The 288358-nt window shown below is 46.5% G+C and overlaps 3 protein-coding genes across 4 annotated transcripts; 1 reads left to right on the top strand and 2 right to left on the bottom strand.

The window, feature by feature from the left end:
* The first annotated feature begins 133257 nt into the window (after positions 1-133257).
* Positions 133258-139631, top strand: Igfbp3 (insulin like growth factor binding protein 3). 2 transcript variants are annotated; one of them, XM_051164926.1, is made up of 5 exons: positions 133262-133811; positions 136816-137042; positions 137477-137596; positions 138533-138673; positions 139510-139631. In XM_051164926.1, the coding sequence occupies exons 1-4, from the start codon at positions 133265-133267 to the stop codon at positions 138656-138658; spliced, it is 1020 nt and encodes a 339-aa protein (XP_051020883.1). In that variant the 5' UTR covers positions 133262-133264; the 3' UTR covers positions 138659-138673; positions 139510-139631. The 2 variants fall into 2 exon arrangements, with proteins under 2 accessions (XP_051020884.1, XP_051020883.1); XM_051164927.1 differs by lacking the exons at positions 137477-137596; positions 138533-138673; positions 139510-139631 and adding an exon at positions 137242-137411 and having other exon boundaries at positions 133258-133811.
* Positions 139632-144640: 5009 nt separating this feature from the next.
* On the bottom strand, positions 144641-149211 carry Igfbp1 (insulin like growth factor binding protein 1). Its single transcript, XM_051164929.1, has 4 exons — positions 148778-149211; positions 147178-147362; positions 146129-146257; positions 144641-145198 (listed from the first exon to the last, which is right to left on the bottom strand). The coding sequence occupies exons 1-4, from the start codon at positions 149148-149150 to the stop codon at positions 145067-145069; spliced, it is 819 nt and encodes a 272-aa protein (XP_051020886.1). The 5' UTR covers positions 149151-149211; the 3' UTR covers positions 144641-145066.
* Positions 149212-176074: 26863 nt separating this feature from the next.
* On the bottom strand, positions 176075-286236 carry Adcy1 (adenylate cyclase 1). Its single transcript, XM_051164937.1, has 20 exons — positions 285601-286236; positions 270588-270737; positions 250455-250573; positions 244285-244396; positions 222863-222990; positions 215068-215226; positions 214040-214181; positions 211223-211378; positions 204813-205007; positions 204529-204626; positions 202968-203052; positions 196571-196660; positions 195938-196191; positions 195317-195443; positions 187385-187501; positions 186266-186412; positions 185744-185842; positions 181870-181984; positions 178975-179099; positions 176075-176715 (listed from the first exon to the last, which is right to left on the bottom strand). The coding sequence occupies exons 1-20, from the start codon at positions 286234-286236 to the stop codon at positions 176413-176415; spliced, it is 3357 nt and encodes a 1118-aa protein (XP_051020894.1). The 3' UTR covers positions 176075-176412.
* Positions 286237-288358: the final 2122 nt, after the last annotated feature.

Here is a 288358-nt window from a genome sequence, read left to right as displayed (position 1 = left end):
ACCTGGGCCTAAGGAGGGATATGGAGACTGATGCACCAAACAAGGACCATGCATGGACTGGCCCTGGGCCCCCTACACAGATGTAGCAGATGAGCAGCTCAGTCTTCATGTGGGTCCCCTAATAAGGGGAACAGAGACTGTCTCTGACATAGACTCCATTGCGCGCTCTCTCTCTCTCTCTCTCTCTCCTCTCCTCTCCTCTCCCCTCTCTCTCTCTCTCTCCTCTCTCTCTCTCTCTCTCTCCTCTCCTCTCTCCTCGCTCTCCTCTCTCTCTCTCTCTCTCTCTCTCTCTCTCTCTCTCTGTGTGTGTGTGTGTGTGTGTGTGTGATGTGTTCTAAGAACTGAACGCATATAAGCAATTAATTGCTATACTCCAAATTCTTAATCTTTACGTCTTTGTCTATTTATGAATTGCCATCATCTGTATTTGATCTGATTCTACTGACTATTGATTTTCTCAATATTTTTCCTAATCGCCCATGGTTAGACACTGTCTATTGGCTCCCAGACATGTGAAATCGCGTTTTGGGGGATGATAGACATATATCTTAGAATTATGATAAATGTCTTGAGACCAAGGGTATAGCCCAATGCACAAGTTATTTAGAACACAGGTTTTAATTTCTGAGCTTTGCTTTTAAATTTAGATTTATTTTTTGAGTTACAGGTTTCTATGTATAGCTTCGGTTGTCCTAGACCAGGCTGGCCTCGAATTCACAGATATCCACCTGCCTCTGTCTCCCCGAATGATGGGATTGCAGGTGTGTGCCACTGCACCCCAGCTTTAAACTTGGATCATTAAAGGATCGTTAAAGACCCTTTAATTGGCCAGATATGGTGGTGCATGCCTTTAATCCCAGCACTCTGGAGGCAGAGGCAGGTGTGTCGCTGTGAGTTCTAGGCCAGCCTGGTCTACAAAGCGAGTCTAGGACAACCAAGGATACACAGAGAAACCCTGCCTCGAAAAACCAAAAAGAAAAAAAGACCCTTTAATTGGGGCCTAATTTGAATCCACTGTTCAGGAGGTTTTCTTCTGAAGACCCTCCTGGCAGAAAACATACTTGGAACTCCTCTTTGTTGTCAGTAGGACCATAAACTCATCCACCACTGTGATTTTGAGATTTGCTTGATCCTTCTCCTCTCCTTAGGAATGCTCTCAATGTGCTCAGCCAGGCAAGCCACTGGTGATCTTGGGTCTCTCCTCTTCCCTCCCCTCCCTTTTCCCTTTGCCTCTTAGATCACACAATTACTCTACAAACTCTAGCACCAATTTAACTTCCGATCAGTCTCCTGACTCACTGTGAGTAAGCTGTATTTGCAAAACCCATCATGTGTATTGTCTGCGCATCAAGTCTCTATTAATTTTTTGCAAATTCATGTTGTTTTGTGCCACATTGCAGAAAGTGTTAGTCATTTCTAGCAGTTTTCTGGCAGGATTGCTGGGATCTCTTACATATAATGTCATGCTATGGGTAAATAGGGACAGTTTGACTTTTTCCCCTATTTGTACCCCTTGAATCTCCTTCCCTCGCCTTACTGCTCCAGCTAGCACTTCAAGCATGACATCGAGAAAGAGTGAGGTTAGTGAACAGCCCTGTCTCGTTCCTTATCTGTGGTACTGCTTTGGGTTTTTCTTCGTTTAGGATGATGTTGGCTATGGGTTTCTCACATATAGCTTTTGTTGTGTCAAGATATGTTCCTTCTACTTCCACAATTCTCCAAGATTTTTTATCATAGTTGGATTTTGCCATGAATTTTTCTGATTCTATTGATGTGACCGTGCATATTTTTTTTCTTTAACCCCATTAGTGTGATTTTTACATTTACTCACTTGGGTATGTTGAATCATCACTGCATTTTTAGGATGAAGCCAACTTGGTCATTGATGCATGTCTGAATTTGGTCTGCAGGTATTTTATTGAGGAGTTTTTTTCTGTGTTCACCAGTGATATTAGCTCATAGTTTTTATCCTTATTGTGTCTTTATATGTTTTGGTTTTAGAGTGATTCTGGCTTCATAGAAGGAGTTTGGGGGGTGCCCCTTCTGTTACTATGTTTTTTAATTCAGGATCACCTGTAGATCTTCTTTTAATGTCTGGCAGAATTCTGCTGAGAATCCATCTGGTCCTGGACATTTTTATTAGTTGGAAGGAATTTTATTACTGTTCCAATCTCTGCATTGGGTTATCTCTCTGTTTAGGTTGCTTATCTCTTCTTGCTTTAGTTTTGGTGGTTCAGTGGAATCTAGAAAGCCATCTGTTTCTTTTATGTTTTCCAGGTTAACAGAGTACTGCCATGTCCTTCATGGCTCCAGTGATGGACTTGACTGGGGTGGCAAGAGAAAAAAGAAAAGACAGTCCATGGACACAGAGGAAAAAAGCTGGGGGGTTCTGCCAGAGAAGCCTTGGCACTCCAGAATTTCACAGAGTTTATTACACAGAGTCGACCAGAGAAGCGGGGTTCTTATATTCAGCTAAACAAAGAAATGGGGTTAACATATTGCAATGAGCAAGGAGACAAAGTCCATGGTGTAAAACTGGGTTAGCCAATTTCAGGCTCTTGGAGGAGAAAGCTATGGTGGGTACTTTCAGCCTACACTATCAACATCTCCACACACGAACCTGAGGAAGATTTTGATGGTTCTCTATGAGCCTCATCCTGAGGAATTTTGTCATTTCCCCATGGGTCTGGGGCTCTGGGGTCCTTGATGTAACTATCAACAGTACACGGTACTCACATGGCTCACCCTAAGTCGTCTGCTTCCTACAAAGAACAGGTTTTTAAAGTGTTCTCTTATACTGTTCTGAATCTCTTTGGTGTCTGTTTTAATATTTCCCTGCTCATTTCTGTTAATCTGGGTCCTTTTTTTTTTTTCTTTAACTTAGTGGGGCCAGGGTCTGTGGATCTTACCTTCTCAAGGAACTAGATCATGGAGTCATTGGCCCTTTGTGTTATTTTCTTCATTTCATTTCACTAATTTGGCTCTGATTTTTATTATTTCTTGCCACACAGTGGGTTTAGGTTTGGTTTGTTTCTGCTCTTCTAAATTTCTAAGTTTTGTTATTAAGTCATTTCTTTGTGCCCTGACTCTTTAATTTAGACACTTGGAGCCGTAAATTGTCCTCATAGGACTGCTTTCAACGTGTCCCAGAGGTTTTGTTGTGTTTTCATTTTCATTTACTTCCAGAAAATTTTTTCTTTTTTCTTGATTTTTTTTTCTTTGACACACTCATCATTCAGTAATTAGTTGTTTAATCTCCATGAGTTTCTACACTTACTAGAGATGTGTTTGCTCTCAATTTTAAGTTTTATTGCATTATGGACAAATAGAACACACGGAGAAATTTCAATCTTTCTGAGTTTCTTAAAATGTATTTTGGATCCCAGTACTTGCTTTCTTATAGAGAAACCTCCATGGACTTCTGAATAGAATGTATACCCTTTAGTGTTTGGGAAGAAGATCTAATAGAGATCCATTAAGTCCATTTGAGATATGATCTCAGTTAATTCTGAATTTCTGACTTGATCTTTTGTCATATGACCTGTCTACTGGTGAAAATAGGGGGTACTGGAATCACTTAATATGAGGTTGATATTAATCTGTCTTTAATTTCAATAGTATATATATATTTTTATGAACTAGAGTGCACCAAATTGTGCACTATCCCATACCTAGGATAGTGATTTTCTTCTAAGTTAATTAATTGTTCCCTTGGTTAAAATAAATAGCTTTTGTTATCTCTTCTGGCTAGTTTTAGTTTGAAGTCTATTTTGTCAGATGGCAGGATGGCAGGGCCTGCTTGCTTCCTAGTCCCATTTAGATGGGTACTATCTCCTAGCCTTTCCCTCTAAAGCCATACAAGGCTTCTTGTAGACAACTGAGGGACAGGTGAATTTTGTTTCTTGATCCATGCATCCAGTCCATGTGTTTTGATTGGAGAATTGAATATTTAAGTCTTTGTTGAAAAGTCTGTGTTAGCTTTAGTCCCTAAGTTGTTGAATCGGGGTGTTGTGTTCTCAGTGGTACTTTGTATGTGGCTCTCCTCTTCCCTTGGGGGCTGTTGGCCACCAGCCTACTAAGGCAGGAGGAGCAGAAAGCGAGGCCCAGAGCTCTAAAGGCTGAAAGCATGACAGAGATCAAACACTCCAGGATCCACTTCAAGGAGCTAGTTCAACTTTACTTAGGGAGCACAAAGGCTATCTAGTTCTTGGGGAGTGGGTGGAGAGCTTCCAGGATAGGTGTACATAATTGTTTGAACCAGACACTTAAAGGACATTTGTTTTGCGTTTGGCAGCACGATTCTATCATATGGACAGGAACACGGCACCTAATTATCCTATAGGGGCAGGGAAGGGAAATCTAACAGGGAGCTATGTCAAAGGCCATATATCAAATGTGCCTAGGGGCATCTATACCTAAAGACACCATTCAGATGAAGTAAGGCAGAGAGCAGGAGGCCCTGCTGGGGAGAAGGAGTCCAGCACCTAACACCAAGCTCAGAATGGCTATCCAAACTGGGAGGACTGCAACCTCAAACAGCAGGGTCCTTCCAACATTGCATTTCAGTAATTATAGCTTCTCCCTTTTTTCAGTTTTGACATGGTGCAAAGACACAGGCTATTTTGTGTATGTTTCTGCAAGGTGCCTTCATGACAGTTGGCATGGTTAGAAAGATGTCATTCGTTATCAAAGCAACCCAGGCTATTTGCAAAATAATTGGCAATATTAAAAAACACACAAAAACTGATGATATTTATAAAACTTCACATCCTACCAAAAATCAATGGACAAAGACTAAGCCTACACAGTGTGCACCCAAAGCCTGCTTCATCCACAGTGCAACCTTACACGGTTCTGGGTAGTAATTAACATGCGTGTCTCCACTCTGTACTTACCAAAGGCCAAAGGTTAGAGAACTGGGAAGGAATGGTTATCCAAGGTGAACAATGGCTTTTTGTAAGAGGAAGAAAGAAAAAGACTCAGGTAACAGTATTTAGGTTATTCCTGTATTAGAATATTGAGCTGAACTATATTGAGCTGTTCTTTTGTTTTGTTTGTTTGCTTGCTTGCTTGTTTTAATCGACCTAGGAAAGTTGTCTGGGAAAGAGTCTTGGCTAAATACTAGGGTCTGACTAAGAAAAAAAAGATAACATCATGAGACAGCACTAGCTTCCTGGGGCCTACAGTACCCCCACAGAGCAAGACTTTAGGAAAAAAATAACAATAAAAGGCCGTGGGAAGATATAATTAGGGATAAAGGATTTTAATAATGTAAGGTCAATAAGAACATGAAAGGAAGAAGTGCCTGACATATTGTTTAAAAGACTGTCACAACGTGATGAGAACAGAAAAACAGGGTAAACAGCTGGGACCTAAAGTACATAACAAATAGAAATATGAAGTCATGACTGATGGGGTAAGCAATATAATGAACCTGGAACCACAGGACCCCATCCCAAGGACCCAGAAAATTTTAATGATCCTTGGAGGAGTAACTGTTAGCAAGACCAATTATAACTAGAAATTTGTTGGGCGGTTTCCACCATATTCAAGAAAGAAATCACATAGAAGATGGTAGGTAATTCCCCTAGGCATAATTGCAGGAACTTAGAACATACTTAAAGCATATGCCCTCTCCCACAGATGCTGATTGGCTTGTGCATCTGAGAGGTGGAGGCACACACTGCAGCCTTGAATGGCTCTGAGATAAAGCAAAGCTCCTTCTTAGAAGGAAAAGCAGAATTTAAGCCATAGGCAATTAAGTCTCATCACTACTCCAAAAGGGTCCTATTACTAAGAGTATGGCCAACAGTAAGATGAAGAGTAACCAGCCCTTACCAAGACGCCACATAATCTGGAGATAGTTTAAAGTGGACAAACTAACCAGGCAATTAAGGTCACTAGAAAGTTAGAAAATTAGCCATTTTATGTAATATGTAGTAGATCTGGAACCAATTGGGTCGTCCACAAAAACTGTGTATAAGCAAGATGAACTAAAACAAACCAAAAAGTGAACAGTTGGAAAACTTGATCATGTAATCTGTGGCTGTTGAACATCTTCAAACAAACAAACTTCAGAAAACAGCCAAGCAAACATTTCACAACATATACCTTCCAATTTTCTTTTTTCATTCTTTTTTCTTTTCTTTTCTTTTCTTTCTTTCTTCTTTCCGTTGTTGTTGTTGTTGTTATACTGTATTATAATTAGGCCTTCTAAAACGTTGGCCACGACAGGTGGAAGTGATGTCCACAGTACATCATCCTGAGAATTGATATAACCAAGATCTGTTGTTTACGCTTCTTACTGAGCAAAGATGCCCGGTCTTATTTTCTCAGTCAACTTTTGAGCCCCAATAAGTTAAAGCTTTCCTTTGGCGCCCATATATCAGTTCATATAAACTATGTGCTGTCAGCCCACTTATGTTTCGTACTGATTAAAAGTTCAACACTCAAAATTTGAAACAGCTGACATGAAGCTCAGCTGGGTTTTACAACTATAGCAACATAAAATTAGAGGGTGCTGAATATACAAGATGAACACATTGGCATACCTCAGGGCAAGCCACAAATTGGTGGTGGCGCGGTGGGGGAGTCACCTGAGCAAGCCACCAGCTGTCACAGTTCAAAAATGTCAGTGTTAAATATTTAGCGAATTTGCCAGCCTGTTGTTAAAACTCTTTGGTGCTTTCAAATCTTGAAGTGAGTCACAATGAAGAATTTATACCATGGAAATAGGGAGGAGGAGGAGGGGGAGGAGGAGGAGGAGGATGAAGAGGAGGAGGAAGAAGAGGAGGAAGAGGAAGAGGAGGAGGAGGAAGAGGAGGGGGAGGAGGAGGAAGGGGAGGAGGAAGAGGAGGAGAAAGAGGAGGAAGAAGAGGGGGAGGAGGAAGAGAAAGAGAAGAGAAAGAAAAAGTAAAAATACAGACAAGGACTTGAGCCAAATGTCTCCTTGTTTGTATAATTACTTTCTAGAGAATGGCTTTACCCTCAAACTACTTGGTCTTCTGTGCTAAATGAATAATCTCACAGCTATTTTTTTTTTAAGGATGTGGCCAAAAAAGAGAAAAGAAAAGAAAAACCAGTGAAAATATAACACATATTTGGCATCACATATTTTTTCTATAATTCTTTGATGGTCCTAGTAAATAGCAGCTCCATCTAAAATGTCTGCACAACTGAACATTAGAAAAGGAAGAAACACACAATAATTAGAGTGTTTATGTTCTATATTCCATAGCTGTCTTTTCCAACTTTAGAACTTGATGATAAGACACTATTGATGACCAAGTTTACAGAAACAAGAAAAAGTTCCCTCCTTGGAAGAAGGACTCAAATCCAAATGGAAAAAAAAATTGATTACCTACCCCCTTAACATTCATGCCACTATAGCACCAGTGGAAATCAACATTTCATAATGGAAGAGGGACATGCATAGTACAAGGGGACCTGCCCCTCCCATAGTGATTATTGGAAATTATCACTTGTTCGTAGATGGTTGTCACTTTCTTCAGTGGTGTAGAAACACACACACACACACACACACACACACACACGCCCACACAAATGCCTTTACTTCACTGACTATCTTTCCACACACACACAAGCAAGACTTGAAAGTAAATGAAACTCTTTGAAAAGAAAAGTGCCAGTAGGATAGGGAAGGGGATGAAGAAAGGAAATGAAGGGTTAAAAATTAGTAAAATTAACTATATAAATACATAAAACTGTGAAACAATTAAAAGATACAAAGAAAATAAAGACTCCATTTTGCCCGCCCTCTGATAATATCTAAAAAGCTCCTGTAGAAGAGACTAGTTCTAGGTATGAGGTCGGGATATGAAATCATTTTATCGTACAGCAAAGCAACGCATCTGCTGGAAGAGGAAGGCGAATCCAAGAGCTCCCAAAAGAAGCCTCTGCTGACAAAGTTGTGTTCATTCATACACCTATAAGGACAAAAGTGAAAGCTGGAGTGAAATTATTTATATATATATATATATATATATATATATATATATATATATATATACACACACACACACACACACACACACACACACACACATTGTATGTGTGAATCCATACAACCTTTTTAAAAAAGGCAAATCTTTCACTGGTCACTTTTAGATGAGGTTCAGTAACCAAAGCATTTTTTGAAAAATAGAATATATGTTCAATAAACTTTATATCCATGTATCAAATTGTTATCATGGAACCTATCATTTTGTACAATTAATGTACACTAAAGAGAAAGAAAAACTAGAATATAAATGGGAAAATCCATTCTTTATCTTGCTTTACTTAAAGGAATAGAACCAAATGCAAATAAATTTATGAACAACAGATCATTTTAACATATTCAACTATTGAGTTGCAGGCCAGCCTGGTCTACATAGCAAATTTCAAATCAGCTCGGACTATATAGGGAGACCTTGTCTCCAAATAATAACTAGAAAGTGAACACTTACGGAAACAAAGTATCAGCCAGCCACACCAGGAGCAAAGGCCTGTCTTTCTCAGATAAATTTGCATATCAGAGACCCTGACATGGCTGAAATCACATTAGAATGACCCAAGGATGGAGAAATGGTACCATGACTGCCCATATGAATGCTACTGGATCAAAAGTGAAGACTGACTGAGAATATTTGCTCAGCTCTTCTTCCGTGGATGCACGGATATGTTGTAGGAGATGTTAGACAGATGATGCATACATACATACATACATACATACATACATGCATGCATGCATACATACATACATACATGCATGCATACATACATACATGCATACATACATGCATGCATACATACATACATACATACATGCATACATACATACATACATATGGATATTTGGATATATATTTAATATTCTCCGTTAAAGGGAATGAGTATACATTGTAGGTAGCCCATTTTTGTTTATCCTGTTCCATAGGATTCTTTCATGGATGGTGCTTGGCTGTTATTCACTTCCTTACACAGAGTCATCAGGGAAAATAAAACATGCAAGCATCTGTGGTTGCAGCTTTATGCTCACTTACAGTAAAACATATAACCAAAAGTGCAATAGTTTTCTAAGCCTAATGAGTCTCTTGTGCCATGAGTAGTTACAGTAATTGCGGAAGTGAACTGAAAGGTCATCCTCTTGAAGCATGGCCATTTGGCTGCACCCAGAAACCACAGGAAGAGCCAACTTGTAAAGCATCACTGAGGCTCTGCCGAGCCTATCTCTCCAGATCTCACGGTGCATTTCCCTTTTTGTCAAAATCTCATATTTTGTTTTCTTTTGTTCTCACTTTATGTTTTTCGGTTTTATTTTCTTCAAGAAAATTTAGTCCACATTGTTCCTCTTGTTTTGTTTTCCCTTTTTTTGGGGGGGGGCACACTATATATACTTCTACCTAAATATTTCTGCATTAATAACAATAAAATAACACTAACTAGAGATTTGTACATGTCAGCAAATAGAAATATATGTATTATTATGGATGTAAATAAAATACTAGGTATTTAAGGATGCTGTCTTAGGTGACATTTAAGGATGAGCTGAGTGTGATGGCTCATACCTTTAACCCCAGCACTTAGGAGTTAGAGACAGGTGGATCTCTGTGAGTTTCAGGACAGCCTGGGTCTACATAGAGAGTGACCGGCCAGCTAGAGCTACATAGTAAGACTGTATCTTAAAAAGAAAATAGATGTTGCCTGTTAGCCATCAGTGATAAGCTGAGAAATCACACAGATAGCCCAAGATAGAGACTACCCAGTAAGAAATGTTAATGCATTTTGGCTACAAGATGTAAACCTCAAGAAAGCAGGCAAAGTTCCTACATTGTATGAACATAAATTGATGAAGACGGGAGCCAGGTTTATTTATTCATAGAGTCCATGGTTTCACATGTTTACAAAGTCCAAGCCTTTTAAAAAGTATGCACTGGTGTGTGTGTGTGTGTGTGTGTGTGTGTGTGTGTGTGTGTGTGTGTCTGTGTGTCTGCACTCACATGCATGTGTCTGTGTGTGTGTGTGTCTGTGTGTGTGTCTGTGTGTCTGCGCTCACACGCATGTGTCTGTGTGTGTGTCTGTGTGTGTGTGTGTGTGTGTGTGTAAGAGAGCAAGAAAGAGAGGAAGAGATGATAACACAGAGAGGGGGCTAAGGGGGGATGTTACTGGATGCACTGAAATACTAAGGACGTCTAGATAAGAACTAGGAAAGTGAGGCTTCGAAAAGGTAAGCAGAATTGTATTCCCCTATGCAAATTCCTCCCTGATATTTCTTGGGAAATTGTGTTGTTCAAAATCCTGAGCATTAAAAAAAAAAAAAAAAAAAAAAACCACTAGCTGGGCAGTTAGACAAACTGGGGCAAGTGTGGACAACTTGAGCAAATTACAGCACAGTTATCAATAGAGAGGTTTTCAGTGAGCCAAAGAGCTTGCCCAGCCCTGATTCAAAAGTAGGGGTGGGAAGTGTGGACAGGGAGAGTTACCTCTTGAGAAACACAGAGAGCAGCCCCGGGGTCTGAATAGCCTGTTGTGCAGCAGCCACTGCCATGCCAACAGCACACCCAAGGCCCTGTCTACAAACAGCAGCAGGCCATCCCTACAGCTGAACTATACACTGGTAAGTTTAAGGCATAGTCTCCCATGTTCAAAATCTGTAAGTGATAATCCAAGAAGTACAAAGTTAAAAAAAAAAAAAAACAACAACAAAATGATTCTTAGTTTGGCACTTTACCAGCTTTATGTATGTATCTGACATAATTAGTGGCATTAACATTTTTAGTAGATACAACTGTAAAATACCCAATAATGTTTGTTGATGTCAGCCCGTGCTTAACTAGTCAGGACTGGATGGATTCTATGAAGTGATGTGAGATGCTCCGTACTGCTTATTAAGTAATTTTGAGTATTATGAATGTTTGAAATATAAGATAAAACAATGGTTCACCTCATCATTAGAGGCTTCATACCTCAGCAAAACCAAGTATTCATGCGCAACGGTCCCTTCTGCCAGAGCCTTGGCTGTTACAGTGTTCTTTACTTGTTCCATGGACAGTGGCACAGGAGGTATGGCATAAACACGGCAAAATGAATCATGGGCACCACTGAGATAACTCGGTGGTGAAGAGTGCTCACTGCTCTTGTAAAATACACTGAATCCAGTTGCCCATACCCACTACCACGCAATTGACAACCATCTCCAACCCCCATAGGATAACACCTTCTCCCTCTCTCTTCTGGTCTTTCATAAGTACACACACACACACACACACACACACACACACACACACACACACACACACTACATCTTTTTTAAAAAGAAACAATACAGATATAGTAAGTCAATATTTAACAACCAACGAGCTCTCCATGAAAACAGGGGTCTTGACATGCAGCATCTGCCAGACTCCATGATGTAAACCTCACTGATGTGGCCAATTTTCAATGACAAACATGATGTCATCTGCTGCAGTGCAAAAGAGATGAGAGATGAGAGGCACCTGCTCTCAGAAGTCATGGTAAGGCCGTCCAAGCTGATTCCAACAAGTCACTGGGAATAAAACACTTCAAAAACTGAGTGAGTTTATCACAGCAAGATTACAAAGCAAAGGGCTGTAGTGATCAAAATGCCTATCATAGATTATATCATTAACATGCAATTGCTATAGGAAACAGTAACACCTGTACATCCGTTGAGAGCTATTTTATATATATATATATATATATATATATATATATATATATTATATATATATATAGATAATTAAGCCTTCTGGAAGACGAGTGGACCAATTGTCAGAATCAAGAACATGCACAAGTTGATTTTTGCTACACCGAGATGTTCTTGATCTTGGCTTAGTAAGAATGCCCGGAGAGGAGATAAGGCTGTGTGCGAGCCAAACGCTGACATAGCCCCAATGGGCTGCTCTTTTGAGTAGGGGAAGCAGGCTATGAACCAGTGTCAAACAAGATGGGTGCTCGCTGCTACCAGGAAGAAACCACAAAGGGGGCTGAGGTTCCTGATTGGGTGGTCTCTCTTGCTGTTTCTGAGCCTCTGGCTGGGAGGGGATGCCAGTCATGCCTTGAGAGGAACCGTATGAAGAGAAGGTGACTTATAAGTGGAGTTAGAAACACATTTTTGAGGCTGCCCGGGGCACAGAAGGAACTAAAGAAATGCCCCCTCTCCCAGTCTCACCTTCACATCACTTTGCCTTTCTCAGCCTCTTTTATTAATGTCTTTAAAATGTTTTATTTAATATCCATACGTAGAGCGTGTTTTGATCAAACTCACCCCCCAGTCCCACCCCTACAATTCTCTAACCCTGCCACATTTTCCTCCAAACATCACAATCTCTATCTCTCTCTCTCTCTCTCTCTCTCTCTCTCTCTCTCTCTCTCGCCCTCTCCTCTCCCTCTCTCTCCCCCTCTCCTCTCTCTCTCTCTCCTCTCCTCTCCTCTCCTCTCTCTCTCTCTCTCTCTCTCTCTCTCTGTCCCTCCCTCCCTCTCCTTCTCTCAAATGAGTAAATTTAGCACCGCCTATTATGTGCTTGTGTATGGGACTGCCTCATGAAGCAGGATAACCTTTTGGACAGACATGAGGCAGAGCCACTCACAGTCATCCAGATGCCTACAGCCAAATGATGTAAGAAAGCAAATACCTTTTCCTCGGAAATGCCCGCTTTGGGCTCATTTGGAACACAACCATAGATTTTGAACACTGGTCACTGCAAATGTTGGGGTGACCTGTATAGATAAATGCAACTCAGCTGCCATTCTACCAGCAGGCATCGGGGGCATGTGACAGAAGTGCTTTGCAGCAGTTTGTTGATGGACAAACTGTAGAAACCAGCTAGCAACATGGAACCAGGATGAAAGCAATATGAAGCCAAGTGTAACTAGTCTCATCAGAAAACGTGACCTCTCCTCTTCCAGAACTTTAGAAAACGGCTCCGATCTCCAGCATGATCTTGTCTTCGCATGAGAAAATATTTGAGAAGAAAAAACAATTCTCTAAGGCATTTTGGACAATGAAACACACTAAAGTGTATTAAAAAGAACAGTCAATGAAGTTGCAAATGTTTTCCTTAAGAAGAAAATTGTTTCAAGTGAGAGAATGCCTGTTTACATACAATGGAGCGTGGGCGCCCAAGTGATTGATTTTGCTACCTTATATAAAGTAGCAAAGGACAGTTCTGTTGACGTCAAAAAAATAAATCTCTATTTCAGCAAAATCATTAACAAATGCAGTTTTAAAAGCAAATGCATTTCAGCAGAAGAAATATGTGGCAAAATGGATGCAGTGCTGATGTCAGAGGCAAAAGCACAGCCAAGTCAGAGAAAATGGGCAAAGGAAAGGATGAGAAGTGCAGGCCACCTCCTGCATCACACCACCTGTGCCCCTGCACAGCGCTGGCGACCCCCTGCATCACACCACCTGTGCCCCTGCACAGCACTGGCGACCCCCTGCATCACACCGCCTGTGCCCCTGCACAGCACTGGCGACCCCCTGCATCACACCACCTGTGCCCCTGCACAGCGCTGGCGACCCCCTGCATCAAACCACCTGTGCCCCGGCACAACGCTGTGGCACTGTGTCTTCTAAATATGTGCAACATGGTACCAATGGAAATAATGCAAAATAAGCATCACAGAGCAAAGGCTGGGCTTAAAAGCCTTCAATCAAAGTAATCCCAGCACTCGGGAGGCAGAGACAGGCGGATCACTGTGAGTTCAAGGCCAGCCTGGTCTACAAAGTAAGTCTAGGACAGCCAAGGCTACACAGAGAGAGACCCTGTCTCGAAAAAGAAAACAAAACTCACCAACCAAACAAAAAACCCTCAACATAAAACTGGATACACTAAACCTAATAGAAAAAAGTAGGGAATAGCCTTGAACTTATTGGCACAAGAGATAATTTCCTGAAGAGAACACCAACACCTTAGGCCCTAAGATCAACAATTAATAAATGGTACCTCATGAAACTGAAAAGCTTCTATAAGGCAAAGGACACTGTCATAGAACAAAAGGGCAGCCTACAGATTGGGAAAAGGTCTTCATTAATCCTATATCTAATAGAGAGCTAATATCCAAAATATATAAAGAACTCAAGAAATTAAACACCAACAAACCAAATAATTCAATTTAGAAGTGAGGTAGAGAGATAAACAGAGAATTCCCAACAGACGAATCTCTAGTGGATAAGAAGCACTTGAAAAAAGTTTCAGTGTCTTACTCATGAGGGAAATATAAATCCAAATGACTCTGAGATTCTATCTTACACCTGTCAGAATGGATAAGATAAAAAAAAAAAAAACAAAACAAAAAAAAAACTCAAGTGGCATCACATGCTGGTGAGGAAGTGGAGAAAGGGAACACTCCTCCATTGCTGGTGGGAATGCAAACTTGTACAGCTGCTTTGAAAATCAATCCAGTGGTATCTCAGAAAATTGGGAATAGCTCTTATATCAAGACCCAGCTTTACCCCTCCTGGGCATATATCCAGAAGATGCTCCACCATACAACACAGCTCAACTATGTTCGTAGCAGCTTTATTCGTAACTGGAAACAAATGTCCCTCAACCAAAGAATGGATAAAGAAACTGTGATACATTTACACAATGGAATACTACTCAGCTATTAAAATCAAGAAATCATGCAATTTGCAGGTAAATGGATGGAACTAGAAAAGATCATCCCAAGTGAGGTAACCCAGACCCAGAAAGACACACATGGTATGTACTTACTTGTAAGTGGATATTAGCCATATAATACAGGATAACCGTACTACAACCTGCAGACCCAAAGATGCTAAGTAACGAAGAGGGCCCAAGGGAGGATGCTTGACTCTCACTCAAAAGGGGAAATAAAATAGACATCAGAAGTGGATGAAGAGAGAGAACCGGGTGGGAGAATCAATGGGAAAGGGAACGAGGGTGGGGATCAGGTGTGAATAGAGCAGGGTTGGGAGATGAGAGGGATGGGAGAGAGAAGGGAAAACAATGGTGGAAAGCATCTCTGGGACAAGCTGGAGACCCGCAGTGGGGTAGGCTCCTGGGAGGATACGGAGGTGACTCTAGCTGAGACTCCTAGCAGTGGCAGTATGGAGAATGAAGGGGCCACCTCCTATACCCAGGCAGGATTTCCTAGGGAGGGAATGGGACACCATCCCACTCACAAAACCTTTGACCCCACATTTACCCTGCCAACAAGGTGTGCAGGGGTAAAGATACAACAGAGATTGAGGGAAGGACCAAACAATGACTGGCCCAACTTGAGACCCACCCCATGGGAGAGGCCAACCCCTGACACTAACTATTAATGATACTCTGCTGTGCTTGCAGACAAGAGAATAGCATCACTATCCTCTGAGAGGCTCTATGCAGTAGAGGATCAAAACAGATGCAGAGACCCACAACCAAACATTAGGCGGAACTAGGGAAGTCTTGCAGAAGAGTTGGGGGAAGGATATAGGGACCCAGAGAGGACAAGAATGCCACAAGAAGACCAAGAGAGTCAACTAACTGAGGGTTGTGTGGGTTCACAGAGATTGAACCACCAAGCAAGAGCAAGAGGAGAACCAAGGTCTCCTACACATATGTAGCACTCGGGCAGCTTGGGCTTCATGAGGGTCCCCTAGCAATTAGAAAGGGGGGCTGTCTCTGACATGGACTCTGTTGCATGGGTTTGGATCACTTTCCCTTAGTGGGACTGCCTTATTGGGCCTCAGAGGAAGGGGATGCACTTTGTCCTGATGCGACTTGATGTGCTGGAGTGGTTGTAGGGGGCTTGCATTTTCTGAGGAGAAGGGGAAAAGAGAAAAGAGAAAGAGGGTGGGAGGGTGGGGGTCAGGAGGAGAGGAGGGATAGGGCTACAATAGGGATGGAAAGGGAATTGTTTTAATTGAAAAAAAAAAGGACTAAAATATCCTTTGTGGACAATTCGCAAGGGTCATTGAAAACTGAAAGCATTTTCATTCCTGAAAGATTTGTAAAAATGCATCTTTCCTTGCTTGCAAATTGTCAGCAAACTGTCAGGAGGCTGGTGAGTTAGTTACCTTGGTTACCACTGCCACAGCATACCTGACAGAAGCATCTGGAGGAAGAGTGGGGTTATTTTGGATCACAACTGCGATGGGAAAGGCATAAATAACAACAGGGGCTTGTGACCACCGGTCACGTTACATCTGGAGTCAGGGGCCAGAGAACAGTGAACACTAGTGCTCGGTTCCCTCGCTCCTTTCCAGGCAGTCTGGGACCACACTCACTGCTCACCGAATGATGCCGCCCACCTTGTGATGCCCTCCCAGCTTGGCTAACCTCACCCAGAAATTCTCTCAAAGACAGTCTCACAGATTTGTTCAAAAGTGAGCCTAGATCCTACGGAGTGGACAGCTCATACTAACCGTCACAGACAGGAAATGATATCTTTATTTTTTATGGTATGAGCATTCAAACTTGGAACGCTTTGGCTTATGTATTTTCTTTTATCAAATGGCTATAATCTTGTGGGGATCATGTTCCTATGCCATGAAATGCATCTGCATATCGTGTTATGTTGTAATATGAATAAACCATGCATAGCAACTTCTACTGAGGTTTTATTTTCCAGACAAGCTCTGAAACTCTCAATACAAGTTTACCACAAAAATCGTTGTTATTATTTAGTCATTTAATACATAAAAGCATGTAGAAAAAAGTGCCACAAAAAAAGACAGAGCTGGGTTTAATATTTGTGTGCTATTATCCGTGGCTACTAGGCATGTCTACAGCAGTGTGTGCCTGTATGTAATACAGAAAAACTTTTACTATATTGTCTATATCCTTATTTAAAAACTTGATGGCCTCTAGGAAGAAATAACCTATATAACACATAGCTGCTGTAATGAGGCACTATGGAAAGAAATTGTGTAAATAACATTCATGTCTGGCAAGCTCTAAGTGCTAATTATTAGCATAGCTACTTTGTTAAAATAATAATATTAAATTAATTGCATAGAATTTTGCATCGTCCCAGTTTGCTTTTTTTTTTTTGAACAAAGGAAAAAAAAAAACAGCATGTTTCAACATAAAGGAATATATTCTCCTCAGTTGCCCTTTCTAGTTCTTGTTAAGAACTAAAAGAGACATGCCTAACTCCAGGGGACCAACGGCTGAGTCACTCAGCAAAGAGAACAAGCCCCAACTTCTCTGGCTCCTAGTCTCTCTGAGGAGACAAACACCTGAGGAGTTTTGATGGATTTTCTCCAACCTCCACCTCTATCTCCTGACCCAGGAAGCCAGAACATTCTTCACCAAAGCTATAGAATTATAAAAATGCCTGCTCATTAGTCCTCATCGTGTCCCCAGCGTGTCCGAAGAAAACAGAGAGTTCTCACGCAGCACATGGGACCTTGAGCATGTGGCACCTGTTTGCTTCCCCACACTGCCCACCCTCTAACTTTCCTCTGTGGCCAGATGCACTTCAAAGTCAGAGGCACCTAATATGCATAGTCCAGCTTCCCGGGGGGTGTACATCTCATCCTTGCGGAGAGCTTCTTGTCCTGACTCCCACCAGGTCCTTCCAACCCATGACTGTACATGAGTGTTGCATTAAAATAAGTCTTTATCACTTCAGGGGCTGGTGAAGCCAGATCTGCAGGAGTTGGGCTACGGGGAAGAAAGAGTCACTAACTGTTGTCCTCAGAAAATGTTCCAGCCATAGGATTAACCTGGGCTTTTATGTCATTGACAATGTTGACATAGCTTTATAAGTGTCCCCCAAAGCCTGCATGTTAAATGCTTGGTCTTTGGGGTATGACTCCTAGGAGAATCCTAGTAGACAGTTTTCTGGTTTACTGGAGGAAATGATGCTAGGACCAGGGACCCAAGCACACCCTCTTTGCTCCATCATTGGTTTTGGTCCATCATTTGGTTCAGTCACGATATGCCCCAATCCAATATGAATTTTCATGACAAAAGACAGACTTCAGAAACAGAGACAAAAAAACAAACAAACAAAAAAACACCTTTCTGTAAGCCAAAGAGTGAGGTCTGTAAAAATATGAAAAACTTACACATGCCAACAATCTTTAGAGACTATATTCCTATAGATAACATATATGTGTATAATAGAAAAATAAGCTGTTTCCATTGACATGACTTGGCATGTGGTCATGAAATTTTAAAAAGCATGGCATTTTTTCCCATACCAAACAACTCTATAGCATTGACTTTTATAATTTAATTCATTTCTGTCATGCAGGCCGACCAGCTAGAACCTGAATCTCTATTATTTCAAGCTCAGTTTTGATTTCCATGATGGGAAATATCAACACATAATATGCAGAAACAAAATTCCTTGAGGTCCTCAGTAAGGCTCAAGAGCACAACGCAAATTCGAAGTCAGTGCTAAGACCTGCTCAAGAGCAGGTGGCCCTGTCCAGTGGGAGGGGAGAACTCCCCAGCACCTGAGGCCCCACTGTTGATCTGAAGCTGCTGAAACTTTGTGGTGCCCCAAGTTAGACATGTCCTGTCACTGAGCGTGCAGCCAGGGCAATGTTTAATACTGACCTTTCCATTGAGTAATAACATTCCAATTGGAATATTCTGCTTCTTTATGACCAGATACATTTGGCTGAGCCAGAGGTATTTGAGTCCTTCTTTGTGAATTTAATTCAACATATAGGAAGGATCCTACATATAATATCGAGATAAAGATTGATGGATACATTTAGAGAAATCTACAAGATTCCATAAAGGGTTTCTACTGCTATGTGCTTTAGTAGGGAGAAGACTGGTCTGCAAACAACTTTAAAACTTCTGTAACTTCACTTTCTAACACATGCTTGCCAGGTCTTGATTACTTACCTGGCAGCTGAAATCCAGGGTGGTTTTTGTTTGTAATTTTTAAATGGAGATACTTTTAACTTGGTATGGTGTCACATGCCTTTAATCCCAGCAATTGGGGAGACAAACTAGAAGGGTCTCTGTGAGTCCCATAAAAGTTTGCTCAGCCCTGAAAACGTGCATATAGCTAGCTTTGTACAGACTGTTACAATTGTCCAGGATTTTTTAAAGCAAGACCTTTGTTCTTAAAAGACAAGGTCTGGATTCCTTTTATTGCCTGTGCAGGCTCCACATTGCTTAACAATAGTTGGTGTACTTGAACAATTTCAACATAAAAGTTTTAAGGAGGAAATAAGCCAGAAAGAGTGGTACATGTCCTCCTGTCCTGCTGATGTCACCATCCCAATGGTTTGGTGACAAGAATGAAAGCAAACTCTAAAGTAAACAGGACAAACTCACTGTGCTGTTTAATGGCTTCTATTAAGTCACCACCTTTTTGATCACAAGGATTGCACCTAAGTGACGACACCAATGAACTGCTTCTTATAAAACAGCCAATATATAAATATGAGTTTCACAATGATTAAAATTAAACAAGTTTCAAATCCAATGAAATCATACAGTCAAGAATGACTTCATAGACAGTGGGTTCTGTAACATTTTTCCCTTGGGATGGTGCCCATTCCTTCCTGCTCCTGCAGTAGCTCAGCAGACAGAGGCTACATTGAACCCTTTGAAGCTCCATCAAAACTAGCTCCCTGATAACTGCATTTGGTTTGAACTTACATGTCCCTAGAAAGTCTATGTGCTTAGGTACAATGGCTGCCTGACTTGACCTGGATCTCAACTTCTGGCACACCAGGCAGTAAAAGTTAATGTTGTTTTATTAAGTACCTGGGCTCTGCAGAGGTGCACCCAGGGCCCCTCAGCAAAGGGTGGAAGATATATAGAAAAGCGTCAAGGAAATCCACCAAGTTCTTGGCTGACTAAGCTACACTGACTCTACTGTGGTCCCTCAGACACTAGTGTTGAGTGCTTAAAAGGAGATTTTTTAAAAATACAATTAAGAACTCAGTAGGCTCACTCTACAAAAAATACAGGGAGGAATCTAGAAAGTCAATAAGCAATAACCATAGGACAAAGAGAAACGCCCTGACCCATCAGTTGTCAGGCTCCTTTATTAACTACAATGTGCAATCTTACAAGAAAAATGTGTAAAATGAAACAAAAGAAAATGAACAGAAAGTATTTTGCATATATTATAAAGCAGCATATACATATACACATATCCATATATCCATCTATATTCTGTATATATTGTAAATACCTGTGAGGGTGTAACATTCCAGGCTTGTTGGGGTAGATCTGGAGATACTATGTTCAAATGTCAATTGCTTCCCTAAAGGCTTTAAATAAGCTTTTTAAATGCAAAGATTAAAAAGAAATCCTACTTCAATAATTAAAGACAGCCAGACATGTAAGTCCAACAACTTAGAAGACTAAAGCTAGAGGGAAATGAATTGGACAGTTGACTAGGCAACGTAGCAGGAGTCTGTCCAAATAAATTAATAACAGATAGATGATAGATAGATAGATAGATAGATAGATAGATAGATAGACAGACAGATAGATGATACTTTTTGGCAACAATGCCTTACAAGATGGAGAATATAACTAAGAAGGCAGAAATTATAAAATGGCAGTAAAGAACCCAGTGACCAAAAATCAAGAAGGGTTCAACAGAGAAATGAGTAGGCAGAAACAACAATTGGAACATTTGAAGGTATTTCAAATGAGACTAGGGAACAGAATTTTAAATGGATGAAAAAAAAACACCCCTATCCTGAGAAGACTGCAGAGTCTATTTGGTGTAACAATACAGGAAAAATAGAAGTTCCCACAGAAAAGATAAACATTTGAAAATCATGAAATAAACTTTCCAGACATCTCAAAAAGCAAGTAGAACAACATGAAATAAATCCACACTTATCATAACATAGCAATATAGAGAAAAGTAATGAAAGTCAAAGTAAGCAAGATAAGAATAGGCATGCATGGAGCTCGGCAACAGGACTGACAGCTTATTTCTCAACAAAAATTATGGAGACCAGAGACAAGAGGATAAACTTCAGAGGATTGTGATTAAAAATAAATAAATAGCTGTGGACCAAGAATTCTGTATTCTGATAAACTGCCTTTAGAAACTGATATATTTTGTCCCTGGCAACCCATAGGCCATACTGGCCAGGGAAAAGGGTAGACTGACTGCAGATCTTCAACTATCATAGCCGTCTTCTCCTCCAAACCCAATTCATTCTCGAGTTGCATTCCTAGCTCTGAGCTCTGCATCAAACCCTCCTGCTGGGGCCTTCCCTTCCACTCTATGCCCTTGTCCGGTGGATCACACAGATCTATGCCTCCAAAGTCCATTACTCCCACACATTTCTTTATCTCATGCCTCAATTGCAACAGGCATTCCCTGGGAACCTACAGGCCACTCCAGACATCAAAGCAAGTAGGCTAGCTGTGAATCATCACCTTCCCCTCAGTTCTTCCAAGTTCAGCCTTATCCCCAGCACTATAGCAAACCACCTTCTGTGGCCTCTCTGCCCCCTTCCCCAGGGGACCAAGCGCATCCTGGTGGAACATCCTGCCTTCCCTCTTTCCCATGGACCCTCTCAACCCCCACCAACTAGACCATGCCCATTCAGCTTCCAAAACCTAGAAACACGTTTTACCTGAACTCCCCTGTAGCCACACCTATCAGAATAACAAAAGATGTTCCTACCAGGAAACACACAGTCCCCAAACTTTCCTAAGAACCAAAGAGGAAATAGAAACCAGGGAACAAATGGCCCACCCAACAAAGACAAGACCAGAGATCTGCACCTAGAGTTACAATTTTCCCAAACTCAGATGCCTAGATGCTAGCATAGAAACATAATCAATAATTGACAGTAGTTCTCAACTAGATCCCAGCAACCCTACCACAGCAGGCCCTGTGTACTGCAACATAACTGAAACACAAGAAAAAGACCTTAAAATACCTTCATGAATATAAAAGAGGTCCATAAAGAAGAAATTGATAAATTTCTTAAAGAAATAAAAACACAAACATTGGAAAGAAATTAATAAAACCATTAAAGACCTAAAAAATGGAAGCACAATCAATAAAGAACACCCAAACTGAGGGAAATCTAGGATAGAAAAAAAATTAGGAGCTGCAGTGGAATCCAGAGGCAAGCATCACCAACAGAACATAAGAGAAAGAAGAGGTCAGGAACTGAAGACACAGTAGAAGAAATGGATGCCTTGGTCAAAGAAAATATTAAATCTAAAAACACTCTTGGCACAAAATATCCAAGAAACCTAGAATACTATTTAAAGACCGAATCTAAGAATAACAGAAATAGATGAAGAAGAAGAAGAAGAAGAAGAAGAAGAAGAAGAAGAAGAAGAAGAAGAAGAAGAGACTCAGATCAAAGTCCCAGAAAAATATTTTAATAAAACCATAAAAAAATTTCCTCGCCTAAAGAAGGAGATGCCTTTCAAGGTACAAGAAGTATACAAAACACCAAATAGGCTGGATGAGAAGAAAAGGTCCCCTCAGCACATAGTAATCAAAGCAATATATGTCTAAAACATAGAAAGAATATTAAAAGCTGCAAGGGAAAAAAGAATAAGTAACATATGTTTGAATTACCTCTGATTTCTTAGTGGAGAATATAAAATCTAGAAAGGCCTAGACAGATGTTCTACAGACTCTAAGGGACCACAGATGCCAGCCCAGAATACTGTACCCAACAAAATTTTCAATCACAATAGATGAAGAAAATAAGACATTCCATGATTTAATTAAAGTTCAGCAATATTTACCAAGAGAAAGCTTACAAATTGATGAAAAGGGAACAGCTCACTACTGAATGGAAAAAATGGATCAAGAAAGAAATGAAAGACTTTCTAGAATTGAATGAAAATGGATACACAACATACTCAAATTTATGGGACACAATAAAGGCAGCTCTAAGTGGCAAGTGGCCTACATAGAATAATAAATTAGAGAGATCTCACACTAGTTACTTAGCTGGACACCTAAAAGCTCTAAGGAAAAAGAAGAAGAAATAACACCCAAAAGGAGTAGATGGTAAGAAATATTCAAACTCAAGTTTGAACTCAATAAAATAGAAACGGACAGACAGAGAAACAGACAGACACACACACACACACACACATACACACATACACACACTACAAAAAAATCAAGAGTTGAAACAAGAGTTGATTCTTTGAGAAAAACAGTAAGATTGACAAACCCTTATTCAAACTACCTAAAGGGCTGAGAGACAATAACAAAATGAGAAATGAAAAGGGAGACATAACAACAGATACAGAAAAAATCCAGACAATTATACAATTATAAGGACATACTTTAAAAGACTGCACTCCACCAAATTGGATATATATACCACCTATCAAAGTTAAATCAAGAACATATACACGATTTAAACAGACCTGTAACCCATAGTAAATAAAAGTCTCCCAACAAATAAAAACACAGAGCCAAATGGCTTTAGGACAGAATTCTACCAGACTTTCAAAGAGTTAATGACAATAACTCCTCAAATGACTCCACAAAGTAGAAACAGAATGAACATTGCCTGTCACAACACAGCCCAAGAATGAAGGCATGGAAAGTGAGTTCTGAGTACTTGAGAGAAAACTCCTAAAAACAAGACAAGAGTCTTGTGACTCCAAGTTTCTTCAACAGCACAGAATTGTTCCTGGGATATGCACTCTTGCCCCCTCAGGTGTAGAAGGCAGGAAAAAGCTCACTTTGGATCACTACAACTGGCTATTGCTATTTGTTTATATGCCTCTATGGAAAAATGTGCCTTTGCCCTGTACCATGTGTCCTTGTGATGGCTCATAGACCCATGTGATTCTTCTTAACCCTCTGAGTATACATTGTCTGAGGATCAGAATAAAGTTGCCCACTGCATGAGACTTTAGTGTGCCTTTTTTTATGGGCTCCACTCTCCTAGGTCCCACCACCATTCTAGAGTGGTAAACCACTGCCCAGTTCATTTTACAAGGTCACAGTTACCCTGGTACCTAACCCTCATCAAGACTCAACAAAGAAAAAGATTTAGAGACCAATTTACCTTGTGAATATGAATGCAAACATCCACAATAAAATACTTACAAACCAAATTCCAGAATACATCAGAAAGATCATCCACCATGATTAAGTGGGCTTTATCTCAGAGATGCAGGGATGGTTCAACATGCACAACTCAACAAATGTAATCCAACAAATAAATAGACTGAAAGACAAAAACTAATGACCATCTCAGTAGATCCACAAAATGAGCTACATACTTAAACACAATTCTCAAAAAGGGAAATTCAAATGGCTAAGAAACCCTTGAAGACATGTTCATCATCCTTAGTCATCAGGGAAATGTAAATCAAAACATTTTTGAAATTTCATCCTCCATCAGTCAGAATGGCTAAGAACAATATAAGAAATGACAGCTCATGCTGGCCAGGATGTGAATTAATGGAACACCCACCCATTGATGGTGTAAATGCACACTTGTACAAGCACTGTGGAAATCAGTGGGGCGGCTCCTCGGGAAGATAGGAATCTACTTCAATATCCATCTATACCACGCATGGACATATACCCAAAGGACACTTCATCCTACTACAGAGAAACTTGCTCAACTATATTCATTGCTGCTCTATATATAACTGGTAGAAACTGGAAACAACTTAGATATCCCTCATTAGAAGAATGGATAGAGAAAATGTGGTACATTTATACACAGCTGTTTACTTTTAAATTTTTTTAAATCCTTAGGTAAATGGATGGAACTAGAAAGAAAAATCTTCCTGAGTAAAGTATCCCAAACCCAGAAAGGCAAATATAGTATGTATTCAACGTATACGTGGACATTAGCTGTTAAGTCGGTGATAACTGAGCAATAACCTATAGAACCACAGAGAATCATAGAGTAAGGGACTACAGGGCGGGGAGCTAGATCTCATTAGGGAAAAAATAGTTAAGGACAATGTGAGGAGCTGAAACAGGAGGATCAAGCAAAGAGGGGGAAGGGAGAGGGGGGACAAAGGAGGGACTACAGGGAAAGGCGTTAAAGTAAAGGCCATTGAGGGATAGTATAAAAAATTAATACAGTAGAGGCTTCCTAAAATATATACATATATGAAGGCTATCTAAATGAAATCACCCCAGCTGGCCATCTCTCATGAGCAAATGCAGTTTTCAGCCCCAGGACTGGGTTACACCTACCTGAGCTGTGGCCAAAGGGCCCCCCCTAGGAATCCCCAAAGAATCCAGACTGTTGCAGACACTATAGATTGTTCTCCACAAACTGACGTCAAGGCTCCATTCCTGAAGACAACAACTACACAGCTCACTAAACACTGAGAGGTTGAGCTGGCCCCTGCACAGAGCCTTCAGCCCTAAGTTCTAGTGTCTGTGACTCAGGAAGGTACTCTGAAGTGCTACTAAAAAAAAAAAAAAACATGAACACCAACACTAGCACAACCCCGGTGATCTACAATGGTATCCTGCCTACAAAATACGCTAGTGCAATGGCGGCACAAAGCTTGTGGGAGTAACCAACCAACATCTCATGAGGTAGAAACCATACCTGACACTAATTGAGTGACCAAGAACCTAAGACTTGATAGCCCAGGGGCCTAGGGGAAAGCCAAATACTACTGTTCTTTTTTATTTTTTTTTTAAAGGGAGGAGGAGTGTAACAATAAAAAGACTCCTAATGGCATTCTGTTATTCTCATAGATCAATGCCTTGCTCAACTATTATCAAAGAAGCTTTCTCCTGCAGCAGATAGGAACAAAATTAGAGACACACAGCAGACAATATGCAGACAGTAAGAGACCTTGGAATGCTCAGTCTTAAATGGGATTTCTTCATCAAAACCCTCTGTTTGGGACTCAGGGAACCCTGTGAAAGAGGAGGCAGGAAGAATATAAGAGCTAGAGATGGAAGACACAGAGAAAACAAGGCCCTCTAAATCAACATGATCAAAGCACTTACAAACTCGTGGAAACTGAGGCAGCATGTACAGGGCCTGCACAAGTCTACACCTGGTCCACTGTACCCGTGTGTGTGTGTGTGTGTGTGTGTGTGTGTGTGTGTGTGTGTGTGTGTGTATGGCTTAGTGTTTTTGTGGGAGTGTACAAACAGGTAGGCCTCTGATTTCGTGCCTTCTCTTGGGTCTTTTACTTCTATTCATTTGTTTTGCTCAATTCTGATGTGATAGCTTTTATTTTGTTTGGTTTTGTTTTATATGATTTTATTATAGTCCTGTAGAAGCCTATTTGTTTTCTAATGAGAGGCAGAAAGTGAGAGAATTCAGATGGGAGAAGAAGTGTGTGGAAAGAGGGGTAAACTGCAGTCCAGGTATATTATGTGAGGAAAAACTATTTTCAATAAAAGAAAAAAATTGATGCATTTATTAGGTTAAAAAAAAGTGGAGCTATATGTTAATACAGTGCACTAAAGGGCATCGCTTGGGCTGACAAGAACACTTTAGATGGTGGCTCTTACACGAGAACAATGAGTGGGGACAGACACAAGTACATAAGTGTGACAAGTGATACAATTAACATTTTCCTCTACAAATCTTTGCTTCTATTTTAAATAGACATCTGCATATGTCAATATTATTAAACTGTGTTGACTTCACATAACAGTATCTTTTACATGTGAATAAACAGTCAAAGCACAGGAGAAGAAACATATATTGTTGCTAAGTCTTCGTTATGGCATTGAAATTAAGTTACCATGAAGCTAAACTATTAACCAATTAGATTGCTTTGAGGCTCTAATTGCTACCTAAAGAACAAGCACCCAGAAAAGAAGTGAAAGAAATAATGGAGACATTAAGTTACACAATAGAAAATGTTTTAATACAAAAGAAGGCAGTAATCAAAGAATAAAGAAATATGACATATCTAAAGTAACAGCTAATAAAATTAAATTCTAACTCCAGCAATAATGTCATCCAGTCTTAATAAGTTACCATCTAAATAAAAGCAGATATAGATTTTAGTGGTCTGACTGCATACTATTTTTTTTAATGTACTTTAGGTGAAGACACAACTGTTTTAAAATTAACAACTAGAAAGAGATGTGCCGTGCAACCAATAATCAAAAGAAAGGTCCATTGTTATAATACTAAGCAGGCGTTGAGACTAAAACACTAGAAGTAATGAAGGGCATTTCTAGGAATGCAAATGTTAACCACTAAACGTGCGCATCTCAAAACAAGAAAGGCAAGGGAAAAAGAAATTGCTCAACGGTAGCAGTTGGGACTTCAGCATACTCGAATCGCACTAATGTGAGAACAGGAAAGCAGAGGACATAACCAATGCCATCGACCTACAGGGCATCTAGAACACGGCAGATCACAACAGGACACAGTCTTCTCAGGAACCGTAGGGTGTGCTCCAGAGTGGGTTGTGTGTGGGACCGTGAAATGCGCCTCAGTACATCTAAAAGGATTTAAATCACCCAAGTACCGTATGTTCTCTAGCCACATGGAATTAAATTACAAATCAATAACAGAAGGAAATTGGGGGATTCACAAATGTGTGGAAGTGAAATATCACTGCCAAGTAGCCAAGGAGTCAAAAAGAAATCACATCACAAGGGAAATCAACAAGTAGTTTTGATTTTTAAATTATATACAAATATATATCTAGTTACAGTGTTATTTTCCCTGATTTTAATTGTTTTATTATATCTCTATCTTATTGTTAGTTGTTCAGTTTCCATGATGTTAAGCAATTAAATAATCTCACAGTTTCTGCTAATAAATGGCTCTAATATTTATACATATTGAAACTACATTCCTCTGAATTGTTTTTTTCTTATTCAGTATAAAAGGCAAGAGAAGTATCTGCCCTTTCATTGTAAAAATTAAACCTTAAGGGATATATGTATATCCATGAATATATATTATATATTTATATAGCAGTGGTGAGAGGACAGGACACAGCTCCATATTACCTCCCCTGGCAGCCTGAGGACCTGCCCTAAGCATGTCCTGTCCCTTTGGCTCCATCACTGAAAAGAAGCCCAGGACAAGCAGGTACAGTAAAGCAAAGATGGAGATTTTATTAAAGGTAATTTAGGCCTGGCAATATGGCTCAGTGAATAAAAGTGCTTGCTAACTAGCCTGGCCTCCTGAGTTCAATCTTTAGTACCCACAGGAGAACTGACTCCCACAAGCTGTTCTCTGACTTCCACATGTGCACCGTGGTAGTCACACCAACATACACGGGCATCTGCATGTATGTACAAGTACACACACACACATACATACACACATACACACACACACACACACACACACACAGAGTAAATAAATATAATAAATTATTTTAATGTAGACTTAAGCCAGAAGGTTAAGAGAAAGAGAGGCACTCAGAAGAAAGATACACTCAGAAATACGTGCTTCCCACGGGTGAGGCACTCCCCTAATGTGAGTATAAGAAAGTAAGGCTCATGCCTCAAGGATGAGCAACAGCTGTGTCAGCATTAGCCACATCCACCATTTTGGTGGCTCTCAGGTTACACCTAAAACGTTGCTGAGAAACTTTATTTTTTCCTTATTTCTTTTTTTAGTAAGAGACATATCTAAGATACCAACACAGATGCCCTGGACTAAGTGACAATCGAATAAGATCAAGCCAGAAGCCACCAGGGTCACACAAGGCCAGGCCAGGACTGGCCCCATGCTGCTAACTGTGCTGGGATCCTTGCTCTACCAGCTGGCAGGAGGCTTCTACCAGATGCCTGGTGAGGGGCTCCTTTTCCTTCTTGTCCCTCCCCCAATTCCTCCCTGCTTTTGTACACTGCCTCACTTTCGGAAAACATTAGAAGTTGAGAATTTTCTCCTCTTCTTGAATTTCAAATGTCGTTGTTGCTCACGGAAGAGACAGAGATTTCCTCTCAAAGGCAACAAGAGATTGCTCAGGGGCCAAATATGAGTGACGATTCTTAGGTCGCCTCCAATTCTGTGTTCCAATGTGGCAGAGCTTTCATGACATTTTTATAGTGGCAGAACAAAGAAAGTCAAAAATGGAAGCACTCTTCAAATATCTCGATGGACCAGCAAGCAGGTAGCTGCAAGCAGGCAGGGAGAATTCTGCCAGCTGGGCTGAGGTTTGCTGACACTCTTAGCTCTGGGGTTGGTGGAAGCCAGTGGCTTGGTAAGTTATATTCCAACAGTGTCACTTCAGCGTCACAAAGATACTAGGTGGGACACAGAGATTGTAGGGAGTGGCTATTAAGTGGGATAACGAAACGTAACACAAGACACATTGGGGCAGGCTCTGGGCCTGCACTTCAGGCTCTCCACTAATCGCTGTATGTCTAGTCAGCAGTAAATCTGCCTTGTGAAAAGTTCAAGGCCAGGTGCGCCTGGCTTCTTTCCTGGACTCACATTGCTATGATCTAGAATTTTGCACTGTAGTTGGTATTTTTATATTATATCCATATATTTTGATAGATACATTAAAAAGCTTGTTTCAACTCCTAATGGTTACTATACTTAACGTCAGTTACTATCTCTTCTGCAACTTCAGATTTACGGTGTGCTACCATGCATGTTGTTTAAGCCTTCAGTCCAGCTTTCTTTATCTTTCCATTATTACCTAGTCTTTTTTTTTTTTTTTAACTTTTACTGGTATGGAAAATGTCAATTAAATGGACTGTCTTTTCTATCAAAGAGTTAAAGGAGAAAAAGAAGAATTCCTGTAAAGAACTTTGTATTAAGATGCCATCTTTGAAAAAAAAAAAAATCCCTCCCCCAGTCAGTATTTTGTTTTGTATTGTTGTTTTTGAAACAGGGTTTCTCTGTGTAACAACTCTGGCTGTCCTGGAACTCACTCTGTACACCAGGCTGGCCTCAAACTCACAGTGATCCACCTGCCTCTGCCTCCCAAGTGCTGGGATTAAAGGTTCAGCCTATTCTAATATCAATCCATGAGCTCAAGGTGGTATCCTGCTCTCAAAGGCTGCTCTTTGCCTCTCTACCACCAACCTTTAAGTTATCCAACCACGATGGAACCCGAGACTGAGCTCTGACCACTCAGAAAGAGAGGGGGGGGGGGCATGGGATCCTTCAGGACTAAAACCCAGCGGGGCCCTGTGGGCATGTTTGCCTGCCTGACCTGACACAGTGACCACGTTCTGCTCTGCTGAAAGAAAACCATTCACCTCTCCTAAATGCTTTGGACTGTGTGGGCATATTCTTGAAGGCTCAGACCCATTCTAACACTGCAGCTTTAAATTTAAAATATTTTTTTAAATTTCATGAAGTTTTCTCTAAACATATTCTGTCCTGTCAAATTGAAATTTTATTTATTCAGAGACTTTTCTTTGTTGGTTGGCTCCATGATTTTGGGGTTCCTTGTATAATAGTTAAAGATAGAGAAAGGGCATACTGCTGCTTCGTTTCCCTTGTAGCTGCATAGAGGCCCAGGTGCCTGATGGGAAGTGGTGTCTGTCTGGTCTCACTCGTGCTTGGGAATCTATCCTGGTAAAATTGATGGTTCCCAGCTGTGGGCATCACCTTTAGCTTGTGAGCGCTCTGCCATGTCTAACAGCACGTGAGGCCTACACACTTATTTGAGTCATTTTCCCCATCCCAGAAAACTATAGCAGCAGGCCAATACTCTGGAGGTAGAGGCAATCGTGAATTTAGGGAGCCCTCCTGCCTGAGAGGCATAGCCAGATTCTGTCTCAAAAACCCCCAGGGCTGGAGTGTGCATTAGCCTTGCATTAGAAAGCACCTGTAGTCTATGCCCTGCAATGCAAGAAGGCAGGAACAAGGGAGGGAAAGAAGAAAGGAGAAAGGAAGAGAGAAAAGGAGGGGGGAAATCAGGAGAAAATCCAACAACCAACACTAACCTGGGGCCTGCACAGCCTGGCGGACATCTTTGTTCCTCCGTCTTTCTTTAGAAAATGGTACATGACACCGGGTGTGGTGGTGCACCTAGCACTTAGGAGGGAGAAGCAGGTGGCTCAGTGTGAGTTCGAGGCCAGCCTGGTCCTACAGAAGATGTAAGGGAGGCCAAGTTCTATGCTCCGTATGTGGGCTCAAATTAAAGAGCACATCCTATTTCCAAATCAATGCAAACCATATTCTGATTTTAAAAGTACTGAAATCAGTGTATCACACGCAGGCTCGGTTGGATCACGTCAGACAGTTGTGAGAACAGAAAGGCATCTGAAATAGAAACTCAAGTTACAGCTACAGATGATGACTGCCTTAGGGTTGCCATTGCTGTGATGAAACACCATGACCAAAAGAAAATTGGGAAAGGAAAGGATTTCTCTGGCTTACCCTTCCACGTCGCTGTTCATCATTGAAGGAAGTCAGGGCAGGAACCTAGAGGCAAGAGCTGATGCAGAGGCCATGGAATGTTCTGCTTACAGGTTTGCACTTCCTGGCTTGCTCAGCCTCCTTTATTATAGACCCCAGGACCACCAGCCCAGAAGTGACCCCACCCACAATGGGCTGGACTTTGCCCTTCAATCACTGATTAAGAAAATGCCTTACAGACAGATCTTATGGAGGCATTTTCTGAATTGAGACTCCCTCCTTTCAGATGACTCTAGCCTGTCTCAAGTTGACAAAAAAAAAAAAGAAAGAAAGAAAGAAAAAGAAAAGAAAAAAGCCAACACAATGACATTACATTGGCATAGGCTAGAAAGATGGAGAGACTATGGAAGATAGGAAACAGATCAGAACCTCCATCTTCCCAAAGTCTGATTAAAGCCTCTCACCAACTGAGGAGCCAGAATTACAGTCTTAAAGTTGCAGACATAGAGTTAATATTAATTTTGGGTTGATTAGTTTTTGTGCACTTCCCAAGAACTAAAATCACCTGGGAAGCAGGAATCCGCCTCTATCAGATTGGCCGTGGCTGCGTTTTCTACATTAAAATGATTGATGCGGGAGGGCCCAGGCCCCTGCAGGTGGTGCCACTCTCAGGCAGCTGGGCCTAGACTGCATAAGAAAGGTTGCTTAGCCATCCAGAGGAAGCGAGCCATAGCAGCGCTCCACCACGGTCTCTGTTTCACTTCCTGCTTCCAGGTTCTTGCCTTGAGTTCCTGCTTCAACATCCTTTGATGGTGGTGTAGCCTGTAGACCAAGTAAATGCTTTCCCTTCTTAAAGTAGTTTTTGGTTGGTGTTTTATCATAGCAGCAATAAACCATACTAGGATATGGTAGTCAAGCGAGGACCTACGCCTGAGAACTGAATATAAGTGACTTTGGGTGGGGCCTCATTCCTTGCCCTGGAATTACCTGAGAATCTCGAGCAACACTGGGGTAAAGAGATCGCATCCCCTCTTTCCCCAAGAGCTAGGCTGTCCCCTTAGCAACTGTAATCCTGTCAGGTGCTGATAAGAACAGGGGTACACAGTAGGTAGGCAGTTTAAAGTAAAACGACCTCTCCCACCCCACACACCTAAATAAAGGGGATGTCTTTCTTCACCTAAAGCGATATCCCTTTCTGGGAGAACCGTACTGAGGATGAGGCTGGAACCCGGAGGTACCTTATCACCTGGGATGGAAAAATGGACCGGCGTGCTCATCCCTGCTCACTTCCTCCATCCAGTGCAGCTTATGAACCCCTAGGCTTTGAGGCTCAGTGGTACCCCACTCCTGGGGTTCACCTGCTACACTGGAGCTCAGCCCTTTCTCACTTAAGTTCCATAAAATAATTTTTTTTTTTTTCATTTTCTGAGACAGGGTTTCTCTTGGCTGTCCTGGACTCACTTTGTAGACCAGGCTGGCCTCGAACTCACAGAGATCTGCCTGCCTTTGCTCCCCAAGCGCTGGGATTAAAGGTGTGCACCACCATGCTCGGCTTAAAATACTTCTTTTTACGACCCACCCTCTGTGGTCCATGAATTTTACTCTTGGAATTTGCAAGAAAAGGAAACCCAAAAGCCACGGGGCTCTGGCAGCTTTGGTGAACGTGGAGCTAGTTTTCTGAGGCAAACTTAAAAGAGCCAGGAAATTTTCCGTGGACTTCAAGGACACCCAGATAGTCCCAAACTGGCAACCCCAAGAATCACCCAGTGATGAAACAACAACTTCAGACCCCACCAAAATCCAAATACACAGGACTTTGTAAAAATCAATGATCGTGAGCCTGTCCCTACAAGAGTCCATGCCCTCACCGAGCTGTGCCTTCCATCCCCTAGTCCTCCTGCTTAAAATATCCTCAATAAAATCCCCAACTCTGCCGCATAAACTGGCTGGTCCTGAAATTCTTTTCAGTATCAAAGCCACAATTCTTGGTTTGCCCTGAGTTGAGGTCCTCAAAACGCTTGGGGACCTCCTCAGGCTGTTGAGGATGACTATGGGAAACTGGTCCTCTTTTATTTGTACCCCAGAATATAGCAGAAGCAAATATATCTCAAAACCAACATCTTAAGGAAACACGTAGTTTAAATGCTGATGTAATGGGTAAGGGTGCAGACTGTTACCTAAGGAGATCTGGGTCTCCTGATAAGCTTGCAAGTGAGGTCATGAGCATGTTTCTATGAACAAAATGATGTTTTCAGTAATATACTGTCTTCTATATCTTCTAATGACAATATAGATTAATTTAAACTCCTTGTGTTCTTACTTTATAAATGAATTTAAGAACATCAGCTTCTTGTGAATCCATGTCTTTCAACTTTATACTGGACAGACTCGTTTCTGATCCACTCATCTATGGAGCTCGTCATCTGGGGGTGACTAGAGCAAAAAGTGGTCACTAGAAACAAAAGCTTCTCTAAGTGTCACATAAAGAAACATACAAAGTGGAAGTAGCTAGGCAAAGCAATTCTTTTTTTTTGCAAAAATGGTGCACCAGAACCCAAAACAGGCTATGAGGCACACTAGACACAAGATGGATTCTATTTTTCATTTCTGATATAGGTGGTGACTGAATCTCCCGTTAGTGGGAGTTTGGTGTCATAATCTGACATGATTAACTAATTGATATGAATGGAAGGTTCAGGAAATATGAATCCTTAGCAGGATAAATTTCTTTGATTTAAACAACAACAAATTCTAACATAGCCACACAAAGCATTGGTGATGAGTAAAATTGTGTAATTTAAGACAAGAGACAAACTGGCATTACCAGATCTAGGTAGGAAACCATAACCATGACTGACGCTAAACCAGTAGAAGATGCCCAAGCCAAAAAGCTCTACTTCTTTCATTTCTTTCCTTTCCTTTTTCTTTTTAAGTACAAGGATAGAAAATGTAAGTTAAGAGTAAGAATCTCTGACCTACAGTAACATGAAGAAAGACATTTTCATTCGTAAAGGCAACCCCTTTGCCACTCCACTGCTAGTTAGCTTCTTAAGAGAGGGAAAGACACTTCTTTAAGTCTACATGACAAAAAATCACCTTTTGACCTTTTGTGTTGCTAAGAGGCGCAGTTCCAGAGTTTCTACCTTTTTGACTCATTACACTTAGGTTTTATGTATTTGGATCACGGGTTTCTATAATAAGGGCTTGCTTGTTTCTTCATGGCCTCCTAAGAACCACGCAACAAAATTGTGGCCATGCCCAGTTAAAAGGCACATATGCATATTTATAAATGTGAATGTTTTTATGATGTATCAAAAGGTCTGATAAGCATAAATACTTTAAACCTCTTAAAACCTTCTAATTGTATCATTTAGTGGGTCTATTAAGTATTTAATAAGACCTTAAAATGCTATTTATTTTAAAAAACAGCATTGATTGTAGTCAAAAGATATAGGTTTCATAAAAACCATTAAATGTTACATGCACACACGTATATATTTTAATTTTATTACAAGACAGCTTCTAAATTTGAAAAATTATACATATTAATTAAAATTTTATTCCATTTGTGTAAATCATGGATAACATAACCACATGATTTTTTCCAGAAAAAAAATCCTAATACAAAACTGTTAAATGTAAAGTTTTATATGCTTGTTGAAGATCGATGTGTTGTTTCCTTTCCATGGTGAGGCTCATGAGAGATTAAATTCCTATTTATTTACAATCTAAGTTTCCAACGTGCTTACACCGTCTAATTTAAACTTCAGTTTTCAAGACATTTTTAAACCAAACTGTTGGGCCTACTCAACTTCCTTAAAGTCTTGTCCACAATCAGTTTGACTCTGTGTCTAAGACTTTGTATGTATGAAAATTCATGTCTTTAAAATAAATGGTAACAAACGCTGGTACAGATTTGTGGGAAGGCAACACTCATTGCTGGTCAGAGCAGAAATGGATGCGGTCACCTGGAAAACCAGTGTGGTGGCTCCTTGAGAGTTAGACATAGATCTATCCCGTGATCCAACTACACAGCCCTTGGGCAAATGTGGTGCTTTTACATAATAGAGTTCATTTAGCCAGAAACCATCATTCTGAAAGAGAAACCCAGACTCAGAAAGATAAACATCGCATGTCTTCTTCTTCATGGATGTTAGCTTTGAATCTTCAGATATGCGTGTTTCATTAAAAAAAAAAAAAATACTCATAAGAGTTTGGAAAGCAGTAAGGGGCCAGAGAGGGTCTTTCAATGGAGGAGAGGAAAAAATTGTGATATATCAGGGTAAAAGGGGATAATATAACAGGAAGGGTTAAATACAGTGGAGTTATAGGAGGGCAGAATGGAAGACGGGAGGGAAAACAAACACTAATGTCCCTTTAAAGTCAAATGGAGACCACCTACTGTAGAAGCTTCTTAAAGCTTAAAATATGATATATATTCTATAGATTAAATAAAAGAACCAGTGCAAGAAATGGGTTCCTCTTTTGGAACTGTTGGCCTGTGAGGTCCCACTGCCATTACTCTTGGTAACCCTCCAGAACTGACTATTTGCTTAGGGACACCACATACTGAGTCAAAGAACATGGAGAAATCAGGCTGCAGCTATATTGGAAGCATCATTCCTAGATTCCACAGCGTTTGACTGTGCTGTGCCTGTTCGGGGCGGGAGGGGGCGCAAGGGGGAGGGGGAGGGAGACATCAGTCTTACCCAGCTGTGAACACTGTGAGCTACAATGGCTCGGTGACACTGCTTCAACAATGTCAGGGAACTAACCAAACACCTTTTCTGATTGTACTTCAGGCCTGCTCTACAAGAAGGAACCCATATCTGACACTATGATCAAGGCCAAGAATCTGTGGCTAGAAAAGTCATAAACCCTACGGGGACACCTATTGCTATTATTTTCCTAAGTGGACATAGTATGACATTAGAAGCAACTCCTAATGACTTCGCGTTATACCTATAGATTAGCCAGTCTCTCAACCCTCAGCAGAGGCGTTTCTTTCTCCAGTAGATGGTAATTGACAGAAACAACTGGTTAGGGTCCATAAAATAAGACACCGTGGAATACTCAGCCTTAAATGGGACATCTGTATCACACCAGTTTCTTCCTGTGCTCGGGAATCGTTGCAGAGGGGAGGGACAAAAGATTGTAAGAGCCAGAGGCAGTGGGTGGCTACAAGGGAACGATTCTTTCTGGAAACAACGGGGCAGTTGCACACGTGGACTCAGGAGCTGTGCCAGCGTGCACAAGGCCTGGATGAGCTTAAGCCACCCAAAACCCCCAGCACGGAGAGAGAAGGCAGACACAAAGCCCCACCTCCAGCTACTGGAAAAAGCAAAGTGAATTCTCTTTAAAAGGTCGAACCCTTGTAGGTCCAACATCCTCTGGAGACGGCCTCATACTCAAGAGTATATGGGCATGACAAATTAGACTTGGTTATTTTCGTTTTGTCTTGTTTAGATTGTTTTTAAGAAGACACATACTTGGATGGATATGGATTAAGGGTGGACCTGGGAATGGGTTTTGGACGTGGGTAAATATAATTAAAATGCATTGTATAAATTCTCACTCAAAGAACTAATAAAAAATTAAGTACGTGTTTGGGTTTAACAATTTCTCAGTTCCATGGCAGAAACAATCAGATCATTACCCTAACTTACAACTGACAAATAATGAGCATAAATGAGAGCTATAAAATATTGGTTTCTGAAAATCTCTTATTTATGATTACGTGTGGCTGTACTGTCTACATGATTTTTATATCATCATTGACTCGGTACTAAGTTGCCTTGGAAGTAAGTATTCATGTAAATCCATTTAATTCCTTCAGCTTCCTGTTGCTTCATAATAACAATGGAGTTATAATGGGAAAAGTTCCAACTCAAATGGCACCAACAACTAAGTAAGCTTGGTCACGCATCCAGTATGACAATAAAAGGGACAGAATAATTGTGAAGGACAAAGAGATGCTTTAGCAATATGATCATTTGGGGAAAATAAATAAATGTGGCTAATGGTCCTCGACCTTTTCTTGAAAATGTTAACATGAGCTTTTATATTTCAAATTTAGAAATCATTTTCGATGCTGAGATACGCATGATCATGTGGTTCTGGTCAAGATGTTATCACATTGATCTATGTCTCAACCCTGGTTGTACAAGTAGGGCCCTGTTGCTTGGGGAGCTCTTCCTTCTCTCTCTTAAGTTGTCATCTGTGAATCTAAATTGCACTTTTCTCCAAAACTCATCTTCTGTGGTCTATGACTTTCACTCTTCACATGTGTGAAACAAGAACCTGAAAGCCACTGGCTCTGTATGGCTTTGGTGACTGTAGTGTTTTCTCGGACCCTATCCCCTTCACCTCACCCGCCAAGGTAAGTTCACCAAGAACTAAGAAAGTTTCCATCACTCAGAAAGAAATCTCACACTGTCTTTCATAGCCTGGTTGACCAGGACAAATGTGAGAGGCTCTGGGAAAGGCCTGGATAGGAGGCGCTATGAAGCTCAGACTGCACACTGGGGCAGCTAATGACGATGACAATGCTCAAGGGATGAAGAAAGAATCTACAAGCTCATCTCAGACTTCCTTATCAACACTCCCTTTCTGTCTTATGCCACTGTGCATAACAGGCACTTTCTTCAAGGACTCTTGAGTGAGAGACTTTCTTCTTGTGTATGAGAAGCACACATTTCCTATGAACGCATTCTTTCAGTGCTGCTCAGGGGCTTCAGCGCCTCCATCCGTGTCCAGTCATGCTAATAACAAGGGAAACACCAAGTAGGTCACTGTGTCCTCTCTTGCTATCATAATAAAGGAGAAAAATACCTGCTGGGCGGAAACAGAGACCTGAGTCACCGTATTACACCTGAAACTGTTGCCTTACACACCCTCTTGAGCACAGTTCCTAATTTTCTGCAAACGGATATTTTACTCATCACCATTTTTTATGGTTATATTTTAAAGTCCACTTTGACTTTTTATATTGTGTGGGGGTGGGCAGAAGGAGAGAGGGAGGGAGGCAGGGAGGGAGGCAGGGAAGGAGAGAGACAGAGAGAGAGAGAGAGAGAGAGAGAGAGAGAGAGAGAGAGAGACTTGGGAGACTTGGTAGCTTCTATTCTTTCTTTTCACCTTTACACGGTTTTGCAGGATTGAATTCAAGTCATCAGATAAGCAATTTTACCTACTACATCATCTTACTGGCCCTCCACTATTGATTTTTATGTCTCCAGGAACTTATACAGTAGTAATTAAAATGAGTTTACTATCACAAGGAGTAAAGGACAGTGAGAATAACACAAAATGAAAGTTTCTTATCACTTATTATCAAAAGGCACAGTTAAAAGAGATAGAACATAAAACATGGCAGTAATTCTGATTTTTGAAAATGCAGCCCAATCAACTCTAGGTTGCCAGGAGAAAGATAGGATTGTTTTCCATTGATAAGAATTCAAAAAGGAAACATAAATAAAGAAAATATAAAGCATATTCACCCTCATTTCAACTCCATCATAGTTTGGGGGAGTTTTTAGTTTGGTTAGTTTTTTCTTTCTTTCTTTCTTTTCATTTTTCATGGTGGATATATGAATTTGATTTTCTGGGTATTAGAGTAGCAAGAGCCATTTGTGTGTTGTAAAAGAATCCAGCGTCTGTTATTTCTTTGAGGCAGTGAGTGTGAAAGTCAGATATGTTTTTTCGTTCCATTAACCATTCGTACAATAGTATTTCAATATGACTGGTGTTATGTGACATACTTCCTAGGGAGATGTGAACAGATATCTCTATATATACCCTAGTTGAGAACTTATGACAAATCAAGTAAAGATATCTTTACCATCAAAGCCCAACTTGGTGAGCTAATAAACTTATTGGGGTTACTTACAGGAGTATGTGAAGGGGTTACTTATGGGGATTGCTTACAGAACTTACTTAGATTGCAGAAGAAAGGATGCAAAGACAGACACATCACCAAAAGCCCACCCCAGCACGAGTAATGACTAACAAATACTGGGTTACCTGAAGCTCAATACACAGTTTGCAGGCAGTTGACAGGTTGGAGATTGTGTGAGTATATTCTAGACAGCTTGACTGATCTCTCTCTATTCTGGCGGCTCAGATTGTGTGAGAGTATCTCTCAGCAGCCCCCAATGCTTACATATGCTCAGATAAAAAGGTGCTTAGTGAATCTGCTCAGCCTCAGGGACTTCTTGAAGCCTTTGAGTTGTGTACTTTCTGAGTTTTAAAGAACTTCCCTACAAGATGGAAAGTCTCACCTCCCTTTTGAAATGGGTTTTATTAAAAAAAAAAAAAGTTTCCCTTCAAAATGGAACATTTGTATCTCAGAGGAAATTGCTACTCAACTGGCCACCAAATATATTTGTCACAATGACCCACTTAGAAAACAGGGGTGGGTATTTTGTTTTGTGGGGGGGGGTTAACCTGGAATTTCCCCCTTTTTTCTTCTGTTTAAACCTATGTCAAATCCACTAGCCCAAAGAGCATGTCCCGTGAAAGTCTTCACTTACCAGGAAAGTGGGACAGAGAGGAGGACATCCTACTGGGACTCTAGGTGAGAGAAGCATGGGAGAATGGGGAAATAGAAGGATCCAGAGGGTCCTAGAAACCTACAAGAAGAACATTATGAAGGGTGGATCTGGGCCCAGGGGTCCTGCTCAAACTATGGCACTAGCCAAGGACAATATCTGCAGTAAACTTCGAACCCCTACTCAAATCTAGCCAATGGACAGGACATTCTCCACAGTTGAGTGGAGAGTGGGGACTGACTTTCACGCAAACTCTGGTGCCCCATATTTGACCACGTCACCTGGGTGGGGAGGCCTGGTGGCACTCAGAGGAAGGATAGCAGGCTACCAAGATGAGACTTGATACCCTATGAGCATATACAGGGGAAGGAGGTCCCCTTCAGTCACAGTCACAGGAGAGGGGAGTAAGGGGAAAGTGTCAAATCACTCTACTATAGTGTTAGTTAATATGTAAACCTCATTGCTGTTCATAAAACAAAGTGTGCTTTTTACTTAAACACAGAATCTATACATGACCTGAGTGTAGTTGTTTGTTTGGCCCATGACTAACATGCACAATGCACGAGTAGATGTGTAGACAAATGGCATCCTAGTTCCCCCAGGAAGGACAGGAATGAGAAGATTAAAAGATGAGAGTCTATTAAGCTACCTATGAAAATATGAGGAGCAAATGGTCCTAGAGCTTTTTCTTTCTTTTCTTTTTTAAAAATGAAAACTACGGTTGATCTTACAATGGTAATGAGACTTAGTGTCAATGACAGTAGCACAGGTAGATGTCAGGAGATGGACTAGCAAGCGGCAGAGTCTGAGGGGCCAAATGCAAAGTCTAAGTCTACTTGTGGGGTCTTCATCTCTTCTTCTGTCTCAATCACCAATGCCCTTTTAACTCTAATGTGGGGATTTCCCACTCACTGGGCACTCTACACACAAGTAATAGCATAAACTCTTTCCCTGAACTTCAACCTACAATAAGCAACCTCTCCAAACACTCACTGGGATGCTTCCAGTGTATCTAGTACCCCTTACCATCGCATTGTTCTCCTTCCCTGTTTCCAAGCTCCAAATGTCCTCTTCTCTGTACACTAGTAAACACTCTCACACTTTACCAGCTCCTCATCCTTACTCTCCCCTTCCTAGCCATCATCCAGCATGGGCTTCACTTGGCCAGTTAGTCCATGGCATCTGCAACGCCCCATCCCCTACCTTAGTTGGAAGTAAGATAAAGTTGTAGCTACTTTGTGGTTCTAAATGACAGAATGTAATTTTTTCACACATATATGGGCATGTGTGTGTGTGCATGTGTGTGTGCGTGTGTGTGTGTGTGTGTGCGCGCGCGCGTGCACGTGCGCATGTACATAGTCTCTGTGGAGAACTTCAGAGCTCCCTGGGGCTACACAAACTCACAGGTGCTCAAGTTTCTAATATAAATATAAAAATGGCACAGTATTCGTTCATCCTCCTGTGTGCTTTAAATGACCTCTAGATGGCTTATAAATACCTAATACAATATGAAGGCCATGGAAAGAGTTGTTATGCTGCATTGGTTAGGACACAGTGACAAGAAAGTCTGTGTACACAGGACAGTACAGACAGAACTTGTATATTTACCACTTAAATGTTTCCAACCTGCAGATTGTTGAGTTTGCAAATGTGGAACTCAAATGCATTGGTGCAGAAGCCACATTGCACTGATAACCCTCTAACAAATAGTAATCATATAGGTGCCATTAATTGAGCAATAACTATATTCTATTCTAATTATCACATGTGACCTTCTAGGACCCAAGGGGAACACACTTATATGAGACCACATACCATAATATTCCTTTTTGCTGTCAGAATCCCTGCTCTGCTTCCGTCTGTGGCTCGGCTGTTCCTCTGGGTAACCTGGCCTTTGTATATTTGACACTGCTCCTGACAAGCCCCTGACCTTGAGGGGAAAGAACACCTAAGAGAAGGCGCCAATATCTGCCTGGTGCTGCCTGGGTAAGACAGAGAAAGGAGTCAGCGGAGAAGGGGTCTGCAGATCGCACAGTCAGAAAGTGTAAGCAGGCTGCTGCAGGCTGAGACCTGGCGGAGAGCGCCCTCCCCTTTACAAAGATGACCGCTGCGTGTTCAGCATGACTGAATATACTTCCTCACAAGAGCCATGCCACTAGCTCATCCAAGATGGTTTCTGGTACTTGCTCCACAGGCAACGCCACAGGATGATTTAGGAGAAGGAAAACTGGGGAAGTTGCTTCAGAGGACTTTCCAGTGTGGCCCCGAGAGGCCAGGTCATTCCCAGTTAAGTGGCTTGAGACATTCACCACTCAGACCTGAGGTCCTCTTTACTACTACGAAGAGATGATGGCTCTAAGCCCCTGTGTCGTCTCAGAGCCACTGTTATTTAAAGTCAGTTCAAGTTCATGAGCATTCTTCCAAATCTATTTCGGTTACCTTGGAGATTTCCTGCGGTGTGCTGTACGTTAGAATATGGAAATGTCATTGCTAATGAAGCTGGAAACAGAAACAGTGAAGATGTGCCAAGCTCATATTGAAGATCCTGCCCAGGCGTTTGTAGAAACAGATGGAACACACTCAGAAAGAGGAGCCACGATGGTAACTTGCATTGCTTCCTGAGAGGACACAGCCTTGGTCCCTGCTTGAGTAGCTCTAGGGAGGAGTCTGGGTGCCGTGGACATGAGGTGTAGAACAAAGTGATCCTGACTCCTAGGGAAGGTGGGTGCAGCAATGAGAGCTGCAGACTCAGAACAATAAACTTTTTCTTGGCATGTGCTTCTGGCAGCTTGAAACCAACTTCACTACAGAAGAGAAAAAAAAATTTTAATTTGTAACCCAAGCAGGTGGTTTGAAGTCTTTCCAATGGGAACTGGTGAGATGTTGCTATTCTTCATGACAGTAAGACTCTTCCAAAGCAGAAGCAAGGCTTTTAAATTTTTATTTATTTATTTATTTATTTGTGTGTCTGTATGTGTGGGAGTGTGGGCATGTGCACACGCATGTACATGCACAAGTGTATGTGTGTGCTGTTACATTGCTCCTATGTGAGCACAGAGTCCAGATAGCATCAGGGGATTTCCTCATCACTCTCCAGCTCTTCCCTTGAGGCAGCATGTCTCCTTGGGCCTGGGCCTTATATTTTCTCATCTAGGTTAGAAGCTAGCAAGCCCTCAATTGATCTCCTGTCTTCACCTCCTTCAGAGTTGGGGTTGCAGGCAAGTGTGAAACACCCCACTTTTAGCATGGTGTTTGGATCAAAACTCCTGTCCGTGACTGTACAGCAGGTGCTCTTAATCACTGAGGCATCTCTCCAGCTCCTCAGAATTGTCATTTCTTTAATGCCTTTGGTTTATTAGAGAAAACAAGGAAATACTCATTTTGTTAATGAGAAGTCACTTTGGTGCTGCACTTTAGTCTGTTAAATATGTTAGACCAAAAGGAACAATCCATGGCAATCTCAGACCTTGCATGTGAGTACACATACAACATACAAACACACAGATGTTGGTGTGTGAGTGTATATGACTAATCAGCCAAACCCATCCAGAGAGACAGAGAGACAGAGAGACAGAGCGAGACCACTATCTGCCAAGATAATAGAGGGGCAGATCTTTCCAACATGTGGCAGCACACACAGGTGGTGACATGTGTGGACGTCTTCAGTCTTTAAGCTGATTGGTAGCTAATGGGAGAATTAACTCGATGGAAGAGCATCACCCTGCGATCTGGAGCACCATTGCCAGGTCTTCCTCAACCTCCCCTTTGCCCTCAGAAGAGCCTCCTCCAGCTGTATCCACAGACTCTATAAACTCTAAAGACTTGACATCCACTTTGTGACCGGGTGAAATCGTCCTTGCACCGGTTTTATGCATTCGTTCTACCATCCTTTGTGGAAACTTCTGCAGGAGCCAAAAGTTCAACTAGACATTGAAAGAAGTCTAAAAACCATTAGTCCTCGATGTTTTGGTGTATTTTTAAAATTAAAGCCATAATACTGTATCTCTACTTATGATTGAAGATGTGTAACAGGTCTATATGTAACAAAACTTTACAGATACATATGTACACACACACACACACACACACACACACACACACACACACACACACAATCCTATACATCTCAAACCTCAGAACACAAATTCCACTTCTACTTCACTCCTGTGAGCCATCTCCAGCACTGCCCAAAATCCCCACAGGATGCTTTTGATTGGATCCTAGGTTGAGAGTCGGCCTGCACAAGTTGTTCAGTGAGGTAACTATTCTGTCTCTCAAAGCACATTTTGCAAGACCCCTGGTTGACTGTTTGCACAGGCACAGTCTTTCCAATCACCACCACAGGCTGGATGTTCCCCTAGGAGGTGTATTGCTTCCGCAACACCTTGTCTGACTAGTGGGCCTGAGGCCTTCCGATTAATGGGTGTTATCATGTGGCCCATTCTTGGTGTAAAGGCTCCATTCAGCAACGTTACATTGGCTCAAAGAGACTATGGTGCAAAGGTAACTAATAAAAATCTGTTAGGACATTTCTTACACATTACTGTTTAACATAATCACAAGAGGAAAAATAATGGTCTTAACAAATAACAGAACCCCCAGATTTTGAGTTATCTACACTATGAATGTTGTAAAATGGACCATATATCACTAAAGTAGTATTTCGTATTTTTAAATATGAAGCAAAACCAAAACTCTGTGTCAGGGGTTCTCACCCTGTGGATTGTGACCCCTTTAGGTGCTGGCTAAGACCGCTGGAAACACAGATATTTAAAGTATGATTCAGATCAGTAGCAAAATTATAATTACAAAGTAGCAATGAAAATAACTTTATGGTTAAAGGTCACCACAACAGGAAGAACCAACTATATTGAAGGTTCGCAAAACTAGGAAGGTGAGAACTGCTGCTCTGTGTGATACACAGCTGAAATGCAGATTTTAACTTCAGGTATACAATGTAATATTTTAACTCATATACATAGATTAAATTATATCAGTATACAAAAAAAAAACGGCAGCTGTTCCCACAAAACCTGAAGACACTATCTATAAGAGCCAGATGTGAAACAGGTATAAATGTTCAATAGAGGACATTTAGATAAGGAAAGGATGGCATTTATTCACACTGAAATACTTTTTAGCCATAAAAACACATATGTCTTGTTATTGCGACAGCTGTCGTGGATGACCCTTGGGGTATGATATTAAGTGAAATGAGTGAGGCACGGAATGATAAACATTTATGATTGCACTTATGAGTGGGATCTTAAATTTTTTTTTTCAGCTCACAGAAATTTAAAGCAAACCGATTGTGTGTGTGTGTGTGTGTGTGTGTGTGTGTGTGTGTGTGTATAAACAAGTGAAACAGTCGCTCACACATAAAGAAAAGGAAGACAAATATCCCAGAAGAGTCCTAGTCCGAGTGAGAAGCAACACACCTGCGGCCAGCAGAGATCATGTTCACCTGTGGTCAAGAAGCGCACAATGGGATCCCTTCATTAGCTGAGCCAAAGGGCACAGACTGAAGAAGAATAAAGACCCACGTTATGCAAGCCAAGGGCATTGTATGTAGCAATTTCAAGGAACCCAGAGCTTCTGCGTTGAGATCTGCTGATGCTGTATCCACATCTTCCGTTCAGGCCAACGCCCAGCCTTTGCATAGAGTAATTACATCTTTAGAATTATTTCCAAATGGCATAACCAGAGATGTTCACAAAATGTGTTATTTTGTGTACTTCTGGTAAAAAATATGTTGTTTATACTTTCTATCGAAAATAACAATTTATTCTTAAATTAATTTTTACAGGTGACATATCTTATGGTGTCATAGGGAAAATCCTTCAGAAATTCTGGTATAATTAAATTTTGGTATAAAAGGAACAAATACACACACACACATGTTGGACAAATAAGTAGGAGACCTAGATATATGTAACTAGATTGTGTGTATATATGTAGGGATATGCACATGTATGTATATACACACACACACACATTTACATATACACATGTGAGTTTAATTAGGCATACAAATTCAAGGAATACTTGCCCCTGCCCTGACTCCTCTATTCAGACTCTTTTTTTTTTTTAATTTTTTTAAATTTTATTTCATGTGCATTGGTGTGAGGGTATCAGAATCCCTGGAACAGGAATTACAGACAGTTGTGAGCTGCCATGTGGGTGCTGGGAATTGAACCCGGGTCCTTTGGAAGAGCAGACAGTGCTCTTAACCACTGAGCCATTTCTCCAGCCCCTCTATTCAGACCCTTAATCACATAAATATTTATCCAGTTAGAAAGATGCATACAATGTATTTCCAAAAAAAAATAGGAATCTAGGCCATGAAGAATACAAATTGGTAGCCCAAGTTCACAAAATACATGTGTCAGCCCAACACTGCCGAGCGTGGGTAATTTCAGCAGACTGCCTAAATCCAGCGTCAGCAATTGCGCAGACCAAGGACCTTGTTGGCAATACTCAACAAGCCCAGAGCACCCTAGCAAGTGTTGACGCAGGAACTTGTAAGCCCCACAACAGATCTCCGCATCACCTGCTCTGATCCTCTGCCTTGGACACATGGACAGATGCATCAGGCTGTGGAAACACCAAGCTAATGTCACCTCCCTGTCTTCTAAGTTCCTTAGCCAGCCACCAACCACAGACTCTGGGATAACCACACTGGGCTAAGCATCCTTCCAGTTCCTGAAGCTTTCTCTCACTGATACAGGATGGCACTATGGGCTAATTTGTGTCCCCTCAAATTTATTATACTGAAACCTTAATGTCTCGGTACCTTAGGGTGGGACTTTATTCAGAGTGGTTGGAGAGGTCATTAGTTAATATAAAACTGTCAGGATTGTGTTCTCCTAAACAGGGGGACATGGACCCAGTCGCACCTGGAGGAAGAGCATCTGGAGAACTGGACAAGAGTAAATCACTGAAAAGAAAGGCTTGGAACAAAACCATCCCTCATCCTCATTTGCTATCTTTACATTGGGTATCTAACTGCCCCACTGAGAGATAATGTTAGCTGTGGCTGAGGCTACTCTGAACAGAAGGAGCTACTAAGACAATTATGACACAAATATATACAGAATTGTCACACTTGCCTTCTAAGGGTCAGATATATGTGCTGAAGGAGTCTGCCAATCTACAGATATGTGCTCAGCCTGGAATCTCTAAAGGAACAGAACCAGTAGAATGTGATAGAGAGACAGAAGCAGACAGAGGTAGGAGTAGTTTACAAGCCCAGGCAATCCAACAATGGCCATCTTATAACAAAAACACCAAGAATCCAGTAGATGCTCGGGCCACAAAGACTGGTGTCTCAGCACTCCCAATCTGGGGCTACAGTCTTAGGAGATTCCTAGAGAGCTGTTGGTCAGGTCACCAGTCTATGTTGGAATCCTGAAGATGTAGGTTCTAACACCAGCAAAGGAATGCCTTAGCAACAGGGTGAATGAATTTTCCTGATGCAAAGGGCAAGCAGGCAAAAAACAGAAGCTTCCTTCTTCCGTGTCCTTTTCATCAGGATGCCACCAGAAACTGTGGCCCAGATTAGGGTCGGCTGATCTGTTCTGGAAAATCCCTCACAGGTGGGCCCAGCTGCTTGGATTTTAGCTTACTCTAGATGTAGTCAAGTTGACAACCAAGATTAGCAGCACGTCTATGTCGTGTGAGTTTCAAGGAATGGGCAGCAAGTTTAGAAAAGTCTTGTCTTGATGCCATTCAGCAAAGAGGAGAGAGTGATTGACTTCCATATTTTGTGCATATAATAATATATAATATACAATGTTTAACTTAAATGTTAAATAAGGAATGCCTATTTTAAAACAAGTAAGTTAATCTGCCTAAATCAGTAAGAAAACTGAGACTTAATGATAATGTCACCTTATTCTCTAATCTCTCCCACTTGGCGGAGAACTCAGCAGTGGGGAAGGTACCTCCGAGTTCAGGGCTGGACCTCCCTGCCTGAGGCCCAGAGGTGTCACCCTACTCAAACTTACTTCAACAGCTCATTAGCTGACCTCTGGACACTACTGGATGGGCCTCTTCCAAGCTGTCAAGCCAAAACCCCTTCTTGTCAAACAGTCCCTCCTGAGCCAGTCCAACATGACAAGCGGAACGTCACCACCGTGAAACTTGCTCAATGCTTGCTACCAGTTTCTGTACACACTAAAAACCAATTGCTTGTGGCTGGGACCAGGCCCAGCGCCACATCTGAGGAACATGGTGGCAGAAGCTGAAGGGGATGCCTGCTTCTCCTTGCTGAGGAGCGGCCTCGGGGCTCACCTTCATGATCAAAGGGGAGTGACAAGAAGATGGAACAATGCATGTTATTTTGTTATTTTAGCTGATACACACACACACACACACACACACACACACACACATATATGATGAAAATAGTCACAAATGCTTTGAACTTAACCTCTCAGAAAAGCTACACATGGCTACACATGGACCAAAGCCCTAAACTTTGAGGCCTGAGAGAACAAGGCAAGGCATGTCAGCTGTCAAGTGAGAAGAAAACAATTTCTTCCCCATTTCTCTCTCTCTCTCTCTCTCTCTCTCTCTCTCTCTCTCTCTCGCATTAGTCTGTGTCCATGGATGCACATGGATCTGTAATTTTATTTTTAAACCATTCAAATCCTATTTTACTGGAGGAGGTCAAGAAGAGAGACTACAGCTTCCAGGATTTGAGTAGTAAAGAAAATTCTGTTTCATAACTGCACAAAACACTGTCATTGTTATTAAAAGGTGGATTGACATTTCACTGAACCTGATAGAATCAATAACAGTGACCTCTCATGGTCACATGTTCCCAAATACTGTAAGCCTCCAGAGAGGTTTCCAGGAATGCATGGTTTTGGGTCAGTTCCTCTAGTGGAACAAAACAGAGAGGATGGGGGAGAGATACTTTCTTTTTTCTTTTTATCCCTTGGAAGGGATCTGAAAATCAGAAGCAAAGCCTGGCCTTCATCTTGCTGGCCATGGCCCCTGAGCCGGGGTTTCAACTTCTTTGTGCTGTTTGCTCAGTTATAATGAAGATTCAGCTCCTGATGCCCAGGCCTGAGGATACAATGACCAATGGCGTGGAAGGAGCTGACCACAGCTGGGAACACGGGATAAGTCATAGGGGCAGTTTATCATAAGGGCGCAGCACAGGCATCCACAGTGCTCTACAGTGAGTTAGCCAGAGGAGATGAACATCACAAGAAGACACTTTAGCACAGGCTGACATCTCTGGGTGTCCCGGGAGCTGTGGACTTTCATGGGAGTTCTCCTGTATTTACCACCCAGGCATGGGGCCCTCTGTAACACACAGAGAACACATAGCTTCTGTGATCTCTTCATTTCTCAAATCCAAATGAAGCTTCCTATGCTACTATTTTCCTTATAAATCAAGTCCTATAATTATTTGCAGGTTTGAATAAATCACAGCCATGATTTTTTGCAGCTGAACCAGAAGCACCACTCGTACCCTCCACCACAGCTCTTGTGTTAATTTAGTGGGCTTCTTGCTGGAATGCCACAACCATGTGAATACCAGACTTCTTTGCGTTTAGAATCACCTCCTTCCACAGCCCTCAGGAAACATCCTGGCTGAAGCAAAGGGATGGGAAACCCAAGACAGCCTCATCCCACCCTCCAAAAAAAAAAAAAAAAAAGGATCCATTACCTGTGGCAGAAATACAAGTTGACCAGACAATTTGTCTGACAAGCTGTGAGACATAAAAAAAAAAAGTCAAAGTCAGGAATCCCCACACACTGTGCTGAGAATTGTATGAGCTCCTAGGCACATCTTCCAGTTACAGAGTAATTTGCAATTCACGAAGCACATTTACAACATCTGAATGAAATCATTGATAAAAATGAAAGGACACCTTCCACTTGGGCTTTTAAAAGAGCACAGCCTCCTGATACTTTGACTCATTTCATCTTTCAAAGGCTGTACGTTGGTGCTAACTCCATCTTCAAATGAAAAAACAAACAAAGAAATCTACCAAACAAACAAAAAACACAAAAATACAGCAGAGCTAAGTAATATACCTCAAAAGAGGAAACAAAGTTATAATCCTGGGTTTGTCAGATCTGTGCTCTTTTTTTTGTCACACCGCCCTGTTTAAACTTGACTCCAATAACCACAAGGGTGACTAGAAGAGGCTCCACCAACGGTGACTTTTACAGGCCATGCATATAACTTTAGTACACAGGAGACTGGGACAAGAGGGTTATAAGTTCAGTGTCAGCCTGGACTCTACAGTAAATTCAAGGTTAGCCTGGATTAAGAAATGAGACTGTCTCAAAAAAACAAAAATAAGCAAACTAGTAGTGATTTCTAGATAGTGTGTGCTGCTCTGTGGAAGGGATGTCTCAACAAAAAGCTCTGAGTGTTTCAAGCAATGTCCCTGTCCTTGAATTACTTGGGGAAGACTGGCGTGTAAGCCAGAGCTGCCCAGAAGGTCTTATATCTGCAGGCAAGGGTGTCAGAGAGGGCCTAGGCCTGCTGTGCTGCATTAGCAAATGTCAGCTGGCTTGCTATCACTCCATTCCAAAGAGCGGAGAACAAGAAAAAGTATTCCCTTTAACCCCTACCACACAGCTCCTCATGTTATCTGTTGTTCATAAGTACCGCATAGTCCTTGGCCACACAATCAACCTCAGGCTGCTGAGACCCCATAGAGCAATGGTTCCTCAACCTTCCTAATGTCACAGTCCATGGTGTTGTGCTGACCCCCAACCACAAAATTAGTGAGTTGCTACTCCATAACTGTAACTTTGCTACTGTTATTAACCACAATGTAAATGTCTGATATACAGGATATTTGGTATGGGATACCCCCAAGGGGTCGTGACCCACAGATTGAGAACCACTGCCATAGAGGGTGTGCATCCACAACTCTACTCTCCTGCACATGCTGGATCCAACACACAGGCGAGCCCTGATACTCCCATCTCCGAAAGGTAGCACCAGTCCCCCGTCTCTGCTGTTGCTGCTGAGCCTACCCTAGCCATGGGTCACTGACCCATTGCAACAGCCTCCTAGCTAGCCGCTGTTTCTGTGCTGGGGACGATTCACCCCCAAAGCACCAGGGCAGTCTTATTGCTTTGCACTTCATTCAGTGAACTCTAAACCCTGAATGCACAGCACACACTCTCTTGTCTCTCTGTTCGCTTTTCTGACTCCACCCACTTGGACTTGGTCCCCCTCTACCGCCTGCCCCTCCCCCCCTGCCAATTCCCAACCTAGGGTTTTTCAAAATGTGGAGCCTGGCACAGAAACATCGCCAACACCAGTGCATCCATGACAAACACACTCTTTGGTCACATCTCTGGAATCAGATCTTCCATGGTCAGGGCCCTAAGGGATGCAGGATGAGCTGATTTGTGTGACCACACTTATTCTAAGCGTAGCCCTTACTCGGGCCCTTTGGCATTATGGTTGCTTATATTTGCAATGATCGCTCAACTCTCCTGAGTCACCTCTGGTGTGGGAAGCATCTGCTTGCGTTCTGTTTATCTCCTGCCCTTTCTCACTCAGTGAATTTGCAAACTAGGCAGAAATACGGCATCAGTTTTCAAAACAGGTCCTTTCCACACACCATTGAGTACACGCATGGGTAGAGGATGCATCTGCTTCTACCAGCCACGCATGGGAAGTTTATTCTACACCACAGATAAGGAACATGATGGGCTAAGTTTGGTTGCTGAAGTCAAGGCATTAGGATCTCTAAGACCTGCTGCCTTAGTTAAGGCTTCTCTATTGCTGGGGAAAGACACCTTATAATTTTGACTGGCTTTCACTGTCGAGGCACGGTGGGAGGTGGGAGGCATGGTAGCAGGCAGGCAGATGTGGAGCTGGAGATGTGGCTGAGTGCTTTTCATCTGGATGGGCAGACACCAAGGAGAGAGAACGACATTGGGCCTGGCTTGAGCATCTGAAACCTTAAAACCTTCCACCAGTGACATACTTCCTCCAACAAGGCTACCCCTACCTCCAACAAGGCCACGCCTCCTAACAGTGCCATTCCCTATGAGCCTGTGGGGGTCATTTTCACTCAAACCACCACAGTTGTCGTGGGTTGCCTGTCACACCTCCTAGAAAAGCTGCTTTGAACAGCATGACACTGTCTATCCAGACCCAAGGTGGTATCATAAAATGAGACTTATAAAGACACTTCGTCATCACTGGCTGGGCCCCAGACCTGGAATGTGCATGTGACAGACATCTGCAGGTGACAGGCTACCTGTGCCCATCTATTAGTGCATCCGATTTGAGTGGCTGGCCGTGGCATCCTTATTTGGTAGGAACCACAGTTTGTGTTTAAGCATTTTCAAATACAGAAGGAAACGGGAAAAGTGTGAAATGATACCGAACAGCTGCCTGGCCTTGGCATTGGCATTCAGATGACCTAGGAGTGCAGCATAAAAAGTTTTGAACACTTTTTTGCTTTGATCACACTGTGATGTGTAACTTTGGCTGATTTTTTCCATTTCTAACATTCCTCCTCATCCTGCACTTTTTCAACTACAATTTTTTTCTTTCTTAACTTTAAAAGCATCGACACTTTTCAGAAAGGAAAAAAAAAATGCCTAAACTGAAGTCTTTCTGAGAAAGAATTACTTAAGAAGCAAGAATTATTCTCTGGGAAGTTGCCATATCCAGCGTCGTCGCAGACTGTGGGGCGGGCATAATCTTAATTCCCGGTATAGACTTTGCTTTGGTTGTTTGAAGTCCACACTTGCATTCTGTGCTAATGGCTTGAAACCGGAGCCGCCAGTGACTGCTGAGCTTTTGTTCCCACACTCAAGGGTTTCAAATTCAGAACAGCTGGACCCAAATTGCCTCTGCATATTCTTTCCTCTGCATTATCTTCATTTCTCTCTGGAACCAACTGACTTTTCTTTTTCTACAATTGAATATAAGTCAACAAAACCTAATAATAATTAGTGGTGCCAATGGGGACTAAAATTTAACAGGACGCTTTTGTCTGACAGTGACTCAGTGCATCTCACAAAAGGGAAGCCAGGCACTGAAAGCTGTGATTGCACGGGTTTTATGGCCCACTTTTCCTGAGTTATTTCAGAGGCACTGAAACATCTTACGAAGCATATGTAGAAAAAACAAAAATCACATACACAATCGGCTAGTAAAAATTAACTTTTCAAGATGCTATTCGACTTGACCAAGAAAAGAAGACACAAACTGTCCACCTTGGGGCTTCACATAGACCACTGATGTGCCGTGTTGAGTGGCTCAGTGAACACAGGGACCACTTCGACCTACAGTTCCCTTATGTCACATTCCGTTTGTACGCTCAGGAGCGTTATCTCCTTCTGGTCATCGTACCTCAGGCTCCCGCAGTGAGTGTAGTCCTCAGCCAGTGAGTTAACCTGAAATGAACTCGGGCATCTTGAAATGTGGCTCTAGTATCTGTAAGGATCCTGGTGTTCTCTGGCTGTCCCTGCCAGTTGGCTAAAGTCTTCGAGAATTCAAGTTGCAACATGTAAAATTGCAGCATGTACAGTTCTGTTCAGGATGCCTCTAACTGTGACTGTTGACAGTGTCTACAGAAACTACATCCCTGGGTTCCTTCATTTGTGCTGAGCCTTCGGTCCTCCTCGCTTACACGAGACAGGTGTGACTCCTTCTGGTCTCAGCCCCAAACTTCCTTCAGCTGTATTTAGGGCTAACCTAGTCTCCTTGGCAACCCCTAGATCAACTTATGTCACTCCACATCTGGGGACATTTCCACCTCCAATGATAGCTGTACCAGGTATCCTGGCTCTTCTCGTCCCCTTTGAATAGCAGCCTGCCTCAGTCTCCCCAACCTGTAAAGCTCATGTTTTCTTTTCATATTAAGCCCAGTCCATCTGATTCCCCCTGGAGAATCTGCCTCATATCTGGGCTTAGTTGACTGGTTTTCTCTTCTTTTGATGCCTTTGCAATGACATATATCACCCAGAGAACTTGGTCCAGTGAAAACAACCCAGCAAAGAACCTTTTGGTGTTTTGTTTTGTTTTTCCTTGGCTTTTAGATACAAGATTTGTCTGTGTAGCCTTGGCTGTCCTGAACTTGTTCTGTAGACCAGGCTGGCCTCAAATTCACAGAGATCCACCTGCCTCTGCTTCCTCGAGTGCTGGGATTATAGGTGTGCACCATAGTGTCCCACTACAAAGGACTTTTTAAACAGTAGTCTCTGTCGTGCGGCAGTGAGATGATGTCTCCCTTGTCTCCCTGGGTCTCACTGGAACTAGGTAATCACCTCCTCAACAGAAAAGGGCAGAACATAGGATGCTGTGCATGGGAGGGGAGAAATGTAATGCAGCTCACTTCTGTATATGAAGTTAGGCTGCAATTCCAACAAAAGTGTCCGAACATGAGTCTGAAGTCCCTGGCTCGTAATAGAAAAAAAAAAAAAAAGAAAGTTCTGAATATGCTCTGGACAAAGCATATTCCAAGACAGATGTGGTTTTCCAGGATCAGAAGTGATGAAGAAAGGAGGTCAAAGGCCCTGCATCAGCCTGACAGAAATCTTTGATGGGTTGACTGTCAACAGCCATTCAACAGGAACAAAGGAAAGAACTTCCTATGTCACCAAAGAGTAGTGAAGTAGTGAAAACATTTGGCCTTGAGAAGTCACCAACTACTATTGGAAAGTGCATTCTTTTGGCTTACAAATTCTTCCAATATCACCTGAGTTAAGAGAACACAATGTGAGAAAGAGTGCCCCCTAGAGGTCAGACAGACGGACTTCACACTTCGGAAATCAGATCATGATATCTAGTTAGATAAATATCTTTCAAACAAATACGGACCTACTTTTGTTTTTGTAAAAGTCATGGAGGACGAAGCCAAAGCAATTCTTTGAGGAAAACGGGTAGCATCCAAAATATATATTTTAAGAAACTGAACAACTCAGGTCCACTTCACAAAAGCAGCAACATGAGCCCAAGGCCAGAAGCAGAAAGAACATGAAGACTAGACCAGAAGTCAGTGAAGTTCACCCCCGCCCCAAAGTATTTAATTAAACCAAACATTGATTGTCAAGCCAGGCATGGTTGCACATGCCTTTAATCCCAGCAAAGGTAGGTCAATCTCTATGAATTCAAAGCTAGCCTGTTCTACACAGTGAGTTCCAGGATAGCCAGGGCTATGTGGAGAGTGTCTCAAGCACTCCACCACTACCAAAAGAAACATTGATTATTAAAGGAAATATGTCTACCTTACCTGAGATCTCACACTGACCTTGAAACTGGGAAGGACCTTGCCTTTCTCTCCAGTAGGCTACCTAAAAGCCTCTCTCATGACACCACACTGACCAGGCTGCTAGCCAGGGCTCTATCTTTCACTCACTCTAGGCTGCTCAAGATCCTGACCACATGCTTCAGGGCCCTATACTGCGAGTGCCCCGGACTCTTCCAACCATGCCCAGCTCATGTAGCCAGTCGCTGGTAGGAACTTGGTCAAACTAAATCCTCCTCTCTCTACCCTCTGAGCTAGGACCTTCTCTAGGCTGTGCCTGGCCTCTAAGAACCAACACCTGACTCCCTTTGGCTTGGCCCCCTTACCCCCCCCCCCATCTGCCCATGCCATCCAACTTGCTGTGCACTTTGGAAAGTCTCTCTAGCTGTCACACCATAAACCAGGTAAAAGACCTACTGTCCTTTGTTCCACAATCCCAGAACTCCCTTAAGCTCTCCTACCCACTCCCCTGCCTTGAGACTCAGGTCTTGCTTATACCAAAAGATACACCAAAAATCTGACTCCAGATGCCAAGACCCCATAACAAAGACACAAGCAATATGAAAAAAAAAAAAAAAGACAATGTGCCCTCCGCAGTGATCACCAATCTCTTGTAATTGCCCCAGGGTTAGGCTGCCTCCTTATGAGTTGTCACTCAGAGACACCCCACACCAAACAAAAATATTCCTGCCATTGGTTGCTCACTAGAACCAGGTGAGAAGACCCCATTTCTGAAGATAGTATAAATTGGTTGCATAATAGAGAGAAATCAAATTGAACTGAAACTAAAAGTGTCTTCCCCACTGGCTAGCTGACATCATTTCAAAACGTGGCACATGGGGCTGCTGGGTAAGAAAATGCAGTAATACTATTATCCGGCTGTAAATTTTATGTACTAGTAGACCAGCCTGACAGAGAAGCTGTGTTCCCTTGGGCACTAATGATATTACTGTTCTTAGGGTAGCCAACCACTCTCTGACTGGATTTGAGGTCTGCCACAGAAGGGAATACATTCCTGATACCATAAAAATCCATGACAGGGAAGGCCATGGGCCTTGGGAGAACTGAATACTAGTTTTCAGCTCAATTGACATAGTATCAAACTGCCTTCTAAATACTTATGTTTGTGCCTAAAGGCAAAAGTTACTCTTTGCGTTAATCAAAGAATCCTCTTTTTCTAACGAAAAGTGGTCAGTGCAGAGACTCTCCGCTACACAAGAGGCTAGGTGTTAGAAGTGCTGAGTGTTTAGCACTCCATAAGATGTTACACCAGGTAACATCAAGGAATAGAGAAAGGATGTAAGAGGAGGGATGCAAAATGGCATCTTCTGGGCAAGACACAGCCACAACCATCACACACTCACAGCAGTTCTGGATGGATGCTCCTACCCTGTTTGCATTAGAATAGTCCTGTAAACAGTCAGGCTTGGGAGGGGTTTAAAGTTTACCGCCTGTATTGTCCTTGGCTGGTGCCTTAGTTTCAGCGGGACCCCTGGGCCCAAATCTGCCTATCATAATGTTCTTCTTGTAGGTTTCTAGGACCCTCTGGATCCTTCTACTTTGCCATTCTCCCATGCTTCTCTCAGTCTCCACACTTGAGTGGAGAGTGGGATATGACTTTCACATGTACTCTGGTGCCTCACATTTGACCATGTCCCCTGGAGGGGGAGACCTGGTGGCACTCAGAAGAAGGACAGCAGGTTACCAAGAAGAGACTTGATACCCTATGAGCATATACAGGGGGAGGTAATCCCCCTCAGGAACAGTCATAGGGGAGGGGAATAAAGGGAAAGGGGGAGGGAGGGAAGAATGGGAGGACACAAGGGATGAGATAACCATTGAGATGTAACAAGAATAAATTAATAATAAAAAATGAAAAACAAAACAAAACAAAAAAACAAACAAGAAAAAAAAAAAACAGTCAGGCTTGATCGGAGGCCTCCTCTATCTACTGAGATGTTTGCTACTGAGTGATTCAGGCAGGTAGGAAGGACCACTGTCCTTGCTTGTATCCTCGGCGGGGATGCCGCCACAATCCAATGGACAATTCTGATTCAAGGCTCACACAGCTGGCCCTTGTTAAATTAAATGGGTCCAAAAAAGGTTATAAATTTAGAATGGGACTAAATTGTGAAGAAGATGAGTGGTTGTCCAGACCAACATATAAGTTTTCTCAAGGGGTCATTTCCCAACCCTTTCGGGGAGACAAAACACATTCCAAGAGAACTGCAGAGAAATAGGAATGCCAGAACCTTCATTAGACACATAGATGCAGCATTATATAGAAAGACCCTTACTAGGACGGAACTAATCACTAAATAAAACAAGTAGAGAGTTTCTCATTGTCAGAGAAAGGAGAAGGCTAGACAAAATACTGTGGTTTGCATCAGAGCAAGAGAACTTGGTATGGACTCCTGCTTGTTTTAATATAAAGCAGACAAACTCCAAAGTGAATATAGCTCTGTGGGGGCGGGGTTAGTAGGTGTGCAGATATTTTCTAGTCCTGTGCACTGAGAACGCTGACTATTAGAAAAGCTGTGTGGCAATTAAGATCCAGACTCCCGTTTTAAAGCTGTTCTCCAGCCAGAGGAAGCAAAGCCCCTCATGCTAGATGGGAAAAGGGTGTTCTCTAGGATGAAGGATTTAAAAAAAAAATAGGAAAGGAATGTGGACAGTTTTCCTGTGACTGAGATGAAATAAACTCAAAGGGGACAGGAGTATTTGGGGCGGAGGAGGGGGGGAAAGGATAAGTCAAAAGCATATGTAGGAGGCAACATGAAAGTCCTCCCAGTATTTAGCACTTAAACAATTTGAGCAACAAATTAAATACAATTGCATTGCATTAGACCCCTACATCAAGTCTCCCTAAATCTTTCCTGACTTAAAGGAACAGCCATGAAGGGAAACATCGTCTAAGCAGAGGGCCTATGATCAAGAAATGCAGAAGGGTTGAGGACAAGCATGGCCGTCCTTAGAACCTTGCGTAATGACCCTTCCAGCACGGGCCAACTGACACTGGTCATGGCCAGTAAGAGATTGAAACAAAAGCAGGCTACTTTCTTCACTTTGAGTTCCTGCTCTCAAAGACTTATCAGTCGTGGAATAGTTTTAATTATGCCCACAACCTCTTTGAAGTTCCTTACCCCGTAAGCAAGTAAGACTGATTCCCTATCTCTGGCGCACTGGCATGGAGGAGAGATCCAGTGGCTCCAGTGAACAGAGACCAGGAGGAAAAAGAAGTCATGAAATAGCACAGAAGTCAGCCATGTCATCTAGGTGGACCAGCCTTGAAAGCAGCGACAATGCTGCTCTGGGGTGATGAAGAAGGTGGGTGCCCTCTGGGGAGGTCCAGCATCCACAGCCATTGTCTGTTCATGAACAAGCTCCAGACAAAACCATCATTGGAATATTCTGACATCTTCAACATTGCCAAGGCCATGAAAGAGGAAGACAGGCTGGAAGCTCACAGGCAGAAGATTAGGAGGACCAGATTCCCCCAGTTTTCTCAGCATCACCAGGGTTCCTGGGACATGGATATACGGGTGTTTTGTCTGTATGTCTGGGCACCAGGTGCATGCCTGGAGGTTTTGGAGGCCGGAAGAGGTTGCTGATCCCTGGAACCGGAATTAGAGATGGTTATGAGTCACCGTGTGGGCGTTGGGAACCAAACCCACTTTGCCAAAGAGGCTTGGTAGCAAAGTGCAGGGTGAAATCCTGGGTGGGATTCAGTGGAGAAGCAGGTTATATGAATAAAGCCTGTGGTGTCTCTAATACTGTTGAATCAATATTAACATGTCTTTCTCCCTTAAATAAGGAAGCAAGTAAGACAGGGTCCTGCTTTGTGGTCCAGGCTGGCCTTGAACTTAAGACCTTTTGGCCTCAGTCCTTCAAGGGCTGAGATATGAGGGGGTGTGTCACCAACCTGGCTTGGTACCAACGTCTGTCTTAATTTACAATGTCTGGGAGGCAGCTGACGGTACACATGAGGAGTGATATGATGACGTGACCGCTGTCTACAGTTACCTCTCTGTGTCTGTCTGTGGGTCTGCCTGGCTGCCTGTCCCCAGTCTGTCCGAATGTACGTAATAAAGTCTGGTAAACTGCAAGCTCTTGTATCAGTGAGTATTAGATGGGTGGCAGGTAGATGGGTGGCAGGACTGTAAATTAAGTCTTTTTTTCTTTCTTTGTGCCTTATTTAAATGTCTCAAGATACATTAATGTTAATGAACAAAACACATGCATTTATTTTATTCAGCCTTGATGTTAAAAATGATGCATAGCAATAAAACATAAATATATGGCTTGGTAAATAATTATAAACAAATGACTGAGAAACTGCCAAGTAGTTAAAATAATAAGAAGGATTTCCAGGACCAAGAAATGCCCCCATGGACTCTCTTATTTTTTAAGAGAAACAAAGACTGAACGTAATGAAGCGCTGCCGAGCACTCACCGGATCTATGATTTCATTCGCATTGTCAATAAACAGCACTCAACCAGAGTTTTTGGTTTTTGTTTTTTTTAAAGAAAGCCTGCCCCTACCAACCTTCATTAGGATGAAAAGGTGCTCAAGCTATCTGAGAAAGAAGACAGAACATGAGACTTGGGAACTTGTAGCAATCTTCCAATGCAGACCCAGCTTGCTCCTTCTACAAGCTGCACTTTATCTGCATGCCTGACACAGAGCATCTCCATACCCACGATGCTCTGCACCTCAGCTTCACCACTGGACATGTCAAGCCATTGACCTCTGCCCTTCCCTTGGGTTGACACGGAACTGATATGCTTTGCAGCTGACTCAATCAGTGGTGATAAGATGTAGGGAGGAAACGGATTGCTGTTCAAAAATAGTAACCCTACCACAGGAGCTGGAGAGATGGCTCAGGTGCGAAGAGCACTGGCTGCTCTTCCAAAAGACCTAGGTTTGATTTCCAGAGCAGCCACAGTGGCTCACAACCATCTGTAACTCCAGTGCCAGGTGACCCAACATTCTCCTGTGGCTTTTGTGGGCACTTCACACATGTGATGCCTAGGCATACTTGCATATACACATTTAAAAAAATTAATAATACAAAGTGCCAGGTTCTGGTGGCTTGTTCCTGGAAACCTGGGATGAAGAGAAAATGAAGAAATGACGGACACCCAAGAATCCACAGGCAGGCGCACACACACACACACAGAAAAGTGCATCGAGCAAGTTGTGCTCGCTCGGGCAGAGGATATCTACCAGAGAAACGTGTTAACCACATACAGCACAAGCTAGTCTCAGGCCGGGGGCTCTGCAGGGAAGCATCTCAGGCTGCAGTCATCAAGGAGAGGAAAGCTGTGGTTCAAAGTTCTTGCACACACTGCTCTGTCATTCACAAACACTAGGACTTGGACCGGAAGGGGGCTTTGCCAATTCTGACACTCACCCAGGAAAGACCTCACCATTGCCGCGGGTCTGAGGCATTGGGCTCCTTGGCATTGCTGTGCTCATGTCAATGGCACATACCCACTCAGGACTTCATCCACTCCCCACAAGAGAGGAAACTCCAAACTATGAAAACAAAATTTTAGACAGCAGATCTGCAGACTGCACAAAGGAGAAGCTTGCTGCTGAAGTCCCGCCCTCTACCAATTAGACAGGTACAAGGTAGGGTGCTGATCTTGAGAAAAACCCTGCTAGATACGTCTCTACTTTCTAGTGGGTGTAGAGAAATTACATCTTCAAGCCCCAAAGTCCTCCCCTTCCACCAACTAAGCAAGGGATGATTCGACGAACCGTGAGAAGACCCATGAGAGCTGACTGGAAATAAACTGACTGCACACAAAGGCAAATAAACTGAGACAAAGACTGCAGGGCACAGGCAGGAAAGCTGCGTGAGTCCTGCAGAAAAACACTGAGCTGTCAAGCTAAATACTGGCCTAAGTCGTGTGACGACCAGAGAGGCTCTTCATAGGGCCCATTCTGGTCTAAGAAGTTTGAACACCAGCAGCTGCCCTCCAAACAGCAGAAATAGCTCCAAAGAACAATTTAGGTAGTGACAGGACACAGTAAGGAAGACTACAAACTGCTCTTAAGGTTTTTCATTTTGATTGTGCCCTGTAATTTTTATATTTTTAACCTTCACTTTTGTATTTTCTTTCCTTTTTTTTTTTTTTTTTTTTTTTTGTTTTCTCTTTCTTGATTACATTTTATGATTGTTCTATCTTTTTCTACAGCCATTGCATTCAATTATTTACTTCTCTCAATTGATAAACTTTCCCAATGATTACAACTTTATGTCCTATCTCCATTCCATCTTGCCATGCAGGCATGCATCACCTGCAGAGGTCAGAAGAGGGTATCAGACCACCTGGAACTGGAGTGACAGACAGTTGTAAGCCTCCTCGTGGGTGGTGAGAATTAAACCAGGTCCTCAAGAAGAGCAGCCAGTGCTCTTAACTGCTGAGCCATCTCTCCAGCCCTCCTGCCATCTTTTTTACTTCTCAATTACAATTTACTTCTGCTTTAATAAGACTTCCTAAACTCCATTTATTCTGATAGTATCCTATCTCTCTTTTTTTTTTCTTAACTTATTAAGGCTACAGTGGACCTCATGTATATTAGTACTGAGTCATTCTTGTTACTGCTGGTCCTTTCTCTCCTCTAGACACTATATTCACTATGGGAATGAATTCCTTAGGCCACGCTGCTTTGTGAGCGCCACTAAACTTAATGTGCGTTATGCTTTTGATGCTAATTTTAGCTATCCAACTGGTAGAAAGTAAAGATTGTAAGATATATATTTAAAATAACAATAATTTTAAAATATCTGATAATTCCTGGGAATGTTTTTCGAAATTAAAAAAATAAAAGAACCAGTAAATATTGTTCAATAATAACTCTACATTTTAATGATCTCAAATCTGCAATGAGAAGATCCAGTCATCTGTTGTTGCAAAGGCCATACCTTACTACCTTACTAGCAAATGTTCTCTCAGATGGAGAGGCAAGGGAGGGAGCGCACTACACCAAGCAAGTGGAAGCTGGAGACACACAGGATCAGCCATCCTTACTTTCAACAAAGCAAACTTCAAGCCACGAGTGTCAAAAGAGTCCAAAGAAGTCACTATAGTCACTACATATTAATAAGAAGGACACTCTACCAAGATACAAAATATAAATTAGTGTATGACCAAATTTCATGAAACAGATACTACTGAATATAAAGGTCCAAATACAGTATTTGTGGGAGATTTTAATACCCTACTCTTATCAGTAGATTGTTCTGGACTTCCAAAAGAAGAGATCAAAAAGAAACTCATATTTAAGCTAAATCGTAGGTCAAGTTGACTTGACAGATGTCTACAGAATCTTCTACCCAACCTCTCCAGGACACACACTTTCTTCAGCAACCCATAGAACTGTCTCTAATGTAGGCTACATTCTGGACCACAAGTCAATTCTTAACAGAATGAAAGAACTGAAATAATCCTTTGTCCTTGATCTGATCATAGTGGAATAGAAACAGATGCTATGAACAAGGGCTTGTTAGAAATATGCGAGTGAATGTAACTTGAACAAAACTCTTGAAAGATGAGACACCAGAAAATAAACATAAAAACTCTTAGAATCATATGGAGATGAAAATATAACTTACTGAAGCCTTTGAGAGACTAAAAAGACAGCTCTAAAACAAAGCTTCATAGCTAGAGTGCCCACACCAAAAAATAAAGATCGGAGAAGCCTCAAACAAGCAGCTCAAGAAAAAGGAAAGCCAAAAATAACAATGAAAATAAATTAATTTTTTAAAAAAATCAATGAAGAAATTAATTCTAAAGATAGACTAAAGAAATAAAACAATGAACTAATGAGACACAAAGTTGGTTCCTTGAAAAGGTACCCCTTAGTCAAGCCAGCTAAAAGGACAGAGAAACTCAAATTAGTTAAGAAAATTAGATGTGAAAAGACAAAGATTACAACAGACATGAATGATAGCCGGGGTACCCTTATGGAAAACTTAACCTATATTTTCACATAGGTGAAAATTTCAGACTAAATGGGTAAATTTCTAGCCACATATGACCTAATAAAATTAAACCAAGAAGATATAGACATATAAGCAATGAGATTGAAGAAGCAATAAAGAGTCTCCCCAGTTAGGAAATGGCTATGGACCAGAAGGACTTACTGTTGAATTGAATTCTCAATAAAATACTTGTACAAAGAATTCAATGACATATTCAAGAAGTAAAACAATACAGCCAAAGTGGCTTCGGCTCAAGGACCGCTCAACAAATTCTAATCAATAAATGCAATGCAGTACATGAATAAACCCAAGGACATAAACATAATTGTCAGTAGACACAAATAAGCTCTTTGACAACATTCAATATCCCTTATTGATGGAAGAAACCAGGAATATAGAAAAATACCTCAGCAAAATAAAGCTTCTACTTGGCAAACCTATAACCAGTATTACAGTAGAGAGAGGGAATGAAAATATTTCCTCTGAAATTATGAATAAAGTGCTCTCTCCATTCCTATCCAATATGGTTCTTGATATCTTAATAAGAGAAATAAGACAAGGGAGAGGAGACAGGAGGGGGAGACAAGAGTTGAAGAAATCCAATTTCCTTTCATGTATATGATAGTATCCTATACTTTTAAAAACCCTGAAGTGTCTATCAGAAATTCATAGATCTGACGCCATTGACAAAGGAGTAAGGTACAAAATCTACACTGAAAAACCAATGGCTTTTCTATATACTAACAACAAGCATGCCGGGAAAGACGTCAGGAAAACACTCCCTTTCAGAGGAGCCTCAAAAGTGACATGGGCATAAACCCAACAAAGATGTTAAAGACATTTATGACTAAAACTTTGAAAAAAGAACTAGAACATGGAGGCACACAGACCCGCCCTGAAAGGATTGCATTAGCACTGCAGAAATGCTGTGCTACCAAAAGCAAGCTGTGCATTCATGGCAGTGCTGTCTCCATCAAAAAACTCTAATGACATTCGCCACCAAAACGGGGGGGGGGGCGGGCAGGGGAGGCTATGCATATCTTTGTTAAGCACAAAGTCTCCAATAACCAAAGCAATCCTGAACAAAGAAGACCACTATTGCTGGCATCACAACCCCCAGTTCTATTCTGGAGCTCTCTGATTGGATTGCAGGCCTGCTCTCAGGAAGGAAACCATGTCTGATCAAAAGATCAGAGGACTATGGAGATTTAAGCTGCACAAAGTGCTTGGAATCAGTGACAGTGAGATGCTCATCCCTCAAGAGGTCATGTATATCCCCATCTCCTTCTCAGAAGAGAGAAATGCAATGGATGTAAAGGTCAGAAGATAAAGAGAAAGGCTGGAATTCTATCCTCAGGGCAGGACATGGCTACTGTAAAACATCATCTCAAAGCAGCTGAGATCGCCTGCACTACATCTGAACTAGACTGGGCCTGTTGATAGCCAGGCAGGCGTAAGTAAGGACAGGGTGAGGCAAAAACCAAAGGTTAAGTCAGTCTGAAGAAGCTAGGAGAAGGTGGCTGCCATACAAAGCGCATGGCACTAGAAAGTGTTCACGACTAAGAATGCTTTGTGGGCAGACCCTCAGTCACCACTGCCACCACAGATGGATGGGAGGTGACCGGCATTCATCTCTCCAGCATGACATGTGTGAATAGAAACATGGATCCTCTTCCAAAGACATAAGTGACTAGGACGAGCGCCATTTCTCTGAGTTGGTATTATCAGAGGAAAATCTGCACAGGTTGCTTTTGAGCATCCAGGCTGACCCCTCCTTCTGAAACAAGAAGCAGAGACAGAGGACGAACACAAGGCTGAGCCATAGGGCTACCAGCCCACCTGCATCCTTCCCTGTGTTTGTAAGGGTTGATGGGTGTGTAGCTGCACGCTGGCTTACAGCTGCCTTCTTGCTAATGTGAGACAAGAGATCTAACAGAACTGAGACAAGAGGGCCCATCTGGTCCTTGTCAGAAGCACGCTGACTCTTAGCCTACGACGTTTTTCCACTGCTCACAGTTTTAAAGCCCACAAACAAAAATTCCACTTGCTTTTATGCTTATTGGTATTATATACCAGAACTGTCGATGGTAAGTTTCCTACCTTATAAAATGACAGTAGAATAATAAAGGGGTGAAAAATAAAATTTGTCCATTCAACTTGTGAACTAATTTCCAGGGGAAAAAAACTTCCAGAAAAACTGATGCAGAGTGTCCACAAACAGTGGGCATATGGTGACTCTAAAAAATAAATGAAAGAAAGAAAGAAAGAAAGAAAGAAAGAAAGAAAGATAGAAAGAAAGAAAGAATAAAAGTGAGGATGCTTTGCAAAAGCCTTGTTTTCAAAGTCTATTTAGGAAATATTTTATCTTTTGACTTATATTTATATACCATATAAAATGACGGTTGTCATAGACTGAGTGCACATGATGAGCACTCGTATTGATGTGGCACACATTGTTAGGAGCAGCAGTTTTCCTCGCACTTTGTCCATTTCACAGAGAAAGAAGCTGAGGCTGCTGAAGGCAGGTAATCCTGTGGCTCTGTACCTTCAACTGGAGCTCAGTCCCTATTGTGAAGTATTAAAGGGTCTGATTTGGTGGGACTTTGGTGAATTGATTAAGATTTAAAATGGTTAAACCCTGGTGGCTTTATGAAAACTAGGAGAGAGGGGAGGGGGCCAGTGGCAAATGCCCCGCCATAGGCTCATATATTTGAATATGGGGACTCCAGTTCATGGAACTGTTTGGGGAGAGCTAGGAGATATGGACCTGTTGGAGGAAGTGTGCCCCTGGGAAAAGACTTTGAGGTTTCCAAAGCCCCAGTCTCTCCAACCCCCTCCCCCCAGCCCCTGCCCTGCTTTGTACTTGAGGATCAAATATAAGCGCTCAGCCACAGCTCCAGTGTGATGCCTGCCTCCCGCCAATGCTCCTCACCATGATGGTCATGGACGTCAACCCTCCAGGACTATAAGCCCCTAATAAACTCTTTCTTCTATCGCAGCAATAGAAAAGTAACAGACCAGAATAATATCCACACATGCACGCGCACACCCCATGCCTCTGGCTCCATCAGCAAGATGGGAGTCTATCATCAGGAAAGTCCCTTACCTGAGACCTGTTTGTTCTTCTTTACGTTGGGTCCAGTCTGGAGAGCTATGTGATGAGCAAAAAGAATGCAGGCTAACGCACACACTTACCCCACAGAGGGTTAGGACGAGGAAGACCCTCCCTCTTCAGCTTTAGGGCTGCGTGCTTCACAGTGAGTACCCCTCACTCACCAACGTGTGACATGAGGACTCGAGGCTGGAAAATGGAGAAACATGAAGGGTGAAGGAGGCTGATCCTTGACTGGGCATCAATCCTTGGCAGGTCCCAGAGCTAAAGTCTCACACAAACCACCCCAGCACACACAAACACTTCTCTCCAAGACTCCTCTCATCCATGGAAGATTTCTCCCTGCCCCAGTGTTTTTAATCCAGACAAACCCTCTTAATATCACATACAATTGTTGACTCATAAGGGTCCTGCATAATTAGATGCAGTGTCAGATTGGAAACCTGCTCTTGCATCCTCTACAATAACACTGGTAATTCTTCAGTTGCTTTGTTTTCAACATGTTTAACGATCTCATCAATATCAGAGACGACCCATGGTCCACTCGGATGAGGACAGGATTAAAATTGATCTACAAGGAGAGGGTGGTATGCCACGAGGTCATCTGATCATGCAGCCAAGATGCTGAACATGACCCTTTGACCTCTATTCTCATGCTTTGACCTTGAAATGCCATGGCCAAATATATTGGAAGCAGACACCGTGTACAGAGCATGTCAAGGGCCTTTTCACCCCATTTACTTGTCAGTATCCTGGGAAACAGAGCGTAAACATGAAGTCAACAGGACAAGAAAATAAACCCTAAGCAATTAATTATTCTAAGAAGTTCTGGGTAGGTCCAAAGAATGAGGAATAACAAGGGCAGGGCAGGGTGGATAAACATGGCTTTCTGTGGGTTTTATTCTTCCAGATTTCTTCTCCAAGCAAAGTCCAAGTGCAACCTAATATTTAAAGTGCAGAGTTGCTTCACAAAGCCATAATATTGGAGGTATGTCACCAGGTTGCCAGGGGAATCTGCTGGCCAAACTGGTACCTGAAAAAATTTTCCTCCTTGACCCAGAGTGGATGTGGGTCACCAACGTGTGATGCATGTTGGTAGGAAGGCTGCACCCATGAAACATGGGGTTGGCATTAAAAACGCCACTTCATACCCTTCCTTTGGCATTGCAGTGCCTCACAGTTCCAAGGTTTGGGATCCCGCTTTGCCTTTTTCCTTTACAGTGGCATGTAAACAAGGGAATTTTTTTCTCCCCCAAATTTATAGTCTGATGAGAAATATGTGTTTCTAGTAGGAAAAATTATCTCAAAAGACATTGGGAATTGTAAATAAGTTCTAAGAGACAGTAGTGTTATCCTAACTTTCTGAAAAGGAAAAGTCACAATGATATTTTGATGGGCATCAGAATCATGGGCACGCGTGTCTCCTTGCCTCAGTTCACAGAAGGCTTCCTTAGTGGATCTGTTTATATTTGAGTGACACTGTAGTCATCTCAAGCATTTGAAGTGAAGTAGACCATCAAAGGGTTTATAAGTTGATTCAGACCAAAAGGCCAGAGTACCACAGTCCCGTGCCTGCATTTGGCAAAAAAAAAAAAAAAATAGAGCAGTACACTTTGGCATTAACTTACCATTAGATTCTCTCCTTGGTTTGCCACTTAAATTCATTGGGTTTTTTTTTCTCTTGAACATGTTTATTGAGCATATCCCTGGTTCCTGAATATTGCTCTGGATGCTGAGAGCACAAGGCTGGAAGATGAGAACCAGGTCTGCAGGAATCTTTGGGTCAAGGACATCCTGGGATAGGCCCTGCATGTGCAGTCCACCCCATAGCTTGATAAACCCTAATGGGAGAGCCCATCTTGGGCACCAAGAGGACCTCCCAGAACCTGTCACAATTTCAAAATGAAATTCTGAATAGGACTGGGGGACCCCATGGGACACCAAGAGAAATGCAGGTGAAGGCTCACACATAGGACAGCCTGTGTCAACCAGCCTGGCCAGGATCCTATGCTCAGCACACCCAGAGGCTCAACAGAACCTGTGCATTGTTCACAACTGTGGAAATCCAAGACCAAGGTGTCAGTTGACTGAGTCACTGGTGATGGCTTCCACGGGATCTCCTCTCTGTCTTCTTACACAGGAGACAGCAATCTCTGGTACCAACTTCTCTTACAAAGGCTCTGATTCCCATCCTGGGACTTGTTACCCTCATGACCTCTCATAACCCACCACAGTGAGAGTTAGGGCTTAAACATGAGGCCTTCAGGAGAGGGACACAGTACAGTGGACAACAGCCTCAATATTCAGGTGGCTAAAACTCCTACCTCTGGGTGATGGAGGGAGCAGATCCTGATCCTGACGATAAAACCACACCCCTTCCAACACCACCAGCCAACTGAATTCCTATCTTCTTCCCCAGTGCACCCTGGGACCAAGCAAGACATTTCCTGCATACTGCAAAATGTTAAGTTCTGACTCTCCCAGGTTTCAGTGCTTCAGGCTGTGATGTGCCCAGTACGGATGTACACCTGGATCCAACACTTGCCTTCAAATAAAGCCTTGTTCTAGGCATGTTAAATCCCATGCTGTGGAGGGAGCATGGGAAAGGAGCAGGGAAGACAAAGGGTGGCTCTCAGAAACAGTTGGCTCTTCTCATGTCTCTCCCGCCTCTCTTGAACATGACAACAGCTGGACACATTTGCTCATGCAACTCCTGAGAAAGTGCTTTGAAATTTGGCATGTCGTGGTGGTGGAGGGGAGGGAGGTATCTGAAATGGAAGGACTTGAAGTTTCAGACTAAGTGAATAAATAGCCTCATTTTGTAAAATCAGACGCAACTGGTCTCAGGCCCAACTTTACAGGACGCTGCTCAAACAGTTTCTAGACACAGAGTCCTGGACTTATCTTTCGGCCTTCAATAATGCAACTGACCAAATCCCAGCAGAAACAGGGAGTCTTAGCCTGCATCTCCCCGGCAGCAAGAGGAAACAGTTTGAAGGTAGTGCTGAAAGATCATGTGTGAGTATGTGCAACTGGCTTCCCTTTGTCAGACACAGAAAACGCAGGAGACATTTGTGCATATACCTTGTGTGATGCCACAGCTGTCCCGAAAAGAGCCTGAACATAGGCTTGGGGGCACCACACAATGCTGAGGGCACACCAGTTCCAGTTCCAGACAAGCAGCTGCATTCAATGTTCCACTTATTTTCTGAATGGGAGGTCATCATTCAAGACATCACCCATCTGCCAGGATCCTCACCTCACTGAAAGGAAGCCATAGACAGAAAGAGAAACACAAGAACATTGTTTTACTTGTTGGTTGGTTGGTTGGTTCGTTGGTTCGTTGGTTTTTGATTTTGCAGTTATTCAGAGAAAACAGGTCAACTCCAATTCTAGCAAGTCCAATGGAAGCACTCAAGCCACTGTTATGATCCATTCACTACGCTGTGTGTGTCCCATTCACTTACACAGAGTGCTTTAGTCAGATGCGAACTTCTCTGCGTGACCACCAGACATTCCAGAACTGATGCTTGCCCATTCAGCCTTCTCTGGCCCAGCTTTTATTTGCTCCAACTATCACACCCTTCACAGTTTCTCATCAGAAAATACAGAGCCTCTTCTTCAGCCTCCAGTTCATCTGGGGCCCCAGACAGAGAACACATTTCCTGTCACCTTCTCAGGCATCTGCTCCCATCCCCACCCTGGATCCCCACTGCTCTCAATCCACAGATACTGCAAGAGTCTCATTACTGACATTTCTAGATCATTCTCTACCTTGACACCTTCTGCCAGAAGGTGTCTGGCACCAAGGTGACATTCAGTAGTATTGGAAGTTGTTTCCATGAAACCGTGTTTGCTTCTCTTAACCCGGCTATCACACACATAATCGAGACTCTTATATTTGTTTATAAGGCATTACAATACAATCTTGATCAGTTTAAATCTGTTCTTAACCCGCTATGTCATTCTGACTCCAGATTTGCCAAAATCCCCCATTACTTGCTTTTTAGTTCTTTCTTTGCTCCAGCTGAATCCTTACCTCTCCTGTCCCTCTGCCTGTGGCTGAATCCCCCTACTTCCTCTTCTAACTCTTCCTCTCCTACTCGGCAGGAAGTCCAGCCCTATTCTGTGCCCTACTCAGTGATTGGCTGTAAGCTGCTTTATTGGCATACCGGGGACAGTAGGGAAGCAGTGTTTATATAACATTGAGACAAGCGCTTCTCAGAACAAGGCTTGCAACCAGATATGGGGGGGTACAAACATCAGCCTTTGAATTACACAATAACCTTATGCCCACACACTCATCTTCATTTGCATCAGTTGAGATGACCATGGTTCTTGCTACCTACATTTGTTAGCATGATGCCTTACATTGATTTTGGCCACCCTGGCATTCCTTGGGTAGGTTCCACTTGGTTGTGATGTGTTATCCTTTTAATAGCCAGTTCCCCTCAGTCTGCTAATATTCTGTGGAGGCGTACTCAGAGGGATATACTTGTAGTGCATTTGGATCTTGGATATCTGTATAATGCTGGCCTCATAAAATGGGCTGTGAAATGTTCGGTCCTCTTCAACTTTTGAAAACCTTGAGAGTGATGAGTGTTGGTTTTTAATAACTCACAGACAGTCATCAGATGAGCTATATGTTTTAGACCTGTCTTCACTGAATGATTTCAACATCTTTGCACACTGATCGAACAGTCAGTTGTCTGTATCTTGGAGTTTTCTATTTCTTCTTGGCTATCTGATTTGTTGGCATATAATGCATTGCAATCTGTTTTGATTTTATTTCTATGGTCCTGGTTAAGGTATTTCTATATTTATAATTTTACTTGATTTTTATATTTTTATTAATTAGTATATTAAAAACTTATCAACTTTATCAATAATTTCATATATTCTATTCTATTTAGCTCTGTTATTGTCCCACCTTGTTGCTTTAGCCTTAGATTGCTATTTATGTTTAGTTACCTAGGATATAGAGTTAGATTGTTGGTTTGATGTCTGTCTGCTATATTACTCTAAATATATTAGTTATTAATTTCCCTGTGACCACTGTCTTTTCTGAATTCATGATTCTTGTGTGCTGTGGTTTATTTTCACTCATTTATAGCATTACTTAATTTCTCCTTTGATTTATGACTTACTTTAAAGTATTATGCTTAATTTCTACATATGTATGAATTTCTCAGTTATCCTTCTGTCATTGGCTTCTAATGCCATTCCTTCATAGACAAGTGATATTTTGTATAATTTCAACACCATGGTTTATTGAGACTTATTCTGTGGTCTAACATAGACAAGGTTCATCCTACAGGATCTGCTATGTGCTTACCAGGAGAATATGCACTCTGTTCTCAAACTGACTAGAGTGCTGTCCATGGCTTCTGCTCCCATGCTGACACTGGGCCTATCTGCTCATGCATGGATGAAAGTGGAATGCTAAAGCCTCCTACTGTTAGAGAGCTTTGTTTCTCTGTTCAGTTATGTCACTTCTGTTCCTTATATTTTATGGTTCTGTTCTAGGCTCATATGTATTTATTATTATCATGCCTTCTTGATGAATTTATTCCTTTTATAACTATATTGTTCTCATGTCTTATGGCCAATTCTGATTTATAGTCTACTGTCTGTCTGATACTTGTTGAATTAATATGTGCTTTATACTTCAACATCTTTTATATTTAAAATGGATCTTTTGTGGACAGCATATAGTTACATCAGTTTTAATACATTCTATGAATTTCTGCTTGTTAAATGAACAACTTAGTTCATCTAAATTGAAAGTACTTAGGGCCAGAAAGTATACTTATTTCTTTTGGTTGCTGTGATAAACACCACGACCAAAAGCAACTTGGAGAGAAAGGGTTTATGTCATTTTACAGCTTACAGTCTGCCATGGAGGGGAGCTCACAGCAGAAACATGGAGGCAGGAACTGAAACCAGGACCACAGGGGAACACTGCTGACTGGCTTTCTCCTCCTGCTCATACTCAGCCAGAATTCTACACAGCCCAAGACCACCTGCCCAGAGGTGGTAGCACATACATATCAATGTTGGGGGTTGGTTTGATGTATTTTGATGTTAATTACTGTCTGTTGTCTAACCCAACTTTTGTTTAATAAAAAGCCATCCCACCTGGGCAGGGCAGGAGATAGGTGGGGCTAGGAGAGAGAGGAATTCTGGGAAGAAGAAAGACTGCCATGAGGAGAAAGGAGAGAGACCTAAGGAGAGCTGGAGGAGAGGCACATGGCCAGTGGCATGGATGGAGAATCCAGCCTAGATGAAGAACATTAGCAAGTATTTGGAATTATGGATGGGAGGTATCTTGATAGAAGTTACTGGAAGCAGATGGCATGGGATTGAGGCAGGGATCCCATGCCTGCCACAGAATGGGCAGTAGTTTAGAGGACTGATATCTACCCTGACCCAGGTTAACCAAGGCTATTTTAAAATACAACAAGTGTCTGTGTCTTGGTTGATTGCTATCCGGGCCTACAGGTAATACAGATAATTTTTAAAACAATATATCAATATATGTAGCTGGGCCCTTTCAAATCAATCATCAACCAAGACAGTGGCCCTGCCCACAAATATGCCTTCGGGACAATCTAACAGAGGCAGTTCCTCAACTTTTTCCAAGAACTCTCCTGTCTGCATCAAACTGATAAAAAAAAGAACTGGCAAGCCATATCTTTACACACTAATTTTTGTTTATATTGGCCTCAACATATTGTAGAAGGCATAGAAAAAGGAAAACTAGGAGTAAGAAATCTAGAAAATAATATTAGCTTTTGTAATCACATTGTTAGTTACCTTGAGTGATTTGTTGTTTGTTTGTTTCAAATGCCTTTTTATTTCAACCAGAAAGAATCCCTCTGGAGTCCCAATCGGAAGTCCCAATATCTATCCCAATCTCCTGCTAAGTGAAGACTTTCAGGGGACATCCATGTTGGGATAGTGTCCAATTATAAGTGAGTATATATCATGTGTATCTTTCTGGGTCTGGGTTAACTCACTCAGAGTGATCATTTCTAGTTCCATTCATTTGCCTACAAATTTCAAGATTTACTTGTCTTAAATAGCTGAGTAGTATTCCATAGTGTAAATGTACCACAGTTTCTTTATCCATTCTTCAACTGAAGGACATCTAGGTTGTTTCCAGATTCTGGCTATTACGAATAAGACTGGGTTAGCAGCTTCTTTTTCTATCAGCAATTTAAGTATTTCTCTTTACTTGCTGATGAGAGCTCAGCTGTCCCTGTGACAGAGGCTATGACAGATGGTTTCTCAACTTCTGTGTTTGGAAGATACTTTCTTTAGTTTTGTATGTTTTTCCCCTTTTGGTGATAATAGATTCTTTTCTTGTATCCTGACTAGAGTTTCCTCTCCTTCTACTCCTCCAAGCTCCTCCCACTTCCCTTTCCATCCAATCCACTCCCTTTCTGTCTCTCAGTAGAAAAGAATGAGCTCCTAAGAAATATCAAACAACCAAACATGGCAAAATAAAATATAATAAAGTAAAACAAAAACCATCACATTGAAGTTGGACAAGGCACGCCAACAGAAGGGAAAGAGCCCAGGCGAAGGCACTAGAATCAGAGCCACATAAAAGGATACTGGAAACTGTGATGTGCCCTGTGCTTGTTGCTTCAGTCTTGGCCATATACCCAAAGGATGCTTCATCCTACTACAGAGACACTTGCTCAGTCATTTCATTGCTTCTCTATCCATAATAGCCAGAAATTGGAAACAGTTTTGATGCCCCTCAACCAAAGAATGAAGAAAATGTGCTACATTTACACAATGGAGTATTACTCAGTTGTTTTTTAAAATGACATCATGAAATTTGCAGGCAAATAGATGGAGCTAGGGAAAAAGAATCATCCTGAGTGAGAACCCAGAAAGAAAAGTATGGTATATGCAACACTTATATGTGAATACTAGCCATTCAGTAAATGATAACCAAGCTATAAACCATAGACCCAGAGAGGTTAGGTATATAGGAAAGGAGTTGAGGGACACATGGATCTCCCTGGGACAAGGAAAGAAAATATATTTAATGGATGGACTAGGTACAGAGGGAAATGGAACAGGGGAGTCACTTAGGGAGGGGAGGGAAGATGGAGTTGAAGGAAGGACTGCAGAGAGACAGCTAAAACTGAGGGGCATTTGAGGAATGCTGTGGAAACCTAATGCAATGACATTTCCTAAAATATATGAAGGCAATCCTAATGAAGTCTCCAAATGGTAGTTTTGCATCTTCAAAGTCTGATTGTAACATCATGGATGAGTTTCTTTTATTTGTTGGTTTGTGGTAATTGTGCACAGTGACGGTAAAGACATTCTCATGCAAGCATATCTGTACTGGACCATGGTGACCCCTGAATATCCTTTCCCTCCCCACCCCTGTTACTCTCCCACTCTACCCAAATAGAACTATTTTTATTGGCATGTCATAAAATAAAGTGTGTGTGTGTGTGTGTGTGTGTGTGTGTGTGTGTGTGTGTGTGTGTAATGGAATCTGGAAACTTGAGATCTACATATAAGAGAAAACATGTAATATTTGTCTGAGTCTGGCTTCTTTTGTTTAAATTGATGATTTCAAGCTCTATCCATTTACCTAAAAGCAACAAAACTTTTTTCTTCTTTTTTGTCTGAATAAAACTTGTTGCCCTGCATTCTTTATGCTTATGCTTCTAGCATTTACCAGCACACTCAAGTATGGTGACTTAGGCTATGCACTCTTTAGAAAGTTTGGGGCGCCATTCTCTAAGGTTTTATCCTGCGGAGGTTTCTATTGTTCTTTCTCTGCCTCTTCCTTCTTGCTTCACAGACTGGATTATGCAAACTGAGCCACTCCTCAGGATCCTGTCTTCCTCCAGCTCAGGTCTGCTGTGGAGCCTTTGCTGAATTTTCCCTCATTCTTCCACTCCCTGCATTTTCACTAACACTCTAGATAGCCATTGTTTCCCTGGCTTCCTCTGCTCTCTGCCAATGGTCTTCAGCTAGCTCCTGGAGTATATCTATAAGAGTTAGTTTCTTGGCTTTAATTGTCAAACCAGTGCCTGTGCCTTCTTAGCTGAAAAGCAAGAGTTCCATGTTCAGAAAGAGACCTTACTTCAAAGCAGTAAGGGGAAAATGACAGAGGAGGATAACCAGTGCCCTTCTCTGGCCTCCATAGGTATACCTACATTGGCTCATGCACTAACATACATGTGAGTACATGTCACATGAGTAACAACATATTATCCTCTCTCTGTCTTTCTGTCTACACACACACACACACACACACACACACACACACACACACACACGGATTGGGATGATGTGACCCCACTGCACCAAGGTTCTCATTCCAAATCCTCCCAGTGACCCACAGGCTCTAAATGATAAGCAAACCGGCAACCTTTCTGCCTACATGCCCTAACTCACATTTCAGTGACTTGCTCATTATAAGACTCCTGTCTTGGGGCTTCTGTACTTGTATGCCACAGTGTGAACAGGTCCTCCTTGGCCTCCCTGTTCATATCCGCTGGCCTCACCATCACAAATCCCTTGTCTTGACCATCCTGTGTCAATTTACCTATTCCAGCTGCTCCGGCTCCACACTATGTGTCTACTGTTTTCTTTATTGTGCTTTTGTTCACCCCTAATCCATAGAATGTCAGTTCTATAGTCATGAAACAACTGCTCTGCTCACATCTGCACTTCCAGCACCTTAAACAAGACCTGGCAGGTCAGAAAGCCAGCTAGTGTTTCCTGAGTTCACACACTGAGTTGTGCAGTCTTGCACAAGACAAGATGGGACCTCCAAGACACAGTCAAAAAAGGGGTAGACACAGGCAAGCCAGTGTTATATTCTGAGGCTGAGTGCTCAATGTTCCATGAAATCAGAGCCAAGAGATGTGGCCAGCACAGTCTTAGGAATCACCAAACTCAGCCTCAGGGAAGCAGACAGGTCCACCGCTTGTCAGCATCATTACTGTTCATATAAGGCACCAGTAAACCAAAAGATTCTAAGACTCCAAATAACACTGGGAGAGCCCTACTCAGCCCCTGTAAGCCCAATCAGTATTCCCTCCTTGTTGGAGTTAACACAGCATGCAGTAGGCCTTCGGCTGTCTCCGCTACTGCCCACTGGAAGATCCCGAGGTTGACTCTATCTCCTGGACTCTGAAACAAAGGGGTTGAAGGTCTACTCTGTGATGGCTGCTGATCTCCAGCAGTGTGAAATGTAAACCCAGAAAGGAAATAATGGGCATACTGCAAAGGTGTAAAAATTAAACCAAGAATGTATCAACAATCCTGTTTCCCCAGGAGAAATGCAGACGTCTCTGTGCTCTGATCCTTGTTTTTTAGAATTGAGTTTAATGAGCAGATGTGATTGGTATTGTATGTTTATTATAGTCTGGCCTTTAATGCTACATTTTTCATCATTGGCTTCCTTGCATTTGAGATAATCCACACGGGACTGGAAAGGCGCTTTTCTGTTTTGTTTACAACAGATGCTAAAGAAACGTGGCCAAGTAACAAAAAGTAATGATCATCTATCTCCATAGACTCTTGTTGGTTATTCAAGTAGGTCTGAAAAATAACTAAAGACAGCCACACAGAGGAATGCAAAGAGGTCAATTCTGCCTTAAAGATACACAATCCTGTGTTCACATTTGTAAGCACTTGAATTTCTAACTATTGCTTATTCTCTTAAGAGCTATTTTTGATAATTATTATAAGCTAGTAATATAAAAACAAATAGCATGGGGCCTCTATATTTAAGTGTCTTGCACACAGGCTTAACATAGAAGTAACTGATTTTTTAAATAACCATTAGAGCAAATGCAGGGTTTTTTCTAATAAGTACGGAGTGTTGTTTAGTGGGTGACAAAGGTGTCCAAAACAGAGGAAAGGAATGGCTGTACAACTCTGAGGACACATGAAAGCACATATAACCATCCATCTCCCTGGAGTAAACTCTGTGGTAGGTGACTTATACCTCTAGAAACTATTGAAAGTGACTGTAGCATGCCAGGGCACAGACTATGCTTGGGACACTGAAGATGCGACAGAAAATACCTGACAGGGTTAGGGGAGACATGCAGGATGAAAAAGACCCTGCACAGAGGTCAGATACAAGCATTAAACAACAGTTCTCCTGTGTGTGTGTGTGTGTGTGTGTGTCTAATGACATCTCAGACTCAATGTGCCCAGGCCCAACCCAAGCACAAGCCTCCCCCTAACACAGGCTCCCCATCTCAGCTAAGAGTAATTCCCCCACTTCAGATGCTCAGTGATATTAGTACCATCCTTGAATTTGACCTTCCTCTCATGGCCCTCATCTAACCTGCTGTCATAGCCTTTTGCCTTTCTAGCATCTGCCGCTGAGTTCACCCTCAGGTCACACTTGCATATCTGACACACTTTTCATAGGCCTCACAACAACCAAAGTTTGTTCGCAACTCAGAAGCCCCAATAATAACTTCCAAACTGACAGTCACATGGTGGCACTCCTCAGAATACTTGGGCTCTTCCTCCTGTCCATCTCTGATAATGTCCACTGTGGGCTGGTGTCATGAGCATCCACTCACAGCTGGCCATATGTGGTGTGCCTGTGTTTCCTTCCTTCCTTCCTTCCCCAATTTCCAGCTGGCCAATGTCTCTGCCCTTTGCAGTCATTTTAATGACTTGAGCTCTGGGCAGAGTTTAAGATGACTTGAAGTGAACTATGTCTACAGTGAACTTCCTCAGATAGTCTTGAGAGCTAGAAATGACAAAACATCAGCCAAAGCTCAGAACCAGGAAGTTCAGAGAGAGATAAACTTCTCTTTGGGCCAAACGTTGTCCACGAGCAAGAAGTAACTCATGAAGCCTGTTTGGTCCCCGGCATCAAAATCCACATTGTGCTCTCATACTGGCCTAGGAGGCTCCAAGTTTTATGGCTCAGAATCTTCTAGATAGAGTACAATGTATAGCCTATAAGCACCCCTGAGCTGTATGTGGCTTTGTCTTGAGCCTGACCCATCCCAAGACTTTCTAGCTATGGCACTAGAAATCACACCAGCAGGACTCAACAAGGCCACTCTCCATTGGTTGAGGAGCCAAGTGACACAGAGAGAAAGCAAAGAGCCCAAGGACATCAGGAGGCAGCTCAATTTGGGGAGCCCAGAATATAACTTCGTCTGCTCAGGATCCTTATTGCTACCCTCGGGGATCTAAAGTATAAACATTGCATGGGTGAGTGCTCAGGCCGGTCCCAGCTCTAAGCTCTGTCCCTGGTCTTCCCACCCTACCCTCTACAGTAGGCAGAAATAGAAAAAGACACAGACATTCACTGTCCCTAAGAAATTTCCCCGATACTAGCGAATTCTGGGGCCTCCCTGCACTTCAGGGTCCCCCAAGACTGAAGTAAACACTGTTGTGGGTGTGTGAGTTAGAATTTCTATTGCTGTGACAAAACACCATGATCAAAAGCAACATGGGGTGGAAAGGATTTATCTCATCTTACAATTTGTAGTCCATCATCCAGGGATGTCAGGGAGGGGACCTGGAAGCAGAAGCTGATGCAGCAATCATGGAGGAGTGTTGCTTGCTGGCTTGGTCCCCATGGCTTGCTGAGAGAGCCTTTTTATAGCACCCAGCACCACCTGCCTAAGGATGTAACCACCCACAGTGAGCTGAGCCACTCTACATCTCAAGCTTAGACTGAGCTCCCTGCATGGCCCATCCCACTGCCAGCAGCTGTGGTCCATTCTAACAACATTCGTGGTCCCTTTTAGTTCTTAACCCTTTTATCAAGGCTAACCATCCTGATAGTCTCATCTTCCAACCTCACCTGGATGAGTATTTGCAACCCAGGGCTCCTATGACTGTAGTGCTGCTTGTCTGTCAGAATGTGTTTGAGGCCAGCAAACAGGACCATTAACAAGCATCTCTGGGATACAAGGCTAATGAGCAAAGCAGGGACACTATATAAAGGCGAGACTGCATGATTACTCATTGTAATGGTACTGATGCCCTGCAACAAGCCAAGACTTGAATCTTGGGGTGGGAGCCAGGGTGTTGTGACATACAACAAGGCAAAGCATGATGGGATGGATTCAGCAGCTACAGAACCGTCCTTCTTGGGATGAGGTGGTTCACAGGTACACAGCAGAGCCAAGAAAGTACTTGAAGGGGCCAATCCCCAGGTCCTTGAGCAGTGGTATGAGAACACAGAGGCAGAAGGAGAAGGGTATCTTCCACACAGCATCCCCAGATTTGCCCAAACAAAGAAGGTGGAAAGTCACGCCTCATCAGAAATCAGGACAGAACTCAACATCATCATACCAGGAAGACAACTAAGAAACTGCACCTGCCCAGAAGTAGCCATGACAAAGACCATGATCTGGGAAGACCACCAGACATTCTGCAAGCATTTCAATCGGGTCCTCACCACACAGCCTATGCAGAGTTGCACAAGGTTGCCAACATCCCATGAAGGACCCAGGCTCTTTCCTACCTCGTGGATGGAAACACAATGGGTGGCGGTGAGCAAGTGGCAATACATACCAAGATTAAAGGAAATTTGCATATGGAAGCACATAAAGTATCTTCAATGAATTTTATTTTTTATGTGTATGAGGACTTAACCTGCATGTATGTCTAACATAGATGGTGCCCATAGAGGCCAGAAAAGGGCATCAGCTGTCGTGGAACTGGAGTTACAGATGGTTCTGAGGCACCATGTGGGTGCTGGGAACTGAACCCAGGTCCCCTGCCTCTGCAAGAACATGAAGTGCTCTTAACCTCTAAGCCATCTCTCCAATCCCACTCCCTAATGGATATTAAGAAAAATATTCACCTAGTCAAGTTCATACGGGCTAGATTTGGCTTATTTTTTCTGAAAAGCAGAAATATCTCTAAGGAAAATGAATATTTGAGTCACCTCTTAAGATGGAGAGCTTATTTTATTTTATTTTTTATTTTTTCAGTTGTAGCTAAGTAGGACTAAACAAGAACAGATTTCACATTTGGCTCTGCCTAACATCCTGAATAAATGCCATTATTCAAGAAGCTAATAAAAACATTTTTTGAAGAGTTTTCTTACTGAGTTATGATTTTTCTCAGACACCATTGGACTTCCTGGTTTCTGGGAGTTTAATGTATTTCTTTTATGGCATATGAGTTTTCAACAAGTGTTCTGAAAAGAGAGAGCACTTTTTGCAGAAGAAAATATTGGGAAGCTATTAAACATTAATTTTAGAAAGAGAAGCCACACTATTTGGCAAGAGAGAGGCAGTCAACGTCATTTAGTATTTGTTTGCTATTGCAAAGTTGGTTCAGATGCTGGTGTGAGTCTCAGAAAGAACTCTATTCTTAGAGGCTCCTATGAGATCTCTGCTTCTTGGCCAAGAGCACGAGCCATGATGCAGCAGTCTTGTTGGGGAATGTGGCCACAGTGTGCTCAGCCCATCAAAGGTCCAGAAGGACAGCTGCCTGGCTAGCTGGGTCCACAAGAGAACTTGCCTAGCACCAACTGTGAGGATCCCTGGAGGTGGGAGTGACCAAGGACGTTTCTAAGTGAGATCCACAGAGAACTTGGACAGACCATCAGACAAGTACAGCTGAAATCCCATTAGACAACAGGCCCTATCATTGGTCCCCTTTCCAGAGAAGGAAACTGAGTCTCAAAAGCAGCAGATGACCTGCCTAAGGTCCTCAAAACTAGGGGTAACCTGAGTCTCTTCTGAGTATGTCGAATTTATGACATGGCTACTCTGAGTTGGCACCCTGTCTGGTACTGGTCCTATGTGTCACTTGCCCTGGGCTTCCGGTGCTCAGAGGTATACAAGAAAGCCACAGCCTTGTAAAAGTTCCATGACAATATATATGTATATTTGTATGTATATATGTGTGTGTATGTATATATATATATGTATAAACATATATATATACATGAAATCACATTGGGCAGGTGGTATCTAGACTACTTGAGTCTTACTTTGGGTTCATTTTCAGATATGTCCTGATCTGCTGGGGGACAAAATCCAATTTGTATCAAAGGCATGTGTACACCCTAAGCATTAGTACCTGGGTTTACACACTTACATAAGCTCCCATTTTTGAGGAGTTTATGCATACCCTAGGCATCTTGTACCTGGGTTTTCACACTTACATAAGCTCCCATTTTTGAGGAGTACTTGTTATATTAAAAATGTATTGGTTTTTGCCTAAAATTGCTAAATAAAGACACAGAGTCCAAAGCGTACTTTTAGGCTGCTAGCACAACGCTGAGCAGAATCTTGCACAATGCTGGGCAGAATCTAAACTAATACAAATCTTCTCCTAATCTATGGTAAACAAACTATTCTAAACTGATATATAATACATATACCCCAAGCATTTGTCACTATGATGCTCTTCTGGCCATTCGCCCCATTCAACAGGCTAACCTCCTCCACTGCCAAACTTGCTCTGCCTCCCCCAGCAAGCCCCGCCTTCCACCTCCTGTCCTCCTGCCCAGCTGACTGGCTAAACAGCGCTTTACTGATGGTTGATACATCCACTCAGCATTCCTCCACAGGCATGAGGCGTACAGGAGTCAACTAGTACTGTATGCCCTCCCCCCCCCCCCAGACTTCTTAACTAGTCAAGAAGTACCTATGCTGGCCACACAAGCATCTTGGAAAACAGACACTGACTGGACACCAGGAGAGGCTGCATCCAGGAGGCTTGGGACCAGTAGCATCCTCATCATCTGCCTGCCATGATGAGTTCTATATGTGATTTTCAATAAAATACATTTCACAAAACTATGTAATTGATACAGTGGTTAGCAGGGAGATACTAATTTTTTTTTTAAATTAATGACTCACCATGACAACATTTCAACAAATTTAACTTTATTTCCCACAAGATTCTGCTTGATTATCCAAAATCATTGGGTCATGGATCATAGTCAGAAAGATACATTTTTAAGTAATTGAATCCTTTCATTTAAAAAAAAAAAAATGAACCTCTGAGGTTTGCAGTGGGTTCCCTCGCCATCCTTTTCCACGAATCCACTACAATAACTCACCCTTAAGTACAGTTTGAGGTTGTTGGGTTTTTGTTTGGTTGGTTGGTTTTCGTTTTTTGGTTTTTGGTTTTGGTTTGCTTTGCTTTGCTTTTGGGTTTTGTTTTTGTTTTCGTTTCATTTTTTAGAGTCAATCATGCTGCCAGAACATGATACAGGACAGTCTGGAAATAATCTGTTTGTAACTTTGATCTATGTGGTACTCTGAGTAGAAGGACATAGTAATCTCAGGCCTTCCCACTTCTACTCACCCAGGGTGGTAACCATCCCATTGGTCAACATATCCGTGCAGTATATACTACTTGCCTGTTAGATGTTTAGTGGCATCGTTAGTTATCAGACTAATGGTTGAGGTATCACAGTACTTTGTTCAAATGACCTTTATTTCATTAAAAAATGACCCAGAGTAGGAGAGTGCTGACATGTACTCTGGAGTGGCCATCCAGACATGACAGAGAAGTTGAAGGATGGAAACATTCGTCAGGGTTCTCTAGAGGAACAGAAACTTACAGAATGTGTGTGTGTGTGTGTGTGTGTGTGTGTGTGTGTGTGTGTGTGTGTGTGTGTGTTTGTCTGTCTGTCTGTCTGTGTCTGTGCATATGTGTGTATCTGTCTGTCTATCTGTGTCTGTGTGTGTGTGTCTGTCTGTCTCTCTGTGTCTGTGTGTGTGTGTCTGTCTGTGCATGTGTGTGTCTGTCTGTCTTTCTGCCTGTCTGTCTGTGTCTATGCATGTCTGTCTGTCTGTCTGTCTCTCTGTGTCTGTGTGTCTGTCTCTCTGTCTGTGTGTGTGTCTCTCTGTCTATGTCTGTGTGTGTGTCTGTGTGTGTGTGTCTATCTGTGTGTGTGTCTGTGTGTGTGTGTCTATCTGGCTGTGTGTGTGTAAAAGTGATTTACTAGAATGGCTTGCAGGCTATGGTCCAGCTAATCCAACAATGGCTGTCTATCAAGGAAGGTTCAAGGATCCACTACTTGTTCAGTTCATGAGGGCTGCATGTCTTAGCTGGTCTTCAGTATTCACTAGAATCCCAAAGAGGTGGGTAATAATAACAGTGAAGGAATGGACTTACTATCAGGACATGGACACGAACAAGCAGGCAAAGAGCAAGATTCCTTCTCCCACATCCTTTATATAGGCAGCCTATATATAGGCCAAGGCATGGCCCATATTAAACTCAAGAGATATGGATTAAAAGTGGTTTTCCCACTTCAAATGATTTAATTAAGAGAAAAAAAAATCCTTCACAGGTGTACCCAGCCACTTGGGTTTTAGTTAGTTCCAAATGTAGTCAAGTTGACAACAAACCAAACTTTAATGTAGGTTTTGGTGCCATCCTGATTCTTAATCATCCACTGAGACTCTGAAACACTCCTCCAAATTCCCTCCTGTGCACCAGGCAGGAGAAGGACACAACTGCACACAAATCGTTCCCATGATGTCGTGTGCTCCATCCGTCTTCTATGGACGTGTGCCCTTGCATCCTGGAGGATTATCTCTAGAGTATAACCGTGACCTTGAGTGAAACTGAGTCTAGAGAGGCTAAGCATCTGGTTCCAGCAGCTGGCCCAGCCTTGCCCTCTCCCCAGATAATCCTCTCTTACGCACCTGAGTCTAGTTTTGGTAGAACCAGCTAAGTCGGCTGCCTGCCTCAGAGCCTTCACATCTCCCCACTTTTCTACCATTGTCTTCCCGCTTTGCCTTTCCTGTAGCCAATGCCTCATTATTTAAGCCTCAAGTCTCCCTGCTTCCCTGTCATTCCCTACATGTGCCCCGACAGCAGAGGCCACAAGCCCAGCATCTTCTCTACGAGCCCCGTTTGCTTCTGTTTCACTCCGATGCCTGTTTAACTACATCAAGATTTTTGAGAGGCTGTGCATACTTAGAAGGGTTCTCTAAGTTATGAAATGCTCCACAATTAACCACTGATAATGGTTTCACGGCACTGGGAATGGCCTAACATCCACCCAATTATATTTTCTACAGTGGCCCAAATGGTTACTTTGTGGCTGTGTGAATTTTAACTCAATTACAAAATACTTCTTCCATCCCTCCTACACAAGTATATTTCAACTTCTTTTGGTTAAACCTTTTAGAGGTTTTTTTTTTTTTTTTTTTTTTTTTTTTTTTGCTGTTGTTGCTTTGCTTTTTCTTTTCTTTTCTTTTTTTTTTTCCTTGCCTTCCTTAAATCCAATACTGAATTTATGTCTCAAGAAAAATTCTTAATGTTAGTGTATTGCTACCTTATGAGTTAAGTTGAGAGATTCCCTAAGAAGAAAATAGAGATTTGAAATCTTTTATCCGGCTTATCCTAAATGCTTCCTGGTTTTGGTTTTCTTTCCTTTTCTTCCTTCCTTCCTTTCTTTTCTTTTTTTCCTCCCTTTTTACATACTGCTTCCCCTCCCTCCTCTCATCCCAGTCCCTCCTACTCAACCCCGCCTCCACCCCTTATTCTTCATCCACTCCTCCTCCTCCATTCTCTTCAAAAAAAGGCCAGTCCTCCCATGGGTATCAACCAGCCATGGTATATCAAGTTGCAATATGACTTGGCGCCTTCTCTCCTATTAAGGATAGATGAGACAACTCAGTAGGAGAAAGGGTAGGTAACAGAGTCTGAGACAGACCCTGTTCCCAGTTAGGAGACCCACAAGAAGACCAAGCTACACAACTGGAACATATGTGCACAGGTCCACCCCATTCATGCTCTCTGGTTGGCAGTTCAGTCTCCATGAGCCCCTATTGGTCAGGTTTGTTGGTTCTCTGGGTTTTCTTGTAGTATCCTTGACTCCTCTGGCTCTTACAATCCTTTCTCCCTGTTTACGCAGGATTCCCCGAGCTCCACCTAATGTCTGGCTGTGGGTCTCTGCATCTGTTTCTGTTAGTTGCTGAGTGAAGCCTCTCTGATGACAGTTGGCCTAGGCGCCAACCTATGTGTATAGAAGAGTATCATCAGGAATCATCTCTCTGACTTTTTGCCGTTCGTGTTTGGTTCTAGCCTACATCTCTGGGCAGACAGCCTCTGGGTCCTGGCCCTCTCGGCAGGGTCAGGGATGGGCGTCTTCTCATGACATGGTTCTCAAGATGGAACAGTCGTTGGTTGGCCACCCCCAGGGTTTCTGTGCCACCTCTATCCTAGCTCATTTTGTAGACAGAACAAATTGTAGATGGAGGGTTCTGTGGCTGAGTTGGTACTCCCATCCCTCCACTGGAAGCCTTACCTGGCTACAGGAGATGGCCAGTTCAGACTCCATATTCCCCATTTCTAGGAGTCTTAGCTAGGGCCATTCTCCTAGATTGGTGGGAGTTTCCATTGCACTAGATTTCTAGCTCATCCCAGATATGCCCCATGATTCTAGTTGTTCCCAATTCTCTCTCTCTCTGTCTCTCTCTCTGTCTCTCTCTCTCTCCCTCTCTGTCTCTCTCTCTCTGTCTCTCTCTCTGTCTCTCTCTCTCTCTGTCTCTCTCTCTCTCTCTCTGTCTCTCTGTCTCTCTCTGTCTCTCTCTGTCTCTCTCTCTCTCTCTCTCTCTCTCTCTCTCTCTCTCTCTGTCTCTCTCTCTCTCCTCCCCATACCTGATCCCTCCTGTTCCCATCCCTACCCTAACCCATTTGGCCCCTCCCCCTTCCACTAGTGATGTTTATTCTATTTCCCCTTCACTGTGAGATCCATGTGTCCCCGCCCCTTTAGTCCTCCTTAATACTTAGATTCTCTGGGTCTGTGGATTGTAACACGGTTATCCTTTACTTTAGACCTAATATCCACTTACAAGTGAGTGCATACGACCTTTGCCTTTCTGGGACTGAGTTACCTCACTTAAGATGATTTTTTTCTAGTTCATTCATTTGCCTGCAAGTTTCCTGATGTCATTTTTTTTTAACAGCTTAGTAACACTCCATTCTGTAAATGTACCACTTTATTTGTCATTTTTTGGTTGAGGGACATCTAGGTTGTTTCCAGTTTCTGGCTATTATGAATAAAGCTTAGTTGAGCAAGTGTCCGTTGGGGTATGGTGGAGCATCTTTTGGGTCTATTCCCAGGAGTGGTATAGCTGTGTCTTAAGGTAAATCAATTTTAAATTTTCTGAGAGATCACCATATTTATTTCCAAAGTGGTTGTACAAATTTGCACCCCCACCAGCAGTGGAGGAATGTTCCCTCTTTCTCCACATCCTCACCAGCATGTGCTGTCATTTGTGGTCTTGATCTTAGCCACTCTGACAGGTGTAGGATGAAATCTCAGAGGTTGAACATTTCTTCAAGTGCTTCCTGGCCATTTGAGTTTCCTCTGTTGAGAATTCTCTGTTTAGATCTGTATTCCAATTTTAATTGGATTATCTGGATTTTTAGAGTCTAATTTCTTGAGTTCTTTATAATCACAAACAAAAAAAAAAAAACATTGATCAGTTTAACATTAAGACGAAAATTTTGTTCACACAAAATTTTATACACTGGATTGCCAGATAAAGCTTTGTTTGAAAAGGAATATTTCTCTGCTGAGGACACTTAAAAGTTTTCAGAGAGAGTACCTTTGAAGTTGACCTCTGCAAGCCTGACACATACCTGCTCAGTCTCTGCTCCTCCCACATGACAGCCCCGTGGACTCCCATGGGTGGGAAGCACAGAGTTGACTGGCATGGCATGAGATGCAAGCCACTTCCGTTTTCTCCACACCTGCACAGTGACTTGCCTTGATTCAGCCACTGAATCAGAGTTCACAAACTTTCCCTGGAAGAGATAGCATGGGCAGAATCCCTTTGTTTACAATACAGCTATAGCAGATGCAATAGGCACACTAGGACACAGCCAGGCTGGCCGAGGGACGTGCTGGAGACCACGTATGTTTACCAGAAGTGGGTGTGATTAAGAGTAGGCGTGTCTCTATGTTCCTGTGGACAGGAGGGGAGGCCCATCAGTGAGCAGACACAGGCACCCGAGCCCAGGGAAAGGCCCAAGAAGTCCATGATGGAGGCAAAAGGCAGCCACTAAGATTACCTGCAGACTTCCTCAGCGTTGGGCCAGGAAGGGACTTCAGAGGCCATGTCACCATGTCCTGTCTTACAAGTGGAGAGAACAGACTCAGGAAAGGGAAGTGTTCGTTCTGAGTCTCACAGTCCCTTCGGTGCAGGGCTGTGTGTGAAAATGCAGAGTCTGCCTCAGCTACCAGGATGTGAGGAACAGAAGGATGTCACCGTGGTCAGGCACACTGGCCTGTGCAGCCTCTTCCCAATCCACACGGAAGGCCACAGAGGAGCAGGGCACAGTGTTGAAGCAGACACAGAATGTCTGCCCAGTCAGCTGAGGCAGATCTAAAAGCTCCCAAGCCAAGGTCCCTTTCATCAGGAGTCCTGGCAAGTCACTAGTCTACTTCAGGGGCCCTCCAGCGATGCCTTCATCTATGTTACCTCCTAATTCCCTGCCCCTCGCCCCCTGGACTTCCTGTGTGACATATACCTAGTGTCCCCAGGCAACTGGTCACCTACATTATATCATCGCTATGTGTAGTTGCATTTGTTTTATTCCCTAGGTTGTCCCACTGCCTCTCAAAGCCTTTGTAGTGAAGAGACTTCCATGCATGCTTTATTTTCCAATTTATTGGGAACTGGGTTTTTTTGTAATATAAAATAATCTATTTTTAGAAAAAAAAATAAAGCAGCCTATAAAATACAAAGTCCAGCTTTTGATAGATTCAATATTGATTGAATTGCTGCAAGAATTTAATGGACTTAGCCCAAGGTCTTGATTCTTCCCTATTACAAGCCAGTGACACCCATCACCAGTCAGGTGACCCTTCAGGATCATGGACCAGCCCACAGCCTCTCTCACCACATACCTGGAAGCCTGACCCTGCCCTATCCACAGATGGGAAAACTCAAGACTGAGGCTGTGAACCCTCATCCCACCTGCGCAGCTGTTCCAACATCCCCTCAATTTTAGCTTCTTCCTGGTCACCAGCCCAGAGAAACACAGCAGCTACAAAAGGGAGAGAGCCACAGCAGCCAGAGGCAGCAAGGAGAGTACGGACCACTCCATCACTGTGCAGCGGGAGAGGAGCTGCCAGGCAGGCTATGAGTATATACCAAGCCGCAGGAGCATGGCGTCCTTTAATCCACCATGGAGCCTGGTTTCATAGCTGTCAGCCTAGGGCTGGGTCCTGGACAGTCCAGAACAGCCCCTTAACCCTTGAGCCCCACCAGACCTGGACTCGAGGATACCTGCCCAAGCCTGCCAGCAGTAGGCACAGAGCTCCACACAGCGATGGCGTTTCACCCATTTTCACATCCACCCATCAAGGTGCACGCTCCTAGCGAACTTCCGAAAGTATAGACAAGTAAGAAAGCCAAGCACAGATGGTAAGAGTTGGAGTGAGGGGGCCAGATCCAGATCCCTGCACACCAATGACCACTGCAGTTTGACCAGAGCCTTGGGGCCATCCAGGGTACGTAAAGCCTTCTAAAACAATGATGGCTTCCACAGAGGCAGGGTTCTGCTCCTCTCTCTCTCTCTCTCTCTCTCTCTCTCTCTCTCTCTCTCTCTCTCTCTCTCTCTCTCTCTCTCTCTCTCTCTCAACACCAGACAAGCACCTCCAAAATAGCCAAGCCACAGAAACTTGTACTAAAATACAGTTGCCCCCAAAGTACTGACCCTTTCTGGGACCTCATTCCTGTAGGAAGACTAAAATCACAAAAGTCCTATGTCTCCTGAACTTAGGGCAAATCAGGGACACTACTTTCAACCTTGTAGACTGCTCTAGAAAAGGGGGTTGAATGTTTGGTGTCTTAAAGAACTTTAAAATCATGTTGGGGATGGGCTAGGCCACTGTGTCTGGGTCCACTGAGCCTGGGATCACTCTGAACTTCCCCACAATCAGGTCGCTCCGTGAGGCTGCCCACGTATTCATGCCTACGTGCGCTCCCTCGTGTTGACCTGCTCGACATCCCAGTCAAAACTTCTACATTAGAGTGGATATGTCTCACTTTGCCCTCAAGATGTTTATGTGGGTGGCCTCTGCTGTTGCCAAGACAACCGCACCGTCACGGGCCATTCAGACATTGACACGCCAGACGTGTTCTGCTGCATGGTGAATCAACACTCTCTAATTCTGAAACAAAGTGAGGAAACCAAATATCAGAAATGGCTAAAGTGCAGGAGGTTACTGAGGAGAAATGCCTGGGAGGTGACTCATGTTGCCTTCATTCACTGCGGCACAGACCTACATTAACCCTTTGAGGCCAACCAGGAACTAGGCGCTTCAGCTGCAGGCAGAGGGTCCTGATGGGGATTTGGGAGACAGGACGAAGCATCACAAAGAAGGGAGACTGGCAAACCAACAACCAGTCTCAAGGTGTTCCAGTTCTCATCCACAGTGATCCTGATAGGCCCGATTATGATGAGCCCCTATAACGTCTGTAGAAATCATCCTTGTAGACAAATCCTCCATCACCACTGTGACAACCTCTGCAGATCTTGAAGGTTTCTTTCCAATTGCTGTTTAAAAGGGGGATTCCCCCCACACACACACACACAGAATACATTTAATGGAGAAGAGAAGCCCCCTTTCCTGAGATCAGTGGCAGACCGACAAATCCTGAACGTTAGTTCACATTTGATTAAAACTCAGGACTCTTTACCCAATAAAAGGTGCCTCTCCAAAGGGGCAAGTGCATCCGTGCGCATTTGTGCTCAACTGTCTCAGAAATAACTGTTCCATGGCCTCTCTCACCACCACCATGTAGTCTTGCAAATTCTTTACCTGCAATGCTCACTTTGGCCTTCAGCCGGTCAGACATAAGTACTGTCTGCACTTACTACATAACGAAAACCAAGAATTCCAACCTTCCATGTCAACCCATGAAGACAGTAAAGGCAAGAGGGATGGAGGCTACTCTTCACTGCGAAGCAATATTCAGACACGGAGGCCAGGACTCTACCGCACAGCTACATGCGCCTCATCTGCCACCGCTCTGAGGCGCCACCATGGCTGGAGGTGGCAGTGAAGTGGCCTGTGGAACTGGAGAGATGGAAGGGACTGTTCTGGAAACAGGGAAGGGCACAAGGGATTTCATTCTGGGCTAGTTGTCCCTTCACACACTATTCCAAGGGGCCACAAAGCTAAGTTTCACAAGACCTAGTAAACGCTCTGGTCCACACTAGCAGCCTCTAGCCACATGGACTAATCTCACTTCCCGCTTCCTATAAACCTACAAACCCCAGAGGGCCCCACTTCTGTGGTTCTTGTAGCCACCAAGAGCCCTTCCCCCTGTTCCTTATCCAAACCTCAGCGCTGAGAGAATATGGGCGACAGCTGTGGTGACAATGAGAAAGGAAGATGCAGAGCCTGGGAGGGCTGCAGGCCACAGGCTCCCCCAACGGCACACATGACCTCAGTGAACTCTGCCTTGAATTGCCCTCAGTGTCTCAGGGCCCCTACGGGTGGCAAAAATGTCAATGACAGCCATCAGCCTCACTTCAGGCCAGAGAGTGAGGCTTGTGCATCCGATTAGTCCTAGAAAGCCAACTACGGAAACAAGGTACATCTCTACACTTTTCCTCACAGCACCATCTTATTGGACCTGGCTCCTCCCCTCCTCCCAGGAGATGCAGAGCCACTGAGAATGAGGACCAACCCCGGCAAGCACAGGTGAACTGGGCCTAGGACTCCCCAGCAGCTCTGGAGACTGACGAATCAACAGCAGCGCATGACATGATGGTGCCTGGCCAGGTGAGGGGTCAGCAAACAGCACCACTGCCCTTCCTCAAGGAGTCACTACGGCCTTACCCTCAGCACTAAAGGCTTCTGTGCACTCACAGCTCATGGGCTGGATGTCACTCACTCGGCTCAGGTTTTGTGCTCTTTCGCCTACCCTCCCCCACTCCAGTTGTTTCCAAGACCAGACCTTGACGGGTTCAGTGATGGTGAACACTGGTGGAAATCCACTCATCTTTTTAGGTGGCAGGATGGACTCGGGGGTTCTGGGGTCTGTATATCAGCTCCCTGCCTCCCTGCTCTTTGTTTGGGAAGCTTTGCAGATACTTCCCCAGGGGCCAGAAGGGATGCTGGTGAGCATGCTCAGGCTCAGGGGGCCTGGAAGGCAGAGAGAGCAGAGACCGCCATTGCTACAATATTATCTGTGATAGAAATCAGGGCAGCTGGTGAGTTTGGGGCAACTGAAGGTGCTGTTGATACATTTATCTCAAGAGGCATGGCTGCCTTCCAGTGGTCATCTCTGAGTCTTACCCAACAGGATGACTGTGCGTACATTTCCATTTCCTGTTGGGGCAAGAGGCTGGGGAACAGGAAAGGACCATGTCAGGTCTGCTCTGTTGATGCTGCAAGTCGAGGCCTGTATCTAAACAAATAAGCAGTTCTTCAGAATGAATGGGGACGGATACACTGTTCCTTGACTTTGGGAAATGCAAGTATAATTAGCAAATGACGAGAAAGGGGACATAAGAGACAAGGGGGCCAAGACAGTCCCCTAAGTCTCAGCCTACCGCCAGGGAATAGCGGCCAACATTGGAAGCCCAGCTGGGAGAAGCGTGTCTGTCTCCAAGGCAATTTCTAGAAGGATCCCTGCCCGCATCTGCTCTCTCCAGTTGTCGTGGTCCCTGCTGGACATCATTATAAAAGAGAGCTTATGACCAAATCTGTGCACAGCTTCTAGAAGGATTCAGCTCTCATTACTATGGCTCCGTGTTACTCTCACCTGCGATTGCCTTTGAGAACAGAAGGCCTGAGCCTCATTGTCTCCGAGACTCTCCTTCCATTTTAACACCAGACATAGATCTCATGGGAGGACTAATGGCAGATGCTAGTGTAAGGTGCTGTGACGTGCCTCAAATAACATTATAGAGCATTAAATTTGATTAGCAGAATGCAATCAAAGACTTGCATGCATGTTATATGAAGGCAGCTGATCAGATGTAAACCAGGGTATGCATTCATTTTTAATAGGAATCCTGAAAATCCTGGCTATGTCTACCCCCCAATTCCCAGAGGGTAGGGGCTTTCCAGAAGACTCTGTCCACAGCTCAGGATTTTGCATGGCTGGGGAGCTGCTGAGTGAGAAAGTGCCAGGAGTCACGGTGTATGTTTCTCAAAGACCCTGGGGACTTTCTGCTCAAGTCTTTCCTAGCTGGGGAGAGGGGCCAGTGGCATGAAGGAACAAGAAATCGGACAGCCATGTTAGAGCATGAACCACCCGTGTTCAGTCTTCTCTCTTTTACATCTGTTCTTCAGTTCTCACATGAGAGGTGGCTTGCTGTCACCCCAGGCTTATGTGGACTGTGGGTCCTACTGGTGGGTAGCCCTGCCTGGCCTCCCTCGGGAACCCCAGTTTTATGTGATGGCTTCAACTACAGTCAGATTATCCCTTGTCTGTCCCTGTGTTCCTCTGACACACAAACCAGCTCAGTAGTCGGCATTGTGACACCACCATACCCAGCCACATAGTCCATCCAGGGGACCTCCTCAATAGGCAGGTCACTCAATTTCATCCCATCTCTGAGCTGTTACTATCATCCCTGGCAGCCCTCATGCATCCCTGATTTGCCAAAAGAGACAAGCCCGTACCCAGTCTCATAGAGTCCAGCCACACAGGAGAGGCAGACAAGAATTGCAAAAGTCATAAACAGGCCAAAGCTCATAATTTGAAGGAGCATCAGGGATAACATGAATAGGGTGTCCAGAAAGGCCTTTTCTGAGACTTGTACCTGGCCTGCAGTGGGACAAAAGATAGCTATTAGGTTACCGGCCCCACACAACTCTGATCATTACATGCAGGTACCATATGTCCTTCAGAATCTACCCTAAGATGTCCTTGGTATCACTGTGCTCACCCGTAGCAGCAGTGAAATTGATGGGAGGGGAGCAACAAAAAAAAATGGCCAGATGCCATTGGAATATTCAAAAGCATTGGAGGAGGAAATAACTAATGAGTTGGTGAAAGCCAGAAGCCGATGTCCCCCCAGAAGTATCGCTCACCCTGCTCTCAACTAGAAGCTTCTAGAGTTCCATGTCCTCCAAGCTTGGGATTGTGATTGGGTAGCAAGTATTCCAACTTGACAGCTCCCTTCCTGATATGAGCAGATATCCGATTTATGAGGCTCAGGAAAGTCAGAAGGTTAAATAGTCCTAAGCATTAAGAATCTGCCAAGCAAGCCAGGTGCAGTGGTGCACGCCTTTAATCCCAGCACTCGGGAGGCAAAGGCAGGTGGATCTCTGAGTTCAAGGCCAACCTGGTCTACAAAGTGAGTCCAGGACAGCCAGGGCTGTTCCACAGAGAAACCTTGTCTTGAAAAAAGAAAGAAAGAAAGAAAGAAAGAAAGAAAGAAAGAAAGAAAGAAAGAAAGGAAGAAAGAAAGAAGAAGAGAAGAAAGAAAGAATCTGCCAAGCTGCTTGTAGAGAGTGCTAGAGACACCACTAAGTATCGCTCATGCTAGAGTGGGCTTCATGGTGATGCCGCCACTGCCCTTGAGTCACCTCTGCTCCTGGAAGTAACCCTCTACCATGCTGTCACAAATAATTCACTGGTTCACTGGATAAACACCATGACCAAAAGCAACTCAGAGAAGAAAAGGTTTAATTCTTCTCACAGGGTATGGTCATCAGAGGAAGTAAAGACAGGAACTCAGGCCACGAAGCTTACAGCAGAAACCAAAGCCAAGATGATGGAGGAGTACTGCTTGCTGGCTTGCTCAGACGCCTGCATTATAGAGCCCAAGCCAAGCCCTAGAAACGGCACTGCCTATCGTGGGCTGGGCTCTCCTATGTGAGTTAGCCAACTAAGAAGATGCTACAAGCATGGCCACAAGCCAATCTGATCTGGGCAATTCTTTAGTTGATGCTCCCTCTTCCCTGGTGACTCTAGGACTGTGTCAAGTTGTCGTCTGAAGATAACTGTGACAGCAACTAAAGAGAACGTTGCAGGAGACTAACACTTTAGAAAGAGTGCTAATGGGAGCTACAGAGTGGGTCATAGTAGGATAATAAAGGCATGGGCCTGAACTATACAAGAATGAGCCTCTGTTTCTTGTGTTGGCTTGGTTTCATTGGGGTTAAAGATCATCTCAAACAGACAGTTCGGCATGCCCATACTAGAAGCTTCAAATTTATAACCATGGGTCCTTGCGGTCCTGCAAATTCCTGGTCCAAGGCTTTCCTTGAAGCCTGTTGACCCAGGACCAGGACTGTTCACCCTCCAGAATGTGCTTCTGGCAAGGAGGCAAGCAGTGACTCAAGAAAGCCATCTTCCCATATGGGTTGCAGCATGAACTCTCCCCACATGCTGTGGAAACTGAGCCCTAGGGAGAAGGAAGAAGGTGATTGCCAAGGAGCAGAGGTTCCACTGAAGCAGAGAGGCTATGGGTCAACAGCCTCAGCAGGGTTCACATGAGGTAGAGATAGAATGGATCCTTCCAGCAATAGAGATGCTGACAGGATGAAATAGTGAGGCAAAAAGCAGACAGGACTGGAGGAAGAAGGGGAAGCCAGGTGGAGATGAACAGAGAAACAAGACATAAGATCTACTCACTGTCTCTAGTTGTCTGGAGTCCCCAATAGAGTCAGCACCATAATCTCAAAGTCTCTGTCACAGAGCTGAGACCATCAGATCTGAGCAGGATGGGAAAGCCTCACTTCCACCTGAATCCCAACTGAAATTGCATAGTTGTAGGTATCAAGCTGGGATGTGGAGCAGAAGATGTTGTGCCAGAAGATAAACAGAGGAGTATCAGCTGGACCAGTGATGGATACCTCTCTATGAGTTGTTGGTCAGAGAGGATCCTCAAGCCCCCAAACAATACAGGATATTGCCACCACCAAACAGAGAATAAGGTTTTATTGCTGAGGAGGTACTTTGGCTTCAGAACACAACGAAATCAAGCTGTCACTGATCTGGAAGCTTCCTCTCAACTTAGCAAGTATCCACGGTGCTAGGAAGTGCTATTCAAGCTGCTGGGAGAAAAACTAACAGTCTCAACCAGCTATGGATACTGTATGCTATACTACTAATCTGTCAAGCAAGAGATGGTCACTGGCGCAATAGCGGCATAACTGTTAAAAGGGAAACCACTTTCTGATTGGATTTGAAGCCCATTCGATAAAAGAGAAATCTGTTACTATAAATATGTTTAGAAGCCCGTGGCCTAATGGAAAAACTATAACTATTGGTTTATGTAAGTAAAGTAAGCTAAGTAGTCATGCTGTGCCTATCAAACTGCCCAAATATTTGTATGTACCAAAAGATTAGTGTTGTTCTCTGCTTTGGTTAGACAAGATTCTTTTTTTTTTCCAGCAAGCAATGGTTACTACAGAGACTCATAATTGGTCAAAATGTTGAAAATAAGTGACTATTGAGTGCTCAGCCTTGAGGGCAACATCTGTATCATTTCTTCCAAGTCTCAGAGGACATGGCAGAAGAGAAGGGAGAAGGAATGTAAGAGCTGGAGGAATGGGAGGGATGTTGCAGAATGTTGTCTTATGGGAATCAGATGGTCAGAATCTCACAAACTCACACGTGATTGGGCACATTGGCATTGCCGTGGGTAGAGGAGGAACTTCCAAGCTTCCATTCCTCCTTGGGAAGTTGTTGGCATTTAGTGGTTTCTAGGGAAAGACGATACGTCTTCTTCAGTGACATGGCCACTGGTGACTTTCCAATGCTCCTGTACATAGCCCACACCACTCCTCATGTAAGGGACCTCAATTGAAGTCATTGGTAAGACCTTCCTCAGAAGCATGACCAAAACGTAATGAAACCAGGCATGATATTAGAGGGGGGTTGGTTGGAAAGAAAGCAAAGACAATCAGGAATGTGAGCACCTAAGAGAGGGTGGGGTGAGTATTATCGAAGTCTTATATGCATATATGAAGTCCGTAATTACATATAACTAATATTCAGCTAATATGCGTTTTTAGAAAGCAAAAGCAGGAGCCTGGCTAAGATGGAAACAGACACAATGCATTTCACAAAGCCACATTTTATTACAAAGCCCTCCAGAACAAGAGTCCTGTCTGGATTTAGAAACCCATCAAAATGTCCTGTCAGCTGACTTTCACATGAAATCTGGTGTCTCATATTTGACCATGTTCCCTTGATGGGGAGGCCTGGAGGCACTCAGAGAAAGGATAGCAGACTACCAAGAAGAGACTTGATACCCTATGAGCATATACAGGGAGAGGAGGTTCCCCTCAGTCATAATCATAGGGGAGGGAAGTAAGGGGAAAGAGGGAGGGGGGAGGAATGGGAAGATACAAGGGATGGGATAATAATTTAGATGTAATATGAATAAATTAATTAAAAAATTTTAAATGTCCTATCAGCAGGACCCTGAGCTTTCTGTCCAAGCTGACTAGCCAGTAATTGAGGTCCAGATTCAGTGGAAGACTTTGTCTTTTAAAAATGGAGAAAACAGTAAAAGAAGACACTTGACAGCAATCTCTGGCTTCTATTCACGTGTATGTGCATGTGTGCATGTGTACAGGTGTGCATGTGCAAACATGTGTGCACACACACACACACACACACACACACACACACACACACACAATTCCTAGCAGTAGGACAGAAGATAGGGGGTCAAGGTCAGTCTGAAGGTCAGTCTGCCATGGTTGCTGAGTTTCCATTCAAAACATGCTACTAAGGAAGGCATTATCTTAGCAAGGTTCCTGCCCAGTTCTAAACTCCTGACCCCACTACACAGTCTACTGTCTGCTCTGAGCCCCTTCAGTTTGCAAACTATGACTTATATTAAAGGCCAGTGCAGAATGCTGCCCGTTCTGTGCAGGTTCCCACACCTGCCAGGCACACAGCCACACCGTGTGGCCTAACCTGCTCTCCTCCAGGTATTGGACTCTGCTGGACCCTTCTCACCAGCCCTGAGTCCCTGCTCTGGCCTATACTCCATACAGTCCCAGCTGAGCTCAGTGTTCACTGATGTATTCAAAGCTCTGACACAAAGAGAAGCGTTCAGAGATCCTTTTCTTTCCAAGCAGTTCCCAAAGGCCAATGGCTCCAAACTGTGTCTTTGATTGATAATGACCTTTGATTGATAATAACAGGGCCCTGACACTTCTTGAGGGGCTGGCTGCTTCCGGTGCAGCTGCGACAAAGGGGCAATTAGTCTAGAATGGTGGAGGTGTGTCCCATATGCTGCTGTGGTACGGAAAAGCAGGGCTGACAGGCTTCCATAGCACCCTTGTTTTCTAAGAAAGCATCTCCTCCTCCCTTGGGAGAGGTTGACCTCTCTCCTTGAGTGAGGCTAAGATATGTTAAGGACCTTCTAGATCTTGTCACTTCCATGCAGTGACACCATGGCTAGAGGACACAACTAAACAGCCAAGATCAAAGGTCCCTGCCACCCCTGCAGTGACTTATTTTCTGTTATGCTTAGGGTGCAAGCAATATTAGAATAGGGATAATGACACTTCTATGACATTTACAGTCTTATCAGGGCACACACACATTTACCACAAATATGTCATGTGTGTATACCATACATACCCATACAATACTTAAGGTCAGTTCTATCCTTCCATCATAGTTCCGTTAGCTGGGCAAAGTCCCAGTGGGTGACAAAGCCATAGCCCCCAGGGAAGAATCTAATGCTATTTAGCCTGCTAAATGGGAATGCTACTAAAGTGCCCACTAAACTCTTGTTTTTTGTCTTTGATAAATGCATATGTGTATACAATAAAATATAATTATAGCCACTCCCACCTTCCCCTTCCAATTCTGTCCAGATATCTTCTGGCATGCCCAACTCCTAAATTCTCTCTCTCTCTCTCTCTCTCTCTCTCTCTCTCTCTCTCTCTCTCTCTCTCTCTCTCTCTCTCTCTCTAAGGCTGCCCATAACTGCATGAATGTGGGTGGGGCTCTCCACCAGAGCATGAGCAACCTATGAGAGGCAACATCACAGACGACGACTCCCCCTCCCCTGGTAGCTGTCAGCTCCTAATAGCTCCTTACTTAGAACTAGGATCTCTAATTCAACCCCAGTCTGTGCTGTACTTTTGGCTAGCTTATCTGTGGAGGTCTTGTGCAGGCATTCATAGCTGTTGAGATTTACGAGTGTAAGTCCCACAACATGTTCAGAAGACAGTGTTTCCCAGCAGTCCCCTGTATCCTCTTGCACTTCCGTTCTTGCAGCCTCCTCTTTCACAGTGTTCTCTGAGCCTTGGTTAATAAAGATGTCTCAAACTATGGCACCAGCCAAGGACAATATAGGCAGTAAACTTCAAACCACAACCCAGACCTAGCCAATGGATAGGACATTCTCCACCGTTGAGTAGAGAGTGGGGTCTGACTTTCATACAAACTCTGGTGCCCCATATTTGACCACGCCCCCTGGATGGGGAGGCCTGGTGGCACTCAGAGGAAGGATAGCAGGTTACCAAGAAGAGACTTGATACCCTATGAGCATATACAGTGGGAGGAGGTCTCCCTCAGTCACAGTCATAGGGGAGGGGAGTAGGGGGGAAGCGGGAGGGAGGGAGGAATGGGAAGATACAAGGGATGGGCTAACATTTAGATGTAATATGAATAAATTAATAAAATATTAAATAAATAAATAATAAATAAGATGTCCCATTTAGACTTGAACACTCAGCTATTCTCGGCACTTGGACCAGTTCTGAGTCTTTATGATTATAATTGCTGCCCACTGCAAAAAGAAGTGTCTGGCCAAGGTTGAGAGCAGCCCAGGTCTGCCAGTATGAACATAAATGCTTAGAAGGTAGCTTTACAACATGACTACTTGTTAAAGTCACAGCAGTAGGTTTTGCCTCAGGGTCTATGACTTCCCAAGCTACCGACTTTCAACCAGGTTTACAGTGAATTCACTCTTTATGGAGCAGACCTCAAGTCCACTCAGATAGTGGCTGGTTGGGCCGTAACACCCATGCCACTATTGCACCAGCGAGCACATGTGGCCTAACAAGTCAGATGTAGCATGCAGGGTCCACAGCTGCGCAAGACCACTGATGCCTTTTCTCTCCCAGCAGCCTCCACCATACTCTCCAGCATATCAGAGGTAGCCCCTCCCTGGCTAACCTATCCAACACCTAGTGTTATGCTTCTTCACTTTTAATTGTTTTTTAATTTATTAGATGCTTTATTATAAATAACTTGCAAATAAAAAAAACACCATAGAGCAATATTAACCAGACCCAAAGTCGATGCATCTCAATGAACTTCTACACAGTTAGAATGCCCATATGAAAGCTGTGGGGCTTCACATTGGATTTCACACTTTCACTATCAAATGCATTTTTATGCACTTATCCACCACTAAAATATGAAAGCTCCATGACAGAGTTAAGACTAGAAAAACAAGTAGCCTTATATCCTTTTTGTGGACACGCAGGTCTATTACCTGAAGTCAGTCCTTCCTCATTCCCTAATATTTACCCCCTTCCTGTTCTCCTTCCCACATGTTATCCTGTGTCCACATGCACATTTAGCTACATACACTGTACATTATAGACTAGGATCTGCGTACAAGGTAGAGCATGGTTTTTTTTTTTTCTGAAGCTATGTGATCTCACTTACAGATATACATACTAAGTCCATCCATTTCTCCTGCAAATTTTGTGATTTCATTATTAGAGCTGAATAGTATTCATATATATGAAGATTTTCGTTATCCAGAACCACGGATTGGTTCTGTTTCCTTGAGATAGTGACTAAATCAGAGATAAACATGGGAGTGCAAATGTCTCTGTGGTGGGGAATGGAGTTCTTCAGGTATGGTCCTTAGAATGAAATATCTGGGTGATAGGTAGCTCCATTTTTAATTTTCAAGGAATCTCCAAAATTATGTCCATAACGACCAGGCTAATATAAACCCCTGCCAATAGTAAGTAAAGGTTCCTCTCTCTCCACATCCTCTGCAACGTTCACTGTCAGATTTCCATGACAGCCACTCTGGTTGAGGTGAGGCAACATCTCAAAGCAGTTTCAATTTCATTTCCCTGATGGGGAAATGTACAGTCACCCACCCACAAGAAGAAGCCTTGTCCCTTGGGGAAGGTGGTCACTGGAAGGCTGCTTTAGAGAAAGGTGTGATTTGGGGAGAAAGGGGAGTTGGCACCAGTTAGAAAATAGCCCAAGGAGTGTGTGGACAAAAAGTGTCTCCTGTCCACTGCATGACTGGCCACACTGAACCTTGAAGGGAGACACCAGCCTTAACTGGGTGTCCTGGGGCTTGCCCAGGAGTTTCTCCTCTCCCAAGGCCCCAATTTTGAGGGTCCACCCCACTGCCCTGAGTCAGCCCAGCCCATTTCAGGCTGGGCAATCAACTTTGCCTAGACACACACCACAGCCTCCATCTCTAGATATTTTCCTATCTGCCCATCAAGTGAAGACTTTTACCACGATGTAAGCTTGGTAAGTGTGACTGAACAACTGACGTGTTTAAAGGGTTTCAGATAAAGTAATGACACTCGGGGACAGCACAGGCATGGAATGGAGGAGAGGCCGCTTTCCCAAAAGCATTTCCAGGCTGAGCTCTGTTGAGGGTGGCAAGTATACTCTGGCTCTTTCTTCTTTTTAAATTTTATTAATTTATTCCAATTATAACTCAATTGTTATCCCATCACTTGTATCCTCCTGTTCCTCCCTCCCTCCCTCTTTCCCCCTATTCCCCTCCCCTAGGTCTATGACCGAAGGGGATCTCCTCCCCCTCTATATGGTCTTAGGCTATCAGGTCTCATCTTGGTGGCCTGCTTATTCTGTCTTTGAGTGCCACCAGGCCTCCTCACACAGAGGAGGTGGTCAAATATGGGGCACTAGAGTTCATGTCAGAGTCAGTCCCCGCTCTCCACATAACTGTGAAGAATGTCCTGACCATTGGCTAGATCAGAGTATGGGTTCAACATTTATTACATGTATTGTCCTTGGTTAGTGCAATAGTTTGAGCAGAGCCCCCCTGGGCCCTGAGCTACCTGTCATGATGTTCTTCTTGTAGGTTTCTAGGACCCTCTGGGTCCTTATATTCTCCCATCTCCTATATTTGTCTTACCTAGAGTCCCAGTGGGATGTCCTCACATCTATCCCAATCTCCTGGTAAGTGAAGACTTTCATGGACCACTCCTTGGAATACACCCAAAAAATGTTCCACCACACAACAAGGACATATGCTCAACCATGTTCACAGTGACCTTATTCATAATAGCCAGAAGCTGGAAACAGCCTAAATGTCCCTCAGTAGAAGAATGGATAAAGAAACTGTGGTACATTTACACTATGGAATACTACCCAGCTATTAACAACAAGGAATTCCCCAAATTTGTGGACAAATGGATAGAACTAGAAATGATCATGCTGAGTGAGTTAACCCAGAAGCAGAAAGACTCACATGGTATATACTCTGGCTCTTTCTTGTTCGGCCCTTGTAGTAGCAGGGATCAAGCCAAGGGCCTCACCCACACTAGACAAGCACTCTGCCCCCAACTCGCCCTCAGCCCTCACCTTACTGCTGCTTCTTCTGTGACATGTGGCCTTGCTAAATTCCTTCAGCTCCCCTGAGACTTTCAGTCCTTGGGGTCTGCAGTACCTGGGATCAGAGGCCTGCATCACTGGGTATGGTTGCATGTTTTCTCATGTCCTACAATTTATGCTTTGGAGTCTGAGCTCAGCAAGCCTGCAGCACGGCACTCTTTGGGCAGGAGAGTTGCACATACTCCTGGTAGCAAGGGGATCTTAACATGCTTCCACCAACGGCCACAAAACAAAAGCCACAGCACTAGCCTTGTGCTCAGACAGGAGGTCTGTCACCATGCACTGGCCACACAGTCTGAAGCATCTGCTCTTGTGACTAACCCTCACAGGTCATGAAGAGAGGCCTTATCGCACGCTATACACTTGGAAACTGGGAGTGAGCAGACCCCCAATGCTGCTGCAATATAGGCCTAGATGGCGCTTCAGAAATTCGGAGCAAGGGGTGCAAACACTTCCGCAAGAAAGGGCTGAGTCACTGGGCAAACCCCTTCACTGGGCAAACCCCTTCTCTCAACGTGAGTTTAATGGGTTCTCATACAGTGAAGAGCCCTGTGCCAGCTAGTTTGCGGTCTGGGTTTTTGTTTTCACAAGATAACCAGCAGAAAGCGAAGAGGAGGCCCACAGCTGTGGCTGCTTTACAGACACTGCATCCCTGGTAGGCTGAGAGCTATCAGCTGCTAGAGACCTCCCAGCTTTAGCCAGACATCAGCCGGGGTAGTCACCTAGTGAAGGGCTCCTTACTAGGCTCTGCTGTAACAGAGACCCACCAACAGCACCCCAGTCCTCCCGCTCAGGTCTCTTGGCAAGGGACTGGGCCTTTGTGAAGGCAAATCACCTCCGCCTTAATTCTCTTTGTCTCCGGATTAGTTCCATGGCAAGTCTCCACTGGAAGGAGGTGTGCACATTTTGCTCCTTAGCTCCCCAAACTGTACACTGTTAACTCATTCTGGGCTGGATAACAGCAGCCTTGGCAGTGGGGCGGAGCCAGGAACTGAGCGAGAACAGGTGGGGCCCACACTGCTTTCCCCCTACTCCTGCCAAACAAAGGCCAGTGGGAGGGAGGTTTTGAGATCGACCTAATATCTTTTCCTCCCTCCTCAAACTAACTAGACTCTGAAAAATATCGCCAAATTGCGCAAGATTGGAAGGGTTTCCAAGCCGGTGACTTCCTTCTGGTAGATCAACATATTATACAACTGAAGCGGAGGCTGCAGGCTGCTTGGGGCTCCCTGCATCTGGCCTTTGCCAGTGGGACCGCGGATCTAGCTGCTGTGCGCGGCTTGTTAGAGAAGTTGCTTGTTCTTATTCTCGAATCTTCTTACCCATGATCCTGCACTTCTTTGCCTACTCAGAAGTATTACGGTGAGCAATGACCACATCATAAGCGGCTTCTGTGTGACCTAGTGCCTTTCAGAGAGCAGAAATAATCAAAAGTCTTCACTAAAGTGTTTTCCCCTGAGTTTCAACAAAATACCATCTATCTTTGGCCACTGAAATTGTTTTCACATTGAGCTGACACATCTATGCCAGTCTTGACAATTATTCCTTCCTTCCCTGTTGGCAATTATTCCTTCAGCTAACAGTGTGCTCAAATTTAAGAGAGATAGGCGGGGGTGGGGTGGGGGGGTGGTATGTACTCCATCTCCTTCAAACCCATTCACACAAACTCACACTGCAGTGGCAGACAAACTCATACTCCTCCTGCTTGCTTTTTTTAAAATCATGCAGGAATGGAGTTTTAACCGACAATAAAATTCCACCCAACTTGACCAGGCACAGTGGCGCACGCCTATACTCCTAGCACTTAGGGAGGCAGAGGCAGGCAGATCTCTGTGAGTTCGAGGCCAGCCTGGTCTGCAAAGTGAGTCCAGGACAGCCAGAGCTACACAGAGAAACCCTGTCTTGGGGGAAAAAAATCCATTCAAGTCTTCAATTCTTAAAAAGAAAAAAAAAAAAGCTGGTATGCCTACACAGTACCAGAAGGTTCTTCTCTTGTAAGCTTCTGGCTTAATATGCTTGCCTGGGCCACCCTCTTTCCTTCCCTCATCATCCTAGGTTTTCTGTCAAGCCCTGACTTTGAATACACAAATTCAGAAAGCAAGGGCACAAGTTATACATCTACTTAGTTAAAAACAATTCTTTCTGAGCTTTAAAAAAAAAAAAAGAAGAAGTATTTGAATAGTACCCAACAAAGGCATGGTCATGTGATAAAAGAAGGGCCTAGTCGTTAAGAGCTGGGCATCATAGGCTCCCTGGGGCTGCTGTTGTCCGTTTTTTGTCAACTTGACCCAAGCTGGTGGTATCTGAGAAGAGACAGCCTTATCTGAAGAACTGTCTCTGTCCGATTGGCCTGTAGGCAAGTCTGTGGTGCATTTTCTGGATTAATGAGTGCTGTGAAGCGGTCCAGCCAACTGGGATGCGAAACCCTAGGCAGGTGGTCCTGGGTGTATAAGAAAGCAGACTGAGCAAGTGATGGGAAGCAAGGTAACAAACTAAACAGTGCTTCTCCCTGGTCTCGGCCTAAATTCCTGCCTCTAGGTTCCTGCCTTGATTTCCTGCCCTGGCTTCCCCCTGATTGGTGCACTTTAAACTTTAAGACGAAAGAAACCATTTCCTCCTGAAATTGTCTTTGGCCCTGGTGTTATTCACAGCAATAGGAAGCAAACTAGGATAGAAATCAGTGTGAGGAATTAGGAATTAGGGTGTTAGTGACATAGGCCTGACCATGCTGGTGTTTTGGAGAGGAGGGGGATTATGGCAGCATTTGAAACTTTGGGCTGGAAAAGCCAGAGTGTTTACAGATCAGTAGGCTGTTTTGTGGGGTCTTGGGCTATAAGCATGCTGCGAAAAAACTTAGATGACAAAGGCCTGGCATGTGAAACTTCAGAGTGAAATCCGAGAGTGTCTCAAAGACAGTATTGGGTCACCTCGTAGGATTTATTTGAATTCAGACTCTGTGGTCCTGGTCCAGCTGGGGCTGAAGAATCAGTACCACTGAAGTGAAACCGTGGCTTCCTGGGAAGATGAATGCTGCCTGGCTGGGGCTCAAAGATAAGCTGTGAGTCAAAAGAGACCAGCATCCCTGGTATGAAATCTTATAAGAAGCACTTCCTCAAGGCTGCTATCCACAGTGGGTCAAGGCTACAGCACATGCTGTCGGGTGGACATGTTTCTCACATGGTGCTGGTTCTGAAAGCAGGGAAGGTTGCGTGGAAAAGCTAAAGCCTACACCCTCAGAGGCCAGGAGAGGCCACTGGTTAAGGGCCAGCTTCAGTTGTAGTGAAGGCCCCAGGATCTGAAGGGTGCCATGGAGGGAAACTGAGGCTTGGCAACGTGAGTCAGGATGAGAGTCTCTGCAGCAAGCCTAGGAGAAGCTACTGGTGAAGACACCTCCTGACTTGCCATACAAGCCCCAGCATATTGGAGATGTCAAGGCCATGGGACAGACACAAAGGACAGTGGCAGATGTGGAGTAAAAGCCCACCTGAACAGACCAGACAAACTGTGTGTTTGCAGGTGGCCAAGCCCAGAGAAGTGCAACTATCCAAGCTCTTTGGATCCCAGAAGCTAATGAGTGAGTCTGAGATGTCAGACACTGGGATCTTTACACTGTTGGATTTGGGGTTGGGTTTGATTTGGTTGTAGCTATGCCTTTGTTTTTCCTTCCTGGAGTAAGAAGTATGTGGCTTATTTTTCATTTTATAGTAGCCCATAGCTAAGAGACATTTGGTTTTTTAAGAGACTTTGAACTTTTAAACTGTTGGACGTGTGTGTGTGTGTGTGTGTGTGTGTGTGTGTGTGTGTGTGTGTATGTGTGTGTGTGTGTTTGTGTGTATACCTCCAAGTGTTGAAATTTTTAAAGATTGTGGAACTTTTAAAATTATACAATGTTTTATGTTGTGATAATAATATGAGATCTTAAGAATAAACAATAAAGAAAAAATTGTGGTGTGTTTGTGTGTCAAGGTGACAAGGTGTCCATTGCACTAGATTTTGTTTCTTTGGTTGGTTGATTGGTTGGTTGGTTGGTTGGTTGGTTGGTTGGTTTGGTTTGGTCATAAATTGGAAAGAGGGAGATTCAGTTGATAAATTGCCTCTTGTAGATTGGCCTGTGGTCAAGCCCTTGGAACATTTTCTTAATTGATGATTGATGTGTGAGGGCCCCGCCTACCATGGGCAATGCCATCCCTAGGCAGGTGATCCTGCCGTACATAGAAAGCAGGTTAAACATCCTGAGGAGCAAGCCAATAAGCAGCATTCTTCCATGGTCTTGGCTTCAATTCCTGCCTCTGAGTCCACACCTTGAGTTCCTGTCCTGAACTCCCCTAGGTGATGGGCTGTAAGCTGTAAAATGAAATAACTCCTTTCCTTGCCAAGTTGCTTTTGGTCTTGATATTTATGACCACAACAGAAAGCAAACTAGGACACTATCTGAACAACGCCTCCATAGTTCTCATCTGTAGAACTCTATAATGTTCTTTCAGTAGAAATTAAATATTATACAGCACAGGCATACTTTGGAGATATTGCAGACCCAGCTCCAATCCACTGCAATAAAGTATCACAATAAAGAGAGCCGCATGAGTCTTTGGTTTCCCAAAGCATATGAAAGTTATATAGAACTTATAGTACAATCTATTATAAAGTTGCATTGTCTAAAAACAATGTACATAGCTTAATTTAAAATACTTTAATGTCTAAAAACAATGAAGACAGTCATCTTTGCCTTCTGTGAATCATAAACTCTCTATAGAGTGCCTCTCCTCAGTTTTGAGGTCACTGACTAGCCAAGTTGTGGTTGCTAAAGATTGGGAAAGATTGGAAATTTCTTAGACTAAGACAACATATTATTGGGGAAGGCTGGGAGTTGGAGAGTTATTCTTTCCCGGAGAAAAGCACACCAATTGGTTGTTCGGTGCTAAGCAGTCAGCCTAACAGGTTGTGTGTGTGTGTGTGTGTGTGTGTGTGTGTGTGTGTGTGTGCGCGCGCGCGCAGCAATTAGTGGAACAAGAGACTATGAATTAGAAGGAGAGTGAGAAGGGGTATATCAGAGGGTTGGGAGAAAGAAAAAGGGAGAAATGTTGTAACAATATATTCTCCATTTAAAATAACTAAGACAGCAGGTGGATTTTGCCATCTGAGAGTGCCTTACATGGTGGAACGGCCTTGAAGGTGAGGTCCATCCTCTCTAGTCTTCTTGTCACATTGTCAACTAAGCTGATGTGACATTCTGAACCTCTGGTATTATCTCAACAGTATTCACAGCATCTCCACCAGGAACCATTTCCATCACAAGAGACGTTTTTTTCTAATTCTCTTGCTAAATCCACCATGGCTGCAGCCACTTCCTTCCACTGACGCTTAAATCCCTCATTCATCCACATGGGTTGGAATCACCTCCTAAATCCCCGCACATGTTGAAACTTTGACCTCTTCAGAGGAACCCCAAGTTGTCTTAAAGGCATCTCGAATGATGAATCCTTCCCAGAGATTCTCACCAATTGTCCCCAGAGCCATCAGAAAAATCTCCGTGGTGCTTTTCCATAGTGAGACCTACAACCTGGGATCACTCTTTGATCCACGGGCTGCAGAGTGGGTATGCCAACAGCCACGGGCCCATTGCTCTCACTGCGCATCTCCCACAGAGCCTTGGGTGGCAGGTGCATGATTGAGAAGTAATGTTTGAAAGGATTCTTTTCCTTCTGAGCTTTGGGTCTCAACAGTAAGATTACCACGTTCGGCAGAATGCATCCTAAACACGTGCTCCCGTCCAGGCTTTGCTGCAGCATCTTCTCAGCACGGGCTGCGTAGGTTTAGTATTATCCTTGAGGGCTCCTGGAGTTCTGAGTGGCAACTGAGCTTTGGCTTCTCCTAAGCTACCAGCTGTGCGCTAACCCCTGAGACAGCCGGAGCCTTAAAACACTGAATCCTAGCACTGGCTCCTCCTCTGTAGCTCTGAAAGCCCTAGGTGGTGTTTGCTAATAGAGACCTTTTTGAAGAGCCTTTTGAAGATTTCTTCAGTGTTTCGCGCTTCACTTAGCTCCCCTGGAGACCTTACTACAGCTTCTACGTCAGCTCTGGCTGCTTCACTTTGCCCTCGGATACTATAGAAATGGTGTTTTCTTTGATCCTCCCAGACCAGCCTCTGCTTTCTGCAAGCCTTCCTTCTGCAGTCTTTGCCTCTCTCTCCACCTTCATTAAGTAAAGAGAGTTGGGGCCTGCTTTGGGTAAACTTTGCCTAAGGAAATGTGGCTGGTTTGACCTTCTGTCCACACCACTGAAACTCTCCAACGAGATCCCCTCTTGTCATCTCATTTACACAATCGTAGGAGTTCTCGGACTTTCAGCTTCCTATAAAAAACTTTTTCCTTTGCTTTCGTAATACAGCTGTTTAACATAGGACCAGACTGTCTTCCTCACTAAGCACAGTCATTTCTAGTGTTTAAAGCAAGAGACTCTTCTTTAAGTTGAAAGTTTAGAGAGCCCTAGAAGGTTCTCAGCAGGCCTAGTTTCTGCATTTCTATACATTAGGGAAGAGGGAGAACGGAGAAGAGAAACATCTGGCGCAGTGAGAACACACACAGTGCTGGTCCAGTTTGTCATATTAACTGCTACAGTCCTGAACTATGGGGCAATTACAGCAGCCACATCAAAGACCATTATAACAAATATAAGAAGAAGAAGAAGTGCAAATATTGTGAAAAATCACCAAAATAGAACGGGTAGGACGTGAGCACATAGAGTTGGAAATGGTGATGGATTCACTCCAAGCATGGCTTCCTAGACCACCACTGTACAGAAATTGCACATTAAAATGAAATACAATATGTTTTCACTTATATTGCATGGGAAGTTTCAAGTGACCAAAAAAAACCAATGGCAACAAAATCGTATGGGTGATACAATCTCACCTATGAAGAAGAAATATCCACTAAGACTAGAAAAGAAATTCTCAAAAAAGGCAAGGCATCTGTGGGGTGAGAATCAACAATGCAATTTCAGGCACTGTGCTACTGGAGTTAAGTCAGCCTTCATAAGACTGCTCTCGATTCAGATGCCAGCCATAAGCTCAGACTCCCCCAAAGTCTTCACTTCTGACTGACTAAAATTTCAGAATTCTCATAGCCCTCTGATGTTTCAATTTTATTACAATAACTCATAACTAAAAGTGTACTTCTTATAACTATAGATTTGTTACACACAAAAACACACAAGTATGTGGGTCACATCAAAAGAAGGGATGTGGGAGGGTCCCAAAAACGAAGCTTCCGTATGCCCGGGACACGTCATACACAAGGCATGATACCTTAGCATGTATTCCCCACTAGGGAGATCACGTGGGCTGTGGTGTAGATGTTTAATTCAAATGTCACTTCCCAGTCATGACGAATGCGCCAGTGGGTGTAAAACTGAACTCAATTTCCACTCTCCTTACCTCCCTTAAATGTTGGACTGATGTCACACAGCCCAAAACCCTAACTCCTCCTTCACTTTATTAGACTTTCTGACATGACCAAGTTTCTATCCTGAAGCATATGTGGGTGCTGACCATGAACTGACTGATTAATACAAACTCTGATAATTCCCCCAGAATAGTAGAGACACTTAACACTTGGAAGAAAGAGTCCAAGGCTGCATCTCATAAACCAAGACCATAAATGAGACAGAACCTCTATTACATAACAGATTCTAAAACACTGTTTCCAATTTATCCTTTCTCTAACTTTCTTTGGTGTTTCACATAAGCATGAATTATCTGTAATAAGAAGAAACTAAATGAAGTTTTAAAAACTACATCCACAAGCATCAGACAGAACACAGTTATAAATCACAAGTAATTTTAAAAAGCCATCTCCAAAAAGTGTATGGAAAAAATACTATAGTAAAAGAGGAGCTGGAGAAATCGCTAGGTAAATGACGCGCCTCCTGCGCATGCATGAGAATCCAGGTTCAGTCCCTAGCACCCCGCAAACAAAGATAAAAAGAAGCTGGGCTCAGCAATGCACATCTCTAATCCCAGCAGCACTAGGAAGGCAGGAACAAGAGAGTACTGGATCTGCTGGTGAGACGGTCCACACAAACTGGTGAGTGTCATCTCAAGCAAAAGACACTGCTTCAAAAAATAAAGTGAGGAAGCCACCTGATGTCAACCTCAAGGCTGCCAAAGATGCTAAGAGTTGAGTGCTCAGCCCTAAAGAAGACGTTTACATGGCCCCTAAGACCCAAGGAACACAACAGAAGAAGGGATGGAAGAAGCCTGCTTAATTACTGACTAGAGGTGGATTCTTGAGAGGGATAGACACTGTCTCCCATCATATATCCACTGGCGAGCCTGCCAGGCTTCAGTGGATACGTCCAAGCCTGTGGTCACAAAAAGGGCCCTGCTTAAACCCAGTGGGTCACAAAACAAAAAGTCACAAATGTGGGAACGAGACTCATAGGGAGGAGGAGAATGGGGGGGGGGGTGGAGGGATAAAGGAGGTGTGGGTGACAGTGAACAGCACGCGTTATATACATATATGTCAAAGAATGGATTCAATCAACAAGAAAGAAGCAGGCAAACATTAAGGGGGATTAAATAGGATAAACCCATACAAAACCCAAACATTCTTAATAGAGTTGTAGAAAACAAAAGATGGGGGGAAAAGCCTAAAGAGCTGGGAGGGTGGGAATAAAGCATCACCTAAAATGGAACACAGCTGTGAATGGCTGAGAACTTCGGGAGACAGAGGGAAGCAGAGGCAGGTTAGAAAGACAACCACCAAATAGAAATGTTACCAAGTGGGTCAAAGAGCCATCCCAATGTCTGCGTGCATCCTGTGGGACCTTCCGACCCATGGCCCGTCGCTAATGGGAAAAGCAGAACTGCAAGACTATTCTGCCGACTCTAGGCATCTGAATGTTCTCCAAGAACTCGGGAGCACAGGGCTCCAGATACACAGACTGTGACTATCTCAGTCTGATGAAGTCAGGAGGTGGAGAGTTGTGTCATGAACACTTCCAGGCTGAAGGCAAGTGCAGCTCAGCAGTCTCTGGTCCCAGAGGAGGTGTTCACACAATTACATCTCACAACACTGTCAATCTGAGATATTAGAAGCACCAGCAGCCTTTCTACTGGACATCAGGAAAATCACTGGGAGCTGTATAGAGTCCCAGTGGAGACCCAGTGGCCTTCTCTACAGTACAAATGTATCCCAAGACTCTCATACAGTCAGAAAGCCAGGTAGGCTGTCCACAAACCTTCTCCAACCTCTGTGTGTGTGTGTGCGTATGTGTGTGTGTGTGTGTGTGTGTGTGTGTGTGTCCCTCCAGACACAATCCCCCAGTCACGTTGCTGTCACTACAGCAGATCACCAGCTGCAGCCTCCCTTCCCCTGCTTATATCTCTATTTACATCTCTATGGACCCCATAGACCGTGTCCTTCTAACCTCCCTCCCTTGACTCAGCACTGTCTCCCAGCCTCCAACACCAGCAGGCGCCCCTCCCCCCCCCAGCCCCATGAGCACAGCAGATGAACAGGCCAGTAAAACAGGCAACACACAGCTACCACACTCTCCAGAAACGCAGAGAGGAAACAGAAGCCCAAGGAGCAAAGCACCCACACAACATAGACAGACCACAACTCAGCACCTCGGCCTATATTCACCCCAAAGCTGGATGCCTGGAAACCAGCAGAAGACACATCAATAGCATCCAGGTCAAGGTGTCTTCAGTAGAGCCCAGATGTCCTACCACAGCAGGCCCTGATACTCCAACAGAGCTGAAGCACAAGAAAAAGACCTCAGAACCAACTCCATGAAGATAATAGAGGTTCTTAAAGAGGAAATGAATAAATCTCTTAAAGAAATTCAGGAAAACACTAACAAGCAATAGAAGGAAATGAATATATCCCTTTTTTAAACTCCAGGGGGGAAAAAACCAAACAAACAAATTAGAGGAAATGAATAAATCCCTCAAAGAAAGCAAAGAAAATACAAACAGTTGAAGGAAATGAATAAAACTGTTCAAGACGTGAAAATGGAAATAGAAGCAATAAAAGAAAACAAAAACTGAGGGAATTCTGGAAATTGAAAATTTAGGAATATGAACAGGAACTACAGAGGCAAGCTTCACCAATGAAATACAGAGATGGAAGAAAGAATCTCAAGCATTGAAGATATGACAGAAGAAGTGGATACATTGGTCAAAGAAAATGTGAAATCTAAAAAATTCCTGGCACAAAATATCCAGGAAATCTGAGACACCATGAAAAGACCAAGCCTGAGAATAACAGGGATAGAAGAAGGAAAAGAATCCTGGCTCAAGGCATAGAAAATATTTTTATCAAAATCATAGAAAAAATTTCCTAACCCAAAGAAGGAAATGCCTATCAAGGTACAAGAAACATACAGAATATCAAATAGATTGGACCAGAAAACAAAGTCCACCTGTCACTTAATAATCAAAATACTAAACATACAGGACAAAAAAAGAATATTAAAAGCTTCATAGGAAAAAGGCAAGTAACACACGAGGGCAGACCTATTAGAATAACATCTGACTTCTCAATAGAGGTGGTCCTGAACAGGCTCTACGTTGCTGCAGGCTCTAAGAGACCACAACTGACAGCCCAGAATACTAGACCCAGAAAAACTTTTAATCACCATAGATGGATAAAATAAGATATTCCATGATAAAGTTAAACAATATCTACAAATCCAGCTCTACAGAAAAGTGCTAGAAGGAAAACACCAACCTAAAGAGGTTAAACACACCCAAGAAAACACAGGGATAAATAATCCCAGACCAGCAAATCAAACAAGGGGAAGCACAGACACACACGCTCGCGCGCACACACACACACACACACACACAGGCATGCACACACATGTACCCACACATACACATGCACACACACACACACATACACACGCACACACACACGTACACACACGCACATACACACCAGCACAAGAATAGTAGAACTCAACAAGCACTGCTCATTGGTATCTCTCAATTTCCCAATTAAAAAAGACTCAGATTAACAGAATTGATGTGTGCCGGCCCGTGGGACAAATCACATCACAGTTCACCTGAAAGAGGGAGTGGGAATTGAAAGTAGGGTACAGAGACACGAGAAATAACGAGTCAAGTCTAGGAATTTCTGATCAAGACTCACTTTAATGCCGACTAGTAAGAATATATAGAGAGCAAGGTCAATAGGATCTATTCTAATTCCACTCACCCTGGCCCCCAGGCAAGAATACAATAGCCTGAATCGCTCCCTGTAGAACTTCCTAGTTCTCTGGGTAACTCCCTGTAAGAATTTCCTACTTCCTTGATCCTCTGGGTGGTTCAAAGTTGGGACTTCCCTACTTCTTTCAAAGGTAAATAGTTCAAGGATAGCCTAGACTAGAACACAAGACCTCGTGAGGCAAAGGTCAGCAACTTGAGGTCACAGCAAGCAGCCTAAGCATGGGATTTCAGACATGGCAGAATTTAGCAAGGCTCCCCACACAGAATGAATGTCAAAACAGATCTACTTTTCTGCTGCATCCAAGAAACACACCTTAACATCAATGATAGACATCACCTCAGGGTAAAAGGATAGAAAATAATATTCCAAATAAATGAACCTAAGAGGCAAAGTGGTGCAGCCATTTTAACATTTGACAAAATAGACTTCAAACCAGAACTAGTCTGAGGAGATAGGGAAGTGCACCACATATTCATCCAAGGAAAACAGGAAGAAGACGTTCCAGTTCTTAACATCCATGTACCAAAGAGAAGGGCACCCAGGTTTGTACAGGAAACACTACTACAGCTTAAATCAAATACTGACCCCCACACACTGATAATGGTAGACTTCAAAAGCTCATTCTCACCAACAGACAGGTCATCCAGACACAAACTAAACAGAGAAATTCTGGAGCTAATGGACATCATGAACCAAATCTACCTATCAGATATTTACAGAGCATTCATACAAACACAAATGAAAACACCTCTTCCAGCCGGGCGTGGTGGCACACACCTTTAATTCCAGCGCTCGGGAGGCAGAGGCACGCGGATCGCTGTGAGTTCGAGGCCAGCCTGGTCTACAAAGTGAGTCCAGGACAGCCAAGGCTACACAGAGAAACCCTGTCTCGAAAAAAAAAAAAAAAAGAAAAAGAAAAAGAAAAAAGAAAAAAAGAAAACACCTCTTCCCAGTACTTTATGGAAATTCTTCAAAACTGATCATATAATCAGACCCAAAGAAAGTCTCAACAGATACAAGAAAATTGAAATAACACTCTGCCTCCTATTTGACCACCACAGATTAAAGCTGGATATCAAGACAAAAGACATAAAAACAAAGACAAAAGCATAAACCAGAAACAACAGAAAGATTACAAACTCATGGAAAGTGAACAACTCATGACCGAATAAAAAATGGGTCAAGAAAGAAATGAAAGATTTTCTAGAACTGAATGAGAATGGATACAGAAAACTATGGGAATCTATCTACCTCAAAACTCAGCTATATCACTCTTGAGCATATACCCAAAAGATGCTCCATCATGCCTCATGGACATTTTGTTCAACCATGTTCATTATGGCTTTATTTATAATAGCCAGAAACTGGAAACAATCTAGATGCCCCTCAACAGAAGCATGGATAAAGAAAATGTGGTACATTTAAACATTGTAGTATTACTAAGCTGTTTTTTAAAAAAAAAAAAAAATGACATCATGATATTTTAGGGCAAATGAATGGAACTAGAAAAAAAGTCACCTTCATTGAGGTAACCCAGACTCAGAAAGGAAAACATGGTATATATTCACTTATATGTGAACACTAGCCATTAATTAAATGATTACCAAGCTACAAACCATAGACCCAGAGGGGTTCGATGAAGAGAAGGGGTCTAGGTGAAGATTCATGGATTCATGGACTTCCCTGGGAAAAGGAAACAGACTAGATTTTAGAGGTGGGTGGGACCGAGGATCAGAGGGGATGAGATTGGAGAGATAGGTTGGACGTAAGGCCCACTCCACAGGAAGGAACTCATACCCAACACTTCTTGGGGAATCACAATCCAGAGAACCAAATACGGCTCATATGAAAAAAAAAAATTAAAAATTTAACTAATTTCTCACGCTATTCTGCTATACTCACAGATCAGTGTCTTATCCGTTCATTATCAGAGAGGCTTCTCCCGGCAGCCCACAGCAAGACACTATGAAGAGAGTCTAAACTGGAGGTCTCCATCAAGTCCTTCAGAGCTCAGGGAATCCTCTGGAAGAAGACGAAAGACTGTAGGAGTCTGAGAGGATGAAGGACACCAGGAGAACCCAGCCCACCGAATCAACTAAGCAAGGCACATATGAGTGCAGACAGACTAAAGCAACAAGCACAGAGCCTACATATATCTATACATATGTGTACGTGTGTGTATATATATCCCAGATCCTCTGCATACATATATATTATTAGCTTAGTGTATTTATGGGACCCCTGGCTATGAGAACAAGTGACTCTTTTGCCTGTGCTTGGGATTCTTTTTTCTCCTCTTGGGTCCCTGTGCCCAACTTTGATATGAAAGGTTTTGTCTCCTCTTACTATATTTTATTTCGTCAAGTTTGTTATATCTTAGAAATCCGTCCTTTTCTAAGGAGAGACAGAAAGAGAGTAGATCTGGATGAGAGGGTAGGTAGCAAGGAATTAAGAGGAATAGAGGGAGGGAGAAATTATAATTAGACTATATTGTATGAGAAAAATGTATTGTTAGTTAAAAAAAAAGAAAAAGAAAAAACCTCACAGAGACACACCATCTACAAGTTATTGTTGTTGTTTTGATTTTGATAAAGGCTGTCACTAACTTGTTTAGGTATGCCTCGAGCTGTCAATGTAGCCCAGGCTGGCCTCAAATGCATGGCCTTCCTGCATCAGTGCTATGGTTACAGGAGTACCCTACCACATCTGGTTGGTTATCTTTAAAGTGTTTCCTAATGTTGAGAATGTTTCTAAGCTGTGAGGGTGGTACACACCATTTATTCCGGGACACAGATCTCTGTTGAGCTGAAGGCTGGATGCCAGGCTAGTCTACCTAGTCTGTTGCAGGCCAGCCATACTACCCTGTCTCAAAAAAATAAAAATAAAAATAAAAACAACAACAAGATTTTACATTTTTAAAAATAACTTTATTATATTATACAATGAAGACAAATCTCTAAAGCATTTCCTCTAGTACTGAAAATCACTCAGCCTGACAGTGCAATTTTTAAAGATCTCATCATCAATAGCAGAAAATTGTATGAGGCAAATATCCAGGATTGTTCTTTGAAAAATAAATCCCAATATATTCCCATAAAATTAAGACCAACTGATGACAAGAACATCAAAAAAGAGAGGAAGAAATTAACAACCTTGTTTGCAGGCAATTTAATGTTTTATATAGAAAAATCTAATGACTTCATCAAAAGTTGGAGGAATTGATAAGCAAATTCAGTAAAATTGTAAGATACAAATCAACAGACAAAAAACTAGTAGGAAAAATAGTAGGGTTTTTTGTTCGTTTTTTAAAGAGCCCAGTAGTAAAATTCTAAAGGAAGAAATTGTGGGAATGGGGCTAGGAAGATAGTTTAATATATAAAGTAACATGCTGACCAGATCTTTGGGCCCCAGAACCTACATTTTAAAAATTTGCCCAAGGGCGGGAGAGATGGCTCAGAGGTTAAGAGCACCGCCTGCTCTTCCAAAGATCCTGAGTTCAATTCCCAACAACCACATGGTGGCTCACAACCATCTATAATATAATCTGATGCCCTCTTCTGGCCTGCAGGTGTACATGCAGACAGAACACTGTATATATAATAATAAATAAATAAATCTTTTTTAAAAAAATAAAATAAAAATTTGCCCAAGCATTTCATCTCAATGCTAGGGAAACAGAGAAAGGCAAACCCTCAGGCTACTTGGCAAGCAAGAGACCAGTAAGAGACCCTGTCTCAAAATACTTGTGTTGAGCAGCTCTTGAAGAATGACATCTAAGGCTCTCCACTGACCTCCACACACAAAAACACACATGTGCAACCCCAGGTACATAATCATGAAAACAAACTGTTCACAACGACTACAGAGAGAGAGAGAGAGAGAGAGAGAGAGAGAGAGAGAGAGAGAGAGAGAGAGAGAGAGAGAGAGAGAGATCCTGAAAGTAAATTTAGCCAACGAGGTGACTGATCTCTGCAGTGAAAACTTGTAAGTCGCTGGTGAGAGGAATGCAAAATGATGTCTAGAAGGCAAGACACGCCATGCTCATGAATAGCAAAACTGGTACACTGCAACATCCAGGCTACCACAAGATCCAAGGGAGTCTACAGGTGCAACGTAATCTCTATCAACAAACCAATGATATGCTTCACCAAAATAGAAAAGGCAGTCCTCAAATTTGTATGAAACCAAAAGGTACTCCGAACAGCTAAAGCACGTACTGAGCAAAAGGAACAAGCCAGGAAGCATTGTAATATTTGACTTTGAGCATACTACAAAGATATAGTAAACTGGTACTGGTCCAAAGAAGACAGACAAATAGAACAGAATAGTGACGTCAGAGATCAATCCATATATTGACAGACAACTGATTTCTTTATTATTTTTTTAATTTACCCAATTTATGTCTTGATCATAACCCCTTTCCACATCTCCTCCTGGTCCCACCCTCCCTCTCTCTTCTCCCACCCCCCATTTCCCCTCCCCTAGTACTCAGAAAAAGAGAGCCCTGCTCCCCTTCTAACTCACCCCAGTCTATCAAGGCCCATCAAGACTGCCTACATCCTCTTCCTCTGTGGCCTGGCAAGGCTGCCACACCAGGGGAAAGTGATAGAAGAGCAAGCAACAGAATCCATGACCAAGACAGCCCTACTCCCCTTACTAGGGGACCCACACGGAAACTTAGCAGCCTATCAGCTACATCTGAGCTGGGGGCCTAGGTCCCCTCCACGTCCTTGGTTGGCGCATCAGTTTCTGCAGGCCCCTCCAGGCCCAGATTTGTTGGCTGTGTTGGTTCTCTTGTGGAGCGGCTGTCCTCTCCAGGTCTTTCCATCCCCCCACTCTTCCATAAGACTCCCTGCGCTCTGCCCAAAGTTTGGCTGTGAGTTTGAGCATCTGCTTCATTGATGGGTGTAATCTTTCAGAGGACATCTATGGTAGTCTCCCACCCTGTTGCCTCTCTTCAGCTGCTTCCTGTGTCTGTTCTATTTGCCCTTCTGAATGAGAATTAAGCATCTTCCCTAGGGGCCTCCTTGTTATTTAGCTTTTTTAGGTCTGTGGATTGTAGTATCGTTACCCTGTATTTTGTGGCTAATAACTGCTTATACATGAGTATATACCATGCATGTCTTTCTGGGTCTAGGTTATGTTACTCAGGATGATCTTTCTCAGATCCATCCATTTGCCTGCAAATTTTATGCTGTCCTTGTTTTTAATAGCTGAACAGTAAGTATTCCATTGTGTTGATGTACCATAGTTTCTTTATCCATTCTTCAGTTGAGGGACATGTAGGTTGTTCCCAGTTTCTGGCTATTTCAAATAATGCCACTATGCATAGCTGAGCAAAAAAGTTTTTGGTATCGTGGAGCATCTTTTGGATATATGCCCAAGAGTGGTATAGCTGGGTCTTGCTGTTCCCAATTTTCTGAGAAAGAGCCAGATTGATGTTAAAAGTGGTTGTGAAAGTTTGCATTTCCACAAGTAATGGAGGAGTGGTCCCCTCTCTCCACATCCTCACCAGCATGTGCAGTCATTGAGTTTTTTTTTTATCTTACCCATTCTCATGGATGATAAGATGGAATCTCAGAGTCAACAGATGATTCTTTTACCAAGTCAGCCGGAACATACACTGGGGAAAATACACATTCTTGAAACTGCTGGTTGTCTGTGCAAGAAAAATCGTGGCTTTTTCTCTCATTGTATAATAAATATTCTCAAAATCGATGAATTACTTAAAAATACAATCCAACTATTAAAAGAAAATTTAGAAAAACTGATTCAAGTATTGATATGAACAAAGTCACTTTCTCCTTTGGGATATGAACTCAAAAGTCCTGCCAACAAAACCGAGCATTGATAAACGGTGCTGCGTCAGTTAAAAATCTTCAGCAGACATCCAAAATTATTAGCAAGTGAACAGGCAACCTATGCATCCATTGAAGAATTCATTTCTATATTATACAAAGGACACAACTCAAAAGCAAAAAGAAAACAATCCCATTTAAATAGAGGCAAAAGACCTGCATAGACATTTCTCAAAAGGTATATACAAATAGTCAAGAAATTTTGAAAATATTTATTCATATGTGGTGTAAATAGAAACCACAAGATATCATCCCACAGAGTTAGAATGACTAGTATAAAAAATACAGCATGTGCATTATACATAAATTATTATGTGTGCATATATATTATAAATATATAATGCTAATAAAGATGCAAAGAGGAAGACTGCCCTTATGGATGTAAATTAGTACAGCCATATGGAAGCTAGCAGAAGTTCCTTCAATAAGTAGAAGTAGCCTTACCATTTGGTGCAGCCATCCTGATAATGGGCATAGGCCCAAAGGTACGAAAATTAAGGCAAACAAAGCTTTGCAGTTGTCTGTGTGTTGAATCAAAGTCACAGGAATAAGATACAGATTCACCCTGGGAACCTATCAATGGGATGGACAAAGAAGTTGCGGTATGTGTACGGAGCGAAATTATTCAGCAATAAAGAAGATTAGTATGAGTGTGTCCTTCCCAGCCACATGGAACTGAAGATAATTGGATTTTGTGGAATATATTGGACTGTGTGCTGAGAAAGACAAGTGCTGTGCTATCTCAATTGTACCTGGGAGCTAAAACACTGATCTCAAAGATAGAGACTGAGGACTGAACCACGGTTATCAGACTCTAGAGAGGTGAAGTGGAAGAGGTGGGCATGGAAAGAATATGGCCAACAATAACAGATAGGCTTGAATTTGAGGAAAAGCGTCTAAGAGTCTATAGACCATGGGAATAAGTAATTGAATAATTCTAAATAGATTGAAGAGAGTATACTGAATGGCCACAACACAAAATGCTAACTATCTAGGAGTGTGTAAGCCAGCCATCATGGTCTGATCATTACTCATTAGGTACATCTACATAATAAAAAGCCTCACAGTAGCCCATAAGTGTCTGTGAGCACTGTGCGTGTCAACTAGAATTAAAGACATAGTTTTTAATGTTTCGTTCATTTTTTGATAATTTCATAATAACGTGTTTTTATCATATTCATTCCCCCTCCCTCAATCCTTCCTTCAAGGTCCCTCCCCCTATCTCTTTACCCACCTAACTTCAGGTCCTCTCCCTCTTCCCTCCCTTCCCCCTCCACCTTGCCCTCCCCCCCCCCCATCCCCCCTCTGTCTTCATCAGATCCATTTTGTGTGGTGGCCTACTACTCCTGAATGTGGTGCCAATATTCCTGGAAAGACACATTTTTTAAAATATTACTTTTTAAATTTTTCTTAAGGTCACCAATTTAAAAAACAAAAAAGTTGGGAAAAGAAGCAGATACCCTGTGCATCTCCCTGTGCGTCACTCTCTGTGGTTCTCACAGCTTAACAAGTGTTGAATGTTGCTTATTTGTGAGTGGCTACAGCAGGCCATTAAACAGAGAAAGTTCAGCCTGGCAGTGGTGGCATACGTCCTTAATCTCAGGAATCAGAGGTAGGTGGATCTTTGTGAGTTCAAGGCCAGTCTGGTCTACAGAGCTAGTTCCAGAACAGCCAAGGTTACTCAAAGAAACCGTGTATAAAACACACACACACACACACCAAACAAACAAACAAACAAACAAAAATAAGAAGAGATAAAGTTCAGGGCTTCAGTTGGACCCATTCCCCAGTCATCCATGTGAGAGCCAAGCCCCGAACAGTGTCCACAGATCATTCAGGCTCTCCGGATCCTCGGAGTTTTAGATGCCAGCTTTGCCTCTTCTTCCACACATAGAGATGAGAGAGACAGGAAATAAAGGAACAGCCTACACCTGTCTCTGTCCTCAGGAGGCTATTGTAGATCTTTCAACCAAGAAGGCAGAGCTTCGCTCAGGGCTGTCCATACGCATGGCTGATGGAAATTCTCGGGCATCCCTGACACTGAGTTCAGACCAGACAATACCCAAAGGAAAAACAGTGGTCAGTTATTTCAGCCTCCCTCCCCAACTTCCCTGCTAGTATCGGATCTCCGCTCCAAACGTCTTCCTGGGACTTATTACTCTACTAATCGCCTTTCAAAAGCCTGTCATCCAGAATATATAAGGAACACTCAACATACAATGATATGTACACTATGAGAAGAAAAAAGTAATCATTAATCTCACCCATCAGTGAACCATGCAAATTACAGTGACTCTTCTGACAATATTTGCCCACTGGTAAAACAGTGGCATGAATGTTAAAGAAGCAACCAATCACTCTCTGTTTAGATATAAGGCCCACTCACTTCATGAGATGAAGCACATGCCAGCCACTGTTAAAGCAGCTAAGAACATATGAACGTATCGGTCATAGGCCATAGAGGAGGCTGACACTACTACCATGCTACATGGGAAATAGTATTAAATAGTACTAAAATGACTCCTGATGACTCACAGTCACACCCATCCCAGAAAATCTCAGAGATCTTCACAGAGGAGAGGAGAGGAAAAGTGCAGGAGGCAGGGGTGATGGCTCACATCAAGGAAACCATTTGCAGAACACAACAGGGCAGTCGCACATGTGATAACGTTCACAAGACCTACACAAGCTCATGCCAGACTAACTCCCAACATAGAGTGTGGAAGATGGGCAAGAAATCTCACTAGATAGGAGCTATTGACAGTTGATGGCTGTGAGGAAAGAGAGTCTGTTTTCTTTAATGATATGACCCCTGGTAGGTCAAGCTGCTCCCAAGACTAGTTGGGCAACACAAACTAGACTCACTGTGGGGAGGAAGAAGGTGGGTGGGGAGGGAGAGGAGGGTAGAAAGGATGGTTATGAGAGGAGTTGGAGGTTGAATACATTCTATGAAATACTTGAAGAATTAACAAAAATATTGTTGTGGTGATTTGAATAAGAATGCCTCCTCATGGAAAAGAAGGAATGAAGGATCCAGAGAGGTCAAGGACACTATACAAAACCTACAAAGCCAACTAACCTGGGCCCATGGGGGCCTACAGAGAGTGAACTGCCAGAGAGCATGCGTGGGACGGAACTAGGCCTTCTGCACAAATGCAACAGTTGAGTAGCTTGGTCTTCAGCTCCTCCTAACAGCAGGAATGGCAGCTCTCTCTGATTCTGCTGCCCACCTTTGGATCCCTTCCCCTTATCTGGACGGCCTTGTCAAGATATGAAAGGAAAAGCTGCACTTAGTCTTACTGCAACTTAATGAGCTGAGGTGAATTCATATCCATGGAGGCTTCCCCTTTTCTGAGAAAGGGACGGCCAAAGAGTGGAGATAGGGGAGGTGAGAGGGAGGGACTGGTAGGAGAGGAGTGAGGGGAAGCTACATTTGGGATGTAAGATAGATAGATAGATAGATAGATAGATAGATAGATAGATAGATAGATAAATTTATTTTTAAAAAGAATGTCCCCAATAGGCTCACCAAAGAATGCTTAGTCATCAGAGAGTGGCACTATTTGAAAGGATTATGAAGTATGACCTTGTTAGAGGAAGTATGTCATTGGCGGTGGGCTTGCGCTCTCATGTGCTCTCTTCTTCTTCTTCTTCTTCTTCTTCTTCTTCTTCTTCTTCTTCTTCTTCTTCTTTTCTCTCTCTCTCTCTCTCTCTCTCTCTCTCTCTCTCTCTCTCTCTCTCTCTCTCTCTCTCTCTCTCTCTCTCTCTCTCTTTCTTCTCTCTCTCCCTCTCTCTGCAAATCAGGATGTGGCTTTCAATTTCTTCCCCAGTGCCATGCCTACCATGCCTGCTGGTCATGTTCCCTGCCACGAGGGCAATAGACTACACCTCTAAAACTGTATACAAGCCCCAAATTAAATGCTTTCTTTTATAAGCATTTTCTTGGTAGTGGTGTCTCTTCACAGCAATAGAACAGTAACTAAGACAATTGTTTAAAAGAATCTCACAATGTTCTATGCAAAGAAAGGCTCATTAAGGTGTAAGTATATGCTGAAATAAGTAGCTATGCATATATAGCATACAACTAACCAAAAGAACTCAATGCAGTTTTATTTACTATTATAGAGAATAGGTATTAAGGACAAAGAAGAAGTAAAGATAAATGTTGCTGCTTTAGAAAGACCAACAATTTGATGAGCCAGGAAGACACAAAATTTGTATGTGTTTAATCACAGGACCTAAATATAGCAAAACAAAAACCCATCAAAAGCATGAGAAGAAATCTGACAACTCCAAAATAAAAATAGCCTTCTTTTTGTTGTTTTCATAGTGCTGGGAATTGAACCCAGTGCCAGATGTAAGCTAGGTGAATGTTCTCCCACTGAGCTGCAGCCCCAAATCAAGCACTTTTAATACTTAGATACAAAAAAAATATAGACATCTCATTGTGTGTTGTAATTTTAAAATAAAATAAAACATACTCTACACATCTGAAAATATAAGCCCTAACTGATATCTAGTCAGTGGTCTACTCAGCTCAACCAAGGTGCAGTGGAACCATCAGAGCATCCTCTATCCACAGTATATGATGATAGAAACAAATAGCAAAGTGACATTTAGCCATGCTTTACAGTCATAAAAATCTTAAATATGCATCTAAATATATATCATATGGGTCAAAGAAGAAAAGATAAGGGAAAATATTGAAGGTATAGTACATCAAAACTTGACTCTAATTTAAGACAACTCATAGAAGGAAATGAATCTCCTTTCAAATGTGCATGTCAGAAAGAACAATCAAAAATTAACGCTTCATTTCCTCTTATTCTTCTGATTAAGACTACAACTAATTAGTCTATGTTAGTATTATTTAATACATAAACTATACTGCTATACATAAAAATAAAATTTTTTAAATGAAAAGTAACATTTCAGTCATCTGTCTACAAAGATTTTTTTACAGTGCAATGAAATAAGTTTCTGCAAAAGGAAATAATAAAAATGAGAACAGAGACTAATGAAATAGCAAACAAGCAACAGAACAATTGCCTGCTCCATCCGCAAAGGAAAACAGTTGGTCTTGGAAAAACTGACAACAGAGCTCAGAAACCCCAAACAAAATTGCTCAGCAGACAAGGGGAGAAACAAAATGAGTGTCCCAAAAGGAAATGTCCCAAAAGGAAATGTGGCCGCAGTTACAGATCCTGACCAGGGAAGACGGTAAGTAATTATCATCCACACGTTGTGACACTGGGCCACTGGACTTTCAAAAAGTCAGTTAGTAAATTAAACTATTCTAACAAAGAAAATTTAGAATCTGAAGTCCCTCAGTGATTTCAGAAACTCTCAAAGACTCTAGCCTTACACTAACTCTTGCAGAGTAAATAAAAAAAATAATAAAAAGATGATGATACCTTCACTGATATGTTTGATGGAGCTAAAACAACTTTAATAAAACCTAACCAGTGAACCGCCCTATCTGACACCATGGTAACAAGCTATGTTGACGCCATGATGTGATTCGCAATGAGATACTGATGCTCAAATAAGACGCAACGAGAAGTACCTCTTACGTCACTCTAACCCTAGAAACATTGCTCCAAACTGAGCAAGGCTCTTCAAACACTTGACCATGAAGCAAACAAGCCAGGCTTGGTGGCGCACACCTTTAGTCGCAGCACTTGGGAGGCAAAAGCACGAAGATCTCCGTGAGTTCAAGACCAAGGCCACCCTGGTCTACCTTAGTGAGTTCCAGGACAGCCAGAGCTATATAGAAAAACCCGGTCTCAAAAAGACAAAATATAAAAAAAAAATAAAAAAATAAAAGTAAAGTCCTAAGCAAAGAAAACCATCACACACTGGGAAACAGGAGACACAAGAACTAAACACGGCATGGAAGCTGTGGCACAATAGGATCTTGGTGCTCCAAAATATCTGGTCAAATATGAATAAAGTCATTTCAACATTGAAATGTTTTATTTGAAACCTGAGGATCTAGGTGTAATGGCATATGCTTGTAATTCTAGCACTTGTAAGGCAGTGGTGGGGAGATCTCCATGAATTCAAAGCCAGGTTGTCTACATAGTTAATTGTAGGTCCAGCTGGGGACACAGTGAAACCTTGTCTTAAAGTGAAAAGGTCAACCAAAGGACAAGTCCATGAGTATGAAATCTTAAGTGCTAGCAAACTTAACCCAGCAACACTCAAAGATGGAGAAGAAGAAAGAAGGAAAATAGGCAGAAAGGTCAGGTGGAAGAATGAGAAAGGAGAGCGTGGGAGCTAGAGAGATGGCTCAACAGTTAAGAGCACTGGCTACTCTTTCAGAGGACATGGTTCAATTCCCAGCACCACAGCCGTGGCTCATAACCATCTGTAACTCTAGTTATAGGGGATCAGACACACTCTTCTGGCCTCTGTTGCCACCAGAGTGCCATATATGGCATACGGTGCACATACATACATGCAGGCAAAACACTCTACACATAAAATTTTCAAATAATTCTTTAAGGGAGAACGTCTGAGGCCTGAGTTGGATTACTAGCTGGGCCATGGTACTAATTAACCTGTAGGACAGAACACTGACAAACTAAAGTGGATCTCAGTGACCATATTAGGAATTCAGAAAAAAAAGATAGGATGGATGTTAGTGTTCATAAATCAGTAATCTGTGGGAATTTCCTTTATCTGGTGAAAAGTACATACATCCATACACACACCAAAACTCTTGGGAATAAGTATGACAAAAGACAGATAAAGCCTACACAAAATACATTTCTCTAATTTTACTAAGACTATGAAAGGCCTACCTACATAGGCAAATATTCCACAGTCATGGTTTCAAGTGCTTGACTGTGTAAAGACTCCCATTCAAATTGAATTAATTTATTGCTGAAGTCAACATAATTTGCATCAAGTAAACTGACTCTAAGGTTAGGTACACAAGCAAACAATATGTGTGAAGGGGAACCATTTGCTCTTTGAGTCCTTTTTAGAGATGCATGGAGTAGGGCAGCAACGAGGAGCCTGAACCAATCAAATAGAGTAGAAGCCCAGCCCGGAAGACCACTCACACAGGGATGCTGCCTTTGTATTTTCCTTCCTTCCTTCCTTCCTTCCTTCCTTCCTTCCTTCCTTCCTTTCTGCCTCCCTTCTTCCCTCTCTTCCTTCCTTTCTTTCTTTCTTTTACACAAAGATGGTGCAAACACTCAAGTTTTCCACTTTGACTCTCTTAGCCTGACACAATGCTCATCCTTTCAGCATTGTGCCTTGCTCGTTCTACGTAAAGTTTCTCAGCTCTGTCCACTGTCGTACCAAGATTCCTCTTCATTCCAGCACACACCCTGACAAGGGTAAAGAGAGCCGTCTATTCGCGGAGGCGTATGTCCTCCTGCATGCCATGCTATGCCACACACTCACACGTGTGTCTCCACACAACACACCGGAGCTTCTCCTGGAGCGTGTAATGCACAGTCTGCTGGGTGAGTGAGCTTGGGCATCTGAAAGTCACTTGCCTTGTGGGGTGCTCAAGCCAATCCGCATTGTCAAATAAGAGCATGAGTCGGCCATCACTCTTATGTATCTTCATACGCATCCTGGAACCACTCGTGATGGTAAGTAGCAGAAAAGGAATTAGCCAGGAGGCAGGAAATGTAGCCCTGTGGTTGTACTGAGACACAATGCAGCCGATCTGCAAGGCATGGTTGTGATGTCAACCTGACACAAGCTAGAGTCATCTGAGAGGAGGGAAACTCACCTGAGAAAATGTCTCCAAATAATCAGACTGTAGACAAGCCTGTAGAGCATTTTCTTAATTAGTCATTCATGTGGGAGAGCCTAGCCCATTGTGGTTGGTGCCATCCCTGACCTCGTGGGTCCTGGGTCCTATAATGAAGAAGTCTAAGCAAGCCATGAGGATCCGGGCCAGTAAGCAGCACTTGGCCTCTATGTCAGCTCCTGCCTCCAGGTTCCTGGCCTGCTTGAGTTCCTGCCCTGACTTTCCTCATAGATGGACTATTACCTGAAAATATATGAATAAACCCTTTCCCCTGCAAGTCACTTTTGTTCTAGTATTTCATCAATGAAGCCCTCATTAGGACAACCACGGAGATTTAGAATTGTATACCCTGCGTCTTTTGCACTCCCAACCATGTACAAGAGACACTGATGCCTGTGAAGATGCAAGGATATACTGACATGGATTTTTAGAGCCATAAGCAACTGGCCTCAGAGGTCTGTCTCTGATACACCTAGAGAAAATAAATTCAAACCCTCCTGAATGATTCACTAGGAAAGGGTGGATTTTGTAGTATGGGAGTGTCTCAGTTACCTTCTCATTGCTGTGATATATGGCCCACATAGGGCCATGTGTTTTAATACTTGGTCTCTAGTTGGTGGAACCTGCTTGGGAAGGATTAAGAGGTGCAATCACCTTGACGGAGGAGGTGTGTCACCGGGACAGAGTCTGAGGTTTCAAAAGCCCTCGCCACTGCCAGTTAGCTCTCTCTGCCTTCTGCTTGCAGGTAAAGATGTAAGTTTCCAGCTACTTTTCCAGCACCAGGTCTGGATAGATAGATAGATAGATAGATAGATAGATAGATAGATAGATAGATAGATATAATAGATTTAAGGGGGGAAAAAAGGAATCAACTCCCTGTTGTCTCCAAGAAACACACTTAGCTAGCAAAGATGTCCAAACACAGAATGTCTAAAAAATGGGAAAAAATCAAACTGGCAAGCAAATGGAAGTTCTAAACAGGCACAGCTCTCCTGGTAGCTAATGAAATAGACACTAAACTAAAGCTAATCAGAAGAGATAAAGAAGCCCACTCCTAGTAATAAATACAGCAATGTGGTTAAAAAATTATAAATATTTATGCAGCGTATCAGAGCTCCCAAATTTCACAAAATAAGCACAAGAGGATATAAAAGATCACATAGTGCCTGACACAATAAAAGTGGAAATTGTCAATGTCCTCTTCATATTTAGATGCTTCTTCCAAATCTAAAATCAGCAAAGAAACTTCAGAGCTAATTTACATCAAAGGTCAACAGGATTTAACATCTACAGGATATTTCATTTTAAAAATAGGGAACACACATTTATCTCAGGAGTACATGGAACTGTCTCCAAAACTGATCCCATTGCAGGCAAATAAATAAATAAATACCTTAACAAGAGAGAGGGAGAGGTGCAGGGTATTTGATCCCACTGTAAACCCCAAGACTGTGAACTATAAAAACCTGTTTCTAATTGTGGTGTGGCTCAGTCATTGATCCTAGATTTCTGTTCACTTGTAAACAAGTGCTTGTGATGTGGCCCAGCCCTTTCCACACCTTTAATCCAAGAGCTTTCTGAAAACAGGAGTAAATAAAGTTAACCCTAGGTCAAGAGGCGGAGCAAGCAACCAGATTGACAGGAAGCGAACATGGGGAAAAAATCATAGAGAGTAAGAGGAAGACCAGAGGATGGATAGAGAGACAAGCAGGAAATAGAAAGGAAGGACATTGAGTTGAAGGTATTTAAGGCATCATGGAGAAGGAAGGAGGACTTTTTCCTTCTGGGATGTCCATGGAGTGGGAAGGTCAGGTGGGGGCTTTCTTTGCCTTGAGCCAGCAAGTAGTTTTCACCCCAGCATCTGGCTCCTGAGTCTTCATTGGTAAAAGTAAACTTTAGAATTTTGTTTATAAAAGAAGAGAGGAGAGAGAGAGAGAGAGAGAGAGAGAGAGAGAGAGAGAGAGAGAATATAGAATATACCCTAATAGGTAGGCCACAATGGAATAAAGGTAGAAATGAACTAGAGGAACTTCAGAAATGCCATGTGAGTGTCACAGAAGTCAAGGTATGTCAGACAATACTTGACTTTGTCATTTATGTGAGTTATATTTTAACAGGAAAGCTATCTTTTTACCTACAAACCAATGGGATGGATGGTACAGAGTGAAATCTGAGACACGTTCTTAGGGAGCCAGGCAAAAGGCAAGGAAGAGGTGGGGAAGGAATGACAGAGAGACAGACAGACAGAAACACAGACACAGACACAAGGAGGGAGAGACAGAGAGAGAGAGCACAGGGCCCCTAAGCTCTCAGAAGGAATTAGTTCTAGGGGCAAACCAGCTGGGTGAAAAATGATCTCAAATTGCCAGATCTCTGTGAGATCAAGGCTAGCCAAGATTGTTACACAGATAAGGCTGTTACACAGATAACGCTGTCTCAAAAAAAAAAAAAAAAAAAAAAAGTCTTTGTTTCCAGATTCATAGGTCAAGGAAAAACCTGTTCCATTCATGATGTCAGAAACAAAGAGACAAAGGCATCTGTGCTGTGAGCTGACATCCACTTGAGAACAAAACTTTACATTTAAGGTCTGTTCAGGTGACTAGAGCACACACGTGAACTCTGACTTCCCTCTCACCAGGCAACACGTATCTTAAGCGTCCGTCCTTCTAGCCATGCGATGAATCTACTGCGTCCTATTTGGAACGTGCTCCATGCAGATGACCAGTAAGGGGGAGGACTGAGCCAGAACTCCCCTCGTGGTGTGTTCTGAGCCATTTCCCAGCCTCTCGTACTATTATTGACATTGTGGTCTTGCTTAACGGTGACGGGTGGAAGCAGACAGGAGTTGCCTTTCCCTACGTAGAGGGAGACGAACAGCTCTCCCTAGTTGGTTACATGGATGCTGTTGTGGTTGTCTGAGTAGAAAGCTGCACCGCTCAGGAGAAAACGTCACGGCAGGGGGGACTACACTGTGAAGAAGCACCCTTCCAGGGAGAGTCCCCCAAACGGACTGTCGTTTCTACAGAACATGTTTTCTCTCTTTCTCCAGAAGCCTGACATCTCCCTCTGTCTTAAGTCAGTGTTCCGTTGCTGTGAAGGGACACCATGCCCACAGCAATTCTTATAAAGGAAAACATTTAATTGGGCCTGCCTTACAGTTTAGAGGGTTAGTCTATTATCGTCACAGCAGGAAGTGTATGGCGGCACACGGGCAGACATGGTGTGGGAGAAGGAGCTGAGAGTTCTACATCTGAACCAACAGGCAGCAGAAAGAGAGAGTGAGACCCTGGGCCTGGCTTGAGATACTGGGACTTCAAAGCCCACCCCTCCCCAATGACACATTTCCTCCAAAAACACCACAACCTCCAAATTGTCAGACCAGACAGCACTGCCTCTGAGGCTCCCCTGACCTCTTTCCAATGCCATCTTCTCCATTCCACTTTGCCCAGCCACTTTCTCTTCCATACTTCAGAACTCCGCTACTCCACAGTACACTTGCCAAGGCCAACGCTGTCTCTTCTGAGCCCACCCCACCTTTCCCACACAACGCAACTCTCTCGGGAAACGCATGCATACACTGTGTCTATGCCCCCTCGGCTGGTTTCTGATCTGTGGGGCTCAAATACCACCACCCCTCTGAAGCTTGTCCTGACCCCCTGAACAGGGTTGTCCATCCATGTTGGGATAACAGCACACTTGTAAGGCCCCTCTGCTCACTCTCTGGCCACACAACCCATGATCCTTTGCTCTCTGATGGTTTCCTGTGAATACCTGTGGCTGGTCTATGGTTTAGTGGTATTCTTTGGCTAAGTCACCTGCAAGGCTATTTATTAACGGTGATAACTTTTGGCGGTTAATGGTCCCTAAAAAAAAGTCTGGAATGTGTGACTTTGGGAAGCTCACCCAGCAGATGATCTGAGGGAGAGAAAATTAGGCTCCTTGTCTAGACCTCCTTACTCTGAAGAGATTTCTCAAGCTTTAGGCTGAGTGACACTGGGTCCTGGAAACTAGGTCTTCTAGGAGTCTGGACCTTCTAGCCAGAGACTAATAGTGATCAGGAAGGATGACAATCACAATTCTAGGGACATCTGGAAGCCACAGCCTGAAGGACTTGAATCTCTCTGCTTGCTTGGCCAGACCTGACCAGAAGGAAGAAGAGCAACATGTTGCTCAAAGGTGTCCAACTAAAGACAGTGGGCTCCAGGCAGGGAGGAGTTAGCTGTCAACTGGGTAAGATAAGCATCTGGCAGCTGGAATCACTAATTATAACCAGGTCAGTGGGCGGGACTCTGTTCAGAGACCGGAGGACTCCTGCCCATTGTCACTACTCACAATTGAATGCCAAGCACCCTCACAGAGGAGGGGCCACATCTTCCCCACTGCACGGCTTCACATTCACAGCCACAGATACCAGTTGTAAAGTTTGACATAAGTAACAGCATATCATAAAATTATACCCCCCCCCATCCAAATCCTTCCTGCAATAATTATTGGGGAGGGGAGGGGTGCCCTGAAGTTTTGTCAAAAAGAAAACAGCTAACCATTAAAGCAAAATCCTCCTCATGTCAGTGCCACGGATGTACTCGGCTAGTGCAAGATGTCATGACAAAGGTGATGACAGCCGGCATAAAACACTAAGAGGAACCCATCCTATGAAAACGCTGGCATGCCTGGAAACTCAGATGGAGGCCTGATGCTTTGGCGCCCCCTAGGAGTCCCACTTGGAACAAGCGCCTGTTTCTCAAACTGCAAGGGAAGAACAGTAGGGCTCTCAGTTTATGATGAAGAGAACCAAGTTTTTCCAAGAAGCCATTCCTTCTCGGCATCCCCTGTCTCCCAGCCTGATGATAAAGCTGGGTAAAACTGTTCAGCTGGTTCTGTGTGTAACAGTGCACTGAAGAGAGTGGAGGCCTGCTACGTCTAGAATCACTTTGGATACTGAACCTTGTTCTAATTTTGGAGTCAAGGTCTCTGTAGTTATTTAAAGAACAAGAGTAACCCTGAGGGGTTTTTTTTTCTTTCAGTTTTCCAAAGAAATCAGTGGCCCTGTTCTTGGGTGTTAGTCCATGGGAGAAAAGAAGGGATAATCAGGACAGTTTCCGGTAGATTATGTTAAATCGAGCCACAACCTGTGCTCTATGAGGAAGAAATAGACAGAAATTGGGGGTACTGTACCTTGGTTGGCTACCATTAAGGCCAGGCCTTATGTGTTTCATCTTTGATCTTTTTTTTTTTTTTTTTTTTTTTTTTTTTTGTAAATACCCAAATATTATCATTCTTATTTATAGTGCCAAGTTAAGGACGACTAAATGGAACTAAAAGTAAGACATATTTTTAAAGGGATATAAATATATGGAAAGAGAGCCACAGATACACGGAGACGTGACGACTCATGTGGGTAGATGAATGTTAATTTCACCAGAAGCTGCATGCCGGTCATATGGGGAGGCCATCTTAATTTGCTTCCCACATAAAAATGCATAGGTCTCCCCCAAAGACAACCTCTCCAGCACCTGGGACGAACGTTCAATTCAAGGCCATCCAGGAAAAATCTCCTTCCAAGGCGGTTTCTCAAATTCCCACTACTCGTCCAGGAATTGGCAAAAGGGAGGGGGGCGGCGGGGGAGGGAGGAGCGGTAAAGAAATTTGTCAATTCAATCCTGGAACACCAGCGTCCTCTGTTGGTCACTTACAGAAAGAGCGTCTAGACTTCGGAGAGACCCGTACAAGAGAAAGTAGAGCAGGAGAGGGCTATTGCGCCATCAAGATTTCAGCTCTCTGCTGTGTTCAGAGTGCGGCGATTAGCAAGAACCCGAGTCTGCACTGGAGCGCATCAGAAAGAAGTTAGTGCTGGGGCGCAACAAGGACTAAAAACGGTTGTGAAAATTATTCATTTTAAGAGCTGCTTTGGCTATTAATCATGCCGCCGCTGTGGCACCCGCCTCAGAGTCTCAGTAGTTATTTTATCGTAGATGTATCCGCTAACTAAAAAGAACCCCAAACAAGAATTGGTGGGATTTCACATCTTTTTTTTTTTTCTTTTTTCACATCTTCTTTTAAAAATAAAGTATTTTTTAAAAAATCGCCCTCACTGCCCATTCTGCTAACGGGGGAAATGTGGCGAGGTAAGAGTATTTGAGTGAGCACCGCTTTGAAAAGCAAATCCTTAGCACCCATGACTGTCACGTGCGATTGGCCAACGGTGCAAATTTAAACCTCGAGCGCCAAGGTTCTCCAGACCCCACTGTGATCTGCGACTTCTCACTGGGAAATGCCCACTGCAACGTGCCCTACATGAGGAATTCAATTGCAGAAACTTTGCAAAGTTCGCGAGTTGAGTGGGCCCGCGCCAGCTTCCCAGACATAAACCAGCTCGGGAACGCCACCTAAACCCGGCATCCAGGGGGAGGGGCTGAAGGGTCTGGGGCGCCAAGTTGGCGGGCAGTCATTGTAGCGGGGGGAGGGGTGTGGTGGATCAGAGGCTCTGAAGTAGTTAGGACCCAAGAGACAACCGGGAGGGAGCCTCCGCGGTTCTCAGAGACGAAAGGATGACCCGGGTACAGGACGTGCGCACAGGGAGCAGGTGTCCAGTGAAGACGCGCGCAGCGCGCCCCCGTCCTCGGTCCTGCTTCCCCGGAGGCGCCGGCCCCGGAGCCCAGCCTGCGCCGGCCCACCCCCCACCCTCGCCGTTCCGGGGCGTGTCCTCCGCCACCCTGGCTTCTATATATCGGCCTGCGCGCCCATGCTCCCCAGATGCGAGCTAGCGCGACGACTGGGCACTGAGAACCTGCAGCTCGCTGCCTACATCCCGCAGCCTCGTCCCGCGTGCTCTTCACTCCGCGCCCTTCCGCGCCGCCGAGCCGCAGGACCTCCTCTGGGCGCCATGCATCCCGCGCGCCCCGCGCTCTGGGCCGCTGCGCTCACCGCACTCACTCTGCTCCGCGGACCGCCGGTGGCGCGGGCCGGCGCGGGCGCGGTGGGCGCGGGCCCCGTGGTACGCTGCGAACCGTGCGACGCGCGTGCGCTGGCCCAGTGCGCGCCTCCGCCCACCGCGCCCGCGTGCACGGAGCTGGTGCGAGAGCCCGGTTGCGGCTGCTGCTTGACTTGCGCGCTGCGCGAAGGCGACGCGTGCGGCGTCTACACGGAGCGTTGTGGCACCGGTCTCCGCTGCCAGCCGCGGCCCGCAGAGCAATACCCGCTGAAGGCGCTGCTGAATGGTCGCGGGTTCTGCGCCAACGCCAGCGCCTCCAGCAGCTTGAGTGCCTACCTGCCCTCCCAACACGCCCCAGGTAAGCTGTCCCTGCCACGTGCGCCGCGCGCACTCCCTGGGACCCGGCGCGGGGGCGGGGAGTGTGGCTTCTGAGGCTAGGCGTGGCTCATCCAAAAGGTGTTAGCAGGAAAACGGGCCCTGGGAGGCAGAGGGGCCCCCGACAGCCTTCGCTCGACTACCTTGATTCTCAAAATGCAGCTTTCTTGTGAATTGCAAAATGCTTTCCGTGATAAATGGATAGATTTCAGTGGCAGGACGAGTGAATTACAAGAAAAAATTCCCAGGGGATGGATCCCGGTCTCTGGAAAGTCTCCTCGCTGAACGGAGATACCTGGGTGTGGGGCTGTATAGCGCAGCCGTGGATCTGCGTTTCCATTTCCCACAAATTGGAAAGGAGTGTGTCCGTCCCTGGGAAATTTGAGCCTGGGAGTCCCGGGTCGGATTGGGACCAGGAAGGTTTGTAGACAGGCAAGCTCTTAGAAACAGTACCTGTCTTGAAAACTACTATCATTTGCACCGGCTGATTGGCAAAGAAGCATTGTGTCCTGGCTTATCAAAAAACTATCGAGATGGAATTAAAGTACTGGTGCCTTTAAGATTGTGAAACCTAAAATTCAAAAAGTAAGAAATTGCTCCACGTCACCGGGAACCGCAATAGTGCAATAGTGTTTGAGCCCCGTTTTCCCCTGTAGGCACTCCCCACCCCCCACCCCCCACCCCCAATGCCCTGCGACGCCTTCGGGGCGCTGAGACCACGTCCTAGGTGCTAGAGCTGCCCAGAATGCAGATCCAGGCTGTTTCTCTGCTGAAGCAGAGACTTAGAAAGGCGACCCCAGGAATGTTAACCTTTCTAATCCTAATCCGATTTAGGAGCGAGGTGCAGTTGAGGCAGCCCCAAAGAGGAAACCCACAAACGTTTGGTGCAGGCCCTGTCAGTCAGGTGGCCACTCTAAGGACATCAGGTTGTTACTTTAGGAAATTAGGGGAAAAAAAAAAAAAAGATTTAAATGGACTTGATAGCTGTTGCTCTAAATGCCCTGCATTCTTAGCCAGTCTCGCTTAGCTATGTGAGTTCAGCTCTTGCCCTGTGCACACAGCTGACGGCTGGAATTCTCCGGTTTCCCGTCAGGCTAACAGATGGTGGGGAGCAAGACCCCAGGACCAGGGCTCGCTGGGCAAACAGTCCCTTTATGATTTCTGTGGCTGCAGAGCTACACTCCCGGGTGCGGGCAGGTGCTGGCTTAATTAAAGGAAAACTACGCCGTTTGCCTGTGTGCCTCTGATTTCTAGTGCGTTCTGTGGTATACCAGAAAGAAGCGATCTAAGAAATACCAACATTGCTATTTTGAGTTAGGCTTTAGTGCTCACTACTAGTAACAATCATCGAGCGCCCTGTAGTAAAAAGTAGATCTGAGCTTTAATTACGAGTTCAGTGACTTATTATATCCATTGACTAGAAACAAATTACAGTCCTATGATACAATTCACAATTCCCTGTTTAAGTTGAACCATGTTCTTCCCTAATCGGCCTTCTAAGGATTAAAAAAAGGAAACAAGGAAGTTTAAGAAATTAGTTCATTTACATATTAGCATCTCATTTACATATTAGCATTTCCTTTGTCCCTGTACTTTAAAAAAAAAAAAAACCCACTGAGATTAAAACAAATTGAAACCAAGTCCAGGAATTTAATTATGGACCTGCTCTGCCAGGTGCTGGCCTAGACCCCCAGAATTTGTGCTTGAGAAGGCACAGAATTCATTGAGGGGTTTACAGCTGGGCCTCCTGGGCATGACGGCCCCCCTCCTCCCCCCACCCCCCATCTCCTTGCAGGTCAGTTCCTCTAAGAAACGGGAGTCTGCTGCCCTCTGGCACTTTACTAGGAGTGAAACATTTGCTTTTCTTGGCCCAGAGCCAGAAACCAAGTCTACCCCATTGGGCAGAATGTACCGACCTGACATCTCCTAAGAGGCAAAATAAAAAAGAGAGAGGCCAGCTGGAGCCCTGCATTTTGCACCCAGACAGAATAAACTTAGAACCAGATGCCCACTGGAACTTTGTCTAGGAAAGCTATTCAAGTCCCTTTCTTGGGAGTGAAGGTTGAAATTTCAGAGCTCGGGAATTGGGGGGTCAGCATCTGGCTTTGGGTCCCCATAGGGTGTGGGGGTCTTACTACAAATGGAGTGTGGAAGTCTGGCTTCCTGTCCAGCATCCGTGTCAGTTAGGAACCTCTCCCTTAGCACCCTGGATTATGAAAGAAGCTCCTGCCTGGAGGAGCTTTCTTCTCACCTCTCTTTCCCCTCCCTTCACGTCTTCAAGTCTAGGCTGTGGGCAGCACTGCTGAGGGGGATGGGAAAGGTTCCCCCAAGAAGTTGCCCCTCCCACCTAAAACACTGAGTCTATGTGGACCTTGAAGTTGAAAGCTGTACCAGCACAGCAGAAATAAACCTCTCTAACACGCCCACATAATTCTGTTCTTGGTGCCCGGACTGAGCTACTTAAAACCAGCTAACCCGAGTGAAGGTCGGAATTACATGACTTGTGTGCTGCTGCCAATGAGTAAAGAACGATTTATATCCCGCCCCGCCCTGCCCCACCCCACCCCCAGCCCCTGCCCCCCGCCCCATTGTCCCACCTCCCAACAACTGTGCCCAGGGCTGAGAGAGAACCACATCCACATTTGGAGTCCCGTGTGAGTTTTCTGGTCAGCTCCAAGGCAGTATTCCATGGTGCACGGCTGCCCCCTGCTGGTGGCAGCTGAAGCCTGCTGCTTTCTCGTCTGCAAAAGGGTTTGCCAAGCATCAGCTGGCCTTCACTATGACAAAGTAACTTTCAGTCAGATGGCTTTCTAAAGTGAAGCGTTCTGGGTGCAACAAGTAGTGTTTTAGAATGCTTCTAACCAGTTATCTTTTTCTTTACTTACTAAGAATTTTGAAGGGCATTGCCTTTTAGGTGTGACCTGGATCTGAAAAAAAATTACTCCATTGTCAATAATAGTCACTTCCTATATAATGTTCTTTTCCAGGAAACATCAGTGAGTCTGAGGAGGACCACAGTGCTGGGAGTGTGGAAAGCCAGGCCGTGTCCAGCACACACAGAGTGACCGATTCCAAGTTCCATCCGCTCCACGCAAAGATGGATGTAATCAAAAAAGGCCATGCTAAGGACAGCCAGCGCTACAAAGTTGACTACGAGTCACAGAGCACAGACACCCAGAACTTCTCCTCTGGGTCTAAGCGGGAGACAGAATACGTGAGAACTTTTCCTCTTGTTGGGCGTGAGGGGAGAAGGGAACACCCCAAGACAGTCTTTATGCAGCTAAGTCCCTGGGGTCCTGGCTGATAGGTGGGACAGTTTCTCCATCCCAAGTCCCACCTCCTGTCCAGAGACTCTTGGGAGGTCCAAGCTCAAAGACCCTAGTAAAGTATGTGGGGGCCCCTCACCCCTACAGGTGGAGAATTGGACTTCCCACCAAATGGCTTTGTTTTTATCGCTGGGCTTTCCAAAGCCTACTGGCCTATTCTTGGGCCACTTTCCAGATCCTGTGTTTACTCTGGAGAGAGCAAAAGAGACAAGCAGCGATGGTTAGAACCCCCTGGGGACCTTCTCACTAAGCCAGGCAGAATGCCTCTCGGGATGCTCCCTGTGGCCAACGCGATTGTGAAAACAATTGACTGTCTCCTCAGGGTCCCTGCCGCAGAGAAATGGAGGACACACTGAACCATCTGAAGTTCCTCAACGTGCTGAGTCCCAGAGGGGTCCACATCCCAAACTGTGACAAGAAGGGATTCTATAAGAAGAAGCAAGTGAGTAGGGCCCCCCGGGGGATGGTCTCTTCCTCCTATCTCCATCAGCTGGGTGGGTGGGTAAATCGACTGCAGTTACCTCCAGGAACCCCGCCCAGCGACGCACTCAGATAACTGTATCCCTTCTTCTGAGACATGCATGCGTGTAGGTATGTTGGGCAGTCCACAGCATGAATCGAAAAGACGCACCACAGCCTGTCTGTGTTGCGGGGTTTACAGAGCAGTCTTTATCGGCGAGCATGGGTCTCTTGTGCGTTGATTACCTCAACACACTCCCACTAGAGGAGGAGGATACGCGTGGGGTCGGAGCAATCCATCTTGACAGCCACAAGGCAAAGGAAGCTCAGCAGCCTCTCCACCTTCCCCAGGGAGGTTCCATCACACACAGATGTGCACAGACACATGGGTGGCTCTTCAGGAGCTATGGCCATCCTAATTGTACCACAAGCCCTGTTCCAGTTGAACAATACTGGGTAACCCCTTGGGGCCCTGGTTACCGGCTTCCCCACAGTGTCTCTTAGGGTTTCTTCTATTGCTGTAAAAGGCACTATGACTAAAAGCAGCTTGTGGAGAAAGGGTTAATTTCATTTACACTTTCATATCACTGAAGAAAGCTGGGGCAGGAACTCAAGGTAGGAACCGCAGCCGTAAAGGGGTACTGCTTACTGGTTCGCTCCCCGTGGGTTGCTCACCCCGCTTTCTTAGAGCACCCAAGATCACCTGCCAAAGGGTAGCATAAGCGCTGTCCACAGTGAGTGAGGCTCTCCCACATCTATCAAGAAAGCATATCACAGGCTTGTTCGCTTGTCAGCCTAGTGGGAACATTTTCTCAATTGAGCTTTCAGCTTCTTAAGAGACCCAGCTTGTGTGGGGTTGACATGAAATGCATGACCCGTGTGGCATTCATGCCCCCGGCCTTGTCTCTCCCTCCCGCAGTGCCGCCCCTCCAAAGGCAGAAAGCGAGGCTTCTGCTGGTGTGTGGACAAGTACGGACAGCCCTTGCCAGGCTACGACACCAAGGGCAAAGACGATGTGCACTGCCTCAACGCACAGAGCCAGTAGATGCCACCGCGCCACGTAAGGGAAGGGTCCGGGCCCCTAGGGTCAGTTCCTTCTGAAAGTCGCTGAGGGTAAGGGAATTCCTAGGAGCCAACTGTGCCAGCTCCTCAACCTGGCCTCACTGGCCCTGGAGCTGCAGCCAGGCCCAAAGAGAGGAAGGCAAAGGACACACTGTTCAGGGAGAAGGTCCCCAACCCAACCACACTTAGAGACCAGAGTCAGTTTAAAGACACTTGGCTCTATTTTAAGTGACTTACACTATTCACTCTTTCATATGCACACAAGCACTGTGAGGACTTTTAAATAAAGCTGTATCTGCCCCAGTCCTGTCTGTCATTTGCCTTGGAGGGAGAGGGAGGCACAATTCCATCCAGGAGAGCCGGGTCACGATTCTGGTTTCTGAGTTAGGGATGTTCCTAGTTTTTGTTTTGTTGTAAAAATTTAAAAATTAAGAATATGCCTTTAGTTTGTAGCATGATTTTAATATAATGTAACATTGATATTCTAAGCCACTGTTTTGGAGAATATTATCATATTTGGCGTTCCTTTATTCTTACAATAAACAAAGGAATTACAGGGAAGAATAAATATGCTTTATTTTCCTAAGACAATTTTAATAGGCAGAAAAAAAATTCATTTTTAGTTAGAATATTTTTCTTATAGGTTAGAAAAATACTTCTAATTTGGGGGGCTGGCTCTTTTTAATGATGAAAATATCTCACGTGTTCTTTGAGGCTCCGCCCCTTTTGTGCAGGGTCACACTGAGTGCTTAGGAGCTGAGAGAACTGTGGAGCCCCTTGTATTTTGGAGGTAATTGTTTCAATGTATATCTTACTGTGTTCTCTTTCTTTTAGTTAACGTGGAGCTCCACTACGCCTTATTTTGCACAAAAGACTGCCAACAACATGATCAGCAGCTGGCTACAGCCTTGACTTCTATTTCTTTTGTTTTAATTTTTTTACTTTTTTTTTTTTTTTTTTTTTTTTTTGTGGTGAACTAACTGAAAACAAACAAAAAAAAAACACCAAAGTTTTAGACAGATTTTTAAAATGCCTCTGGTCGTTCAACTAGTAAACGTGATCATCTTCTACTGCCCAGTAGTCAACAAAAAGCAGTTTGAGTTTTCCTGTTGCTTCTATGAACCCATTCACGTACTCCAGGCCACGGATGCCTTCTCTCCCCTAACGTTCCCGCCTAGTACGGGCCTCAATGCTGCCGGCCCTCTGCCTTCCTGATTTCAGAGGCTCTGTTGCTGAAATAGAAACATGCTCTTTCCATACCCTGTAAAATAAGTGCAGGCACTGTGGAGAATGGGGGAGCCCCCAACCGAGTCTCACGGACATCTGGACACACGTTCCTGAGCTTCGTGGCCCTTATGTGCCATCTCTGAATCAAGGGCCTGGCCCGTTATCTGCGAGTGACCTGATCTCCTTGGGAACTGTGGGATAGAATAGGTAAAGCCTCTCTTATTTAAAAAAAAAAAAAAAAAAAAAAAAAAAAATGACCAAGAATGTTCTAGGGCACTCTGGGAGCCCATAAAGACAAAGACAAGGGCCTTCCTTTGTCAGGCAGCTTCCTGGTGACTTGGCCCAGCAGAAGAGCCCAGGTGGGAGGAGGAGGAGCGTGCAGTGAGTGTCAGCCTCCAAGTTCAGAGATGTCACAAGGAATGGTACAGTTACTTATTCAGATAACTTCAGAAGGCAGGGATTTCTGCTCCAACTTCTCAAAAAATAAAAATAAAGTTTATTGTGAGGCAGGGCTTGGAGAGGAGCTTTTCAAAAAAAAAAAAAAAAAATCAAAAGATTTGTTTTCATCTTCCTATCAAAACAGGAAAGAGAAATGGCTTGTTGGAGAGCCTGGCACGAACACACAGAGCATCGCCTGCCTGTTGACCCTGGAGGTCCTTCTCAAACTTTCTTTATGATTCACACATATATGCAGACAAAAATACGTTCTTAATTGTTAACATTGTATACGACGTAGCCCAACTATAATAGAATCTATACTAGATAATCCTAGATAAGATGTTAGGTGATGTAACCACGGGCCTGTGTCGTCCGGAGGCCGGGCTGCTCTCCCCAAGGCCTAGGCCAAGGAGGTCTGGCAACAGAGGATCTGAGGAGATGGCTGCATCCCCCGCCCCCCCACCCCGGGGTGGACATGCGCTGTACAGAGCTTTCCTTGAGAGCACAAAGGGATCTCAAGACATTCTGCCTGCCTGTCAGCTTTTCTTTATTTTTTTTAATTAAGTTTTTTTTTGGGGGGGGGTGGGGAATGTATTTTTGAAAAAGTTTGTCTTGCAATGTATTTATAAATAGTAAATAAAGTTTTTATCATTAAAACAATTGTCCTGTTGTCTGCTGGGTCTTGAGTCGCTAAAGATGATTACTCTGAGAGGGCAGAATATTCTAGACATAGTAGGAAGAATGTCATGAACATGAATAGACATCATAGCTGACTCTCTCTCTTATAAAAGCATCTCAGTGGGACAGTTGCTGTCGCCTTTATTGGCATCCATGTGGCATCAGGCCATGATCACAGAAATGTCCAGTAGCTGTGGCAGCTATTACAGTCTAGACAGATAAAGCAGGTCAGTAGGTCCCTATGGCTTGAGAACAATGGTCACTTGCCAAAATAATTCCAAGGACCATGACATCAAACTGCCTGCTTAGAGCCATGTTTAAAGTCATACAACAGATATCTGAAGGGTTTGCAGAATCACAGCAAGTTGGTTCTATGGGTGTTCAGAGATATGAGGGTATACAGTATGAGCTCAGGTAGGAGCCTATGAAAGTGAGATAGATGATCGGCTGAGCTTTAGCTCAGACTCCTGTCTGTTGGTTGCATATGTGCCAGTCCCAGGCTGCAGAATTGGAAAAAATACACTTACCAACTGGCTTTATCTGCACCCTGGCTCCCTGAGCAATAGAGTAAGGCTTTTGCAGACAGGCCAAGCAGAGGATATGAAAAATGCCTCTCCTTAGTATATTACAGGATTAAAAACAAGGTAACACATCCCTAGGAACAGATATCACAGGGCTGCAGACAGCGCAGCACGTCCCTGGAAACAGTTGCCAGGCAAAGTCTCTTGCAAACCTGAGCACCACTCATTTTTGCTATCCAGTGCTTCCCTTCAGAGATAAATCCACCTGGCCAGTCCCTCAGACTCGGAGATTTGGTGCTGCCGGAAAAGGATCGGGCAAAACCTGTATGCGCTATAAAGGACACCCTACAGACCTGCTGCCTACCTTCTTGGAAAGCATGAATAACCCTCCTGCTCATTAGCTAAGACCCACCCCTCCGTCTCCCCCCCCCCCAACCCCCGCATACTCAAAAGGCTACTGATCTTCCTCTGTTCATTGATCTTTGAGCTGTTTCTCCTACCAACTCCTTATTCTCTAGAAAAAATAATTACTCCTTCAAGGCTCAATTGGCAATCAGTGGTTTGTTTTTTGTTTGTTTGTTTGTCTGTTTGGTGCCATAATGCCAAGAGAGAAAGCTCAGTTTGGGCCAAAAGTTGTTAAGCGTTAGTGTGGCCATCAGTGACTTGAGAAGATTCAGGAGTGCTGGTATCCGCCACTGCCTTCCTTCTCCCAGCATGCACCTGTCACCTCTGATGGAGAACAAGAAGCCTCAGGCCTTTACAAATGGCCCTACAGCCAATTTCAACTCCTAGAAGAGGTACTTTGCTTGGAGGGGAAATGGCCACGCGGTGGACATTTAGCCCCATGCATTTTGCTCCTGCCTGACAAACAGCACACTTGTCTCCTTTTCCCATCTTGCTCTGCGCTGTTGGACTTAGAGATAGTGGTCCTAGTGATGCTACCAGTGGACCCAGCAGCGAGTTCACTAAACCGGAAGTGAGAGCTGCCACATGACCATTTTGAAGTCTCTTCATGTCTGAGTCAAAAACACAGCAGAGAGTCCCTGGTGGGCAAGAGAGCTATACAACTCCCATGAGGAAACCGGCCTGCTGCTACACAGCAAGGGTGGGGAAGCTCAGGTCTGGAACACTGGGATCTTGTAAGATGTTTTCATAGTTACAAAGCCCAAGACATCAAGATCAACAGGCCAGGAGGTCAGGCTGTGCCCTCCTCCTATATACTCCTCATTGTGAGGAAGAATGGCTGTAGGGCCGTGCCTTGCCCTAACTGGTTCCATTTTAGAAAACTCAGTCTATTCGGGATGGATATGTTGAAGCAGAGTACTCTACATCCAGTTTGGGCAAGTTTAAATCCAACGACTGTCCAGCAGGAACCACAAGTTACAGAGCTACGGCTGTATCAGAGCTGATCCGGAACATTTACGGAGGACACAGCAGGGGCAAAAAGGAGCCGGCTCAGTGGGTAAAGGGCTTGCTGTTGTGGGCATGAGGACTGAGCTCTGAACCCAGGACCCAGCTGAAAATCAGGTGTGCTCACACAGTCCTGTAAGCTCAGCACTACAGGCAGAATGTGTAGGGCAAGGGAATCGCTGAAAGAGAAACAGTGGCTTTGCATGATCGTATCTGAGTGCTGTCAACTTTATAGTGTTTAAGCTGTGTGGCGTCCAGGCAAGAGAGGACAGCATTCCGAGCTTTGCTTCCTCCACCAAGGAAAGGGATAGCCCGTTTTTGGTTGAACATGAGATTGTCGTATTGTGCTGTGAATGACGAACTTATTATTGACTGTATTTGGGGACTAAGTATGGTTGAAGGTGATGAGCGCAGGTGCCAAGTTGCCACAGAGTAGACTTCTGAGGGCAGGGTTTTAGGGACCAACTGACCAGGCCCTGAGGTGCCCAGAGATTTAATCAAACCTGGTTCTGAATGTATCTGTGAGGGGACACAACTTGATCCTGAGGACTTCAGTCTAGTCCTACCACAAATTGTGCTTGATTTAAGGCACCAGGAACCCCTGCTGTTGACGGTTTTTAGGGCTCAGACTCTTGTCCTTGTCCTAGATGGATGGGTGTTACATTTTAACGAGGAATCTGACCGCTGAGTTCAACAAGAGAAGACAGCTGCCAGACACTGGGGCCTAGATAAGGACTTAGAGGCTCCGGGGAAGGGCCTGGCTGCAGGGAGACCACCAGCCAGGATGGTCTGTGAGGACAACAGAAGTAACCACAGTATCTAGGGAAGTGGCCTGAAACAAGGAGAGGCCTCAGCTTCCCGGCATGCATCAGTAGGCAGGGCTAGAGGCAGCCTGAGTGGGATGATCTGAGAAAGATGAGGAGCAAGAGGCATGAGGGATAACCAGCAATGGGGCGGGGCAAGCATCAGGCGAGACAGCATTTTCAAAGCCATCTGGGTCAGTTTTCAGAGACAGGCCATGCAGGGAGTGCAGAGGACAGCTGTGGCCAGAGCTCTGGTCTGGAAACTGGAGGGAGAGGAGCACGTGCTGCAAGCCTTCGCTGGGGCACCCTGAAAGGGTGAGAAGCCTAAAGAACAAAAGGAAATCCAGGAGCTGGACATGATGGCTCTGGGCACCTGGGAGGTGGAGGCCGGGGAATTACTACGAATTTAGACCACCCTGGGGCTACAGAGTAAGACCCTGTCTCAAAAGCAAAAGTATACCCAATGGCTACTTCTCTGAATGCGTATTTCCAGTAGGGGAAGCCTGGGCCTATCAATAAGTTGAAGAGTGTGAAGAGTGTTAAGGAGGGGAGGGGCTGAGAGCCCTGGAGAGACACGGAGATGGGCTAAGGGGGCGGGACCTCTAGTCTGGCCCAGACAGAGGCCTGGCACTGCTTGGAAATGGGACCACAAGGTCACAGAGTGCCAGAGCAATGAGAAAGCAGCACCTATCCCAAAGCACAGAGTAGGGTTGAGGTGAGGGAGAAGGAACGGCCAATGGATTGCGGGAACAAAGACGACGCGGGGATGCCGCAGGGACACCGGTGTTTGCAGGCAGAATCTTTATTCGCAATGTGTATTTTAACAATGTATCCATGCAACTTTCCACACTTAGCTTTCATTCCGTAATCAACGTCATCACATTCCTGGCGCGTGTGCACCAGACACAGGTCTGTGGGACATAACAAGGAAACCACCCTAAGGGCGGGCTAACATCCCTCCTCTAAACGTCCTGCCTCAGACGGACCTGTGCGTGCTCTCGGCAGCATCACTCCGCCCTTTCAAAGCAGAGGCATGGGCCCCTGAAGAGCGGAGGCGGTATTTACATGTCTGGTGACGAGAAGCATGTAGGATATATAAATTAACATAGCACGAGAACTGTGTAGAAAAACGATAAACTTACAGTGAATAAATATAAACTGGCTTCAAAATATCAAGCAGTATGTGGAGTATAAAAAGGAGTTACTGGATATATAAATATACACATATATAAAATGGTGTGCTCCAGAGTATAAATAGACTATATACTTAAATATTTCATGTGGAAGAACATGAAGAAAGAGAAGAACTCTTTTTCAGTTGTGCACATTGAAATATTGGTGGCAGTTGGGGTCCCCTCTGGTCTCCAGAGACCCAGGGATCTTCTTCCCATTCCATGGATAGACACACCAGCAGAGCCCAGCTTCTCCATCCAGGGATGTCTCGCACTGTAAAGACAGGACCAAGGTCAAGAGGAGCAGCAGGTGGATGTCCCTCAGTGAGGCCCAGCACTGCACAGCCAATGCCCTTCTGGTTGCCATGACAAATGGAGACACTGGCTGTTGTGGCTCATGTCATAACGACCTGGTACATCTACTCAATGGTACAGTGTTTTGACAAGTATCTGCTTGGTGGCCCTGCTGGCAAAGGATCCCAGCGATGGCTCTGTTTGCTTAACAACCTCTATCACAACGTAGCTTTGCTTTTCTCAATGAAATCCCTGAGTCCGAAAGGTTCCTCAGAATTCAGCTTTGACTTGTTTAGTCTCATTTATTACCATGCATAGCACAAAGCGCTCCTGTATTTTACTGCAGAGTTTATTTTTCTTTGTGGGAGGAGAGGAAGCAAGGCATCTGCCTCCTCAGTTGACTGTGTTCTTTTCCTCTAGTTGCAAGGAACTGAAACCTGAGTGACAGCATATGGAGCACCCATCTCTGTTGATCTGAGTGAAGGTGCTGAAGCCGAGTCTTCCCTACTGACTGGCTGGAGTGCTCCTTATTCATTACACTAATACGCAGTCCTCCCCACTGGCTAAAGTGCTCCTCATCCATCACACTAATGCTCAATCCTTCGTTTTGACTGAAGTGCTCCTCACTCATCACACTAATGTTGAGTCCTCCCCATTGGCTGGAGAGCTCCTCACTCATCACACTAATGTTGAGTCCTCCCCACTGACTGGAGTGCTCCCCACCCATAGCACTACCTCTTTCTCGGGACTAACCTCTCCCAACTGCTGCAGGGGTGGATCCCACCTAAGAAGGCCATCCCTGATGTGTATTTGGGCCCACAAACCATTTGACTTTAAAGCCATGACGCTTTACAGAGACGCAGCAGAGCAGCGCTGACTCGCGAGAACACGCAGTAGCAAAGCCACCTACCTGTTTGCTGTGATAAAATCCGTTCTTGTTGCAGTTTGGCAGGTAAAATTTGTAGATTTCATCCCCTGCTTTCTGTTGAGCTGCAGCTAATGTCTCCAGCACTTTATAGAGCTCCCGTTGGCAGGGCTCCTAAAAGGACAATTTTATGTCAGCATGAATACAAGAGAGAGGATTCTCATTTTAAATGATGACTAAAACAGAGCAGGAGCGGCCGCCATCACTTAGTCATAGAATTCTAGGGCTGTGGGTCAAATAATACCACTATCTCCGGGCCTTGTTTCCCCAAGCTATGAGTGGGACAGGTTGGCTTCAGGTTTGAGCTGTGAGCTGTGTGGGTAAAAGATGGTTATACCACCCTCATCCTCACTAGGGGACATTTTCTGAAGACCTGTTTAACAACATTGTGGCAAGAGCCAGGCCGGTGGCATAAAATACTTCCCGAGCATTGCTATGTTCTGAATAATTTGGGCACCTGAATGCTGGTACAAGTGACAAGCGGCTCAGGCTCTGTATGCAGAACCTAGCATCAGAAACACCTAGATTTTTCTAGCAACTGCCCTGGCAATTGGCATACTGCGTCACACAATCCACCGACTGTGGAGCAGAACACTCATCCGGCTGGCTTGCAATCAGAATGAGATTTCTCACACTTACCATGATTTCCAGGTGAAATTCTAAAGCGTCCCTAGAAATGCTCATTCTTTCCTTCCAGTGGGGTGCAGCTTGTCACCTCTGAGTAAGCGATCTCTTACAGTGGTTCTCTGTCACCCCCAAGTGGTCAAATTAAAGCCAGCCATTAGATAGAGAAGTTCTTGCTGGGTTAAGAGTTGGGGGCTTGGAGACATCATGGAGACCTAGACTCAAAATAGCCTATTTTACCCTCTGCATATTTTGCTGTATTTTTTAAAAGGCAAAACTACAGCAGAAGTGGACGTAGTTACACCCTGCGCTCAGCCTCAGCATGCCGTAGGGCAGTGCCTTTTAGGAACTGTCCCCACTAACACCGTCACCTAGAGATAACCCTGAAGGTCCACGTGCGGGGTTCTCACCTTCCATTTCTTGAGGTCGGTGGTCTCTCGGGCCCGTATGCTGTTGTAGGTGCTAATGGCGTTCCACAGGATGGGCTGGTCCTCCCTGGAGGGGGCCATCAAGTGGAAGCTATCCAGGAGCCGTTCCTCTGTCATCTCTGGGCTCTCGGAAAGCTCACCCTTAGGGTCTGCAGCCGCTTTCGCCTCTGAAAAGCCAGCACCAGAGATCCATGAGCCGCTGGAAGCATCGCCCCTGTGCCCAGCCGCCCCCCCCCCCCCGCCACCTTAAAACCAATTTAGAATGGTCAGACGAGATCAGCTTTTTCACCAATGGATTTTTGGGAACAATTATGACCAAATAGCAGTACTGATTCTTTTCTGGGGAAAATAGTCTATTTCCGGTTGAGGCAAGGAAACCCTGTGGCAGAGAGAGCTTATGCATAATGGAGGGTAAGGCAAGAGCGCAACCGACCCTGAAAAGGGCAAAGACTAGGGCCAACGCCTGAGCCCATTAATGATGACCCCTCAGTGTTCCACAAAAACCATCTAGTAAGACCCCAGAACAGGTAGTTTAGTTAGAAGCAAGGTCTAGAATGCAGCCTTCCTTACCCAGACCACCAACCTTCTCTCTGCTGGAAGCCCTGCTTTCCCACACACTAAGTCACCTCTGTGCATTCCCTCACAGAGAAGGAATCACGAGACACCTTACAGAGACAGCTAAGGCTCATGGGAAGAACCAAGGGAAAAGTCCCACCTGACTCAGGGCAGGTCTATTTCTGAGGCTCTTCGGGATCGCTCTAATTTCATTTACTCAGAGGGGGGTCACGTGCTTGCAGTGCAGCGTCCCATCAGAATATGGAACCACAAGAGTTCCCCCCCCCTCACGCCCACACAGGACGTGCATGCAGCCCTGATAGGGAGATGGGGGCTGGAGCAGAGGAAGAGGCATGTCCCAAGCTTCCTACTGCAAACAAACTAGTGCTTAAATTCAGGAAAGAGCCTGATTGTCAGACTCCTAGGAGGCAATATACACATCAAACACTGTTTGTCTATAGCCATGAAGGGAAATGAAGGTTTGGGCCTAAATTTTCACATTATGTTCTGTAAACATCTGGGAAACACATACTGGGTGGCAGGATATATGCTACAAAGGACATTGCAACCCTCCATGGGGAGAGGGGAAAGGGGGGTAACAGCGGGAGGGCTCCCATCCTAAACCTTCCCGGACCCTCCAACCACTGGAACTGCCAAGAGCAGGACTCACAGGAGGAGGCATGAGGTGCTTGGGCCAGCACCCCACCCCACCTGGCAGCTCTATCGCTCCCTCTTCTCCCACTGAGCGACCAAGCAGAGTCAGTACTGCTAGTCTGTGAACTTTCTTCCCAACACTTCACTGAGTACTATGCGCCTGAATGCCCTCCCCCTTTTTGGATATTTCTTCCAAGACCACACAATGACGGGGCCTCATTGTGTGAATTATTTGTCTATCCCAGCTGAAAGCTCTTAGTGGGCCTGGAGTGCTTTTGTCCCACCTGCTATAGGCTCTGGATTTGCCTCTGCTGGCCTAGGCAGTATGTGTGTCCCAGCCAAGAGCTCTAGAGACAGAGAGGGGCTGCAGTACCTTCTCGCTCGGAGCCGGACAAAGTACTCGTGGCGGGGGTAGCAGGTTCTTGTACACAGGCTCCCTGGCCACGGGTGAGGGCATGCAGGGGACGAGGCTCCCCTGGCAGCGCACGGCAGCTGAGTCCCTGGGCGCAGCGTGCAGTGGCCACACCACAGGCGGCACCCAGTGGCAAGGCACAAGTTGGGCAGCAGCCACAGCCTGCAGGCCGGGAAATCTCAGGGCATGAAGCAGGCACCGGTGGACAGAGGCCCAGCCTCTCGGCAGTGCAGGGTGCACAGCGCCATGGCTGGGGGGCCCCAATGGCCACGCCAACCTGGGATGCTAGGAGGATCAGGACCGGCCAAGAAGCAACAGTTACGGAGTCAGGCATTGCAACCAGGTGCAGCAAGCAGTGGATGAGACTCTCTGGGCAGGCAGCAGTGGCACGGTGGTCACAACTCTCTGGGTAGGTGGTAGTAGCAACGGTGATCACAGCTCTCTGGGCAGATGGCTGTCTGCGGTGTTCGATGATGCTCGCTGGATGTGTGGTAGCGGGCAGTGGACGATGCTGGCTGATCGTATCCAGGCCCTTATGTAGGGCTGGCTCAGAGGCACAGGTTAATGATTGTTAAGGAAGCGTGCTAGGATCCCTGTGTTCAAAATAAGTTTGTTTTGCTTGTGAGGTCGGCACAAACCGTGGGTGGAAGGGGGGTAAAAGGATCAGGTTTCCTACTATGTTTGTCCTGGTGACATGAGCTAAAGTTCACTTCTAACAGCAAGCTGGTAGCCAGGTGGGGGAGGGCGCTTGTTTTTGTTCAAAGGACATCAAAGACCTAGGTGGCCCAGGCTCTTCAACTGGACTCAAGGAAAGCCTAAGGGACTGAGGTGAAGGAAGGACAGGTTAGGCCAATAATACTTCAGGCCCCAAAGGGAGGGGCAGAAGTGGGGGTTCTGTGTGTCAATACCCACAGTTGTTTCTCTCTCCTCCCCCAAGAAGCCCCTAGCCAGCAAGGAAAGCAATCCACAGTCCACCTGAGGCCTCTATCATGGCTGCAACTCCAAAAAAACAATGGCATCTCCAAAGAGGAGAGAGAAGGGCCCGGGACACCAGGGACATGTTCTTTGTGGTATAGAGTCAGGCCCAAGCGCCTAAACTTGTTTATTGGTGATCAAGTCCGGCAGTTTTCACTGCACCACTTTTCATTCTGTTTATATCACAAGAAAAAACTTCAGAAACCTTTAAGGACAATCAGAAATAGCACTCACCCTGGAATCTCCCCCCTCCCCGACCCCCAGAACCTCCCAGAGGACACTGATCAGGGACCACCCTCCTTGCCCCTGAGTGTTTTCTGTGATTTCATCTCCCACCCACCTTCACGCCTCTACCTCCTGACCCCGGGCACTTGTTCAGAGCAACCAATGTCTAGCAACGGCTTGCACCCTCCTGTGCTGCACTCCGTGGCATTGGTTTGGAGTGGGATGGAACCCTGCAAACTGTACTGTACCAACTAGGCTCATTGCCTGTCTAGCCCCTCAATGTCTTTGGATATCTCAACTTGAGCCCATGGCTCCAGAGGAGGATAACTGAAGTCAAAGGTTGCAGGAAATCTCAGGCCAAAGTCCTAGAGATTGCCCTGGACAAAACCTCACATTCCTGTTACCCGTTGCTGCTCCCTGTATTTGAGCCATGGGGAAACGGCTCTCTGGGTGCCTTGGCTCAAGCCCTATAACCACATGCGCAGTGTGCATCACCTACTAACCGTGTTCTCACGTTCAAAGAAACCAGTATAGATGCCCACTGTGGAGCAGGTTTTAGGGGAGATGTCAACAGTGGGTGACTGGTTTTTTCAATTCAAGGTACAGAAAAAGCCCTAACAGATAAGGCATACAATACCAAGGCTTAGAGAGATGGGCCAGTGGGCCACAGTGAGCAGCGGAGCCCTTTGCCAGGAGAAAAGACTCATGTCTGGGAGTTAAGGAATGGGGGTGGGGGGGTGTCAGGTAAAGGTCTGAGGGAGATTCCCCAGAGAGGTACAAAGCAATAGGCACAGATGCAGGCTGACCATGTGCATCCAACTACAAAAATCATCCCTCCTGTCACCAGAGCCAGACAGGGAGATTGTACCAGTTCTGCTTCTGTTGCTGTCACTGGACAGCCTGTGGCCATCACCAAAGGAGCTGGGTGTAAACAGAAATGGATTGTGAAGCCCAGGGGCCGATGTAAGCCCGTGGCTATAGATGATGAGACGGGCCTGCGTGCATGCGTGTGAGCTCACTCTAAAGCTGTCCCCCTATACGACCTAAATTCCACAGTCAGACACTGGATAAGGAAGTCCTGGGCCAGTCACTGAAAAGCTCACCTCCTAGTGAGCCATATGGGGCCGCTCTGTATTTCCTAATAGAAAAACCTTTACAACAAGGCATTCTTCAATCAAGTAAAAACCACTACGCTAAGACACACTGAAAGGGTATGAGATGTGCTGCCCAAGAGCAGCTGTGATTCTAAACGTATTGAGCGTCTTGAGGAGAGTGCAAAGCAACAGTAACGGGTAGGCTGACTACCAGGGGAAGGTATGACTTAGGAGCCTGCGGGCAGACTGGCTTTCCCTGTGCCCTTTCTTAGCCTTCCAGATCCACACCGTGTGCTTGTGTTATATAAAGAATAATTACATGGGGCTGCAGATTTAGGTAACGGATAGAGGGCTTGCCTGACACGCACAAGGCCCTGGGTTCGATTCTCCAGGACTGAAAAAAGAGAATATGGAATTACCCTGAAACCCATTCCTCAGCTTTCTGGCCTCATAAAAGTGACTGAACTTTGCAAAGCTGGATTTTGTTCAACTTGGATAGTTTCAAAAAAAAAAAAAAAAAAAAAAAGGAAGCCGAACCAACATCTGCCACAGCAACTGGAGTAAGGTCAGGTGACAGCGCTGCTACCAGACACTCATGATCTCATGAGTGTGTCTCTCATTAGCTTTGTTTGCTTAGGTATTAACTTATTTGGAACAGGGTCTCACTAGCCCAATCTGGCCTGGACTCTTACACATAGCAATCCTCCTGTCTCAGCTTCTTGGAGACCAGGATCACTTTAGTGTGCTACCATGCCCAGGTATGCCACTTTTCTTTTTATCATAAAGATGCTCCCAGTTCGGTACCTTGTTAAGGAATTGATCAAATGATTTACATTTTAAAACATTTTTATTTTAAACAAACATTCAAAATGTTGAAGAGTTTAATTTTGAGCATGGCGGGGGGGGGGTGGAGGGAGGTTGTGTGAGTTTGAATACAGGCGCCCTTGAAGCCCTGAAGAGGGTGTCAGATCTCCTTGAATTTGGAGTTCCAGGTGGTTGTGAGCCACCTTACAAGAACCCTGGGAACCAAATACAGGTCCTCTACAAGAACAGTCTACCATCTCTCCAGTCCCTAATATTCAATTGTAGAGGTTTTTGTTTTGTTTTGTTTTGTTTTGTTTTGTTTTTTTCTCGGTTTTAAGAGACAGCGTTCCTCTGTGTAGTCTGGCTGTCCTGGGCTAGCGTTGTAGACCAGGCTGGCCTCGAACTCACAGAGATCTGCCTGCCTCTGCCTCTCAAGTGCTGCGAGTAAAGGCGTGTGCCCCCACTTCCCAACTTGTAAGTTATTTTAAATGACTGGCTTCCATGTAGGTCCCTAGATAATTTCACAGCTGGAAGTAGAATTTGTGCTGTGCTCTCAAAATTCCCTTTGACTTCCTCAAGTTAGTTGCTGCCCACAGTTGAAATGTTTCCTTAAGGGAGGGCAGGAAAGGCAGAATGCTGACACATGCTTGGAACTCTGGGCCAGGCAGTAGCCAGGGCCCCAGTAGTTCACTCTGATGCACACCTGCCCAGAACTAACCCAGGTGTCCTTTCCCTGGTTCCTCCCTGTTCCTGCGCATTGTGGCTTTTCCTCCTTTCCAAAGATGAATTTCTCAATGTTTCCATTGCTTACCTCACAGCCACACAAACCAAAGAGCCACCGAACTTCTCTTTGATTCCCAACATTTGTCAACACAAATGAAGCCAGCCCCCCAACCCCCACCCCCACACCAGGCCCATGTAGACAGCCAGTTCATTGGCCCATGCTGTGTGGGGTGGGGTGACTGCTCCTTCTCCTGAGTCACAGCTTGACTCAGCCACCTCTCTGGCCTAGCTCTAATCCTTAACCTGAGAAGCCTCCTCGTTTTTTTCCAGTAAGATGCCCTTCTCACTTAGTCACCACAAACAACGCAATTTCATTTCCACACTCTGGCTTTGCTTTTCCACACTGGAATTTCCATTGTTTTTTATAACTTTGTATCTTTGTCCACAGTGTTTAGTCTCCCCCAGAAGCTGTCTTCCAAAACTCCTGTGGCTTCTTCGGTGGGGCAGATGACCCATCCTCTCAGCTTCCTAGTGCTCTCTGTTCCTGGAGCTTCTGTCTACATGGCTTTTCTCACTCTACAGTGGAGGAGAGAGGAGCTGTCTTCTGGGCGAGGGGAACAGTGGGAAAGAGGGGTAATAGGTCACCCCAGATGGTCACAATCACTGCCTCACAGCCTGGCCAGCAGGCAGTCTAGGGAGAGCTCAAGAGCCCATCCTGTGCTGCCTGTGGCAAGCAGGAAGAGAGCATCTGGAACATCTGGGCACCTCTAGGCAAAGGTGAAACCTCAGGTGGTCTTGGAGGGAAAGTGAGACCCTCCAGGCAGCAGAGGCTGCGCTGATGTGGCTGAGCAGGGATAGCCGTAGGCAAGAGAACAAGCCAAGCTCAATGTAGCCTGAGGACATTCTGCAATTCTCTCAGCATGGTCTGAGCATGCCAGTGGGGCAAGCCTTAAGAAGGGCTGAAATACTTGAAGTTGGAGCAATCACCAGAAAGGCACACGAGCTAAGACACCTATAAGCAACTGTGTATTCCAAAAGCTAAGATTCTTGAATGCCAGTCTGGGAGCAACTAGGACTAGGAGAAGAAGAAAGGAATGTTTTTGTGTTGCTTTGGGTTTTGATTTCTGTTGTTGCTCTCGTTGTTGTTGTTGTTGATGATGATGATGATGATGATGATGTTTTCATTATTATGTTTTATTGGGCCAAGGTCATTCATTGTCCAGGCTGCCTTTGAACTCACTATATAGCCAGTGTTGGCCTCAAGCTCCTCATCTTCCTGCCTCCGCCTCCCAAGTACTGTGATTACAGGCATGTGCCCCACCCTACCTGCTCAGTGTCTTGTAGATGCTTATTACACACAGCTGGTGCCAAGAGAGGATGCCTACAGTGGGAACACGAAGGGTGCAGCTCCTACTTTACCCAAATCAAAGCCTCTGTATTTCCTGTCAACACAGGCACTCCCTCCTGCTCCGTTGTAAATTCAGTGTGCTACAGAAGAAAGGGTATTAAGAAAAGTCGACAGGTCCGGAAAGACTACAAGAGGAACTTTATGACAGGCGGATCTGGGTCCTGGGGTCCTCCTCTAACTATGACACCAGCCAAGGAGAATATAGGCAGTAAACTTCGAACATCTACCCAGACTAGCCGATGGACAGGACATTCTCCACTGTTGAGTGGAGAAGGAGATCTGACTCTCACATGAACTCTGGTGCCCCATTTCTGACCACGTCCCCTGGATGGGGAGGCCTGGTGGCACTCAGAGGAAGGATAGCAAGTTACCAAGAGGAGACTTGATACCCTAAGAGCATATATAGGGGGAGGAGGTCCCCCTAAGTCACAGACATAGGGGAAGGGAGTAGGGGAGAAGCGGGAGGGAGGGAGGAATAGGAGGATACAAGGGATGGGCTAACAATTGAGATGTAATATGAATCAATTAATAAAATTAAAAAAAAAAAAAAAACGTCGACTGAGACACATTCTCGTGGCAATCCCAGTCTGCACTCCAGAGGGAGCTGTGTGAACGGCCGCACTCAGCGTCTCGCTCTGTGACTCTTCACACCTCTGCCTTTTTGTTTTGACAACTTCCACAACAGTGTTGAATATCACAGATGAAGAATCCATCCCTGACAGTTTCATTAGCACCAGAAGAGGGGGGTCAGATGGGAGCAGAAGTCTATATTTTCCCCTCAGATTCCCTCACCCTGGAGCATCGCATAAGCGGAGGAAGCTGAAAGGAGATGAAGGAGTGCTTGGCAAAGTGGTTGCTAAGTCAATGTGAGTGGCTAGCACCCTGGGTCGCCTGCAGGCTCCTCTGTCTGCAGGCCTCTGTGGAGCCTGAGGATGATGAAAGCCCCAGGAAGCCTTCCATCACACACTGTTCCCAGTCCTGTCTTCACAGGCCACCGCTTACCCACAGGCAGCTCCAGAGTTAGGCAATCTGGGCTCTGGAAAATGATACAAGAGTCAAGGGCAAAGTGAAGCTTTCAAAGGTGAAAAAAAGTGCTGCAATCCAGGGGAAACCTCAGAAGAGGTTGTTTTGAACCTGAGGGGGGCGGGGAAGATGTTCTGCCCATAGTCCATGACCAACATGGAGATGATGTAAAGCCATGCAAAGGCCTGGCCCCCTGCCCTGTCTCCTGGGCAGATGAAAGGTACCGCTGTGCAGACTGCATGGAAGTGGGGAGGGGTGAGAACTCACACCTACACCTAAGCAGCTGAACAGCGCAGGCTCTAACACAGTGAGAGGAACAGGCCCAGGGCCAATGTCCAGGGACCTTGTCAAAAGACATCAACTCTAATCTCAGCCTTGACAGCAAATTCACTCCCCCTCCCCATTGCATTTGAGAGATGTGTATATGCTGAAATTAATTTGAGAGGGCAGATTAAGTTGCCAGGCACAAGGAAAGTATACAAACATAAGAATTCATCATCCTCTTCCGGGGTCAGGCACTCCTGTTCACTCACATGTGTAATGTATGGAGGTCTAGGCAGTATAAAACTTCCAGGAGCTGGATAGCAAGGCCAAACATGGACATCTGATTACCAGGGATGTGCCTGTCACTCTATTTTAGCAAGTGTCCAGGGTTCTGACACATGCTTGCTTTCAGAGCCAGCAGTTCACAAAGCCCTCTGATCCCATCCCCACTCAAGACCACCCCTTTAGGTGACAGGGGAGTGGAGCATTCAGGGATAATGGTGCATTTGGTAAAAGACCCCAACACCCAACAATGGCTACAGCTGGGTGTTGGGAGGGGTGAAACAGGTACCATGCCCTCCCTGTACGAGGATCTAGCCTATGGTGCTCATATGTGAATGGGGGTGAGTGGTAGCAGATTCTAAACACGTACAAAGAAGACAGACTCAGAGAGTGATGACGGTGGGACACATGACTTGTGGAAAAGAGTATAAAGTTATTTTTTTTTTCTAGTTTCAAATCCATCATAGCTTTCTCACTCTTTGAGATGGGTATGTGAATTCATGTTTCTCAGCACTGAAATATCAAGAACCATTTGTGTATCCCGAGAGAATCCAGCGCCTGTTTGCCCTCCAGGCAGTGAGTGTGACAGTCAGGCTTGCCTTTTAATCCCATTAGCCAGTGGTGCAATAGGGATTATATTAGTCACTGAGTTCATCTGTCACGTTGACCATGTTTAAAAAGCAATGCTTCTTCCAATTCTGTTTAAACCATATCAAATCGTTCTATTATAGTGTTACTTAATTGAATGTTTAAGAAAGAAGCTATGGCATCAGAGGTTGAGAGGCTGTAAAGGTCAGGATGTGAGGGACCCTTGAATGGCCTGGTGTGTTAAGCCCTGTGTCTGACTGAGGACCTGCTACATAATACATATATATCCACACATTCACACATACTATACATACATACACATGTGTATATACATATATACATATGTACATATATACATACACACACTATATACATGTATATTTATGTGTGTATATGTGTGTGTGTGTGTGTGTGTGTGTGTGTGTGTGTGTGTATATATATATATATATATAAAACAACCTTTGGGGTAGAAAATGGTTGACCTTAATGTGTTCGTTACATCATCTTTTCAGGAATATATGAAACAGAACCAAGTGATGGAGCTTTCCTTCCTTCTTCCCTTCCTCCCTTCCTTCCCTCCCTCCCTTCCTTTCAGAAGAATAGTTTTGCTATGTTTCTCTCTCTGCTCCTAAAGAAAACAGCCAACAAGTTAAAAAGTCCTTCATGTACACAGCCCAGAAGGACACATTTTAAGCCATTTCAAATCATTCTTTACAATAAGGACCAAATGTGATTGCGAAAACTGAAGCCAGTGACCATCCAGGGGCCTTACCTGTGACGGGCTGTCCTTTGATATAATCTGTCTCCCAGTACCCTCCAGAGCAGCCCAGTTCATCTGTCTCTTAATGAGGGAAACGGGGTCTGAGAGTGGGGTACACTGCTGGAGACTGATTAGGGGCACTTGGCACCAAGTTAAGACCCTGGGACTCCTGAGGTGGTGAGCTTGTGCTTCCCACCCTTGCTTGTTGGGGATCTCTGCTGAGTGATTTTTGTGGATTACCCATCACCCCCACTTTCAGGAAAACAAACATGTATGTGAGGGGTTTTCCAGCTTTGAAATCCCCATCAATGCAGGAGTCTGAGGGAAAGGCAACTGTGGGGCATTATATGGCCTCAGCACCCACAGCAAACTGAAGCTGTGCTGTATGCTCCCACCCGTCAAGGACTGCATCTGTGACAAGAGAGACCAAAGTCCCTCAAGACAAGTCTTCCTGAGGCGTCAGAGAAGAGGAAGGGGGATGGTAGAAGATTAGGTATCGCTTCGCTCATCAGCCTTGTACATAGCACAGCACAGCTGGTTAATTTGCCACAGGTGTCAGTGCTGTATGGGGCTGGCAAACACTATCTTGCTGGTAGAACTCTGGGGGGTATAGTCTTCTGGGAGTACAGGCTGCCATTAATGTGCTATGAGCCTCAAAGCATGCCTGACTTTGAACCAGCAATCCTATTTGCTTGACCATGCCAGGGGACAATGAGATTGAACTGTCCCTTAGTCCCACAGAGTGCTATTTTTAAGTGCCCAACTAGATGCCATGCATACAGCCAGAAAAGACACAGATGGAGTAAATTAGGGTAGCTCTAAAGAAAGAAATACTCAAAAAGAGATGCATGCTGCCCCATGTGGTATTACAGGTCTTTAGTCCCAGCACTAGGTAATTCTAGGCCAGCAAAGGCTACATAGTGAGACCCTGTTCCAAAACCCCCAAAATTAAAAAAGAAATAAAAATAAAAAATTAAAAGATAGCTTCATCAAATTAGTAATATCTAGGGTAGCTGGGAGGCAGGAGGATGGGTACATTTAAAATTTGTTAGTTGGGCCCAGTGGCACACACCTGTTGTCTCAGTTCCTCAGTGGATGGGGGAAAGGAGATTCCTTGAGTCTAAAAGTTCAAGGTGAATCCAGGGTGGTGACACATGCCTATAATCCCAGCACTTGGGAGACAGAGGCAGACAGATCTCTATGAGTTCAAGGCCAGCCTAGTCTACAAAGTGAATCCCGGACAGCCAAGGCTACACAGAGAAACCCTGTCTCGAAAAAGCAAAAAACAAAAAAAACAAAACAAACGAAAAGAAAAGAAAAACAGCTTCTTCCACGTAGATTACCTCTCAAATACGTCATGATCCTTTTGGGAGCTCAGTGCTGGTGCAGGCTGAGATTGACTCGGTTACTATTCAAGGTGGGATTTGTGGCTTGGTACAGAGTCCACTCAGGGGCCCCACTTGGTGTCATCTTCTGGGAATCCTTAGAAATTTTAGAAATTTGGTTATGAGACCTACCCAGATCAGCTTAACCAGGTGTTTAGCTGGCCCAGTGCTCTAGCAACTCAAAGCTATAAATGGCTGAGAGGGAGGGGAGGAGCCCTCGGCCACAGACACATATGAGATTCTAGTACTTTCCGGTGGCTCTCAGCCTGTCTGAATGTGAGATATCTTTGGTCTCTATTAGGTTAGGTGCCCTGACAGCCCTTCATGTTGTAAGAATTTAGAGATATTCTAAGGTAATACTCAGGTCTGGGAAGAAGACGCTAGCCAGGTGAAAGCCCTCAGGGTGAAGAGAATGCTACCCTGGTTCTGCACCACTAAGTGGTTATTAGTTTTGCTCATCTGCACCTGTCCAGGCCCAAGTGGGAACTATTGCCAGGTGTATTTCTACGCACCGTGGTTCGAAGAGCCAGGTGTTGTAACTGCCCAAGGACGCTCATTTCAGAGGAAAGACAGGATGGAGTCGGACACACAGGTAGGCATAGAAGGGTGCTGCTGGGAGAAAGAGGGGGTAAAATGTGGCATGTGGAGGGAGGGAGATGTCCGGCAGAATGCTCTGAGGAGATCTGAAGATTGCTCTCAGGTTGCCTGCCAATTAGGCCTCAAGGAATTCCTATCCCGTGAGAAGCTGCTGCTGCAGCCTCTGGGTGTGCTCTATGTTAGACGGCTTGTAGTGCCACGGCCTGGCCTGAAGCCCCCACCCACACACCCTAGTCACCTCTGGACTACTCCTTGCTGGGTCTTCCTAGCTACAGCCAGATCATTCCAGCCTGGTGTTGAGAACTCAGGAGCTCTCCCTGCCTCTACATAGTGGAAGCCCCTCTGGGGTCCTACCGATGGCTGGCTTTGTGCACGGATAGCAGTGGACGCCTATATAGTGCTGTCTGGCCTCAAGAAGTGTTGAAGACATTTTCTTTAAAAAATTATATCTATATCTATATATATAGATATCACATCCACTTTGCAGAATGTTCCAGTTCCTCCCACCTCCTGAGTGACAATAGGCTTCTTTAACAGTTGGGGGACGTCAATACCAGTCTTGGAAACTGTTACTCTCACTACAAAAAAAAAAAAAGAAGTGCAAGAAATTGCTTCATAAAGATGGAATAAAGCAAAATGGGCAACCTGGCACTGGCTGTCAAAGCCACCTCAGTCAGTACACTATCATCCTGCCAGCATGAGTTTGTCTAAATCCCCAAAGGAATACAGAAAACATGAAACAACAGAGAGCTAGTTCCTGTCAGGTCACTTCACACAAAGCCTTGTCAAATGGCACTGGCGGGCGGGGGGGGGGGTGGGGGGCGTTGGATGGGGCGGGGGTGCCCTATGGTGAACATAAATGTATTTTAATATCAGACGATCAATTCCAGGATCCTCTTCAGATGGCTGCACCTGCTGGCTGATGCTCAGTCAGGGTTTGTAGTGTGTGTGTGCATAATGTAGCCACCCTTCCTTCCTCAGAGCAGGGAGTACCATTCAAATGGCAAAGCAATTAATATATTGTGTTTGGAATAACCATAAGAAAACCCCTGTCTGCTCACATGCATGCTGCTACTTTGAAAAGGACATAAATCGGATTTTTTTTTCTTGAGTATTTTCTGCATTTTTTTTTTTTACTTGCACTCAGTTAAACTCAGTCACACTGGGCCTGCAGATATGAAGGCTGTGGCATCCTTCATTAGCGTCTGAGAAAAGGATGTGCATGCAGAAGTATTGTTGGTTAAATCTAGGTTTTAGCTTGGAGGAGAAATCTAATCCAAATGACTGAAGTTAGGATATTATAGCCAATTACAGCATGCCCCATCCATTGCCCCTTGTGTTGTTGTTAACCATCAAAGTGAAGGAGTGTGGGGAGGGGTGCTGGGGGAGGGGCGCTGGAGGGAATGTCCCATCATGCACGTGGTTTGAGTCTCCAGCCATATCTAGGGTCACTGGGTCTGTATGTGTCTTTGGGTGGTTGTGCTTGGGTGAGAACACACTGTGCTCCCATGGAGGGGCCTGCAACTCTCTAGGACCCAGATTTGTAATTTTATCTTCAGGTCCCTGAGCTGAACTCCTCTGGAGTGACAATGAGGCCAGACTGGAAGAAACCTGCCATCCACAGCACTCCCCAGGAGATGGCTATGGGCTGGAGCCCAAGGCCCCGCCCAGGACGGAACTTCCAACAGTATCAGCCCTTGATATATGAAGATTCCTCCCAGGACCCCATGTCCCAGCTGGTGGGGTTCAGCTCCATATCCACCTTCAGGAAAAGGCTTTCGACTGTTCAGGACTTAGAGAGTTCCTGTGGGCAGGCGGAGCCCCACCCAGACCATCTAGCTGCAGAGGAAGAGCCACGTGTGTCAGTCTCCTCGTTGAGTAAGGAGCGCCATCAGAAGACAGAGAGCCTGAAGGCGACGAGCTGGCCAAGGAACTCAGGGATGCCTGGGATCTCAGACATCACCTGGCAGAGGAGACGAGACCCAAAGAAGAAGGCAGCTGCAGTATGTCTCCTCCCTCCCAACCTAGCCCTGTCCCCAGGGAGCTCCGGGGCCCTGTGTGCTTCCAAGATGCCAAATGCAGAGGGGAGGGGCATTTACCTTCCATCATTTAGGTTCCTCTGGCCCTAAGCTTGGGGGTCTGAACAGATGCACACAACACCCACTTCTGCATATGAGGTCACAAGGCCTTCCAGCTTTTCTGACAACTGGTGCTCAGCTGCCTCAAGATCGCTTTTTGATCAGAAGGAATGCTGTGGATAGTGTTGCCTGTGTATCCCATGACTCCCCCATCCCTGGGCTCTGCAAGTCTAGTCCCCAACGCAGGCTCTGGCTGTACCTTGTCTCGGGTCTCTAGCTCACAGACATCCAGGTACCAACTATTTTCAGCACTGAGGGTTCATTAGAGAAGTTGGTGGTGGGAGTTGTCCCGTTTGTCACCTCCCCATATTGGTTCCCCCCAAAGGGCCATCTAACGCTCATAACTGCACTTAGAATTGTGTCTAGACCCAGCAGGCTGCTGCTACCATATGGCTAAGCTGCCCCAATCCTTTCCCTAGCCAGAGTGTTGGGACATAGAAGGCTTATTCTCACACAGGAAGAACATGAGTCACACCTAACCCCTATCTGCCTCTGAGGTGCTTCTGCATCTCCTGGTGCCAGGGCCACTCTTCACCAGAACCCTGAAGATCAGATGGTACCAGAAAGCATCCTGGAGGAAAGAGCATTAAGAAGATGTACCTTTAGTCCAGGTGTGGCAAACAGCTATAACCCCAGCACTGGGAGGCAGAGGGCAGGTGCCAGCCTGAGACCATCTCAAATGACAAAACCATGCCGTCTGCCCAGTTTCCAGTTCCTGTTAACAGACCCTGATTCCAAACACCTAGTAACTGACCACTGGAAGCCTGCAGCCTGTGAGGGCTGCAGAGGGGACTTGGAAGGGATTTCCTTTAGGCTCATTTTCTTCCCTGTATCCCTCTTGAGGATGCTAACCTCAGGGTAGCAGAGGTCAGTACAGCCAGCCCCTTTGTTGGCAAGGCCTCTTGCCTCCTACTCACCATCTGCAGATTTTGGTCTGTCACTCTGATAAGCCTCGCTTGCTGACTGAGAGAGCCTGGGTCTGGGCTCTACTCCTCCTCCACACTTGGGGTAACACACAAAAGTCGGGGAGGGAGAGCCCTGTGGGTTTGACTGGTGTCTCAGACCTGAATGAGTGTCCCAGAGCTGTTGGGCACTTTTTCCCTAAGCACAGTGTGCACACTGGTTACCCATAGTGAGAACAGTTCTGGAGACTGCTGTCTGTCTTTTACACAGATGCAACGCTTGCGGCGATGGGAGGCCCAGCTGCTTCAGGAAATTGAGGAGGCGGTCCATCATGAGCTTACTATCCAAGAGGGGGTCCCAAGCACTGAGCTCCCCAGCCAGGGCCAGGGGCCACCTAGCATCGGCACAGTCAGAGTAGATGCTCAAGACCCTAGTGCCTTGGTGTGACTTAATTGTCCATGCCACGCTGTACACGTCAGCTGGCCCAGGTGAGTCACATGGGAGCAGATCTTGTTATCCAAACTGTAAGATAAGGGAAGAACTGCTTAGGCCTGGGTGGAGGTGAGGTACGTCAAGGGACAGAGGTGACAGTTTGAAAAAGAATGAGATTCTTTGTGTTCTATAACTGGAAGGTCACTGGGCCTGATTGAGTCCTGTGCCCTCTTCTGCCTGGCTTTGACCTCAGGGATACACTCTCTGCTCCCTTGTTTCCTTTATCTGAGAAATGACAAAACCTATCAGGTGCAATACAAAGCCTATGGTCCCAGCTGCTGGCCTGGCTCCCTCCTGCCCTGGGAAAGCCACGTGCACTGGGGAACCTCCTGGCTCTCTGGACTGACTTCACTCAGGCCTTCGGTGAGGCGGGACTGGAAGGAAATGGGGCCGTGGAGTTCTGAAATACTAGGCCAGCTACAAGTGGTGGTTTAACTGGACATTCTGAGCTTGCCCTTGGCATTCAGCTGGGTAGAGAGTGAAGTGGACAGACAGATTGGAGGGAAAGGTCATCTTTTATGAGGGACCATGGCTGGTACGGATGGAGACAGAGAATTGGAGCAAATTCCTGAGGATAGAAGAAACTGGGAAAGAGCACAGTTTAGGGTTTGGGTTTTGGTTCCTCAAGGGTGTGTTGGATGGGCTTTCCTGCTCATCTTCAGGGTAGCATGATCAGAAAGCTCTGGTTTCTAGTCACCTGGAAAGCTGCAGTTGCTGCCCAAGGCTGTTCTGTGGGCGGGATGATGGGACTAGCACTCCTGCAGTAGCCTGGGTAGCTACTCTCTCCCCTTTCTCCCTGCGCTCTGTCTCCATCAATGATCCCAGCCCTAGGTGCTGGCTGCACCCCCAGATAGTGAAAGGAAGGAGACACTAGCTGCGCACCCATGGAATGTCAGTTAACGCCAGGCTGCCTCCACATGCTCTCAGGCTGCCCACTTTGTGAAGATGTGTCATGGCCACTGAAGTACAGTGATCAGTTTTAGTCTTAGAAATATTTGCTGTTTTCTTGCTTAAAAAAAAAAAAAAGAAAGAAAGATAAGAAAAGAAAAAAGGACGTATGTTTATATTTCCAGTGAAGACTATCCCACTTCCCCACTTTTCCTGTCTACAGTGGGTCAGCAGGTGGCTGCAGATAAAATGTTAGCCCTATAGTAGAATCAAAAGGAAAAAGCCTTGATAAAAGAAAAGGGCGGGGCATAATAGAGTCTTGGAGTATGTGAGGTCCCGGGCTGGCTGCCTGGAGCCACAGGTGACAGGTTTCATTGTCTGCCCTCCAGGAGCGAGCCAGCAGCTACGGCTGTGGACAGGACACTTCAGGTTCACGTGATGCTCTCTGTAAGCGATCATTTACTTCATATTTAAACGTCGACATGTTTTACAAGCCGCTTCCTATTAAAATAGTTCTCTGTTTTCATTTGTGTAATTATCCCGGCTATAAGATCGGTCTTGTGAACGTGTCAGAGCTCTTTTATTAATTGTTCGAATAAGACAGAATACTATTTTTAAAGCCTGATCAGAACTGGAGATGAACGCATCAGAGGAGAGCCCTTCCAATCTCCATTATTAAAAATAAACTCTTTTCAGGAGAACTATTTCCAAAGTTTGTGCTTGAATGCAAATCAACTCAGATGTAGAGCCAAGAGAGTGCTATTGTAGGCCCCAGAGGAAGGGCTTAGGTGACAGATAACTTCCTGGACATTGATGCTGTTCTTCCCAAATTACTGTGTGTTTGCCCAGTTAGTGTGTTCTTTACTCATAGACACTCCAGCTGAAGTGATTAAAACGTCATCCTCAGATGAGCCCAGTGGTGCACATCTGTAAACTCAGGGAGGCAGAGGTGGGCAGATCCCTGTGAGTTCGAGGCCAACCTGATCTACAAGGTGAGTCTAGGACAGCCAAGGCTACACAGAGAAACCCAATCTCAAAAATACACACACACACACACACACACACACACACACACACACACACACACACACACACACACACACCCTCAAAATGTCATCCTTAGGACTGGTAAGATGGCTCAGTGGGGGTAAGGGTGCTTGCTGGCAAGTCTGACAACCTGAGTTTGATGCCTGGAGTCTGTCCAGTGGGAGGAGAGGACTGACTCCTATAGGCCACCCACTCATACCCTCACACACAAACAAAACAAAACTTTTTTTTTGAAGAGTTATTTAAAGCATGCCATTTGGGAGGACACGTTACCAATTAGGCCATGAAGACAGACCACACTCTGCTTGTAACAAGACACTGATAAGGCCATTCAGTGAGGACAAGGTCCTCTTTCTGGGTTGCAAGGAGGCCTTGGCTTGAGAGAGCAGGAGATGGGCGTGCCCAGGCTGAGACTGTAAAGCTGGTGCAGCTAGCTCAGGTTGTTCAAACAGGATCCCTAAGCTAACGACCCTGTGGTAATTGATGAGTAATGGTCCTTGGGGATGACGTCAGCAATGGGTGCTTAGAGGGAAGCATGGATTATTTGTGTCTGCAAGACCCCAGGCTTTGCAGCACAGCAGTCCTAAAACCTACAAGGACAAAAGAAAACACTCTGCTTCCGGGCAGTTCCAATGTGCAGGGCCCTCAATCATTGAGAGGTTTTCCATCTGTCTGGTCTTTTGGAATCACATTTCTCTCCACATGGTGCCTTGATTCGACACTGGCACCCATTTCGCATGGAGTATAGCTGCACAACTAATTTCTAATTCTATGACACATCTGTCCTGGGTTTGAGTTCTCCCAAACTGACTAGAAATCCTTGCTGAATGCTTCCTCCCGCATTATTGTTTCCTACGCCTCGGTGATAAGTGGTCTTAAGTGCAGTGGTTCACAAACACAGCCCTTTGTCACTGTCCCTGCTCTGGTAGTTCAACCGGGGTTCTCTCTGGGATCTCTTGAGGTGAGATTGTGGTAGCTTCTTACCTGGAATTGCTGGGCAGAAATCTACCTCCAGGTTTGTTCGTGTTGGCTGAGTCCATTTCTCCGTGCTACCTATAACTGGCTGAGGTCTTCCTCTTACTCTGGTAGAATCCTGGGTAGACAGGGGAAGCGCCTCTAATATGGACAGGCAGCCAACCAGCTCTAACTCAAGGCCTAATGCTCTAGGTTCTAGAAGCCGGGAACCATTTCCCATGCACTGGGGTTATAGGCTTATTGCTAGAGCTTTTGTCTTCAGCAGTAGCTAGCAGTGGCGGCTGCAGGAGTGCCTGCTAGTGTCATCATTTTCAAAAGTGATTTAACAGTGTTCAGCAGTACTGAAGGCCAGGTTTGCTCTGCCCCAGGGTCCCGGGGTCCCGGGGTCCCGGGGCCCCAGGGAGAGCGAGTCCTTCTCATTTGTTTCCCTGTAGCTAGCTATAAGTCTGAGATTTCCTTCTCTTGCTGGCTGCCAGAAGAGAGCCGGTTCTGCTCCGAGATGCTGACTCTCTTCTCCCCAGCCGCACAGCTAGCTAACCCTCTAAGCCATTAACGACTAGACAAAACCCATCAGCCTTCAGATCTCTCTGGTTTATCCTTCTGGCACCAGGCAGAGACAATATGGGAGAGCCGTGTCTCAGACCACATCATCCCTGGCACAATCAGGAGTGTGGCACAGCACACCCAGCATATCAGTGCAAGCGACCAGAGAAGAATCTTGGTTGGGGAGGCAACTAGAGTTTCATCCACCACCACTGAGGATTCCCAGTTGTTTATCAACAGCACAGTGAAAGCCCGGAAGCAGGGAACAACTAGGATTGGTGGGCTAGCTAACTGCTGCTAGAACCCTGGGGGGTAGTTTCACCATACTACAGGAATTAACGCCCTGTGGTGCCTGAGACATTTTACCAAGAGAAGAGCAAGTGTAGAAGTGTGATCTCGCTGCAGATGTGCTTAGTGCTACATCTAAAAACACCATCCTGGTGAGGGTGAATATGGCATGCTATTGCTTCCAAGTTGTATTCCCTTTATTGATGGTTCTACTGAGGATGTTTCTGGTAGGTTGTTATTTCTTAATCTCAAACTTTCCATAATTTTGTATACACCCTTCGTTGCTGTTTTTAATCTAAAAATGGAGTATTCATCCCATAACTTAAAAAACATCCATTTACTAGGACATGCTTTTTATTAGACATTAAAGAGGCAGCCTTTAATTGAAAGAGGAAAACTACACGTTATATGTTAATTCTGGGTCAGTCTGATTAGGCCACACTACAGTTGTCTGTCCAGACCTCCATACAAACGTTGCTTTGAAGGTATTTACAGGGGACCAATATTTGTAAATGACATAAAGCAGGTGACCCACCACAGTGAGCATGGCCTCATGCAGTCTGATGCAAGCTGGAAACTAAGCAAGCTCCTCCTCAGCCTCCCAGCATGCCTAGCTGCAGACTGCCGACGTGCCAGCCCCAGTCATGGGAACTTGTTCCTTGACCTGAGTTGTGTTTTCCCACTTCTCCCTAACACCAGAGTATACGCACGTACCCACATACCTCCCTCTTGTTCCTCCCTGCCCCCACTCACTCACTATCCACCCCCGCCCCTCTCTCTTAAAACAACATACAAAATGCCTCAGTGGCAGCAGACTGTGGACGTGATCCCTCACCACTCTGCTAACCTGGGACGAGTTAATATTTTTCAACTTTTGAAAGAAGCCTGTCACCAGTTTAGTTCTGTGCTCAGGTGACTTTTTTTTTTCTTAAACTCTTTTAAGAGGGGACAAGGAGTGCTTGCCTAACACGTACAGAGGCAGTTAGAGACTTCACAGGGAGCAAAATGAAAAAAACCTATCGATGAATCCTCAACCAGAGGAGACTCAGAAAGATCCAAGAAGCCATTATGATGACAAGGCACCCCAGACTGCAAGGAATATGGAGAGTCCATATGAATATGTAGATGTTTTCTGAATAAAAGAAATATCTGAACTAGGAGACTGACTCAAGTCCAGAACTAAAATCCAGGCAAGAAAGGTGAAGGAGTGAAGGAACAGCAGTGTAAAAACTGAGCATGGCTTGTCACACTCAGGGGTCATGTGGTATGTGACGTTTTGAATAATAACCTCCCAATCCAATGAAAAGAGTCAGGAATGACTTCAATGACAATTGTGTGTCTTTCAATGAAAATGGCCAGAGTTTAGTCAAGCAGTTTTTCTCCTTTATTTATTTATTTATTTTTTGTTAGATAAGACTCCAGAGAGCATAGTGCAAACACTCAGTAGAAAAGTTGCAGTTAAGAAATGTACATTCACATTAACATTTCAGTCCATTCACTTTTTAAATAAAAATAAGACAAATTATTCAATTACTTGTCTCAATTTAACAATCTTGAAAAAGACTGGAAGGTGCTCTACAGAGTTGACATAAAAATAGACCCGTATTGATTATACAAATCTATTGTGAGAGGTTACCAGTGCTATTGTTATTGTGAATATAACCATCGCGTTCTCATAGCTATGGATGCATCTGGTGGGTTTTATTGTGTGGGAGAAAATGCCCCCCTTAGTCCATGCACCCTCCATCCCACTAAGGGACTCAAAGCTTTCTTGATAAACACAGGACACAGGTGCATACATGCCTTTTTTTTTTTCTTTTTTTTTTTTTTTTTTTTAAATAAGGAAATCCAGATGTGGGTTTTGGGCTTACTTTAAATCAAGATGGAATTACTGCTAAGACGTGATCATAATGACATTCCCATTTGTGCAAATTGGTGAGCAATCAGCTTAAGTGAGAGGATGGTGGGGAAGGAAGCACGGGCTGAAGGGGAGACGCTGGATAGTAAGTGCCGGAGCCATCTGGGGATCCACAAAAACCGGGGATTGGCTGAGAGGAGCACTCTGCTCCCAACAAGCAAGAGGGGTGACTTGAGGACAAGCTGAAGCCCATCCATTCTTTTGTGCATGCTGCCTAATGCCAAATTCAAACTAAGGTGCACACAATCAGGAATTTCACGGCATGCAATTCCATAGTGCAAATGGCTTGCATATACTCAAATTTTTAAAAAGGGATGAAGGCAACAGAGGGCAGGCCCCTCCTCCCCAGGCATGTGTGCTCCTGGTGGCCATTTGTGCCCACACTGCCAGTGGTGTATGTAAGAGATGCCGCCGCCGGGGGGGGGGAGTTAAGGGGGCTCCCCCACAGCATGAGAACAGTCCCCTGAGACTTGTGCTTCATGTGCCTGGGGTCTGGGGCTTGAGTGGAGGTTGCTGGTGGGAGATGAGAAACAAGTTCTGGCTGCTGTCAGGCTCACTTCCCATTGCAATGCCATGGAGTGGGGGTCTCCACTCACAGGAAGATCCATAGACTGCAACTATTCTTGCAGACAGTCCTACATGGTTTTTTTTTTTTTAAGTCTAAGAGATTTCTTAGGTTGGTCTCAGATAGCATCCCTATTGAAAGGCCAGTTCTCAGCAAGTGGCTAGAAATGTTTGGAAAGCAATGTATCGGAAGCGGATGTTGCCTGACGTCAGCAGGGACCAAATGCCTGGAGGGCCGCCATATTTCTTGCCACCTATCCTGGTCCCTTCCTTGCTTTCTGTGCACTCCTGGTGACCTCTCTCGAAACTTCCCTTTAATCCCTGGGAAGGGACCCTCACCGCTGTGCCTGCTGGAGCAGATGGTAGGAGCATTGAAGGTAAGAGCTGTAACTGTAGCCAGGTTGGTTGGGTGAAGGGGAGAGACAGCGTATGGCTTGGGCTCTACAGCGGTGGCACAGCTCTGTCCCTGTTTGATATCAGGCCTTTCGAAACGAATGATTTAAGAAGATTCCACTAGACACAATAACAATTCGTGTTTCAAACAAATTTCGAAGTAGCAAAGGTGCTATAAAGCTGAAGCCAGGTGCTCTAATTTCTTGCTCGATATCTGTAACCTTGGAAGAACGCAGCTGATCGGAAAGGAACCAAATGGCTGTAATTTCGCATCAAGAAGCCAAGAACTACAGAACCAAACAGTGCTTGCAACATGCTCCAAATATGGGGTGCCAGTAAGCCTCGCCCACAAGGGACCAGCTTCCCTGCGGTGCCTTGCACCATGGTAAGCAGTTGTGCAGACAACGCAGCTCTTACAGATTTCATTTTTGCTTAGCAGAGACCAGAGACCCTGACTGTAACAGAAAACACACAGCCTGGCCAGTACAGATGAGAAGTTGAGGCCTTGGCCCTTCCCTCTCTGGGTGGCAGTCTCTGGACAACCTGTATTGTGTATTACCAAGCCATTTGCTCAACAGGAAGTTCATGGAGGTGGAAGCCACAGATGGTATCCAGGAATGGCAAAGCTAGATGGGAGTTCTAGGGACGAATGTTTGATCAATTTACCCTCATTATCAAAGGCCACCAAAGATGTTCATTAATGAGACAATAATGAATGACTCCCCAGGGGTTGAGTGTGGAACTGGACCGGTCTCGTAACATGCCAAAGAAACCTCAATACATCCATTAGATTTGAAATGACTAATACTTGTCAGGACAGAGGATGTGGCATGACTGTGGCCAATTTTCTGAATTTTAAGACATTCCCACCCCCCAGCCACTTACAAACCACCCAGATAGCCTCCTGAATCTTGCTCTTCCCACTATGCAACCTAGACAGGCAGAGGCTGGCAGGCAGTGGGTGGGAGATGTGGCCTCCGTTGCAGCTGCTGTAACTTGCAGGGCAGGGAATGGCTCATGTACCTGAGGTTGATGCCACTTTGCTCCTCCCTCAGAGTTCTGAGGGACACTCACCTGCCATCTCCACACAGTACTCCACATGCACCCAAACTCCCAAACCAACAAGACAAAAAAAACAGGAGCAACAGTTTCTCAGTGTGCCTGGCCCAGAATGATGCTATTAGAGAGGTCCTTCTGCAAATGAGACGTAGCAGTCCTTAGAGACAGCAGCTCAGGGACTTGTGCCCATCCTCCCCACAACCCCACCCTACCCCTACCCCAGGGCGGTGGGGAGGGGGGCATGTGTGCTGGCAGGTGCTGCCTCGGTTTATGGAATATTTAGTGTCCTTAATTTTGTGCCTTTCAGTGAGTCATCTTAATCTCAGGAAGAATAATTTTATGTTGTATAAGACATGCATAACACGGCTACATACATGCACGGGAATATACATTGATTTGAACTAAATGTGGCCTCTAGTGGGATAGTTGGTGGTGGCAGTGGTGGCGGTGGTGGCGGTGGTGGTTTTTCCAAGCTACTGAACAGATCTGGTATGTGTGGAACATAATGGATTAAGATGGTAAGAAAACTTAAAAATCCAAATGTCTTAGTCATTGCATGATAGCTTGCCAATTAGACAACCATTCTTGGGGGTGAGGCAGACCCTGAAGCATGCCGACATCTGCCTTACCTGACTCACTGTGTACCGGACCCCATGAAACAGCCACTAACCCACCCCCTTGCCCCTAGTCCATCCTTGCCCTTAGTCCATGGAGCACCACAGATGGCCTCCAGGCCAGAAGAACACCTTGTGCAGCTGTTATCAGCCAGCAGCAGGATCAGGCCACCCCAGATCACCTGACTATATATGAAATCACACTCTGCAGAATTCTCCTTCTGATGAGGAGCAGGAGCCTCCCTGAATATACCCCTCAGCTCTGTCCCCACCCCACCCTCCAGGAGGGGATTCTTTGGCCAGGCCACATACCTTCTGCCTTCCCCTAGGAAGGCTCCTGGGCGCTAGGCCTGTGCCTCTGGATCCACACTGGTCTCAGTCCATGTGGCACTGATTGAGCATATAGGCACCAGAGTCACCATTTCCACCATATTGATCCACTGGGATCATCTCAACACTTTTCCTGTCTGGTGCCAAAGAGCTCAGAATGATTCACATACAAGATGTCTAGAAATCTCAGCTCCTGGTTTGAGACCTCTTTCTGCCCGAGACAAGGAGCTTCTCATCCCCAGGCCAGCTGAGGGCGACTCCCATTTTGCCTTCTGAACTCTGGGTCCCATGGCATTCTCCAAACATATCCCTGAATCTAAGTCCACCCCAAGCAGCTTCTCTAACCCCCCGCCTAAGGAGCCAGGAATACAAAGTTAACTCCGGTACTCCAAAACACACACACACACACACACACACGCACACGCACACGCACACATTTTTAACCATCAACCTGCTGCCACACCTGAAGCTGTAAATGGAAATGAGCTATTGGTTCAATCCCGCTACGGAAAACATTCAAAGCCAAGCGCAGCCAGAGAAGCAAGATGCTTCAGGCCCCACATAACATCCAAGCTGCCAGACTTGCCCTTTATTAAATTTTTCCAAGCCAAACGCACTCTTCAAAAGCTGAGGCCTTTAAAAACTATGAGCGAGTCAGTCTCTGGTGGTTATGAATATATAGTCTCTTAAGGGTGTAAAATACCAGCATCCCTTCCGCAGCATGGGGCCGACGCATGCGCAGTGTCCGTGGAACCGTTCTTTCCCTGCCGCTATCACGCTTACTGTGAAGGAAGGGTATACATTTGCACACACACACATACCCCATGCTTACTGAGCAAACAAGATCCCTGGGACTTGTTCTAGCGTTCTAGAACTTACCTTGCTGAGGGTGGTGATGGCTCCAAGAAATGAGTGAAAACCTTCCCTGATTCCCCAATCCAAACTGCCTACCCCCTTACCCAGCCTGTTAAAGCAAGTCATTTACAGTCTCTGCAGGTTGCGATTAGGACTATGGCACTAGTCCTTGGGATCACACACAACACGTGAAATCTGGAGGCTACCCACACCTGCCAGCCAAGCCCACAGGCTGAATCCTCTATGCTAGTCAGGGCTCCCTCCCTAGCCTTTTCCCCATGGGCCCTCAAGAGTCCCCCTGTTACAGGGCTCTCCTCCCAGCAGGACTGCACTGAGGAAGGTGAGATGACCAACCTTGAATATTTCATTTTTCTTAGACAGCTTTCCACCAGTGCCTTGAAATGGTACCTCTGAACGCTCACAATGCTTAGACAAGCTATCGCTAGCTACCCTCAGTCATATAAAACAGCGCTATTCAAGGATAGAACAGATACAGCGTCAGATGCATGCCCTTACCTTTATTCATTAGTGAGCAATAGTGCCCAGGACTAGTGGCTGGCTGAGTCTGCTCAGCTCTCTGGCGGGGACGGAGGGGGGTGGGCAAGGTGTACCAATCTCCTGTCTCCAGGAACCAAGACGTTAGAGCTGGGCCTTCTGGGAAGGGTGGGAGCCTGGAATGTCAGTCCTCCCCAGCAAACTCCTATGCATGGATCTCTTCTGAAGCGTCCATCTGCTTGGGCCAGACTTGTCTCTACAGTATTGAGTTGTGGTTATTGCTTCTGTGACAGGAGGGGGGATCCGGAAGCCCTGGTGGCTTTGGAGTCTGAGAAACAACTGGGTTGCTGGGTGTGTGTGGCGGGGGGGGGAGGGGGTGGCAGGGGACATACACCCGCAGGTATAGACACTCCAGGAGTGGACCGTCCCGGGTTGGCACAGCCTGTGGAAGCATTTGGAAGCATTCTGGAGCTGTGTTCTATTCTACAGTGTTAGGCACGGGAGGCATGCTAGGGTCGGGGAGGGAACACAGATGGGTCATTTCCCAAGGGCCACAGCATCACAGGCAGGGGCTGAAGTGGGTGCCAGGCTTTTCCTCTTTTTTTTTTTTTTTGTTTGTTTGTTTGTGTTTGTTTTTGTTTTTGTTTTTTTTTTTGGTACAAGTGAACAGGAAGCACCTGTAACTGGTGCACTATTTACAGAGCATCTTAAAATAAATAATTTGGAGAGAATCCTACCCAAATGGCTCTAACATTTGTACATAGGTACTGTACAAGATTAAAAATAAATAAGGCAATATAATACATTTTTTATCACAAATAAAAAGGAAGTTGTTTATCACCAAACCCCCAAGGAACATTATGGCTGCACGTGTGCTTCCTGACCTCACAGGAAGTAGGCGGGTTTGGAATTGCTGATGATGGAGATGTAGCCCCTGAAGAAGAGACCCAGCCCAGACTCCTGTGCGGTCTGCTTCAGAGTGGCTCTGTGCCCAGAGAAGGCAAAGTCATCCCATAAGGTTGCTTTTCTCTTGCTCAGACCACACCTTAGGTGGCTCTGCCCATGCGCCCATGCGATCTCCAGTTTGCACACTCACGCGTGATGGCAGCGCTACAGTCAGATCCAGGTGTCACGGGGCCAGGCTCCTCCCTGATGGCTCTGGTGGTCTGCCTGCTGCTTACTCAGGCTGTGGCCAGTTTCAGCTCCTTGTGGTTGTGGGAGTGACATCCTGGCTTCTTTGCTGCCTGGACCTGTGTTGTCCTCCTAAAAGTATCTCCGTGTCCTCATCTTCAAGTCAGCAAGGAGGACTCGGTCCTGGGCAAACTGTATACCTTTCCCATCCTGTCCATCCTCCTTTCCACTTCTGGGAGTCCATGTGTCTGCACTAACCCCATTGGTGCTGTCTAGTATCCTTTCTCATCCTTCAGTGCCTACCTGCTCTAAGTCCCCTTGTGAAGCTCCTTTGTGTGTGTGTGGCAATGGGCACACACACGGGGGTGCCTGGGGCTATCATGTGAGCATCTTTGAGAACCACTCACTCCTCTGTCTGAAACCTGGACAGCTCAGGGAGGCAGTAGCTCTGAGAGCCCAGAAGCCACTCGGAGGAACCCCAGACTATGAGAGAGGTTCCCCCTGCAACCCTGCCACAATGGCCTAGAAGACCAGGAACAACACCACAGCCCAAAGAGCCGGGGCCACAATGCATTCACTTGCTGGGTGCTCCTGCCTGAGCTGACTGCTTCAAATCTGGTTAAAACACACAGACAGTGAAAAAGTCCTAGTGAAAAAGAGACCCATGAGGAAAAGCCACTTGTCCCAAGAATAGAAAAACATGGGAGCCGGCAGGAGGCAGGAACCATAAAGAGCAAGTACTTGTGTGCCCTAGCCAGGTTCTGGCTCAGATGACTCCACCCCCTTCTCAAAGCCCCCCCCCCACCCCCCCCCCAACACACTGAAGCTTTGCTGTAAATGTGATCTCTGATGGTCTCTGGGACTCTTCCCCTGCCCTCAGCTCTACTGGGGGGCAGTGTCCTCCCCAACACCGTTACCCTAAATACCAAGCCACAGGAACCAGACATGACCACCCGAGGAGGAAGAAGCTACCTGTTCTCCAATCCTGAAGGCTGCAGTGGAGTGCTGAGGTCACTCTGGCCCTGGCTTTGGGTTCTAGCCAGAGTAGGGTAACATAAAGGCAGCAAATGATGGCCATGCCACCCTGCCTGATATCATCAGGAAGGCAACAAAACAGGATGGGCATAGGTCAGAGTTCGTCTCTACAAGGTGCCAGCGGGTACCACTACCACGAACCAGCCCAGCCCACAAGAGTGTGCGATCTTCACAGCTGCCCTGCCCCAACCCTAGGGCACCTGCAGCGCAGTCTACAGTCTCAGGTCCTCCGGAGACTTCACATCCAGCCTCCAGCTCTCCCTTGCTCGAAACTTTCTTCCTACCCACACGTGACTCAGCTGAGTCTCCCAAGGAGAGGTGCTGGCTGACCTATAAAAAATACCCAGGTCCCAACATGGCCACACACTTGAAACAGAGCTGAGTCGGGGAACCAGGAACACCATACATGCACCCTGCCAGGAGAGGCTAGGCCTTGCTCCGCCTTATGCTAAGAAGACTGGACCCTAGGACTGGAGAAAGCCCTTAGCAAGTCATGAGAAGATGGGCCTCCACAGCCAGGAGCAGGCAGAGCATATACCCAGCTGCCCTGTGTCAAGCTGCGCCCCTTGTTGTGAGTGAGACTGATTATCTGAAGCAGCCTGGTTTCATCCAGCTATTTCTGGCCAGTTGCTTCCTACCAGCGCTTCCAGAATCCCATCCCCACATGCATAATTTTCATCTCAGGTGCAGTCACGGGGGAGGGGGGGCAGCACACAAGTGGGAGGCCTAGGTGTCTGTCAGCAGGATCACTCTTTTCCTTTCACGTTGGAGCAGGGACTCCGCACCCAGACTCAGGAACGCTCACTCCACCAACTCTGAAACCCCCCAAGAGGAGGAGGAGGTCTGGTTATTCCCCCAAAATGATGTCTTCCAGCAAGGAAAGTGCTTGTGGGCATAGCGGCTCAATCACCCTTAGCATACATGAAGGCTTGATTCTTGTTAAACTTACAGTGTCCAAGACACCACAGAGAAGGCGAGGCAGCACACAGCCCTCTTCTCTGAACGTGCAGTGACGTGATGGCACAGGAAGAGGAGGGCCCACGGTCACGGTGGTCAGGAACCAACAGGCAGGCAGGGTTGGAAGAGAACACACAGGCCAAGAGGACAGATGTAGGGCGATGGGATCTCCTGAGGCTCTCAGAAGACCTGCCTCTCTCTGGCTTGTTACCAAAAAAGCCTGCTCTTGAGGAAAGCCAGCAACCTCACTCCTCATGCAGTAGGAGGTGGCTTTTCAGTTCTTCCTCTACTGTCCTGACCAGGCCTCTGACCAGCTCTTTGCTGTGCCCATGGTATGAACAGCTCAACTGTCGTGGCCCTGCCCAGCGGGGCCAATCTCCCAGTCTGGCATTCATACTTGAAGCTGCTTCCCAGGGTTGGAGCCACCCATAAGCCAGGGCCTACCAGGGCTGGAGTTACCCCTAAGCCAGGGCTACCAGGGCTGGAGTTACCCCTAAGCCAGGGCCTACCAGGGCTAGAGCCACTCACAAGCCAGGTTGACTCGAGGCCCAGTCATGCTGGACTTCTCCCGCCAGCTGAACCCTCATAGCTTTCGCTACGACCGTGGATGATATTCCCAAGGTCCCACCACCAATGCCAACACTAGCCATGTATGACCAGGTCACTAGGAAGACACATAGCTCTGTATGCCCCAAGGGGTGGCTTGGGCACATCTCCCATCAGCCTCAGGCCACGTCTAGACACTGCTTGCTCTTCTAGCTGGTCCTGGCTAGAGCCATGGTGGCATGTGTCACCCTAGAGCATCCTCGCCTTGCATGCATCTTCAGTGGTCCATGGCTTCCACTAGGCTTCCTTCCCTGCTGCTGTGGGTGGCAGGTACTGGCTAGTGGGGGCTGGGGGAAGCCCTGGTCTGATCGGGGGTCCAGCTGCAGGACACAGTGGGGGCCGTCTGGCCTGGCCTCCACCTCTCCCGTAAGGACACATCCTTCGCTCCAAGCGGAGGGACCTGCTGTGGGAACTGTTTCCATCAGTCCTGCCTTCTAGAAAGTACGTTAGCATCTCTCCCTTGCCCTTGACGCTGACTTTGCCTCGGCAAACAAACTGGTATGAGCATCTCTTCAGCAACCGGTGGACTTCCTCAGTTACCTGCCAGTGAAAAGAAGCCAGCGTGAGTGACTCTTGGTCATGGACAATGAGGGGGTTTTCTGGAGGGTAGGGAGCTCCCTAGTGTACCTTCTACCCTGTACCTCGCTTCCCTTCCTGGCTGCCCAACCCTGGCAGTACTCCATATCTGGGCAAGAGAGGTCAACTGGAGCTAGAGACCCAGCAGGGCTTGAGTAAGCCACTGTAGCTGCTTTGTGCACTAGTCGGGGGGGGGGGGCGGGCTGTGTGGGACTAGCTCCAATGTTAAAGATAGAGAGGCAAGCTTTCTGCCTCCAGGCTCCAGATACCTCAGCAAAGGTAGAGTCTTGTGTTTGTACCCCACCACTGGGATTGGCACCCTTAGTTACTGGGGTAACTTAGTAACTTAGTTACTGGGGTAGATGTGGGCCGTTGGTAGGGTTCATAAGCACATAGAAGACAAAGAAAGCTAGGAGAAAATGGCCACCTCTTAGCTCCTTTGTCTCAGGCTTCAGGCCAGTATCCTAGCTCCAAGAATCTCTGCCTGCTTAAACCAGAGAAAAAATAAAGTGTGAACTATCCTGATCCTTGGTATAGTCCTGAGCCATCACGGAAGGGCTCTGTACCTCCTGGTCTCCTGGCTTCATCTCTCCCCCCATTTTAGGTTCAAACAATGAAGTTGTCTCCGGCTGCCTTCTTGTGCTCTGCAGGGCTGGGGCGGGTGGTCCTCCACATGGAATTGAGCACTCGTGCAAGTGGTCTCAGAGGTAGGGCTGCTCTATCAAATCCTAGAAAATGTGTGTTTAGGACAAAGAATTCCGAGCTTCTTGTCTCATCCACCTGGCCAGACCTCTATGCAAATGCTTTAATGCTCACAGCCTGGGTCTGTGGGCTAAATAAACCCTTTGTCCACTGAGTTGCTTTTGCGGGACATTTTACTATAGCAATGAAACCCCGGGTGGAGGGGGACGGCCTCCCTTGGGCATGACCAGTCTGGGGAAGGCTGTAGGAGAGTCTAAGCATGTTCTCCAGGGTGACAACATACTACATGTGCTAGACAGGAGAGCAGTGCTGGCTCCACCATGATGGGGCTATGCTCAGTGCATGGAGTTGCATGCACTGGTGAAGACGGGTGCATTTTGTGTATAGTCTACCACAAAAAAAAAAAAAAAAAAAAAAAAAAAAAAATCTGGAAAGAAAAAAACATTAAAGAAATGTCATCAATGCAAAACTGCAGAGCTGGTGAGGGACTAGAACTCGGTGCTGGAATTAGCTACTGGGACACACGCCAGTACCTCAGAGTGGAATGTGGAGCCCTCATGGTGAGCTGAAGGATCAATGTCCAGCGAGACACGACTCTATACTAAAGATGACGTCAGAAAGCACTCTCTGTGGCAGTGGCCGAGCCACATAGGGGACCTCTCAAGTGTCCTGTGTTCACTGCTCTGTTCCTACAGGTCCCGAAATCTGGGACAACGCACCGGAATAATAAGGGTGCCTCCAAAACCCTGGACGCTGCAGTTCTCTGGTGGGCAGCAGGAAGCCAGGGCACCCTTGACAAGCTCCATTGGACCCACAGAGCTACATCCAAATGGCAAGTCTCATAAAATTGGATGATCCCCCCCCATGCTGATGAAGCCCAGAAGCCATCTTCCAGTGACCCCCTAGAAGGTATCATAGGCACCAAGTCTTGTCCTGTGGGAAGCTCCTCAGCAGCAGTGGGCGTGTCTACCATCCTGTTCTTCAAAGAAGAGCATCATTTCCTTCCTATGATCCTAGGGCAGCTCTGTGGTGACCACGGCTTCTTGTTGATGTCTGTTTGTCACTTCTGAGAAAGGCTCTCACTATTTCTAGCCCTGGCTGTCCTGGAAATCACTCTTATAGACCAGGCTGGTCTCGAACTCACAGCAATCCACCTGCCTCTGCCTCCCGAGTAGCTCACAGACCTGGGATTAAAGGCATGCGCCACCAAGCCCAGATGTGACCTGGGTTTTGAAACAAGGGCAAACACTGAGAAGCAAGGTTGTCACGCCACTTAGTGACCCCTGACTCACTGTGGTCCTCAAGATTATATCTGCTCAGTCAAGAGTGGCCCCAGCGATGCATGAAAAAGTCAAATACCAAAGCAATCTGCCAGACTTAGCAGTGTTGACCAGGTCCCCAGAAGACACCAATATACTCAGCTTAATCTGTCCTACCATTTATTGGCCACAGACCCAAAGCCTCAATTTCCTCACCTGGTGAATGGGGACCTGTGTCTTTGGGATTTTCTAGGTGATTTACCTGGATTCTTCCCTGGACCCCAGTGCTGTCCATCCGACTGGCCACATTGACTGTGTTTCCCCAGATGTCGTACTGGGGCCTGCGAGCACCGATCACTCCAGCCACCACAGGGCCAACGTTGATGCCTGAAAAACAACCACAGCAAGGCCTGAAGGCAACTGGAAAAGTGTGACTGGGCAACCAGTTGTTTCTGGTGAAAAGGGATGCACTTCAGACTCTTGGTTTGAGGGCCACATAGAGCCAGGCTCCATTCTCAAGGAACCCCTAAGCTAAAACAGGTGGTGGCAATCTAAGCCAGTACAGGGTCCCCAGGTAGGCGGTGGGCAGCCCCCTCAGCATTGCCCACTACACCTGCAGCAACACTGGGCACCACAGCAATTACTTATCCTAAGCAAAAGCCCCAGGCCTGTGAATGCAGGAGAAACTCATACTCAGGTGACTGTTATTAATAAACTTGCTTAGAAGGTAAGCATTGTACTAACCAGGCTTCTTAAAAACTGTGGGAAGGGCATTTTTGTGCCATAATTGAAGTTTAGGGTTACTGAGAAAGTCTCTGAGGTTGGTTCACCAAGATTGACCTCTAATTAGGGTCCCATAACAAAAAGAGACAAGCCAGGCTTCAAATCAGCCATCCGGCTCATCCTCACATCAAAGAACTTGCCTCTCAGAGCAGCCCAAAGGCACAGATCACAATCACCACAAAGCCTTGGTCTGCCATAATATCCCCCTGTGCTCTTGACAGAAAAAAGCAAAATTCTGCCAAGTGGGCAGGACGACCCAGAGTAGCTATTTGAAAAGGACGCTGCTGTACTCAGGAAATTCTTCCGGCAATAGCTTTGCTCTATAAATCTCCCATTTGCCCACGTGGGACTTGCTATCTCCTGTCTCCCTCTATTTAAATTGTTCAAAGTATAACCTGGGGCAGGGCTCTGGAAGAGATTTAAGGATGACAGCATAGATGGAATACTTAAGCCTCAGGTCTATGTTAGCTGGGAAAAATCTATTCATCGGTGGCTCCTCTTTGGCCATTAGCCAATGGCTGGACACATGTTACCATTAAAGCAATTCCTCCCCTTATTTTCCCTGAGTGTCTGGAGTGCATTCTCACTAGGGAACATATTTCTGCATCACTGTCATGTTGTCCCTTGTGCAGGGTCCTACTCTGGGGCTACCAGATGTCTTCCTCTTCAGCCTTTTATGTCCGCAGTGTAACTCACTTCTCTGACCCCCTGAAACAGTAGTAACTTCTTAGCCTTTTCACTATTAGCACGGAATCAGCTACACTGCTTGGGGTGTGGGTCCTGGTACCAGGAACAAATTCAGATGCCCAGAAGGGAGGACACACAGGCCCCCCTCCTTCCACAGGTCAGGGTGCAGTTAGTCTCAAGGACCTGCACAGCTCCACAGCATCCCATATGCTGCAGGTACATGTCTGAGGCACTGTGTGTGAGAACTTTGGCAAAGTGCTCACCTTCTTTCCCTGAAAATGCTGTGTGCCATCCTGGCTAGACCTGGCCTTAGTGGGGCATCTGGTGCCTTCTCAGGACTGCCTCCAGGTAGCTGGCCCCTGCAAACAGGGCTGCTTGCTCTGTGTTGATGCCACTTTCTGCCTGTCTACCTGGTCATGTAAAGCAAGGTTTCTAAACCTCCTTTGAAGTCACTGGCATTAGACACAAGCCTGGAGGCTCATGGGTGAGTCAGGGAGAATGCTTGAGGGCCACTTATCGAACAGGTGATAGGATCCTGGCCACCTGTATGCAGGTGGGGGAACCTGAGCAGGGGCTGGCCTGCTGGGAAGGACAGCCACAAGGGAAACCTCCTCCAGTCTCACTTTGGGACCAGCACAGGGACCAGGGGCCAGAGAGGTGGAATCTCAGAGATATCCTGGCTGGTCACGTTAGCATAGATGAGAGCTAGAGACACAGGAGGAGACTGGCTACTAGGAAAAGAGGCCAGGGCTGCTCTGCCCTGCTCTCAGGGGACACCAAGTGGAAACAGCTTGCTTCTAAGGACACTGACACACCACCTGTTGTGAAGCCATTCACCTCCCATCATCCTTGCACCCGAGCACAATCAAGGGCCATTTTGAGGCTTTTGGACATGCACATTGTAAAGTGGTCATAAGCCTCCTGTCATCTGTTTCCTGAACAAGACAGAAAGATAGGCGATGTGGGATACAAAGAGACAGGGAGGGAAACTTGGCAATTATCTCACTGGATTCTAGAGGTGTTTGTGTTTTTCTGACAGTCTACATGTCAGGTGAAAGCTGAGTTCTTTTCTTTTTTCTTTTGCTGCTTTTTCAAGACAGGGTTTCTCCATGTAGCCCTGTCTATCCTAGACTCACTTTGTAGGTTGGCCTCGAACTCATAGCAATCTATCTGCCTCTGCCTCCCTGAGTAATGGGATTAAAGGCATGAAAGCTGAATTTCTAATAAGAGTTTTTGTAAACACAAGAAAGAGACCTGGTATCAAACTGCTTCCCCTCTCAAGTCACAGCTGAGGAAGGAGCTGCCTGGGCCCAGCTACTAGACTCCCTCTGAAACCGCTTTCCAAAGGGACCTGCATGCCTCAAGGCGGGGGGGGGGGGGGGGGGGGGGGGGGGGGGGGGGGGGAAGGGGGCAGGCGACAGGACGGAGAAGCCTGTGCCCAGGTGACCAAGGATGCAGACATGCCTCTGGATGACCACAGCAGTGAGTAAAGAGGTCTACAGTGTCTCCTGAGCACCATAAGGAATCCTTACTCCTAAGTCCCTTTCCGCAGCATGGCACCCTTAGAGACAACGCTGTCGCCTGTCGCCGTGCGCTCCTGACTAGCGTGACCCCCCTCTTGTGAGACCACGGGCCTGCACTGACCATGCTCCTGTGAGTGACAGGGATGGCTTCAAGAGTCACTCACCGACTCGGAGAACAAAGTCGTTGTAGGACTGGTAGTTAATTTCATCTAGGACGTCAAACATATCGATGGCGAAGTCGGCCAGTGTGCTCAGGTGAGAAGAGATGGATTTCTTAGCCTGGGTGTGAGAAGAGAGGGAGTGGTGAGTGTCTGGAGTGACAGAGCAGGAGGACCAGGAAGGATGTGAGTGAGGGACCACCTGGGCAGGTCCTAGGACTGGGATTTAATTGCTACACAACACAGCGGCCCCAGAAATAGTAGATGCTCTTGGTTTCTGACTGGGGACACATTGGGTCTCTTATTCTACAGGTAGAAACCAGAGGTGTCGGGGAACAGCCCCAGGACCTAGGGCATCAGGTGCCCCGACACCTACTTGGACAACACTGCCAATACATGGTGCGAATAAGCCAAACAAGATCTAGGGGCACATGTCAGGGAGGGTTACCAGCTCCCTTCCTGGAGACTAACAATGCGTCTGTGTGGAAGTGACCGGAGGATGAAGTCCTTTCATTTGTAAAACAGTGATGGCCAGGAACAATATTGGACAGGCTTTATTTTTTTTTTTTTTTTTGAAGAGCTTTAATTTATATGCAACTGCACAGATGATACAGGGTCTCTATGTAGTGACCTCCTCCGCATACAACTGGCTACCCCCAAATTCTTGCATCCCAGTGGCACATTTGTTACAGCCGGCGAGCCAATAGTGGCATATAGTTACCAACCCACAGCTGGAGTTAACATTCGAGCTCACTCTCGGCATTGCATAGTCTCTAGGTTTGATGACTGTGCAACGTCACGCATCCACTGGGGCCGCGTCGCACAACAGTTTCCCTGCCCTAAAAGTCCTCCTTGCTTTGCCAAGCCAGTCTTCCATCTACCCCATATCCAGAAGCCACTAATTCTGTCTCTGTAGTTTTGTCTTTTTCAGACAGTACCATTTTTAAGGTCATGCTGTGTCTTTGCTGCCTGTACACTTCTATTTTATGACAGTAGTATTTAACCTTATGGACATCTCAGAATGTCTTTATCCATTAGCCTAGTAAAGAGGCTTTTGTTTGCTTCCAGGTTTTGAGTGACTATGGGTAACGCCGCCGTGACTATTTATGTACAGGTGTCTGTGTGGATACAAGTCTGCACCTCACTTTGGTAAGGACCAAGGGCTTTAATTGTTGGGGTGCATGGGCAATGGAAATGGTCTGACCGGCTTTGTGAGAAGCCGCCAAACTGTCTCCACAGCGACTAGAGCATTTTGCATTCCCACCAGTAAAGAACAAGAATTCCTGCTGTCGCACAGACCTCCCAGTACTCAGTGGTATCAGTGTTCCGGATTCCATTTGAACACGTCAGTGTAGTTCTATGCCAATACTTCAGTCTCCTCCCTAATAAATTAAAACATGGGGGAGGGGTGGCTTTCCATGTGTTTCCTTGCCTCTGTGGATCGTCACTGGTGAGATAGCTATCCAGATTGCCCACCTCTTAACTAGGTTGGCATTTTTCTGATTGTTTTAATCTTACACGGGTTTTTGTTTTTTTTTTTTTTTTTTGGTCTATTTTTAATTTGAAGTCCTTTACCATATATAGATACCCTCCCAGCCTATGGACTGACTGTTCACTCTCAGCAATGTTGCTTACATAGTAGGGCTTTTATTTAATGAATCTTCTCTTTCAGGGACCAGGCTTTTGGTGTTACATCTAAAAAGAGCCATCCCAGACTCAAGAGCATCTGATTTTTCTCCCACGCTACTGCCCAGAAGTGCTTAGATTTTTATTTTACATGTAGGTTACTCACTTGACTCGAATTAGTCTCATGCAAATCAGAATATCTTTATCTTGGCTTTGTTTTTACATGTGGATATGCCATTATTATATTGAAAAATAGGGATCAGCTGGGCATCGTGGCACACACCTTGAATCCCAGCACTCAGGGAGGCAGAGGCAGGTGGATTATTGTGAGTTTGAGACCAGCCTGGTCTACAAAGCAAGTCCAGGACAGCCAAAGGCTATACAGAGAAACCCCATCTCAAAAAAAAAGAAAGAAAGAAAGAAAAGAAAAAAAAAAGAAAAAAGAAAGAAAGAAAGAAAGAAAGAAATAGAGATCAGCTGGGCGTGGTTATGGGGTCACAGTCTGGGCACTCTGTCCCGCCCCTTTGGTCAGTTTGACATGTCCCCCAGCACACGACACTGCCATGGTGACTGCCTTAGCTTTCTGTAGCTCTCCATTATTTTCTGGGCTTTTCTGGGCCCTTTGTTTTACAGTGTAAATTTAGGTTGAGTTTGTCAAGGTCACGCGATATCCTGATACTATTTTAACGGAGAACGGATTAACTTCACACATTAGATTTATAATCACTGACATCGTGACAGCCGCCACCCTTCCCATGGAGTGACATGGAACGCTTTTCCTTTTATAGACCTTGTCTATACCATGCTATGTTTATACCAAGTATTATATTTTGGTGCTAAGGTAAATGGTATTATGTTTGTAATTTCAAACACCCAGTGCCCATTGCTACCACACAGGAAAGGGTTGCTTCTTACACACGAACCCTGTATCCTGCAGCCTTCCTGTACTCATCCATGAGTTCACTGGTCACAAGAGTGGCACTCACCCATGCCCCGCCCATCACTGGTTGTCATGCCATCTGCAGACAAAGACAGTTTTCTTTCTTCCTCCAAAACCCGTATCTGCCCTATCTCCTTTTGTTGTCAGCTAGGCCTTCTAGAACACTGTTAAATGTTAGTGGTGAGAGAGTGGGGTATGGCAGTTCACGCCAACAATCCCGGAAGTCAGGAGACGGAAGAAGTAACGGGGCTCTTCCAAGTAGGGCTACACGGTTGTTCCAGTCCTGACTAGACTACTTAGCAAAATCCTGACTTTAATAATTAGTGATCTAGGGGGAGGGGAATAGGGTGAAAGTGGGAGGGAGGGAGAAATGGGAGGATACAAGCGATGGGATAACAACTGAGTTGTAATCTGAATAAATTAATTAAATAAAAATTAAAAATAATAATTAGTGATCACACTACTGTCAGTGCTGGTGAGAAGGGGTGTTCTTGTAGTATTCTTTATCTTAAGCTGGGGAGTTTTTCTCCATTGGCTAAAATGTTAAGCCATAGGTAGGGCTTATATGTGTTCTTTGTTGAATTAAAAGTTTCTTTTTTTCAGAGGTTAATAATTTTTACTCAAAAGTGGGCATTGATTCAAATGGATTTTTACATCGATTTTTAGGATCATATGTTGATAGGGTGGACTTCACAAATTCATTTTGGAATGTTAAACCAGTCTTATACACCGGGAATAAATCTTGCGTGGCCCTTGTTAGAATTCATTTTACTTACCATTTGGTTCTAGCTGCTCACATTTGGTGGTTTTCCTTTCTCTGACATCTTTGTCTAGCTTTGGTACGAGAGTGTGACCTAAGATGAGCCAGGAAGCTTTCCCTCTGCCTCTCTCTTCCGGTAGAGGATGGAGGTGACGGGCATCATTCAGTCCTTAAATACTTGGCAAAATGGGCCTGCTGACTCCTGCTCTAGGAGGCTTATTGAAGAATCAATCCCTCTCGCAGCTGCAAACCCACTCCATTTTCACAGGTCCACTTTGAGGGGAAGTGTTCAGCCTTCCAAGGCTGAGAGCAAAGGGAGGTAGTTTGGAGGCTGGGGTGGGGGGAGGGGCGGCAGGGGGAGACTTGAGGCTGAGGGCTTTTCCAAGCCTGGGTATCGGGATGGAACCAATCAATGGCAAGATGGCCTATCATCTTCTTCACTGACCCAACATGGAGAAACCAAACCCAGTATGGGGACACCAGCCCAGGGTCCCGGATCCATCTGCAACAGAGCTAGACCCAGGCCTGAGCCATGTGGCCTGGGACCGACTTACCCTGGTTCCTGCTGTGGGCGCCAGCCCCACTGCGGCCATATAGGTACTCCCAATGGTCTTGATCTTCTCCAGGTCCTTGTAAAAGTCCTTGTCCATGAGCTTTGTTTAAAAACAACAACAACAACAACAAAACTATAAAATGCCACAAAGCACTGCAGAGCTGTCATACAGCCACCATCCACTAGGGGGCAAAAGAGGAGGTGGCCATCAAATTGTGCACATCAGCTCCTCTGGTGTGTTGGGTGTGGCACTACATATGAAAGAAAGAAGCATCCAGGAAGTGCAGCATAGGACGTGTCCCTGTCTCTGAAGCTAAGCTCATAGTCCCTGGAGAGAAGAGGATCTCCAGTGGAGGGGCACTGGTTGGGGAAGGGCCTAAAGTGTCCCCCCCTGGCCACCTGCAATAGAAGCTGCCCAGCTCTGGTCCCTATCTCAGTCAAGATACTCTGTCTTAACTATCACCGCTGAAGGGTCATCCTTGCTACCCCGTTGAGTAGATGCTATACACAGATGAGGCCTCACCTCATCAAAGTCAGCAATGATCTCATTGAGAAGCCGCAGACACTCAACCCCCATGTTGTTGCCGTCCAGCTCAATGTAGAAGTCATTGAAGTTGGGGATGGAGGCGAACATGACGCCCACCTGGGAGTAGGACTGGTAATAGAGGTCCTGCAAAGGCAGAAGGGGTCAGCCTCACCACGCCATGCCAGGTATGGCCAGCCAACAGGAGCAGCTTTTGGAAGCAGGGACGAGCCAGGCCATAGGGACCCAGTTGGTTCTACAGGTAAGGTGGACACACTGCAGTCTCCAGGTTATATGTGTGTTGGGGGCACTGCATGGGCAAATACTGAGTGGTCAACTTTGCCCTTGAGTCACCAAGGTGAGGGAATAGCAGGGAAGGGAGATCGTAGGAAAGCTACACATTTCGTGGCTCTAAAAGCTCAGCTGAGTGCACAGAAACAGCAGCAGCTGCTTCTGGCAGGAGCGGGTTAGGGCTCAACCTCCAGCCTTTGTTCCTGCCCCGTAGGATTTTAGAAACCAACCTGGATTTCTTTATTTGGAGCTTGGCCCTTGTAAGCAGCTCCCCTTTCGCTGTGCTGGTGGCCACAGCAACCGCAACAGGCATGGCTGTGAGGGGCTCTGCCCGAACATTCCCCACACAGAGGAGGGAAAGAATCCCCACATGTTTCAAGCAGACAACAACAGACGGCTATACACACAAATATGTCCCCCAAAATTAGGGAAGCTATATGAAATGATCCAAACTTGAAAAAGCATCTCCCCCGTCTGCATCTAGTTTGTGAAAGCCCACTTCCCTCCCCTCCCCCACTTCTTGCGTGTTACGCACACACTACACGCCAGCCTGCAAAGGGGAAAGGAAGTGAAGGCAACGTGCACCTGTCAACCCAAGTTCCCCCAGAGTTTCCTGGTAGCCCAGAATGTATCCAATCCCTGGGCACTGGTAGGGAGGCCAGGCATGGATCTGAACAACTAAACCAGGGGTTTTCTGAAGGTCCAAGAGGCCCCTGAGTTGCAGGAGAAGCAGCGGGGTACAGCGTGGGAGCATGCTGAGCTGGCACTCCAGACGTGGACCAGGAAGCCCTGCCACCTGCCAGGTCCAGGGAAGCCTTTCACACTCACCATGTTCCGAGGATTGGACATGAGGAAGTGCTGTGCGACGTGGGCGGGCAGGAGGTTGAAGAGGATCCTCTTGTTGTCCAGTTTTACCCTCTCCATGTCATCCCGCTCTTCTTCTGCCTGGGGGTGGGGGGGTCATAGGTCATAGGTCATGAATCCCAGCCCCGTGTGCTGCCCTCACCCTCCTACCATGACACCTTGATATAGGAAAAATTGGGAGTAATACATTGACGTGATAAAGAATTTACAAGTAAGCCTGCTTAGGTGACATTAAGTGGCACAAAGTGGACTTCTGCTGAAGGAGCTCTGCCTCTACTTTACCTGGAAGATAAGCAGCACCCTAGCCAGGCTTGTTAGGGACTATAGGATGGACCGTGCGCTTCTAATAGAACGGAACTTCAAGCTGGCTGTGGATATGTTCCTGTGAGGATTTAGTTCAGTGAGATGGGCCCAATTAGGTCCTATTTCCATATCAAAGATCATGCCTCTATCCTGGTCCTCTCACCAAGAAGAGCATAATTCTGCCAGGAAGATGACCCAGGGTAACAACTACTGAGGAAAGAAGAATATTGGCCCACGTTAAAAGTGACGGCGACCGGACTAGAAGCTTTCTCTCTCTGTTTAGTTGCACCAAGCCTAACTTTACATGTGGAATGTTGGATCCTATGACCTAGATAAAGCTGCTAAAAGTTTCTGTTCGTGACTGGTTTCTCTTTCGGCGTTAGCCAGAACAGAGTAGATGCTATTAAAGGGCTTGTTTCTTATCCCCTGAGTGGCTAAAGGAAATTCTCACGGTGGTGGCGAGGGGATGGGGGGGGGGGCGGGGTAGGGGGCAGCCTGATGCTCCAACCTCACTGATCATCCATGCAGGGCTCTAGGTGCACGGATGGTCCACACGAATCCTCTTCATCTTTGACACCGGACACAAGGACAAGAGCCTTAACGCAGGGTCGAAGGAGTCACCACCTCCCATTATTGAAACTTTCGGTGCTTGACAAGGGATCCCCATTTCCAGGGTCTAATCCACAGATACAATTCCTATCCCTTGAACCTATATGTTCTTGGGAGCCTATATGTCTGTCCCATACTGCGCCAGCCCCAGGCAGGCCTCTAGTGTGCCTTGCCCAGAAGGCACAGCACCTAGGGGGGCAAATACCTCCTCGGGACACCATATTACACCACCACCATCCCAGCACTTCTGTTCCCTCTACAAGAACTCCATCCTACCCACTGGCTATAAGAACTGGGCTGGGCTGTAAGAATAGGAGCTCATCCTGGGGAGCACATATTCTTTGAACCAGGAGCAGGGAAAGAAGTCTAAGGACTCAACAGGGGGATTGCAGGAGCAACCAGTCATAGCCTGCTTACCATGAACTATGGCCCTACAGAGCTAAGAGTGTCAGAGAGGGCACTGGGCCCAGAGTGATGTTTAAAAAAAAGCCAAGACCAACAAATTAGCGTGCAGCACTAGAAAGTGGGCAGACTGCAGTGTATGCAAACACAGAAAGACACCTGTGGGCCCCAGCCTCCAGGCCAAGCCAGAGGAGACACTGGCCACCACTACCCAGCCAGGCTGGAGCCTTATCAGCAAACAGTGGCAATTCTGAAGGGGGCTCGGGGTCCATGATCTCTACTGGAAAGAAAAACAACATAAGGGAAGTGAGCATGCATCTGACTCTGCCACTGTCAGAGTGGCTCTCTGGCAGCTAGTTTCCATGGAGTGAGTCTGTAACTAGCTTTGGGTCTCTGTCACAGGTCAGTGGCCCTTGACTTCCGGCCTTGGTCTTTTCATCCCCCATTCCTGTCAATATAACATTGTAAACACCCTCCTCTCTGTGAGAAATGTATCACTAATTATATTTAACATGCTGGGGCTGGAGAAATGGCTCAGCCGCTAAAGGCTAGGCTCACAACCAAAAATATTTAACATGCTGTGTACCAGTACACCCGAAAGGAAAACTTTTAAAGGGTAGAATTAAAAGGGACATATATATTTACAATAATAGGTTGGCTGTATTAGTGACACAATAGTATTTATCCTCTCTAAAATAATTATTGTTGCTATCAATAATACTTTAATAAAAACAACATAATTGATTTTTTTTTTGTTTAAATTTTAAGAATGCATGACTTCTCGAGTGGATGCCTTTAGGGAGATGGGATAGTAAAATACAGGTAAAATGAAACAGAGAGATAATAGTGGAATCAGAAGGACTCAAGCATGGAAGGGAGGTGGACGATGGGGAGATGCAGGGTTGGCAGAAGGTTTAGCCAAAATAAATGGTGAGTTAATGAGCTATACAGAAACCTAGGATGCTGCAACCCAAGGGAAAGGCTCAATTAGAAGTGACAGGAGAATGGAAAAGAGATGGGGAGACAGTCAGGGCTAAAGGTTTAAGCGTGGATAGGAGATGGGAGAGAGGAGAGAGATTAGCTGTTTTGTTTTATTTTTGAGACAGGGTCTCTCTATATAGCCCTGGCTGTCCTAGAGCTCACCATGTAGACCAGGCTGGCTTTGAACTCACAGAAATCCACCTGCCTCTCAAGTGCTGGGATTAAAAGTGTGTGCCACTACCCCCAGCCTGGTGCAAAGGTGTAACAATACATGTTTTAAAGGGAAGTCAAAACTTCCTTTATGGTTGATGATTAACACACTTTGTGCACGTATATGAAACTTCCAAAGTCTAAAAACAGGATTTCAAAAAACAAAATTAGTCCTAAAATGGAAATTTCTCCTGGCTTAGCATGCTGTGTTGAATGGTTTTATTCTGGGTTCTGCTTATACCAGCATGTGGATTTAGGGACTGCTAGGGTCTTTGTCCCTCCTACATTAACACATGTCTTACTTCACACATGGGGTGAAAGGTTTTTGTTGTTGACATTTGACTGACAAGCATCAGTCCTACTTGTAGCAGTTATTTTTATACAGTGAGCAGGATTTGGCTTATATTATTTTTAACAAGATGAAAATCCACTGAAATGCTCCGAGATTTTCCAATCAGAAAACTCAGATTTTTCAGGGTGACATATATTATGTTTGTCAACAAGGTCACACGAGATAAACACTGAACTGTTCCCAAAATGTGCTCTCAGCCCTTACTCAAAAGGCGTTCCCTATGCACGTGTGTTACATTTTAGAATTTATTGACCAGGCACATCTATCAACTGTGCTTGTAGCATTTCCAAGGAGGTCAGAGCTGCTGTGCTTGAAATTCTGGACAAAGAACAAAACAAAACAGCTAACACTCTAACCTGGCACCTTGCTGGGACGCTGACGCGTGGAGGGATAATGCTCACCACCCCCCACCCTGACAAAACATCCTCACTTAGAGAACACCAGAACCCCCAAAACAGTGCCTGAAATAAACAACGTGTTCTCACAATGGAACAGTCTACAACAGTTGCCCCATTCTCCACGGTGGTTCCTCCGAGGGCCACAGGGCACCTGCAAAGAGTCTGGCCACCACCTCATTGTTCAATGGCAGGACAGTCCATTACTTGGTTTTCATACAGTCACTAGAAAGACACTTTCTAACGTCCTCTGCCTCTGAGTATGTTTTTTTGGAGACACCCCTAGCTCTAGAGGCCACCTCTTCTGAAGGGGGCCCAGAGAGGGAAATGAACAATCTGTGTACACTGCTGGCTAGTCCCATGTCAACCTGGCACAAGCTAGAGTCATCCGAAAGGAGGGAACCTCAATTTGAAACTGCTTCCATAAGATCCAGCTATAGAGCATCTTTTAATTAGGGTTGATGTGGGGAGGGCCCAGGCCACTGTGAGAGGGGCCATCCCTGGGTTGGTGGTCTTGGTTTCTATAAGAAAGCTGGCTGAGCAAGTCATGGGGAACAAGCAGCACACACACACACACACACACACACACACACACACACACACACACACACACACACACACACACACACACACACCCCATGGCCTTTGCATCAGCTTCTGCCATCAGTTTCTAGTCTTGCTGGAGTTCCTACCTTGACTTTCTCCATAATGGAGCACAGTGTGGAAGTGGAAGTCAAAAGAACCCTTTCCTGCCCAAGCTCATTTTGGTCATGGTGTTTCCTCACAGCAATAGTAACCCAATCTAGGATATAAAGGAAGCTAAGGTCAAGCGCTTCCCAGGGGAGAGGGGTTAAAAACACAGTGGGGGGGAGGGGGTGTGCTTAGCATCTCCTCATTAAATGACAATTAAAATGTCTGGTTAAGAGGTTCATCTCATTCCATCTAACATTTATGGAAGAATCAATTCTAATCCCATCACAGTCTCCCAGAAAACTATGAGGAATGGAAGACATTGACCATTTTCACGTGGTTCCCTCCCAGGGTTTGTGTCTGTGGGGGGGGGGGTGGGGGGGAGGCACAACTCAGTCCTCAGTGTGGTGGTTGTACCTAGAAGCAGTAGGAATTGGGCCTGGTGAGATAGCTCAGCGGGTAAAGATGCTTGCTGCATCCGGCTGACGAAAGAACCAGTGGAGAGGCAGAAGAACAGAATCAATGCCGCCAAGTTGTTCTCCCACCTCCCTATACATGCTGTGGCACACTCACTGCCCCCACACAGTCACATCCTACACTGCACAGCAGTACGAGTGATAACGTTTTAAGGAGTGGGGCCTCGTGTTAGACCATCACAAATCATCTGGACCCCATGTGCCCACTCACAGCCCTGATGTAAGCCAGTGGCAAACAGAAGAAAAGGGGGACACGTGCCGCAGCCCTGCAGAGTCTCAGGGAAAGGACCTTAAGTGGCATGATGCAAGGTCCCTGCTGCCTCCACGCCTGCGCCGGGAGGCATGGGCCAGAACTGTGGGCCGAGGTAAGAAACGCAACAGGGTCTGATTTAGCTCTACCGATGGGAACTCGGCCTGCGCCGAGCCCAATCCACAGGCAACCCTCCTCAGGGTTAGTGGCGGCCTCAGCACTGATTAACTTAAGCACTGACTGGTAAACAAGCAAGCTAAGTGCCAGTACAGATGAACATAAATCTCAGAATTATGTTTGTCACAAAGATTATATCTACTGAAGTCAATGGAAATAATATTAGTTGCTGGGCATGAGGGATCACGTCTTTAACCTCAGCACTTGGGAGGCAGAGGCAGGTGGGTCTCTTGAGTTTGAGGCCAGCCTGTCCATAGAGTGCATCCAGGACAGCCAAGGCTACACAGAGAAACCCTATCTTGAAAAAAAACAAAAAAAAAAACAAAAACAAAAAAATTGGAAAACATTTTATGCCAATAGTTAAAGATCTTGACAAGCCAGAGAATTTCACCAAGGGCAAAGCAAAGGCTGTTGTTTATTTATGCAGGGTTGTATGGCCAACGTGGTCTCTAAAAATAATTAACCCAGCCAGTGTTTGTTGACAATGAAGCAATAGTTTCAGGTGCTCTTGTGTCTCTATGACCTGACTAAATACCCAGAGGGCAAACAGACAAAGTCCTGAACGTTCCATGTTTTGCTGGGGTTACGGGAAAGCAAGGTGACGTTTCTTGTTACCTGTCTATGGAAAAAAAAAAGTGTCAGTGTGTTCCATTTAGCAATTCTTCCATCATGACTGTCACGCATAAAGACCACATGCGAGGGACATGCATGTGCGCCCCACACTAAAAAGCTCATATGTGATGAGATCTGGTAGAAGGTATGGCTGGGTGAAGAATCACATGACTTAACTTTTAAATACTGCATTTAATAGAAAATACTGTAATTTAACAATCAAAGCCAAGAAAAGGCTATGTCAATCCACACAAGAAAAATGTCTACCCAAGGGAGTGAACACTTGCCCACAGAAGGAATTCATAGGCAGGCCTCAATTCCACTTGCTCAGACTGGAGAGCCAACTGGCTGCCCTAGCAAACAACTTTATAGACGCTCCCCCCTCCCCCGCTGCCACCCCAACCTCATTGAACCAAGAGTCCTGGCCTTCCTGCCTCACCTATGTGCACTGTTCTCTGGTAGATGTTCGCTATGAGACCTGGAAACCCACGGTCTAACTGATGGCAGGTCAGTGGACCATAGCGGGCAGCCAGCTAGGTTACACCGGACAGAGAGTTGAGTACAACAAAGACCAAGATCGATGCCACAGCTGCCATAGAGAACTCTTCCCGTTACCTGGTTTGACTCGTGCAAAATGGAGCTGGCCAGGTCTCCTTTCCAGGAACTGGCGAATGCCGTCACCAGGAGCACACCCCCACCCCCCCGCAACACGTGGACAGGGCAAACCAATAGGTTCCTTGGTTCCTGCTTCTGGGTGAGACAGGTCAATGGTAAGTGCTACAAAAACTGGCCACCCAACAGGACTCATGACCTGTAGCCCAGGGACAGGGCCTCCTGCTCAACCAAACCAAGAGAGGGCAGTAAGCTTCCTCATGCCGGGCCTGGGGGCTGGTTGCCAAGATGGAGAACCACGCTTATTTTGAACAACACAGGTTTGGGGAAGGGGGTTCTCACTCCATTTGACTGACAGCATGAGGAGAATTTGGCCAGTCACTGATGCTACGTGAAGCTGTTGGGATCTGCGACAAGGACTATGTGATGCCATGGCCAGCCCTTGTCATTCCTGCTGCCGCTGACCAGTCTCTGTCCCTTCCACCGGACAGTCTGCTGTTCAATTCAGGCCCAGGAAAAGGCACGAATCAACAGGCTCTCCCGTTCCAGCAAATGTGTGTCAGAGCTGGTTTCACAGGCACGGCGGTCACCTGGCCTCCCTCAAGATTCCTCTATCCATAGGGAGCCTCTGCATCATAGTCACTGGCTTCTCCTAACTGTCCTCTGGCCTTCATCGGAGCCCCGACTCTGAGCTGGGGTCCTTCAGCCATGGCTGCACATTCGAGTCCCTGAACTGAAGATGTTCTTTCTTGGCTTCGCACACTGCCCAAGATGGGCTCAGAGCCTAAGCAGATAGCACACAGACTGCAGCTATTGCCTGGCTCAGCCCGGGCCACTGTCCAACACCGGCAGGTCCCTCCGTGGACCCTCAGTTTTCTCATTTCTCATTTCCTGAGCAGTGCTGCTCTTATGACTGAGGAAACCCCACAGCTCCAAAGGCATGAATCAGAAGACGAGTGAGTGGACACCAAGGGTCAGGTTCACCAGCCATCCTCCCTCCTGTCAAGGTAAGGAAGTCTCAGGGGACAATTTGTGGCCAGGGAAACCACTGGAAGTCCTGATGGGACTAAGCCTGGACAAGCTGCTCAGATACTTAAATACCTCAATTCTCCATGCCCGAGGAAGGCACAGCAAGTTGGGGAGACTGGCACACACACAGATGCATACACTCAAGGACAAGCAAGCCCCAACCCCACCATGGACACAAATTAAACCTCCTCATGGTTTTCCAAAGTGGTTTCATGAACACAGGTTCAAAAAGGCCCCATCAGTTGGCCCTTTCCTCACACTTGAATGGAAAGCTAAGTACAAACTATGTGACAGCCTGCCTGGTGCAAAGATCTTCAGGGCCCAAGACCACCTCACATGGCTACTTTCTAATGCATCCACAATGGTGGCCCTCCCAAATCTCCTGTCAGAAATACCCAGAAAATTACTAAATTACTAGGTATGGGCTGAGCCAAGAAAGCTTTGACATACTCTTTTTTTTTTTTTTTTTTTTTTTAAGGGCCCTGATGGGATCCTGGCAGCATCCAGTCCCCCACAAAGGCCCTAGGACAGGGAATGCACTGCCTCACAACAGAGCCACACTAACCTCAGTCCCCAGCCCATGCAGTCCGCAGCCATCTGTCCAGCCACCCCATGGGTGCCAATCCTAGAACTCAAGGCTCAAGGACAGACAGTCTGACTAAGTCCTCGAGTAAGCCACAGTGCTAGCTTTTCTGCACTACTGAGCAAGGGCTTCCTTGTGACACGTAGGCAGTTGAGTGTCTCCGCTAGCTCCCCCACAGCCATGCCATGCCCCAAGAGAGAGAGGGCTCCACTTACCTGTGCGGCCCAGAGGTAGTCCAGCCTCAGTCGGACATCCACTTGCCTGGCGTGCAGGGCCAGCGTACAGGAGAACAGCAGGATAGCCATGATTGGCTCATAGCTGCGCCCAGAGAGGGCACCACCCCTGGGGAGGTGTTGGAGAAACCCCATCAGTGTTGGCTTCCAGGTAAGACATGGCCACCAAACCCCAGGTCTGGGCAGAGAGCCATCTCTGGATGATGAGGCCTACAAACTTGTGGGCCTGACCCTGACTCTCATCTCAGCTAGATGTCAGAGGCTTTGCTAAAAAGTCTGGACTAAAGAAGAGAAATGAAAATAAGCCACCAGCCTAAAATAAAACTATAGAGTTGGTTCCCATTGGCTTGCTAATTTGGTGTATGTGGACGCGCGTGCGTGTGCTGTGTGCGTGCATTGTGTCTGTCTGTGTATCTGTGTCTCTGTATGTGCCTGTGTGTGTGTGTTTGAAAGGGAAAGAGAGAGCACTATAACTATAGAGTTAACAGTTGAGGGGATAATTAAGAACAACGGTGATTCATGTAAATTATCATCAGAGGATAATGATAAACCGCATCACCCCGTCTAGAGTTTTCTTTGGGCGGGGGGCGGCGCTACACTCACCCAACCTTGGTGTATCCACTGAGCTCCAGGACAAGGATGTAGGATGTGGTCAGCCCAGACAGCAGGATCATCTTTGGCAAGGAGGACACCCGCAGGAATATGCATAGCGGGAGGGTGCCCACCAGGCAGCAGAGCAGGGCATGGTGTGCAGACTCACAGGGCAGGGCGGGCAGCACGGTGCGCCGGCCGCCGGCTGCAAGGACCACTAGGGAGCTGTTGGACTGAGTGCTCCAGGCCCAAGGCAGGCAGCCCACCTAGGAAGCAAAGGCATGAAAGCTTAAGAGGGCCCAGGCAAGATACAGCAGCCCTTCAGAAGGCCGAAGTGTCCCAGTGTCATTGACCCCCTAACCTTGTGCCACTCCCCCACCTCTGATACCACCAGCAGGCCTCAGACTCTCTCTGCTACTTGCTGCCTGAGAAGGCTCCTGGTTATCCTATAGAAAAGGCTTAGGGCGAACAAGGTGAGCCAGGTAGTACTAGCCCCTGCCTGGGTCTCCAAGGCAGGCAACTCCATCCTGTGTCACAGCCCTTGCTACTACTCCCGCCACCCTGGCCATGTCTCCTAACGCCTGGCTCAGCCTCTTCATGGTGTTGCTCCTGTCCCTGTGCATGCCAAAGGTCAGCGATACTCACCACACAGCCTTGAGCTACTGAGTAGATTAAGACCACTATGAACACACACAAAGCAGTTCGAATCTGGATCGTCAGGCACCCTGGAAAACACTGAACAAGAAGACCTCACTTTAGGGGAAAGGGGTGCATGTCAGGGGGGAGAGTGTCGGCTGGCAGGTATGTGTGAGGCTCTAGGTTGCAACCCCAGTCACACACAGGAGGGTCTGGGGAGAAAGGAGAAAGGAAGGGGGAAAGAAGGGAGGTAGGGACTATGAAGGAAATTTGTGTTCACAACAAGACAACCAAGTGAGGCAGGACGTGAAGAGCCCTTTGCCTGCTCCTACACCAGTGGTTCTCAACCTGTGGGTCGTGACCTCTTGGCAGGTGTTGAAGGACCCCTTCACAGGTGTCACCTAAGACCCTCAGAAAACACAGACGTTTACATTAAAATTTGTCATGAAAGCAAAATTATAGCTAGGAAGTGGCAAGGACAATCAACTTATGGTTGAGGGTCACTGTATTAATGGGCAACTGTCTTCAAGGCTTAAGGTCTTCATGTGCTATCTGAAAGTCTTGTATATTTTTATCTATTTATTTCCCATGTGAAGAACTTCCCAAACACACACACACACACACACACACACACACACACACACACACACACACACACACACACACACAGTGTTTAGAGGGTGACACCCATGTCTCTCTCCCAGGCACTGAGACTTGACTGGCACAGAAATTAACTGAGTAGAAGCACTGCATGACACTGCATTCTCCACCCTCAGGAACCCCATAAACCTCTTTCCCTTCCCTGACCCTTACCCCCACCCCCACCTCTCTGTCTCTCTCATGTTCTCAACATTGATCACCACAGGCAGGTTTAATATAATTCTCAAGTTACTAGAAAGTTTATTTTTAATCTATTTTGCTTCAAATACGGTCTGAAATATTTAACAGTGCCTTCAGGGAGGGCGTAAGGAGTTCTCCCTGCTCACAGTCCTAAAATCAAGACAATAGATTACAACATACACCCACAGCTCCTTACAGATATGCGGACCAAGCCTGGGCCTTCGGGACTCCATGGCGGTACACATGACTGTCCTGGCAACCTTCCACAAGGCTGGGAGCATTGCTCTCCTGGCTTAGGAACTGAAAGGAGGCTGCCACCAAAGCAACAAGGCCATCGATTCTGGGGCCAGGACAGAGTGGTTGTGGGTAGCACATTCAGCTGACGGGTCTCGGTCTGGGTTCTTGAGTCCACTGATTGGTGCCATCGGGACCTGCTTAGGCTCCATCCCATAATACATACCATGTTTATTTGATAATGAGGTGCTGCTGTGTGCAGCCACTTTGGTCATGTAACACCCTGTTCATGATAGGCAGCTCGGGTCTTGAGGCAGAAGAGACACCATTTGGTGCGAAGCCTAAGGCCTCTTCTCATCTGGCCTCTCTGTCTCCCTCAGGATCTGACCTCTGCCACTGGAGAAGGCACAGCTGCAAAGGATCCTCAGAGTCTGTTCCCCCAGCTCCTGTCACAGCTGGGTTTGGTTGGTTGGGGATTCATCCAGAGGGGCCTACAGACTCCACACACTGGCCCTAGAGCAAGACCTTAGGGCTAGGTCCTGCCATGCTGTACAGATAACGACTTCTTAAGAGCAGCCAGATCTAGCCAATGGACAGGACATTCTCCACAGTTGAGTGGAGAGTGGGGACTGACTTTCACACGTACTCTGGTGCCTCCCTGGATGGGGAGGCCTGGTGGCACTCAGAGGAAGGATAGCAGCCTACCAAGAAGAGACTTGATACCCTATGAGCATATACAGGGGGAAGAAGTCCCACACAGTCACAGTCATAGGGGAGGGGAGTAAGGGGAAAATGGGAGGGAGGGAGGAATGGGAGGATACAAGAGATGGGATAACCATTGAGATGTAATATGAATAAATTAATTAAAAAAAAAAAAAGAGCAGCGCTTTACCTGCTGCTGTGGAGGCAGGCCAACGGAGGAGGAGAGAGTATGGTACCCTGCACATAGAATGAAGCAGATTGTGTCCTCCCGTGACCTTGCAGGGAGACTTGCCTATTTACCATTTTCCGCCTCTGCATAATTAGTATGCATATGATTAAAGTCGGATGTATTGCGGGAAGGGACAGGCTCAGTAGGAAAAGTGAAGGTACGACCGAATCTATCAACCAAAGCAGAGACCTGCCCACTTTACATCACTTCTCAACCAAACGTCTCCTCATACAAGGAAGCACTGAAGACTAACAGCCAGGCCCTGAGAACTGGCCCCCAGGTGGCTGCTTTGAGAGTGAGGCCCTCTTTAACCTAAACCATGGATTTCCTCCAAAGAAATTACCTTGCTTCCCTTGCAAATCTATGTAAATGTCTGTGTTCAATTCTCTGGATAAGAAACCTACCACCTGAGACCACCCGGCCCCTAAGCACTGGTAACACTGGGACTTGGTAGAAATGCCTGACCATGGACCACTAAACTGCCACGAGACCCAAGCTGCCTATCATGAACAGGGTGTTACATGACCAAAGTGGCTGCACACAGCAGCACCTCATTATCAAATAGACATGGTATTTATTATGGGATGGGGCCTGAGCAGGTCCCGTCGACACCAATCAGTGGACCAAATGCCTGTGTCTGCCAACCATGCTCCGCTGCCTTGTCTCCCACAGCCTTTTTCTATCCCCTCACGCAGGCATTTCCGACAATCTGTAGACAAGGAAGAGAAGGCTGAGGCCTCATGTACAGATCACTCTGCCTGATGTGAAGGCAGAGGTAAAAGGAAGTTCTTCTAGGAGACAGAACTCAGTGTACCTGGGTCTACATTTCTAAGAGGGAACGGATCTCTGCGCAAATACATTCTGATTCCTGGACTGTGGCTAATACTTTGGCTGATCAGAAGTTGGAAAAACATGACAGAAAATTGATGACAAGGAAATTTGGGGGACCGGCAGGTGGACTGGCTGGCCTCCCTTGAATGTGCAAAGGACACAAAGACATCAGTATTTCAAACATGCTCTCGTCAGAGTGTGACCTCACAGTGAGATTTCCACGAGAAGAGAGGTGACAGACGAGCTGTTCTGTGGATTCGGGTCCTTCCCTTCTCAGACCCCAAACTGCTCAATAGACTCACGAGCCAAGGGACCATAGTGGTAGGGTCACGCCTAGGACTTGGTAGAAACAGAATGTCTGACTAGACCTGAGCTGCCTGGCATGAACTGGGTGTTACCTGGCAAAAGTGGCTGCACACAGCAGCACCGCGTCATGGACATGGTGTGCTCAACACTGAACTCAAGACTCAGCAATACAGACTTCCATTCACTGAGCTCAGCCTCATGAGCAAAAACCATGCAGAGCAACTTTAGTAATTAACAGGCAACATTAGGATTCTCCCATAACCCTTAGAAATATTTGTTAAACTGTCAAAAACTCTATTAACTTCAAGGAGCAAACTACAGAAAAATAAAAAACCTAACAAAATGGACGTTTATTTTAGCATATTTGGTATAGGCAGTGGTTCTTAATAGGCCCTGAGGTTTCTCACCCTAGTTCTTGCACCAATGACCAAGTGCCTATGCCTGGAATCACATGACATTACTCCACTACAGAAGGAATTCTATGTTTGCAACAAACCATTCAGATGGGAGTAACTCATGTGTCTAACCTGATCACATGACATCTTTAGAAGCAGGAGGGTTTATTTGCTGAGTCAAAGATCTATTGCTAGAAGCAATCCCTTTGTCCCTTTCTCCCCACCCGCATGCTTTTGGGGCTACATCCAGACAAACATTACTGGGCCACTGAGGGTTTGGAGAAGGAGGGCACAGCAGCAGCCAGTAAGGAAAGGATGTGAGTCTCACAACTGCCCAGAACTGAATTCTGCCCACCAGAATGGACTGAATGTTAGCCGTTCCCCGTGGCCTCTTGAGAATCCATGACACCTGCACTTAGATATCAAGAGACATGTGTGGAGTGGCCCCTCTCTAGAGCTGGGAGCTCACACGCGGATGAGATCTCGCATGTCTGTTGGCAGTGGCTATGCTGGGAGGCAACAGGAAACTCGGACGGCTTTTGACGTGCTGCTCATCCATCAGGGATGCCTTGGGTAGAGTCCGTCTCGGCTACTGTCAATAGTGTGGCCTCGAACACTTTAGTTCAGCTGCCCATTCGTGTTGATTTCCTTTCTGTTGGAAAGGACCTCAGCAGGAGGAACAAATGAGAAAGTCTCTGATGAGCAGGTCAGAAAAGGGGTGTGTGTATGTATGTATGTGTATGTGTGTGTGTGTGTGTGTGTGTGTGTGTGTGTGTGTGTGTGTGTGTGTGTGTGTGTGTGTGTCCGTGTCCTCCTCCTCCCCTCTCTCTTTCTCCTTGGCCTGCAAACCTTAAACTCCAGCTGACACCAGCTCTGCCATGGCTAAGTCCCTACAAGGAACACCCTGTGCAGATGGACACACACATCTTCCATGTTCTGCTCCCCTGAGTGCATCCAGTCGAGCCTGACACTCCAAGCAGGGCAACTAGTAGATCCTTTGAAGGGCGGAGTCCCCTGTTCTAGATGCGTGCGCGTACCAGTGGGACTGCTACCATATTTTGGCCAACTCAAGGGAGGCTACCACTGGACCGATGCTAGCACTAAGGGGCAGAGAGACAGCGCAATATGAAACAGTCATCTGGCTCGAAGCAATCCTGAGTTCGCCCTCCAATCCTCTCCGCCCCATGTTCGGTTGGTTGAGTCTGCAAATGCACTTGATGAAATAAATAGGAGGTGAGATGCCTTCGGGAACTGGGGCCCGGTGTAACTAGCACCATGGCCCCTGTGAGGGAAAGCATGTCTATCTACACTGTCAACGCCCCCAGGTTCTTTGTAGCGATATCCTGAAAGCTGTCCCTAATCCCACCTGGTTAGTCTGACTTCTTGCCCACTGCCTCCCGGCCTCTATCCCACCATCTGTTTCCAGAGCCTCTGCCATAGCCTAGTTAGCCCCGACATGAAACACAGAGCCCAAGACAGAGCCTGGTGGACAGCAGTCACTGTAGGCTGGCTTAGCTCATTCACCCTGACCTGGTGCATTCTGGGAGCTCAAATCCCTCTGTCGCAGCTGAGTGCAGGTTCCTCTCTGTTTCCTAGGTGTCAGCCTGCAAAGTGCAACCCCTGAAGCTTTGGGAGCTGCTGCTTCAAAACCACATATTTAGGAAACACTCTGTGATGCTCTTCGGTGAGGCTGCGAGTGGGCAGCAGAGGCCAAGCTGACTTTACTGTTAATATCCAGGAGGTATTCTGGCCTGAGTCCCACCCCAGGGGGGGGAGCAGCTGTGTTTTCAATAAACGGGGTGGTCTGAGGCAGGCCATCACAGTTTCATTTCCCTGCACATGAATTTTACAGAGCCAGGTGGTGCGTGGGCTTGAATGTTAGTTTTATGGACAAGATGCCAGGTCACGAGGGGAGTGGTATGACTCTGCTCATGAGATTTGGGGGTTCCCCTGATGAGATGCTGGGTGGGGCTCCAGGGTCTCTGTGTTCCTCAGCTATGCCCTGGGCTACCGTCTACCGCATACACACATCTTCACATTCCTTGCACGCACCGTGCTATTTGCACACCATTGAATACACACACCGGCTCCCATCAATGCAGGCCAAACAACAGGCTTTAAAAATTACCGTCCCTGTGTCGTGCTTTCATTGATATTCTGTGACAAAGGCAAGACGATTTGAAGCCGTAAATTTCAAACTAAATGTCCCTCAGCCCATAGAACCGAGCAAGCTGTAAATGGGATCTTAATATAGAGCACCCTTTAAATAAGGAAGAAAGACAAGCAGTACCTGGGAATAATGACGGAGTTTAATGAGTGAAACTAGACCGAATCCTCTCAAGAGGTTGCAGTTTTCGACAATCATACCAAAGTAAGCCTCGATCTAACATGACCAGTGAGGGATGTGCTGGGGATGGGGCTCTCGGAAATAGGCTATGAGAAAAGAACGTAGGCCCAAGAGAAACAGAGCTCTAAGGAGAAGTGCCTAGGCAAGAAATATGATGCTCAGCCTTTGCTCCAAATGCCCAACATATGCATGAGCACAGAGGGTCATGACAGCACAGACAGCCTACAGGGAACATGCCGCCTTAGATAAGGAGCTGCATACGAAACAAACTACCCTGGGCTCTCCAACCAAGTAGCAAATACCTCAAGGTCCTTTGCCATCAATGTCTACCACCCACAAACTGTGCCAAGAAGGCAGCTCCCAAAACATTGTATAATGCACTCTACACAGAACTCAACCAGCACCCGCCGAACTGACAGGTACGTCTACCTGCCACTGAGAATGAAGGAGGGAACCACTTTTGCCATGAGACCACTCGGGTGCCCACACACCTGGACACCTGGAGAAGGCACACAGACATACCTGGACCCGTGTGATGTGCAGGTACAGGGTACAGGCCACCAAGAAGCAGATAGAAAACACCAGCAGCAGCAGCACAGCCAGGCTCCTGGAGACAGAGAACACACAGGTCACTGCTGGGCAAGGGCCAGGTAAGATGGATCAGACGGGTACCTCAGAACTGGGCCTCGCCTCCCAGCCTCCATGCGCAGAACCTCGGGAGGAAGCACCGCCATTATCCATTTGCCACAGGTCCCTGGGGACTTACTTCACCTGCCTATTTCCTAGTGAAGGCACCTGGGGCTCCTGAGTGAGGTTCACAAGACCATCACACCCAAACAATCTCACCCCCAAAGCTTAGGCTTGGCTGCAGGTGATGTGACCTTCTGGAAGCCCTTTCCTCTTCATGGAGGAAAATGCCCAACTTCAAAGAGCTGTACTATTGATATCTGTCTGGGAAAGACATTTCTAGAAAAAGCCTAAGCTGTAGACAAGACCATCTGGTAAACTGTCAAGTTCACAGTTGTCTGTGCAGCCAGAACCAGGCCTTAGCAGTATAGAGAATTTCTGTGTGCTTTCTGGGAACTCTAAGGGGACATTATGCCCTCAAGGTTGGTCATACCAGGAAACAGGGGACAGAAGGAAAAGACAACTGGAGACTTCCTGGTCTCAAACAAAAGCTCCAAACTTATACTGACTCATATGATGATTAAATGTCATTTAACTCCCTACAGTTGCTTCCTTTTCGGAATCTACTTTTTCCTCCTCTTAACATTTTTTAATGTGATGCTGAACCAGAAGGCAGAAGGGCCATGCGTTCTTCTCAGAAGCCCCCTGGAGGACAACGGTGCCTGCCCTATGAATGGAGAAGCAAAACCCACACAACATCTTTAAGTTCAGCAAATTCAAAACTACCCTGTGGTGTGCTAACTGGCTTGTCGAATTAGTAACTAGAGTGCATGAAGAAAAAGGGCTGGCGGCCAACGCCCTCCTCAAATGCCAGACACAAGGGGTAGAGGGTAACTGAGAAGAGGCTTTTGAGCATATAAGAACACCCTGGTTTAGTTTCAGACTGAAATGGGTTTGAACACTTGGTCCCCAGACAGGGGCATTATTTGGGTAGGTTGTCAAACCTTTAGGATATAGAACCTCATGGGAGGAAGTCAGTCACGAAGGATGAGCCTCAAGTCACACACACCCCAATTCTAGACCCACCCTGGTGCACAGGCAAAACAGCCTCATGCTTCTTCCACCAAGGCTGAAGGTCTCTCCTGGTGCCATATACTGTCATGGGACACCTGCCATGACAAACTGTACCTTCAGATTGTGAGCCCAAGTCAACTCTTGCTCCACCCAACTTTTTCTTGTCAGTTATTCAGACACACACACACACACACACACACACACACACACATACACACACACACACAAACCAGTAGCCCCCCCAACTTTTTCTTGTCAGTTATTCAGACACACACACACACACACACACACACACACACACACACACACCAGTAGCCCCCCCAGAGACCTGGGGTTCTCGGTCACCTCCCATGTCAGTGGTTGGCCCAGGAGCAGCACTTACTGTGGGATTATCAGAAGGTAGACAAGTCCAAATAAGGCAGCCAGAATGAGGGCAAGGACAACGGCGCTGGTGAAGTACTCATCCTGAAGCTGGTGGTACTGTGGGGGGTGGGATGGAGGGGGGGTGGGAGGAGGAGGAGGGCGGGGGAGGAAGAAGGAGCATGGGGCCAGGGAAGGAGAGAAAGAGACAACCACAGATTGATAGATCCATCAGAGCTGCCAGCATCTCGAAACCACAGAGCCCTCGGGGGACGTGACAAGGATGACGTCTCGGGTCACACTCACTTTTTGCTCTCGTTCGACATGTTTGTACTTTAGGGTAAAGAAGTTCAGATCGGCCATCTCCAGCTCTGTCTGGCGGGCCTCGAGGAGACGGCTGATGTACCTGTTGACGCGGGTGCCCGGGGTCGTGTAGACCACATTGTTAGAGAAAGACGAGCGGTTTCTGAGCTTCTCCGAGGCTGTTCTCAGTGCCCTCCGCTGCAGCCACCGCGGAAACAGAGGAAACCACATCAGAAGCTTCATCTTTTTTGAACGAAAGCACCGATGTGCGTTTGCTAGTCAGCCATCCTACACGCTGCAGTCTGGGCTAGGTTCGTAACTCTGAGACAGCGTCATAGCCCTGCCCCCTGCTGGACAGAGACAGCCAAGGAGGCATTTCTACCACACACTGTTCAGTTCCCGGGTCTGTATGGCAAATTACAGAATGTCTGTTTGATACCAGTGTGCAGATGTCTATGGGATTCGGTGCCCGGGACAAGCAGGACTAGCCACATAGGCAGGAAAGGGTACGGGGCGAGCCCACATAGGTAGGAAGGAGTGCCTAGAAATTTGTTACAAGGGCAGGAGGTGAGGTGAGAGGTGATAGGTAGCCAGGGCTGAAAGAAGCAAAGCATGAACCCCTCTTCCGTATATCACGTGACAGGTACAAGGAGGCACCAGCTTGCGGAAAGGAAAGCAGAGTCCAGTCTGAAGGTAGCTGCTGCAGTCCCATCGCCAAGGGTTCGCAGCGGGAACTCTGACGCTTCCTACACCCAGCAGAAGATGGACACCTAAGATACTGCAGTGCAGCCGCAGCAAGGACGGAGTGAAGGGATTTCTCCGCCATGCTCCAACCAAACACACACACACACACACACACACACACACACACACACACACAACACAAGGCTACGAAAGGTGGAGAGGGAGAGTGGGCTTTCATCACAGCGGGACTCAAGTAGAAGCCGTGTGTGACAAGTGGTCCTGTGGGACACCTTTTGTCATACCTATCCCGGGGCCCCTGACTGGAAATATCAATGGGTGCATGCCACGAGAAAACTGGTGAGGGCCATGAAAAAACGCAATTGCCTCTTGGCCAAACGGTCAGGAATGGGAAAGCAGAAAAGTGGAAATAATCACACAACAACAGCCAAAGACCACGGAAAACTATTCGGCAAGGATCCCTAACTTCCCAATTACACCAAACTTAGCCTGCTCCCTCAACCTGCACTAAATGGATTGATCTAGAAATTATCATAATGAGTGAGTTCACCCAGAAGCAAAAAGAGACAAACGGTATATACTCACTTATATCAAAACACTAGTCCAAGGGATACGTACCATGAAAATCTTTACTTACCAAGAAAGTGGGTCAGAGGAGAGGATATCCGATTGAGACTTTAGGCAAGAGTAGCATGGAAGAAAGAGGAAATAGTAGGACCCACAGAGTCCTGGGAACCTACAAGAAGAACTTTATGACAGGCAGATCTGGATCCTGGGGTCCTCCTCAAACTAAGGCACCAGCCAAGGAGAATATAGGCAGTAAGCTTCGAACCCCTACCAAGACCTAGCCGGCGAACATGATACTCTCCACCATTGAGTGGAGAGTGAGATCTGACTCTCACACGAACTCTGGTGCCCCTTTTCTGACCATGTCCCCCGGATGGGGAGACCTGGTGGCACTCAGAGGAAGGATAGCTAGTTACCAAGAAGAGACTTGATATTCTGAGAGCATATATAGGGGGAGGAGGTCTCCCTCAGTCACAGACATAGGGGAGGGGAGAAGGGGAGAAATGGGAGGGAGGGAAGAATGGGAGGAAACAGGGGAAGGGCTAACAATCGAGATGTAATATGAATAAATTAATAAAAAAATGACACCCCATTGCATTGTGTGAGGTCTAAGGACACTGGGGTATCCAGGTATAGCAAAGGCAAACACCCCTGGCAGATCACCTTGATCCATACACAGAAGTATTTCCTAAAATACAACATCCGGTTCTTACTCAAGGAAAAAAACGTAAACAGTAACTCGGAGGAACCACGTCCTAGGCCACTACTCCCTGTTCAGAGCACCACAGTGAGCGGTTAAACCCTACATGTCCTCATCACAAGTCAGAAAGAGAAAGAACGCCACGCTGCATGCTACCACCTAGCTTACCTATTAGATGGGAAAGAAACACAGAAGTGCTGTTTAAAGTACGTATTACTACTGACCAAGGAAATCCAAGATAGCTTAGAAAATCACCACAACCAGTTAATGTTAATGTGGGCCAAACAAGCCATTATCATCAGCAAATTCATAGATGATCATTATTTTTAAGCAAAAAGCTCAAGGAAATGGTTGGATATGGTGCGATCGGACTGGAAAAAGGAAGAAAACAATGTCCAGCACACTTGGCAAGACTCCACGCCTTGCTAAGTCCAACACTGCAGTGGTGGACGCCAAGGTTTACACACACCATGGATAGAGCAAGAGGCTTGGGAGAGCCCCAAGCTGGCAGCAGCAGTCCAGGATAAAAACAGACACTCTACTGGCCCCCAGTCTCACCACTACCCCAGGCTAGTCCTGTACCATTCGCTAAGACATCCATGAGAAGAGATACACCCAGCACCCATGAATACAGTGGCACCTAGAAATGAAGTCTCTGTTTACCAATAAGCTGTTTGGTAAGTCAGGCCTGTGCCTATCCCAGAAGGCCATGCAGCCACAAAGCACAGCCTTGGATCTGTGAGGGCCTCCACATGCCCAAAGTGCTCCCGGGGTGGAAATGTCTCAGGTCACCATTACCACCTGCTCCACACACAAGCTGACTTCCAGAAGGAAACAGAGAATGAGGGGCAACCCAGAAAACTTGATTTCTATTATCACACACACAGGGGGCTTTTATGTTGTTTTACATAAATAAGCTTAGGTTTAAAGCTGTATAACACATTTAAGAGAGACAGAGAGAGGGGGGGAGGAGGAGGGAGGGAGAGAGGCCTGGAGGGGGAGGGAGGGAGGGAGAGAGAAAGAGAGAGAGAGACAGACAGACAGACAGAGAAAGAATATGAATGAATGAATGAATGAATGAATGAATGAATGAATGAATGAATATGAAGAGGCTTCTGGGTGTTGAACAGGGGAACAAATATGTTTCAAATATCAGAAAACAAGAATAAAGAAGGCCCCCATGCTGCCTGTGAGCCACTGCCGGTGATGACATCATAATTCTCTGATCAGTGACACAGCCACTTGTGCAGAGCCAAGAGCTGCCGCACACATTTTAGGGAATGCCCAACAATAAAAATGCCCTCTCACCAACAAAAGTACCATGACTTGCTTCAGTTCATAAAACCAGCAAAGCCCCAAATGCCAATGCCACAGAAAGCATCTCTCCTTAGGTTAGAAATCTATGCAAAGCCTGAACACTCAGAGTGACGGGCAGTTACTGCGGTAAGGACAACCTGTATGATTAGAGACAAACAGCCGGCCTGCTTCTACACCATCATGAGGCTCCGTGAGGCATCTCCAGACCCCACACTTAAGACACCGAAAGGGTCACAGTGCCAGGCCTTTATCTGGGAGTGGTGGATGACAAATGCTTTTCATTTGCTTTTCTGGTGCATTTGTGTATGGGGGGTGGAGGGGAATCCATAACAAATACCTCCTGGGCAGGAAAGACTCTGAAGGCTAAGTCTAAAGACTGTATATATGTGCTTGGGGGCTGGGCTACGCTGGCAGGATTCATCCCTGGAGCATTAACAGCAGCTGCAAGGGCCAGAGCAGAAACCCCAAGTACAGTGGAAGAGACACTGCACTGGGGTTCATCCCAGGACTGGGAGTCCGGGCGCCATTAAAAGGACATTGTGGGTCAGGCTTCACCCAAGCCCTTGGAGAAGCTGCAGGGGCCATGAGAACAGGCTCTTGGATTCACCTCTGAATGAAGCCCAGCAGCTGGGGATGCACAGTCAAGGAGAAAAGGGGCTCCATTGACAGAAAACTACTTTAGAGGTCAGAAGCATTCTGGCTAAAATGACCGGGATCACTTCTGGGATTGCTCTGGGCAATCACACGTCTCCAGGACAGGGGATAAGATGAGGAGCCTGCCAGACATTGAAGGTGATGAGAGATTAAGGATGGAAAGAGTCTTGCTAGGGCAATTAATACCAGATCCCCCCTGACGCCTGTGTGTGTGTGTGTGTGTGTGTGTGTGTGTGTGTGTGTGTGTGTATGTGTGTGTGTGTGCACTGTCTGTGTGATTGGGCCTAAAACTCCTACTATGTGTGGCAGAGTATTATACATCTGTATACATGATTTTTATATATCTTTGTTATATGTTATATTATAACAATATTTTATTATATATCTGTATACTATATACAACACACAGTTAATAGCACAATAGCAGTATAATGTGACAGTCGCCAGCTGTCTGGCACACATAGAGGCTAACCCTCCCTGATGTGAGACACCACGAACGAAGTTCTTAGAAAATTCTAAGAAAAAGTTCTAGCAAAAAAGGAACTCGCATATACACAAATCCGTGTTGCAAGGAGCCACCATAAGCAAGAGGAAACAGAGCCTTGCTTTGTCCTGGAAAACCTCTAATGGTGCCAGGAAGATTCTTTAAAAGGTACAAAATTAGTGATGACCGAGAAAACAATGGTGGGAAAGGCAGCAAACAGAACAGGGTTGAGCCAACAGACACAAGGTAAAGCCAGTGTAACCTCAGAGGGCTGGAGAGAATGGGAGCCAGGCGCCTTCAGGCTCATGTACTAGTAGATACAGCAAGCTCTGGTCAAGAGCCATCCACAAGGGGGCATCAGAGCCCTAAAGTGCACCCTAAGCTCTTTGATATACCTCCTGTGGAAAACAATGTGGGGTCTTCTCCAGAAGGGAACTCCGGGCCTCTGGCCTGTGCCCAAGACCTCACCATCACCACCACCACCACCACCTCCACCATCACCACCACCACCACCTCCACCATCACCACCACCACCACCACCACCACCACCACCACCACCACCACCACCACCACCACCACCACCACCACCACCACCACCACCACCACCACCACCACCACCACCACCACCACCACCACCACCACCACCACCACCACCACCACCACCACCACCACTACCACCACATGCCCACATGTTAGATCATGGCATCTGCACTGGAGACCCGTCCCTGGCTCAGCGATTGCAGCCAGCTTTGCTATCCCTCTGCATCAAGAACAAGGCCAAAAAGGTTCTGTGCATCTGTAGGATTACAGGTGATGACGGACAAACTAACAGGAAAAACAGAAGCAAGCTGCTCAGAGGAAACAGATATTCCTGGGGTAAGAAACTATTTTTTGAAAAACCTGAGAGGGCTAAGGAGAAGGTGGCTAAAGCACCTGCCAGGCAATCAGCAAAGCTCCCAAACCCAAGTCAAAGCCAGGTGGGTGTGGCAGCTAGGCAGGGCTGGGCAAAGCAGAGACGGGGATACTTTGAGTCAGCTGACTTGTTAGTCAGCAGTCTGTGTGAGCCCTGGGTTCCACTGGGAGACCCTGCCTCAGAGAATAAAGTGAAGATCAATTGAAGATGATAACTGACATAAACCTTCAGCCTCCATCACCCCAACCCACCCACATGTGCACATCCACACTTGCATGCACACAGCATGCACATTAAAAAATAAAATAAAATGATAAAAAAAAAAATCTTGGGCCAGAGGAATGGCTCAGCAGCAAAAGGCATCTGCCACCAGGTTTGATGACTGAGTTTGGGCCCCAGAACCCATACGGGGGAAGTAGAAAGCCAACTCCTACAAGTTGTCCTCTGAGTCCACATGCATCCTGCTGGACACAGGCAAGTGTGTGCACACCCACCCACGAGTACTGTAAAGTTAAAAAACAATCTCGGTGAGCGGTGAACGCTCGGGCTATATAGTGTGTGCCTGGCATACTTAGGAAGCCCTGGGTCGGATCCCCTGCATGAGATAAAGCCAGATGTGATGGCCCACATCTGTAACCCCAGTGTTTGGGAGGTAGAGCAGGAGAATCTGAAATCCAAGGTCATCTTCAACTACACAGCAAGCTGTCAGGCCAGCCTGTGATTTCTGACATGGGAATACGACGCCATAAGGAAAGCGTGCATAAAACGACAGGTACCTGGGACTTGTTAGAATTTTGAACAGCTCAACAGAAATGTAGGATGGTAACATTGAAAAAAAAAAAAAAAAACTTTGCAGAAAACAGAAGTAAGGAAATGGGAACAAGGAAACTTCAACATCCAAATAAAAGTCCTTCCAGGAAAAACAAAGGAAGTGCGGACCGTGAGCTCAGACTTGTATAGATACAAAACACAAGGTAATAGAAAGGCTCCTGCAGTATCGGTGGTGAGGGGTGCTCTAGCCAAGAGGCACAACGGAGGAGAGGCGGCAGTGCCCTGAGACCCTCAGCCATTCCCACCTTGTCATCGTCCTCACAGGTCATCACGTTGGAGAAGGGGATCTCGGCTTTGAACATCTTCCGGCAGTGCATGAGCTGCACCAGCAGGTAGCAAACGGTCTTGAACTTCATCCTCTTGGCTGGCTTTATATCCGACAGAATCAAGCCTGGAAATATCTATCCAAACACAAGAGTAGGAGAAAATATGATCAGTGACAGAGACCTTGACTCTCAAGCTGGAAATCCAGCCAACTTAGTGACAGGAACTCTAGGGCACTGAAATTAGGACGCCGGGCATCCAGGAATGAACAAGATGCAGTAAAGACTCTAAACCAGGAAAGTAACCATCAGGGCTCAGAGTAAACTTCAAAGCTTCCTTGTCCCACTCCCAGCTTTGTTCTACAGACAGCAGAAGCCACGGGGCAGAACAGTAGGAGATAGGGGCAAGCCTCTGCTAAAACTGAGGGACCTATGCCTTAGAGACTGTCATAGGCCCTGATCTGCACTATGGGGAACACACAATCTGCTCCCCTCATGACTTTCTGAAGACCAAATGAGCCAATGTGGAAAGGAAGGCCCCAGGGGTCAGGACTCACTCACTCTTGCATAGGCATCCATCACCCTAAAGTGAGCCCAAAACCGCCTCTCCCACAGCACCTCTGATGCCAGGGCTTCTCCAGGATGCATGGTGATGTGCCCTCAGCCTCATCTTCAGCAGCCCCCACCTCAACACCTGATCACTTGTCACAGCCACTTCCACTGGCCTCTGCAGGCTTGCCCTTAATTTCATCACAGCCCACTACCCACATTGTCTTTGCCAGTCTCTTTCTCTGTTCTCACAACCAAAGTCCTCCAAATAGAACTGTGCTCTTTTAACAATGCCCATCTCCCGACTCACGCATGTGTGAACACACACACACACACACACACACACACACACACACACACACACACACACTCACACTCACACTCTAAAACCACAGGATCACGAAGTTGTGGCTATGTGACCCAGCCTGGGGGCAGCATCCACTTGAGGTACCTAGACTCTTTCCTTCTCAGTGCTCTGGGCCTCCCAACTATCTTTGGGCCTCTTCTCAATGGCTGGCCCTTCAGATTCCCTCATCTTTGCACATGCATTCCAAGGGGCTGCTGCAGAGCTGCCTCTGCCCCTTCTGGAGGGAGCTGGCCCACAACTAGCCCTGTCCCTATAGACCTCTTGTCCTCACTGCCCCTCCATGCCAGTTAGACCAAGAGGAGTGCTGCCCAACACTGGTGAAAGTCTCTCAGGCTGACCACTGACCACCGCAGCCCCAAGCCTCAGGGAGATGCTGGCCCAGGCAGCTGGACACACGTAGCTACTGGATGTTCCAGCGAGGCCACTTCAAGCCTGGAGGCTCTTCCTGATACCCCAGCATTGTGTCCTAGTGAGGTGCTGGTTCCTCCAAACTCTAACCCCTCACGTATGCTAAGGCAAACAAAGGGCTCCAGAGAAGCAGTTATTTAGAACTAAGTAAGGGGGGGAGGGCTCTGCCTTGAACAGGATAAGAGAGAAAAGGAGGAGATAGGGAAAGAATTGAGGGGGATGAAATAAGGGGTGGATTTAATCTGAGCACATTATCTGCACCTACGAATACTAAATATTAAAACTCTATATCCAACTGAAAAATAAGGTGAAGAGTGATCCAGGAAGACAACCAATTGACCTCTACCTCCATTCCCATGCACACAGCACACACCACAAAACAAACAAACAAAAACCATAAACACATGTCCTACTTTCATACTGAGCCTGCAAGCTAAACGGGGCTTGCACCCCATTTGAACTAACACCTTCACCTGAACCAGCACGCTCATCAAGACACACACCCTCACCTCAATTCACACCTCACCTCAGCTTACATCCTCACCTGAGCCCAGATCCTCACCTCAGCTCACACCTGACCTGAGCCCAGATCCTCACCTGAGCTCACACCTGACCTGAGCCCAGATCTTCACCCTCAGCTTACATCCTCACCTGAGCCCAGATCCTCACCTCAGCTCACACCTGACCTGAGCCCAGATCCTCACCTGAGCTCACACCTCACCTGAGTCCAGATCCTCATCCTCAGCTTACATCCTCACCTCAGCTCACACCCTCACCTCAGTTCACATTTCACCTCAATTCATACCCTCACCTCAGCTCACACCCTCACCTCAATTCACACCCTCACCGTAGCTCACACCTCACCTGAGCCCACACCCTCATCTGTGCTCAAATCCTCACCTGAGTTCACGCCCTCACCTGAGCCCAGATCCTCACCTGAGAATATACCTGAGCCAGATCCCTTGCCAACCTACCACCCTCACTGAGCCAGCTCTGTCATCTGAACAAGCACAGTCACTTAAGCTCACCCCTCAACTGAGTCAGCACCCTCATTTCAGTCCACACCATCCAATCAGCGGGAACTGTCACCTGAGCCCTGGAAGCATCTACCACCCTCAATCCTAACCTTCTCATCTTTCTCCTGGGAGGGCGACCTGAAGCGTCCCACATAGGACTGTCAGCGCTCCCTGCTGCACAGCATCTGTAAGTTCACAAAGGTCTGCACCCCAACCCCTTGCAGGAAGCTCATAGCCTCTATATAAAGTAGTGAGTAAAGGACCTCAGAAAGGACGAAGGACCCAGAGTGGCCCAGTCACCCCCAGATCCTAACTCCAGGCTCCTACCCAGCCTTCTCTCTTACAGGTCCCGTCCTATCTATACAAAGCAAAGCCTTGCGCACAGACTCTCTGGGCCACACCCAGAGGAGCAGTGACTGAGTTGCGTGTGAGAACTACAGTCTCTCTATGGCTGCCCACCTTTCTCCGATGGGACGGCACGATAAAGAAGGTCTCGATGTTGTGAGTTCTCAGGAAGGTGTTCCTCTCGTGGCCATGACCTGGCTCTACCTCGTAGTCCCCGTTCAAGCACGCGAGGGTCGTCTTTGTGATGTGAACCTTCCTGCGAGAGAAGAATTCAAAGGTGAGCGTGAACTCACAAGTGTGGCTACACAGGGTCCTGGATAAGGCACCCACTGGGGGTCACAACAGAGGGTTCTCTGCTCAGGGCAAGATTTTCTGAGGCATACACACTCATGCTCTGATGCACAGGTAAACCTGGGAAGAGAGAATAGGAAGTCCCGGGCGAGCCAGGTGATGGGGTACTCACCCAGGAAGGCAGGATAAGGAAGGATGAAGGATCAGGAAGAAAATCAAAGGACAGAAAGAAACAATCAGAAGATTTTAATAGAGAGGAAGAAAACAAAACCGTTAGAGTGAAAAGTTGCGGGGGGGGGGGGAGGATGGAGGGGGGGCGGAGAATGCGCACAGCCGGTCCAATGAGAAGCTGGAGGTCAAGGATGCTGGTGGGCAAAGGGCAGAGAGCTGTGGGGATGAGACGGGAACCTCCACCTGCCTCCGCTTCTCTGACTCACAGCATTTCCTCTGCCAGGCCAGCTCTTCCCTGCACTTCTAAGTTTCCTGTAGGAGAAAGCTTTGAGCTCATGTTCAAACTCTGCAGCTGACTGAGAGATGAGGCAGGTGGGTAGGGAATGGAGGAAGAGGAAGAAAGATGACAGCCACTAGGGGAGGCTCTGAAGCCATGGGGTTTTCCACGAGCAGTTTTGAGAAACTACAACACAGAAGCAATGATAATAAGACATGAGGTTAGCCCAAGTCACCACACACATATGGTCTGACCCACACTGGTTTTCTGCAGATGTGCACTGGACCTCAGCTGGGTCCCACGGAGGATCAAAGCAGAACCTACCCAAGTACCCTTGGGACCGAGGGCTGAGAGGAGGACTCTAGCAGTCACTCGGTCACCTTCCACCCAAACTCCAACTTACCCAGGTAAGCCAGCAGCCTCCATGACGTTGGCCAGGGTCACGTCATTGGACCATACGTCGTACTGCCACTTGCGTAGGCCCAGGACACCACAGAGGACCCTGCCAGTGTGCAGCCCCACACGCATGTTCAGGTCCACTTCAGTAGCCTCAGCCACAGATCTGTAACACAGGCATAGGGCGTGGAGCTGAAGGCTGCCTGGCAGCTCTCTCAACGGGCTGCGGTGGGCTGCACCATGAGGCCACGGGCACAGGGGCATAGGCTGCATGGTTGTAATGGGACAGCTACGTGGACGTCTGCTGAGAGGACAGTGGCACATCTCTGCCCACCTGTGAGGTAAAAGTCAGTCACATCAACATGCAACCAACTCTGAGGCCTCTCGCTCCTCCCTACCCAGGGAAGTCACCCCCAAAGGAAAATGAGCCCAGAACCTCATTGTAGGTCTTCTCTCCCAGGAAACAGTCCTGAGGAAGTAGACAAAGGTAGATCAGGTGCAGAGAGAACTAAGGACTCGGAACCCAGACAATCTAAGCAACTGAAGCTACACTACCACTGGTCACTGAGACTCAGCATCGTGGCATGTGAGCCAGGCTCTGGCCATCTCTGGGATTTCTTCGGAGATATCTTGGTGTCCATCAATACAGGAAATGTAAACCACCTCCTGCCAGGGTGTTCCATTCCACTAATAAAGAACACCAAGAACGCCCCATGGAGGACTCTGGGAAGTACTGCCACTCCCTTGTCACTGAAGGCGTGTAACCATATGGCGAACAGTGTAGCCTTCATCGCGCCTCAGCCTGCTCCACACTCTGCCCTTTGGTATCACCTTAAAAAACTCCATAGGCCACATTCTCAGTAATAAAACTGCACGTATGTACTGACCCCGCCGTGGGTGTGCCTTACCTTCACCCTGACATCTGTTTACAAACTGCCCACCGTGTTCCCACCTGGAACACCCACACAGCATATCCACACTCCCCTTGGGCCCCAGAAGGTGCTCCCCCGAGCTGTCTTCCACATAGGATAGCCCCTGCCTCTGTGCTTGTGTAGGCAAGATGCCAGAGCCAGGTGCAGCTTAAGAACAGGGTCCTGACTTCCTAGAGCGGGTGACGTCAGAAGTGCACGTAGAAATCAGACTGTTACTGTCTTTAAGAGCCATCTTGCTTTATACATTTTGAAGCAACTTTTAGAATTCTAACTTTACTCCCAGTTGCCTGCCAATCTCCAGTAAGAGACACGGAAGCCAAAACCCCCAAAGATTAAAATTTGAATTTCAAAACCCACATGAGCAAACGTTCAGCAAAGACACCTGCCCTTTGTGCTCTGGAGCACAGTCAGCGACACTTCCGTTTCTGAAGCCATGAAAAGGCAAGGACAGCCTCGGGACTGCTGGGACATGCACTTGCCCTGTCCACCATTGTCCGCAAGCTCCCTTACGCCTTCCAAACCAGCCATTTCGGATCCACCAAACCCCACAAGGCCCCACATGCCTGGCACCCAACACCTTCTGCCAGCATTCAGTCTTTCCTAGCAGCCTCTGCCTCAGGTATGACAAGGCTAGCACCATCAAATCCATAGCACCCCAGAGAGAATGTTCTAAAGAGACGGCCCATCCAGCTGTTCGTCTGTGGCTCCTCTTGGCTCCTTTAAATCCAGTCACGTGCTTCCCAAACTGCACAAAACCTTTCACTTCGTCTCCAGGACACCAGGATATCCACACTCCTTCTGCTTTACCCATCCTGCATTTCTCTCTTATTTATGATCTCAGAGCTACTTATTTATTGCAAGTATCTTCTAGGAAGAAACAATGCAGCCCTGACCCTGGCCTGTGAGCACGCACGCACGCACGCACGCACGCGCACACACACACACACACACACACACACACACACACACACACACACACACACACACACCAGAAAAGAAATGAAAAGGGACAAACGGGCACTCTAAAGGGGGGATTTGCTGTCATGTAGGCAGAATTTTCCAGAAGCAGCGACAAGCCTGAGGCAGCCCCCGACCTCCATCCTTGCTTGATAGAAGCAAACCCTTTCAACTCAATGTGTTCAAATGTGTGCCCCAGACACATGGGGTCCTAGCTTCCCCTCCAAGGCCTTGGCTTCTCCATCTATAAAAATGTGTTCGTCGGCTATAATATACAGGCTTGGAATTCCCAGGTCTTCTAAACGTTATGACAGATTCTTCGTGGTGAGTGCAGGTTCAGGAAGACACACAACATCCTCCACCCCGAGAGACAACTCCTTGAACATATCCACGGGGCTGACTCTAAAATTCAGAACCCAGTAATTAGATAAAGTACTCCTCAGGGCTAGCCTGTGCTGAGAAACTGCGGTGTGTGCTGTGGCCACCAAAAGGAAGCAGCTAACTTAAGAAAAGGACACCTGGGTATAAGCACTTCAGCCTAGGGGCCGTGGGCATCCACCAATGACTTGCCAATGGCACAGGCTGCCCTCACCAGCTCCGAGGTAGGCTACTGGGGGGAACCTGTGGGCATTTCCTGCTCCCTTCATTCAGCACAGCCGTTGAAAGACTCACAGCTCAAGAGCGAGGCCATCGCTAGATAAAAATCTATTTAGGAAAAAAAAAAAAAGGTATTTTGTGCTCTTGGCGGGCACACAGAAGAATAATGAGGTCACTGTTCCTATCTCACTGTGCCAGCAGGGGCTTCCCGGTGACGTGGACAGGCTTGTACAGGACCACGGGCAGCGCAGCAGAGGGAATCCTGGGGAAATCCTGCAGCAGAGGGCCTCCCTCTTTGGGGGGATGGCTCCTTCTGTCTGGGAGCCGGTGAATCACTCCCTGCAGAGGCTGCTGAAATCCTCCCACTCAGCTCTGGCATCAGGGAGACTCTCGGGCCTTCCTCACAGCCATCGTTTCTCCATTCACAAGCAAAGGATGAAGCATTCAAGGCAAATGAAGCTCACCCAGGCTGGGGACCAAGATGCTAGTTCCACTGCACCCTCTGCAACCAGAGGTCCTGGGATCACTCAGAAAAATGAAGGGGGAGGGGCATAAGCAGAAAAGGGAGGAGGTAGAGGTCACATGGAGGGGGGCGTGGGGGTTAGGGAAAGGCCTCACCTATTTTTCACAGCCTGGATAAAAGTTCCAGTGACCTCTGCCCCAGAAACATGCCCTCATGAACATGGGGTGGGGGGCAGAGGTCAGGAGGAGTTATTCCAAGGCCTGAGCAGCATAGAAGTCCTTGAGAGGCCCATCAATATAAGGCCTGGGGTGGCCCTACCCTTAGGATGCAGAAAGAGCCTGCCCTGCCTGCCCTATCACAATAGCTGAGGAGATGGTCCGAAAATCCTTTCTTCTCAGGTATTGCATTGCAGAGAAGTAAAGGTGGGGGAAACACAAATGCTCTACAATTTAGGGTGCCTTGCCTTGCAGAGCTGTCTCTGATCACAGGCCTTGGACTAACAATGCCCTGAACCTCTGAACCAATCAAGGAAAAGGGAACAGACAAAGGTGGCCCGGGCTTAATGGTTAAAAAAAGAAAAACAAAGTAAATAAATGTCTGTGTCTATCTTCCCCCATAGGGATGAACAGTCTAGGAAGTAAGCTAACCAGATTGTTAAACAGCTGTTGAGGAGGAAAATGACCTGACTCAGGCGAAATCAAAGCCAGTCTGACTGTGTTCTCTCTGCATCTGCACCTGGAATGTTGCCTGCCTTGACTCTCACAGTGACTCCTGGCCTTTTCTTTTCCAGTCTGTGCTCCGTTCCCACGCTAGTCCATCCTACACGTACAAGTGTCGAAAAGGATCACCATGCTTTAAACAGTCCACATGCAGATGCTGCCAGCAAAGGCTCAGCCAGGCTTAGCAGCTGTTCATGGAGCCCCAACCCAGCAGAGTGTGGAGAGAGTGGCCTCCCAACCACCCTTCATTTTCTAAGAGATGTGCAGCAAAAAGTTCCGGGAAATAATTTCAAAACCTTCCAATAGCCGTGCTGGTCTTTGTGTCGCAAGAGGTTCTCTGTCTCGTCGGAATTCTCAAACCTACAGAAAGCCTGTGGCCCCTGAAAATGGGCATTTCTGGCCCACAGGCTCAGCTATTTGCTGGTCACTGGGACACCCTGTCTATCACTCAGGGAATCTTTTTGGGGGAAAAATGAGGTCATTTCAGAATTAACAGAGTCCAAACCGTTGAAGCCCTCGGGTTTTCTCTATATACTGGGTGGCATTCCTGGTCCGGACGGCTCCAGACAGAAGATGCAGCTAGGGACATAGGCACTGCCCCACACGGGTGCACAGAGCAGCGCAAGGCCCAGCATGGCACTCTGCACATGCGCGACCTCCAGTGCTTTCCGAGTTCCTCTCCAAGTATCGCTCGCAGTGTTTCCAACATTCCCAGATGTTCCACTCCAAGGTCAAGGAACAAAACCACATGAATAACCTGCTTTGCCTGGACATACCAACCTTCTCAATAAACAGGTCTGTCTAGTGTATTCCTATGCACCCCTCATCAAACGGGGACACGTGGGTTTGTGTAGGCAACAAGGAAGGTGCCAGTTGCCATATGGAGCCTTCCTGGGGAATCCAGAGGCCAGCCAATGCGGAGTACACATGGGCCATCCCTGGCTCTGTGCAATTCCCACAGGAAGAAAGGCTGTCAGGAGTCTCCGGATGAACTGGGCTGCCTGTTCCTTGCAGGCCAGGCCAGAAATTCAGGCCACATACAGACTCTAGGACTCTATGATCTCAAGGCTATAGGAATTTAATACGAAGTGGAGAGCAGTCCAGGAAGGCTAGGACAAGGCTGCGTAGCCCCGGGCCTCACCAGTCTCTCACGACATGGCCAGAGATGCAGAATCTAAGAGTCGCACCTGAAGTGCTGGAGAAACAGTGTGGAGACCGTGAGACAGAGCAAGTTGGTCAGGGTGACAAGATGCAGGCTCGGCCTCAGGAGGCAGATGTGGCATTTCCTGGGTAGCACCCAGAAAGGGAGAAGCCACAGAAATGCCCTAGAACCTAGGCACACGTCAGTCTCACAAGAGAGATTAGTAGGAAAGGAAAGGCCTGGGCCCAGTGTGAGAACTAAGACTCCTGAGAAACCACATATAGTGGAGCTTTTGGTTTCTTTTAAAAACTCAGTTACGTTATATAAACATGTCTTTGTTTTGATCCCAGGTGTATAGGGCTGTTGATCATGATTGGCTTGTGCCCGGAAGGGGACGTGATCTTTTGACAGCTGCAGATAATTTCATTCTGAGGACTCTGAGAGGGTATAAATATCAGAGCCAGGAGGGGGACTCGGGGCTCCGGGAAAGAAGGAGGAGGCCGCGGCTCCTGGTTGCTGTTGATGCAGTTTGAGGAGAAGAAGTTGGAGACGTCCTGAAACAAAGATTGGACTTGCACCAAGAAACTACTACATTCCTAACCAGCAGGAAGTAGTAAAGAGACATGCTCCACTCCTTTCCTCTCTAACCTTTTTCTCTTACCTAGTGTCGGGGTGGAGTGGGGCGGGCGGGCGGGGGGGGGTGGGGGGAGAGGGGGCGGGAGGAGGTATTAGAGTGACTAAGGGTTAGAAGGGAGGTAGAGATAATAACAACCCCATTAAAATAGATTTTAAAAATATACGCCAACAACCAAGTGAAAAGTAAAGCTGCCCGGGAGAAGGAGCAGGAAGGTGCCTTCCCGCCTGAGGGACACAGAGCCACTGTGAGCTGCCTGCCCAGCCCAGACAGCAGGAGCACCCACCTAACTTCCCCTGGATCTGTGTAGCATGCCCTCTGCCTCAGAGCTTCCACCTACACAGTCCGCCTTACCTCAATCAAATCACACAAAACAGGACCCGGGAGAATTTGTGACCTGTACATACATGACGTATGATGTGAAGTGTTACGCGGAGCCGTGTACCGTGGCCATGCTGTGCTTCGGAGGGTAGCACGGGCTCACTGCCACACTGAGCCAGCCTTCAACATTCACAGAGACACCCCCAGTGACACAGCCGCATCAATCACAAGGTCTGAACTAGTGGCACGAGGTGGAGTGACCCATGTGACTGCCTGTCAACTCCACAGCTCAGCAGCCACCAATTGCTTCTCCTTTTTTTCGCTTTTGCTATTAGTGTATATAAATGTAAAAAACAATAGGTCCCATTATAATAATTTCAAACACAGATGGATAGTATGCTTTAATTCATCAATTGTTCCCTAATTTAAACCCTTGCCTGAAAAGAAAGGGTTGCCTAAAGATTAGATAAATATGGTCTTCCAGGATGCAAGTCTGCCCTCTTCTTGTTTTTGCTGGCTTTAGACACTACATATTGCTCTAGCCCCAACAACCTGCCCTAGATTCATTGGGCTCCTGTTGAACAGAAAATTAGCATACCTGGGGTCGGTAACAATATAGTGTCATTGAATATTATATTATGTGGCATATGCGATACCTGATATAATATATGGTGCATTATGCTGATACACACATGATTAAATAGGACACGTGTATGACGTAAAACATAGTTAGATGGTATAGCATGTGATACAAGATACAGATGAGGGGCGGTGATTACACTGCAGGACAGATGGCATGACGGATGAACTGTGTGCTGCCACCTGTGACGTATGACATATAGTGAGTCTATACATTTTTAATTTATTTTTATTATATATGTACGGGTGTTTTGCCTGCATGTTACGTCTGTGGGCCACATACATGCAGTGCCTGTGGAAGTCAGAGGAGAATCAGTGTCAGAGGCCCTAGAACTGGAGTTTCTAACCATTTGTGAGGTACCATCTATCTGGGTGCCAGGAATCAAACCCAGGTCCTCTGGGAAAAGTCAGTTTTCTTACTCACTGAGCCATGGCTCCCGCCCTATAACGGTGATTCGATGTGACATGTGACACACAACATAACATCCTTCCAGGGAACAGAAGATAGCCATTGCCAGGAACCTTCCCCACTCTTCCTTCCTTATCTCTACCCAGCAGAACACTTCTCCCAAGTTGCTTCTGCCCATAGCAGTGGAGTCTGGGGATTCAGTGTAGGCACCCACCAGGGAACGTTTTCACTCTAGGCCATAGACTAGAGCCTAGATCAGCTCCCAGGGGCTTTTGGCAGGAGCAACCCTGGAGAGCTATTCCCTGGAGAGCTGACGTTGGTGTTCAGGGCACCCAAAGTGCTGGCTCGTTCCTTATGCCTAGTCCAAAGCTCTAGCTGTGTGGACGGATGGTCTGTTGCATTCTTGCATCCGGTGGCCACTTTACCACGCCTTCCTCACACGGCCTTCCTGCCAGCCCTCTCCACCCTCAGCATGACCTCACACCAATCCCTGGAAATGCATCGCATGGAAGCGAGCTGCCACTCTGGGCTGAGGTGTCCGGATTTGAATCTACCTTCGCCCATCCATCAGTCAGCCTCCAGTCCCACACCTGAAATCTGTCTCCATCTCTAACAAGGACAGCCCAAGGCTGACCAAGAAAAGACAGGCTGGGTCTCACAGGAGAGCCCATCAGCCCTCTCTCCTTACAGAGCACCGGAAGTGATCAGTCGCTTGGAAGAACACTCGTGGGCTTTTAAATGGCCTTGTGCCCTCAGCCTTCCTCTAGTGCCTCACCAAGCTCTGTTACAAAGAGTCCTTCTTTTTCCATAGTCCAGGCCCACTAGAAATGCAAAGGATTTCTGCAGACAAAGAAACGCATCGTGAACTATGAGGCGCCATCACCAATACGTCACCTCCCTGTGTATGGGGATCCCTGCGAGCCAGCCCCCTCCTACTGCTGCCTCAGCCTCTGCAGCCATAGACAGACCTCGTAACGGTGCAACACTTACGTGATGGTATCGATCATGTCAAGTCCCATCTCCACACAGCAGTGGGCATGGTCGGTCTTGGGCTGGGTGAGGCCCGACACACAGTAGTAGCAGTCTCCAAGGATCTTGATGCGGCGGCAGTGGTTTTCCTTTGGGGAAGAAAGCACAGTACAGGATTGTTGACAGAGTTGCTGCCGGTGAGCATGTTTGCATATGGCCTCCATTGGTCAGGGCCTGTCTCACAAGGGCACTTCCCCTCATGGCCCCCCAAAACCCTCACCACTTTCTACTGGAACTGTGCATCTTTCCCACCTTCCCACCTTCAAGGTCTGGGACTTAGGCCGTCTGTTAGGAATGTACCCTCATCCACTTAGAGTTTGCCTCACCTCAGCAATGGTCCAGCCCTCCTGTAAGCCACACAGTCTAGAAGGAGGTCTGAGCTATACCCATTAAAAAACGCTCCTGAAGCTCTGACCTTCCCGCCCCAGAGCACACTTTCTTCATTTATATTAAGGTGTGAAGAGTGCATGCTAAGTCAAGTCTCCCAGAGCCACTTCAGATCTTTTCTCTTTATCGTCAGACTTAGAAATACTGTCATAGACTTTGCTGGCTGAGCACACCCAATGTAAAAGCTTCAAAATTTCTAAAGTTTCTGAGTGTGTCACATGATGCTCAAAATCTTAGCTTTGAAAGAATTTTGCAGTTTGACTGTGAAGGTTAAGACTGTTCATGCTAGCCCAGTGCGGTGGCGCATGCCTGTAATCCCGGTACTCGGGAGGCAGAGGCAGGTCGATCTCTTTGAGTTCAAGGCCAGCCTGGCCTACAAAGCGAGTTCAGGACAGCCAAGGTTACACAGAGAAACCCTGTCTCAGGGGGAAAGAAAGACTGTTAATGTTGTCATAGCACCTCTGAAGGGGACTCATTCACAGTGTCCCCATGAACATCCATGAAGGTAGCCTGGACAGCGCCTTGGGAAGCTACGAGAACCTCCCTCCCAGGAAGGCTGCACGGATTTCAGTAAGGATCAGAACCATCAGTCATACACTAGTCCAGCACACTGACAGATGCACAGTGGGACCCACAGGGTGAAAGAAGAGAACGGACTCCTGCAAAATGGACACACACACGTGTACACACACACACACACGCGCACACACACACACACACACACACACATCATAGCACTCTTCCCATACACATACAAAATAAAATTTTAAAAGGTAATTCAAGTAGAAGGGGAAAATACTCCAGATTAAAGGTTTAAGTGGAGATAAGGGGAAAGGATAGAGTAGGGAGTAGCTTAGAAAAACTGAGACTATGTGAAGAAACCGTATGAAATCCAATAGTTTCTAAACTAACTTAGATCATATAATATATATTAAAGGATTTGAGCAGGAGTACCCTGCATAGGTGGACACGAAGCTTCTGGAAGACATGAGTTATTAAATGAAAACCCCGGTGCTGAGCACTGAATACCACTCTATGAGTTACGGGTCAGAGAAGCCTCAGGGACACCCAAAATAATACATCCCACAAGAATTGCTCTTGACTGCCCATAATAACTAGATAGTAAGACCCTACTGCTGATCACTCACTTTGGATGCAGGGCATAGACGTCAACCTTGCCCAGGAAATGCTCCCCGATGGCTGGTTTACACAGTGCCAGAAGGAGTTACGCAGGCTGCTGGGGGAGGGAAACATCAATGGTCTTACCCAGTGCCGGATATACAGGCGACAATACTGACCTGCTTGCAAGCTGTGCCCACTAGTGCAATAGCGGCACAATGGTTATACAGCTAACCAACCACTTTCTGACTGAATAGGAGGCCTGCTCCACAGCAAGGAATTCATGCCTGGAACTCTATACCTGTCAAAAGCCCATGACTTGGGGAAACCACAGGCTCAAGAGGGAACTTAACTGTTGTTTTCCTAAATGGCCATACTACCAAACTCTACTGTATTCTAAGTATCTATGTATTTATATCATAGATTTGGGCTTCTCTCAACTTTGGTCAAAGATGCTTCCCTTTATAGTGGGCTAATGCAGAGATTCATAGCTGGTCAAAGAGATGAGTGCAAGTAACACTGAGTGCTCATCTGTGAGGAGGCCATCTCTATCCTCCACCACCCAAGGCCCAGGGACCTCACAGAAGAGGGGCAGAAAGAATGCAAGAGCCACAGAAGAGGGAGGAGAGCTGTGAGATGCTGACTCGTACACAACAGTTATGCCACAGCTAGATCGATGAACAGCACCTATGGTTGTAAGAGCAAGATGGTCACAACCCCAGCTTGAGTGGGTCAGAGGCCCCAGAGGCTGCACCTCTATGGGAGGAGATATTGGTAGTTAACAGCTGTAGAGGGGGATGGTCACTCTTCTCTGGGAACATGGCTACGGATAGCTCGCTCATGCTGCAGCTGATGGCTCCACACAGATGCTCATATGGGCGTCACTTATTAGATGGGGAAAGATTAATAGCAGTGAAAAGAAGAGAGCCATGAAATAGGGATGGAAACGGGTTGGGGTTCTAGGGAGGTAGTGGTGGACGGGTTTGATCAATATCCATTGTATAAATAAAACTTTCAAAGAATAAGAAATAACTTTAAAAACTTTTCCAAGCACGGTAGGTCTCAAACAGCTCCATTTCAGGACCCCTTAACATCCGGAAATAATCAAAGCTATATCAAAATACAAAACAAACAAACAAACAAAAAACCTTTGTGCAGGTCGATCGTAGCTGTTGACATTTGCCCAGAACCACACACACTGAGAAATTCTAAATAAATGTCTTTTAAAGTAATAGTTGCCAAACAAACCATTTGCAGTGTTAACTAAAATCAAATGAGAACCATGCCTCTAATGACCACTTCTGAGCATCTCCGATGCCAGTTTTCAGAGCAGGCAGCTAGATCCACAGTTGCTTCATGCTAGAACATTCAAGAAGACAATGACCGCAGGGCACTCGGCTTCACAGACCCTAAGACAACTGCACCATGTCCCACAGCTCCGTGGAGTCCACTTTGAAAACACAGCCACCATCCCAATCTAATTGTATGCTTAGTTTACTAACCAACTTTTCCCTGCACCTTTCTCAAGTACTGTAAATTAACAAATGCCAGGCTAAGCAGGGGTCAGCACTGCACCTGGACAGAGAGGGGTCCCTAGGTCGGTCCATGGGAAAATGGCACCCGAGCTGTCCAAAGCTGCACAGGTCCCATGTTGCAGAGACTCTACATGGTGTCTCCAGCCACCAAAGATGATCTGAGAAGAGAGTGCCATCAGCCATGCCAATGGCTCCATGCCTGCTCGTTCCATCCCTGGGCCTGCCTCAGTACATGATGTCTCCAAGGAAACAACATCTCTGAGAGAACTGATAGATACAGAATCTGATCCCAGCCCATACAGGACTGGTACAGAGAAGACATGTTCACTGTGGAGAACAAAGAGACACCACAGGGATGCTGAATGTGACCTTTACTGTGTGATGGTGCCAAGACCTGTATGGTGACACTGCCTCAGGGGCTGAAGCCAAAGTCCTTGAGTGCTGAGTACCACAGGTGTGCACATAATCCACACTTGCACACGTACAAGGGCCTCTGGGGAAACTGGCCAGAATCATCATTTTAGAACACCTAATGTCACCTTAACCTGATTGGCAAGTGCACAGGTCACCACATGGTCCCAATTCATCCAGGAGCACTCTGGAGACTTGGCCCCTCCTTGCTCTTCCTCGGCCTCTCTCACTTGGCAGATAGAGCCTACAACCAATACTCACTGGGTACATTGCTTTATTTTTAATACCAAAGTTCTTAGGTTTTGTCAGCAATTTTAAGGGCACCCAAAGATGTTTTTAGTTGTTATTGGTAATTTAGATCTTTAGAATCTTCTCTGTAAATATGAGAAGTCTGTGTATGGAGTCATTGTAAGAAGCCCAGGGTGGGGTGAGGGGGCATTATGATGCCTCGTGGCTCTGGATTCTGACTGGAATAAAGAAAAGGAGAAGGGAAGGGGAGGGGGAAGGGAGGGGAGGGGGAAGGGAGGAGAGGGAAGGGGAGGGGGAGAGGGAGGGGAAGGAGACACATTCAATTCTTGGAACCAAAAGATGCCTTCTCCTCCCCAGGCTGGGAAGGCACAAGCCTGCCAGAAAAAGTAAGAAGCCTCGGGCTTAGCTTCCCAAGTGTGGCCTAGAGGGCCCCAGGCAGCTGATACTCTCACCAATGATGGCCTTGCCTGGGTGGATAGCACAGGGCAGTATCTAGAATGTCAGATGGCCCCAGAGCCCTGGCAGGTTCCAGCAACTAATATAGTGTGGGGAAGTATGGAAGTCATAGCAAAGCTATATGAATCCATGCAGAAATGATTAAATTAAGACCTAGAAATTTGCAGGTCTAGGAAGAAGCAAAGAGTTGGGAGGCAGATGATGCTGTTGAGTCCAGAACCCTCAGAGACCCAGGCTCCGCTAGGGTCAGTCCTAAAACAACCTACCAAAGTGGGGGCTGGACAAATGGCTCAGCAGCTCAGAGCACAGGCTGTCCTTCCAGAGGACCACAGGTTGATTCTCAACACCCACATGGCAGCTCACAACCATTGGAACTCCAGTTCTAGAGGTTGGATACCCTCTTCTGGCCTCCATGGGCCTGGCTGGCACACAGATAGGCATCCAGGCAAAATGCCCATACACATAAAATAAAATATGTATTTTTACATTTTAATTATTAAAACCCAGACTGGCCAAGTCCTACTAAGATTGTAAGACTAGCTTTGTTTGGAACAGGACATTTGAGCACACCATTTCTGTATAGGAGAGTACAGATGAGAACTGCTGCAAACACTCACCTGCTACACCCACCATTAGAGGGAAAGGCACTGAACTATCCCAGTGGATATACTAAGATGCATGGGAGAAAAAAGAAAAAGAGAATGCATGGAAAACGAGTAGCCGAGGGGCTTAAAAACCAAGACCACTACTGACATCTGCTCATCAACAGGGACCAGACCAGCCAAACACAGTACCCAGAGGTCTCCCTGGTGTCAGGAAGGATAGAAAGAAACAGGTCTGCACTGTGCTCAGGAGGGGTGTGTGTGTGTGTGTGTGTGTGTGTGTGTGAGAGAGAGAGGGGGGGGGGGAGAGGGAGGGAGGGAGAGAGGGGGGAGGAAGGAAGGGGAGGGACGGAGGGAGGGAAGACAAGATCAAATCCAGCACTGATGCTTAAGCCCTTCTGTAGGAGGAAGGGGGCAGAGTGGCCTCCTGCAATGTATCTGAACAGTTTTCACTGTGGAACTGGACTTGGCAAGTATTGTGTGTGTGTGTGTGTGTGTGTGTGTGTGTGTGTGTGTGTGTGTGTGTGTGTGTGTGTGTGTGTGTATGTATGACATATATATATATATATGACAAGGAAGTGTGATATCTAAAAATACAAACCAAAAATGAAATAACCTGTTAGCGCATGGCAAAGGTGGCCACCCAGAGAAGAATTGTATCAAGGTGCATGAAAACACTGCCTCAGCATGCAGCTGGTAACCTCAGTCGAGGACAAAAGTAAGCACCAGGAGACAGGAAGGTGCGCTCAGTAGTCTTATTCTTGATAGCTGGCAACGTCGTTTCGAACCCTGCACATAGTGAAGAATGAAACAAGTAGCGCCGCCCCTCTCCGTTCAGCTCAGGCTACAACAGACCACAGAAGACTAATTTAATGAAGTGCTGACGTTTATTCCTTATGGTTCTTGAACTGGCAGAGAGAGGCCCCACGGTCAGCAAGAGGCTTCGTGCACCCGGCGTGGAAGGCAGAAGAGCAAAAGAGTGTTTGAGAGACAGAAGTCCAAGAGGGGCCAGATTTGCTTTATAACACCCTGCTCCTGTGATAACCAGCCCAAGATAGCGTTAATCCACTGGAAAGAGGGAGGCCTTTAGGTCTAGTCACATATAAGGCCCCAGTCTCATCCTTTGCTGAATAAGACATTAAGTTCCCAAGGCACGGACCCTGGGGTGTATGTTTAAACCAAAGCACTTCATCAGAATCTGTAGCATCAAGGAAAATATACAAATACAAATAGACGAAAGGAATGGTTAGATAAATTTAAAATACCAATATAACTCCTCTTCTCAGAGACCAAAACATGGCACTGCAGAGGACAGCACACTGTCTCTCTTATCTCGGGGGTTGTGAGTATCAAATGACCTTCAATGGCACTAGCTCCAATTGTGTTTGCGTTCAGTCACTCTAGAAATGAGAATCCAGGGGGACAATCAAGACCTCTGTCCATCTCCTTTGCAATGCTGAGTGGAGCAAACAAGCTGTAAATAGCCAAACCCAGACAGAGTGCTGGGAACAGGGTGGCTGTCACCAGTGTGGCTGGATTTGATGACGGAGTCCTGCTGGTACTGACTGAATAGTGTCAGATGACAAATCTGTGAGCTGCCTATGAAGCCAGGTGATGCCTAGAGAGCAAATACAATGGCCACAATTAGTCACTGCTGTCCACACACCATGGGCTCACGGAACGCATTACACTGTTCTCTCTGGCCTGATGCACATGCCGATGTGTCCTCAAGGTTTCAAATGTCAGCATCCTGAGGTCGGAGCTGGTGCCACACCAGTTAATACTGCATCCGTAATCTAGAAAAAAAAAAATGTGCAGTCCACAGGAGGGACTCGGTAGCCATTTTCTGGATGAATACTAGATACCTTTGCCTCCCCCACTTCCCCACTGGTGGGCTGAGGGGTGGATGCCTCTCCCCCTGTGCATGGCACTAACGTCTTCCCTCAGTGGACTCCTCTGCTTCTCAGTCTGTCCTTGCCACCATTCCCCAGTCAGCTCCCAAGCTCAAGTCACAGTTCAGTGCAATTCTCCCTGACGTACATCTGTCTTGCACGCAATCCAACCCTACTCTCCCACCAGGGGGGCCTTGGGTGCTGTATTTATACACTGATCATACCTTGCAGCCACCTTACTCAGCAAAGTGTCGGCTTTGCACAGTTACCTACAGAAGACTCTGCCCTAAGCTGGAGGACCAACACTTGGTCCACTTTACTCTTCTCTCTCTAGGCCAGCCCCATCTGTGCTTGACCATCCATGGACCACGGCAGTTTGCTCTGAGAACACCACTGGAGTGAATACAGCTGACCAGCTCTCTCACCTCAGCCCTCCATGCCTCATGGAGGCTCACAGAGCCAGGCTGTTGAAGCAAGAAGGAATGGCAAGCACCTTCTGGTGTCCTCTCCACATTCCAAGAGAAGGGAAACCAAGGCATGACAAGTGATGGTTATGTGACTGAATGCCTGTGGCTGCAGGTGAGTCCTGCCTCTGAGTTGAAGCCGCTGAAAGGTTCCGCAGGGGGAAAGGCCAGGGAATGGCACAGGACAATGGATGGCAGTGAGCAGACCGCTGATGCTCCTGGACCCTAACAGACCCAGTTCTGGTTCCCCATCTAGCTTGTGTGAGTCCTTCTGGAAATACCCAGAATTGACACAAAATGGGGAACAGTATTGTCCACAGCACAGACCACAGTGACATCAACTTGTAACGACTAAAGTGAAACACAGGGGCCATCTTGTATCCTAGAGCTGTGAACCTAAGCCACCAGCCCGCAAGCAGATTCCTTAATTTGACACAAGTATCTTACTTTGCCCTAAAGCAAAGTAAATTGATGCAAGTGGCCCTAACTCAAGCTCTGGTATCAATCAACATGCTTACCTCTGCGACAGCTCCCGGAAGAAAAGCTGGCAGGGATGAAAGGCTTATTTTGGCTCATGGACTCAAAATTTTCCGTCCAACATCCACCAGCTCTGCTGTTTGCAGACCACGGTGAAGCAAAGCATCATGGTCGACAGGGCAGGCAAGTGTGCCACTGGGCCACCTGTCATGCCAAGAAGTATGCCAAGAAGAAAAGTAGACAGATACAGTCTTCAAAGGCAGGCTCCCTGTGACCTCCTTCTACCGGAAAAGTTTCAAGAAACGCCCAAAACCGCTCCACCACCTGGGAGCCAAGCCTTTGATGCATCAGCCTTAAGCACAGTAGTTCTCAACCTAAGGGTCGAGACCCCTTTGGGAGTCACACAACCGTCTCATAGGGGTCGCCTAAAATCATCGGAAAAGACAGATATGTACATGATGATTCATAAAAGTAGCGAAATTATAGTTGTGAAAATAATTTTATGGTTGGGGACCACCACAAGATGAGGAACTGCATTAAAGGGTCACAGCGCTAGGGAGGCTGAGAGGCACTGCTTTAGAAAAAAAAAAATGCTTCCTGGGCACTCATTATGCTATCGTCTAAAACTTCTCTGGAATCCCCGTGGATCAGAAAGTCTCCAAGTGTGTCCATGTTCGGGGACAACTTTGATTACAACAGGCCATCAGCAGACCCAGCACGCACCAGGCACTGCTCAGACCTGGGAGGCGGAGTCCAGGGAGAGGGACTGTTTCATGAGGTGAATAACTTTGCTATGCCTTGCAGCAGCCAACTGTTGCATGAATCACTCGGCATCTGTCAGTGCAGCCCCTCGCACTACCTTAGCTCTGAACTGCTCTTCCGGCCTGAGCCAGGCAGTTGACAACCAACCACACCAAGATAGGCTCCTCCTGGGGGCAAAGGGTTCCAGGAAGGGTTCAGACCGAAGAAAGGTACCAGTGGGCTCAAAATGAGCACCAGGTGGGCCCAGGTGGTAAGAGGTCATGCTTAGAGTGGCTCTCTCTGTAGATGGCGTACTGTCATCTCACTGTGCCACACCCCCCTAGCCTCCAGGATCGAGCCAAAGGCACTGTGGGAATATCCCAGCCAGTTCCTGTTCTCATTAAGACAACCAAAACCCAGAGAAGAGTCCTAGCCTCTTCACAGTGGGTGTGCAGTAACAATGGGCACCAGGACACATGTGTTTCCATCATATCAGAGAGGGGTACCAGTTCCTCAAAGACACAAAGGACCAATGCAAATCTAACAGGACTCGATAACTGGGGGAAAGGTTAAAAAAAATTGCTCTCATCCGGAAGCATCAACTGTGGCTAAGAAGGCAAATAAACCGTCAGCTAGCGTTGAGATGAAGGCAAACACGCCCTGTGTTTGCTTACCTTCCAGCAGAGACCTTCAGAGGGAGAAGGTGTTTGGGCAGCAAAGTGTGGGGGATTTTTCCAAGCCTGCACTTCACAGAGGCCACCCTGACTGGGATCCCAGACAGCCCTTGTGGGAGGAAGCCCGCAGGCTTCTCCAAAATGGCTCTCACACAGATCAGAGGAAAGCATCTGAGAAGATCACAGGGCGCTCACAGGGAATGGAGAGGGAGGAACAATTTGTACAGCAGGGGGCCGTTTCGACCTGAGCTTTCTAGCAGCTACTCTAGCAAGGGAAATGATCAAAATTGAACATATTAGAGAAAACGCCACTGGATAGGAAAACAGGTCAGACGCCCGGCAGAAGAAAGCAGACACTGTTCGAAATCAAGTAGAAATAGAAAAGGCATCCACAACTGTTTTAGAAAAATCATCAGTGACTACGGGATCACCCTTCCGAGAACCTTGTTAGGCTGAACGGAGGCTACCCGGGGAGAGAAGCATTTGAGAACAGCAGCCTGGCTATTACATTGTTTCTAAACTTGCTATAACTGTTACAGCCACAGATGTAAATCAAACCTCTTAGAACTGGTGACAAAGAGAAAATCCTAAAAGCACATAGAAGTGGGGTGAGGGGACTTCTAAAGGGACAAAGAACTGAGAACCACTATGTCATCAGAAACGTATGGGAAGGCAGCCCAGTGCCCTCAGAGCGGGAAGGAGGCCAGGGAAACTGGACAGACAGCCTAGAAGTCTATACCCAGGGGGAATACGCTGCCCCAGAGAGGAGCTTTTCCCAGACACCAAAACTGGGGGAAACGCATCCTCAGTAGCCAGGCACTGACATGCTACAGGAGATCCCTTAGGCAGGGCAACACAGCACACAGAACTCTGGAGCACATAGCACACAGTCACAGAAATGATATTATGCGCAAAAACAGCGAGGCTTGGTGCTTTTGAAATCTCTTTACAAGAGAATCCAGCGCACAGACAAAATATTAACAATGCAAAATAGACTTTATTCTATATAACAAGATAAAGTATACACGTGTATATATGAGTATGTGGCTATATATGAAATTGTTGCCACGTATTTAACTCTTCATACGTGTGCATGTAACTGTATTGTCCTTATGAAAATGTTGCCATGAGTTTAACTTTTCATATATGAATGATAGAATGACCAGACCTGAGCCATTCTCAGCCTGTAAATCATAAGTTACATGATGGTGGGCTCTTACCAAGTTAAAAAAAAAAATCTACTTAAACCCTAAAGCAATGATGAAAAATAGCTAAAATACACATGGAGCGTATTCAATAAGTCTGTAAGCAGGTGGGGAAGACGAGGTAGACAAAGAACAAGTGGGGAAAGGAAACTACGTCGCAAGGGCCAGGTTCGGCTGGAGCACGGGGCGAGTGCAGCCTGCACAGCCACTTAAAGGAGGGATTATTAAATCAGAAATAAAAAGAAAAGCAAAGCCAAACTCAAACCACTCTTCACAGAAAAGGCAAAGTAGGCCAAAACGTATGGTGCAGGGGAAGGTTACCTCCTGACCATGGCCAGAAAAGAAGTCGGAAGGACACTGTTGGCAGGGGAATGAGGCTACGAGGCAACACTTATTTCTAAGATCAAGAGGGTGGTTTCTTAATAATAGAGAAACCAGTTGATCAAGAGGAAGCGAGAATTCTGTTATTGAATAAAAAGTGAAATTGTGTACACTGAGAAGGGGTGAGGCGGCACCTTCAGAACATGGAAGCGGAGCTTCTGTTTATTCAGGAGACGTTAGCACACGGCTCCCATGAGGAAGAGAGCACAGCCAGAGCAGTCATCATCAAGGTGGAGAAGATAAGGCATGATCCGTCCCATCAGCCCTCGGGGCCGGGTGTATTTATAGAGCACACTGTTGACAGGAACATTCTACAAGAGCAGAACACACCTTATGTTCAAGTGTGCACAAGTCCTTTGCCAAATAAACCATATGCAGGGCCAGGAAAAAAAATTTTTTTTTAAAAATTCAAGTCATAAAACATGTGTTCTCTGGCCTAAAGTGTATCCAAGCAGAAATTAAAACCAGGAAGACCGGGCTAGGGGGATGGAGGTCTCGTCAGCATGTGCAACCTTGGCTTCAATCCCATCTGGCATTGAGAAACATTAAAAAAAAAATAGACTCTAAAAAGAATCAAGAGGTAAATTTAAAAGTATTTGGAACTGAATAAAAGTAAATACACAACAGGTCATGTGGTATCACACACTTTTAATCCCAGCGCTCAGGAGGCAGAGGCAGGAGGAGCTTTGTCAATTAGAGCTCCAGGACAGCTGGGATTACACAGACCCTGTCTAGGTAGGCAGGAAGGTAGGGAGGTAGCTAAGTAGGTAGGTAGGTAGATAGATAGATAGATAGATAGATAGATAGATAGATAGATAGATAGATAGACAGACAGACAGACAGACAGGCAGACAGGCAGATAGAAATATACAGCATATCAGAATATTTGGCATAATGCTAAAATAGCACACCAGGGGGATTTATATCATGAAAAACTTATATTAAAGACCCCAAATTTCCAAATAATGGTTTCAATTGCACCTTAAGAAGTTACAAAAAGAGGTAAATTCAGCCCAAAATAAGTAGAAGAAGCACAGTGGTTAAGTCTAGGAGACAAATTAATGAAATTAGAGACCAATAAAAACAAAAGCACATCCCTTAAGAAAATCAACAAAATGGGCTAACCCGCTCCATCAGGAGGGAGGAGGGCTGGAGAAAAGGTGGGAGGGAGACAGGAGAGGCAGAAGGGGAAGGGAGAGGGAGAGAGGGAGAGAGGGAAGGAGGGAGGGAGGGAGGGAGGGAGGGAGGGAGGGAGGGAGGGAGGGAGGGCGGCCAGAGAGAAAACATCAAATTACCAAAACCTGAAACATGAATGTTAGTGGTGGGTCTGCAGAGGTCCCCCGCTGGGGAAGGATATGGAAGTGTGACAGAAACCTTACTCATCAATTGCTGCCAGGCGTGGTGGCGCACACCTGTAATTCCAGTGCTCGGTGAGGCAGAGGCAAGTGGAGCTCTGTGAATTTGGGATCTCTGTGAGTTTGAGGCCAGCCTGGTCTACAAAATGAGTTCCAGTACAGCCAAGGCTATACAAAGAAACCTTGTCTGGAGGGGGGGGGAACAAAAGCAATTGCTAAAACTTGTAGTGAGTTAACAAACTCCTTAAAAGAAATACAAACCACTGAAGTCACTTCAGAAATATGACCTAACTGTCCCTTCTGTGTTTATAGATTTCTCATTCTACCACATATTAAGAGGGGAAAGACACCATTTTCACTCTGGCTTCCAGAGCACCAAGCAAGAGGATGCACTTACAAACTCAATTTTGAGATCACACTTGACAGCATGGAGAGACAGAACAAGAAAAGCCACAGATTAAGATCTTCACACAGATGGGGAATGCTCTAGAGGAAATGTTGACCAATCAAAACCAAAAACGCCTAAGAAAGAAAACACACTGGGGACACAGGTCCCAGGAATACCTGGCTGTTTTTAGCTACCATCTAGCATACAATTCCTCATGTAGTGATGAACACAGAAAACTGGGACCATTCCTATCAATGGATAAGGGGGAAAAAAAAAATCAACAAAACACAGCTGGCATTTCAGATGAAAAAAAAAAAAAAAAAAAAACAGCGAAAACTAGGAATAAAGGGAAACTTGTTCAACTCAACAAAAAGCCTCCACAGAAAGTGAAATGCTAAATAGGATTCTTAATGATGAAAGAATGCAGACCGCCTCCCCGGAAGTAGAGAACCGGACAAGAATGCGGTTCTTGCACTGTCACCTGACATTGTATCAGAATCTCTAGCTAGTAAAATTAAGCAAGAAAATGAAAAGGCCTCCCAATGGAAAGAAAGAAACTAAGCTGTCCTCATGTGCATAACTGACTACTTATGCAGAAAGCCCAGAGGAAATGTCAAAACTGTACTAGAAACTGGTTTGTGGGATCACAGCACCTCATTGCAGACGTCCATGAACTGTAGGACCAAGGTAGTTTGGGTGTCAAGGCAGGCACATGGAGCAGTGGAACAGACTAGAAAATGTGCAAAGATTCCTGCTGGCCTATATATGTAAAAGAGAGGTTCCTATAAATTTGATAAGGTTAAATTACCTTATCAAATTTTGCTAGTCTTCTCAGCAAATGTTGAGATCCTATAGGCAAAATAAAAAGCTTTGACCTATACCTCAATCACACAGAAAAGTTAACTCAAAAAACGTATTGTAAGCAGTTTCTGGAAGTCTGTGGGACCCTGGTGAGGAGAACAATTGTATTCTATTTATTTAGTGCTACTGGATGGTGCAGATTTGGCTTAGGTAGCTGGCAAAAATAAAAACAAACAAAAACAAAAAAAAAAAACAAGGGGTCAAGATTAACTGCCCTTCCCTTGTCATGTGTGTCTCTCTAAGAACAATGTCTTTGTGAAGTTATGGGGAACGTACACACACAGAGTTCATGAGAACTACACTGTACTTGACGCTGAATCTGCCTGGCCTCCTGAGGGTGGCTGCTTTCAGTTCGGCTACAGACCTCACAAAATGAAGAATAACTCCATTCATCTCCGCTGCTATCTGTGACACAGTCCGAGCCTTACGAAGGCAGTCAGCGTTTAAGGAGCACTTGTTCACCTGATGTGTGTGTGTGTGGAAGCGGGAGGGGGGAAGGCGGGGCAGGGGGAAGGAGGGGGGGGGGGGGAGGGGTCTATCACAGCTGGTGAGCAGCAGGGTGACTGAACCTCTGCAGCGTTGGAGACTGACTTAATCATTGTGGCACTGAGAGCAGCTAATTGACAGTTCTCTAAAACAGACCCAGCTCGCAAATGGGCATTTTCTGCAGCAAGCATTATCTGGTTATGAATAAGGGCCTGATGAGATTAAAGAAAAATGAGCTAATATCTTTGGAGAGAACCCGGATTTTTTTTCACCCTGACCTTCCAGATGTGTGTGCTGTTCTAACAGATGAGCTCCTTTGTGCACGGCTCCCTGGCGAGGACAGTAGTTCTTACTCTTCTTATCTTTGTTGCGTGTCACCCCTGAGCTAGGCACCAGCCTAGATTATTTTAGACTTCACGTGGAACTTTTGTAATTTAGCTTCTTGCTACACCAATCCCTTGAAACAGCCATAGCCTGTCTCATCTCTTTCAGCAAAAGACCAAAATCCAGAGCGAGGAGTTCAGTGTGTGCTGAGCAACATACAAACATACATACATGCATTCATACATTATGTATGTGTTGTGTAATGTGAGCATAATATATGTGTTATGGGCAACAAATGTGTGCTGAGCAACATATATATTGTGTGTGTGTATGTGTGTATATATATATATATATATATATATATATATATATATATGTATATATATATATATATATATATATTATTCCCTCAAAAATGTCCATAAAATCACCTTAACTAGGCAATAAAAAGATAAGTCTCCATATATGTGATTTAGTTAAAGATCTGAAATAAGAAAGCGCTCCAGGATGGGGGTGGGGAGAGACATAAGGAAGGGGAGGAGGCAGAGTAGGAAAGAAGACCACATGGTGGCAGAGGGAGCTGGTGGTCTGGCAGGAGCCAGCAGAGGCACAGGGCATTGTCTCGGGGAGTGCCTGGAGGGAGAGCAGCTCCGCCAAGCAGTGATGATTCACATTTTAGGCTGCAAACCTGTAAAAAACAAAAAAAACAAAAACAAAAACAAAACAAAAAAACTCCTACTGGTAAAAAAAACAAGCTCGGGCTGTCCAAGCTTACAGATCTGCAGAGGACTCTGCCACCACGGCCCTAAGAAGTCAGGGCAATGCCAGACGCTGGGCAAAGACGGTTCAGACACAACACAAAAATGGCATTCCATACTAAACAAACAAACAAACAAACAAAAACTAAGCTGATAGATGATTTAAAATTTCCTGCTCCGGAAGCAATACTATCAGAAGGAACAAAACCTACAAGAAAACGAACTTGCTAGCCGTGTATGCTAAGGAGGGCTTGCTCGTAGACCATTACGGGATTCTTAGGTGGGGCACAGTGGCACAGCCCTGTGATCTCAGCACTCAGAGAGGCCATGACAGGGTGATGTGAGTTTGAGGCTGGCTCAAGCAACAGAGCGAGACCCTAACTAAGAGAATTAAAACTTGAAAAAATACACATTCCCAAAAACTCCACAGTGAAACCAGTCAATCCGATGGCGAAAAACACCTGAACAGAGGAGGGTGCTCATCCAAAGATGACACACGGATGGCCAACAGGCAGTTACAAGATACGGCTTGTTACGAGGGAGACCATGCACCCGTTTAAAAAACTTCACCACAGAAGCAAACAAAGACGCAGAGAAACTAGAAGCCAACGCTGTTGCTGCGAACAGGAGACAGCAACGGGCGGTCTACAAAGTACTGGATGCGTGTCTTAAAATGTTAAAGGTAAACGCAGCATATTTTGTCATCAGCCCACTCGTACGTTTTTGTTTTTGTCTTTTTTTTACAGGAGAAAACAGGAAGCACTCATCCGCACAGAGTCTCATACACAAATGCTCTCGGCAGTTTTATTTGGACTAACCTAACCCAGAAATAACCCAGATGCCCATCAGGCTGTGAACAGACAGCAAGCTTTGATCCAGCCGGACCATGGGATGCTTAGAGGCGAGGAGGAGGAGTGGAGTATTTTCTCTTAAGGGCTCTTCACGCCACTAGAACGGCAGAAAACAAGAAGCCAAAAAGCTGAAAGGAGAGCCGGGTTTGTTCTTGAGGAGGCATGACCCCAAGAGAAAGTTGCTGCAGGGCAACGTGTGAGGTGAGGCGGCACCCAGAAGTGAACACGGCCTAACGCCCGGGACCACTCACTGTGCACATCAGGCAAGGGTGGCCACTCAGGAGCCACTCAAGCGTCCCTGTTTGTTGGGGAGAGTGAAGCACATCAGGATGAGGAAGACGGGCATTGGGCAAACCTCTCCTTTGTCCACAAAGTCTTCTACACGAGACAGACTTTTCTCAACAAACATCTTTCTCCAAAGCCACCCAGACTCAGTTCACAGGTACTACCCCACCCATCCTTGGGTGGGGATGGAGGGAGATCTCATATCTCCCTGTCTCAGCAGAGCCTGGCAGGGCTATCCCCATGAACATGCAGGAAATGCAGCAATGCCAGGAACTGCAGGGTGCCTGCAGACTGTGGCTAGCATGAGACCAGGAGGGGTTCTTGGGACCAGGACGGATTCGAGAATTCAGAGTCTTAGAGCAGTGAAGGTGAAACTCAGCTGGGTGGGCGGAAGATTCATGGGGTCCCAGGCCCAGTGTTCTACACGCAAGCATATGCTTTGGCAAGTTGGTCCCAGATGCTGGCCACAAAAACAACAACAACTAAAATGAAGATTTCCAGGTATTTGAGACTCTAACAAGCGGTTCCAGATCAGGCTCTTGAAGCCACCCTTGATGTCCCCAGCAAAGTAACAACACAGAGACCCCTCACATGAGGAGAACTGGCAGGAATGATGTGATCTTTCCGAGGGCTACCATGTCCTCTGCCAAGGCTGGACAACTGCAGAATGGATACCTCCGATTGGGAGCACATGCCGGACATATCTGTGAGCCGCATCTCCACTGACTTTCCCTCCAGAGGCTCACCCAGCCAGATTCCAAAGACTCCTTACACCCAGAGGGAGGAGCACTTAGTTCAGGTCACAATTGAGAAACAGAGCCCTGAGGTAATGCAAATGCAAGCGGCCAGCAAGCTGGTTCTCACCAGTGCTGGTCTGCCCCCAGCCTACTCAAGCATCTACAGGAGGCTGCTGAGGCCACAGATGACAGGCTCAGAGAGCTGAGTCCCTTTTCTGATGCCCCTAGCCCCCATTTATGGGCACCCTCAGAGGTCCACTGCTCTCAGATCCCAGGCCAGTGAACCCAGAGGCCACTGAAGCAGACATGTTGCCTCCCTTAATAAATTCATGGGGCCTCTGCTGTGTGCCAGACTCCTTAGTCATAACTCGGACCTCAGCGCTAACTTGGAAACGAGGATGGCTTGCCCAGTGACAGCCCCTGTCTTAGGTGGAAACTACCATACAAACAGGATAAACTGGTGGACCAGGGGCACCTCCACTCCACAGATAACTGGAAAAAGGTCAGAGGCCTAATGAGCAAGCCCTCACAGAGACGGCCTTTGGAACTTTGAAGGAAGGGTACCAGTTCCCTCCTAGGCCACAGGGGCCTGGGAGTGTGGCTTCATCATGTAAGCATCTCTGTCTTGGAAATGAACATGACACGGTACCCTGCCCTGCCTGTCACAGGGTTGTAACTGGGCCACCACTTCTTACTCTTGTCAAGTACAATGAAATTCAACCCTTTTTGTCCATGCTACCTTGATTCTGAGGACAGAAGTCCCAAGTCACATGACAGGCACGCACAGCCCCAAGCGGAGGGCATTATGTCTGTTCCCACTGGCCCATCTTCTGCCAGCTATGGGGTGCTAGTGTGCCCCACCCACACACCACAGTCCTCAATGTACCCACAGCCATCGCTGCAGTGGCATCAGCACACCGTGACGCAGCCCACCCTGTCTCCCACCAGCCTCCAACACCTCAGAGGCGACACTTACCTGTACCCTGGTGGCTGGGTGCTTTAAGCTCCAACAGACCCCACTGAAGACATTTTGTCTAGAAAATTTTTAGAAAATTATCTCTCTCTCTTCTGCTCAGTCACATGTCCCTGAGAACAAACTAGCACTTTACAACAAAAGTTTGTGTTACAGGAGGTGGCTCTCCTTACACCACTGAAGTCAGCTATGGGGACTATGCAGCTCTGAATGACCTGTTTCTCACGGATGCCTAGAGCTCTCCCCACTGGCCAAATCTAGGGTCATCATAAGGCACTATAAAGCCAGAATGACACGTCTGGTCACTGTCTAGCACTGTGAGTTCTGCTACTTGAAATAGTGTCACCAGGGACAAGAGCTGTGGAAGATTGGCCGGGGGTGCTATACAAGGTGTTCCATGGGCACCCCAACAGCGGCGCTGATGTAAATGGTCACAGGATACCATAGCCAGGGAGGCCAGGGGCAATCACCCGACATGAAGCTGCACTGCAGCCCCTTTACTACAACCCAAGGCTGCAAAGCAAATGGGGCTGGAGTCATGTGTGCTGATGAGGAGGTGAAAGCCGAAAGGACAGAGCCACCGGGCTCACGCTGTCCTAGCAGGCGCGACACAGAGGTGTGTTTCAAAGTTCACACTCAAACTGGGTCCCTAAGGAAAGTCTTAAAGTACAAAGTTTCCAGAGGAAAACGCAGGCAGGTGATATATACAGCCCTCGATTATGTAACGATTTTTCTAGGTACAACACTAATGTGATGATCCTTAAGTGGTCCATGAAAAGTCAGTCATCCGCCCTTTGCAAGACACTGGCCTAAGCTCAACAGGTAACGCCGTCAAGTCATCTAGGCCCGTGCAGCAGCCATTGAAAGCTTTTCCAGGGATGCTGTTCTGGAGTCCTAGAGCCACCAGTGAGGGCAGGGGACACAAGGCGGGTGTGCCTTGCAGGAGAACTTGCAGAGTTCTGGGGGAAGTCCTCAAGGGGATGAACAGACATCTGGAGCTGCCTGAAAGTGGCTCCTTCTGGGGACCTCCTGGAGGACCTGCATAGCAGAGGTGGAAGACCTAGGCCTGCAACAGTTAGGCAACACAGGCTCAGGGCACAAGAAAGAAAAAAAAAAAGGCCCTGGTCGAGGCAACTTTGACTCTGATCAGAAGTCTCCAAAGAATACACTTTCTCGTAAAGAGCAGAAAAGTCAGAGACAGACCTAGGAACACCACAGGCTCTATCTGTGGGAGCTCCAGGCTGCAGCGTCAGAGCTACCCTGTATATTGTCAAAATGTGCTTTCTGACAATGGAGGGGCTGCAGATCTGCCCTCACTGTGGTGAACTGCACGCAGGCCATGCTCTCCCGTTCTCCCCACAGCAGCCCTCCATCCTGTGGGACAAGAAATCCTTTGCACCACAGCAAGATCCAGAAACTTACCTCAGAGGATGAGACTGTCTTTTATGAGGACAGACACAACTACACTCAGGGGGACAAAGCCCAGGGACAACCAGGCAAGGCTGCAGAGGCCTCACAGACAGGCAGCCTATGCATCCAACAGAGACAGTATACCTCTCCTCAGAAGGAGAAGCCGCCTTACAGCACCCTGGTTAGAATATCCTTGGGTGCCCCAGAATGCATTTATCCAAAAGATCTTTAGGAACATAAACAAACAAACTTGACCACTTAAGTCAAGGATCTCCACTCCAGCAACACCCCACGGGACTTCATAAAGGGAGTGTGGGGCTATTTGTATGTCAACTTGACACAAGCTAACGTCATCAGAGAGAAGGCAACTTCAATTAAGAAAATGCCTCCTTAAGAATAGCCTGTAGGCAAGCGTACAGGACATTTTCTTATTTGGTGATTGATGGGGGAGAACTCAGCCCAGCTGGGTGGCACCACCCCCAGGCTGGTGGCCCTGGGTTCTATAAGAAAGAAGACTGAGCAAGCCACGATGAGCAAGCCACTAAGCAGCACCCCTCCATGGCCTCTGCATCAGCTCCTATTTCCAGATTTCCACCTTGCTTGAGTCCCCGCCTTGATTTCTCTTCTGATGACGGACTATGCTGTGGAAGTGTAAGCCAAAGAAACCCTTTCCTTTTGGTCATGGTGTTTATCACACAATAGTAGCCCTAAGATAAAGGAATATGATCTAAAAACCCTCGCTGCTCATCTATCCCACCTTAATCTCCTTTCTGCCCCGCTGCCTGAACAGTGAACTTGGCCCCTGGTGTTTGCCAATGACCTAATCCATGCCCACTGAGCTGGCTCACCCAGCCTGCACTATACTGCTCTGACCAGTGTCAGCTTTGGGCTGCTACACAGCCAGCCCTGGCTGCCCAACCCCATGTCCCTGAGAACTCCTTCCCTGCCGCCTCCACTGATTGTAGCAGCCTCCACCCCCTCAGTTCCTCAACACCCATGTGTAGACTCAATTTTCTTAACCAAAATATTTTATTAACAACTTATTGACCGAGCCTATGTCAGTTATAACCAGATTAACCAAAACAGTAGGAAATGAAGACTAATTGACACAACAACAAAACCTTAAGGACATCAGTCCCGAGGAACGATTCTCCGACCAGGAGCTGCAGGATTTCTTCCACTGGAACGGGGGTAATAAGACCTCAGAGCCTCAACAGAAGCCGGAGCTCTGAAGCCTTCCCTCAAGCGGATTTCTCTAGGAGTGTCTTGAAGGGCAGTGATGAACAACCAAATCTATCCCAAGTCTCCAATCCGCCCAGCCGCCAGTTCTGGGCTCGTTTATAGATCTCCTCCCAGAGTCTGTTCACAGGATCTTTTTCATCTGGTAGCAATTAAGCTCCTGCACGAGGTGGTTGCCCTGCTAGTGAATTAACATCACCTGTTCTCTTACTAGACCGTTCGATCCCACACTTGGGATTCTAAAGAACAGGGTTCTCTCCTTCACTCATGTCTCACCTGGGCAGAGGCTGGGCAAAAGAACATGACTCCAACCCGCATACCCTTTCATCATCTTGAAGGGCGTCAGTGGTAGGGCGTAGGACCTCAAGAAGCAGTAGCACCCCAACACATTGCCTGCCCTGGTGCTCCCACCTACCTTCGGCTCCCTTCCTCCCACCTTTAGTGGTTCCCACTCTTTCTAGGGTACGGCTCGTATCCTGTGGAAGCTGGCCCCTGCCTACACCGGCTGGAAGCCAGAATCAGTGTAGATCTACAAGAAGGATGCCCTACAGGGAACTTCTGCCTACGCGATAAAGTTCTAGCAGCGCAAAGGTCTCTTAAGACTGTAAGCCAGACTCTCACATAGGGACAGGGAGCCTAAGGGCAGAGCACCACCCTTCAGCAAGGCTTGCCGGTCACGATCACAAGCACCAAATGTTAAGAATTCTAGCAGGAGGCCCACTGTGCACTCCCAACATTCTTAGCATCCACAGGGGCTCGGGGACGGGTAAGCATCAGCAGGAGCTTCGGCATGGGCTAGAGGAAGGAGTAGCTGGCATTTTCCAGTTCAGAAGGATGACAACGCCAGAGCAAGGCCAGCCCCAGCAAGGTCTGTGGTTGTCCTAGGTACACAGTGGCAGGCCAGTGAGGGCTGAATGCAACCTGTAGGACATATTCTGTCTGGACGCCTCTTGGAAGGGGCCAGTGGAGCCTGTGACATGCAGGTGAAGGGCTTGGCCTAAGGTGGACTCGTTAGCCTGTGACGTTTCCATGCTGCCGATACAGAGATACAGAGGCCGGCTTGGCAGAGCACCACTCCAGAAGCAGCCTGGCTTACGAAAACAGAAGCAAACACTGAGCTTACCGTGGCTAACTCGTCGAACTTGCCGAAGAGTTCATTAAGCAGTTTTACCAGCTCCTGGGCTGTGCACTGGGACGCCAGACCTGTGAAACCCACGATGTCTGCAAACAGGATGCTGCAAGAGGAAAGGCATCCAGGTCACCTTCTCTTGGTCACTTAGGAAAGCATGACCTAAGAGCTGCATAGCCTTTTCCATCTGTAACCCGCCCCCCCCCCCCCCCCCCCCCCCGCGCACTTACTCCTCAGAGCAGACAGGGCAACTTCCTCCTTCCCTTACAGGCAAGAAGACCTAGGCTTAGAACAGCTGTAAGGCACAGCTCTTGGTCACAGAGGGATTAACTAGCTGCTGAGCCCTTTGAGCTTGCCAACCCTCATACTGACCCATCATCCCTCACAGGGAGCTTCTGCTAGCTGCCCAGCAGACCTGCTCTCTCCCCAGGGAGCTCACACGACTGCATCTACACCAAAGCCAGGAGCTGGAAGTCAAGTGGCCAGCTTTTACGTACGGAATGGTCCCTCCCCACCAACCATCGTCTTCTTCTTCTGCTACCAAGACGCATGCGGCCACCAGAGCACCAGAGCCAAATCCCAAAATCACCGTGTGGAGTCCCCATGACAGCTTTCAAGGATTTGGTGTCTATTGCAAGGCTGGGGTCAGCCTGGAACATGGTGCCTGTTCAATATTCTACAGATGATAAGATTCTAAAGAGGTCTTTCCTACTGTTTTCTCTTTCTAAACTAGCACGTGTTCTGCAAATACCTGAAAGGTGAAAATCATACAGTGTTTGTCTTTAAACACTGTTTAGCTCTAAGGTCTGTCTTAAAATATGCCGCTTGAACATTCGGAGCTTTCCTGTGACTCCAGGACAGTACCCATCCAGCACCCCTTCTACAGGAGCTGAACACTCTTGTGAACAACAGAGGATGTCACCAAAGACACGCCAAGTTAGGCAACACTGAAAGGAACCAGGGGTTAGTTAGCACTAGACCCTAACAGGACCGTCCCACACATTAGCTATAGCAAGGAGCTTTCCTGGTGCCCATTTCTCATCTGTGTCATGAAAACAAGAGTTCACACATTTATAACCATGTACAGTCACTTTTATTAATTTTGCTTCTAGATTTTTTTCATATAGTATATTTTAATCCTCTTTTCCCTCTCCAAAGCTCCTCCTCCAACCCACCCACCTAACTTCACGTTCTTTCTCTCTCTAAAAAAAAACCTAAAACCAAGCCATTTTTTTCTTAGAGTGCAAGCACATGTGCACCCACACACATATAGACACACAAACATGGAGGCCATTTTGTGTTGGCCAGCTACATCTGAGAACGAGCCGCTGGACACTCCACTGAAGAAAACTGATGTCCCCTCTCCCAGCATCTATTAGACCTTGTGAGCGCTTCCCTTCCTCCACACTAGGATTTTGTCTGGCCTAAACTTGTGCAGACACTGCTGTGTTGTCACAGTGTTGGGTCCTGTTGTGTCTGGAAACACCGTTTCCTTGGGGCGACCCACTCACAACCACTTAAGTGTTATTTATTTACCCGCAGGTTGCTCCTGAGGACTAGCTATGCTGGGCAAGGTGCTTGGGGCTCATTCTGGCCAGCGGGAGGCAACATTTGAAATATGTCAAGGCATTTGATTTAAGTGTGGCGAAAACAGACAAGGATGAGAATGAGGAAAGTGGACTGCCCACTATGGCCGGGCCAGCTTTGCCTCACAAGAAGAGGGCAGTGTGGTGAGGAGACTCTGGAAAAACAATGAAGTGGGGCATGCTGTTGCTCCTGAGGCCTACAAGATCCAGAACCCTTATCTTTTTACCTCGGCATCTGAATGTGCCTTCTTGCTTATTTCCGGCTCTTTTTGCCTTTAACCGAGGCATCATCTCACTCGGGGTCACTTCTGGTCAGAATCCTTTCTCTCACATTGCTTTCAGATTCTGCCCACAACTCTGGCCATCCTCACTTCGACTAGGATGTGCCTTGGTGTGGGACTGTCAGTTTATCCACTTTGAAACACACTGAGCTTCTTGGATATACAGTTGTTACTGTTGTTGTTTTAAGCAACATATTTGGCCATTGTTTCATCAAATATCCTGTCTCCTTCTTCCCTTGCCTAGGGAGCCTCATCACGTGTGTGTTGGTAAACTTGCTGGTACCTCACAGAGTTCAGAAGCTCTTCCCATCTCCCCATATTCCTCATCGTCCTGCGGCCTGGAGACGCTCGCGGCTGCCGCTAAGCTTGCTTATTCTTACGTTGCCTCCGGAGTCAGCCCCTGAACCCCTCCAGAAACGTCTTTCACTTCACTTGTAGGATCTTAAATTTAGAAGGCCTATTTGATTTGGTTCTTTTTTAAAAAGTCTGCTTCGCCGGTGTTCTCTGTTTGGCGAGAAAACATCACCATGGTTTCCTTTAATCACACAGACGCACGCAGTTTGCTCTTTGAGCATTTAAAAACCGCTGACTTAAAATGTTTGTCTAAGAACCCCAATGTCTAGGCTTCCTTGGGACAGTTTCTGCTGACTGCCTGCTTTGCCCATGCATGAGCCGTACCTACTGTTTACAGCACATCCAACACATTTCTATTGAGGACACAGACAGCAACGCTTGAAAATCTCCGTCTCACCCATCCTCTGCCTGAGGCCCCCCCCCCCCCCCCCCCCCCCCCCCCCGATTACCACTGTCTCGTTTTGATGCTATTTGTTGATTTGTGAGCTAACGTTGCATATGCTTGGTCTTCTGAAATCCCCACAGTTGTGCCTCGACTTTTTCAAAGCACCCCCGTGCTCACTCGGTGCCAACTTTTCCTTTCATCCTTCCTATCGCCTTGCGGCCAAGTGAGGGGCTGCTGAAGAGGGCTTCCCAGGGAATTCCCAGGCCAGCAAACCTGCTGCTTCCGAGCAAAGCTTTGAAGAGGCACTTTCTCAGCCTCCGGGGGCTGTGGAGCTGGGGAGAAAGAGCACGGGGCAGGCACAAAGTCTTCATACCTACTTCTTTCTCTTCAGGAAACACTGCTGAATGATTCCAGGAGTTTGAATCACCAAGCTGGATCGAATTCCGGTTATTCCTGCTGGTAACGCTATGTAATCATTGCAAAAAAAAAATGTTATAGAACCTAGCCTGTGTTTCTAGGATCTTCTACATTTCAGGTTAGAGTCTATTTGAATTGATTTGGGGTATGGTATCAGAGGAGGGCCAAATTTCATTGTCTCATGTCTGGAAGTTGAGTTTTTCTAGCACTATCTTTATTTTACTTTTGTCAGTCTGGAAGACAGCTTGGGTAGACGTATGTAAGGTTCACTTCTGGGCTCCTTATTCTATTTTATCGTGTCTATGTTTATGCTTTCATGCCATGCTGTTTCAATCATGACAGCTTTGGAATATGATCTGAAGTCAGGACGTACGGTGCTATCAGGTCAGAAAACACGTGTCATATATGTCTTCTATTTTTGGACACACATGTCTGTCTCCACATGTCTATCTGGAAAGCTTTTAAAAAAACTTCATGGTCCCTTTTCCCACACATCTCCTTCAGCAACTCCTACAATGTGTTTTGGCCAATGCTGACTTTCCATGTCCCCTCACGCTTTCTTCTTTCTGCCCTTTTTTCTCTTTTGATCCTCTGACTGTGACCTTCCAGTTCACTGATTTTTTTTTTTTTTTTTTTTTTTTTTTGGTTTTTGTTTGTTTGTTTGCCTGATTCTCTAGTCTCCTCCAGGAAATTTTATACTTGGTGGCTACAGTCTTGAGCCTTCCGGTTTGTTACTCCTTTATGCTTTTATTTCCTTGTTGAAACTCTCACTTTTTTTCTTGTGTGTAACTGTCTTCTATCTTCCTGGGAGTTATTTTTATTCTCTTGGGCAGTAATCCACTTAAGTGCGCGTCCTTAGATCAGTGTCTGCAGGTCTATCTTCCTTCTTTGTTTAGAGTGCCTCGGCCTGGCTCTTCTTGGCCCAGCCCTTAAGAGATCAGCCTCGCATAAGAGAGGAGCCCCATTAGCTATTTCAGCCAAGAAGCTCAGGCCCTTTACCAACTCTCTGTGTCCCCGGCACACAGTTGTGGGGTCTGCGTGTTTACTCTGTCCTTAGCATGGGACACATGTGTGAAAGTGGTGGCATCTTCCAGTGCACACCCCCACTTCTGTTTTCCTAGCAAACCAGACTGAGTCGGGCTGCTCAGAAATTTAGGACCGGAAGGCAAATGTTATTTGTTTGGGTAGACCCAGAGATGTCAGGTCACTGGCCACACTTACCACTGACCTCCATGCCAGTGTGTGCTGGATAGCTCTATGTCCATTTGACACAGCTCAAGTCATCTGAGAGGAAGGAATCTCGATTGAGAAAATGCCTCCATAAGACTGGGCTGTTAGTAAGCCTGTAGGGCATTTTCTTAATTAGCAATGGATGGAGAAGGGCTCGGCCCATTGTGCGTGGTGCTAGCCTCTGGGCTGTGGTGGTCCTGGGTTCTACAAGAAAGCAGGCTATGCAAATCACAAGGAGCAAGCCACTAAGCAGCATCCCCTCCATGGCCCTCTGCATCAGCTCCCTGGCCTGACTTCCTTCGATGATGGACCACAGTGTGGACATGTACGCCAAATAAGCCCTTTCCTCCCCAACTTGCTTTTGGTCCTGGTGTTTATCACAGCAACAGAAACCCAGACTAAGACAAAGCGGGAGGCTGCAGAGCAACTTTGTATATTTGTTCCTCCTTTTTGCTTTGTTGAGCAAGCGCAAGGCCAGTGATGCTTACCAAAAGGCCCTCAACTGTGACTCCATCTTCCAGCATGCCCTCCAAGCTCTCTCTCTCTGAAACACTCTGGTGCCTGGTGCTCCTTGGCAAGCAGCCGAGGCACTGAATTATGTCCTTTCCAGCTAACAAGGAGCGGCAGGTGTGATGAGGGAGGTAAAGCTAACCCCGTGTCCAGCCCTCCACCCACCGCCCAGGGCACCCTGCACATTTGTTTCGCATGGCCGAATCTCAATTTCCTGACTTCTATGAGGCAGGCAGCAATGCCAGCTGCTTACAGGAGTGAGGGGATAGCAAACCACCAAGAACTCAGCAAGGAGCTCCCAAGATCTAATTCTGGAACCACCAAGGCTCAAATGCGGCCTCTGCAGCTACTTCCCAAACAGCTGTGCCCTAACCCCAGCATCCTCCTCTGAGGAAAGAGGACCACTGGTCCCTATCAAACCACGTGATGGTAGGGGGTGAAAGAATTCATGGATGTGCACAGAGCAGTTATCTGTGCACTGATTAGCCACCCTGGCTCCACCTCCAGCGATGGCTTCTACCTGGATGGTTCATAAGCCTGAACTCATTTGGAATGAGCCAACCTGGACTACCTACCCAAGATAAAAGAGTTTTTGTTTGTTTGTATGTTTGTTTTTAACGACATGCTTTTGTGTCTTTAGGGGACAGAGGCTGAGAGTCCCGACACTGAACACCCAGAAGAGCCAGCAAAGACCACCTGAGCAGAAAGGGCTCTGTGTCTACCCAATCATCTCCTTAGCGGCACACTGACGGTGGCCAATCCCCAACAGACGACACTCAACTATCCCAAGAGCATTAAACTATAATGAAAAGTATTTTTTTAATAAAGACTACACAATACATTAGGACAAACAGTTTCAACAGACTCTCCCTCAGCAGGCGAGCCAGGTTCCAAGTATTCACAAGTGAGATTCTATGGAAGACTCAGGTCCTGTGCCTGTAAAACAGGAGCACGAGCTCCGACCTCCGAGGGCTGATGAGCCGAAGAGCGTGACTCTGCCAATTTCCAGAAATGGAGAAGCCCCACTCCAACCACCACTATAAAAAAAAAAAACCGTCATTGGGAGACAAAGTTCTGTCTCCCTATCAACAACAGGAAGTACAAGCACCAAGGGAAGAAATGTGAAAGAGAACTGCCATGTGCCACCTCAGCAGCCTTCCTCCACATGGGAGCAGCTTCCTTGCTGGGCCACTGCCCACGTGAACGTGACCATATCTCCTCTCTCTGCCCCCATAAACTATAGAGATCTTCTAGTTGCCCTCCCCTCCTCCCCCATCTGTCCTGCCCCACCTCCTCCATCCACTTCCCAGTTCCTGTACCCACCCCGACAATGTCCTCAACCTCTGTCCTGCTGTCCCCCCAGTACACCCCACTGTTGAGCTGGGCTCGTGCCATCCCTACCTCACGTTGTCATGTCTCTGGATGTAGATCTTGTGAAAAATTCTCTCAGGGGGCTTCAGAAAGTCTTCCTTCATCTCCATGGCGACATTCCGGGGCAAGAGGCTCATGAGCAACCGCTCCTGAATAGGAGAGACATCCTTTGTCAGACAGCAAGGACTCCCCCCTCCCATTCCTGCCGGCCTAGGAAAGAAGCTGCCGTAAGTGGGGGCCTAGAAACCCAGGTCAGGCAAGCCAACACATGTCCATGCCTGCAGACACTGCCCAGTCCCCCCAGAGCCCTCTGGACTGATGCTAAAACATGGAATACTACTGAGTAAGTGAATGACTCCAAAAGGCCAGGTCCTAGACACACGTGCATTCCTTGCACTCAACTTGAGCCCAGCAAATGCCACTATCCCCAGCCGAGGCCCCACTAGGTGCCTCTCCCTTCCCTTCTGCTATTCTAAACTGGATCCAGAAATAGTCTTCAAGATTGGCTTATAGTAAGTCTGTCTTCCCGGGGCACACAAAGACTCCTCGTGACACAAAGAAAAGGCCTCGGGGACAAGCTTCGTCATTGTCTTCTTGTGTCTCCGTGAGCGGGGTAAGGTTAGCATCTTTTCCTCTCTCCAAGAGAAGAGAATTAACTTATGGTTTTTGTTGTTGGTTTTTATTTTCAGGAAGGGATGAGGCACACTGGAGAACCCATCCCTTCACCCTCCCGGGGCCTTTGTTTCCTGCCTGGCTGCACAGTGTGACTTCAACTCTGTCTCTCATCTTCCAGATATGACCTTCCCTGACCTGAGCACTGGCTTGTTCTGCCCTGTCAGGCTTGTGTTGCTGTGTGCGAGATCTGACATATAAAGGGCCCTATTTTCCCTCCGGCCTCGCATGTCCTATCCCGTGTTGCCTTGCAAAGGAAGACAAAAAAAAAAAAAAAAAAAAAATGGCCTTTACATCGCAAGAATTGGAAAGAACATCCTACTGACGAGAGAGGATGAGGTTGAAGGAGGAGACTCAATGCCTCCTCTGATATGCTGCAGGCTCTTCCCCCGGGCCCTGACTTGTCCGCTGTCCTGGCCATCCTCCCTCTGGGGAGCTTCAGCAGTCATACCCATGGGATACACTTCTTCCCTGCCATTCTCTCAGTCTCTCCTGGACCGTGGCCCACGGTGACTGTGAGAGGCCGCTTCTCTGACTGGAGGCAGTGGCAACCGTGGGTGACTTTCCCAAGGACCTGAGCCTCTGTCCACAGAGCCCATCAGGGCAACAACTAAGGGGGCAGCCACAGTCCCTGAGAGCCTAGTGACTCCGGGAAGTTGTGTAAGGGCTTCACTCTCCTTCTCTTCCACACCACGGACCACAGTGAGTGTGCACAGAGCACACTGGGCACACTGAGGAAGCTGCTAACATACGCAAGCATAAGGAAGAAGAAAGCCAGGCACAGCAGTGGAGCATGGCTAGGGCTAAACCTGTGCATCAGAGAGAAGCCACCAGGGTCCAGTCCCCAGAGCCATATGTATAAGCAAGGTCTGGTGCTATACTGAGGACCTACCCACACCATCTCACACTACAGTCCACATGCATCTCCTTGCTAGATGGGCCCAGACATACAGGAAGGGAGGCTGTAGAAGGCAGGACTACCTGCTTGAAAGTTGTGTCACAGAGAAAGAGGACACTGCCCAGGTCACACTCTCAGGGACAGAAAGGCATCGTGCGTGCAGAATGGAAGGCGTGGCGCATGACAAGGAGGCACCAGGTCCCTTCCTATACTATAGGCCTCTAGGGAGGCTGCAGGCAAAGATGAGGCCCTTAAAGGTAGGCAACTGTCAGCCCTGAGCTACGCTGGGCTGAAGGGACATCCCCGGGGGAAGGGGCAGGATTCGTTGAGATGTCAGAAATCAACAATGCATCAATGAATGTTACAGCCATGAGAGTCCAAAGCACAGGCCGAGTGGGAACACAAAGACAGCTGCACACTCGGAAGGCCACAGGGAAAGGCCACAGGGAAAGGCCACCAGAAAGGAATGGGCAGATTCTGTGCCCTTCAGAGCAACCTCATGGGCATGGAGGAAATGGAGGATTCCTTGTTGCTGATGAGGGAGAGGCAGGCTCTGGAGGCAGCACCTAGGCAGCCTGGGAGATCCACACAGGAGTCCCCTCCCCAAGTCTTGAACCCAAATCCTAGCACAGCCTCCTCGGTGTCATCGTGGAAATACATGGTGGAAAACACACAACTGCAACTGGGATCATGGGCCGTGGCTTGGGCCTTGCCCTTGCATGGCTTATCATTCAGTGAGAGGTCAGTGCTCCCACAAGGCACCCCCACATCACCCCAGCACTCAGCTTGCTGCCTCCCATATATGTCACTAATCAGCAACTCCTAAAAGTGTGAAAGTGAAAGTGAAATAGAGCCAGGAAAACTCTATCCTGCACCCAGAACCCACTCAGAGCTTCTTTCACAATGAACATCTTCCCCCACCCCTCCTGGCAGCCCCGCAACACTCTCACCTTAAGCCTCAGGGAGGCCTTAGGCCGTTGCATCACTGCCTTTCCATTGCCATCAGAACAAGGAAATGGAATTGGAGGGCAAAGGGTTGGAGCAGTCAGACAGAGGGAGATTGCCCTCCAGGGAGCTGGGGTGCACTGGAGCCATAGGTGCCAACGCAGAGGGAAGACAAAAAGGTTGCTGGACCCAGCACGCAGGCCCCTAGCCCTAGAGTAGGACCCTGAAGCCATTCACATGAAAGACTTGACCATGGCGCAGTCACTGTAAGATGTAGCTATGGCAGTCAGTGGTCAGCTGACGGTCCCATTATCCTTGCTCTACCACTGGCATCATTTATATCAGTATTCCTGGTTACCAGGGTTTCCCAGACTCCCAAGCTGGTAGATGTGGGTAAGAAGATATGATTCTGATGCAGAATAAATCTCCTATGATAAAGTAGCCCATTCACATTATAAAGACAGAATTGCTATCTTACATTAATTTCTGATCTCAAAGCCAACCCTGAAGACCCAACACACCCAACATCAGGCCAGGTTATGACAGAAAGAAAAAAAAAAAAAACTAACAAATGAGATAAGAGCAAAGGCAGAAACCAAATAGATGAAAGCTACTGTCAATGTGAACCATACAAAGTGTCACAGTATCCCATGAAAACTATATTGAAACCTCAATGCGTGTACCTTGCTTATGACCTACTATTTCATGTTGCTCTCAATAAAAATTAGATACTTACTTTAGTGTGTGTGTGTGTGTGCGCGCGCGCGCGCGCGCATGCGTGCGCGCACACGCGCATTATGTGCGGAGGCAAGAGGCCAGTAATGTGCTTTCTTTGATTATTCTCCACTCATCTCTGAGCCCAGCATTAACCAATGGCAAGACTAGCTGGCGAATGAGCTCTAGAGATCCCCCTGTCTACTCCCCAGTCCCCGTTGCCAGGGTTACAGAGGCACTGGACCACACCCACCTTTCTTACATGGGTGCTATGAATCCAAACTCAGATCTCCACGCTTGTGAAGCAGGCACCTTATCAACTGCATCTTCAATCCATCCCCAAATCAGATTCTTACAGGGTTATAAGGGCTTTGTTTCTGGGGAAACAGAGAAGGATTTCTCCCTGTTTCACTAAGGGGACACCCCACCTCTATCGTCATGAGATCGAAAGCTGGAAGGAAGAAGGCACAGATCGCCGGCCAAGACGTGCCATGGAATGAGTTCTCCGGCCTTTGTGTTCCTTGTGTGTCCCACACACAGAGCTGGGAAATAAGAAACTAGGGATGGCATTGTGCACAAACCAAAAGAAAGACCAACAAAAGCTGCCCTCTCTAGATGAGCCCAGAACATGGCAGCTCTCAAGACAAAACCTTTGGATGTTAAGTGTGCTGCTCCAGGCCAAAGACGTGGAAAACTCTATGCCCTGATCCACTCCTTATGGCCAAAGTTAAGCACCATGGCTAGACCTCCACCTTAATATGGGATGGTGTCAGAGAAGGCCAGTCACCTGACACTATCAATACATCTCCTCTTCCCCCACCAGTGTGATGTCACAGGAAAGCAGCTCAACATAAGACCCAAATAAAATAGAGCTTTATACAATATAATCTAGATGTCTGGATCCAGGGGGACATTCTAATACCAAACCTAGGAAACATGCAGTCAATGTTCAGTGAACAAAGACAACCAATACATGTTGACATCAAGAGGACAGATGCTAGAATAACGAGAAAACACTCTGAAGCAGTCCATGGCAAGGATTAGAGAGAGGCCAGACAACGGCTCAGTAGGTAAAGGTCTCACTGCACAAGATTGAAGATCAGAGCTCACATTCTAGTACCCACTGAAATGATAGGCATGACGGCATGCATCTCTGAGCCCAGTAGTGTGAGGGGTAGGGACGGGAGGGGCAGGAAACAGATTCCCCTACCCCCATAAGGGAGGGTCCTCTGGCTATCCAGAGCTCCAGGTTGAAGGAGAGAGCCTGTCTTAAAAAATAAAGGAAACCTGATTTTAGACAGAGTCCAGAAATACACATTAGAGGAAAGAGTGAATCTTTAACAAATGGTGCTGACCAAACAGAGTACCCACATGGTCAGGAATGAAACTGGATCGTTATCTCTAGCCCTGTATAACGTTCAACTCCAAATGGACCAAGGACTGCTGCATAAGACAAGATAGAGTAAAAACTAGGGAGTGCACCGCAGCTTATGTGCACAGGAAAGGACTTTATGAACAGGCCTGGACTGGTATGGACTGGTATGGGACCAACAACTGACAAATGAGCTCCTGAAACTAAAGGCTTCTGTAGAGCAAAGGACACCATGATTCATGTGAAGAGCCGGCTACAGGATGGGAAAATTTTTTTACCAGCTCTACATCTAACAAAAATTAATACTTTGAATATTTAAAAAAGTAAAAATAAACAAAAAACTATATACAAAAAAAATGAATAAAAAGCAAGGAATAAAACAGAGTTGTCAAAATAAAAATACAAAAGGCTAAGAAATACATTTTTTAAGTGTTCAACACCCTTAGCCGTAAGATTAGTGCAAACTGAAAATTACTCTCAGATATCATCTTAGCAAAGCTGGAATGGCTTAGATTAAAAACCAAATTATAACAAATTCTGACATGGAAGAGGGAAAGAAGAACACAGACTGGTGGGGCATAAACTAACACAGCCGCTATGGAAATCCATGCGGATGCTTAAAAAATGGATCTACCATATGATCCAGCTATACCACTCCTGGGCATAGTCTCAAAGATGCTAATATCCTCCTACAGTGATGCTTGCCCACCCGTGTTCATTGCTGCTGTACTCACAATAGCCAGGAAATGGGAACAGCCCAGACTTCCACCAATTAGTGAATGGGTAATGAAAATGTGGCACGTATACAGAATGGAATGCTATTCAACTATAAAGAAAAAGTGAAATTACAAAGTTCCCAGGCCAATCGATGGAGCTGGAAATAATCTTTCTAAATGAGTTAGCTGAGGTCTAGAAAGGCAAATGCCATGTGTTCGCTCTCATATATAGACGCTAGCTTTAAATCTTAAGAAATGTGTGTCGAAATTGGAATGCTTGCAGAAGTACAAAAAGAAGTAGTAGATTTCTAGGGAGAGGGGCAAAAAGGAGGATGGAGAATACTGGTGCAGAAAGGGTTAAATGGTGGGGGAGGGGCACAGTAGAAAAGGGAGTAAGGGGACGTATAACTAACACTAAAGTCCTTTGAAAAGACCATAGAGAAACCTGCTACTGTAGACAGTTCTGAAAATATACGCATATATGAATAGTTTAAAGGAAGTTACCCTATATCAGAGAAAAGACACCTCTCCTAGACATTATGGGCAATCAAAGAAGAGCCCAGTGCCAGCAATAGGATGATTCTTTTCAAGTTTCAGGGTCAATGGGGTTCCATAGATACCCCCCAAAACATTACAGGCTAACATTTTTTATATTCTTGTTGAAGATTGCGCACACTTGCATTGTAGGACGTGAAAAAAAAAAAAAATCAAAGTGGTCCTGACCTGAAATTTTCATCCTCCGTGCTACCAGGGGAGGAAGACAATCAACAGTCTTACCCAGCTTTGAGCCCTGAAAGATACAATAATGACTGACTGGCCTGACAAGATGTGCCCACTGGTACAACAGTGGCATGGCTGCTTTGGGAGTAACCAACTATTTTCTGTTTGTATTTAAAGACTGTTTCACAAGGCAAAACTCATGTCTGGTATCATTAACTAGGCCAAGAGCCTGTGATTAGTAAATACTAGGCCTTAGGGGAGAAGTTACCCCTGTTTGGTCAATGAACACAGCATTAAACTGCCCCCCAAGTGCTTATTTTTATACTCATCGACAGGCGCCTCTCTCAACCTTCATCAAACAGGCCTACCTTTGAAGCACATGGTTATGATTGCAGAGATCCATAACTGGTCAGCATGCAGGCACTAAGACTGCAGAATTCTCAGCCCTAAATGAGGCATCTATATCACATCCCTTCCCTTCAAGACTCGAGGAATCATCAAAAGGAGGCAGAAAGACCGTAGGGCCAGAGGGAGTAGATGACTACAGAGAAATAGTGTTTTCTGGACATGAGAGAGTATTACACACGTGAACGCACAGGTGCCACGCTTACATACACATGACCGACACAGGGTCAAGCCAACTAAACTCCCAGCACTTATGAAGTCCCACCCTTACCTGAGGAAGTACTGGCAATTGATGGCTGCTGAGGGAGCAAGGGTCAATATTCTTCAGTGATGTGGACTGAAGACTACCCATGCTCCCGTAGACAGCCCTACATCCGTGCACATGCCAGCTGCACTGAACTCAGTGCAAACAAAAGCGATACAAAGAAAGTACATAGAGCTGGGAGGAACAGGGGTGATGCAGATAGGGAAGGGGTTGGAGATGAAGAAATGAGATTGATAATTTGCTTTTTTAAACATAAAATATTAAAAATGGAGAACAATAGAGGAAAGACACACTAATCTCTGGCCTCCACATGCACCCACACAGATGTGTGCCACACACATACACATGTGCATAAGCATACCAAAAAAAAAAAAAAAGGAAAACAGGTTCCAAGACTTCTTAGCAAGATGTTTGCAATTTCCAACACATGAATTATGTATCCTACCGAATGAGTTCTAACCCAAGAAGACATTGCTAGCTCAGTACTCAAATATCAATGCTACATTCCATAACAACAGGATAAGGAATAACAGCAATTTGTTAAAGCTATTTTTTTTTTTTACAAAACTGTGCTTGTTTCTCTGCTTCTCTCTTAACCCAGCGATCACACAAATAATTGAGACTCTTTTATATTTGTTTGCTAATAAGCTTCACAGCACAAGAACTGAGCAGTTATTACTCTATTCTTAACCCTCTAAGCTAATCTGGCTTCCTCCTAGCGTGCATCTCAGTGATACTTGCACTTGGTAACTTTTCCTGTTCCAGCTCCAGAACAAACAAATGAGTTCAGAGAGTCACAACAGACAAGCCAGCACTCAAGATCCTACTGCGTTTCCATAGAGTGGCAACGACCACGTGTTCACACACCAACCACTACGCTGCTCCCACGTGCTCAAAAGTGAAATGCCACGATGGGCATCTAATCTTAAGAGTATAAAGTTTGAGTCCTGAAAATCATGGCACTGAGTAAAGGATCAAAGAAGAGCTAAATCATCTTCATTCAGGGACACGAGTCTCAGTCCTGTAAGGATGCAAATCCTCTCTAGACGATACCCCAAACTTGATTAAAGTCCAAACCATGTTTTTAGTAAACAATGATATGAATAGCAGAAAGAGTAGTAACAGCTAACATTTGAAAAAGGACCAAGAGGTGGAAAGAGTTACCCTACCCAATCCCAAGACTTACCACAAAGCAACAATACTCAAGATAATGTGGAGGAAAGGTGAATACCGAGGATGGTAGGATAATATAAAACCCAGAAGTAGACCTACACAAATGTACCCAGATTTGTTTTTTACAAAAATCCAACAAAGATGATGTTTTCAATAAACCACAAATCAACTGGACAGCCATACCATAACCAAGAAAGAAACCTTAACCACGCCCTCACACTTTGTTTAAATAGCACCTTGAAATACATGTCACAGATTTATCTATTAACTCTAAAACTGTAAATCTGTTAGAAACACAGAGGCTAGCTTCAGGAATTAGGGCTAGCTCAGCATTTTTAGACTTGACTTAGAGCAATAAAAAGAAACTTTGATCTAGCCAACAACCTGAATGGGCCCATAAAACAAAACAAAACAAACAAACAAACAAAAAACAAATGATAAACTGAATCTCATCAAAATGTAAAATGTTTCCTCACTAGCAAACAAAACAAAACAAAAAATCTTCTAAGACAATGAGATGACAAGACACAGGATGAGAGAAAAAACTTGCAAGTCATATCACAATAAGGACCCAGCTGCTAGCACATTCAGAGCTTCCGGTTCTGTGTTGCAATCATTTGGAGAACAGTTTTGCTATATCTCAATATTTTTGCAAATACCATATGCCCCGGTGCTATTTCTAGGCATTCAGTCCAGAGAAATTAATATTTATACTTATATGAAAACATACATGGTGTTCAAAACAGCTTTATTCATAGTCATCCTAAATTGGGAGCTACCAGGCTGTCCTTCATAGACAGAGTGGTTAAACACACTGAGATAGTAGCCACACTGTGGACTACCATCAGCAATTAGAAATGAACGACTGATATATTCAGCAACCTGTATGAATTTCCAGGGAATTATGCTAAGTAGAAAAAAGCCCATAAACTAGATGTTACAAATTTATAGATATTAAAACTTTATGGCTCACGGCACCCACTTAAGACTGGAGGTGGGTGTGGCTCTGGCGGGGCCATGAGTGGGGTCCTTGTGCCTTGTAGCTAGATGTTCTCACTGTGACACAGTACCAGGTCAGTAAGACGGTACCAGTGGGAAACAAGATTTCTGTCTTCTGTCTCTAGTGCACGTGGACCCTCAATCATTGAAAAATAAAAAATAAACCAAAACAGGGCTGAGAGATGGCTCAGTGGCAAAGAGTGCTTGTTGCTCTTGTAGAAGAACCAAGTTCTGTCCCTAGCACCCACAAACTGGCTCACAGCCATCTGTACCTACAATTCTGGGGGATCCAGTGTGCTCTTCTGACTTCTGCAGGCACCAGGTACACAGGTGGTGCCCAAACACACATGCAAGCAAAACTCTCATTATAATAAAATAAGATAAACCAGATTTGGCTGGGCGTGGTGTCACATGCCTTTAATCCCAGACTAGGGAGGCAGAGGCAGGCAGATCGCTGTGAATTCGAGGCCAATCTGGTCTACAAAGTGAGTCTAGGACAGCCGAGGCTACACAGAAAAACCCTGTCTCGAACCCCCCCCCAAATAAATAAATAAACCAGATTCTAACATGGAGGAAATAGTGCCTTTTACATATTCCTGGTGGGAACAGGGAATGCTCAGGCATTCTGAAAAACATTTTGGCAGCCCCTCAAAATGTTATAGTTACCCTGCGGCCAAAAATTCCATTCCTAGAATTCCCCTACCACTTTCCCAAGAGAAATAAAAAGGTTTAGACCTTTACACACAGGTCTAAACAATTTTCATAGCACTAATATTTACAATACAACAGAAGCATGGAAGCAGCCCAAGTATTTGTCAAATGTTGAGTGAATAAACTAAATGGCCAGGCATAGTGCCACACACCTGTAATCTGAGCTCTAGGAGGTTGAGGCAGGAGGATCAGGAGTTCAAGGTCAGCCTTGGCTATATAGTGAGTTCAAGGTCAGCCTGAGCTACCTAAGACCCTAGCTCACTTTTTTAATTAAATTAAAATGTGGTTCATTCTCCCATTCCTTCCCACTAAAATGTGGTTCATTCATACACTGGCATAGTCCTGGGCCCATGAGAAAGAATGAAGTACAGGTGAGACATAACCCACTGGATAGACCTTGAAAGCCTCATACTTGGGGAAGTAGACATTCACTACGTATCACATACTATATGACTCTATTCCAGGATAACTAAAGCCATAAAGGCAGAAAGCGTATTTACGTCTAGGGGAGGAACAGGTGGGCTATAACAGGCATGGCTGCTAATGGAGAGAAAGTTGCTTTGAGAAACAAGAAAAATCCAAAACTAAGTTCTATTATAATTCTACACAAACACTATTGAGGTTAATTCATTTCATATTAAATGCACATGTCAAATAAAGTTAATATAAGGTTAAGATTATGTATAAATATATTAAATAAAATTAACATGTAGCATTGAGACATAATTCTATACAGTGAAAATAAGTGTGTAAATTAAAAAAAAAAGCATTTAATTGCTCTAAACAAATGGCCATGGTTTGCCAAATAGCAGGTGCAGTGATTTGAGAACTATACTGAGAACAGATCAGCCTATTTAAAATGCTGCCCTGGGCCTGGGGTTGTAGCTCAGTGGGAATGATGTTTACCTAGTAGAGCCCTGGCTTTTGTCCTCAGGACCACACAAAGCTGGGTGTGTAGCACAGGCCCTAAGGAGGTGGAGGCAGGAGGGTGCCAAGTTCAAGGTTATCCTCAACTACATAGCAAGTTTAAAGGTCAGCCCGGTATACACGAGACCCTGTCTCAATAAAAAATAAGTTAATTAAATTAAACTGAAACCCAAACTATATTATTTAAAAGAAAGTATCCTTTTTTTTCTTGATAATTTTTCTCGCACACCAAGAACTCAATTGCTCCATTTACCTTGTTAGGATAACAAATTGAGTGTGCTTTAAATAGCTACACGTTTCTGGAGGGTTCTGATTTAGCAGTGGCACCCGAGGAACAATTAGATTCCTTAGGGAGCACCCACTACATCTCAGAAGGGAAGCCGGGCTCAGGACTGCCTTCCTAGGTGGGTTGTGGGGGCAGCTGTAATGAAGACCCAGGAGACTATGGTGACCTTCAGATGCCACTTGTCCCGTGCTCTCCAGCTGTTACAGGTAGAAACTGCAGGAGCGTGCTCCAGGGGATGGCTGGAAGCCCACAGCTCGCTTGAAGCTGGAGGGGAGGTGATGCTGGAGGCAAGAGGCAGACGCAGAGGAATAAGAAGCGTGGACCCTTCCCTGCCCTGCTGAGACTCTAGGTAAGAGAAATATAGGAGATGATGGGGAAATAGAAGGATCCAGAGGGTTCTGGAAACCTACAAGAAGAGCATCGTGACGGGTGGATCGGGGCCCGGGGTCTGCTCAAAGTATTGCACCATCCAAGGACAATACAAGTAGTAAACATCAAACCCCTACTCTAGCCAATGGACAGGACATTCACAACAGTTATGTGGAGAGCGGGGACTGACTCTGCCATGAACTCTGGTGCTCCATATTTGACCACCTCCCCTTGGTAGGGAGGCCTGGTGGCACTCAAAGAAAGAATAAGCAGGCTACCAAGATGAGACTTGATAGCCTATGACCATATAGTGGGGGAGGAGGTCCCCCTCGGTCATAGACCTAGGGGAGGGGAATAGGGTGAAAGTGGGAGAGAGGGAGGAACAGGAGGATACAAGTGATGGGATTAACAACTGAGTTGTAATCTGAGTAAATTAATTAAATAATAATAAAAAGGAGCACATAAAAAATGAAATAAAAATCTGAAAAAAAAAAGTGTGGACTCTCCATCAGAGGACGCAGCTTCTCTGTCAGTACAGGTAGGCAGCACAAGGCCCATCTTCCCCTTCCGTGATCTCTCATGCTGGGCACTTGGCCTTCGGTCCACTACACTTCAGGGAGTCTCTTGAGCTAGATGGTCATAAGCCAGGACAGTGGCCACCCAGGTGCTCAAGGCCTGCCCACATTCCACACACATCCTATGACTGGGCTTGGCTTTCCCCTCCTTGGTCTACTCAGAGACCTGTTGAATTCTACAACTGGTCTTCATGGCTATAGCAGCCAGCTAGTGCCCTCCACACTGCCTCGGGCCTGGTAGGCATCTACAGCAGCTATGCTCTACCTGCCCCCATGAGTTGAGGCCAAGCCCATCCCTTCTCTTCACAGCAACTCCAGGTTAGACTCTGACATCTGCAAGTCAGGGTCCATCTCCCACTAATCTCACCCTTACCATCTCAGGTTCACTGCTAAGGTCATCAGCCTGGTCATGGGATCTGAAAGCAGAGGGGACATAGGAGACAAAGGAGACCAGAAGAAGAGACCCCTCCCCCATTGTCATGTCCCAGCCCATTTCTTAGAAAGGACCACTCTGTGGGACAGTAAAATCCGCCGCACTAACTAAAACCAGGAGCAAACAGGAAACATCTAGACTCGTTCTCTCTGAAGACATGGAGTGCTGAGAATGCCTGCTTCCCCCGGTATGGATGGCTCACCCCTAGAATGACCACTGAGCGCATGCAACATGGCTGGCTAAGATGAAGACCTGACCCCAACTATCCTGAAGGGAAACCCACGCCAGAGGTAGTGCATCCCAAGCCAGGCATAGCTAACAAGCTGAACACAGCCACTACAAGTCAGAGTGAGTGGAAAGCCTGCTTGGAATCGGCTCCTGAGGCTGCTAGGAAGCCCTGGTCAGAATCTGAGGGATGGGCCAGAACCAGCAGGGAGAGGCCAATCATCAGCCCAGGCTATTTCTCTGCCAGCGCCATGGAAGCCTAAGCTTGCTTCCTCTCTCTGTGACTGACGTTCTGGAGGAGAAAGACAGGTACCCTCCGTCATTGGGTTCCACCTAGGCTCACAGCTAGGCACATATAGGCAACCACCCAGGCTCACAGTTACCCTTTTCCTCACTCTTGGATCATACTTGTGGCTTGTTCCTGGTGCACAGTGCGGATGGAACTATGGACAAGGTTCATAGGTAACCTCCCAACTCCTGGTGGCACGGTCGAAGATAAGCCTCTACAAAGCTGAGGGCCTCTACCATCTATATAAGAAGATATGGAAGCTACTACCTCTGAAACCTCAACATCATGGCAGCCTAAGCAAGGCCTGAATAAAACACCAGTTGGCATGCCAACATGCATGATGAAACTCTCACAAGGCCCCGTGCCTAGGTGAAGAGCTACAGGCAATTAATGACTGCTGAGAGGAAGAGATTTAGTCTTCCCCAGGGATGAGCTCCCTAGCTGATTACACAATAACATGTGAGCAGCACTAAATGGCCTCAGAAGGTTATAGTTACATATTTATACATATATGTAACAATAACGACTAAAGAAAAAGAAACAATGAAGGCGTTACATGAAAGTAGGAGGCTTGGAGATAGGAAAGGGAAACCTTGGGGCATTGTGGAGGGACATTGATAATAGGGATTGAAAATCATCAAAATATACACGTGTATGAGACACCATAACGAAATCCATCATTTTGTACAATTAGCAAATGCTAATTAAAATGAAAATGCAAAAGGATCTAATTTTTTTTAAAAAGGATGTGATAACTGTATTTTTTGGACTTCCCCTCACCCACCCAGAAGTGGGGTGGAAATTAGGGTGTGCCTTATGATCCAATTGCTGTTTTTACTGTTTTTCTTGATTTACTGCTCTAAAAACTGGGTGCATCTTATAGTCAGGTACATCTTATAGTACAAAAAATATGGTAAGTTGAAACAAAGTCACTGGGGTGGGTCCTACTAGACTCTAACTGGCGGCCTTTGAAGAGATTTGGGCACACAAGACAGCAGAGTTGTACACACAGACGGTCAGCCTCCACAGATGGACAGCCACAGCAGGACACAGCTGGGAGGCGGCTATCCTCAAGCCTGGAGAGAGCCCCCAGAGTCTCCATGTTGGATATTTCTGGCCTCTAAAACTAAAAGAATGGAGTTCCGATCCCTACCATCAGGTCAGGGCGTGACTTCATCCTGTGGTGGCTCCAGTCCACCTGCTGTTCCTTTTGCCTAAGCCTAGTCAGATGGCAGACATTCCCAGAATCCATGTTGCCCAATCCTTATCCACCAGCTGTCTCTAGCTCCCATAACATGCATGTAACTGTACTGAACATAGCCAGGACTGGCTATCCAAACTCTGCAAGCCATACAGCAGACACTACCATAGCCACAGACCTGACCACTCCCTCCAGATCACCAGCTACCCACAGAACAGCAGACCCACTTTCTCACTCGCATGGCCAGAGGACCCAGTGGGGACCAAAGTCCCTTACTCATCAGACACACCAGGGTTCTACAATATGGTGTCAGTGGCTCCCACGCATGGGCACTATCAATGGGAGAACTAAGAGGAATAGCCTGTCCAGGGACAGCACATTGGTCAAAACCACCAACTGTCATGCCGATTTAAGGGAACCGAGGAACGAAACAGCTGAGTCAGTCACCTAAGGTCCATAGGAGCCTCCTGCAGTCCCTGGGCAATGCTGTGAAGCCTCCTGCCCACAGAGAGGCTCTACCCGGCACTGAACCCTTCCTGTCAATGCTGAGACCCACAAACAGTGGAGAAAAGCAAATGGATGACAATGAACCCTGTGGCTTCTGATGCCCAAATTCTGAAGCACATGGGGACAAACAGTGAAAGGAACACACTCTTGCCAGTGCACGGTCCAGCTAGACAGACATATAAACATATAGATTCATCTGCTAACCTGTGTCTGGGATTAGGGTATAGCTCAGTAGGAGAGCACTTACCCGGCATATGTAGTCCTGGGTTCAAGCCCCAGCCTTGCCTTATAGTCATAAAACACAATGTGATGATAGAACAATAAATAAAAGGATTCCTGGTCAGTGCTTGTAATTGCTGCGGGGTTTTTGGCTTTCTTTCTAGGATCACCTTTGGTTACTGATGCCTTTCTAGGAATGTGCCTGTTTTATGTATTGAGGTTTTCAAGTTCTCACAGGCATCAAGTGATCCCTGCGTGGCCCCGGCTCTATATTTTGGTCGGCTGTTTTGTCTGTAACTATCCTTCCCAGGCCTCCCAGCCCTCGTGGGTGTCTTTCTTGCTTGCTCCATCTCTCACAGGCTTTTTCTACTTCAAAGAGTGCACTTTGACACCTCTGTTGTAAAGCAGGACAAGCCTCAGAGCATTTCAACTCTGTTCTCTGTGAACAGGCTCCCTCTGAACAAGCTAAAAGTGACACAAAGAAGGGAGTGGCCACAGCTCCCTGGGGCAAGAGTTGCTCTGTTTGGCCAGGGCTCCGCCTTCACTTCTGCACTACTCTTTCCATATTATCCCTGAGTTGTTTAAAATCTCTGAGGCCAGGGTCTCAGGCTAGCCAAAAAGAATCGTCTTCACAGGCTGATGTGACAGAGGCCATTTTCCAGATGACTCGTAGTTTCAAAGGGGTTTAACTACCTGTTTTACCTATAGGATGAATAAATGTGTAGTAGACTTTCTAGTCCACGCAGATCCTGCAGGACAGGACTTCCCTTTGTTTTGACCCCTGTTTATTTAGTTGGGAATATGAGTCATTTACTACATCCAAAATGCCAGCCAAAGAATAAGCCGTATTGACCATTCAGACACTCCTACACACACACACAAACACACACACACATACACAGCCATACATGCACACTCCCATATACACATATTCTTAAATACACACATACAGTCTCCCCACCTCTCACACACACTTGCACACAACGCGCACACACATTCCCCAAAGAGGACTCAGAGAAGACAGAAATAGGCCCTAGCACATTCTTCCACGTGGGGCTGGAGCTTTCCAAAGACGCTGCTTCTCTGTTGAAGACTAAAGAGCACTGTGACTGGGGAACCAGAGTACTGCAGAACACGAGCCAAGATTTCTCTGGGTCATCAACCAGGCTCTTTAGAAAAGCAGCAACTTATCTCTAACCTTGGTATCTGGCCTAACGTTCTCGTGACTGTTAAGACAGCTTAGCTTCCCCAACCCCAAAGTGCTCTACAAGCATCTCAAACCTACAGAAAGACTTCTCCATTTGGCTGTTGCCTACGTACCTGCCAGTCCACAGCTGTACTTGTTTCTGACTCTCACTAGTTTCTGACTCTCTGCATGTGACGGAGCGTGCCATTCCACACTGAACCTCGTCTTTGCCTGGGTCATTCAAATTGGCCTCAAAATAAACTACCTTCTTACTTGATTTAAAGCAGAGTGAACTACATTCTGTTGACCGATGCAACGAAGGCCTCGCACCCTAAACTGCTGGGTGGAGACAAGCTTGGTAGCACTAGCAGAAGCATGACCAGCCAAGCCTTGCCACCAAAGGCACAGGTTCCTGGTGGCTGCATTTAACAGTCCTATTTCACGAGGCTGGGACAGAAAGCCATCCCAGGTAAGTACCGAATACCTCAAATGGTCTCAAATGACAAATTCTCACATGGCACCACCACCCGGGACACTCAGAGGTTCGTGCAAGGCGCAGGGCCAGCACACACTGCCAGCAGTTGGATAAGGAGAGCTATGGCAACAGGATCAAGGCGGCCAACGTGAAAACAGTGGAAAAGGAATATGGTCCTGTAGCCTGCACTGCAGCCCTGAGCAACTGTGCTGGGGCCACTAATGTCGCTGTAATTTCTGTCTGTTCCACACAAGTCCTTAGGACAAAATGACGGGGGCGGGGGCTCAGAGGGGAGGTGGTGGTGGCTGATGGAAGGACAGTCACATAGAGGTTTGTGTCTTAGAACAGCAGCCCAACACTCTGCCCTTTATAGACCCAGATGTCAGGATGAGCCACAGACAGGCCACATGGTCTCTTGAATACAGCACTGGCTTTGGGAACTGAGCCAAATCTTTTCCTTGCCAGAGTTACAGACTCCTCCCCAGGGAAGAAGAAGAAAACTGAGATCTCCAAACGCCTGGTAGTTCACCTCACTGCATCCAGAGTCTTGCCTGGGCACTGGCTCCTCACACACTCCATGTCTCCTACTTGTGCCAGGGACCTTGTTGTCCGGTCCTTGGGGCTCGCCGTGGGTGAAGACCCTCCCAATGCAGTTGCAGTGGTTCAAAACCAGTTCAGCCTCTGATTCTACTCTGAGCTGAGGCCACAGTTGGTCTTAAAACACTGTACTGCCTCACTGCTGCCTTTGCCTATGTTCCTCCGCCAAGGCTCCATCAGCTCAGACCTTCTAAACAATCTTCTACCATTTCCTACAGATGACACAGAACATCCTCATCCCCCACCCCCAGTTCCCCACCCTCACGCCCAACCCATATCCCCAACCCCAACCCCAACTCCCATTCCCCCAGGCCCACTGCCCCCAGAATTCCCTACTGGAGCCAAACTGCAAGCCTGGATCCCTCTCATAATCAAAGTGAATCCCAAATCACAAGGACCTGTAGGGCCTGCTAATTGCACTCCCCAGGGTGGCTGATGCTGTGGCCCCAGAACACCCAGGGTACTGTAATCAGGCGTCAGTTAAGGAAACAAAGGTGCACTCTGCTGAGGAAACAGCTCCAGGCAATGTCAAGTTCACACCCCTAAAAATATGAGGAAATACTTTAACTCTAGATGCCTGCTGAAAGAAAAACCTTCTTAAAATGCGAACTCTACACACCAGTGGCAGAGACTGCTGGAGCAATGCACAAAGATCAATTCACCCAAGGACAACCTGTGGGGTTCCACCAGAGCAAAATGTCCAGCCACAGTAGAGAAAATGAAGGTATACGGATGAAATTGCAACTGTGTCGTTAAAGAATACACGCAGAACAAAACCCTTGGACGTGAACAGCATTCGGCTGGGTTGATGAGGTTGATGACGTTACCAGACGGAAATGCCCTCTGAAGAACCCAAATTCCACCGGGACTGGACCTGCCCTCGTTTGCCTCCCTCATCCATAAAGCCGGAAACAGCCTCCCTCCACCGGGGCTGCTACAAAACCAAGAGAAGTGACACTCAAGCAGTGACGGCACAGGAGCTTACCACAGCACCAGCCACAAGGGCTAAGACAGGAATGCAATCAAGGTGACTGCCCGTGGCCGAAGGGAAGAAGGGTAGGAATATTATTCAGCCATGGAAAAGGGCACAGTCATGTCATCTGCAAAATGAATGGAGCCAGAGGACATCAGGTGAAGTTAAATAGACCAGTGCCAGACGCCAGGAGACTACAGACTGTATGTTCCTTCTCTCCCCTGCGTAGAAGCTGAAACAAGCCAGCACAAATTCAGACTAGTGATGGCCAGAGGGTGGAAGGCAGGTTATAGATGAAAGTCGGATAGTAAATGCCGAAGCGCAGTGAGGCGAAAGGAATGTGTCCCAGCATAGTGGAGTGACTATTCCACAACCTACTGCTTATTTTATGAAAAACCTAGCAGAAAGGAGTGCACGGGCTACGAGATAAAGAAATCCTAACTGTCCTGTCCTGGTTGGCACATCCGCGCATGGGCACACTGAAACATAACACTGCGCCTCTTAAATTAGCATATCCAATTAATGCATATTAACCGAAATAAAATTAAATTATAGATAAATAAAAATAAAATCACCTCCATGAGACCATGAGGAAAAAAAATATGAAAAAGAAAAATTCTATGTAGCAAAAGTGGTCAATAGAAAAGGCAGCAAAGATAAGAGAGAAATGAAATCAGACAAAAGCAGAGGGTATAGGAAAACACTGAACAGAAGATGAAAGCGGGAAGCAACCACACAGAAGCCATGGGATGCTCACTCGGAAACAAACACACACAAGTGTGGCCCACAGAAAGCCTGCTGCTCCCGCCCTGCAGGATGCCTTGAGGGAAACAAGAAGATCTCCCAAAGAGCCACTCCTCGTTCCTGTGCGGTAATAAAGCCAAGGGTAAGCCAGGCACAGCAGTGCATGGCTACGCTTCCAGCATTTGGGAGCTGAGGCAGGAGGATCAAGAGCTCCAGGCCAGCTTGATCGGGCTACACAGCAAGATCTTTTACTTAAAAGAAGAAGGAGGAGGAGGAGGAGGAGGAGGAGGAGGAGGAGAAGGGTATATTCAGGAATTTCTTAGAAAGTACCATGAAACTATCAACACCACTATGATGATTATAAATGCCAAAGAGGAAGCCTCTAAAGATGTCTGATTCAATATTCATACATGCAATATTCAACACATATACATGTTTGCAAGGACATGCACACATGCACACACAAATGCCTGTACATGGATACGCACATAAACACATGTACACATATAGACATTCCTATAGTTCCATGTGTGCCCGTGTGTGCAAATGTATAAATATCCACATATGCATTCCCACAGGTATGAACACACCCACGTAGACAAACACTGCCCTCCACATGCTCATCCATATGTCCACACACTCGGTAGCACACACACGATCTAAAAATACGTATGTGATTTATTCTTCAATTAGATCTAACCTTTGCTATAAATACTAGATTTCATTACAGTGTCTAGACTTGAGAATAAATGTTTTGAAATTAACGTGGATATAATAATAACACTTTTTATTGATAAGAAAGGTTAAAAAAAAATGGTTGAGAAACGGATCCTCCTGCCCTGTAGCCTGGAAAACCACTAAGAGGTACACAGAGTGCCTGCAAGCCCCTGGCTGAAAGAAAATTCTGGATTCCTCTGGTAAAGGCACCCATGATGCAGCAGGCTTCACTCTTAGGCTTCCCTGATTCATCCTTTCATGGCTCACCCAGTGGGCCCAGTTTCCTCCCTACACCAGACAAGGACACACAAGTGACAAGCCACAGGTAGACGATGGAGCTGATGTGGAGGTTCCTTTCTGGCCTATGTCGCCTGCAGAAGAGGGTGACAGTTACACAACCTCAGCGGGCCACAGGAAAGGAAAGGTCAGTTCTCAGGCCACGGAAGGTGAACGCCTGAGAGCAGGGGTCAGGCCAGCTGCCCAGCTATGTTCAGCTGAGGTGTGCCCCAGGACCCACCTTGCCCTCCCAAGCCTGGGTAGACGTACTACAGATGCATCAGAAAAATGAGACACCCACATGCCACCCACAGTCATCCACAGCTTACAAGCGGCGGAGCTCCTTCAGAGAAGCAAGCCCAGGTTGCTCTCTCTTCCCCGGATTCTGCCGCGGAACACTGAGCGCTGCAGCCTCGCCATTGAAGCATAGACTGAGCCCCAAGGGGAGGAGCAGGAGGCACAACGTAACCACAACTGCCCTTTGTTACATAATGCACATAGCAGACTTCGGCACAGCTCAGCTCGGAGAGGGGCAGAGCTGATCAAAGGGCCGCCTTGTACTGAACACACTGACCTGCTTCTCGTTCTCATCCTCCAGCCGCAGCCGGTCCTCAATGCAGCTCCGAGCCTGAAGGAAGGCTTTCCTCTGGGAGCGCTCCGTCAAGATCCGCACGAAGACGCCATACATGTTCACACCCACAAAGAGCAGGGCGTTGGCACCAAGCTGCAGGGAGAGAACAGGGGCAGAGTGTAGGGTCCATCCGGGCTAGTCAGGTGCAGGAGGACCCGGGCCGCCGCGGAAGCACACAGAGAGGCTCCGATAACCCCTCAGCTGGCTCCAAACTCATAGCCACCCAGAGACATCCAAGCACAGGCCAGACCCACAGTGAAGTCGTGCAGGGGCCATATGGGGGCAGATGCACACCTTTGCCCACACAACAGTCAGCAGTGTTACAGACACGCCATGGGATCGAAGGGCAGCTACATCTAGGTTGAAGTTTGCCCCCTCCCAATTTTCTATGTTAAAACCTTGATCCTAGAACACCCCAGAATGTAACTGTATTTAGAGGCAGGTCCCTAAAAGTGGTAATTAAAGTATCATTAGGGTAGGGTGAGCCTCAATCCAACCAGACTGCTGAGATCAGGACACAGAGGACTGCGAAAGGCCCCCGAGGAGCCAGTCCTGCCCACATTGTGGCTGTGGATCCCAGCCTCCAGCACTGCGAGAAAATACATTTCTGATATATGAACCATCACCACCACCACGCCCACTCTGTGCCACTCTGACAGTCCTGCCAGAACAACACACCTACAACATAAGAATGTGAAACGGGCGCTTTCAACCCTACATGGAAGGCTCTAGAAAAATTCAGAGGAGCTAAGTTGACAAAAATGAAGCTCAAATAATTGATTTGGGCACAAATTAAACTATAGCACAAGAAGGCCATGCCCTGCTCTGTAACCCCTTCCTCAGTGACAGCTGGGACAAGGAGGGGCTGGCAGGGAGGCCAGACTCTTAAAGAAGGCCTGAGGGACACTGCCTGTTTGATTAGATGGGATCTGAGGAATATAGCTCTTGACCCTGACAGCTCTAGTCAAGACCCCAGACCAGAAGACCACACAAAATGCCAATGGCCAAAGAACTCAGCCAGACCCTGACTACTTCCCCCTGAAGGCCTTTTCCTCTGGCCTGTCCCAGGGCCTAGCAGACCACAGGACCAAAGTTGAACAGAGACATTTGTCATGAGTCACAGGGGAACAGGGGATGCCACCCCAAGCTAAGGGAATGCAGGCCTGTCAGCTGCCAGGGTGAAAATTTTCTATCTAGTTAAATGCAGCATATTTCCACATCTGCATGAGGGAGGAAGAGGATGCAGGCTTCAAATGGCACCTTTCCTCACAGATTATCCTCAAGGAGTCTAGACAACGCTGTACCATACTCCATACTCAGAGAACAAGGGCAAAAGATAGAGTGACGTCTCCTTCCGGGAGACTTCAGAAGTGTCCTGACCAGGAGGGGTTACAATGGATAGGAGTAGGCCTGAGACAGCCTTGGGACAAGAACTGCCAGCTGCTGACACTCCTGAATGCTGGCCTGGGATACCACAGAGGACAGATCTGGGCAGCTGAGAAGGATCTAGGAACCTTCAAACTTGGGCTGTGTGAGATGACCTCTTTTAAAGTAAATTAAAATGATGACCACACGTGAGGACTCTCTTAAAGCAGCCAGGCCTCAGGAGTAGCCTTCACCTTGATGTGTAAGCACGGGCAAGCCTGACTGTGGGTTGCTTCTTGCAAATGCCTTTACCAGTGGAAATTAGTAGCTCAAGCAATAGAAGCAGCTGTTAATTTGGAGCTGTGTTGCAGCGACCTTCCAGTGGGTTGCATCAAATAAGGTAACGGTGAGATTGTAACCAGACAAGTTCTTTAATTTGCTTTTGCAATTGTCTTCTAATTACTTACACCCCACACATTATCATCGAACAATAAATCTCTTCTGGTTTGGTACCTCTGACTTCATGAATCACATCTGTCATAAATAAAGTTTTGTATCTCAAAAATCATAAACCTGTAAGTGGTCATGTGTACTCCAGAAACAGAGAGAGCATCTCACTGTGACTCTGACCTCACCACGTGACCCTGAGAACCCCACTGTGACCCTGACCCTCATGGAACTCACTAAGGATAAGAACAAGTGTGTCCTTCTGTGTCCTCAGTAGCCATACCGGAGCCCAACCCCACTGTGCATCATTTCCTCTTGGCCCTTATTCATCCCCTCAGAGGGTCACTGGACCACGTGCTGAGTGGTCCAGGGTATTCCAACAGCATCACTGCAACCCTTCCCTCTCCCAATCAGAGGAAAATGCATTAGCACACTGGGTGACTGTTCAAGCCAGTGGGGCTCCAGGGGTTGTGGGACACTACAGGCCAGAAAGGGAAGAATACACACAGAGTGTGCGAAGTCACATGACACAAACAACAAAGATAACCAGCACTACCAAGTCCCTGAGGGTGATAGAGCTCTCTAGAAAGCACCTAATGTTAGAAGCAATGGTATAGGACTCACAATGACTTCAGCACAAGGACCAGGCCCACTGTTTCTAGGGCTCACAAATCCCTGAGCAAAGTCTGCCACTGTCAACCAAGACTTCTTTAATTTATTTTTACATCCCAAACAGTTTGCCCTCCCTCCTCTCCTGACATCCCCTGCCCCTTCCTCTCTCCTCCCTCCCCCCATCCACTCTGCCTCCATTTCTCTTTAGAAAAGGGCAAGTCTTCCATGGGTATCAACCAGCCGCGGCATATCAAGTTGCAGTAAGACTTGGTACCTCCTCCCCTCTGTCACAGACCTAGGAGAGGGGAATAGGGTGAAAAAGGGAGGGAAGGAGGGAGGGAGGGAGGGAGGGAGGGAGAGAGGAAGGGAGGAACGAGAGGATACAAGTGAGGGGATAACAACTGAGATGTAAACTGAATAAATTAATTAAAAATTTTTTTTAAAAAAGACTTGGCACCTCCTCTGTACAAAGGCTGAACAAGGCAACCCAGTAAGAGGTAAGGTCCCAAAAGCAGGCAACAGAGTCAGAGACAGGCCCTGCTCCCACTGTTAGGAGTCCCACAAGAAGACAAAGCCACACAACTGTCTATCAAACATTCTAAAGCCACCAAGACACTGAACACTGAGTCCCAAATGCAAAACTGGAACCCCAGGCTCAAGGCCACAGCAACATCTCTAGTTCTGGGCACTGGGTAGGCAGAACGTCAGGCCCTCCAGCACACACTGGTTTGGATATCATGGCCACTACAAAGATGACCAGGTATGAGATGCTCATGGTCACATGGAGAGGATAGATGGCACAGCGTCACCCTCCCCTTGCTCTCAACACAGGACAAGAGGGCTAAGAGACCAGGCCTGCGGGATAACAGGATCTTTCAGGACAGTGTAGCACACTAGGCACTAATGGGAAATTTCACCCATCCCTGGACAACATGGGGATCTGCAATAGGCCAAAGGCCAGAGAAAAGAGCCATGCTATGTGCTGAGCTGGTGAGACTCAGGGAAGGGCCCGCCAAGAGGCTGCCTCCGCCTTCTAAAGGAAGTGAAAAATCAGACAGACACCATTCCAGAAAGTACAAACTACAATTAAAGTGATCTGCCCACACCGTATCTTCTTTTCTCCCAGGGCATCTACCAAGAACACGTGGGCTCAGATTGAGGGTGTGTGAGTGAGAGTGGGTGAAAGAGGCAAAACCCAGTACACTCACTTGTCAGGGTGCTAGGCCTCCTTAAATTCATCAGAGCCCTTGAACATGGAGTGGGGAGGCTGTGGGACTGTGAGAACAGGCTGGCTACCCGTCTCCACACAGTACAGGGGCATTTCTGGGAACCCCCTGGCTTCTCAGCGTCCTTGATCAGAAAGGATAACCCCCCCCCCTTCTCTGGGTCCACCAGCTAAATCTCCACCCACTCTAGAAGGCTACCCAACCACCCTGCGGACATCGGAAAGGGTGCAGCATCAGTGAAGCCAAAATTCTACAAGATGCTGTGCTCCTAATGAACTACCAAGGGAAAGGGATCAGTGGGTCCAACAGCCGGTCCCCCACAGACAAAACGCGTAGAGAAGGGCTTGTAGTGGCGAACTGACCCCACAGGAAGACTAAGGCATGTCAGCCAAATGCCTCTCCCCTGACCAGCCCTGGCCCACCTCACTAGCCCTGGAACCCCCTCCTCTTACTGTACAGTGCTACAGTTGCATTCAACTGACTGGCGCAAACTCGGCACCTATGGTGTCCATGGGGGTCCTGATCCTCAATTCTCTCCATGAAGCCTTCTCAACTTCTGGACGAAGGGGCATTTGGACCCAACAAACCCGTTGTTCTGTACATGAAACTGGTAAAAAAAAAAAAAAAATGGCTGAGTTCCTGCCCGTAATGGTAAGAAGGAAGTGGCTTAGGGTCATTGTGAGACTGTCAGAAACAAAGGAGCCACAGGCTACTGAATCTTTGCAGAGGGAGAGGGAGGCTGGTTCCCACCCTACCTCCACACTCCCTTGAGGCATCTTGGTCTACCACTGCCACTGCCCACATTGGCCTTGTGCAAGCCCAGCACACTGAGAAGCCAAGGCTTCTGGTCTTTCCACCCGGTCCCATTCTTATCCTTTCAAATGATCCTCCTCTCCTCCTCAGTTGTAGATTCTTCTCCCTTCTGATCCCTTCCAAGAGTCTGAGTCTTGAACTCTGGACTCCACACCTGTCTCAGAAGTGGATGTGACAAGGACAGGGGGTGGCACTCAAGGCCTCTCAACTAACCTCATGTTTCCAATAGCCCCAGTCTCTCTATACACACGGGTACACTCCACACCAAATCCAATCATGCTAATGTCACGCAATGTCATGAATAGTCCTCATGGACCCCCCCCCACCCAGCCAGGCAGAAGGCAGAAGAAGCACGATCTGTGAGAACAGGACCAGCACCCGGAACCGCTGCACGTTGTCCCCGCATGTCCAACTCACTCTGTTCCACTGACCCCATTCCTCAGACAGACACAATTAGGACAAGAAAGAAGACAGGGTTTCCCATGTACTGCAACGCACGCACAATCCCCTGCAGTGGCCCCCGGTCTGAATGACGCCCTAGTGATGGCGGCAGACCCTACATCTGGATCAATGTCCACCCCGCAGAAATCAGAAAGCGGGTTAACTGTAAGGAATCAGTCATCTCTCCCATTAAGAGGCAGGGCAGGCTGGCATCAGACCCTCCGAAGACCAGCTGCAAATAAGTTCAGAAGCACTCATGGTCCGCACCCCCCCCCCAGCTGGCCAAGTAGAATCCAGAGAAGGGGGTGACCTCCCAGGGACCCAGAATCCCAGGCATCAGGATCCAGGAAAGACAGGACAAAGGGTGGCATCTCCATATGCTTGAAACAGCACCAGAGCCAGCCCCTCGGTACAGGGAGGGGCTATACCTCTGCAAAGGAGGAGGCTGGTTGCCCATGGAGTAGTACACTCGAGCCAGAGGCATCAGGATGAACTTGCGTTCAGCTTAGCTCAGAAACAGATGGGCTCAGATACAATATTTACAGGACTGTGCATACTTGCGAATCTGTTACCGCTGCTGACAGAAGCAAAGGTGCCCTCCGAGGAACAGCCAGGGTACCCAGAGCTCAGACGGTGGTCTCTAATGAGAACCGCAGAGGAAAACCCAGGGTTCAGCCAGGCGTGGTGGTACACGCCTCTAATCCCAGCACGCAGGAGACTGAGGCAGGAGGGTGGCAATCCAAGGCCAGGCTAGGCTATCGTGAGACCCTATCTCAAACAACAAGAACAGATCCCTGGATAGAAGGGCTGCTTCTCAGACTGGGATAGAGCTCTAATGTGAGTGAGTCTGAAGCATCCTGCTTGTCAGAGTAAGGAAGAGACATGTGTTAAAGGCCACAGAGGGAGAGAGGGGAGGGGGTATGTCAGAGTGCACAAGATTACACGAAAGGCCTCCAAGCAGCCATACTAGGACCACACGAGCAACAAAACCAAGATATATTGAGCTACAAGCCAAGTATAAGGAGTCATACCGACAGAAATCAATGGCTGAGCAAAACAGGATGGCAGCCAGCAGACACTGGCAGCATTCCCAGCCATTCATGGCTACCCTGTGCTCTGCGATGTAAATTTCCCACTCCCCAAATAAGGGGAGGTAGTAGCCCCCCCCGCCCCAACCCCGTCAAAGAATACCACAAGGACAAAGAAGACAGAAAGAGTAACTCAGTGCGAACGATGCTCAGCAGCATCCCTCAGCCAGATGATGACAAGCCTGGCAGTGACAAACCACACCCACAGAGGTGAAGTGCTTGCCCTTGAACACCCAGTACCCCAAAGAGATGAAAAAAAAATCATCAGACCTGGATGGGTACTAGACAGATACTGAGAGGTCATGATAGCCACACCTGGGAAAGCCCTGGCCTTGCTCATCCCTTCATCTTACCAACCTAAAGAAATGGCCCATCTCACCCTGTCATCAGTATCCTACATTTCTAGGCACCAGTCTTTTCCACTCTGTGCCACAAACAGGGACAGGTGCTCCCAACCAAGGCCAGGAGCTGTGGCCCTTCCTTCCCTTGCCTCTCCACACTGATCCTGTCCCTGAGGTCTCCTACCCTATCTCACCACCAGTACAACCTATGCTGACTAGAAGCTCTCTCCCTACCACAGACGTCTCTGCACCCCACCTCAGCTGGTATCTTATGCTCCAGAAAGAGCCTTAAAACTCGAGCCTGCTGGAGGCTGACCTGGCCCAGATCCTGTGCCCCGCCTCCTGTGCAACGTGCACAAATGCACAATGCATGCCCTGCCGCGTGTGCAGCATACGGCTCTAGGCAGCTCACAGTCTCAGGATTGTTCTCCTAGCTGCAGCCTTGACCTGGAGGCCTTTCTGACCCCTAGATAGGGTCGAGGGGCCCTCTGTCACCCCACATTTATCATCATTCCTATTTACTATGCACACCTGTCCACTGAATTCGCACCAGCTGTCAACCTGTGGTGTTCTGGGCTGCCCCTGCAGCAAGCAGCAAGCCTGGGCATCAGTCAAACTGTCTGTGAGGGCGGAATACTGTCCTCAGGCAGCCCCAGCTACAAAGACGTGTGAGGCATGAGCACAGGGCCTGCTCCGAGGAATCTTCTCTCACGTTAGTTTATGGCGTTGTTGTAATTCCAGAGAAGGAAGTGAACCCACACACTGCTCCCCACACAGCCTAAGGCACATTTAGTGGCAAATCCACAGGCAGCTCTCACCTTGTACAGCCACGCACGGGGGTGGGGGAACAAGTCAGTCTCTTGGGTCCGCCAGGGCCTGGGTGGGGATTGGATGTCACTTTCTTCCAACCATGGCTGTTTTGTTTTTTTGGGGTTTTTTTTTGTTTTTTCCAACAGCACACACAAGTGTGTTTTTAAATTAATGTAATTGCTTGCTCACTCTCTGGTTCTGAATTAGTAAACGCTTTAGAAATTAGCATTATTTGAAAGAGGACCAACAGAGTGCTGGTCTTTGCTGGAGGCAGTGATGGCAATCTAGGAGCCATGGTGCTGGGCATGTCTGAACTTCCCGTGATTAAAATAAAAACAGTTCTAAGAACTAGAAGGCGGTGACTCCTCGCAAGCTCCTTCCACCTAGTTTCCAACTCATGAAGCTGTGGTCACCAGGCCATGAGAGGACTCCCACGGGGACCCCAGACGCATGCCCCTTGGTATTTCCTGTTTAACTCTTTGTACCCCAATATTAAAAAGCTCCCAGGTCTTAGAGCCCCACAGAGAAGCTGCACTGACTCACCCGCACAGCACCCCTCTCCCAGCAAATGGGCTTCTCTTCCCAGATCGCATATACCATGTCTTCAGATGGCAAGAGACACCAGCAGGGATGCTATGAATGAAAGGCAGGATGGAAGGATCCACGTGTGAGGCCTTAGGTGGCTTGGGACAGTTCTCACCAAAGATCACCAAAGACAGAAGCTCCCCGACACAGTTGCACGCACCCTGCCCAGAGGATCAATCAAGAGCAACACAGTGGCCATCTAAGCCTTCCAGACAGGAGGCTCAAGTTCACCCACAGGAGCCTCAGCCAGTACCACTTCCGCCTTGCCCGGCTCCTAGCCCTAGTACCTGTGATGTCACTGCACCTCCAGCCTCTTTGGACACCTGAACAGCAGCAGAAGCCATTAAGAGACAAGATCGATGCTAAGCTCTTGGCTCTCATCTTTGGATGAGACCATACTTGGTACTCACTTCTTAGTGTTCAGGAAACATTTTAAAGTGCACACAAATGAAGGGGGTTCTTTTGTTTATATTTTTTTTGTTTTGTTTTGGATGTTTGTTTGTTTGTTTTGGCTCAACCAATGATTCCTAATACATTATCATTCAATTGACCCCTCATACCACAGGGAATAAAGCACTAGAAAAAAGCTGCCACAGAAAAGAAGTCCAAGGGGGTGAGTTTTCCAGCCCTTTTGAGGCTGATGTTGCTTGAGATGGCAGCAAGTCAGTCATCTTTCCAGGCGAACATACTCCCCTCCCGTGGGGAGGGCGCAGGTTAAGACATGACGCAAAACATACTAAGCATCCCCGGAATGACACCTCACATGTGAACTCCGCGCAGCATCCTCACGATGGCCGGTGCCCAGCACACCTCCACTGGTACCAAGCAGAACGCTCACGGCGTATCTTTCCCCGGCAGGAGGAGACTGTTCGGGGAGTGGGCTGCCCCTGCTCCTGGATCTCTCCCACCTGCCACTTTTCCAGAATCTCTTGGAACTTGCCTCTGCCCTCCTGAGAAGACTCACTCAGCTAACATGATAAACCTGCTTCTAGGTTTTGCATGCCCCTCCCCCGGGGCAGGGGAGGGGGCAAGCTCCCCTGCTGCAGAGGCAGGTGGACAGGGAAGCACCCTACAGTAACAACTCCTGAGGAAAAGCTGGGTGCCAGCCACAGACTAGGGGCTCTCAACTTAGCTCCGGATCGTGCAGGTGGCAGGAAAGGGGAGATGCCCTCCAAAAAGTTACAAATTACATCGGTTTATGAAGAGCACACACGTCTTGTTGGGGGTGGGGACAGCACTAAAAGCACCCTGTGCAGGGTCAAGAGATCAAGTGGAACTTGGGGACTGATGGTCTAGTGCTGACCCAGGACCACGATAAGGTCCAGACAGTGGGAGGTGACCTGGTGTTCCACCCCAGTCGTGGCCCTGCTGGGATCTGGCCATGTTCTTTGTTCGAGACGTACGTGCCACAACTCCTCACTTGGAGACTACTGTGTGAGAGAGGAAAAAAATGTCCCTTCTTTCTATCAGAAGTATCATCAATGCTCCAAGAAAGCAGAGAACAAACCAGCAGGTAAGCGGGCACCACACACGTGGCATGAGAGCAATCCGATAAGACACAATGCTAAGAAAAGGGCACTCCAATGGTGAGCTCTGGGGAGCCAGGCCAGCAATGCACTGTGTGGGAGCATTGTCCCCAGGGCTGGGGCCACTTTGGAAAGCTGGAACAGCTCTCTCAGAAACACTGTACTGTGTTTAAGCGTTGTTCTGTGTTCTTAGAGAGAAAGCAAAGGTTGCGTTCAGATCCACAGTGTGTTGCTAGTGTGGAATTCCTCTGTGGAGCTCAGAGGCTGAAGCTGTGTGTCAGGAACGCCAAAGGGGGCCCTCTCACACCACAGGTGTTACCTGACCGATCTTCTGGATGCTACCAACTCTTCTTCATACACACATATGCACATGTATGCACACCCAAGCATGTGTATATACAAATATACACACAGACACAAGCGTGCATTCCTGTGGGCATATTTACGTAAGTGTGTACCTACATGCACACATACATGAATACACCTATGAGCGGGCACGCACATAAAGGTGGCCAGATGGGGTTGACACTCACAGTGCTGCAGCCAGAGTCTCCTCAGTTCTGAACCCTGGGGTTCAGGCGGCATGACTCCAAGCTTTCTTCTCATTCCTAACTAAAGGCAGAGCAAACCCCCACCTTGCACATCAATGCAGGCCCTGCCTTTCTCCAGGCCACGGGCAGACCATTCAGGGTCTATGCTGCCTTCAGTCCAGCCTGGCCTTCCACCCTCCTCCTGAGGCTGGTGTCTCAGCAGGGTACAGCATAGGGGGATAGGGCTCCTTAGCATAAGAACACACAGTAGGTCCCTACACGGCTGAGAAAAGGACAGAGAAGTAGGAGGCGAAAAAGAACAGAGAAAGAATCCCAGCAAGGAGGACAGGAAGGGCTACTGCCATAAGTGGGGGACACAGGACACAAACCCATATTGTCGTATTGTCGTGGGTTAAGGTGGTGGGAGGTCCCACTCCTCACTGAGGGCTCTGGGATCCCAGACTTAGTCATTGTCCCTGTGGCACACTGGCCTCACACAGACACGGACGATCTCACTGATCCAGATGAGGTCTGAGCTTGGACTCCATACTCTACAATTCAGACCCTGAAGTGATCCAAGGTCAAGGAAGTAGGGGTGAAGGAGGTAGGTCTCAGTCAATGACTCTACTGGGACGCTACTCTAGCTGCCTTCCTTGGGGCTCCATCTCTCTCCTGGCTGATTGCATCTACCCACTCACCCCCCAAAAACACATTTGAATAACCCTGTGGCATAAGTGGCTATGAGCATGCACAAGTGTGCAGATGGGCATGTTTGAGTGTTCATGTGTGTGTGTACAAGAGTAAGCCCACTCCTGAGTGTGTGTATGAACATGCTTTGTGTGAGCACAAAAGGACATGAGGCTCTGAGGACAGGTGAGCGTGCTGGACCAGTGTGTGAGCAGAGTGTAAGAAAAGGAGTTAAACGCATATATTGGGGAGTGTGTGTTGCATCAAGTGGTCTTGAGCGTGTGAGTACGCACTGATTTGTGTTTGTGCTCCCATGTGCATACACACAGGTGTAAATAAAAGTGACAGTGAGCTTGAATGTGCATGTAGGTTTATCTGTGTGGATTTGTGGGTGGGTATATAGAATCATGGGTGTGTCTACATGCAAACGTGTGTGTGTGTGTGTGTGTGTGTGTGTGTGTGTGTGTGTGTGTGTGTGTGTGTGTACATGGGAGAATGCGGCAGGGTGCACATGAAGCATTTGTGTAGGTGCTTGCAATGGGGGTGGGTGGATGTGCCTCTGAGCGGGCATGTGTGCTTGCATGTGAGGAGCAGGTAGGACTCATGACCCCAGACACAGTAAACGAGTGTCCTACAGAGCCGGGGGGGGGGGGTCTTTTCTTGCCTCACTCAGGCCCTGAGGAGAAGACAAGAGGCCACAGCCTGTGGGGGACCACCCTGCTCTTCTGTCCATACTGGGAATGGGGCGGGGCTTAGTCCTGCTCCCTCAACCTCCAAAGCTGCAAGTTCTTGTTTCAGAGGTGCCTGGCAGGGAAGGTGAAAGCACAAAGCCCCAGATCGCAGGAGCCACCACAGCGACATGTCCCTTATGCCCATACTCTGTGTATGTCATTGCAGTTCGTAGAGAATGGGCAAAGTGCCCTGTCACCCACACCCTAGCAGTACCCAACACACCGAAAGCACCTCATTCCAAGCAATTCTGTTTCACAAAGCTAGACACAAACCAAAAGATCACTGGCTTCAAGCAGCTGATTAAAGTGACAGCATCCATGTCACTGACTTCTGGATGGCTAACCAGACAGGGTACGCCTGCCAGACACAGTCCACATTTGGTACCCAGAACACACAGCTGTCCTAGGATGCTGTAGACGAACTACCTCTCCCTCTGGAACTGGGAAAAACTAAGGCACAGAGGTCCTCCTGCATCCCTGCTTACAGGACTATGCCATATCCCTGAAGTGCTAGGGGACCGTTCACTCACAAGCCCACCTGTACCCATCTAAGCCAGCACCTGAGTCACCCTGCTCAACACCAACAGCCACCTGTGCAACCCAAGGAGCTCAGGCCTTACTCCTGAGACATCAGGGACATTCCAGGAAAAAAGAGTGCACCCGAAGTCATCGAGCGCCCCAGCGCTGACAGCTTTGATGGGCAGAAACAGGAGCACACATATTCCTTGCCAATCCTAGTTTCCATCACTGGCCACCTATGCTTAAGAACCAATAGAAACTGAAACCCCACCCTGACAGTCAGCCTAATTGAAAACACACAGTGGGGGATGGCGAGATGGCTCAGCAGTGAAGAGCACCATCTGCTCTTCCAGAGGTCCTGAGTTCAATTCCCAGCAACCACATGGTGGCTCACAACCATCTATCCCTTCTAAAGCCTTCTTCCGGTGGATAGGTAGGTGTATATGCAGATAGAGCACTCATATACATAAAATAAATAAATAAAATCTTTTTTTAAAAAAAGAAAAAGAAAACACACAGTATATACACATTCAATGGACCTGGGCTATTTCAAAGAGAGAGAAAATAATAATAATAATAATAATAATAATAATAATAATAATAATAATAATAATAATAATAATGATAAAAATAATAGCAGCAGCAGTAATACAGACTCATGTGGGGGCAAAAAGCATGCACACGGGGACTATGAAGAACACTAGGTACAGAAGGAAGCTCAGAGCCAGTGGACACAGGCTTGCCTGCCTACTCTATTCCAGGCTCAGGAGAGGACAGCTGTGGGTAGGGACCTTTTCCCAAGAATTCTCTCCCTCTCAATAGCACTTCAAGGAAGTGACCTTCTCTTTGCTGCCTCTACTTCCCCAAGGCTCTCAGAACCTCTCTGAAGCTGGGCAGTGGCTCTGGAAGACACCTGCTCCCATGTACAGAGCAGGTTCTGGAGCCCAAACCCCAGTACAGTGCGTAGGTTTGTTCTGAGCCTCTACCCTTGACAGGAAGCTAAGCCTGTAGGTCTGAGACTGGGGTGTGCACCTGACTCTGGAGCTTTTGCTAGGACTCAGCCCCAACAGGCTCCCGTGGAGACCTGATACCCTAAAACGGCATCCCCTGTGTGTGCGGCAAGGGCCACCCTGCAGGGCTTTCACCGTTACTCAGTCTTTCCGATTTGTCTGCACATCTCCCTCATGCCCTCTTGAGTGCTGCCTGCCTAGAATTTGGAGGTGAGGAGACACTGCCATGAGCAGAGGTGACAGGGTCTGAAGGGAGGTGGCCGTGAGGCGCAGCAGAGACACCAGCGTTTCCTCATGTGAGTGACACCTTCCTCGGGCATCTCAAATACAAGTGGCAGAGTTCATGGACAGCCTGCAGGGTGCCTGGAATTTTGTAATGGGAAGACACTTGAGATCCTTGGGGACTACCAGCTCCCCTTCACCACAGGTAACCCTACCTCGATCCCGTGTATGTGTCAAGATAGGAGTACAAATACTGAGGAGCATAAAATGCTTTAGAAATGACAGGTTTTCGGTATGTGCCTTTCTCATGGGCTTCACACCGGGTCTGAGGGAAGCACCATCTCCCCCAGGGGGAAGCAGGCCAGAGACTGAGTTTCACTGAGGGAGGGGTTCACACCAAACTGAAGGCTAGTCACAGGGAAGGCTGAGTACCAGCTTCCTTCCCCAGCGAAGTAGTGGGAGCTTCTCTATCCCAGAGGGAGGGGCATTGGCAGACTCCACCCTCCTTTTAAATCTCTTCTCTAAAAGGAAATGCCTAGAGGCTGTGTAGGGGAAAAAGAATTACTAGTTAAAAATAAAATAAATAAATAACAACGCAGTCTCTTAAGGCACCCAGGGAACCCACAATGGGCCTGAGCCTATGTCTGATTCTCCTGCCCTACAGTGCATGCTCAGCAATAGATCTGCCATCACCACCATGGACCAAATACTGCCCCTGCTATCAGAGTCTGGGCGTGGGTGTTTGTCCTACAGTCAGCAGGTACCGACAGCCAGCCCTCTCTCTGTCTCTCTGTCTCTGTCTCTGTGTCTCTGTCTGTCTGTCTGTCTGTCTGTCTGTCTGTCTGTCTCTCTCTCTCTCTCTCTCTCTCTCTCTCTCTCTCTCTCTCTCTCACACACATACATACACACACACACACACACACACACACACACACACACACACACACACACCCAGTTATTCTTCTCCAGCAGTTTGGATTCTAGGCCCAGCCCAGCGCCCCCCACAGCCTCCCGTATGCTCCCCTGAGCTACCTTCTTTCCTTAGATGGGCTTCCCCACCTATCTGCCTCTCATCTCCCTCCTGCTGTTCTGCAGGTAGACCCAGAAACAAAACCCTCCCTCAGCTGCCAGGCCTGGGCAGGACCAGTTGCTGGGGAAGATGCCAAACTCCTGGGGACAGTCTCCTGGTCTACCTCCCACCTGGTTGGCTGCGGTGGTCTGGGAGAGCAGGAACCTCCAGGGTCCAGGAGGAGCCTCGAGGGGAGTTAAGTCCTAAGCCCTAGTCCCGACAGCCACCTCACCTCACCCGCCCCAATTGAAAGAAAGAAAGTTGAGGCTCTAGGGAGCCAGGGTCGGGCTTTCTGGGAATAGAAGCTGTGGAGATCAGACTGTGGGTGACCTTGGCAAGACTCGGGCTCACAGCAGCTGGTTAGCAATACTAGAGGTGTTCAAAGTCCTTTCTTCCCACTAACTGCTCCCTCGGGCCCCCGCAGAATTAAGGAGAGCCCCAGATGCACTCCAGGCGAGCTGGAGAGGAGCCCAGGGGTGTGCTGCGCTCCTCTGCCAGCATAGAAGCCTGGCCTGTAGACCGCGCACCCTCCCACTTTTCAGTCCCTCAACTGAGATGGGTGCAACCCAGAGCGGCGGTGGATCAGGCTTGAACCCCTCCTTGGCTACACAATTACTGCCTGACCTTGGGCCTGTCACCACCACCACCAACACACACACACACACACACACACACACACACACACACACCGATCTCCCGCCTCCACCCTAAAGACGCTCTGGACTCTTATCTCGGAAGAAACCTCGAGTGGAGGGTGCTAACCCTGACTGCATCCCCAGCTTGCTGACTGACCTTGAACACCTGTCCCCCTCTTCAGACCCTCACTTTCCCCACCTTCCCCATAGGAGAAAGAATCTTAAACTCCTGGCACCACCAGTCCCGCTGGCAGATATGTCTCCATCCCAATGGGGAGGGGGCGCGAGGTGCCACTTACCGTTCTCCAGAGACGTGGGCGCTTGGCAGGGACCAAGGCGGCTGTGACCAGTAAGTGCGAGGCAGCCACCACCAGCCCGAAGCCGATGGCCAGTAGGCTGCGCACGGGCAGCAAGGCATAGGATACGAAGGTGACCAAAAGGAGTTGCCAAAGCCCCTGCTCAGCGACCGCGGACCCCATTGCGCCTCCCGCAGAGCTCCTTGCCGGGCCGCCCAGCGCGAAGGGACAGCAGAGTAGCGCGAAGGTGAGGCTGAAGAACAGCGCCAGTTGACCGACCTGCTGCAGCTGGGATACCTGCAGGGATCGGACATTGGTGACCACGAACAGCGCCAGGAAGAGGATGCAGTGCACTGGGTGCGACCCCTTGGCGAGGCCGGGCGCTGGCCCCGGCTCTCCCAACAGCTCGGCCAGTGCCAGGGCTCCTGCCAGCAAGCTGAGCACCGCCAGCGCCTTTAGCGTGGCAGCCTGCTCCAACCGCAATGTGTAGCCGCGGAACAGCGCCTCCAGCTCGGGGCACGCGAACTCCTCGCCACACGCCCGGAGCCCACGCCGGCCGCCCGGCCCGGCCGCCCGCTCTGCGCCCCCGGGCTCGCCCGCGCCTCCGCCGCCGCCTTGGCCGCGCGGCGCCCCCGCCATCTCAGCGCCATGCAGCGGCCGCGGCCACGGGCGCGCCCCTCGCCGGCCCGGGGCGCCGGGGCGCGGGCGGCGGCGCCGGGGCGGGCGGGCGGCGGGCGGCGAGGCGCCGGGGCGCGGGGCGGGCGGAGTTGGGGCGCCGGCTGCCCAGCGCGCGCGCCCCGAGCGCGTCCCCTCCCGCCCGCCGCGCCTGCGCACTGGCGCCCGCCCGCGCCCCGGCAGTGGTCCTCCTCCGCGACCGCGCTGCGACAGGAGAGCCCCAAGAGCCCAGGTCCTGGGCAGACAGAGTCGGTGCCCAACTCAGCGCCCGGGGTCCCGCTTGCCCCAGGGGGCCACGTGACCTTGGGCACCACTCTAGCTTCTCCAATCTTTGATTTCTCCACCTATGTACAGTGAAGCCCACCCTCCTACGAGTCTTTGGAGACATTTAAAAAAAAGCTGAAATTCCCAGTAGAGGGAGGAACAGTCCTGCCAGATGTGTGTCCCCTTTCCAAACAGAACCAGGTCACCCGAGAGGACCCCGCACTCAGCCTTAGACCCAGTTAGTGCCCACCAAGAAGCCCCGAGGATCCTTGGTCACACATGCAGGACGCTCTAAGTGGCTGGTTTGCCCACCGCCTTGGGTGGGTGGTGGAGGCTCTGCCTGTTGACCTGAGCAAGAATAGAGCCCCGCAATGTCCAAGGAAGCTGTGAGGTCTAGGTGCAGGGATTGATGAGGGCTGAAAGGAGAGATAAAACAGCTCAGCAATCTCCCTAAATAGGAGCTGGCCATGCAAATGATGGCAAGATATTTTCTTCCAGCCGAACAAGTGGCAGGGACAAATCCACCCCGATGCCTGATGTTTGCACCTAGTGATGTCCTTTCACTAAGCAAAGAGACCCTACAGAATTCGTTTGGTTCTCAGGATGGCGCCCTGAGGTCACTGTCTCTGCTTCCCTTTAAAGAGAGTCCCGGAGGACACTGACAGGAGAATGGATGTAAGGATCCCTTCCCATCTCGGAATCCCACCGGTGCACCAGGGACTATATCTCACAAAATTTTGCAGCCCAGATGCTGTTCCTCCTACTGGAAGCCCCCACTTCCAAATTATCAATTCATTCCATCCTGCCCAGACTCTGTTTTAGAAGACTCCTGGGAATCCTCGGGGGTCTTCTATTATGTAGGTTCAGGGATTATAATTTGATATAACTCCTGTTTTCTCTGGAGTTAGTGTTAGTTTGAGCCACATGAACTTGTCACTTTTATAAAATGTCCCCACTCAACGTCTCTAATAGGTCACACTCAAGGTCGGCTGGAACCACTCAATAACCAGCTAATCCCTGTTCTTGGAGCAGCGTCCCCAGCAAGACAGCCCCCCAACCCCTGCCCAGTGCAGAGCCTGCCTGGCCCCAGCCTGCACCCAGGCTAATTGTTTTCACCCCAGTCCCTGTACCTTCCATGAAAGTTCACACCTATGACTCTGCAGCCTCATTTTCTGGTCATTTTTTTCCCTCTGTGTTCTTTTGGCTGAAACCCATGGAGAGCATCAGCTGATGCTGAGAAGATGGTCTGGCCCCATCTTTAGGGCACCGCTTTAAAGCACCGTTATCATCACCTGATTCCCAATTGTCTCTAAATATTATAACCTCTGCAAGATTTCTCAGGTATCTACACCAGGCATAGAGTCTCTTGTTACTTAGTGACACTTGGTTGGTTTTTGTTGTTGTTTTTTATCCTAATGCTTTTATTAAAGTGCACTTGAAAAATATCCAAAACTGTTCTGACTACATGAAAAAGAAAGACATGGTGAAGTCAGTTAAAGGCAAAGTCCATAAGTAAACTACACCCACTTGCTTCTGTGTTGACTCCCAGTTCTCCGCCTCATTCAAGGCCCTCCCCTCCTCTTTGGTGAGATAGCAACAACCGCTTTCAAGAGATCCTGGAGGAACCTATATTCAGATTTAGAAAGACGGTAGGTCATGGTTCAGTCTTTTTGCTCGCTGCCACAGCTGCCCAACTTCTTATGTCTGGTTGTTACGTTTTCCAACACACTACCTCAGAATACAGCCGTTGTCACCTTTGTTTTGTTGGTAAAGAACCAGACTCCCGAGCTGCTCAGTTGCTGGCTGAGTCTCATAGTCTAGA

This window comes from Acomys russatus, chromosome 22, assembly GCF_903995435.1.
Source record: "Acomys russatus chromosome 22, mAcoRus1.1, whole genome shotgun sequence".
NCBI classification, from domain to species: domain Eukaryota; kingdom Metazoa; phylum Chordata; class Mammalia; order Rodentia; family Muridae; genus Acomys; species Acomys russatus.
This window is presented reverse-complemented; position numbering and strand designations above follow the sequence as displayed.

What these genes read in the sequence shown, in the direction of transcription:
- Adcy1 (XM_051164937.1), bottom strand. Translation starts at nt 286,236, where the DNA reads ATGGCGGGGGCGCCGCGCGGCCAAGGCGGCGGCGGAGGCGCGGGCGAG. An exon ending in AGTTCGACGAGTTAGCCACG is followed by an intron (nt 222,991 to 244,284) that starts GTAAGCTCAGTG and finishes TCTTCCCCAAAG; the next exon opens with GAAAACCACTGCCGCCGCAT. An exon ending in ATGTCGAACGAGAGCAAAAA is followed by an intron (nt 204,627 to 204,812) that starts GTGAGTGTGACC and finishes CACCCCCCACAG; the next exon opens with TACCACCAGCTTCAGGATGA.
- Igfbp3 (XM_051164926.1), top strand. Translation starts at nt 133,265, where the DNA reads ATGCTCCCCAGATGCGAGCTAGCGCGACGACTGGGCACTGAGAACCTG. An exon ending in GCCCTCCCAACACGCCCCAG is followed by an intron (nt 133,812 to 136,815) that starts GTAAGCTGTCCC and finishes GTTCTTTTCCAG; the next exon opens with GAAACATCAGTGAGTCTGAG. An exon ending in CTAAGCGGGAGACAGAATAC is followed by an intron (nt 137,043 to 137,476) that starts GTGAGAACTTTT and finishes CTGTCTCCTCAG; the next exon opens with GGTCCCTGCCGCAGAGAAAT.
- Igfbp1 (XM_051164929.1), bottom strand. Translation starts at nt 149,150, where the DNA reads ATGCCTGACTCCGTAACTGTTGCTTCTTGGCCGGTCCTGATCCTCCTA. An exon ending in CCGACCTCAAGAAATGGAAG is followed by an intron (nt 146,258 to 147,177) that starts GTGAGAACCCCG and finishes TTGTCCTTTTAG; the next exon opens with GAGCCCTGCCAACGGGAGCT. An exon ending in GATTTTATCACAGCAAACAG is followed by an intron (nt 145,199 to 146,128) that starts GTAGGTGGCTTT and finishes CTGTCTTTACAG; the next exon opens with TGCGAGACATCCCTGGATGG.